Source organism: Solea solea, chromosome 20 (genome assembly GCF_958295425.1).
Source record: "Solea solea chromosome 20, fSolSol10.1, whole genome shotgun sequence".
NCBI classification, from domain to species: Eukaryota; Metazoa; Chordata; class Actinopteri; order Pleuronectiformes; family Soleidae; genus Solea; species Solea solea.
In genome coordinates, this window is record NC_081153.1 from 13,393,950 (window position 1) to 13,602,278 (window position 208,329).

General features: G+C 40.9%; 12 protein-coding genes and 4 long non-coding RNA genes across 23 annotated transcripts; 11 read left to right on the plus strand and 5 right to left on the minus strand.

The window, feature by feature from the left end:
* Nucleotides 1-1,252: 1,252 nt before the first annotated feature.
* mrpl3 (mitochondrial ribosomal protein L3) lies at nt 1,253-9,473 on the minus strand. The gene is made up of 10 exons (XM_058619108.1): nt 9,262-9,473; nt 7,596-7,777; nt 7,399-7,490; nt 6,397-6,495; nt 4,074-4,173; nt 3,905-3,965; nt 3,642-3,753; nt 2,829-2,906; nt 2,657-2,734; nt 1,253-1,481 (listed from the first exon to the last, which is right to left on the minus strand). The coding sequence occupies exons 1-10, from the start codon at nt 9,336-9,338 to the stop codon at nt 1,332-1,334; spliced, it is 1,029 nt and encodes a 342-aa protein (XP_058475091.1). The 5' UTR covers nt 9,339-9,473; the 3' UTR covers nt 1,253-1,331.
* On the plus strand, nt 3,646-24,710 carry LOC131447368 (uncharacterized). The gene is made up of 5 exons (XR_009234030.1): nt 3,646-3,770; nt 19,927-20,026; nt 21,770-21,807; nt 23,942-24,034; nt 24,211-24,710. It is a non-coding gene; the product is annotated as an uncharacterized LOC131447368 (long non-coding RNA).
* On the minus strand, nt 11,082-31,648 carry cpne4b (copine IVb). Its single transcript, XM_058619106.1, has 16 exons — nt 31,542-31,648; nt 27,779-27,969; nt 24,669-24,848; nt 21,555-21,626; nt 21,281-21,355; nt 19,922-20,005; nt 19,739-19,828; nt 18,000-18,098; nt 17,431-17,517; nt 16,870-16,929; nt 16,598-16,731; nt 16,344-16,398; nt 16,104-16,155; nt 15,441-15,574; nt 14,795-15,031; nt 11,082-11,596 (listed from the first exon to the last, which is right to left on the minus strand). The coding sequence occupies exons 2-16, from the start codon at nt 27,947-27,949 to the stop codon at nt 11,465-11,467; spliced, it is 1,662 nt and encodes a 553-aa protein (XP_058475089.1). The 5' UTR covers nt 27,950-27,969; nt 31,542-31,648; the 3' UTR covers nt 11,082-11,464.
* Nucleotides 31,649-32,663: 1,015 nt separating this feature from the next.
* dync1li1 (dynein, cytoplasmic 1, light intermediate chain 1) lies at nt 32,664-42,473 on the plus strand. The gene is made up of 13 exons (XM_058619933.1): nt 32,664-32,831; nt 33,143-33,216; nt 35,837-35,953; nt 36,065-36,295; nt 36,517-36,671; nt 36,791-36,884; nt 37,482-37,617; nt 37,692-37,803; nt 37,922-37,981; nt 38,114-38,158; nt 38,247-38,334; nt 38,409-38,531; nt 41,028-42,473. Exons 1-13 carry the CDS (start codon nt 32,728-32,730, stop codon nt 41,144-41,146), a joined length of 1,458 nt encoding a protein of 485 aa, XP_058475916.1. The 5' UTR covers nt 32,664-32,727; the 3' UTR covers nt 41,147-42,473.
* Nucleotides 42,474-44,536: 2,063 nt separating this feature from the next.
* On the plus strand, nt 44,537-52,432 carry LOC131447264 (catenin beta-1-like). Of its 4 annotated transcripts, none has more exons than XM_058618914.1 (17): nt 44,571-44,711; nt 45,685-45,734; nt 46,295-46,504; nt 46,606-46,856; nt 47,006-47,244; nt 48,308-48,509; nt 48,620-48,764; nt 48,900-49,003; nt 49,145-49,279; nt 49,392-49,595; nt 49,736-49,894; nt 49,983-50,102; nt 50,208-50,358; nt 50,452-50,573; nt 50,903-50,963; nt 51,174-51,369; nt 51,474-52,432. In XM_058618914.1, exons 2-16 carry the CDS (start codon nt 45,722-45,724, stop codon nt 51,362-51,364), a joined length of 2,307 nt encoding a protein of 768 aa, XP_058474897.1. In that variant the 5' UTR covers nt 44,571-44,711; nt 45,685-45,721; the 3' UTR covers nt 51,365-51,369; nt 51,474-52,432. The 4 variants fall into 4 exon arrangements, with proteins under 4 accessions (XP_058474896.1, XP_058474897.1, XP_058474899.1 ...); XM_058618916.1 differs by lacking the exon at nt 44,571-44,711 and adding an exon at nt 44,878-45,032; XM_058618915.1 differs by lacking the exon at nt 44,571-44,711 and adding an exon at nt 45,395-45,546.
* Nucleotides 52,433-52,550: 118 nt separating this feature from the next.
* On the minus strand, nt 52,551-62,680 carry LOC131447267 (uncharacterized). 3 transcript variants are annotated; one of them, XM_058618918.1, is made up of 4 exons: nt 62,625-62,673; nt 54,511-54,741; nt 54,319-54,414; nt 52,551-54,229 (listed from the first exon to the last, which is right to left on the minus strand). In XM_058618918.1, exons 2-4 carry the CDS (start codon nt 54,634-54,636, stop codon nt 53,666-53,668), a joined length of 786 nt encoding a protein of 261 aa, XP_058474901.1. In that variant the 5' UTR covers nt 54,637-54,741; nt 62,625-62,673; the 3' UTR covers nt 52,551-53,665. The 3 variants fall into 3 exon arrangements, 2 of the variants coding, with proteins under 2 accessions (XP_058474901.1, XP_058474902.1); XR_009234013.1 differs by lacking the exon at nt 54,511-54,741 and having other exon boundaries at nt 62,625-62,680; XM_058618919.1 differs by lacking the exon at nt 62,625-62,673 and having other exon boundaries at nt 54,511-54,746.
* On the plus strand, nt 57,965-60,201 carry si:rp71-45k5.2 (uncharacterized protein LOC560783 homolog). The gene is made up of 4 exons (XM_058618917.1): nt 57,965-58,065; nt 58,717-58,964; nt 59,046-59,141; nt 59,235-60,201. Exons 2-4 carry the CDS (start codon nt 58,839-58,841, stop codon nt 59,835-59,837), a joined length of 825 nt encoding a protein of 274 aa, XP_058474900.1. The 5' UTR covers nt 57,965-58,065; nt 58,717-58,838; the 3' UTR covers nt 59,838-60,201.
* A 7,771-nt stretch (nt 62,681-70,451) lies between the features above and the next one.
* ndrg1a (N-myc downstream regulated 1a) lies at nt 70,452-83,470 on the plus strand. Of its 2 annotated transcripts, XM_058618515.1 has the most exons (16): nt 70,452-70,628; nt 74,653-74,711; nt 75,068-75,103; nt 77,367-77,472; nt 78,252-78,372; nt 78,718-78,780; nt 78,882-78,942; nt 79,412-79,498; nt 79,599-79,655; nt 79,807-79,910; nt 80,054-80,110; nt 80,197-80,248; nt 80,640-80,687; nt 81,135-81,170; nt 81,481-81,532; nt 82,110-83,470. In XM_058618515.1, exons 2-16 carry the CDS (start codon nt 74,670-74,672, stop codon nt 82,352-82,354), a joined length of 1,167 nt encoding a protein of 388 aa, XP_058474498.1. In that variant the 5' UTR covers nt 70,452-70,628; nt 74,653-74,669; the 3' UTR covers nt 82,355-83,470. The 2 variants fall into 2 exon arrangements, with proteins under 2 accessions (XP_058474498.1, XP_058474499.1); XM_058618516.1 differs by lacking the exons at nt 70,452-70,628; nt 74,653-74,711; nt 75,068-75,103 and adding an exon at nt 76,909-77,059.
* On the minus strand, nt 82,995-98,984 carry ccn4a (cellular communication network factor 4a). The gene is made up of 5 exons (XM_058618517.1): nt 98,752-98,984; nt 94,638-94,926; nt 93,564-93,818; nt 84,285-84,478; nt 82,995-84,197 (listed from the first exon to the last, which is right to left on the minus strand). Exons 1-5 carry the CDS (start codon nt 98,797-98,799, stop codon nt 83,898-83,900), a joined length of 1,086 nt encoding a protein of 361 aa, XP_058474500.1. The 5' UTR covers nt 98,800-98,984; the 3' UTR covers nt 82,995-83,897.
* Nucleotides 84,949-90,385, plus strand: LOC131447052 (uncharacterized). The gene is made up of 3 exons (XR_009233988.1): nt 84,949-86,077; nt 86,499-86,572; nt 87,024-90,385. It is a non-coding gene; the product is annotated as an uncharacterized LOC131447052 (long non-coding RNA).
* Nucleotides 90,442-93,182, plus strand: LOC131447051 (uncharacterized). The gene is made up of 3 exons (XR_009233987.1): nt 90,442-90,739; nt 90,822-91,067; nt 91,163-93,182. It is a non-coding gene; the product is annotated as an uncharacterized LOC131447051 (long non-coding RNA).
* A 14,257-nt stretch (nt 98,985-113,241) lies between the features above and the next one.
* sla1a (Src like adaptor 1a) lies at nt 113,242-117,716 on the plus strand. The gene is made up of 8 exons (XM_058619364.1): nt 113,242-113,406; nt 113,806-113,897; nt 114,279-114,378; nt 114,521-114,607; nt 114,776-114,879; nt 115,519-115,650; nt 116,032-116,152; nt 117,150-117,716. The coding sequence occupies exons 1-8, from the start codon at nt 113,372-113,374 to the stop codon at nt 117,349-117,351; spliced, it is 873 nt and encodes a 290-aa protein (XP_058475347.1). The 5' UTR covers nt 113,242-113,371; the 3' UTR covers nt 117,352-117,716.
* An 8,701-nt stretch (nt 117,717-126,417) lies between these two features.
* abitram (actin binding transcription modulator) lies at nt 126,418-128,882 on the plus strand. The gene is made up of 6 exons (XM_058619331.1): nt 126,418-126,592; nt 126,739-126,790; nt 127,720-127,849; nt 127,942-128,018; nt 128,098-128,167; nt 128,308-128,882. The coding sequence occupies exons 1-6, from the start codon at nt 126,511-126,513 to the stop codon at nt 128,443-128,445; spliced, it is 549 nt and encodes a 182-aa protein (XP_058475314.1). The 5' UTR covers nt 126,418-126,510; the 3' UTR covers nt 128,446-128,882.
* A 23-nt stretch (nt 128,883-128,905) lies between these two features.
* On the minus strand, nt 128,906-177,132 carry ctnnal1 (catenin (cadherin-associated protein), alpha-like 1). Its single transcript, XM_058619330.1, has 19 exons — nt 176,731-177,132; nt 148,911-149,100; nt 144,007-144,194; nt 143,111-143,230; nt 141,993-142,082; nt 141,575-141,745; nt 140,617-140,817; nt 139,286-139,372; nt 138,809-138,967; nt 138,072-138,164; nt 136,624-136,774; nt 135,261-135,298; nt 135,118-135,168; nt 134,636-134,790; nt 134,247-134,295; nt 133,650-133,706; nt 132,147-132,266; nt 130,659-130,742; nt 128,906-130,575 (listed from the first exon to the last, which is right to left on the minus strand). The coding sequence occupies exons 1-19, from the start codon at nt 176,824-176,826 to the stop codon at nt 130,405-130,407; spliced, it is 2,271 nt and encodes a 756-aa protein (XP_058475313.1). The 5' UTR covers nt 176,827-177,132; the 3' UTR covers nt 128,906-130,404.
* A 1,531-nt stretch (nt 177,133-178,663) lies between these two features.
* LOC131447689 (uncharacterized) lies at nt 178,664-182,430 on the plus strand. Its single transcript, XR_009234070.1, has 5 exons — nt 178,664-178,725; nt 178,800-178,891; nt 179,689-179,772; nt 179,855-180,080; nt 181,879-182,430. It is a non-coding gene; the product is annotated as an uncharacterized LOC131447689 (long non-coding RNA).
* A 1,574-nt stretch (nt 182,431-184,004) lies between these two features.
* Nucleotides 184,005-207,244, plus strand: elp2 (elongator acetyltransferase complex subunit 2). 2 transcript variants are annotated; one of them, XR_009234090.1, is made up of 22 exons: nt 184,005-184,143; nt 184,263-184,341; nt 185,414-185,484; nt 185,572-185,716; nt 186,364-186,441; nt 186,761-186,825; nt 186,939-187,005; nt 188,833-188,979; nt 189,106-189,201; nt 190,179-190,279; nt 195,004-195,135; nt 195,682-195,831; nt 196,475-196,666; nt 196,894-196,963; nt 197,107-197,202; nt 198,420-198,477; nt 199,414-199,486; nt 200,754-200,946; nt 202,273-202,355; nt 202,434-202,553; nt 203,019-204,069; nt 204,167-204,288. XR_009234090.1 is itself a non-coding variant. In XM_058619902.1 (22 exons), exons 1-22 carry the CDS (start codon nt 184,012-184,014, stop codon nt 206,861-206,863), a joined length of 2,505 nt encoding a protein of 834 aa, XP_058475885.1. In that variant the 5' UTR covers nt 184,005-184,011; the 3' UTR covers nt 206,864-207,244. The 2 variants fall into 2 exon arrangements, 1 of the variants encoding a protein (XP_058475885.1); XM_058619902.1 differs by lacking the exons at nt 202,273-202,355; nt 202,434-202,553; nt 203,019-204,069 and adding exons at nt 204,371-204,513; nt 205,009-205,122; nt 206,683-207,244.
* Nucleotides 207,245-208,329: the final 1,085 nt, after the last annotated feature.

Below are 208,329 nucleotides of genomic sequence, written 5' to 3' on the forward strand. Positions count from 1 at the left end.
TTCCTCACACAGGGATTCACACCCTGTCCTCAGCTGGAGTGCGAGTGTGATAAAAGTCAGAGGAAACAGCCACGGCTACAAAAACAAAGCCGAGCTTCATCATCTTTTCTTTCTGCTCTGCTGCTTCCACAAAGACAAAGGCGCCCTCCTCATCCTGCATCTTCTCCCCGCTCTCCTCTTGTCCACCCCCACAGGAGCATGATGATGTGCAGGCTCCACGGAGCAGGACTTTGAAATGATATCATTACCATTTCAAAGAAACCTGCTGTTGCCTCGTGGACCTACAGTACAAGCTGTGGCATGTAATATAGAGCGGGACATAGTTTGGCACAAACTGCACCATCACCTTGCATCGTTTTATCAAGCATGTGCTACACTTCCCCCCCCCCCCGAGTTAAGTAGCTGTTGTTGCCGTTTCAATTAGGGAGAATGCATCACTGCTTTTGTGTGTGTGTGTGCCGCTGTAGCCGGCAGGGTTCCCTGTGAGGCATCACTGCCTTCGTGTCAATATCTCAAAACAAGAGCCTTGTTCTTCCTTGTCAATTACGCAGCAGATACAGAGCAGACACCAGCAGAGGCAAGAAGTAAAAATCACACAGGATGTTTTTACACTAAATAAGAGTGGAACACTTTGGAAGACTTCCTTTTCATTTATTTATGGCCCCCTAAAAACGAGGAGTGGTCCATTCGATGCAGAAGGGGATTTGTCAGCCCCCCAGCTGCTGGACCCAAGCACACGCTTAGTCTGTCGCAACCGGCAGTTCCTGCTGCAACATTAATATCCTCATTTATCCTCTTAGACACAAATGTCAACCTTTGTCAACCTCCATCCCTGCCTCCCCCTCTCACCGCCCTCCTCACCTTCAGCACCTCATCGCTCCCCCCTGCTTTAGACTCCTTTGTACTTCCATTTTTCGTCAATCCCATTCATTCCTACCTCCATACCCTTCCCCTTCTTGCCTGTCTTTTCCCGTCACTCTTTAACTCAGCTTTCTGCAGCTCATTGTATCCATCTCTGCTACCCCCCCCCCAGTTTCTCCACCATATCTGCCTCTCTCCCTCTCTCTTGTTCTTGTTTCATTGCCTTTTTTCTTTCTCTGCTTAGGGACCCTCAAATAACATCATCACTCCAACAGTTTCCATGGTTTCGGGGGGGGAAAGGGACCATAATAACTGCTTGGATCAAACATACTGGTTGTGTGCTGAAATCTTACACACACACACACACACTAATAAAAAGGGCTCAAGACAGTTAACAGAATTATTCTTTACTACAAGATTCAGACAGACTTAACAGATTTTGGTGTGACATTTTTCGTGTGTGTGTGTGGTCAGGTCAGTGTTAATGACGGCTCTGTGTGAGCGAACAAGTTGCCGTCGTACAGGTCTTCATCAAGGTCACCTTCCTCTTCAGTAAAGTAGGTTGGGAAAGGAGGGTTGATCAGTGTGGAGCTTCTGGTTGGCAGAATAGTGTCTCTGACCTGAAACACACACAAAGACACGCCACAATTAAGAGGATACGCTAAAACCAGGACACCACAGAAAATGTATTATCAAACAGGTTTACATTCCCTTTTGGTTTCGACAAAAGCGTCAGGAGCACAAGGGATTTAGGAGTGCCATTCAAAGCCTTACACACAACGCAATAAACACACTTCCATTTCTGATGTGGTCAAAAAAACTCCTTATGTCCAGCCCTCTGTTTTTGGGAGGTGAAAAACTACTACTGCTACAGAGCAGGATGGACCAAAAAGGATCAAAAGACTCACCATTTGCTTTCCGATTGTTATTCTACTGTTACTATAGTAAATCAATCAGGACAAAATCTAAAAGGATTGTATCTCTTACAGAATCAATATCAATACTGAACCAGTAAAACAAGTTAAATTCTGTTTAAAAAAAAAAAAAAGGGGGCTATGAGACAAATGTTTGTTTCATGTCACCACCCAAACTACATTACCCTTCTCTAATCCCTTCCCGCCCCACCCTCACTTCTACACACCCTAGGAGTCCATGAGCCTCACTAAGTAATCCAATTAGCACCGAAACAATCAATACAATTATGAGCACATGAATTAATAATGAAAACTGTTTAGTTGCAGACGCGGTCACATTTTTATTCAACAAAAAAAAAAGAAAAAGCTATCCCTCATTTGCATAAAAGATATAAGGCCTTGCGGGAATAATAAACACAAACCATTTTTTAAAAATTGTAAAAACCTGCATCTGTGCCCTTTAGGGTAATATAATGTACAGTGTCCTCATATGCATTCGTGTGTGTGTGTGTGTGTTAAACACAGCTGAGCTAGGTGAAACGCAATGCACATTTGTATTCATTAATGCTTGTCTGCAAAACAAATAAAAGGACACACACACGCACAAAGAGAGCACCGCATGCAGAGGATGGAGATGGATGCTGTGGAAATTACTAACATCATTAACACACACACACACACTCATTCCAGCACAGAAACACACACACATACTGCTGACCCAGCACCGTGTCCCTGAAGACAGATCACACTGTCTTGCAGGTGTGACTGCATTTTACAGGTACAAGGTCACCGGTTTATCTCAGAACACGGGGCTTTCTGGAGGGGTCAATCTTTGATTTCACGTTTCAGACAGTGTGCTTATATATATGAATATTTTTTACCTTCAGTAAGCAGTTCTTGTGGCCGGGGACAGATCCGTTCACATACAGCACGTTGTACTTGGTATTGACCCTCCATATCTGAGGAGATGAGACAATATTGACTTAAATTACAGTGAAGGACAAAGAAGTTGAAAACCATAACTCCTGTGCATGTATTCTCACACGTGTGTACCTTCAAACCGAAAGCTGTGACGTAGACGTTCCCCATTTTGCCTGGCATCTTCTTCCCTTTGAAAACTTTGGCTGGATCCTGGATGTGGATGAAGAACACACATCTGTCAACTGTTGGCGGAGCACTTCACAGTCACCGTCCACTTCTCAAAGATACCCCATGTTTCCCCTCTTGTTAACTCTATCTAATCAGCCAATCACGTGGCAGCAGCGAATCATTTAGAAGAATTTAGGATTGGTAATTTTTGCATGCACCTCAATTCGTGATCGTGGATTTGACCTCTTAACCCATCGTTATTACACACCAGTAGTGAACACACACACACAAGCGTGGAGAGCAATGGGGCATTGGGTGCCTTGCTTAGGGGCATCCCATCCCAGGGCTGAACCAGTGACCTTCCTGTTACAAGCCCAATACCTTTTCCTCTTGGCCATGGGCTACCAAGACATGCTACCTAGACATGGACAATGCTTGCTGAACTTTAAACCAAGCATCAGAATGGGGGAAAGAAAGGTTCAGAAAACTGCTGATCTGCTGGGATTGTTTTTTTTTTACACACAACCATCTCTAGGATTTACAGAGAATGGTGTGACGGAGAGAAAACATCCAGTTGAGCAGCGGTTGTCTGGGCAAAAATGCCTTGTTGATGCCAGAGGTCAGGCCCAAATGATAAGAAAGGCAATAGTGATTCAAATAACAACACAACATTTCAAACCCTAGAACAGATGGGCTACAGCAGCAGAAGATCTGAAGGTGCACATCATTCACAGAGAAGAAGCCATTGATCGTATGTTGTTTGTGTGTGTGTCGTACCCCTCCAGGTCCAGAAGCTCCTGGTCTACGGTGAGTTTTGGTCTGGCCGTGGGTGGCTGGCTGACCCTTGAACCCCCATCGCTTCATCACGCCTTGGAACCCTTTACCAATGCTGCACATAAACACAAGGTAAATCCACGGACATACTTTCAGGTTACTTTGCACTATGTTGATTATATGATAGAAAACTATCTTTCTTCAAAATCTGAGGCTGAAGCAGAAAAAGGACACAAAGAACAGATTAATGGCAGCACAGTACTTACGATTTGGCTGAGATATCCACGAACTGGCCTGGACGGAAATGTGCTGCATATAGAGGAGTGCCTGAACACAAAACAAACACCATTATTTTTGTAACAAGAGGAACTTCCATACTAAGAAGTTAGATTATTTTGGGTAAAACAAAAAGGATGGTAACATATAGGTGTATACCTGGTTTGATAATGGCGTTGTCTGTGACGTTAAAGATGGTGACCTTCTGCTTTGGTGGCACTCCTGCATTCCTGAACATTTCCATTTGCTCTTCAGACCTCTGCCAGTCAAAAAAAGATGGAAAGAAAAGGAGAGCGTTTCATGCTAAGAAACAAGGAAAATAAGTGGAAAAAGTAGTACAAGCATTGAGCAGGAGCTGGACTTTGGCATTTTAAGATCAACTCTTGGACAGTCATGCCTGTATAGGAGCCAACTACACTCAGAGGAATATGCACGCACACTTGGCAGTGAGTGCCTGACATTTGCTTTCACACGGCTCGCTCTCATCTCAGCCCCACCAGTCATTCTGAGTCTCTCTCTCTCTCCCCCCAACTGTTGACTCAGAATCAGCCTGACAAAGCGTCTCACTCTGACAAACTCTGACTGAGGGGTGAAATCACTGAAAGATTCAAAACAGCTTCACAGCTGAAGTGAAACCTTGACTCTGAAAGCATCTATGAAGACTCGATGAATAACTTGCCCCTTGCTTTATCCATTCTCGTTCTTTTGCTTTTAATCTTAAAGAGATGTGACATTTAAAGACTACATGTCTCCTCATACTTACCTGTAGTATTAACTTTAACTTTTTTTTCCTTCTTTTTAAAGACAGGGCTTCTTTAAAGCCATCTAAAATCCTTAAATCAACCTTTTAATGTATGCGATTTCCTGTAACCTCTGCACAAACCTTGGGAGACTATTGCAGTCAAGTCTCATGTGACAGTGACAGTCTCGTGTGACCACTTTTCAGAAGCTCTGGTGTCATTATTGTTTTGCTTGGGAGGACGGTTTAGTTTGTTTGTGTCCTCCGTTGTCACCAAAAAACAACACAACATCACTTTATGCCTTGTTCTGATGAGCAAAGAGGGCATAGAAGCAGGCCAAACTGCTCTCACAGCCCCCTCTGCTGGACAATTTCTTAATCCCGTCAAACTGTCTGTTGCACTTCTAGGTTGGATATTTTGAACTCTGTATTCATATTACATAAAAAGTGCATTAATATAACTATATTGGGGTAAATTTCTTTGTTAACATTAATATTTATAGCTATATTTTATACAAGTTGCAGCAGTAGTTCTGTGAAAATCTCTTTTATAACCAAGCAAAACTAAAACTTAAAGTAAAATAGATAATTCAACATTGCATCAAATCACGACCTTGTGAATCAGAACTGAAACGATTTAGGAAATCAATAGCGATACCCTGCCCTAGTCTACACTATTTTTGGAGGAGCCAGTACAGATTCAGAGAGATCAGAAAAAAATGGGGTGTATTCACCGTCACCTCAGCTTTCATTGTAATGGCTCTGATAAGCATCTGAATGATATTATTAAGAGCACGGCAGACAACGTTAAAATGAAGTGAGCTCTGTATTGTGGAAAAACGCAGCAATGAAATCTTTTTCATCCCATTTAGACGCCTCAGATGAAAAGTCGTCACTGGTGAGTATAATTTCCTGAATTATAGATCTGTATTAGCATATTGAGAAACCTGATATGAGCTGAGTGACAAGGAAATGACAAAATTCAAATTTTTTACAAAATGATGACAAGAAATGTGTTAAGTGTGACGAGAATAATTAAGTAGTGTTTGAATGAGATTGTTAAACAGCTATGTGTAGGACACAATAATGTGTTGTTCCCTTGTGCAAAGTAGCACAAGTGAACAAGATGTGGAAGCTCTGCTCTGAACTGATCCTGGCATGAAAAAACTTGCAACTTTTCACATATTACAATTTCTCGTCAAAAATTCAACACACATTTTTGCAATGAATATTTAGAGACAACAGTAAATTACTCTTTTCTACGTCAAACCATGTTTTCTAAACTTTAAGATTCACCTTCTGGAGGGTCAGAAGTGATTAATGTTGTATAATATACATGTATATCATACAACATTGATCATCATTGCAATGATCATCACCTTTTTTACTAATCATTTTACAATTAATCTATTAACAATTATTTTCTCCTTTTCCTGAGCGAACTATAAATCTATTTAGCTGCTAAATGCTTTTATATGTTATTCAGTTTTATGAAAATTGACTCAATGAAATGAGAGTGAACAAAGTAGTGTGAGTGAGTGATTAAAGTAAAACAGTGAAGTCAAAGCCAGGACGGTTAGCAAGGAGAATGAGGCCCTGTGAAGCCAAAGGGAACTCATGGTGACAAATAAATACCACATTTAATTTAAAGGAAATGTAACTATATCTTTGCAAGAGACAAGCTGAGATTAATAAAAGTTAACACGTTTTTTTTTTTTTATCTTATTGATAACATTTTCTTACATGGAATGGTGACACGTTTTTCCCTCCTACAACAAGAGCAGCCGTGTTTCCATCATGTTCCTCTTTCGACAAGTGCTTTATCACATGGCAGTCTTGCACCTGGAAAAAAAGTTTCAGAAAGATGGTGTGAGGACAGTACATTATTGAACCGTGTGTTTTCAGTTTTCATCTTCTGAAAAAAAAGGGATAAAAATAATATTTTTTTTGGCTGAGCAAGAGAGAGGGAGCGCCGGGGTTGTGTCAGTTAATGTAACTACATACGTTCTTGATGCTTTATAGTGTGTTTTCTGCTAACGTGGTGGAGTAAAATGCTCATTGCTGCAGTTACTACCACATTTACATCTTCAGTTAAGTCCTTAGCATGTGTGGTGCAACAGTGAAATGCCCCCCCCCCTGCCCGGTATTAAAGGGTATACAATAGCAATACAATAGCAATTTGCATCCCACAACGAATATAACAAAACAACATTTCCACCTGTAATACACAGCTGGTCTATACTTAATCACTGTATTGTGATGAGATTCTGTATCGCCCCAAAACAAATGTTAATAGCATAAAAAAGTTTGACATTTCACCGAAATTGGAATAGAAGTTTGTTGTTATTCAATATGCCATTATTAATAAAGCTAGAGAGCACGTACACCCACTGTTTGCTTCTCAATTACTTCACTGACAGACAAGTAAATGAGATGGAAACGTGACCTGAATAAACCTGTTATCAAATATGCGTTTTCACACTGTTGCAGCTTGTTGACGCATCGTTTCAAGTGTACGACCCGAGCAAAGCCAGCAGGTCAGTTAGAAAGGTGTTCAATATTTGCTGTTCTTCCTCTGCACTCCACGGCGCAATCGGATTTAATTGACTGCTTATCCTGACCTGCTGGTTATTTCATTATGGAGGACAATCAAAACACCCACCATTTACGATGACGACGCGATGTTTACACACACAAAACAAGCAAACAAAACAATTGACCGATGTGTGCAAGTGTATGCGTCACCTGCAGCATTGTTACTACGTGTCTTTCTCCTGTTTTCGTCCAGATGGGAGCCATCCCCAACTTTACAGCCACTAAGCCAACTCTTCGACTCCCTGGGAAGAAAAACAGATGAAAAGACACAAAAAGCGCAAATGAACAGCAAGTTTAATGATCTCATATTATACATACAGTATCTATCAAGGAAGAGTCATGCTTACCCTCTGCCCACTCCTGCCGTGGCCAGGGTTCATCTTTAAGAGGGTTAAGCTTTTCAGCAGTCTGTTTTCTGTATTCCTCTGCCATAGTCTTTCTCATGTACTCCTGATTGTCTTCTGTCAGGTGTTCCTCAAACCATGTTGTGGTCTTAACTGTCCGAATACAACCCACCAGCTGGAGGGGACTGTGTGAGAGACAAAGAACAAAAACAGGGAATCAGGTGGAGACACTGAAGTAGGACAATCGTTTCCATCAAAATATCATACATACCACTGAATCCAATCAATAATAGACTGCCAAATACTAGTATACATAGATATGTAGTTAGTTACTTTAAAGGATGTTAATAGGCTGGCTTTGTATTTTATAAATAGTCAGTGGAATAGGTAGGTAATAAATAATAAAATATTGCTTGATATTCAGAGAACCATCACTCAATAATAATAATATAATAAGAAATGTCATGACGAGTCAAAAACAGAGTTAACATAGGTGACCTTTAATCATGTAAAGGTCTCTTATGTTTGAAGATGGAAATATTGTTCTACTGTATATAACAGGATATGTGATTGGAGTGGAGATGAGGAATTTCGATCGGACTGTAGAAAATGAAACATATTAGTTAGCGCCACTTTATCTCTTGCTCCACCTTAATCTAATCTAACTATACCAGTGTGTGAAGTATATGTGAGGAAGAGGAGGATGATGGGCGATGATGAGCGAGCAAATTATCTTATTGGGAATAAATCTGCCTCCCGTGAAAAGTCAGTAGCTGACTTCGCTCTGCCTATTTACACCACTTTATTTTAACATTAATAACGATAATGGTGTTACTTCAAGAGCTCATTATTTTCTCAGGTGGTACTTAGTTTGAGAACCACTGCTTTACAATATTCACCAGTTAACGACACAGATCATCAATTAAGTGTGTTTATACATCCCGTCTGTTTAAGTTTAAATCTGTGCAACAATCCTCAGTCACTGCACATTTTCATGTACAATCCCCAATGCAAGGTGTACATTGTGTAGAATGTAAATATATTACTAAGGAGATCATATCTTCATCTCCATGTATTTTTTATTCTATATTGTAGTACTCATTTGTAGTAGTGGGTATATATATATATATATATATATATGTATATATGTATATATATATATATATATATATATATATATATATATATATATATATATATATATATATATATATATGTGTGTGTGTGTGTGTATATATAGATATATATATATATACGCCAGGGCAAATATCAATGGAAGAGGAAGTTTTTGTTACAGATATCGTGATGTTTCGCTATATGATTGTCTTGCAATATATTGATTATCACAGAATAGTATCGTGATATTATTGGTATCGTGGAACATGTATCGCGTATCGTGAAGTACCCTGTGATTCCCATCTCTGCTCATTTGTCTACCGCTGACCGTTTGTATCAATGCCCCCAGTGTGGGGTCAATTAAGTCTATCTCACCTAATCTAATAAAAATGGTAAACTATGTCGGTTGTCAACTCAAAGACGTGGGAACAAGTTAACTTAAGACACCATACAAACATTGGCTACAAAACTAACCACTGCTGTTCCGTTACATTGTAAAAGCTGTAACTCATTGAATTTACATTATCGTGACCAGCCAGTTAACATTAGCTACCTTTCAGCTGCTGCTCCTCGGAGAGAAACGAGACGAGTTCCCCGCTGAAGTAGACACCGAACGCTCCACGCCGCCATTTTGCCCTTCAATGTACACACTTAAACATAAATATAACGGCTCCACATGAACTAGAAGGACATTAGATCTCACAACTTCAGCACAGCCATGCCTTCGTTTACAGTAAATGTCACCCTGGCTACTTCCTGTACATGACCAAAATAGTTCCGCAGCGTAGAGGTACACGCCAAAGGTTCCGCACATCGCCAATATTTTTTTTAACTTTTGAATAAACATAACTCATCTTATTGATATTAATCATAGTGCAGACTTCACATAAATTACCCAACAAACACGCAGAGTCAAAGTTAATTTGAAACGTGAACACAATTATGAAAAAACTAATCAACTTCGGGTCCATTTATCTGTGGCTCTGATGCTTCATCACCAACAGATGTTCATATTTAAATCTTCTTTCCGGGTCTCTTCAGTTTATTTACTTGTCTGACAACACTAAATTACTTACTTACTTAAAAAAATAATATAAAGCAATACATTATATATTATTAATCGATTACTAAATAAATTGTCAACAATTTTGATAATCGATTAATCAGTTTGAGTGTTTATATATCTAAAACAAGCTTTCAGATTTTTCAGCTGAATGTTAATATTTTCTGGTTTCTTTGCTCCATTTCTTACAACGAAATCATTAAAACGGATTAATGTTGGTTAACATAACATTTAAGAACATCATTTATCATGTTGAGGTTTGGGAAACACCAATCAACTTCTTCTGACAATTTATGGACCAAACAAGTACTCGATCAATCGAGAAAGTAATCTACAACTTAATCCATTACGGACATAATGAAGTTAGTTGGAGCTCTACATTTAACCCAGTTACGGATAGATTATAGTATTTTTATTAAGCCATTACCAAGTAAAACAAATCCCATTCATGCAGGCATATGGTCTCCTTAATAATAACATTTGTATTAATATTGTAATTTTCATTATTATTAAGAACAGAAGAGAAGAAGAGAGGCATTTTTAGAGGTTTTCTCCGCCTCTCTGAAACCGATCTTCAGTCTCTTTTAGAAAAAGATTGGGAAAACTAGGAGGTTCATGTGCTGAATACTGATCTGACGGTGAGAGACAGAGGCAAGTATGGAGTGCACTCTCTGGACAGCCCAACTTTTCATGACCTAATTAAACGTACCAAGATTAATTAAATCATTTATTCTTGCATTTTAATGTTTGTTAGAGAGATGGAGGTGTCTTTAAGCAGACATTCACACATATGGGAGAGTGGGTGGAAATTTATTATTGACACACACACACACGCCTTCACACAAATTAGATCCCACCACACATGAGAAAATCAGTGTCTTTATTATAATCAACATGCAGATTACAGAAATAGTTTTTGCTCACAGATGAATGTCTACCACACATGCTTGTCTACCCTCCCCAAAACTCTATACAATGTAAGAAGGTTAATAAGAAATTATTACAATATTTTATGTCGTTTATTTCCATTTAGCAAAATGTCGAACAAACCTGTAGAAAAGACCCCAAAACACCCGAGACACCCTTGAATGTCTCTTGAATGACAGGGATACTTTATTTCATAACTAGCAAGCTGGTACCACAGACTGGATAATAGCAGATGCAGAATTATGCATGCATTTATGCAGTACACTAACAGGGGTGCCTCCATTCCATAATAAGATTTGCAATGCTAATACTAAGCATTTCACACTATGCAGTCACATATTTGGGGTTGTCTACTCACAGATCTTTGTCCTATACTTGCTAGTTATCTGAATAAGGTAAGAGTGTCATTTCTTTGGGTGGGCTATGGTTTGAGTCTGCATGCTGGCTCAGAAGACTGCTCTTATTCCTACAAATATCTTTTGAATATACAGTAGATAATAGTAATAATTTCCAAGGTGATGCCAGGATCACTCATGCAATGGAGTAGTTCAAACTGCTTCACCAGAACGAGCTATTTCTCTGAGCTAGACTACTGTATAAGACAGCTGAGGGTACATGACTATGTGTGTATGTGTACTTGTGCTTTTGCATGTGTATATGTATTATACAGTAAATAAATGTGTATATATATATATATATAAATATATATATGATATACAGTACACTGTATATATGTATTTTGTGTGTGTACGCATGTTGTCCATTGTCAGGGGCTGAACGTTCTCGTGGACTCGTAGTCTGACATGCACTTGGGTTTGATGCCTTTAGCGTTGTAATAGTCCACCACCTGGTTCGGGACTTCTGCCAAAACACTCTTAGCCAGTGCAGCTGGGGAGGCCTGGAAAAAAAAGCGATACAGACAGAAAAGATGGAGAGAGGTCACAAATACTCACACATCACTGGCCATGCGCGATTCTTGGATGTCAGAATTTACTGAGTCTGACGATGTCAAAGGTTTAGACCAGTGAAACTGATGTGATCAGACAAGCCTATCCTCAAAAACATCCCTTGTGGTATACCTTTTTTGTCTTAAACTCCCTTTGTTTCATAACTACATACTCTATCTACAAAAATGTCACAGAAAACAAAGGCATCGTCCAGCCATTTTCTTTGGAGAAAAAACTATGCACAGAGTCGGGATCGGACAATTAGGGAAAAATAACTACTTGTGATTTTCACAGTATAGATATAGATATAGATATACCACATGACATACTATCAAATATTAAAGATTTATATTGCTTCCAAAGCGTAAGAGGATTTTAGGATAATGACAGTAAAATAGAAACACTGACTCAGATGTGCTACATGGGGTTTATCCTGAATAAGAGCCTTGATAATTCGCTAATTGCATTGTTTCAAATTTCAAATTTAAATTGATTCATTGTTTGGCTGTAGCACAAAGGCACTCTTTGCAACAGCGAAGTTGTTTGTTTCTATTTGCTTTATGTTTTATAATTACGAAAAACTGACTCTAGTTTTACTGTTACAGGTTTTGTAAAGATGTCACAAGTTTTCCGAGTTACACGTTAGTAACCTTACATTTCAGCATGTTGACTGGTTTATTAACTCTCCTGTCCTGAAAGGCAATCACCTCACCAGGCTTCACCGATCTCCTCCCCACCTGCAGCTTTGTTCTCACAAATTAGACAGCTGTATATTTACTCCTGTGTTGTGCTTTTGGGTTCAAACCTCCTCTGTTAAAGTTTAAGATTAGCTTTAATTTCCCTACAGGAAATACTCCTGCCAAACGGTCGATGGTGTAAACATCCATGGTTAAGTACAAAATTATAATTAACGTCAAAAAGAATAAATGGCCGCAATGAAATTCTTCAGAAGCTATGGAATGATATCATGATTTCAGCTGAAAACGACACTTTTTTTTATAAGGAATTGAGCCCAATGTGTTTCTCCATCAAAAGACCTGAGGCATAACGAGTAAACAAAAACTAATTACTGAACTAGTCAGCTATAATGGTACAGTTAAAGATAAATTATATAGAGCAACCCCCCCCCCCCCCACCACCACCTTTAGTTACACTGAGGACTGAAAATGGAGGGGGAAAAAAACTTTTTCCAATGGCAAACATGAACACACACACACACACATCGCTGCACTTGCCTCACCACACACACCCGAATCAGAGTTTGTCATACTCTGTCTCACATAATTGCTCGAGACAATGCATCATCAAAGCGCTCCCTCCTTCCCACCCAACCCTCCTCCCCCTCCTCTCATTTCCGCCCACCCTCATGCTCCCTCTCCTCCACTCCTATCTACCTGCTACCCCCCCGCCCCACTCTGCCTGTCACACAGCAGCTCCGTCCTGTTAATCCCTTCTGAAAAGAAACGACAGAGCAGAAAATCACCTCTCCACCTCTGTCACACACTCCCTCATTCCCTTTTGTCTTTAGCTCCAGTCTCCTGCTGACCTCCCTCGAGCAACAACAGCAGCACCACCGGGGTTTTCATCCTACCTCCACTTCTTCCTCTCCCCTGTCCCCCAGAATCATTCTTCACGTCTTCTTCCTGTCTCGCTCTTTAACAGTGTACTTTTGGGAATACTGTATGTGTCCCCCTCCTCTCTCTCTCTCCATCCCTCCCTCCCTCTCTCTCTCTTTCTCTGTTCTCCATCCGTCAGAGACCAAACTCACCATAACAGACCCGGCAGAACAGACCTTGTCAAAGCCGAGCAAAATTAAAGCCATCAGAGACACACACACACACATGCGTGTGAGCGGTGCGTAGATAGCTGATGTGTTTTGACGTGAACTCCAAACACATTACACCCACTCACTCACACTTGTCACACCCTGAACACGACACTTACACTTACTCTCAACACATACATACCTTGCACCCCCCCAACCAACAAACACACACAGGGACACATTTATAGAGCCTGCAGTGCAGTAAAACCTTTAAAAAAATCAACACTTTGTAATATTAATTTGAAATCAGATGAATGGCAGCAGTTTTCTAATCACTTTGTAAAACTATCTTGAATCATTTTTGTTTAGACCGGACCAATGGAGACTGTTGCGGTCTTCTTTTATTATTTCTATAAGGCATATAACTGATTATTTCCCTTTTCTCACTTTAAAAAGCGTGCATTGATACGTTTATTAGTATTCTTATGCTTGTATGCTTATGTTTGGTTGATTTTCCATTACAATACCTCCTCAATGTGGGCCAAGCCATCCCGGCACGGCTGCACGAAACTGCCGTGACTTCATTTTACGCATAAACCAGTGACTGGTGACTTGTAAAGCAGTTGTTTTTTTTAGTGTAACTGAATCATTAGAATCAGTTAATTTTGAATTTTAAAAGATTTGTTCAGCACTTCCTGCATGACCGGAGCACAGACTCCGTCTGACGCAGTCACTGGACTGAAATACAGCGACAGGGGTCGCGATCGCAGGCTTTCGGCAGTGCTGTCGCTAAACACACCAGACTCCTCTGTTAAATGATGAGATTTTAGACTATTTCCCCGGTAATTGTTGGAGATTAACCCACAAATTTTAGGATTGTTAAGTCTTTTTAACCGATCTGCAGTTCAGCATTGTTCGGCTTGATTCTTGTGTCGGGTGTCTTGCTCATTGCTATTCCTGTGGCATAGTATCAGCTCAGCTCGCTCAGCTAGGCCTCTATTTATCCACAACCGCCCAAAAATCATTCCATAATGAATAGCAAAGGTAAAAAAGGTGAAAGAAGTGTTTTGATGTGTTGTAGACTCTCCTTACAAATCACATGCCCTTTAATATCAGCTTGAGAAAGCTGTATCATCTAAGACACATAGTCTGTAATCAGCGATTGTTATGCGGCCTGTGAAGAAGTAGCTACACAAAGCCGCGTCTAGTGTAAAAGTATGTAATATAAAACATTTTCTGCTGCATTAGTTGCCCAATTTGCATGACTTGATTTTTGCTGGCTTCCCTCTGAGAATTAGTCACATCAAAGCACTCAGATTTTTTTCTTCTTGAATTTAAAGACCCCCCGCCCCGCCCTCCACCTTTTATTCCCACTGCCACCCACGTGTTTGAAGTCCTTGAAAGGGACAAACTGGACGATGTCGCGGAGAACAGGCTCTCCCTTGGGCGAGCGCAAGATCCCGTCGTCTCCGTCCAGGATCTGCATGTCTGTGAAGTCTGCGTTGCCGACGCCGACGATGATGACGGACATGGGCAGATGAGAGGCGTGCACGATGGCCTCCCGTGTGTCAGCCATGTCGGTGATGACGCCGTCTGTCAGTATCAGCAGGATGAAATATTCCTGTGGGTGACAGGGGAGGGTGGAGACGGGGAGGGCAGACATTTGTGGGTGGATGAGGAGAGTACGTGGGGAGTGACAAGTAGATGTTCAGTGAATTTCATGTTGTGGAAGTGACTTCTTGTCAGGAACTAATTTAAATAAAACTCATTCTAATCCACCAGAGAGCCTGGAAGAAGTGGGAGGCATTAAAGCAGAGAGAAATGTGTGCTCTAAAACTTATGATGGAATTAAATTAATATCAGTTCCCCTTCATTTAAATTCATTGTTCATTGTTTTGTCTTTTTTTCCCCACTGCTACTTCACTTTTTCCTGTCTTTACATGATCCAGTGCAAACACCAACAGCCAAAACAGCAGAGGCAAAATAGTCCAGACATTCTTTTTTGTTATTTTTCTCATTCCCTCTCTCACCATGGCCTCTTTGGTGTGCATCTCCTCTGAGGCGGACGAAGCCACTTTCTGGATGATTGGGGCGATGTTGGTCGGCCCGTACAGCTGAATCTTGGGGAGGCAATTCTGGTAGGCCTCCACCACACCCTGGATCCCTGCGACACACAATAACCGGCTCACTCGCTGCTTGTTTATTCATCTTCTTGTCAATTTGTCTGCGCATTACACTGTGCTGACCTCACCGAGTCAGAGATCCTGTGCTTGCAAAAGTATCTGCTAAAGCAAATCAGAGTCTGCACATGTGAAGGTGAAAAGGCATTTCTCGAGAAGCTTTCCCTGTAATCCACACAAACATGAGAGAGCAGACACGCGGCTTCTCGGCAGGTCCACAGCAATGTCAGGACAAGAGCGTAGAAGCCCATTTCACACATACAGATTAGTGTTGTTTCTCCTCTCTATCTTAGAACCTGGAATACTTCCTGCAGCACAGTGACAAGTCTCCCTGCTGCATTTGTGTGTACAGATGTGTGCGTGTGCGCGCCTGAAATAAAGGGTGGGAGCACACACAGAGGGGGGAATATGGGACTGATTGTGAGGGGGTAATGAGAAATGTGCAGCGGTGATGCTGCAGGACTGCTTGAGTGTGCTGGTTTGTGAGTCGACAGTGTCTGTGCGGGAGCTTACCGGCACATTCGGGATTGTCCTCATCGAAGTTCACAGCAAAATCGTGCGAAACCTTCATGAAAGAACACATGGGACTTTCACTACCCCGGCAAACCAACGCGTTCAGTTGAATTTAAAGGGGTAACAGCTGCATTCCCCTGTCATGCTGATGAAAAGCAATCTCTGCCACTGAAATAAATATAAAATCTTAACTAGAAACTCCCCACACTGCTGCACCTCAGCACATCCCCAGTGTCCTACCTTGAAGTCAGGTGGAATCAGAGCTCCAAAGCCAAATGCTGGGAACATCTTATCACTGCAGGAAGACACACGATTCAACAAAGAGATGGAGAGGAGGTTGACAGGAAAGGACAGATAAAAGGGAAACGCTTTGAGTATATGAAACACTTTAACACAGACTTAAAAAAACACACCGTAAGCAAACAGAATAACAATCTATGATGAAATTCATCAAAGGACTTTGGTCCTAGAGGGATTGATGGAGCGTTGTCTACCTGTCATAGTCTTGACAGATCTCCCCGACAGCCACGAGAGCTTTAAGGTACTCATTTGGCTGGTAGGGGTGGATGTAATGGAGGGAGCAGCTGTTTCTGGGGTCCCCATTGGATGCTGTGAAGTCTATCGCCACCTGGGACAGACACACACACACACACACATTCAGATACATACAGTATATGCTCACATGCCATATAGTGAGCACAGGCTGACAATGACATGCTGCTGTGAATGTCAGATGCATATTGAGATAATGTGACACCAAACTTACTGTGAATTGAATTTGACAGCCTCCCATGATGTAATCCAGGAAGGAATACATTTTGATGATCTGTCAAAGAAACGTTCACATTTAGACCGCGTCACGGAGATTCATTAGTTATAAAGAGGCCATATAAAAGGCCATAGCCCGGTTGTTTCTGTCGTGACAAATATAACTCAGCTGAAACTAATATGTTTTAACTAACTGCTTAGTCAATACAGAAAGTGACTCATAAACAGTTCAGAAAAGTGATTAATTACCATTTATCAAGTAGAAATGCCAAGAATTTTCCTGGTTCCATTGATTCAAATGTGTTTCCCTTTGTGTGAATTTTAAAATTTGGTATTTTAGGATTTGGACAATTTATCACTATTAATCACACCAATCTTGCAAATTGAGGAGCTTATTTAGCAGTGGGACAAATCTATGTGCCCTTTCACCGACTCATAAATTATCACCTAATAGACATAGAATAATCAATCCACAAATAAATGGCAGAACAGCGTCAACACAAACAGCGGTACACTGCCGAGACATTAAAGATCTACGACTGATACTGCATCACTTCACCTTACAGTGATTGAGTATGACAACACCAGAGTTTCTGTAATTCTTCTTCTTCGTCTGGTATTTGGGGTTGATGCACTCCCACTGAATCTGGGCAAACACACACACACACACACACACACACACGCGTTAAGTCAATATTTGTGGTGTGACAGTGGGTGGGTGTGAATATAAATGAAACAAAATCACCCATTTATTTCATAAATGCACAGTGTTGAGAAAACACAGACAGTCAGTCGATGAGGTGTAGTCGATGTAGTTGATGGCTGTTCATTGCCTTGACGCTTAAATACATGCACTTTATATCTAGGATCTCAACATCTGTTGAAATCTTCAGGAGGAATAATGTTACTTAAGTCTTGTCATGCGAAGACGTCTGTATTTGTGTTGTCCGCTATTTGAACGGTTACTCATTTATGAGATCTGCATCACACCGTGTGGCGTAGATGATCAAACTACTTTAAATATCAATGCAAAGGCAAAGATCCAACCGTCCGCCTAAACAAACCTGCGGTTAGGAGTCTGGGTGCTGTGTGTTTCACAACTGTGTGGCTTTGTGTTTCTGTGCTTACCTGCTTTCCCTCCTGCTCTGCCTTCGTTTCTTTAAATGTGGTCTGAAACTCCCCGATAAAATCGTGTTTCCCATTTGAGTCCCAGTCCCAAACTGTGCACTGGAACAGACACAAAGAGACACACACACACACACACATATGAGCACACAGTGCTTTCAGTCAGAGCACAGCTGCCTCACTGACACACACACACACACACATGGACTTGTAGGGAAATGCCATGCTGAATGATTGATAAGCCAGTGTTGGTGGGGGGCAATGGAGCGGTGAAATATTAATCTGAGGATGCTGAGAGAGACGCGGCTTAAGCTTTATGTGTGTGCATGTGTGTAAACGCCTAATAGTTTGTTTCTCTCAGAGGACCAATGAGACAAGAGACAAGATAAATGGCCCCAATCACTGGTGAAAAGCGAGGGTCAGCTGGCTACGGGGAAGCACATCTTAACGGCGCGCCTGTCGTTCCGACGCGGGGGAGAAGACACCAATATCTGCGCTGTCCTTCAGAGTCAGTACGATCGATACTATTCAATAAAACTGGACACACTAACGAACAAAGAAAAAAAAACAACCTGTTTCTACCTGTAAAACAGATTTACTGAATCATTTTGCTGTGTTACGTTGTGACCCTCTCACCAGAGGTCACCTCAACAACTGGCAATCAGAACCAATCCAATAACACTTGACTAAGAACCGTGGCCGGCAGTAATCCCCTTATTTCTTCTCCCCCACTTAGGCTTCCAAGTCTCCACACCTGAAGTGCGAGTGTCAGATCCTTTGAGAATAGCGTGCATGTCTGTGTTTTTGACAGCAATCTTTCAGGTAATGAGCGAGTGAGGGAATGAGCGCTCGCTTTTACGGCCCTGCTCCCATTTTCTAGTAGCTGCGCAAGAGCGTAATGAAAAAATGAGGAGAGAGAGAGAGAGAGATAGAGAGAGAGAGACCAAAAGAGGGGCGGAAAGAAAATTAGAGAGGTGAATAAACACAAATGGGAGAGGCAGCCAGACACCACAGAGGAGGGTGTATGCATTTATGCATTGGTCATTTAAGAGCCAGGTGGAAATAAGCACTGGTCTGAATAGAAATCTCTGCCCTGCCATTTCTCACTATAGCTCTGATGCTTCAAACAGGTAGCCCTGGAAACCATAGCTGATGTGGTGTGTGTGTGTGTGTGTGTGTGTGAGCCCTTTCTCCTGCTGTCAGAAGCCATGGAGAGTTAAGACGTGGCTGAATATTTAATGAGCGAGCTCATGTTTATTCATAGTAAGAATAACTGTTCGCAGCTCGTGTGCAGCCGCCACTTTCACACATATGTGCACAAGCACACGCACGCGCATGGGCACACACACACACACACACACACATGTGTCTATTCAGGCGAGAAAAGGTGAGAGTTTAGGACGACCACTGAGCTCTTTCACACCCGTCTGACTCTTAAAATAACACAGTGACATCAGCGAAGGAAGCACATGCAGACTGAACTCAATTCTCAACCGCTTCAAAGATGAAAACACGGAAGGTTTTTGTTTGGTTATGTTTTCCTGTATGAATGTGGCACCCAGTGCTTGTGTGTTTTTCCAAATCTTTGTGATTTGTATGCGCCACAAAAAGAACTCTCCGGCCTTCTAATGATGCCTGGCCTTGGTCGGCTAAATATGCATCATGTGTCACAGGCGGGAGTTAAGCGATGATGAAGTATTATGTTAAAGGTGTAAAGTATTATGATGTTGACTCCGACTCACCTTTAGCTCCCGGTCATGGTCACCACTGCAGAGTGTGTTCAAGGAAACTTTAAAGGATTTCCAAACAGGGCTCAGATTGTTCATGACCGTCTACACACAGACACACAGATTGGAAAATGTCACAGTAATTGTTAGTCACGGATCTGAATAACCACTTTTTATGGTTGTTTTGCTTGTGATTACCTCAGTTCTGTGCACGAGTGACTCCGTACCGTCGTCATTCACTCTAAAGATCTCAAGGAAAGGGTCGGACTTGCTGAAGAAATCCTTCAGAGGGAAAACACGCAGGTAAGGCAACGCCTCGGCTGACTTTGAACATCATACATCGTTTATACACTAAAAGACTAATTATTGTATCCACTTTTTCCTCTCTTTGCTCCTTGTTGTGTCCCTGTCCTCTCCAATTTATCTGCCCCTCCACTGCTCTCCTTCATCTTTTCCCTGAGGCACAGCTTGTTTAGATTAGTCATCCATGGTCATGTGTGTGTGTGTGTGTGTGTGTGTGCACGTGGAAGCTGAAAATTAATTTAGCTTCCTGTATGTGTGTGTGTGTGTGGTGGGCAAAGGTTGTGGTGGGGTTGATGAGGGAGAGGGAGGCCACCTCGGCAGGATTTTAATTCTTTGTATTCTTGCTCTCTTTCTCTCTCTCTCTCACACACACACACACTTATTCTTGTACATCATACTTATTCAGGGCACTCATATGCCGCTTTTCCACTACATGTTCCCGGTACGACATGGCACGGCTTGGTTGGTTTTCCATTACAGTGTATTACCTCCTCATTGGGCGGGGTCATCACAGCAGGGCTGCATGAAACTGCCGTGACCATTTTATACGCGACACACACAAACTAGTGACGAGAAAGCAGTTTTTTTTTTTTTTTCGATGTACTTAGAATTTAATTAAAAAGATTAATTCAGTACTTCCTCCATGACCGGAGCACAGACGGCGTCTGACACAGTCACCGGACTGAAATATAGTGGCAGGGGTTGTGATGCGGCTCGCTGCTCACGATCGCCGGCTTTCAGCACTGCTGTCACTAAATACAACAGACCCCTCTGTTAAATATTGAGATTTAAGACATTTCCTTTGCTAAATGTTGGAAATTAAGTTTAAGTCTTTTTAACTGATCTACAGCTCGACATTGTTCAGTTTGTCTGGCGCAAGGTATTGTCTCAGCTCGCCTGGAACCTCGACAGAGCAGGTATTAAAAAAGTACCAGGTACTATTGCTAATGGAAAAGCAAAAAAAACAAAACGTGCCGTGCCATGCCGAGGTGAGTCAAGTCGGGACCATGTAGTGGAAAAGCAGCAATAGACACAATGCATTACCTAGTCGCTTACCTAATCCCCCACCCTTAACCATCACAACTAAATGTCTAACCTTAACCCTTAACCTAATTCTAACCCTAATCCCAAAACCAACCAACCTTAAAAGGTTAAAGTTGTGAAGATAGGTTTAAATGAAACCTATCTTTCAATCACACACACACACAAATCCAGTTTTGAATGTTCTGAAGGCGCCCACACGTTTGCACACACCTTGTCGTCTAGTTTACGAGCGCTGAAACAGAGTTCAACGTAATCGTCGTTACCAGACAATTCTTCAGCTGTCACCTTTACAGAGGGGTAGAAAGACGGAGAGGTTGAGGAGGCGGAGGAGGTAAGAGAAAATAAGACATGTGGAACAGCACAGATTGAACACTCAACATCATCAAATTAACTCAGAGAGGGGAAGGTCGTGCATGAGTGATTTGCATAAGTGTGCGTGTTGCTGTTGGGCTGTGCGGGGCTGACTTCAGACACACTGTCCTACCGTTATAGACGACTTTCCGGCCGTGTTTCCCTGTTTGAGAAGGGCTTTGGTCAGTTTCCTCTGCGACACGATCTGGAACAAACAAACAAACAAATGTCACACTGCTGAGTGGACACGACCCAGCGCTGTCAAATCATCATTTCTCTCTATCTAAATAAAAAAGAAAAATGTTGGTGCTGAAAATCTGTCTCTCTCTGTCTCTCTGTCTCTCTCAGCCAGGTGCTGCACAAAGACAGATGAACCCAAACAACAGGTAAAGAGCACCAGGAGGCGACAGAGCCAGTGTGTTTCACAGTGGGATCACCAGTACTACCAACACTTTCACATTACATTTGTTTTATATAATATCCCCCCCAAAAAAAAGAAAGAGTAAATGGATATACAGGTGCACTGCACTGCAGGAACACTGGAAAGACTGTGACAGAAGAATATCTGTGTCTGAGAGCCTGTGTGGAAACTGACGTTGCATCACCGTTTGAGATATGACACCTTTAGAGCCATTTACTGTACCTGGCAGATGGAAATCTGTTTTGGGGCTTCACTGTAATGAGTAAGCTACATTTTGTCTGACTGTTAAAACGATCTCATTTGGACTTAACTCTGTTGTGCTGGACTGATACTGTACACATTTCATTAAAAATGACTTCATGGTCTGATGTTAACATATTGCATTATAACTGACAGCAACAGCATCCACATTGCTGTTGCTGTTCACAGCCAGACTAAATGTTGGCAGCATTTTGTCTTATTTTGGAAAAACCTCTCTGCCTCTTAATCCCCCTCTTCCATGTCAATTATTCTCCAAACTATTATAAATCCGCCAGCTTTGTGTTGCTGATTGCGAGGATTCTCGTGGAGACTCACATTTTCATTTCCCTCCATGGCCGTGGAGACTTATTTCAGTCCAACATGTCCTTCCATTCAATATACCGCGAGGAAGTAATGCCCCTGAAATTAACGTACTCACCTTCTTAATGGGTGCAATTCGAGTTTTTCATTTGGAGGCTACAAAAGTGAAGCGTGTGGCTCAAGTAAATCTTTAAATATTGATTACAACTACATCACTACTGCATTAAGAGGGACATGAGCACCACTGTGTGAGCAACCAGGCCATATGTAGCAACATACGCACTTTGTAAACATTGTCGACGGCACCCAAGGGCTTTATGAAACAACGGCTTCAAGGACAGAGAAAATAACCAAAGGGTGATTGCAGATAACGTCATGATTTCATCCACCGTTGAAGTTGAGCTTTAAAACTTTGCAGTGTGTAACTTCTAATATCAAATGTCAAGCGATTTCGGCTCCGCACCACTCTCTGTGATTCACAGTGTAGCGGTGTTTAGATTTAGATTTGCAGCAACATTGCTCTAGTGATGTGAGAGGGCTGCCAAAAAAGTTGGAGTATGACAGATAAAAACACAAAGAAGTGCCCACAAAATGTTTTCAAAGTGACTTCTACTGCTCATAAAACCCCCTAGTTTTTTTTTGCAGCAGTTTGATGCGATAAACGCTTTTGCCAGCCAACCCCTGCACTGCTGCTGTATAATGCACCACCACTCAGGTCAGGTTGTTTGGCCTGACACAGCCCATTTTCAAAAGAAAGAAGCAGCAAACAAAAACAGTTTTACCTTTATAACGAAACAGAGGCAGAATAATAATTAATTCAACAGCAACAACAATCTAAGTTACACACTGCAGCTTTAACCCTTAGTGCTCACACGGCACAGATCCACCGCAGGTAATTTGCTGTGGGAATAATACACAACTCCTTATATGGACATCCTAGGGGGGGGGGGGGGGGGGGGTGTTTACAGGTCACATATTCAGGCTTTAAAAACTGTGTTTTTTTTGTCCTCTTCTTATGTGTTGTTGAGTCAAAGTGAACTTTGAACTGTGACATGTTTCCAAATTTCACAAATTCAATCCAATTGAACATTTTCAGTGCTTTTTGCTCAGGTGTGTTCATATAGTTGGTGAAAATTGTTTTTATTTTTGTTCATTAGATTGCCAAGTTTGTGCTGGAAAAAAAGGCTATAAGACGCTCTATGTCGCTCATTCTTTTCACCTCTCTATATACTGTACGATTAAACATAGTAATGGAAAAAAAGCAGGCAAAATGCTCTGTGTTCTAAGGCTTAAAGATGCTCCTGCGTCCGTATTCAAGTACCCATGACCTGATACATACAGTGGGTCTGTTACTGACAAGCTCAATGAACACAGAAAAAACAATATATATGCTCCAGTCTGTCAGTCAAACTGTGCAGGCTGCATTCATGCATTCATGCACAGGTCTGACATTCGATAGCATGTTGCACACTGGTGAACACAACACTTACTGCATGAGATGTACTGCAAGTAATGCATACTCATTGATTCACATACAGTAAATGCACTCCCGCCACGGATTCAGCTATAGCGGACATCAGTGAGTGAAGTGAGGAAACTATAAGTGCCAGTACTCCCCTTATCCATACGAGGTGTGTATGTCTGTATTACTGTATCATTTAACAGTAAAGGATACCATTTATTATATTTATTTCATTATATAATTTAATTATATAAATTATATTTATTTTAATATTTAGTCCATATTGAAAAATTGTCACATTGTCCATTTTAACAGACATTGTTCTCTTTCTTCTTCGTCTTTCAGTTTCTCCTTTTAGGGGTCACCACAGCGGATCATCTGCCTGATAGATAATGTTCTTGTTTAATAATAAAAATTAAAACTCCAGACACGAGAAACAAGAAGCACTCGACTCTTGTGAGAAGGGCTGCAGCCTGGGAAATGATTATTCTGGACCATGATGAATTGGACAGATAACCTAAATTTTGAATACTCAAAATTGTGAAATTAAGAAGTGCAGGTACTGTGTAACAGACCGGTACCGGTGGACATACAAGTATGCTCACATCAAATCCACCTTTGGCTCTTTGGTTAAGTCACTCACACACACCACTTAGCTTGTGCAGTGAACTACCTAACATGCTGTTTGAGGTTCAGCCACATCAATCTCACTTCTAGGAGATTAGAGTTAAAAGTAGGCAGCTTTAATCATCAGTCGATAATCACACAACGTAATGCACTGACCAGCTGGAAACAGCTCTCACCTGTCCTAAGGTGCACTCCATGGCACCCAGGAAGTCCGCATCGCGGAGGCCATTATTGCCAGAGCTGATGTCATGGAGTTCAAAGCGCAGCCTCTGGACCTCCTCAAAGTAATAATCCACCAGGAAGATCTTTGAGAAGACCGGGCCGCTGCTGCTGCGGATCACCTCTGTGCGGTCCACCTACAAACACAAAGACAGGTGTATCAGAATGAACCCCCATTGCTCCCCGACCACTGCAAGGTTCCCAGCAGAGGATGGGTTAAATGCAAAGATAGAATTAATAAAAGTATATCTAATAAAAAAAAGAAAGAAATTGATCTATAACAGCCTATAACCCAGGGCTGTTTAGATTCCAAAAACTAAAATAAAAAAATAAACCTTTAATGTGTAAACTACGTGTGCCATCATATTCGCCATCGTTAGACTCCAGACATCAGTGCCGTTTACTTCCTTTATGGTTTAATTAAAAGTAAATGAATGGTTTTATAAGCAAACCTACTGTCGACATTTTGCGTTTTATTTCTTAATTATCATATGAATTAATTACATGCTTTACAATAATTTGCAACATGACTGAGGTCTTATTCTGCCTGAAACAGCTAAATATCAAACTAAATCAAATATTACTCCTTTATTTTTATTTTTCAGACTTAAGTATAATGAGAGGCTGCACGGTTGGTGTCTTTGCAGCAAGAAGAACAAGGGCCTTTTCATGTTTGCATGTTCTCCCCGTGTGTGGGTGGGTTTTCTCCGGGTTGTCCATTTTCCGCCCACAGTCCAAAAAACATGCAGATTTGGGGATTAGACAAACTGGACCATAAGTGTGAGAGTGGATGGTTGTTTGTCTCTATGTGGCCCTGTGATGGACTGGCGACCTGTCCAGTGTGTACCCCGCCTTTCACCCTATGTCAGATGGGATTGGCACAAGCGCCCCCTGTGACCCTCATGTGGAGAATAAAATGGTAGAAGACGTATGGATGTATAAGGAGGCTTGGGCTTTATGCGTTTCATAAAACTGTGCTACTTTAATGATGGTGCTTTTCCATTTAACTGAGCTTCTAAGGTCCTCCCAAAAGTGCACTGAAGAATGTAGATTTCATTCAACATTCAGCAGACTTTTCAGAGCAGAGCAGCAGTTTACCACAAGCGCTCGTTTAATCGTTTACACTTATCAACTTGAGAACTGTGGTTATGGATTTTCTGCGACGGCAAAAATGAATGAATAAATAAATGAAGCACATAAAAATGTTTGAGCAAAACGAGAAGCGATTGTAGTTGTAACATTGATCTTGCATTTCCTTCTGTGGGCCAAACAAAAACATGCATCTCAGTGGTGCCAAACAAAATTATCTTACACCAGCAGCAATGACTGTGTTGCTTTGAATGTCGATCACACTTTGGCACACACACGCACACACGTACACATTATGCAAGCACGCAAGGGCATGTCTGCAGACCTGACATACACCCACAAGTTTGGCCTTTTTCTGACACTTACCTCAATAGGCTGGCGTCTCATTAAAGCAAAAAGAGTCATGAACACATTAACACACACATGTGTCCCACACACACACACACACACACACACACACACACACACACACACATGCTCAGTGATGTGAACACTCTCTACCCTCTCAATTATCCAATTAAGACTCACTGAATCTGATTTGTCCATTTCCACAATCCCACAAAAGACACAAAAAGTCTTGTAACACAGACACACACACACAAACACACACACGGTCTGGTTTCCATGAGTTCAGAGGACATTACATCAACTTGCATTCATTTCCTAGACTCACTCACTCTAACCTTAATGATAATTACTACTGGCCTAATCCTAACCATGACCCCTGACCTTAACCTAACCCTGACCTAAGCCTAATGTTAAAACACGTCTTCACCTTTAAATGTAGTCATTTACGCAATAGAGACTAGATTTGTGTCCCCATAAGGAAGACAAGTCCCCATAATGTGTATATAGTGTGTAAAAGATTTAGGTCCCCACAACATAAGGAATACCAGCACACACACACACACACACAAGCATGCAGCTTTTTGTGAAGTGGTCTCTTAAGACATACTTTTTAACTGTGTGTGTCGTGTAGTGTAGCCTTTGTGCGAATGATAGTGTGTATAAATAAGTGACGTAATAAAAATCCAGTTCACTGCAGCAATCAAGTGTGGGCATGCACGCGTGGGTGTCTCTCTACGTTTTTAAAAGGAAGGCAGTGCACTAAGTGTTTGTTCCCCCACAAATAAAGGGTTCGCATTAGAGGCGGATATGAAGACACATCTCTTCCTTGGATTTCCTCTTGACGTATCTCCTCCATCATGCTGTGTTTTGAGTTCATCTCAAACACGTGTCACTGCCACTGCTGAGGCTTCAGTGGGAATACGTTGTTTCATAAATAGAGGATTCTATCTGAAGCCCCTGGGTCTTAAAAGTAAAATGGAAGGAAATAGAACATTAACCGGGCGAGAGCAACATCATTTTTCAATTTATTTTCCATTTTCAAGGGCTCAATACTAAATTCTGAGAAGATATTTTCTCTAATATAAACGTCTATAAGTCCAGCGGAAAGTAGCTTGATGCTATCTTTACTTTCTATATTAAAATGATCAGTTCGGGGGAACCAGCACTTTCCACTTCACAGCGGCGCATGGTTGCTTGAATCCTTGATTAGATACAATAATGTCGTCAAAGTTGGATTCAGTCACGTGTCTGAACAAATTTCAAGTGAACATTCACGAAGAATCCTCTGCGACAGAAGGTTAAAAGCAGGCAAAGCCAATCTTTCTGGAAGATCAGGTGATGGAGCAAATGTTGTAAAAATGTGACAATAAAATCACCTTGAAGGCTTTGTCATATACAAAAGAAGACTCTTTTTTATCAGCTGAAACATTTTCTTGGACTGCAGCAGAATTCAAAATGCAAACTGTCAGTTAAAAAAAATCAATCACTGTCAATCATTCTAACAAAAGCATGAATAACTCAGCTCCTTCAGAATATCTCCCATCCATTGTCCATAACCTTTATCTTTTTATGGTGCTGGGACCAGTACCAGCCAACACAGGAGAGAAGCTAATGTCTGGGAATACTTTACCTCAAACCACTGCCCGTGCGACTGCATCTTCAGGACCACGCAAGGATCAGGTTTAGAGAGAGCGTCGCGGTCGGAGATCCCCCGGCAGGCGACTCTGAGCTCCACCTTGGCCAGGCATGGAGAGCTGATAAAACCAAGCGTGGCCTCTGCGGACTCGTAGATGTTACTCATGCTGAACACACAATCACACACTGGAAGGAGAAAGAGGGAAGACAAAAACGGGGCCTTAGCTTGTAGAGATTGACAATTTGGCTTGCACTCACACTCATAGGTGCCTTAAATTGTTGTCTATTTCCCTCTAAATGGGAACATAATTTACAAAATTGACACTATGTGCTATTAAAGAAGACCTGAGGGAAAAATATTTACTAACGTTATAAATCAAATGAGAAGTCGGCTCACTTTTCTGCAATCAGTCGCCCCTCCTAGCAATTCAACATATTCTCACTTCCTGATTAGCTTCATCAATCAAACTGGAAGACTATGTCCACTTCTTACAGAGAGTCTATAAAGATGGTGTCAGACACTGTATAGATATTTCTTTATTTTAAATCCCATTCACCGCACTGACATGAGGAGATGCAGTTGTCCTGACTAAGCAGACAGCAGTCAAACTGTTCAAGGTCAGTGCCCAAGGTCAGCTACTCAATATCGGACAGGATCCATCAAATACACACAAACACACACACGTACTGTACACATAATAACATAATAACCCCCATCATCATATACAAACTCCTCTCGATGCACAGAGATGAACAGAAACATGCACATGCACATGCATGGACACACTCAGGATGTGAGCCCTGCTGAGTAATCAACAAAGGTTTCGTCTGATTTCTCCTCAGGTTTCCACAGAGTGTAGGGTTCACATTCCGTAAATAGAAAACTGTCAAGCTGTTCTTGTACTATCAGTTAAAGGTACATCTAATGTCGGAGTGTTTCACACCATGTACATTTAAAGCACGGGAATGTCTCCCTGTTCATTGTACTTGTAATAGTCCACATCGTGCAGACATGGCAGTAATAATAGTAATAAAAACACGAGAGTGGATCTTAAAGGCCATGCACAACGGTTCTTTTTTTTTTTTTGCTTATTCCACCTCTTCCCAGAGACTGACTCAGCTTTTCCTCGCAACCCCTTTAGTTTCGTTGCATCTGTTTTAGTGGAATTATTCAAACCACCCAGGAGTACTGAACACACTTGGTGTGCAGAGCATTTAAGTTCCTATAGGTGCTTACCATTAAATATCAGACCAACAGCTCAACAACATAGACGCTAGTAATTAGGACTGAAATCAGGGAAAATGGCAAGCTAATTGTTTTTTTTGTCTTAAAAGGATAGACATATAGAGTACTAGAATGACGTCTACCATCTTATTTTTAAGTTAAAAAATGTCTTTAAATTCAAATGATTAATTTCATGTAAAAAAAAAACAACTGTTAAATTTCCAGCATGTACGTGTTAGTGACATCTAATGGTGGCACTACAGATTTATTCAATCCCAAAATGTTTACATATAAAAGGCTGAAAAATCTCAGAGAGGTTGTTTTTATTGTTAAAACAAAAAATACATAACAAAATAGTTAACAACTAATTAAACTAACCATAACCCTGCCCCAGATAGAACACCACATTTCTGCCAATAAGCTCCCATATCTTACACGCTGGACCTTTATGCTATACTACATGCGGTGTCATGCATTTCTAGTGTGTGCTCTTTAATCAAAGGCTTTATTTTCAAAGCCTGGGTCAGCTTGACACTAAACCATACATTTACGTACATACATACATACATCGTGAACATGTATAATTAATCCCAAAAATGCATGGATCAATTTTCTCAGCCTCGAATGCACATGAAGCACTATAGGGAAGCCTCGGGTCCAGTTCATCCAAACTCAGGCGGAACGTCAGGTCTCATGTGCTAGGTGGTACAAACTGAATATTAATGCAGTGGTCTAGTAGTATCATCCTTGGGGAGCAAAGCTCTTGGAACTGGGTCTGGCTCTGACCTGAATCTCTCTCTCTCTCTCTCTCTCTCCCCCTCTCTCGCTCTCCCTATCTCACACACACTCTTTCTTCTATAATTCATGTTCCATTTGTGTGCGTGTGTGTGTGTGTGATTGCTTGTGGTAATTATTTTTAGCTGTAAATGGCCTGCATACAGAAAAATGTATGCAGACAGCACCACAGGGCAGGTGTGTTTCCTAATCGTGAGTGAGTGTGTGACACAGAGTGTGTGTGTGTGTGTGTGTGTGTGTGTGTGTGTGAAGCAGCAGATGCCTGTCTGTTCTGGTTGACAGAAGATGACATTGATAGTGATGGCGGATGTGGACGACACGACCACTGTAGAAGAGGAACGGTGTGCAGAATCTGCCTTTACAAGGAAAGCCTCAGCTGTCACAGGTGCTGTGCATCGCCCGAGGTGACAGCGAATTCTCATTTCATATTTGTGCTAAACTGTGGCATTGCCAGAGCTGACAACTGGTTTATTTATTGATTGTAGTACAGAATTGTGCAAGAGTGTCATGTGGTGATTTGTTCCCCCCCATCTCCCCCTAATTTGTACAAAAAAAGTACACCTGCATATGAAATTTTAAAGAAACAAGAATTAGGGTATATGTCAATACACCTTTGTTGAGCGACAAATTGCCGGATTGATTGCTGAAAGCTTTGCAACAAAGTGGCCTGCGTGCTCTGAAATTGGTGTGTAAATCAAAATAGGGTCCAAACAAAAACCAAAATAGCAGTGATTGATTGCTGGGTGTTGTGAGAAGTCCTAAAATCATTTCAAGGCTCCTCACTGTCAACTTTTATTCTTCACACTGTGACAATCAATCACAGCTCAGAGGTTGATTGTCACGATCCTTCACTGTGTGTGTGTGTGTGTGTGTGTGTGTGTGTGTGTGTGTGCGTCCACCCTTTCACCTTCACTCGTTCACCCCTGTATACTGAAACAAATGTGACATTAATGATTCAAGCACAGGAAGGTCCACGATGACACTGTACACTGTAATTGCTCGGTCACATATTGATTACGAGACTAAGAGGAGAAATGCCGACATCCAGCCACAGTGCAGGCACCACACATACGCTGAATAACTAATGTATGCACCGTATTAATATTATTGTTAGAGTATTATTCAACATGACAAGTGACAGCAGTCAATATGCTCGGTGGAAAGAATGCACATTTAACCAAGGCAGTCTGAGAGAGAAGTATCAGAAGTGAAGCAGCCTGATGTTGTGAACTCACTGTTATTAGAGCTGCCACAGAGACAGAGACAGAGATGCAGAGACGGAGACAAGTGAGAGTGAGGAGGACAGAGGTTGTGAGATGAGGGGATTACAGAGGCAGAGTGAGAGAAATAAGTGAAGACAGGCAGGTGAGAATGGAGAGAAAGGTGCCGATTAGTCCTTCTAGGGTTTATCTTGTCTTACAGCACTCCCACATAATAAAATTAAAGCAAAGGGTTTCTACAAGAAGCTCAAGGTGTTTCTTAAATGAAGTCCCAAAGGAATGCTGTGGAATTATATTTCGCAAACCTAATAGGAACATGCATATTATTTGTTGGTTTTTCCCCCTTGGATAACAAGACAGTATAAGCATGCAACTACAAACATACTATCACATCTGATGCCATCATATATCATTTACAATATAGAAAAAGAGCAAATATGTGGAGCATCCTGCAGCCCGCAGCTCTCATGCACCACACAGGCTGCTGTAATCCCCCTGTAGTCAGGGACACAACTCACCTCAACTACCTGGAGAAAAGATCCGAGCCGAAGAACTTCACCGTCTTCCACAGAAACAATCACGGATAACTACCCGCCCTCGTACCCATCTCCCTCTCCTCACACTCTTTGTCTCTCTGTCTCTTTTCCCCCCTCTCTTTACTGCAGAGCTCGGCCGGTTTGACGCTCACAGCCAAACACAACTGATTTCTGATTCCCACAGGACGAGCGCGGTGTGGACGCGCTCCGTGTTCCTGGGTTTATTCCGGGTGAAGGATGGGGAGGAGGAGGACGGTGCGCCACTTAACTGGAGTTTGTAATCCGCTGGCTCCACCGGGGGCCGTAGAGAGCGCTCGGTACCCGGGGACCAGCGGCGGCGCGGCGCAGTGTGCCAGCGCCATCTCGTGGTCATTTCAACGAACGGGGCACTTGGAAAACTGGGTTTCCGTTGCTTTAATCCGAGAAGACCACATAATGTGAGACTCTTATAAATTCATACTGTAATGTTTCAGATTATTTAAAGATTGTTGTTAAAAACAACATAATATCACATAGGGCTTTTTTGTTAACAATATTTTTACAGTTACATTGTCCACACTGTGGTACAGTCACTGATCTATAATAACTTGGCCCATTTGAATTTCAATTCTTAATGGATTTCCCAGCTTTATGTATTTCTGAATTTAAGATCCAAAATATACCTGGATTCAAGTATTTCTCGTGGCATAATCTGACCATAATTAGTTAGATTAAAGAGTTTGTCCCTTTGTCCTTTGCCCTATGTCAGGTGGCAGGTGACCTACTGAGGGCACTAGTGATAAGAAATGCATGAGCATGTATTGTAATGTAATGATAATTTCAAAGATTGCATCTTGAAAAATGCACGGATCTTCTGGCAGTGAGCTACGGACACTAATGGGTCTCGGACCCCCTATTTGAGAACCAAACGCTTAGATAATTACTAATAAATGCATTTCAACCTACACTGTGACACTGGTTTATATTTGACTTAATGAAACAAAACTATTCAGTTTCTAGTCAAGTTTCATCATCGGTCACTTCGCAGATGAGGTCACGCGTGGAGCCGTGAGCACAAGCTTTATGCGGGACGGACCACGCCCCGGTCCCGGCGTGCGGTGCAACAGACTGGGGTTAGTGCACAGCCGCTACATCCGGGCGCTACGCTCGGTCTCCAAACCCTGCGAAGATGGCGACGTCAGGGAGGAGTACACTATTATCCTCCAATTCCTCTGGACCTAAGGGCACACTGGACAACTCCAACCAGGAGGAGGATGACGGGCAGGATTTATGGTGGGTGACGGGGTTTTTTTTTTGTTAAGCGTGTTTTTTGAGAGCGTGGACTCAGTGGGCTCTGGGCGCAGAGGCTCCATTGTGCTGGGATGAGGATGGTTTGACAGCTAGCCCGCTAACGAGGCTAACTAGCATCAGCACCAGCACTGCCCTGGCTGCCGCCACACACACACACACACACGTACTGTAGCACTAGCTCGCGTTAGCTTCTCGCTGTTATCATTTGTTTTTCTGTTTGTTTGTGTGTTAATGAATGAACAGTGTGTGTGTCTTTGTGTGTGTTTGTAACGGGGCTGCTCTGTCCTCTGCAGGTCCACCATCCTCAGTGAAGTATCAACCCACTCGAGATCAAAGCTACCGTCTGGGAAGAATGTCCTGGTCATGGGTGGGTATCTGTGTCTCTCTGCAGTCTCCTGCTTAGCACCGTCAGCTGCTCATCATGTCATAACACGGCTGAGCTGAGCCGAGCCGAGCTGACCTGAGCTGAGCTGAGCTAGCATGGTGCTTTGTGTTCAAACCTGGTAGCTGGAGCGTCGGCTAGCAGTGAGGAGAGACAGGTGTATTTGTTGTCCACATACATTTCGACACCGTCTCTTTACTCCAATATCATCCTCTAAGACAGCGTGGTCGCTTCAAAACACTGCAAGTCATTGTAGCGTCCAATCATGCTAGTAGCGGCTAAGTGGAGGTGATGCTGACCACGGGCGAAAATCCCGCATATATGGATATGAAAGTTTATTTGAACATACAATAATAATAATAAATAAATAATAAAAATACATTATAAAAAAAATAAACAGAGTGGAAAAAAAATCTATATACCCTTACATATTTCATAATGTTGTGTAGAGCTCTATGGTCATTCATTTATAATTATTCATAATATATAATACATTTTCTTTTCTTATTATTCTATTAATAACATAACCGTCTTATACATACATATACAATAAAAATGATATAAGTGCATAATCTATTATAGAGCTGAAACTCTCGATTAACTATTTTGATAATCGATTAATCGGTTTGAAGCTTTTTTCAAGATTAAAACAAGATTTCTGATTGTTTCAGCTTCTTAAATGTGAATATTTTCTGGTTTATTTGCGCCATATAACAAAGAAATCATTAAATACTGAATCATTTTGGTTTGTGGACATTTTATGGACCAAAAGATTACTCGATTAATCGTGAAAATAATCAAGAGATTCATTGATTATGAAAGTAATTGTTAGTTTCAGCTCTATTATTCTCATTATCAGACATATACACCAAAATATATAAAATCCTTATTATTTACATTGATAGAAACAAAAGGAGGCTGCATGGTTGGTGTAGTGGTTAGCGCTTGGACTGGCGAACTGTCCAGGGTGTACTCCGCCTATCGCCCTATGTCAGCTGAGATTGGTACAGCACCCCCCGCGACCCTCTGGTGGAGGATAAAGCGGTAGATGAGGGATGGATGGAAACAAAAGAAACCAGTATTAATAATTAACACAAATCTAATTGTATACCCAGATTTTAAACTGTTGAATGCTTTGTTCCACAGTCTCACCACACACATTTAAATACAGAAAACTTTCCTGGTTGTACGAGTGGTAATCCTTTTGAAGGTGAATTTTCCCGTTTTATTGTTGGGGGGGACAATAAACACTAAAATTCAAGAGAGTAATTCCTGTCTGACACTTTCTCCCTTACTCCCCTTTGAAATGTGTCTTTTAGTGTTGAGCCCTAAATATGTTCAAATGTTTTAAATAATTATATTACTTGTTCCTTATTATTAGTCCATATACTACCTGTTTTTATATGTGGCAATTATACTCAATATATGACCCAAGTGTCCTGTTTAAATACACATCAGACTTGAAAATCAGTTAAAAACTCTGGGTTAGATGTATGTTAGATGTTTTAATTAAAATTTAACAATATTTGTCTTAATTAGAAACTGAATAAATGTTGAACTGAACATCTAAATCAAATACATATATTTATACATCTGTTCAGTAATATGCCACTAGAGAAATCTAAAATGTCACTAAAATAACTCGGCGCAAAATTCTCACATTATTGATGTCAGATGAGGGACGTTTATAAAAGGATGAAGACGTCAGTATGTCACCTGTCTGTCCTCCTCCTACGCCTTTAACGTACATTACTATACTATTTTAGAATTATCATTTGTGTTCACAATGAAAGGACTTTCACCCTTGATGCTGACAGGACGAGACAAACCATTGAGCTGTTGTTAAAACAGGGGACACGCGGCCATTGAAGGAGAGACGGTGCCTCCCTGTCTCTCTGTCATCATCCACGTTTACACACACACACTCAAAAAGTCTCTACATCCGTCTGAGATAATCCACAACCTGCTACCCATTCCAGCTAATCAACGAGCTGGCAAATCTGTAATCATCTGTAAAGACAGCACATTAAAGCAAAAATAAGTTGTATGCCAGCATTAAAACAGTTTACCCTAAAAGGTTATTTAACCAAGGTCCTTAAAATGGCCTTGGATAATATAACGCACTGTATTATCATAAATAATATGTAGTTCTGTGAATGTGCTCCATTCAAATTGATAAAATAAGTAATGCACGAACGTCATTAAAATACATTTAATTTAATTATTTGTGCAATAATAAATTTGGATTAGTAATCATGTAATACCTGTGCTGAAATATTTTATTTGTATGATAGCAGTGAAGTTTGAGTTTAAAGATGCCAGCGGTTGTTGCACTTTAGTCACATCTGTTGTTACTAAGCAACCAAAACCTGGTAGCTGCAGAAACCACTGAAGTTGCTGCAGCTTCACTGAATTAATCAATGCATTATATAAAGAAAAAACATCTAAACAAAGACAGTGAAAAAATGTAAACAAAGATAATGAAAAGACAACATAGGAACCACCTATGTTGTCACCCCCGCTTTGCTATTTGTCTCGTGTGGTAAGAAAATAGAAAAACGTGTATCATGTCCTTCACCGACTGATTTTATTTGTGTGTGTCTAGGTGAGGTGGGCTCCGGGAAGACCACCTTGGTTGCAAAGCTACAGGGGGTGGAAGAGTACATGAAAGGGCGTGGCCTGGAATACCTCTACTTCAGTGTCCATGACGACGACATTGATGGTAACCAGCACCTGCTTGTAGCTGATAAAATAACCACATCCGTTTATACTTCTTTTTTTTGCCACAACAGAATAAATAGTGATACTCAAGTGGTGTGTGTTGTGTGTTTAGACCACACCAGGTGTAATGCCTGGGTGTTGGATGGAGACCTTTACCACAAAGGTCTGCAGGGAGTAGCTGTACCAGTGGATTCAGTCAGCAACACGTTGCTGCTGATAACGATTGACATGTCACGGCCTTGGAACGCCCTGGACACCCTCCAGAAGTGGGCTGCCGTCGCTAGGGAACACATCGACAAACTCCGAATCGCCCCAGAAACGCTGCGAGAGCTGGAGCACAGACGTGAGTCATACTGACGATAATCAGGCCAACTGGTGTATTGGAAAACAAAGTATGATGCTGTGGTTTTTTTTCTTCCTCTGGATGAAAATGTCCTTAGAGCTATGGATCTGGGGGTTTGGTGTTAGTAGGCCTGGTTATGAGAATAATCCTTTAAACCATGCTAGGTCTTATTGTTTCCCCCACATTGTTTGTGTTTACTCATTTTGCGTGGTTATGTGCAGTTGTCAAACAGTTCCAGGAGTACACAGAGCCAGGCAGTGGGGAGGATGGCACCCCACAGAGGAGGAGTGAAGAGGAGGAGAGCGTGCTCCTGCCATTAGGAGACAACACACTCACAAACAACCTGGGCATACCACTTGTTGTGGTCTGCACCAAGGTACACACGCTTCTTGTTGGGCTCTACACTTCTGCTCAAACATTCTTTGCCACTCAAGAGAAGTGTACTTGAACACATTTATTTCTGACACCTACTTATTTTCTGTCTTCGTTCTTTAGTGTGACGCCATCAGCACATTGGAGAAGGAGCACGACTACAGGGACGAACACCTGGACTTCATTCAGTTCCACATCAGGCGTTTCTGTCTTCAGTGTATCCCTCACAAATTCAGCATTGTCTAATAAATGTTCCCGTTGGCTGGTGTGGGCCAAACGTTGCTTAAACTAAACATTTAAAAAGTCACAGAGAACTAATTGAATCGACTATATTCATCTACAGGTTTTGGGAGCTGCTGATGAATTCTAATTAATATATAATTTGTCATGGAAAATGTGATTTGTGCTCTCTTCTCAGGCCAAAGCCACAGTTCCCAGCAATGGTATTCTTGCACTACTTTGACCACTGTCAGCTGTGTCTGATGTTATATTATTCATATTGCTTTGTTGCAAAGAGAGTTTGATAAAAGTCACACATCAGCGACTACCACTTGACAACGTTTGTTTATAGAATCATTTCATCAGTCAGGGTTGAGTGCAGACACTTATTACACCGTCAGTGGTTATTGTGTTCAAAATGAGCCAGTGCTTTATTTCTTCTGTGAAATGGTAGCAGTTAGTCTCGGCTAGAATCTGTTTTTTCCCCCGTGCTGCTGTTGCCGAAGATTTTTGTCATTATTATGGTGTTGAGTTTGTCTTTGTGCCCAAATATGATGTGTCGTGATATTGAAAATGCCCTTGACAGCTGTGTCAGACGGCGCATCTCTAGTTTACACCTCAGTGAAGGAGATGAAGAACCTGGACATCCTCTACAAATATCTGGTCCATAGACTCTACGGCTTCCCCTTCCACTGCCCTGCACAAGTAGTGGAAAGAGATGCCGTCTTCATGTAAGTGCATGTCCGAGTTCAAGGACTGTGTGTCCACCTGTGTTTGTTTTGTAACCCTCGCTCTCCTCTACCAGTCCATCAGGTTGGGACAATGAGAAAAAGATTGCCATACTTAACGAGAACTTCCAGACAGTAAAAGCAGAAGACACTTTTGAGGACGTAGTAGTCAAACCACCGGTCAGAAAGGTATGAGCTCCCACTAAAAGCTTAATCAGACATCTTTGCAGGATATTTACATGATCTGTTATAGAACTTCAAAGAAAATGCTCAAAGAGAAACCTGTTTTTCCCTCGTCTCTCACCAGATTGTTCATGAAAAAGAAATTCAAGCAGAAGATGACCAAGTGTTTCTGGTAAAACTGCAGGTGAGGAAACACATCAGTTATTTTAACTATAATTGGTTTCCTGCATGTGGGAATTGAATCTGGCTTGAGAGTCTTGATATGCTAATTAGGTACTAATTGGAGGGAGTGTGCTTATTGTGCTCTAATTTGCAGTCGCTGCTTGCCAAACAGCCAGCTGTAACAGCAGGGCGACCCGTGGTGAGTGATCCTTTTTTGTTTACTTTGGCTCATAGGTTAAATTAAAAATTACAGTGTTGGTATGTGTGAAATAATCTGCTGTTTATAGGACACCACCAGCAGAGCACCCACTGGTTCCCCCAGGACGAGTAATCGCTCTGCAGCGGCCAACGTAGCAAACACCATGCCACAGTCGGGTACGTCATCGTTGCACACATCCATTGTTCAGTCATTGTGTGTCTCTTTTAACATTGCTTCTTGTCTACTTCAGGTCAGACCAGTGAGGGTGTGTTGGCCAACTTCTTCAACAGTCTACTCACAAAGAAGTCAGGGACGGCTGGGCCTGGGACGCCTGGTGGCGGGAATAACACTCCAGGAACCGTACGCAAGTCAGGTGAGAACACACACGGGGGGGCCAAATACACGCATGTAAAGAAAAAGGCTAAGGCCACACTGGATGCAGGAGCAGCATATCTGCATCACAGAACATCTTTCTTTTCATTTAGGCACTCGTGTTCATAATAATACACTTTATTGACTGTATGTAACCCTTTACTGAACAAATGTTACACAGTCCAATCAAGCCTAATCAAATATTACAAGGCATCTTGCCTGGTGAGATAAGGAAAGAAAAAGAAGCCCAACAAATCACACAATGAGCAAACCCTAGGCGTCAGTGGAGAGAGAAAAAAACTCCCTTTTCACAGGAAGAAATCTCAAAGATGTTCAGCCCTATCTGCCTCAGTCGGCTGGGTTGAAAGGGAAATTGGGGACAGAGGAGAGGTGGGGGAGAGAGAGAGAGAAGAGAGGAGGAGTAAGTAGAGATGAGAGACGAAGACAACAAATCAACATATGAACACACAAATATATAATATATACTCTATATATATTCACACATACATACTGTATCTACTTAGCACTTACGGATGACAAATGCTGACATACCTATTTACATTGAACGCTCTAGACTCTGCAGCAGCGAACCTAAGAGTCCAGATGATTCACTACTTTTATTCCACAAATCCTGCCCCAAAAAGTGTTTACATTTATCTGATGGTACTCTGATAGAGGTCAGCTTTTCCATCACATGAATATTGTGCATTACTTCAACCCAATTGTCGACCTTAGGCATCTCTGTCTTTGTTCCTCTTTCCCAAATATAATACCTCAAAAGAAAATGGAAGTTTCACTTTCAAAATGTTGCCATTGCATTCTCTTAGTTTCTGCCAGTGTGGTGCAATCGCGGGGCATTTCCAAAGAACATGAAAGTGATTGGCTTTAACTGACTTATCACAGTCTTAATGTCTACATCTGTCAGAATAATATGTCCGGTATCTCTCAAAGTAGAAGCACAACAAGGCTTCATATTGAAGAGTCCAGGTGTTTATTTGAGTACGGAGGCATAAGTTGTATGTTTAAACTATAATATGTAATTGTTAAGTTAAACCCCATGTGAAACAAAGCAGCGGCTGCACAACACACCTGACATGCATCCAGTGTGGCTCCAGCCCTAGATGTTGATACAGTGCTGTGGTTCTGCACCACAAAAAGCAAAACCCATATTTCACTCATCGTCCTTCATCTCCTTTTTTTGTTTCCACCTTCCATCTGCTGGCCTTTTATTTTGTCACCTCTGTCCTTCATGACACATGGAAAAAAAAAGGATTTGTGATATGATCTGAGTGCATCGACCAGCAGCCACACAAACACATCAGTCATCATTTATACCTGTTTGTGACTAAATGTCATTTCTAACTTCACTCATAGTCTATGCTGTGGATTTTCACTGTTAATATCCTCCATAACGTTTGTATGTATGTGCACTAGTCAGAGGATGCTGGCCACGTTAAGGTGTGTGTGATAGAGACTCTCTTCATTTATGCCTGCTTGTGTGTTATTGTTCATTTTCAGAAGCATCCATTTGTTCCTTCCCCCATCCATCCGTCCACCACCCTCCGCCCTGAGCCTCAAACTTTCTATAAATAATGCAGGGATCAGACTCCTCCTGTATCAATAAATTCTATAGCACGTGAACTGGCCTAAGGACTATAAATGAAGTTACTTTGTTTGTGTATACTGTATCAATATGCAGGTAATTGAAAAATGGTGTGAGTGCTGCCGTATATGTCAGAACATGTCCAACCCGAGAACTGGAGTCGATCCCATGGCTGCTTGCCAGTGTGATTTACCTATATTTCGTTTGCAGCAAAGCTGTCCGTTTTTATTAACTCTACATTTTCAGTAAGATTTCTGTCTAAAAGAAAAACGGCAAGGTGAATGGATTTAGCCTATATGTATTGGAAAATGTGTATTCATCTCCCGCTAGTGGCCATGTTGACATTTATGGAAATTTAACCAAGCAAACGAGCCAGGTGCCAGCTGAAGAATAACCCCCTTTATTGAGAATCGCATCCCTGATTTTCACCCGTTGCTCCCCCTTCATGTGATTTATTCATTTATTTATTGGCATGTTCCATTGCATTTCTCACAACTAACATTTGTCACAGTCATTACACGTGGTTGAAATTAGGGCTGGGCAGTAATGGAATAAAATATATCAGTATACATACTTTGAATTTGGATATTTTATAGTTTGAACCATAGGTTAACTAATTAACTGAAGATCTAAACCCAGGTCAGAATAAAATTAGTATTGCTGCAATCCATTATGTAAACCTTAATCCAAAAGATTCTATATCATCCCAAAGTAATAAAACGGTGAAATTAGAAGTTAATATTCCCATTTCACCCAGCTCTTATTTTAACCTTGTGTATTGTACTTACTGCATCATGCCTTTATCACTTATTGAAGCATTGGATAAATGCTGGTGTGCCTCTGTGATTTGCATTATATTACATGTTTATGTGTATCTACCTCCATGAAATGCAGGTTCCAAGCTGGGCCTGAGTGATGTACAGGCAGAACTGGACCGCATATCCAGCCGGGAAACGGACTCAGACTTGTCCAATGCCAACGAGTCCCCTGCTACCGACGGTCAGGACACATGAAGACAAACACATTTCACCTTGCTCTCCTCCCATGCTCGACCTCAGTCACCTTTCACCCTCCCTTGTCCTTCCTCCCTCCCTCCAGCCTCAGCACCTTCTCCATTACAATATTGTGGGGAGAAGAAGGAAAGTAGGGGAATTCGGAGGGATGGACTCTTTTGGGACTTTTTTTTTTTTCCTCCCTGTTCTCTTTCAATTTCTCCTCGAGATGAAGATGAAGAACTCACCCGCTCTTCCACTACATCATCTCCCACACACTATTCTCCATTCCTTTTCTTTTATCTTCCTGGCTGGTTACGCTGAGGGCGAGTATCTGTCACTGTTACGGCTGTCTGTTACGTGAGAGTAAATGGTGTGGGGGACAAATGAGGGGAGTGATGGCTGGGATGAGAAGAAGGGATGGGTGGGTTGGAAAAAGACTGACTGCAAGAGTGAAAGCGTTTCATCCATCCATTTATTGTGATGGTACAGTTAGTGTTTTTACAGGAGGAACTGCTGAACAGAGCAAGTCGAGTAAACTGCACTTGGGTACTATAGGGATGATTGTGTTTGTGTGTGTGTGTGTGTGTGTGTGTGTTTAATGTATGTAGGGCAGGTATGCCTGACCAGAGGAAGGAATTATGAACAAAAAAACAGAAACAAAATTGCAAACTTTTGTTTTTATTAGATGAAGGGACAAACATACCAGTATTTGTGTGTGCGCGTGCGTGTGTCTGAGAGAGTGAATTGAGTAAAGAATATTAAGTTAAGTTACTTCATCCTGCTTAGGCCTGTATGTTGACAGATGTTGGCTGTTTGCATTTCAACCAAGAAGCGACGATTACAATACTATCTTACACTACGGCCACTTAAACAATGCATCCGGATCAGCTCTTTTTACTGGTTTACACACACCAAACCTGATTAATGAATATACTACAAAATCAAAAAAAGCTCACACTCCAGCACTAGTACTAGTACTACTGTGTAGAAGGCACCTAGGGTCTATCATGACACCCAGCTCTACAATTGGACAACATCCCCCTGTGGTAAATAATGCTCAAACCTGTAGATAACTGACAGTGCACTGAAAAGGGAGAGTGGAAGTGTTGGTGGGTAACTGAGCTTTATTTGCACAGAAAGAGGCACTAGTGATGCAGTTTAATAGTTTCTGGGCAGGGATATTGGGTGGACAAGGGTAATAACATTAATTTGGGGAAGGTGGTCACATCACAAATGTACAGTCATTGTCTCGCTGATTGGTCCTGTTATTTCAAAGCTCTGTGTTGGCGTTTGTATAATCAGATCTGAAAACCAGTCAAATAAAAGGTGTATTTATTCGGATTCATCCACCTGGCTTCTCTCGTTTTCTTTCACTGCTGACAATGACAGGTGAGATGATTTAAAGGGTCAGACTGCTGCAAATGAGGAGCCTTTAGCTATATATCTTTGGATTAAGCTGTTAGTCGTTACTCTTCCCCTGCTGAAGGGCCCTTGTGCAGAATCCTGAGTATAAGAAATAAGGAAACAATTGCATGTAATTGGCTTTTTAACAATTAAAATGTCTCTGGAGCATGTGGTGCAGAATATGGTGGACATAAAAAAAAGAAGCAGCAAATGAAAAAAAAACGCCAAAAGCAATCTGAAATATTATTTGATCTTTGAAATTAGTTCTCTCTTGTATGTCTCCTCATATTGTCTTTTTATATTTTCCATGCTGCTCCTATTATCACTCACGTCAGTGGAACACATTGCTCTTGTCACTGCAGTGGAAGACCAGCCTCGTATGTTTTAATTGTGAATTAAATGATAAAATACCATATGAGGAAATCGTTCAACCCGGTGAATGAAGAAACTCACACTTCCATTTGCTCTGGTCTCATGCAGTCTTTGCTTCTTCATCTTATCACTGTCCACGGTCTAAAATTATTTACAAACAAATGTGTCTGAATATACAGTATTTCTACTGGCTGATGAATTGAGAAGAAAATACTTCCACTGATTATTGAAATACAATAGGTCGTTGTACGCTTTCATTCTCCACAGTAAGTGTGTCCCCTATGACACTTTGGACTTTGACCTCTAGTTTATGGCACGTGTCTGGCACATGCACTTTACTATGTGCAGCACATTTCCCCCGTTTTCATTGTTTTCCTTAAAATTCTCATCAAAACCTTTTGATTCAGTTTTGTCAAATAGTGCTTTCCCATGAGTTCGCTGCAATCGTTGTCTTTGTTACCTGTGGAGTAAACACAGACTGTTTTAGGACCAGTTGTCCTTGTAAACAGCATTTTGGGAGCCCTAATGCACTGTTTTTGGAAAACAGGTTCCAGAGTGACAAAAATCTCAAAACATCACGCTCACATTTTCGTCCTTACAATTGATATGCTTCTTGGAAAAATGTAATTCGTTGTAGCATTACAGCACCATGTACAGGCCTGGCATATTTATTACAGTGCGTTCAGTCTTTCAAACAATGCTGTGTTTTGAAAGTTTCTTAAATATTGTTAATTGGAATTGCTGTTCCCTTTTATGCGCTAGTTGCATATTTTACATATAGCCTCTTTAAAGTTAAGATTAAGTTTTTAATTGTGGTTCTGTTAGGGTTATGAGTAGGCATTTAATGGTTAGGGTTAAGGTTAGGGATGAGGCTTTGTCATAGCACTATGTCCTACCAAAAATAGCTGTGAAAATTTGCTTGGGTGTGTAAGTAGAGGTGCAAGTACAGACAATTAAAATCACAGCCAGCCAATAAATCAGTTCCCACGGGGCAGATACAGTACACACATGTAATTTTATACAATTAGAAAAGAAACACAGGCTACACTGTTAAACCCTTTCACGCCTCTCATCATACATAGGAGATTATTATTGGATGGTATGATAATAGTTGATTACAACAAAAACTATAGAGACAAGCAAACCAGCAGTTTATTGTGGAATTTGATTGCAGTTACAAATCTGCTTATTTTTCTTCAACCACTGTAGCCGATCATTTGCAAACAAGTCCAGTTTAACGGTCAGCTTTTGAAAATATACAAGACAAGGGAGATTGTTGAGAAGATCATGTTTATATTTGCAAATTATGACTTAATGCTGATAAATAAATACATGATATAGTGCTGTTTGGGTCTCTGTCTTAAATGAATGTTAATTAAACCCCTCATACCCAGAGCAGCTCATGAATCACATTCCTTTCTAATGAATGCACCTCGCCCTTCCTACCACCAGAGCAGCAAGTATCACGCATCTTTCATTTATATAAGTCAAAATGTATAAAACGGACATGGTCCTCAGCTCTTAATATAAAAAAACGACAACGATTGTGAAAATTGGTAGTCTCGACGCTATAAGTTTGTTTAAAATGGCGCCCTACTTTTTCCTAGTGCGGCGGAATACTATATTTTTCCTCCTCTCGCCATCTTGATGCTCGATCGCATAGGCGGAAGCAGCATCTTCGGCGGAGCAGCCGCGGGTGTGGTTCGGACTCTCACGGGTGGTTCACCTCGCAGCGTTTTCCTATTTTCAGCCAAGAGAAAAGAGGAAATCTCCCTGACAAGAACCACGGAGGAGCCACTCGACTCTGGTAAGAAATGCTGTGCTTACTACGCCTGTTACACAAGTCATTTACACCGTATCTGTATTCGGTTTTTTTAAGAAAATCCTCTTTTCCGAGGGAGGGGGCTCCGGTGGGGTTTTCAGATTTGGCTGGCAGCACAGCAGGTTTTGTACGGTGGCGCTTGGATCTACTTTTCATACGTCCTGGCTAGCGAGGCTAATCAAACCAGAATTCAACATTTGCAGGGTTTTCACTGAAGTGTGCGACTTTGACAATGGATTAATCCACACCAGTAAATGCGTATAATAGCTGTTACGTTAAAAGGTGCGTCTTCTTTATTTGGACCCGGTGAGTGATTCGCTACACAGTGTTTGTTTATGTTAGCTAGTTTGCTAACCAGCCGAGCGGTTAGCTACGCATGTTATGTTAGCCTAGCGAGCTTTCAAGGTAAGTTATCCAACCTGTTAGCTTGTGTTGGTGGCGCTAATTGTTTGTTAACAAAATATGTTGATGGTTGAGTTAACCTTTGGTGGTAGCTGCGGGTTTTGTTTGGTTTTAACCAGCCAGCTCGCTCGTAGTCAGACCTACCATGAGAGGAGGAGTCATTGAAGTGATTGCGGGGCGGAGGGGAGAGTTTCTCTCATTGGAAACCCAAGCTGCGAGGTCGGAACTTGGCCGTGGTAGGGGGAGGGGGAGAAATATGCCTTTGATGTTCTTTGCTGCTGAATGGTGAATTGTGTTCGTGCTGGCCTGGAAATACCCACCGCTTTGCTTTCTCGGCTGGAGGTGGAGGCTCGGCATTTCCCCTCGTAGCTACGTTAGTGAGACAAACAAGCGTCTGAATCAAAAGGATCTGACACAGGTAGCGCAGAATACAGAAGCTTGATCATTGAGAACACGTAGTATAAACGCATAAACATTGCGACTTTGGCCCAGCTTTGGAAAAGTCGAGGTAGAGTGCGATTTGTCTCAGTTTCCCTGCAACTCTTCAATTTTTCAGACAAATCTGCTGTGCGGGCTCAGGGCAGGCAAGAACAATGGCTACCCAGTGTAAGTATGAAAAAAACATCATAACGCATTTTAATATTTTATGTCACTTTTAACATGGCCGTTCAGAAGTAAATTTGATTGCTATACTAAAAATGTGCAGTGTAGATGAATAAGATACGTTGAGCCTTTAGGTGCTGTGGTAATTGGAAACTTTGGGGCCAGGTGAGCACATGGCGTCCTTTTTTAAAATGCTCTCTGTTCCTTTTGAAGTTTATTCTTGGGGACGAGGACACATTTGTTAGGATTGTAATTGGAATTTCACATTCACCCACACAATGATTACCAGTGCCACACATTTGCTTAAAAGCGATGTCACTTTTCACATATCCCTGTATATTTGGACATATGGACAGCAAATAACCACCACTTAAAGTAATAAATTAATTGACCTCATTTTCAAAAACTTGAGGTTTGATTTTTTTTTTTCGTATGAGGTTTTCTGAACACTGTAAGTCCACTGGTTTTAAGAAAAGCTTTGTTTCAAGTTAGACACTAAAGTAAAGGTAAGTTGTTGTTTTTTTGCCTTTTGGTCCTTATGTTTTGTCCTTTTTCTTTTGTAGCTGATTTGATGGAGTTGGACATGGCAATGGGAGACAGTAAGACTGCTGTGAGCCAATGGCAGCAGCAGTCTTACCTTGATTCAGGCATCCAGTCTGGAGTCACCACCACTGCACCATCTCTGAGTGGTAAGGGTAATCCTGATGCCGAGGAGGATGATCCATCTCTGTACGATTGGGAGTTCAACCCGCCCTTCACTCCTGAGACCCCAGGTCTGTAATTTATAATACATGTAGTATTGTAGCTACGGAGTCATGTGTTAGTCAAATTCTCTAATAATCTCTGTGTTAATCGTCATTTTGTCATTATTCAGACATCGAGGGTTATGCCATGACTCGGGCCCAGCGCGTCCGAGCTGCCATGTTCCCTGAGACCTTGGAGGAGGGCATCCAGATCCCACCCACCCAACTGGATGCTGCTCACCCAACCGCAGTGCAGCGCCTGGCAGAACCCTCTCAGATGCTGAAGCATGCCGTCGTTAACCTAATTAACTATCAAGATGATGCCGAGCTGGCCACTCGTGCAATCCCCGAGCTAACCAAACTGCTCAATGATGAAGATCAGGTTTGTTTTCAATGAACATATGAAATAGTTCACCAACGCAAAACACTACCTGTTGGGTAACTTGTGGTATTATTCAAGCCATTGGCAATCAAGTTTGTGTACTCCCTTCTTGGATCATAGATCCCTAACAGATATTACCTCTGTCCTAGGTGGTTGTGAATAAAGCAGCTGTAATGGTTCATCAGTTGTCAAAGAAGGAGGCATCGCGACACGCCCTGATGCGTTCACCACAAATGGTTTCTGCAGTTGTTCGTGCTATGCAGAACACTGGTGATGTGGAGACGGCTCGTTGCTCTGCTGGCACCTTGCATAACCTCTCTCATCATCGTGAGGGGCTTCTTGCGATCTTTAAGTCTGGAGGCATCCCTGCCTTGGTCAAGATGCTGGGGTAAGAAACTGGAGAGACTGTGGTACTAGCTCGACAGAGCATGTTAGAGGAACTTGTAAGTGTACATTCAGTTGAATACTTTTGGAAAACCCTGAGCTAATAAGAATATTCTGAACCTTATGTTAGTTGTCTGTGTTGGAGGTTTTTTTTTTTAGCAGTTTGATAACTGTGGTTCGACGGGCTAGTTTGTTGGGGCTCCTTGTAACTTTGTGTTTAATACAACATTGTCTTGTGTCAACCAATAGTAACTTCAATGGTAGAATCTAATGCCATTATACGCATTTTGAATTAAGCTCTATCCTGCTAGTAATACATGTTTTCTAATAGCCTCTGGTATATACAGTGTTATATTAATTGCAATGACAAAGTATTACCTTTTTAATTTGTCGTGATTCCCTTATATACGGAACCCAAAATTCGTTGTCTACTCTGAAGTTGAAGACTTGTATAATACAAGAGTTGTATTCTGATGCCACTCTTGGAATCTGTCAGCATTAATTAACTAAAAACTGAGCCGCAGTGAGACAAGTGAAGAACAATGATGACATGCTCAGCTAATACATTTTCACTAAACATCATGTTTCACAAAGAATAGGATACCCATCAACTCAATTTGAACATTTCTGTATCAAGTTCTTTGTTTGTGGTTCACCTTAATAGTCAAAATAGTTATTCACTTGTTTGATGTCGCATGCATTTCCACCAAAGAATCACATTACACCCTTTGAATACACATGCCATGAGCAGCTACCTAAACACAGAATATACTTTTTAATATGTGTATATATTGGTTGCCTACCACTGAAACATTGCAATAATAGTGTACACTGTCACTAAAGGTTTAAAGGGCTGAAAAGAAATTGTAGTTTTTCTCTATTCTTGACTTCAGGTTCGGTAGTAAAGATGTGAGTTCAGGAAACTGCCATACTCGCACGTTTCTCCAAAGTACTAGCAGGTTTACTAGTGCTCAGTGTAGGAAAATCATATTCTTGGTGTGTTTTAATTCAACTGTGGTTTCAAAAGATTAGTATTGTTTTTCATGCATTCATTTTTGTGTTTCCAGCTCACCAGTGGACAGTGTGTTGTTCTATGCCATCACTACACTCCACAATTTGTTGTTGCATCAAGAAGGGGCCAAGATGGCGGTGCGTCTCGCAGGCGGACTGCAGAAGATGGTTGCCCTGCTCTCAAACACCAACGTCAAGTTCCTGGCAATCACTACCGACTGCCTGCAGATCCTTGCATATGGCAATCAGGAAAGCAAGGTATTAGAGCACCAGCTGTTTTATGCATACATTAACATTGAGTCTATTAATACACATCTAAATGTCTCTCTTTTGTTTGCTTTTAAAACTGATGTTTTTTTATGTTTTAGTTGATCATTTTGGCCAGCGGTGGCCCCCAAGCCCTGGTCAACATCATGAGGACATTCACATATGAGAAGCTGCTGTGGACCACAAGTAGAGTGCTTAAGGTGCTCTCAGTTTGCTCAAGCAATAAGCCTGCCATCGTAGAGGCTGGTATGTACATACTCGTATAGCAATAGAATGTAATTCTTAAAAAGTACTTACATATACATTTTTGTTTCTCTGTGAAGCACAACAGTGCTGTGTGTTCTGATATAAGGAATTTGTTTTACTTTGACATGTGTGCAGGTGGCATGCAGGCCCTGGGGCTTCACCTGACAGACCCCAGCCAGCGTCTGGTCCAGAACTGTCTCTGGACACTAAGGAATCTTTCAGATGCTGCCACTAAACAGGTACAACACTCTCAGTGGTCACCAAAGTATTTAGCCTCAGGTTTGAGCATTAGAATCTCAAAAAAAAAAAGAATATAAGTAGAATTACTGAGAGATTACTTCTTTTTCTATTTTTGCTGACTCATCTTCTGATCTATTCAGGAGGGAATGGAGGGTCTCTTAGGAACCCTTGTCCAGCTGCTGGGCAGTGATGACATCAACGTAGTGACCTGTGCTGCTGGCATCCTCTCCAACCTGACCTGCAACAACTATAGTAACAAACTCATGGTCTGCCAGGTACTAATGATATCTATTCGGGTGTTTATTATCTATCTTGGCTGAAGTCTTTGAATGCCTTTTTCTTTCTCACCACACAATAACATGTAGTCAACTGATCTTATCCCACCAGGTTGGAGGCATTGAGGCTCTGGTGCGAACAGTGCTCCGTGCTGGTGACAGGGAGGACATCACAGAGCCAGCGGTCTGTGCCCTGCGTCACCTGACTTCTCGCCACCAGGATGCTGAGATGGCCCAGAATGCTGTGCGTCTTCATTACGGCTTGCCTGTGGTGGTCAAACTCCTGCACCCTCCCTCCCACTGGCCACTAATCAAGGTCAGTAGCTGAATCCATACTTGCTCACTTTCCCCCAACTAGTGACACAATTTTCCACGAAACGTGCATATACCAACATCTGTGATTACAAAGATTTACCTCTAACCCACCAATATATTTATATTATTCCCTCCATCTAGGCCACAGTTGGTTTGATCAGGAACCTGGCTCTTTGCCCAGCCAACCACAGTGCTCTACGCGAGCAGGGAGCCATCCCCCGTCTGGTCCAACTGCTCGTCCGAGCTCACCAGGACACCCAGAGGCGCACCAGCATGGGAGGCAATCAGCAGCAGTTTGTGGTGTGTGACCAAATCAGCAAAACTCCAGAATTTTCTATATGTGTATATTAGTGGTTAATTTCTTTTTTCCTTACTCACACTCTAACAGGAGGGTGTGCGTATGGAAGAAATAGTGGAGGGCTGCACAGGAGCTCTGCACATCCTGGCCCGGGATGTCCACAACAGAATTGTCATCAGAGGGCTCAACACCATTCCACTCTTTGTCCAGGTAAAACAGAATCCCGATCTCAAATCCTTGGACTGCTTTTGCCTCTTCTCACTATTCTTTTAACACAATATATACATATCACTAACTATGTTTTGTCTTTGTCAGTTATTGTATTCTCCAGTGGAGAATATCCAGCGTGTGGCAGCAGGTGTGCTGTGCGAACTGGCACAGGACAAGGAAGCTGCTGAGGCAATCGAAGCCGAAGGAGCCACCGCACCTCTTACTGAGCTGCTGCACTCCCGCAATGAAGGAGTTGGTGAGTAGCCCTCTATAAATACAGACTGTGCATACATTTTGCATCGTCTGTGAGAGTGACTTGACCCGTGTTTTGGTACATTCCCTCCTGCAGCAACCTATGCTGCAGCTGTGCTGTTCCGCATGTCTGAGGACAAGCCCCAGGACTACAAGAAACGTCTGTCAGTGGAGTTGACTAGCTCTTTGTTCAGAACTGAGCCCATGGCCTGGAATGAGGTACACACAATTATATTATATCAAACGGTATCACATTGAAAAGTATGGATGAGGATAACAGTTACATTCAAGTCGTTAAAAGGAACCCTGGACTTGGATGCAGCAAGACTTGTTTTTGCCTACAGCACCCTAAAGTTGGAGGGAGATAACAAGTTGCCTTGCATCTGCAAAGATACAGTATTTTATTTATACATTAACATTAAATGTAATATCTATTGCAATGAGAACGTGTGATTAACAACATCCACTGAGGAATTAGTTTCAGCAATAGAATTGTGACACAAACCAGATATGATGCCTCTAACTTTTTTCCTTCTTTCTTTTTTTAGACTGGAGACCTGGGGCTGGATATGGGAGCTCAGGGGGACCCTTTGGCTTATAGGCCAGATGGTGAATAACATTTTAATCTCTCCGACTCTTATCTCTCACCTCTTGTTTATGTAATCTGATATTACAAATCACCTTGTTGTTAAAATAAGTTTATTGTGGCTATATCTAACTTATATGAGACAAATCATTATTGTTCATTGAATTTAGAGAGGTAATACATAATCCACATGCACTAAAGCATTTTGTTTTTGCCTTCTTTCTTTTTTTTAGATGGAGCCTACAGAACTTATCCATCAGCCTACGGCCAGGACTCACTGTTGGACCCAATGATGGAAGGTGCCGACTACCATGCCGACACTCTTCCCGACCTGGGCCACCACACCGACCCGCTGCCAGACCTCGGCCACACCCAGGACCTGATGGACAGCAACCAGCTGGCCTGGTTTGACACTGACCTGTAGGAGTGGTGAGACGGGCTTCTCCTAAACTCTCAAATCACTTTGTTTTTTTTAAGTAAAAACTGTAAATTTGTAACTCAATTCCTATTTTCTACCTGTGTTTTATCTGCAGTTGTACTCTGATAGAACCTGCATCGTGATTGGCCTGTATTGTCCGGAGCAGCATTATTATTGACCTGTAGTGTTGTTGAAGGTAAAGAGAGAAATAATGGGGTCTAGGAAAGTGCCTGACACAAGAAAACAAACAAGATGGTTGCCATAGGAATGTTGAAGCAAGTGAAAACAGGGGGTAAAGAAAGGGTTTAAGAATCAGAGGTGTGGAATCGCACAATGGAGGTCTTGGAGCAGGTTACCTATATATGGATGAATGCACATGAGGTGGATCTTAAAAGTTTGAAACACATGTTTTAGCCTTGCCTGTATTCTTATCAGTTTTGTTTCTATTTTTCCTATTCTATTTTTTTATTTCTTTTTGTATTACTCTTTCTCTGTTATGGTACTGACCCAGCTTGCCTTCACACTAGCCATCTTCATTTTCTCTTCAATGCTAATCATTTGTAATTTTAATTTTTTTTTTTTTAAACGTATATTACATGTAGTGTTAAGTTATAGTGATATTATACAATGTTCCTTTGGTTTATGGCCGAATGTGTAGAACACTAATAATCAGTTGAATTGTACTCTGACTTAAAGTGTAACATTGTGTAGTTTTTTTTATAATCTCAGAAATGGAGAAATATGCATTCTTAATATGTGCTTGTTTAAGCATAAAATGTCAGTGTCACAAATGTTCTAAGGAGGGAAATGGGTAAAATTGAGGGTGGGTCGGGGATAAATCTAGAGACAAGTGTTTTATATACAGTATCACTGGTAGGTTATCAACTATTTTGTATGCCGTCATTGGATGTCTGATAGAAAAGTCTTTAACGCCATCACTGGCGGTCTAATAAAACCCAGTTTTATTGGCTGTCAAGGGTAGCTTGGTTGACGAAAAACAGTTGTAGTCCTGCTGTTCTTATTTTGGAGACGAGGTTATGACACGGCTGAACAATAAAATGGCATTTTATTTCATTTAGTCTCGTGTCTACTGTTCTTCCGTGTGATAATGTCAATGTTGAATGCTTTAACCTGTGAGTTTGTTTTGAAACTGATCTGATTTCACAAAAACAAGCAGTTTGTAGACCAATTAAACTGGATTTATAAATTTACTCCTAAAAGTATAGTGTGTGTGGGATTTACCGACACCCACTGGTGAAGTTGTGTATTGCGGCTGAATATCTCATATTTTATCCTTTCCTTTTTGGCTTGTAGGAGAATCTATAGTAGCCTATAGTTATTAAAAACCAAAACTCAAACTGTTTTATTCTTGTGTATTGCAAAATTTTAAATTTAGTTGAAGTTGAACTGAATGATGAAGTTTTTAAATTGTTGACTTCAAGATTTTTGACTCCTGACAAAGTTGGCGGATCTGCCTAACTGTAAATACATGATTTCATTTAAAAAATATTCAAATGACTAAATATCTGTCACAGATTACACACTGATAACAAAACTTATCTAGTGTTATTGTATATAAAAGTAGATTATGACCAACTGCTTGGATATACTGCTGACAGAGAGATGCTTTAAGTATGTCATTTACACCTGAAATGAGAGGATTTTAGGCTTTGTAAGAGTCAGATGGTGTGTATTCCATGTTAATGAAGAGGATTTGTGAAATTGCACTAAATTTTTCAGACTGTGCAGTGCAGCACTGACAACCTAAGCTTTATGAGTCGAGCTGTTGAAATTTCAAAATAAACTAGAGTGATCTGAAAAATGTAACTATAGGTACATGGGTAAACAAACATCGTTATGCAGATTTGTCACAATCAGAGATCTATACAAGTTAACAGATGAATATGTATAAGCAGTAACTGTGGTGATTGAGTTCTTATGTGTGGCAGATAACAAATGCTGTGTACTTGAACAAACCTGTGTAAAGGAGTATTGTTCTGTTTAATCACCCTCATTTCAGTATTTGTTCCCTCATTCATTATAGTCACTCTAATTTTTACCCAGACCTGCAGGTTTACTGTGATCATTTGCTGAACAAATTGTTGTCATTGATAGCTTTTGTTGGGGTTGATGGTGCTTTTGTAGTTTTGTAGTTTGCTTTGTTAATGACAACACTCACAATCACTTTGTCAACATTTCATAACAATTTATTGAGAAGAGGAGACAAGTTTAACGAGAATTTAAGGAGAAAAGTGCTCCACAAAGATGCTGGGTCAGGTCTGAAGCTCAATACAGCCACAAATGACATCATGTAAATGCTGGTCCAGGGTAAACGATGTATATACCATGTGGGTAAGTAAAGTGAGGAGCGGGTTTTGTGAAGATGGGATATGAAGGTTCTGTGCACACATGCATCCTCTTCATGGTCTTAGCTGCTGAGCAGATGGGAGAACTTCCAGCTTCCTCTTTGTCCCAGCTGAGGCGCCTCTTTGTTCGGACCTGTCCGTGTGTGAGCCGAGGCTGTTGCTCCACTCTGACCGGCACACTGGAGAGCGGAGAAGGTCTGGAGGGCCGATCACAGGGACTGTCTCTCTTCAGGAGGGATTCGATGGAGAAAGGACCACTGAACTTGGCGTCACGTCTGATCTGAACGGCTTTGCAGGTTGCAGGTTCAGGATGGCGGGGAGCTGAGTCGGCCTCTGAAGATCCATTCCTTTCTTCTGTTTCCACTTTGGAGGCCAACTCAGGAAAGAGGTGCAGGATTCCTATGAAGTGACGACGCAGCACCTTCATTGTGACCTGACTGGTGTCCAGTGTCCAGACGTATTTTTTGAGTACTAGACTGCGCACTACACTTGGGTCCACTGGAATCTGAAAAACACAACTTTAGTTTAGAGATTTGATACAGATGAGAGTCATTTGTTCCATTTATATCGTCAAACTGCTTGAAGCACTCTTACCTTGACAAAACATGGGTGAATATTTAGGCAGACATTGATGTTGCCCCTAACTGTGATTCTGTTGTCACCGGTGAGAGTTGTTATTAAGTACCTCAACTGCAAAGGAAAAAAAGAGTTTAAAAACTGTACTTTTTAAAAGATAGAATTCGTGAACACAGTCACTGATCACAGTCCGATTACACAATTTCTTACCTGAGTAAAGGTGAGCATCTTGTCTGGAGCAGCTTGGAGGAGAAAAGCAATCTTGGCCACATAGGTGTTGTTCTTCCAGAAGAAAGCATCCTGATGCAGCTGAGCTTCAAACATCTTGTTCAGCATGTTGGTTGGAGAGTAGTGTCTCACACACAGAGCAGTGCTGCTACCTACAGGGTCACTGAGTGATTGTAGATGTGGACCTGAAGCAGCTTGTCCTGAATTTAAGTCCTGTTTGGACAATAGGACATTAGAGGGTGTGCACTGTGGGTTAATTAGGGGGTGGAGCCAACCATCAGAAAATCCATTTCTAATACTTCATCAGCATAATCTGAATGTGTGACCTGTATTTCCACCTCAACTTAAAATAAAGCAATTTGATTTTTACATGCCTATAAACATTTCCAATATCCATGTTTAAATGCTCTGGGAATTTCTTTCTTTGTTTACATTAGAGAAACATTTGTTTTATTTCCCCAAACAAAACAAGTATCATCTTAGACTTTACCCCAAAAATATACAGACTTTACTCTTTTCCAGAGATAAATGTGTTATTATTCGATCATCAGACAGTGGGAGTGAGATACATGTCTCATTCCCACAACAACAGAGGATGTTGGGATGGAAAAGTGTTGTATGTAAATGTATAAAATTGACAAAAAGTCGAGGTCAAAGTCACTTCCTTCAAAGAAAATAAAAGCCCTACACCTACTTACTGTGTTTCGGTCAAGTTTTTTGTAAATAATCTGAAAAAAAGAAAGTGAACTTTGACCATAGATTACTATACAAAAGTATACAGTAAAAGTACTTCATATTGCTTCTGTATGAAGTACAAAAGGTACTGAAGCCAATGAATGTGAAATGATAAACCACCAATACAAATTGTGTACTTTATATCTCTTCAAAAATGGACGATTAACCTCGTTTGTGTTACAAAAAGTGAACTATGACCCCATGATTACTCCAAAAGTATACAGTAAAAGTACTTCATACTATGTGTGTTGAAGGTGTATGAAGAACAAAAGATACTCTATGAAACTATTCCTCAAAAATGTAATTGCTTTATTTGTGTCTTTTTTTTTTTTAAAGTGATATTTTATTATAAAGCCCTATGAGAGGATTTTAGGCTTTGTAGAGGTTTTCATTTTTGAATGACTGTTTACAGGATAACAGATCCAATTAAGTGGCTCATCTGGCTGTTTGTGACGGTAATCTGTCTTTGTTTGGTTTGAAGTTATCTACAGGATTAACTGACACACTGACAACGTTTTACAAGCATACGGGTTAGCATACGATTATCACGGAGCCCCAGACATGACATGGAGAAGAAAAAACACAGAATTGTGTAACGTCCACGCGAGAGGGTCTCGCTGTGCCAATCTCTGCTGACATAGGGCGATGGGCGGGGTCACACCCTGGACCTCTCCCGGTCCATTACAGGGACACTTGGAGACAAACAACCATTCACACCCACGGTCAAGGGTCCACTTTACATGATTCCAAAATCTGCATGCTTTTGGACTGTGAGAGAAACCACTTCGATCACATCAGCCGCGCCTAAATGTTTAGTGCGCCGATGTTTACGTCCTCCTATACGCCAATTCTACTCAGACGAACCATGTCCGGTTTTCAAAATAAAGTTCTATCGAAAGCGAACACAAAGCGTACTGAAAAGAAAAAGTCAAATATGTCAAATAAAACATTAGTAAAGTGTATTGTATACTGTATATAGTGGAGCTATAGCTTGTCATCTTGTTTTTATATTGTCTCACTTTTACTATAATGATATATATATACTTTATTAAACATATTTAAAATAGCAGCAGTGATAAAACAAACAGACACACATTTAATTGTAATAACTGTATTGGAAAGAAGTTGAAATGTATAGTCCGACTCCATATTTGTATTCTTCTTAGGTTTTATACAGTATCTAAAGCTTTATTTGAAAGAAGGAAATATTTTACTTGATGACCACAATCGTTATCTGCCAGATGCAGCTACTGTACAGCCCTTTGTTGATTACTTTGTATATAATAACTCAATTAACTTTCAGATCACACTTTCAGTTTATATTGCAATTTCAGCAGCTCAACTCATAAACTCGAAGATAATAGTAGTTCCTCAGGGAATACAACATGGCGAATGAACTGAGGTGTGATAAAGTTAGTGTTTGAATGTAATGTAATGTAATGTAATGTAATGTAATGTAACGTAACTTTAAGGTCAGAGTATTATGGTTGAGCACGGTCATGTTTGTACACACGTGAAAGTAGACTCAACTGTTGAACGTGATAGTGTGATGCTGTATCGGGACAATGGAAAGTGTTTGCATGAACATCACAATGGCCCTGGTGTCTTTACAATGCTAATATGTGCTAAAGTGCTTCACATAGCTACTACATCAGCATCAGGTCTTTAACTCATTACAGCCAGAAAAGGAGGGCGTATGCTGGTTCGTGGTGTTAAGTGGGCTCTGAAGACTCTGTGCACACATGATGGTCTTTGCAGCTGTGGTGTATGCTGCCACCTGGTGAGCAAATGGAAGAACTTCCAGCTGAAGCCTGATTGAAGGAGAGTTTTCTCTAGGTAGACAGATAAGGACAAACTAGGTCAAGAATGTTTTTTTATGAACAAACTCAAGTATTTATTTGTCATCATCTTTAAGAAACGCTTCTCTTGTTTCCCTGGCTCATACAACTGTTGATACACTGTACTATTCTAATTTAATATTTCTGTACAGTGTTTAACTGAATGGGTTTTTAACGTGAAAGTACACTGAGAAATGGAAAAGAGAGTGAAATTCCTTGTATGTGCACTCATACTTGGCCAATAAAGCTGATTCTGATTCTTGAACGTTAACAGCATCAGCATTATATTATTAGTTTTAGTTTGCTGCTTTGTCCCATATAGTTTTATTGATAGATAGATAGATAGATAGATAGATAGATACTTTATTCATCTCACAGAGAAATTCTAATGTATTGTACAACTACTTAATATGTATTTTTTTTAACTCAGAAATGAAAAACTATGTTTTTAAAAGCTTCTTTTAAGACCTAGAGAGATAAAACCTTTGATAAGTATAATAACGTGCCTTTAACTGACTTTCAAACCTGTTGTACATTAAGTTCTAAGAGTGAATTAATCATAATAATTAGGTTTTGAACAGATTTGAACTTATCAAATAAGATTTTAACTATTTGTAGCCCTTTTAAACAATGAATAAACAATTCAACAAAAATTCAACAATTCAATTTTGATGGCCTCATAACCTCTTTTTTCAAATCACTCCTAAAGGTTTGGTTGTTGTATTCACTGTGGAGTGTATTCACAAGTTCAAAACACCAGGGGCCTCCCAAATCTTGTTCTGGAATATTCTGCAGGCGCTGCAAACTGAACAGACCCTAGATCAGCTGAACTGCTGACATTCAATCAAGAACAAGTGAAGACAGCTGCTGTCTTGTTTGCTCAAAATGGATTCCCTGCAGAGTCACACAGTCACTCATCTGACCTGATGCAATAATCTGAAGTTGTCCAAAGCATCCAGCACAGGTAATGTGTTAATGCATCTGAATGGAGATCACTGATGCAAATTAGCGCCCATCATTATGTGGGTCAATAGACAATAGGTTCAAATTGAAAGCGGTGATGAGCAATGCGCAAGCGGTTGGAATGTGATTAGATTGCTCACTGGAATGTCGACGTGTGAGGAGTAAAAACACATTTATCTCTCAAATTAAGAAGTAGGACTTGGTCTCACACCAAAGTAGAAGCAACATGCATCTGATTGATGAAGTTTGAAATGAATTATGTTCTCAGATTTTCTACATATCTCGTGTCTTCCCTGTTTGTGTTTGTGAGGCCTTAAAACTTATGGAACAGCCTAAATATATTTATCACATGTTGAATGTAGCCACTAAATACTGTGCACAAATCACGTGTCTGATTTAGCAAATTTAGTTTACATCACACACTGTGATCTTTGCGTGCATGTCAAAATCAAATTGCTTTATTTTAAAGTTGCGATCAAAGGTGGGGAGTACCCTGCAGGTCACACAGGCAGATAAGACTCCAGCTCATTCCATCACATATGCAGATGAAGTGTTTCTCTGATCGTTGGCTCTGCCTCCAGCTCTATCTGCTCATGAAAAGCCCCTCATTAACCCACAGTGCACACCCTCTAATGTCCTATTGTCCAAACAGGACTTAAATTCTGGACAGACTGCTTCAGATCCACATCTACAGTCACCCTGTAGGTAGCAGCACTACTGTGTGTGTGTGTGTGTGTGAGTGAGAGAGAGAGACACTGCTCTCCAACCAACAACATGCTGAACAGAACCAAGAAGTTTGGAGGTCAGGATGCTTGGCTCAGGAACAGGAACGTCACCTATTTGGCCAAGATTGCCTTTGTCCTCCAAGCTGCTCCAGACAAGATGCTCACCTTTATTCAGGTAAGAAATTGTCTCATTGAGCTGCGTTCAGTGACTGTGTTCAAGGATTCTCTCTTAAACCTTTACTCTGGTGTTTTCTAGTTGATGGACAGAATAACACCTGTCATCAGTGAAGACAAAAAATTACTTGGGAACAACATCAGAGTCTGTTTATCGACTCACTCGTGTTTTGTCAAGGTAAGAGTGCTTCAAGCAGTTTAATGATATAGAAGGAGCTAATTACTCCCCATCTGTAAAATCTCCCTAACTCCGTTGTGTTGTGTTTTTCAGATTCCAGTCAACACAAAAGCATTGCCCAGTAAGAGAAACTACTGGAAACTGGACTCCGGTCAGATCACAACAAAGATGGTGCGTCGTCACTTCAAAGGAATCCTGCAGCTCTTTCCTGAGTTGGCCTCCAAAGTGGAAACAGAAGAAAGGAACGGATCTTCAGAGGCCGCCTCAGCTCCCCGCTCTCCTGAACCTGCGGCCTGCAAAGCCGTTCAGATCAGATGTGAGGCCAAGTTCAGCAGTCCTTTCTCCATCGAATCCCTCCTGAAGAGAGACAGTCCCTGTGATCGGCCCTCCAGACCTTCTCCGCTCTCCAGTGTGCAGGTCAGAGTGGAGCAGCAGCCTCGGCTCACACACGGACAGGTCGGAACGAAGAGGCCTCAGCTGGGACAAAGCTGGGACAGAGAGGAAGCTGGAAGTTCTCCCATCTGCTCAACAGGTGGCAGCACATACACTCCTAATGGCGCAGCAAAGACCATCAAGAGAGTGCAGATGTGTGCAGAACTCTCATTCCCCAACTACACAAGAGCTGCTCCTTATTACACCAGCCCACACAGCGGTTACATCACTTATTCCCATGATCCTCTCTGTTTTCGATTGTGACAAAGTTTTTCCTTTGTCAAAATTGCACTTTTGTATGGTTCAATGTTTTTGTATATAATGTACGCTTTGTTTAGTGAGATGTTTCACTCTTCCAATGCCCTTGAATGGTCTCACTGTGCCACAAGTATCTGATTAGTTTTGGGCATTATTATCATGATTGAGAGATGCTGCCATTGCCTCAATTTATACATGCAGTATGATCGGTGAAAAGACATGACTTTATAGACATTTTTATATATATGTTTGTTTCTTTTTTTTATTGTTTCATTTGTTAGGGGTCGGCAAAATATGACCGACCACTCGGCATAATTCTTGTCCGTATTCTAAAGAAGAAGAATGGATTAAAAGTGGAGTTTTTTTACTACATCATTTTACTTTGTCACGCTGATATTTTGTTGGGAAGAAAGACGCTAAATCATTTGAAGCAAAGGCTTTGTAGTATTTAAAGGTTTTGTTCACTTCACGTGACACAACACTGGATTGAATGGTCATGGTGGCAAGGTTGAGCTGAGCAAATACATGGCAGATAAAAATCTGTTTGCATTTCTATTTCTAGCACACAGTAATAGTCTTGTCTGACCTGTAACCTCATTACATTTATTTGAAATTCCTCTGCTAGGGATTTGATCCTTGTTGAAGAATGTCTGCATAGCAAAAATGTTCCCGGATATTACAAAGAAATAATGAGTTGTACCGTTTCAAACTCTGCATGTGGACTATAACAAGGTGGAGATACAGGATTTAGAGACAATACAAAAGCCAAGAGTCAGGGGGGGAAAACATACATTTAACTTTTGCCTTCTACAATACTTTGACACAGTATAAACACAGAATGTGTGAAGGATTAACGATGACCACATCACTGCCTGCTGCATGAATAAAGGATGGAACATGCAACAATTTATGTCCGTCTTTGTCAACAAGTCAAAGACACGTGAACCTCAAACATGAAGCAGCAGAGATCGACTGCGATGTTTAGCGCAGCCAAGAACAGAACGCACCACAGACCTCTTATTATCCACCCTGACTAAAGAATTCACATATTTTCACAGTCACATAAAACACAGTTTAGAGATAATAGTGTCACTGTGCACGGACTGAAAACCCTCCACCACGTCAAATCTCTGTAACTGTGGTACAATCGGTGGTAAATATGCTTTAAATGCTACACTGTTCTGTGTGTTCAACGTGTATTTTCTGAGAAATGTGCTATTTTGTAGATGAGGCTTTATTTTATTTCTGATTGTAGAGCAGCAAATAACTACAACTCTACTTTTAATCAACCACACATTATCAAGGTCAGGGGTTCCTTTCTGATAACATCAGAGAATGTGAGCCTTGTAATCAAACTCACACTGAGGGGAGATCTGTCATGAGACAAGAACTTGGCGGGACAGAGGGAAGGAAGGGGAGATAGTGAGCTCAGCACTTGGCATTGTATGCACACGACACACTTCCACTTTTTGTGGGATTACTGGTGAACGATCTAGATTACAGCAGAATCTCCTCCTGTCTTCTATATTTTTTGTTGTTTCCTCCCTCCCTCCCTCCCTCCCTCCGCTGATTATACTCAGATTCTGGCAGTCAGACAAAAGAGCCAAGCATGTGACTGAAGGAATGACACATTCGGGGATGTGAAACAATAACAATCTTTCTTTCTTTCTTTCTTTCTTTCTTAGTTTCTTTCTTTCTTTCCCCCCACTGCTTGTTTTTCTTCTCTAATTTGCTCCTCATTGTGTCATGAATAGACTGCCCTTCCTCCCCCAGAACTGGATGCTGTCTCTACGATACTCTCAATAGGCAGAATGAGGCTTTACCTGGGAACACAGGCGACACTCCTATCACAACATTTACAAGATAATGCTTGAATGCACAGATGAGGCTCATTTCTATGGATGTCCCAGATTTCCTGACCTGTGTCCTTGTGTTGGTATGGAGCCAATCTAAGCTGCATTTGGCTCGCTACAGTATATGTCAGTCTATATCACGTGGCTTCTGCCCGTGGTGTGTATTTGCCACTGAATAACTATACATACCATTCATATAAGAATGAACCAATCAGCACTTAGTAACACAAGTCCCAGTTAAAATGCTCTGATTCTGTCCTTTTGGTGATATGTTACAGTCAAAAGAGTGGAACAGAATGTGTCTGATTGCTTTTAGCTTCTCAGCATGACCACACTTGTGTGTGTGTGTGTGTGTGTGTGTTTTTCAGGCTAATCTCGAGACAGTTGTTCTGCAGCTTGTTTACAAGTAGACTTGGAGACACCATGGGGGCCTGTTGCAATGAGGACAAAAACCTGAATTTTGCCTCTCATTTGACAGTGAGATCTTATATTATACTATAAGAGTATAATATAATGTTATAATTTCTATTTTATTTTTAATTTATACATAAAATCAAAAGGAAGAAAAGTTGGGCATAGTCTGTATTTATATAGAGCATTTCTAGTCTTGATGAGCTGCTTTAAGCTAGTTTTGCCAAAAAAGTACGGTAAATGTCATATACTTTATAAAAAATTCTACTAAAGTCAGTTTCTGGTCAGAAAGTATCCATTTTAGCTACTTTACACAAGGCTGGTTTTCGAATGTATTATTTTAAATGCAGTGTCTGGTGTGTAAATATGCTGCAGTGCCTCTGTAAGTGCAGTGTGTCCGGACGGAGCTTTATAAATACACTCGTCTCGTCTTGAACTCGTGCCCAGTAAGCAGCGGATATGTATTAAAGGTGTGGCACCGGGGACGTGAGAGTATAAACACGCATCTTTACCTCGGTTCACAACTTACCACAACAGGACGGACAGTCAGTCACGTCGCGCTCGTCTTCCACGTCCTGGCCCCGCCCCTTTCCCCGCCCCTACGGCGGCTGACGTCATCCTGAAACCTCTATCATCCGGTGTCATGATTACAGCCTGTGCTGCATTCAGGGTCCACACGTATGAAACGGCACGTCACATGATCCGCACTTTCTCTCTGTGTGACCGAATTTATTATTTTGAAAGGCGCAAAAAAAAGTAAAAAACTATCTAACACTTAACAAAGTGCAGCAACACGAACAAACAGCAGCAATAATACTGTTGATAATAATACTGATGATAATATAATGTATTTATTAAACAAGTTTAAAGCTTAAGGCCGTGGTTCTCAAACTGTGGTATGGTATACGCAAGCTTCCTCTGGTGGTACTTGGAGGAAAATCAGAAATAGACACGATTAAGTGCGTAGAACATTAAACAAATAACAAATTACAATAAATGAAGTAATACTAATTAGAGTCACTTTATCTCTCGCTCCATCTTAATTTAATTTCACGATACCAGTGTCTGGAGCTGTAGTATATGTGAGAAAGAGGAGGATGGTGAGAGAGCAAATTATCCGATTATGAATAAATCTGCCTCCTGTGAAAAGTCTATGGCTGACTTTGCTCGACCTATTTACACCACTGTATTTTAACATTGAAGATAATGGTGTTACTTTGTGAGCTCAATATTATGTCAGGTGGTACTTTTGGTTCGGTACGGTTGACACAATTCTGTGAAACATGAGTGATGTTGAGAAAAAAACCCAAAAACAAATGTTGGAACAGTTGGAATATGGGTTTTGGAAAACCTTTGCAGGCTCTGCAGTGGGGTAAACACTAGCAGTGTTTTGGCAATGGACGTTTTTTAGATTAGAATTTATATGAAAAACAACAACAAAGCATGAAAAGAAAAGTCAGAAACGTGTGCCCGAACCTTTTTTTGAAAACACAGAAAAAAACATCAGAACACATGATGACACAGCACTTTAACAGATATTTAGTCAGTGGATATAAATTCGTTTGTATTCAATTCTTAAAATAACCCTAACCCTTTGTGTCACTTTTGACAACAAATATGATGCATTTTTATAAATTAAAAAGTTTTAATTTAATGAGAAATGCATCAATAAAATAAAAGTATAATTATTATAATAATTATGACAAACACACTACTATGTGCCTTATCTGCATTAATTCCCTTTACAACACTTTACATATATCGAGTGACAAGTATGTACTATATTACTTTAGTGATGATATAAATGCTTTTTTTGCTTCAATTAACTGTAAAAACACCATCATTCCTTCATCACTGCCTTTTTAAGTCACAAAATTTTGTCTATATGGAACATTTACAACAACTGATGAAAACGGCCTTACACACAACGTTGAAGTTTTTAGTTTTAAATGTGGTTTGACCCTTAGAGCACCAACATGTGTTCATAAAAAATGAAGCTATAAAAATTGTATACATTTTATTTACTTTTTTGAAACCAACATCACTCCTTTCCATACATGGGAAATATTATTGAATTTTTTTAAATTTTTAACCCTTAAATTGCCACGGTTTTGTCATGATGCATCAAAAATAGTGATTTGAATGGGTTTCAATGAGGACATTTTTGTCCGTAGGTGTGTTAGTGAGAGTATTTTAGTTAAAGTTGTTTACAATAGACAAACGTGAGAAAAATTAAGAAAAATGCATAACCTGGTTATACATTTTTAACAATATGCATGGAAAAAGGATAAACTATTCTGGAAAATAAAAACACAAACATGTGTCTAGGTGTGTTTAGGGTTAAAAAGTGGAAGTGAATACATTTTTTAAAAAGTATATGTTTGTATAACTTTAAGTACCAGGACAAAAGAGTAGGAATGACCTTTGATTTATGACTGAGACATAGTTGGATCAGAGTGTCTGGTTTTGATTCCTTCAAGGTTAATAAAAAATCATTAACAGCTTAGTTATCTGGACAACCAACACAACAGACACCACAACCAATGTTGTGTTGATTTTTTTGTTGTTGTGTGTGACAAACTGTCAATGATTGATCTGAAAATATTGGTCCGTAGCAACATTGCACAGTAAATTTCCCATTGTCATGAATTAATATGTAACTCTTATGTCTGTTTGACCTTCTTTATTTGAAGGATCATTCCTCTGTTCATTATTCTACATTGTGGAAAATTAAACCTCATGACACAGAATGTCTGGGTCTGGTACGTGTTCACTTTCAGTGATCGCCTTTTCCACTTGCCTGCACAACACACTTGAATCCATAAACGTGCATCAAATGGAGTATAGTTTTGTCAGCACAACCTGAAAGGTCACTGTCACTTTCAGTTCGCACAGCTGCCATTCTGACAGGTCACGGCAGAGAGAATCACAGATGTGAATTGTCAAATGAGTGATGGCTGAGTTCCATTTCCCTTAGTTTCACGGTGCAGAGCCATCGCTGATGTGATCAGCAACACCTGTGATGCTTTTCCTGCTACACAAATATTAACAGGGCCAATTTTACCATGGCAAACCTTTACTGTGAGTACATTTCTGTTCGCCAGGCACCAACTCTGGAGTCATTTAAAACTGTGTTGTTCCTGCAGGTTTTTGCTAATTAGTACAAATGCTACTTTGTTGCATCTACTTTACATTGTTATTTATATTTCTAGCAACGTTTACTCCACTACATTTCCTCTAACTATCTTTGTTACTCGTTACTACCAAATAAAATCAGACGAAGAAGAGTTGATAATGGTCTGTATTTATATAGAGCTTTTCTAGTTTTCTAGTCTTTCATACCGCTTCACACGCGGTTAGGTGTCTTGCTCAAGGACACATATAGAGCACATATAGAGCAGAGCCCAGAATTGAACCCATAACCTTCCAGTAGCACTGAGCTACCTTGGCTTAATCCTTACTTTTACTTCTAAAATTAACGTACATTTTAAATCAGAAAATTACAAATATTCAATTCCAAACTTTGGAATTTGCATTGAGATTATGTAACAGATTATGGACATTTCTAAGTGTGTAAGAGGAAATTGTCAGATTTTAATGGTGATCCAGACACGGCTGCAGATTCAGCATTTTCTTAAAAAAACACTTGTTAACCTTGCTTGATAGGGGAGTGTTCTGACACTGTGGGAAATAGATTGACCTTGGTGGAGGTTTGCCATCTCTTTCTTCCTCTAGTTTAAGCCTGTGTTTGGTATTTTAATTTCACCACTAGTCTCCAATAAACCCAATAAGATTTTTAATAAAAAAAGGGTGTGGGATGAATGACCTCTCTTTTGTTCGCAGTAAAGTTTGACTCGACAGTATCAGCCATCAGCAGCTAACATTCCTGTCATCCTGACCTCATGTATTTTCCTCAGGAATCAAAACAGGAGCAGGAGTTAGGTGCAGTTTCCACTTTGATACCCGTTCCAACTCCATCTGTAGAGGCCGACCTGCTGCTGCTGCTGGAATGTGCCACTCCTGTTACGCCTAAATTTCAGGGATAAAAAGGTTTTCCGGCCATTTTCCATCCCAAACCTCACGCTGGACATCAGCGTTTCACCCACATGCCACAGGGTGAAAGGGCACAGAGGTTCTACTGTACCTCCGCTCTGCTCTGCTCTGCTGTGTCATCAGTTCTGTGCCATTACATGTAAAGTGTAGCTGGAGATGAAGATATTAGGAACTCAATGAATGGTGACTGTGGCTTTCAGAAAATCAGATGAGGTCAAGTTCACCCGCTGTTTGTTTACCTCACGTTGGGTTTTTCTTTTTAATGGGACACAGAGACACATGTTCTTTACTCCTTAATTGGTGGTTAGTTCCACTTTTTTTAAGAAGAGGTTGAATTTTAAACCGGAGGAACGATGCATGTCCAATTGTCACTTGACTGCATTGTACAGTGAACAACACTTTGTTCGAGTGTGACAGTGTGAATGCACATATGGGGACTTATGTTTGTTGCTGATCTTGTGCCTTTGCCTGAATAAGGAGACCATTGTTTGTACCTTTAAAAGATACAATCTTCACAAATTACACAGTCTTGCTTGTCTCGCGTCAGCTGACTGTCAGCGCGTCTGAGGCCGTTATTGTTTATGTGACTCCTCAAAGCAAACAACGGGGCTCATAAATAACAAGTGTTCGCTATACTTTAGGATTCAGTCGACGGTGGGAGCACGTCAGGTGCTGTGTCCCCAGTTTGTACGTGTCCTGTTAGTTTGACCTTTGTCCTCATAGAACAAATAATCAATGTAATTAAGATTTTTACTGTTTAATGAGGACTGTTGTGCATCGGTAACATTTACCCAGCCTGGTCGGACGCTCTGTAACCACCTTATCGACATCAAGAGAGTCTTATCATTGTAGTGATTGCGCCTTATTGAGATAATCAGTATTAAAAGGCAGTGGGGAACTTCACATCGCCACTTTACAACTTCATTTTCAGCCACAGGGTTGATTTATATATAGCTATAAAAAGTCTGACATTCATAAAATTCATAAAAAACTTACTCTTGCTTTAACTCGACTCTAATGCTGATATCAATGATGGGAACCACAGACATATGTACCATGCATATTTGAAAACGTTTCTTTGTTTGACATTTTGGGATATAGTGATATTTTTGAGTTTGATTGGAAGTTAAAGGGCAGTTTCACCCATTTTTCTCCCACTTGGCCACATGAAGAATAAGCTTAAAATCATTATGAAACTGCTTTCAGACCTTTTACTCATTAAACATGATAGAAAACCAGTCTTCTCACACAAAGAAATGAATTATATTCTAGAGTTTTAATGTTCCTTCTCGCTAACAAGAAACTGAATTAGGCCACAGGTTACATGCAATGATTTATCTGGACATAATAAGTCACTTTTCAACAGTTTGTAACGATTTAACACAGAGGTAATCAGAGACAACCAGTGTCAATACTTCCTTCTCAAAAACAAAAACAGACATTTGCATGACTGTACAACGCCTTCACTACGTGACCTACAAGCACATTTTCATGTCACATGTGTGTGAATCAGCCTTTCTTTGAGGAGTATTGAGTCACTGTGGCTGGTTGAATCCAGCTCAGAGGGCCACACAAAGACTCCGGGAGTGGGTGTGTGCTGTGAGTAAAACTCAAAGGCGAGGTTTTTCGGATAAGAAGGAAGTGGCCTATAATTATGTCAAATGTAATGTGACTATTTGAGGGGTGGATGGGTTCTGAATTTGCATGTTGTGTCTTCTTTTTATCTGCTCTGTTTGCCGTGTACAGCCGAGCGTGGAGGTCGTGAACTTTTAGCAAACTGGCACACACTTTCAACAGGCGTACAGCAGAAAAAGTGATATAGGAGGGAGCCGGAGACAGTTTAAGCTTGTGGTGTCACTGAGTGTGCGGCATTGTTCCAGTGGAGAGGAAGAAAGTGGAAAAAATCTGCAAAAAACGAGGCTTTCATTTGCTCTAATGTTGCTCGGGAAAATTCAACACCGTCAGCTCTGAAGTCAGAAAATTGCCTCCAAATCGAAATGAAAACGAGATTTACGTTATTCAGTGTATTGATATGCGAGATATGCATAATCAATATATAGTCTTCTCTCTAGTGAGAGAAATGGAAGGAGGGGGAGAGAGTCACATGGCCACAGGGAGGTTTAAATATAACACAGAACCATGTCAAAAGATGAATATTTCCATATCGATACAGTGTTACGCCATGAAATATTGCAGTATTTAGGGCACAGACGTTTCCTTATCCCTATCCCTATCCCTATTATGTAGTTATATTAATAAGGACATAAACTGTGGTTAATAAAGATTGCCTCGGGAGTCTTGACATGTGAGGCCCAGTACATACTGAAAGACCTCGAGCGTTGTTTTATGTGCTTTGCAGCGACTGCCAGTTTCTCTCACAAACACTAAAATATTATCAGTCAGGTGAAAGTCCACCGGTTTTTTATCAAGTATTGAGACACTCTGTGTTCCACATGTGCTGCACTAAACCTCTCACAGTTGGAAGGTTTGTAAAGAATGCTATCTTTGTTTGACAGTGATAGCGTGGACAGGGGGTTGGTGCATTGTCAGATGTGCACAATTAGACGCTGGGATGTTCATTTTGGGTACTTTTTCGTTTGTTTGTTTTTTTAAATAAACTCCTGTTGCTGAGAATTGTCACCCACAGGCCTTGTCGCCAGTTTGCAGTGCACAGCGAGCGACTTGGAATTAGCATAGCAGTTATATTTTTCTCCTCCAATGCGGCCATTGTTCGACGCGTTCCTATTGAAGGCTTCACATTACAAGCCCACAGTGCTGCCATTGTGCCTTGACAAGGACTTTTCACACACCCAATGCCCATACCCGTACATATTGGCAGATTCACGTCCGATCTCTGTTGCAGGTGTGGAAATTTCCATGAACATCCCCGTGTGCGCCGTAGCACACGCGTCGTACGTGAAAATCTGGAACCACAAACAACATGCTTATGAAATGCTGAGGCATGCGTTTTTTCAGCCTCGTCGCTCAGATTACAAGTGCTGTGTTGTTCGAAATGTGTCAGACCACAAAGAGGTCACCCAGCACAGATTGTAAACCTGTTTGCAGCCACTTGTAGAGGGCATTACAGTCCGTTAACGTGCTTTTCCCCTCAAACTATTATCTGCACAGTGGCTCAAATTAAGAGCATGCAGTCTCTCTTGTGGAATTGGTTATTGCTCCTGTAGGCCATGTTGACTTTGATGAGACAAAAGCAGACTATCAAGGAAAGAGGGTCCGTCCTCTAATCGAGGTTGCAAGCCTGGCCTCACACAGACACAGCAGACAATGGCTCAAAGACATCTTTATAAAACGTTTCCGAGTGCACAAGTGTAAATGAACCTTAATGGAATCTAGCCTTGCCTACATTCATCTCCGTTTACAATATCAGTTAACATTTTCCTGCAGCGTTAATGGTTTCATTTGCTAGCGTCAGGTCTTCCTCAATAGAACATCACGTGGATTTTGTAAATGCCGGTCAGTTTAGAGGAACATACTGGTGGACACCAGTGGGACTGACAGCCGGTGCCATCCAAAAGGCCACGTGGTTGCAGGCCGCGCTTGTGAACCTTTGTCTGCAAAAATAGGATTTCAGATTCTTTTTTGGAAGTGTGGCAACAAGTAAACCAGTTAAATGACGTTGTTTTTTTAAAACTTAGATGTGCAAATGTGCACTAAATGAGCAAATCCAAATTCCAAATCACTTACGCTAAACTATCTAATAATATTTAACGATATCTAAATTTAAAAAAAAAAATTTCTTCTCCACACAGTATTGGGGCCCCTTGGTGATTAGTGGGGCCCCGAGCAGCCGCTTAGTTTGCTTATGTCACATTGTTATATTGCCTTCTTGGCAGGTTTCTCTTGTACCAGAGAGTTGAATATCTCACTGAGACTTTACCTGATTAAATAAAGATTATATCCAACTTATAGTATTATACTGTATATATAGTGTATAGAATGTTAAAAGTGAAATACATGAGATATGTGAGAAAGAACAGCAGAACGACAAAAGAACAATAACAGGAGATTTGGGAATAAAGTTACAGTAACACCTACAAGTGTTGTTGTTTTTTTCAATGTCTGTGAGAGAAGTTGATGATTTATAAAACTGTCTGTCTGTGTGTCTGTCTGTCTGTCCCTCATGAGTCATACGTGTCTGCATCGTCCTCTTCATCGTGCAACCGCTGGAAAGAGAAGGAGCTGCAGTGTTGTCAAACCCACACACAGCTGCTGTTGCCCAATCCAGAGCGCATCGGGGAGAAAGTGGGCTGTGCTGTTCACTCCCAAGGCTTTATAAAATTCCCTCAAACATCCGCCTTGTGCTTCACGTTATAAACAAAGCGACGCCTGCGCTCACTCCGCCTCTATCTGCGCTCTTTGAAGAGAGAGAAAGAAGAAGGTTTTTGCGGACTTTTGCCCCCCCTTTCTTGTTGTTGCGGGGACTGTTTCACTCCAGGACAATCACAAGTGACATCCACAGGTGAGTGTCTGCCAAAAAACAAACAAACTGATGCAATAACTTTTTTCGTTGTTTTATTTAATAAGGAAATGGAGTCGCAGCAGCAGCAGCAGCAGCATGTCTGAGCACGTTGTTATTCCTGTTTGACGGTGAAACTTCACTCACTGCACTGACAGGATTCAGTTTCACTCAGTAAGTAAAGATAGATGTAGCTCGTGGAGAGGGACACCGTTTTATTTCCACCGCAAACAAACAAAAGTCCAAAACAACATTTTTTTTTCTTTCTTTTTTTTTTGTGGGTAAAAAAAAGGACATTTAAGTGTTTTTTTTAATTACTATGGAAGCTTTTCTTTACAGCAGAGGGGGAGGAAACGCTTATGCCAATAGTTGCATAACAAAACTTTGACTTTATCAGCCTTTTTAAAATAAATAAATAAATAAATAAAAACAGACAAATCGGTTGCTGTTTGGATTATGATTATGATTTAGATCTCGATACTTGACCAGGCGATATGGTCATACAGTATAATACGATACATACATACATACATACTACTACTAATAATAATAATAATAATAAGTTTCAAATGAGTCGATTTCTACGATTATCGCTGTAAACTTTCACTCCGGAGTGAATGCTGGGTGTGGTTTTAAACTTGTCCGTGCACAGATGCACACTCTATATACTTTATAAACACAGAAACAAGAGAGTGATCTGGTGTCCTATTATGTTATAATAGTTATAGTTTAATAATAATAATGTATGACAATAGATGATCATAGTAATAATACACTAAATCAATGGCCGCCCACCAGAGTGTCAAACATGTATGCAGTACATGTCAAAACAATGTTTTGTGTTGTTTTTTTCCTCCTGATTGTGATGCTGAAGGGAAACCCTGACTTAAACCACGTGTTAAAGATCATGACCTGATCTCAGAAGCACACAGAGGTTTAGTGAAAATGACTGTGTTCATCAGTCATGGTGTTAAAACTGTACCAGTGCCTGGTGATCTCCTTCAAATCCTTCCCTCCTACCATGTGGCAATGGAGATGGCCATGTTTTTGATATCTTTGACAATCTGAAAAAGAAAAGTAGGTCTGTGACAGCTTAAGTCCCACAGTCCTGCTGCTGCTGCTGCTGCTGCTGCTGGACCACACCAAGGATTTGACAGATTGCAAAAGTGAACAAAGATTAGAGAAGCAATCACTGTTTCGGGGCCATGGACACTGTGTGGGTTTTGTGGATTTAAAAAAACGATAAGGAAGCAATGAAGGAAAGATGGCCTGGCCAAATCTAATCAATACATGTGTCTCTCTACATGTGGTGCAGGTTCTGGTGTGTCGTATTGGTGGATTTGTTGCGGGAAAAACAAGCACCAATGCGCTTTTTATGGCCTGCATCAGTGTTGTTGTCCTCTACAGCTTAAACCACGTTATTTTACTGTTAGGTTACGTTTAGAAAAATGATATTTCTATACTAGATGCTTCATTACATTTAACAGTATCTAAATATTGCCTCAGGGATAATAAAAGCATATCCTTTGATTGATTTATTCATTGATTCATTGATTTGTACAATTTGACCCGTGCAGCTGATTTTGGACGACAGCTTCAGGGTCTTGTCGAGTCCATGTCCTCCCACTGTTTCCTGTACACGATTGCATAACACACTTTCGCTTCTGCTCAGCTAAAGCTGTTTGACTGAAGAGTTTCATTGTCTAAAACAAACAAAAAAAAACAAAAAAAACAAGACTCTCATACAGTATGCACAAGTTTCAGTGGGTGATATACATCTGGGGACTGGTTTGACTTGGTTAAGACACCCGATGACACCAAGCCAGTTTGGCGTGAAGTCGGTTTTCTGCTGCGACGGCAACATAGACGTGAGCGTGAAAAAGAGATGCAGAGCAGGGACATCACTTCTCCGCTTCATTTGGCATTTGGAGGTTGAGGTGAGAGGCGAGCTGGTCTCTCAGTCAAAACAGTAACACATGTGCTGGTTTGAAGACGCCAGGAAGAAGCATGAAACCCTGGGGACTGTTATTTGCTGTCTCGCTTTGGTTCTGCAGTGCGTTTGCCATTTACAGGGAGCGCTTCGGCGACTGGAGCAGTAAAAGGCAACGACGACCCAGTACTGACAAATACACTAGAAGTACTGAATAATATGATATTGCATTGAGGTTTGACCCATAAGTCAAAGCGTATGACCTCATTAAAAGGCGACCAAAACCAAAGGGTCTCTTATCTTGAATAGAAATATAAATGATGCTCAATGTCAGTACACTACTCAGCAAAGTAAAGAACAATGCTGTTGTGGTTTTTACCCCTTATTAAAGTAGAGCTGTTACATGTTATATCTTTAAAAGGCCTCCATCTTGGCCAGGTGAAGTGTTGTCTCAGCCAGGCAGACAGATTGCACACTGCTGGGATAAACAGCAGTTGACCTACTTGCTTCCTCATCCAGACTCCGTGCTGCCAAAGCACTAACAGGCACAGGGATGGTCAGTGAGTCTGCAGCGCACTCTCATGATTTTGCTCATGAGCTCAAATTGGTCAGGTTTTACGCATCATAGTTTAAAAATAGGCTTAGAGGACTGCACCCCCCTCCCCCCCCACATGATGACTTGTAAACATTCTTTTCTGAGACTGAAACTGCCCGACTTGTTTTATTTCCCAATATCCTGATCCTCACAAAGACACACCTCCTCTCACAGGGCAGTGGAATCTCAGTGGGGGATGATCTCTTGTCCTCTTCGCCTGCAGTGCAATGGCGGCCATGATTTTTGAACGCCTCAGCAGAAAAATGAACCTGTTGTCTGACGGCTCTGAGGTCCACTTTGCTCCCGTCTCGTCTCTGTCTCACGTGTGTGTCGCGCGTCCGTGCGCGTGTGCAGGGGCGTAGTTTGCAGGTCAAGGGTCACCGCCAACGTTAAAAATGTAACAAAACACTTTCCCCTCAAAGACCGTCCGTCCTGCTTTAACAGCCACACTGCAGCCCTGATGTCGATGCATTTGCTGCTGCTGCTGCGGCGGCGTGTGCACAAAGACGAAACAGAAAGACGGAGAGCACAAATAAGATGGAAGGAGTCAGGAAAGAGCAAACACGGTAACTGCAACCAAGCAGAGACCAACACAGGCGGTGAAAAAAAGTGACAGAATGCACCGAGGTAGAACGCCAACAGGGAGTTGAAAGGAAGTTGGATGTGTTGGTGGGAACCAGGGTGTCTGTTGCTTCCTGTATGTGCTTGGGGTCAGTGAACGGCAAGAGCACAGATCAGGCCCCTCTCTCAGGAGCCACCAGGACCAGTGGACAAAGAGCTCTCTTAACAGTCTAATTTGATTTGCATGCAGAGCTATGGCCTGACCGCTCTCATCCAAAACAGCTTCATGATCCACACAAGCTGCCCTCTCTTTACACGTCTCCCCTGTTCCTTTCTCTCTCTTTTCCCTCTCTGCCTATCTCGGTCTCCTTCTCACCATCTGTTTTTGCTCTTTCTTCAGAATCGTTTCCACCAGGACCTTTTTTAATGTTCTTTTAAGAAATGTGCACTTTTGAAACAATTGCCCAACATTGCGAAGTGAAACCTCCCTTCAGAAAATGGTGTTTTTGATGTGTGAGACTTTTTTTTTGTCTGTTTGTCTGTCTCTGCTGTGGGCGGTAAACGGGTGTGGTCTGCTATGTGGTCCAGTCTCTGCATGCAGAGTCTGTTCACTTGTTTGTAGAGCACATGCGTGTATTCAAGTCTCTTCTAGTCTCTTGGAAAAGCTTTGTGTGGAGGAACACAAAGCTAAGAAAACACACCCACTCTGCCAAGTGCAAGCAATTTTATTATTTTATTGTCTGGAGCCACTTCTTACTAAATTACCTGTCTTTTTTAAAAAAAAAATCAAAAATATTTCGGTCCCAGTTTGAAAATGACATGTCGACATCTTCATTGTCTCATGATATGTAACTTTTCTGTCAGATGACCTGAATTCTCGTCCTCTTGCATCAGAAATGCAGATTGAACAAGTTGCTCATTATTCTTCTCTCTTCCCTCAGGATCAACAGCTTTTGAAATGGCTGACACCATTGAGTCCAAACCTCTGCTGGAACTGCCGGTATGTATCCGAAACGGAGCCAAATCGAAATTTATCCGAGCAGCGCTAGTTCTCGTGCTGTTGGATGCTGAACAAGAAATAAAGCACATTATAAATTGATCACTTTGTGTCTCTCCGCAGTCAGAAATGAAATCTAAAAAAAACCGTGTGTAAATCTGATGATACATATTACACTGTCATTCCGCTTTTTGTTATTCAGTTAAGCATAGATGGTGTTAAAAATGACGGAGAAGTACACCACGGGCCCCACGTGGCGTGACTGTTCTCGATGACATCCTCACGATATTAGATTTTAGCATGTAACGCTGTAATTGCATTAGTTTTTATGTTTTCTTTGCTCTGTCGTGTCGTTGCAGGGCCTGATTGAGGCTGTACAGCAGCTTGTTATCAAGGTATGTTTGCTCACGCACACACACACACACACACACACAGCGAAACCAGCTCCTGCATTTATGATTCCCCGCAGCTGAAGCTTGCGTCGTCGAGCTGTCTTGCATTTGTGTGTGTGATTGTCTTTGTTTTTTTTTACATTTGAACTTGTCTAGTACCATCTAGTGGCTGATGAAAGGAGACAGAGTATCAGTGCAGTGTGTGTGTGTGTGTGTGTGTGTGTGTGTGTTGGGAGAAGCTCGTCTGTCTTGGTGATGACCGCTCATCCGCTTGTGATTTTATTAGGACTGAAATCCAATTCTGGCTCAGTTAATTCAGTCTTGTGCTGAAAGTGATGAAACGGTCTGAGGAGTGGGCTTGAAAGACAGAGCTGCGGTGCGCCAACCCTTTAAGTTTCCCTCTGAAGCACGTTCACAAACACTCTCGCGCACACTTTTTGGTACGCATGAAGGTTCCTGATGGGTCTGGGGGGGGGGGAGGCCTCTCAGCACCTTGGACAGCGCTCCGGTGTCAGTGTCAGACCCCGTCAGTCTGAAAACTATTTGTTTGCAGAAGGAAAGAAAGCAGTTTAAGTCAAGCTTATTCTGAAACGCGTCAAAAAAAAGGAACGCTTCTGTGGGGAAAACTGGTTCTTGTGGTCACACAGTCAGTGGGCTAAGATGACTTACTTTGTTGTCACACTGTTGACCTGAAGTGTTCAGCGTTTTCGGTGTGACAGCTGAACTTCCAACAGTGAAATAGGATTAGTTGAGATTGCTGACACGCCTGACACTGATTATAAATGCATGTACACAAACACGGATGACGTCTTTTCCCAGTTCGCAAACACAGGTTTGCACACGCATTGACTACATTGACTTCCATTCATTTGAACAGCCAAATCGTAGCACTCAACGTTCCTCTTTGAGTTCCTCAGAAATTAGGTCCGGCCTGACGTTACAAAGAGGTGACAAATACAAGTACACACACACATGCACTGACTTGCAGGATTATGTCATCCTAGTAGCCTTCGTGCTTACATGTCCTGTGCAGTTGCAGGGCGGGGCGAGGTGTGACGAATCCTTTAATGGTTACGTGTACGTTACATCCGGTAAAGAGGTTAGAGAGCCTCCCTGGAGCAGATCCCATGCAGTCAAAACTGGTTTGAAAACTACCCTACAGGTCGTTCTGTACCATCTAGAAAACCATGTCACTGCGGGACAACTTAAGATTCAATTCCTTAGAGAAACAATTTGATTTTAAAGTTACTTTATTAATATGATTAAATACATTTAATTTAAAAAATAAATACATTTCTATATTGTATTCTGTAAAGTCTCTCCCATATGTATAATATATAATTATTCACATTCAGACATTTATTTAAATTATGAACAGTTTTAAACAACTAAATTGAAAAAAAAATTAAGTTGAAAAAAAACAACAACTTTTACTTATTTAAAAAGTATTTTATTCTGAAACACATTCAATTACACCAGCCCATTGATCAACAATATAATGTCAGTCATTGAAGGTTTATTGACTTCTTTTGGGAAAGGTTTTAAAAGTTGCTGAATAATAGCTGCTGACGTATCTTCGCTCATTCTCGGAGCTTGTTTCCCCACTTGACGCTCATCACGTTAACGCAGTAGCTGATGGCCCTCTGTCTGACATTGGTTGATCCAATTTAGGGATCACTTCGAATTAGCTTGTTTTGACCAGCCTGCAAGGCACCATGGGAGGCCGGGAGCTTAGGCCGACGGGTAAGCGGGCTGGTATAAAAGCGAGCTCTCGGTTCAGGCTTAAATCCTTAAATCCAGAGTTCCACCAGCTCTCGCTCGGCTCTGTAGCTCAGAGATCCACTGCAATTCCACACCTTTTTTCCCCCCCATTATTGCGCAGTGTTGGAGTCTTCCGCAGCAAACATGGTTTTGGAGGATTCCGATGTGGAAATGATTGTGGATGAGATTGAAATCAGTGTGAGTAAACTGAAGGATGCATTGAGCTGAGTAGTTTGCAGTTAGTTTGCAGCGGTAGATAACGCAGCTCCTGCCGTTGGAGTCACTGCATTCTGTTGATGTCACGTTGCCGTCATAGCACATGTTGCTTTATGTTTGGGTTGAAGTTATTTTTTTTCTTGCAGCTAATGGAATCAGAGAACTAGAAGAAGCGTTTATAAATTCCGTTTTGACCTTACACTGTTGCTGGGTTAAGTGTTTCTTTTCTTTAAAAGCTGCAGTAGAATACTTACATATATTTACACAGCGTTGTTTTGTCTGTGTGCAGGAACACGATGTGGAGACTCCTTATGGAAGAGTCCACTGTACAATGAAGGGGGTTCCCAAGGGGGACAGACCAGTCCTCCTCACCTATCATGACATTGGACTGAACCGTAAGCACTGTTCCTTATGCAGTCTCTGTCTCAGTGAAACATTTGTTGTGTTGACAGCCTTTGAGCACGAGTGTCCAAAGTGAGACCCTCGGGCCAAAGTTGGCCCGCAAGAGGGTTTCTTTTGGCCCTTTTAAGATTTATGTTATAAAAGGTAATAATAATAATAATATACCAAAAACATCAATATATAATGTTTCTGTTTATGCTGTTTTGTGCTTTAAAATTAGGATTCAAATGGGATTCATTCTCTTAAACTGGGTGTAAAGGCAGAGCAGTGCTGTGCAGGAAGTCAGCTAAATATATCACACTAATGGACACTAATTGGTCATATAGTTGAGGCCAGAGGATAATCAGTCAACCCTCTTGTGTGCTTCAGGTTGTGATTGTTTTAAAACTCAGTTACCTGCTCTATAAAAGTTATAGAATGTAATAAAAATGGAGGCACTTTACAACATTTAAAGTTCTGTGACAGAAACCTACAATGCAGAGTTGTCATTTAAGTGTGTAAGGAACACGGGATCTCAGCACTCACTTGTACCATGTTTTGGCCGTCCAAGGGATACTTTGGGCACCCCTGCTTTTGAGGTAATGTTTCAGATTTGGCCAATGACCTTATTGTATATTGTTAAGGCTGAGGCATGACATAATTCAAATTCCATCAAAGTTACTGATGAATCTTTGTGATTTCAAAGAAACTTTTGTCAAATGATCAACAACAACATTCATTCTCAGCCAAGTATCACTTATCCACCTCTTTTCTTTTTGGACGACATTTCCAGACAAAACTTGCTGGGACACGCTCTTCAACCATGAAGACATGTCCGAGATCATGCAGCACTTTGCCGTGTGTCACGTTGATGCCCCCGGGCAACAAGAGGGAGCCAACACTTTTTCCACTGGGTGAGCCAGACAACACACACACACACTCTTGCAGACACTGTTCATCTTTGACAAACAGTCTGTGACCTTTGACTGGACAGGTAAATCATTGCGGATGTACTTACGACAGCCTAATTTTGCAAGGGGCAGTTGTAGGGACAGGTGTCTATCTTGTGCAGCCTAATCTCAGCTTTGAAGCGGGGACTTTGCCTCATGTTGACACGACCTGAGCATGATTTTAAAGCAGATACTGAAACACAGAAGGCTGATATCACGGCTATAAGGATGAATTTAGTGCGGTGATAAGATAATGATTATTATTCAGTTGTTAACTAAAGGTTTGTTTATGTTTTGTTTGTTTTCCAGATATGAATACCCTTCTATGGACCAACTCGCTGAGACACTCCCAGTTGTGCTGAAGCACTTTGGGTAAGTTGAGCCATAGCTTACTCACTATCTGCACTCAATCATATTTAAGATATTTTCTAATGTGTTTTCTAACAGTATCCATACATCTTTGTGCACATCAGGCTGAAGAGTGTTATTGCGATGGGCGTTGGTGCCGGGGCCTACATTCTGACCAGATTCGCTGTAAGTCATTTCCAGGAGCCTCTCAAGCGAGCTTAACAATAATAATAACAAGTTTTAATCAATCTATTATTACCTAGTTAATGTGTTTCTACCTTTTGCTGATGTTGGCAACACAACATAGCGTATTGCTTGGGAGCCTGCTGAGCCATAAAAGTCTCAGGAATGTCCCAGATCAGCTCAAAACTAACACTAACACTGTGCACTGTGTGATGTCTTGCTCTGTTGACAGAAGGCTCACAAAGATACAAAATTAAACTCCTCTCCGGAGCCTTAACCCCTTTTTACCAAAATATGTGTGAGTTATTGCAGTGTTTATTTTTATTTGAGCACTGACAAAAAAAATGCACTAAGATCCTAAATTACCTGGGGAATTTGCAGGCACGTAGTTTTCTGCACGTGCATTTTTACTGAATGCGACCTTGTGTGTCGCGGTAATGGATCGCTAACTCCACTGTTACGTGCGTTTTAGCTGGACTACTCCAACTTGGTAGAGGGTCTGATGCTCATCAACATCAACCCGTGTGCTGAAGGCTGGATGGACTGGGCTGCACACAAGGTGACACACAAATGCCCAGACACACACGCTGAAACATTATGGAGTGGAAACTGAATATTGTGCATTAAAACGAAATGTAATTTGACATGTCTCGTTTCAGATCAGCGGCTGGACCCACGCTGAGCCTGACACCATCATCTCCCACCTCTTTGGAAAGGTACAGATTCAAAGTCTCTTTGTGTTTGTTTGGATTTTACTCCCAACAACAAACACTGGAGCAGGACAGGATGTTGTTAAGCTTAAGCTTTTCCAGGTCTTTAGGTCTAAGCGAGTTAAACCAATTGTCCTTCATCCTTAAATGACCACAGGAGGAGATCCACAACAACCCGGACCTGATTGCAACATACCGCCACCACATCATAAATGACATGAACCCATTCAACCTGCATCTCTTTGTCAAGTCCTATGAAAGGTAAACACATCAGCGTTAGTCCACCTTACATGTAAGTAGGTTAGCAGATAAGGTACAGCCTATGATTGTGGAATATTAACTTTTAATCCACAAAAACTGCAATAATAACTTTTGTAATAAAATATTTATGACTGTCTCTGCAGCCGAAGGGATCTGGAAATTGAGAGGCCGATTCCTGGAAGCCATGTCAGAACCCTCAAGTAAGTGATTGTCAAGCAACAACATTCTCTTTTTATAAATTACAATCATTTTTAAATGTTTTTTTTTTGCATGTTCCTTTCTGCAGGTGCCCTTCTCTGCTGGTGGTTGGTGACAGCTCTCCTGCTGTGGAGGCTGTGGTGAGTTGAGGCACATACATCCATTAATGATTAGACAGCTCACACCTTTAACCCAGCTAACTTGTGCTGGATGTGTTTTCCATTCACTTCTCACTAAACTCAAGGAAACACACGATCCAACAAAGTTGGAAAACAGTATCATGTGAATAAATTGAAGGAGTTTTTTTAAATTTTATTTTCAAAAGTTAAGAAACTTGTTATGTTGCTTTTTAACTCTTAGAGATTTACCAAACCCCCAAAATATTACTACTTTATTACCTTTTTTAAGCGCTATCATTCATAATGCTTTTTTTTTACAATTGCATTTAATGTCTACTGTCTAGCAAATATGCTCTTTATTTTAACTTTGCACATCAGTTTTACTTAACATATATGCATGTTTTGTCTACAGGTTGAGTGCAACACCAAGCTGGACCCAACAAAGGCTACCCTGCTTAAGGTAAAGAAGTCCATTTCTTTGCTCACCTCCAACCATGTGCCCCACTTCTTCGCTCAGATTATAATAGCCTTGACGGAAAAGCGTTGGCTGATAAGATTCCAGTGGCTCAGCATTTACCTGGTGACATATTAACCAGAGTGAGGACAGCTGAGTGTGTGCGCATGTCACCCCAGCGAACTCATTCTGTTGCAACTGACCTACTTATGTTGGCCTGCAGCAACTTTTTATGGTCCGTAACCAAAACCTAATGGCTGTTCTGACTCAAACGGGTGCCATTTATTGGGGTTAATTGTTCGCTGTATAGAGGAGCACTGGTTGCACGTTGCAGGGAGCAAAGTGTTCACTGTTCACGTGGTACAGTGCATGCAAGGGTAATAGTGTGTGTCCACTCATGTGCGAATGTTTTGCGGAAACGGCATGCTAAAATATTTTGTGTTCTCTCTCCAGATGTCTGACTGCGGTGGAATGCCCCAGGTTGACCAGGTGTGTATGTCGGCTTTGCAAAAACAACATTGATGCTGTAGGGTTGATGCAGGGTTGAATGGAGCAGGTCAGGTGCGGGGGGGGATGGATGGATGGATTAAGAAGGTTGCATCTAAGAGCATTAGCAAGTAGCAGACGTGCACCACAGTTGTCAGGTTGTAATCCTCCACCCTGCACAGCACCTGCTCCTCGCAGCTGTCACGTCTCAGTCCCTGCAGTAAGCTTCTGGATGAGAGACTGTTTCTCTTAGTAGTTTGATAAGTTGACAAGTGTGATAAACAATGACAAAATGTGTTCTCCTGCTTTGCAGCCAGCAAAACTGACAGAAGCTTTCAAGTACTTCATTCAGGGCATGGGATACAGTAAGTATTTAAGACATGCAGTATGTATGTTAATGCTAAAAACATGCTACTACTACTACTACTTCTACTTCCTCCTAGCTTGCTGACTTTGCTCCGCAAAAGAGAAGAGTTTTCTGCCACCTTGTGGCAAGAGGAAGTTTGCGTTTTCCTCTTCACCCCTTGGTGTTGACAAATAAATGACTGCTCACTGGGGTCTTACATGAACTCACAATGTAGTTTTTTTTTACGAGTAAGATTATATTAGTCACATTTGACTTAAACAGTAGTGTCTAACTGTGAAATATAAACAGTTCTCCAACCACGATTAAATGAGTTTGCACAATGCTGATTAAGTTGATCGGCTGCACGCGACTCTCTGTGTTTCTCGGTGTTTAGAGCTTGAGTTGCTGCACACAGGAAGTGATTTCTTTAATGTTAAGACAGATGACAGCAACAAAGAGAGAGACGGTTGCAAAAAGGTTGGAGTAAGACTCAAAACGTGAAGAAGTGTCTATGAAAGGATTCAGTGTTTTCAGCTAACTGTAGACAGACAGTCAATGTACTAAATAAAATATTGGGTAAATCCTCTTCTCCTCAGTACCATCTGCCAGCATGACCCGCCTGGCCCGCTCCCGCACCGCGTCCGGCTCCAGTGTCACGTCCTTCGAAGGCAGCCGCTCCCGCTCCCACACTCACGAGGGGAATCGCTCCCGCTCCCACACCAACGAGGGCCGCAACCGCAGCCACACGGCCGGCCAGCCCCACACGGACAGCCCCATGGACGGTGCGGCCAACAGCAACGTGGATCAGGGGGTCCCCAAGTCCACCGAAGTGTCCTGCTAAACGAAACCTCCACTCTCTGGACAAACAAACGTCTTAAGGTCCTTTTTCGGTTTGTGCTGCGCTGCCTCTAACTGACACACACACACTACTACGCACATACACACGTACGAATGTACGTGGAGGACACTAAGATTTGTGCAAACGCACAATGAACACTCTCCTGCAGATAATTTGGTGCAGTGGAGAGGCCTGAGTTAAAAAATATAATATCTTGAAGTAGGAGATTAAAGGGTATGCCTGTTTTATTGTCCTGAGAGAATCAGACGATCCAAACTGGAAAAAGGCTCCTGAGTTCCTTGGTCACATTAGTGTAACGTTAGGGGCAACGCAGCATCTGGGAACACCGAAGCAGAGAATGTTGAAGAAAGCTGTCGCCGCAGTGTACATGTATCGCTCATTATCTCTTATAAAACGAATTGTTTCAATTTCTGCGTTTTTTTTTTTTTTGTTCAATCATTTATTCTGTTATTTTTTCATGTCTGAAGTGTTGTTATTGGTGTGTAAGAGCAGATGTTTAGATGGAGGGTGGGAGGCACTCGGATAAACTGAACGCAAATCACAAATGAAAAAAAGAAAAAAATCGTGTTTCATGTTAATGACCATTGTCTGTCATTTCTTTCAAACACCCTCTGTTTTTCTCTCTCTCTCTCTCTCTCTCTCTCTGCTTTTACAGAAGTTACATATCTACGCTTTGTTTTTAATCAAAAAAAAACTACACACATTTTAAAACTTTTACATCTCATGCTTTATTAAAGAATAATGGCAGAATACAAACGAAAAAAAAGATTTCCCTTTTTTTTTTAATGATGATTTCTATGCAGTCAATCACAATGGAACAAAGATGTGCCATGAAATTGTTCTCTCTGTAGATGAGATGCTCCTATGTCGTGGATTTCTCGGGTGAGTGGCGTGATCGGTCCACATGTCACCGCGAGGACGACACCCTCTACTCCTGCATTATACTTGCACTACAGAAACGTTTTTGCTTCGTAGAACATACACATACACAGCTTTGTAAAGATGCAATGTACAACCATCTAATGCTGTAGAAAAGCATAAAAATGACATAACAGTTTGTATTTATTAAAAAATTACAATTAAAAACCTTGTAACAGATTTCAGCTGATGTCTTTATTTGTGGTCGTTTGTAAGAGGACACACATTTGTACTGCTCGTCTGCCTCTCATTAATTGTAGAGAACTTACTCGTGAAATTATATACAGAAAAGCCTCAATATCTAAGTGGGCGTCTGAGTTTAAAGACGATGCTCTTGAAAGCAGGTTCAGAGCATCACACATGTTATGACATACGCTGAAAGCTGCTTTAATAAGTTAGGCCTTCCATATTGCACAAACACTCAGCGGCTGAATATGTCCAGTTGCAAAGCACGTCATGCTTTATGAGTTGTTCTGTTTCATATTTACAGATTTTTCCAATAGGAAAAAGACCATATGAAAATCCCTTATACATAGTCTTACACATTACAACTACAAAAACACTGCAGGAATAAGTCGAGGTGCTCCTCCAGACGGAGAGCGTGTCTTCAGTTCATGACTTCGGGGTAACCATAGTAACTCTCCAGCTCAGTGAAGATGTCGTTGGGGTTCTTGCAGCTGAGGTTGCAGAAACAGGCCTGAACCCACAGCATCTTCCAGGTGAATCCTGTCCCATTCGGACACTCAAACTCCACATCGATGGTTTTGGACTTGTAGGGGATGCAGCAGCGCTCGTCGGTGCAGACGCCGCAGTATTTGGGCCTGAAATTCTTCTTGCTGGTGCAGCCAGAGATGGTGAGGTTGTATGGCTGATCTTCCCTGTAGATGTTGAGACATTTCTTTCCTGGCTGAAGGGGGAAAGAGAGGGGGAGACGTTAGTCTTCCCTTGTACAGCCTTTCTCTGACTGTGCACAGTGTCCTGTGTACAGTGTTACCTTGATGTGTTTGGTGATGTCGACCTCGCAGGGTCGAAGGTTGCAGAGACGAGACTCCTTGACCATCTCACATTGGTCGTTGGCGTTTGAGATCCTCAGGGAAAGGCCGCGACCACAGGTCTTGGAGCAGGGGCTCCATGAGGTAGTCTGGGTAATGCAGTTCTTGTGCCAGCTCCCCATCTCAGCTGTATACGCTGCATTAATGTAGAAACAAATCTTTTAATTCATTAAGAGATGTGACTTTAAGGTTTTTAGAAACTTTGCGGTCCAGTTGCTTATTTCCATCATTTGCATTATTTGTATTTAACCTAAATACTTAAATTGTTTCCCATTCATCTGGATATGATTCTTTTTCCCTTATGTAACCCAAAGGCATGTCCACTCACATTCCTCCCTCCATGGCTCAGGGTACCGTTTCACTAAACGAGCGGAAACTGGAAGAAGCCCAGAAACAGTGTGAGGGCTTCCACCGCACACAGTACACACAGTACACACAGTACACACAGATACACACACACCCTAAACTCAGGATCCTTCTGGACTATAAACTGTACTCAATAGACTTTTAACTGCCAACTTTAAACACAGCTGCTGCTGTTCTTTTCCTCGTGTCCCATCACAAACACAGTCGGATTTTCTTTCTGTGAAATATGTATTTTCTATTTCTATCTCTCTATCTTTTATTGTTCTCTATGAGAAAATAGGGAAGAGTGGAATTAAATATATACATAAAGCAAGGACAAGAAAAACAGCTGTACATAGGAGGAATCCATTCATCATGTTATAACACAATGTCAGAAATACCAAAGGGAGAGAGAAGTAATGATTAAAAAGTTGAGAGACATTGATGAGGAATTGGAGTTGGTAGATGTATTGTGGAAGAACCGGAGTGAGTGTTACAAGATATTACTTCAGTTTCTTAAAACCACAAAGTTGATTGGAATGATATTATTACATGTCATTTAGCAGACGCTTTTATCCAAAGCGACTTACTGGCTGATGTATATACATACATAGGATGTGTGTGTGTGTGTGTGTATGAATATAGGTGTATGTATATGTATGCATATATAGTTTTTTTTGTGTGTGTTTTGTAGTATGCAGAAAAATTATTGTCAGCTTGATTTAATTTTTTTTATGTTTTTAAAGTTTTAAACTGTTTTTATTTCTATAGGCTACTTGATTTTTTTTAATTGATTTAGTTTTAATTTCCAATGTATTTACTTGCTTCTGTAAAGCACTATGAATTGCCTTGTGTAAGAATGGAACTATACAAATAAACCTTCCTTGCCTATGTATATCTGTATATATTAAATTATTATTTATTTTATTATTTTTACTTTTAAGTAATAGTTCAGTTAGATCAACATTTCGATTCCCACTCCATACCAGATGGTGGCGGTAATGCACCAACCACACCTGCACAGGTGTTCTTCGATCAGCTGATGACCGCTGATTGCTTCCTCCTCCTCTTCTTATTTAATCTTCCTACAGCCAATAGTTCCGCGATGGTACTTTGAAGAGGAGCTGCACGAGCCGTGACACGAAAGAAAAGACGCGAAGAAAGTGTCGCTGCTTAACTACTGAAACTGTTCCGGGAGGAGGGAACTTGTCGCGGTAATGCACCAACCGCCCTAAAACCTCAAATGAGAACCAGGGAACTTTTTAAAAAGAAGAGAAAAGAAGAAAAGAAAACTACCGCGGCGTGACGTCAGACGCCGAGATGTGGCCGCGTGCATCAGCTCCAGGATGGCGTGTTCGACCTGGTCCAGATTGGTGGCCTGTCCAGAATGGTGAGTAACTTTTGTCAAGTTAAGTTATCTTAACTTTAATTTAGCCCTGCGCATTGTCTGCTCAATTCTGCCTTAATTTTTAATTCTGCTTTAGTTATTTGCTCAATTTCAGCATTTGCTTGAGCTGTGCTAAATTTTAAGCTTAATTTATATAATATAACATAATAAGAATATTAATAAAAATGATAATAATTATATAGCTAAATTTTAGCTTAATCTTAGCCTTACTAAAAACAAGTTAAAATGGCTGCTGTGCTATGTTAACTCACTGTTCCACTCATGGTCATTACTATTGAGTTTTTCACTGGAAAAACTTATTTGTTTATGTTAAAGTTTAAAAACAGATTTAGGGTTATACATGTCGTTTATAATTCTAAACTTTTACTGTAGTCATTAAAATACAGCCTTTTTATTTTTAAAGGAACAACCTGCTTCCTGCTCACGGAGACCTGGTCGGACCCGCCATATACAAAAGCCTGAGGCTGTCAAAAAATGGTGAGTGACCCCTTTAGAGATAATTTACTACATCATTGAAAATGTTATGGCTAATTCTCATAATGTATTTAACTGATGGCAATATATCATATTAATTTAATCACATATGTATAATATATGTTTTTGTTGTGTTTTTAAAGAGGTAATGATGTACTGACATTTCTATACTTAACTTAAAAGGCATTCCTTCAATCTTAATCAACTTTATTATACATCACTTGTGATTATGTTAATGTCTTTGTTTCACTGTTGGAATAGAATTTGTGCTGGCAGCAATATTTTCACTGAATTTGAGTCTTTATTTCTCAGGCTGGGTGAACCATGTCTGTACCTCATACCTACACATTCTAGAACACCTTACCTAGTTATTTTACATCTGTAACGGTATGAACTTGAACATTGTCAAGGCTGGACTCAAACATTTTTTTGTTTGTTTATTTTTTCCCCCCAGGTTGATCTTCATGAAGATCGTCAAATAGTAAGGTGTCATGATTTAATTCTGGGTGGCCGCCGTGTCCCCACTCTTTCTTGGCCGCTGTGCCTCCACTCTTTCTTGGCCACTGTGCCTAAATCTATCTGCATTTTCCAACATGGCCACGTTCTTTCTGTTCTCCTGCTTTCCTTCTGTCAAATAGCTGAGGGTTGTACACGGAGCATTTGCCACAGGCTGGTTTTGTATGTTCCTGTCCACCTTACTGGGTGGTCTGAAATTTGGTCCTTTAATCTCCATTAGCCTTAGCACGTTAAAATAGATCCTGGTGATCTACAGTACCTGGCTTTAGATGGCAGCCCTGCCATTGCCTTTGTATGGCCATACGTCCCTTAATGCAAGTAGGCCATGATCGCTAACTGTGCCCGCGCCTTCGTGGTCTATTTGTGTTATTGTACGTGTGGCCTTGCGCGTATAGTAATTTTACATAGGCAAACATGGGTGCCTTCCGCGTCCATGCACAGTAAGTGAACTAACCTGTACTTTCCTTCTAGCATCAGTCAAGAGGAGCACCGACATCCCTGCATGTCCATCCTAATTAGATTGCGTTTTAGTTTAGTTCAAATTTCAAATGGTTAGTGCAGTTTTTCTTTCTTGCTTGGCCGCCGTGCCATTACTATACCTGCTCTGACCTGAATCTTGATTCTTCATGGCCACTGTGTCGTGACTGTACTTAGTCTTGGTGTTTATGCCAGTCTATAATTTCTGATCTGTTTTTCCTACTACGTTTTCGTGTGTGTGTGTGTGTGAGATGACTGACTCGAACTGACGTTAATCTGACCTTTGGACCCAGACTAACACTCCAATTGATTTTACTGCACCAGAAAGGTGAACAAAATTTATGCTGCAAGACTGGCAAGATGCACACCAATTAGACAACAAGCTAATTCTTTCAAAAACAGGTAAAAAAGCTTGCCTTTCAGGTAGGTATTAAAGGCCTTTGCCACATGATCTTTGTGGGTAAATCGTGTCCACTCAATTTATTAAGTTAATTTGCACCTAAACATTTACAATGCCTGACACAATGGCATTACAATAATCTATTTTTTTTGTTTTGCGTTACTGAGTGCAAAGGCCTTTATTTACACAGTAACGCATGCCAAGACTGCCGTCATGGCATGTGTCACTGTCTCTCCGTCTGTCTGTCCTGTGTGTCGGATTTAGTCCCTTTTATTAATCTCAACTTAAATCGATGATTTTAAAGTTGATTAGTCTTGAGGCATCTGATTTCTGCAGGAAATTCTGGTACCTTATTTTGAAATGGCTTTAATTTAAAAATAAAATTTTGATCTTGAATCTCAGTTATCATAGTTGCAGCTTGGGCTGTTGACAAACGTGGAAGCTGATGAATCATGTAGTAAATGCATCAGTTTACTGTAGCTTGTCTAAAATTCTTTGTGCTGTAAGATGTAGTATTTGATTTTGAAGAGCTATACCAGGTCTTCCTTTATTCTCAACTGGTAATTGCTTTGATAAGATAACTGGTTCCTGATTTGATTATGAAGCTAAACTTTTGATTTCTATGCAAGTGTAGTCACATTAGATTGTAGGTGTTATTCAGCCCATGGATAATGTTATGATATACTTTAAATCTGGCATTTGTTGGCACACTTTTGATATCCATTTAAGTCTTAAACTTTACACACTGCCATCAGCCTTTGTAGTCGCTAACTGAAATCGAATTCAATATTAATGCTGACTTGTCTCACTCTGCCAAGTTTATTTCCCTCTAAAGGAGTTGAACCTTTTTGTGTTCATAGTCTTTTTGCGCGTCATGTTGGGAGGCCTCCCAGCAGGGGATTTTATCTTCCCCTGCAAAACTATGCGTTACCCGCATTAGGGATGCAGGGCTATCCTGCATAGTTTCTTTCATAAATTAGATTGTAGGTTGCTGGATTAGAGCGCGTTTCTTTTCTTTAGGAGGACACAAATCTGGCAGAGAGACAACTCGGATTATTTAAGTGAAAGTTAGGCCAAATGTTTAAACTTTTTATTTTTCGATACGATGACTTGAAATAAAACTTTTATTCTGTGGGCTGAATTCAGACAGAAATCAGACAGTTGTGCAAGTACCCTCAGGAGTATCAGGAGTGAGCAGCTGCAGCTTTTTAATTTATTTTTCGTTATTTGGTTTGTTTCTTGGATTGACTTGGTGTCTGGAGCTTTGTGGTTAACAGTGATCATGTAAACGTGTAAACACAAGTGGTCTTTTGCCTCTTATTTGCGAAGCTGGCAGCTGGTTGAAATGATAGGACTTTATGGCTTGCCCAAAGTGGGATTTTTGATAGATCATTGGGTTAACACCTCACCATACACTAGCTATTTCAGTGATCAAGTGTCTGTTGTCCGTGGTAGCGAACAAGTGTCTGTCGTCCGTTATTAACCATGACTTTCTTTCAAATTTCACAATTTAGGCAGCTTGTAGAGTCATTAGCTAGATGCTTAATCCCAATGTCTTGGTTGGTTGCATGAGAAACTGCTATCTCTTCGATGTGTTGGCGAAGTTCCTCCTCTGATTTTTGTAGACTTGCCCTAAAGTTTCTTTCCGCTTTAACTCTTGCTGAGCTATGCATTAAATGATTCCTCCACCTTGTCTCCATATCAAATTTTCTCTCCCTGCAGCCTTCCACCACCCACTGCTGCTGTTGCATATGCTAAAGGTAGCCGTATCCTGATTCACTGCGTCTTCATGTGTTGGGTAAGAAGTGTCATTAGACTACTAACAATGTAAACACCTTTTAAATGCTTGATCTAATTTACCCAAATGGTTCATCAGTTTAGGACAGAAAATAATTGAATTTGACATTGTTGGGGTCAGTAACCTGACCTCTAAATGTTTGGGAAACCATGCAAAAGATCGCAAGCTTTCTGCATGACCCAACAGCATCTATGTTTGAGTTATTTAATTGCTCAATTTTTAAATCAGTCAAGATTTTATGAGCTGGGTCTTCTTCACACAACAGAGAACAAGGTTAATTGAGTCGACTCGTAACATGGTAAGGCATTTCGTCTTTCCCCTTCTTCTCTGTGTGTGTGAGGAAATCTGGCCACGGATCCTGATTGAGTGGCATACCATGGCTGTGCAGTTTCCAAAATCAGACAAGGATCCATCTGATTTTGTGACTCGGCTTGTCATGATATGCATGTATCTTCCTCCGAAACAAAGGATTGGAATGGTCAGGTTTGTAGTGTAAATCACATCACATCACTTGTAGATGGTGAAGCATTTGTTTAAATTGGGATCAAGCATTTTCAGGTGTCTGCTTTGTCAATACTCTGGTGCCACGTCTTGCTAGACACATAAGAAGCTCTGAATTGTGAAACTGCTGCCTCTTGCAGAAGTTACAACAGCAATGGCTGTTGAAAGGCAACAGGGAGAGAAAATGAGATCTGAGGACAGGAAAGTGGAATTGATTTCATGCTTAGCAAAATGAGGGTTTCAGCAGAGGACGTTTTTGTGGCGAGGCTACGGAATCAGAAGGAAAGTTTGTCTGGGCAACTGGGAGATTTACAGTTTTTCATGCAGCAAACCAAGACATTGGGGTTAGCATCATCCCAAATGGCTGGCAAAGATTGCTTGTAACTGTCAGTGTAGGACAGGAAAGGCAGGTATAGGTTAGGGAGGGCATCCATCGGTGAGCTCTGACTGGATCTGAGGACCTGTCACACTTGACCAGGTGAGCTACCTGAAGATTTGTCATTTGTTTACTTCTTTTTTTTTCTTTCTTGTGACTTATCAAATTCTTCCTTGTTTTGAAGAGATGAAGGCTGCAGCACATTCCTGGATCAGAGGACTCCATGTTGGACACCACGAAATGGAGAAGTCCCGTCCTGGATGGCTGCGGTGATGACCTAGCCCAAGATGAACTGACCCTTCTACGACGAGGACTTTGCCCAAGATGAACCGACCCTTCTACGACGAGGACTTCGCCCAAGATGAACCGACCCTTCTACGACGAGGACTTCGCCCAAGATGAACCGACCTTTTCCAGGGGATGTCTTCAGGTACGTTCTTTCAGATGGTACTCTCAGATGTTTAATCCATATTTACTTAATACTAAAGTGTGCTAACGCTTGTTTTTTTATATTTTTTTTGTCAGATGTTGGACCTTGCCAAACTGTACACATGCCTCAATGGCTGCTACGTCACTCTGCCCAACAGGACATGGTCACCGAGATTTAAATTTTTTTTTTTTTAAATGGACTTGAACCCCCGTTGTCCACACTGACCCACCACCACACATGACAAAACACTGTACATGTGATGCACCACACTAAAATACAGACACTGCTACTTTCAGCCTGTTTCAGTCTGTAAAAAATCGCTAGCCCTCTGCATGACCCAACAGCATGGATGTTTGAGTTCTTTAATTGCTCAATTTTTAAATCAGTCAAGATTTTATGAGCTGGGTCTTCTTCACACAACAGAGAACAAGGTAAATTGAGTCGACTCGTAACATGGTAAGGCATTTCGTCCTTCCCCTTCTTCTATGTGTGTGTGAGGAAATCTGGCCACAGATCCTGACTGAGTAGCATACCATGGCTGTGCAGTTTCCAAAATCAGACAAGGATCCATCTGATTTTGTGACTCGGCTTGTCATGATATGCATGTATCTTCCTCTGAAACAAAGGATTGAAATGGACAGGTTTGTAGTGTAAATCACATCACTTGTAGATGGTGATGATGTACAGACACTGCTACTTTCAGCCTGTAATGTTAGACATTGAAAACTTGTATTTATTGCCTTCTTTATATCAAGTAAAACTTTTGTTCTTAACTTTATGGTTGACTTGTATTTTTTTATATTTCTGTGATGAGTGTTATTTTGACAAGTTAGTACTTTGAACTTTAAACTCAAACCCTATATAGATTTGTACAAGGTTTTAAAGGGAATATAATAAATTGGACTCTAAAGCAGGGAATGCTACAGTGGATGGTGATGCTGCTACTTGCCCTCATCTCACAACTTCCTTACTTCTAGCCACTGACACTAAATATGGCTAATGCATAAAAATATGCCACTGAACATTAGACTACTTTTCTTTAACATGCCTTTTTTTTACCTACAGATGTTTACTATTTTATTTCATCTGCTTTTAATTCTGTCTTTACCATTTTACGCTTAAAGGTTTTATTTTTCTACTATGGAAAGCACTTTGTAGAGTTGTTTTGAAAAGTGCTATTCAAATAGTTTTTTGAACAGTGTTGCAGTACCATTAACACCAGCAGCAATATGAGCAGCCACACATGCAATGCTAATATGTCTGACTGTCTCAGCCTCAGGTAGGTGATGTGATGAATCACAGCCAGATAACGCTCCACACATTAGTGCAGGAAAATATTCAGCAGTTAAATAAAACACCAAAGTGTGAGGCACAGATGTACAAGATGTTTCCCAAAGTAAAGATCAGACTTGGGACAACCGAGCGGTAGACAAAGAAGTAAGAAGAAGCAAGCTGCAAACACTGGTGACCTAAGATGGAGAGAGGCGTGAGGAGACGATTCTTCCAGTCTCAGCATCCAGTGCATCATGAATTCGACAGGAAGACCGACATTTTGGTTGTGTGATGATGCTTTTGTGGAGAAGGGGGCTAATTTTTTTGATTTTTTTCCTTGGACCAGAAAATGATGAAAAATGTTGATCATTGTTTCTCAAACCTGGAAGTGATGTTCTCAAATGTCTTGTTTTGTCCACAAAATGAATTGGTTTTAATGATTTGTGTTATATGGAACAAAGAAATTTAAAGCAGTTTTTGAAATTGAATATTTTCATACAGACTTCTTCAGGGCCGAAGTATCATCAATCCTAGCAAGTTTGGTTCAGATAGGACCTTGATTCGCGAAGTTGTAGCAGTTTGTTTTTTTGTCGCAAAAATCCAACTTTGCTCCATTGCCATGGCAACGCTGTTATACGATTTGCCATCAAATTCAGCATGCATCATCTACCATGTTATGAGTGTTTTCACCAACTTTGAGTTGTATACGATAATCTCTAAAAGTTATTTCCGAAATCGTAAAGTAACTTTTTTGGTTTATTTTCTGCCACCACCAGGAGGCGATGTTTTCAAACTTGACAGTTTTTACATAGATGTCTTCAGCACTGGCCCATCATCTATCATCACAAGTTTGGTTGAGATCGGGCCATCCATCACAAAGTTATAAGAGTTTCGTTGTGTTGCGAGAAATTCGAAATTTTCACCAACTTTGCTGCCCCCGTTCTCGTACGCCATGTGACATTTTAACTAACCATAAGCATCGTAAGCTTCTCAACTTGTCCACAGTGACTGCACCAAGTTTGAAGGTGATCACACCAAAGCTCTAGGACAAGTTCGTTCAAACACCATTGGTGAGAAATGGCCAAATCTGGCCAAAATGTTTTTAATTATTTACTTGATTTTGTGTTCTTATACAATGCTGGAAGGAGAACCAGGGGATATGTTACTACATGTTGGAGCTGTATAAATAAACTTTGAACACACAAAGCAGAATTAGCGTCCTACCCTCCACAGCGTGTCTCGGTGCTGTCTTGCGCCCCCTCTTGGGCTCATCACAGATCCACTGCTCACAGCATTGTCCACGAATTTTGACCCGACGTGGGGTTTGGCACCAGACCCGGGGAGGCTTGGACTCTGTGCACAGTCCCACACATCCGATGGCACCGTTCACACAGACACACTGGTATTTACAGCTGGGCTTGAAGCTCTGCCCGTTGCGGTAGATCACACCATCGTGCTCACAGCCTGTACCCACCATATCTGATAATACACAGAGGGGAGACATCCACACTCAGACTGTAGGAAGAGTTATATACAGCGCAAAGGGCAAACTACTAGACACTGTATTACAGTGACGTCTTTGCATTTGTTTTCAATGCAAATATTCTTAGAAACAAAATCTGTGATGTCTTGGATATCAACAGAACTGTGACAAATCAAAAACGATCACATAAAATGACCACATTGTTTTATCTTTGAACCATATTTGTCTTTCATTTTTGCAAAACACACACCAAAATATCCACGTGTGGCTTTTAACCCTTAGCGCTCACGCAGCATGGACCTGTGCCGCAGGTGCACCCATGGTAAATTGCTAATAATACACAACTCCTTATATGAACATCCTGTTGTTTTTAGGTCACATTTACAGGCTTTAATTTTTTTTGCAGTCAGTTATGATTAATTTTATATCACATTTTTAGTCATGATATAAAGTAGCAATAGTTTTGCAGAAGTCACAAAATAGACTAAAATGAGCCATATTCAATCTGTTTTTTAAACTCAGGTGTGTTTTATATAGTTTGTGAAAATTAAATTTTTCTTTCATCAGATTATCTAGGTTATGCTGAAAGAAGGATATAAGACACTATATTGCACATCTTCTGTATATAATGTATGTTTTAATATAGTAATGTTCTAATGGTTAATATGATTTACATTACATTTGTGAAGATGCAGATACAGCTGCCTTTATAGATGCTGTCAATGTCTTTTAATGCAGCTACAAACTATAAAATGATCAATAATCACAGAAGCAAACACTTTTTTGTTTCGTTGGTTCTGGTGAGTGACACTTACATGCACACAATCCTTTTTCGTACCTAGGCTTGTCCGAGCTGTAGTCACAGTACAGTCCCTTGTGGTAGTCGCACGTGTCCGCCTCGTTGCACACCTCGCCCACCTGCCGGGCGCAGGTTTTGCAGCAGTCACATCCGTCCATGATGAGGCTCACACCGGGCGGACAGGATGTGGTGGCAACGGGACACTCACAGGGCCACTTGCAGTACTGTGTCCGGTTGTATAGATCTGTGGGTGTGGATGTGACGGCTGTGGCAGGCGGCATGGCAGTGGAATTCTGGGAGAAGGCCTGAGAGAGGAGAGTGTACAAATTAGACCTTGAAAAAGTGTTTATCAAAACATAATTAATACCATAATAAGTAACTTTCATTACACGGAATATACAGTGGCTTTGGTCACACATTCATTTGAAGCCTCATATTTGTGCTCAGCTCATCTTCTCTTTTCTTTTAGCATCACTTTGGCCTGATTGTATTTATTTTAGCAGCCAAATGTAGCCATTAACTTAAAAAAAACTGTTGTACCACTGTTCCATTCAATTTAGATAAATGTGACGTGCATTGATTTTTGGAAATATGAATTATTGTCCCAAAAAATACATCACTCAACTTTAGTTTAACGAGGAAAAGGAGATCACAATTATCCAAACAAAACATAACAAAACAAAAGCAGACTGGCCCAGTCCTAATATTTTAATCTTCTTAATCCTGAATTATTCCATGTCAATCCTGTCTCAATATAACTTCCACTGTTCCACAGGATTCAAATGAAGCTTATTTGCACGCATCTGCTTTACTACTACACGCGTGACAAACGCGGCATGTGTCGCCATGTTGTGAAATAATTTTAAAGTATTGTATACTACTGTAGTAGTAAGTACTGTTAAAAAAAAACACACATAAAAACAAATGAATCCCTGAGTGAAGATAATCCTGCATGTACTCAACACTTCAGAGGTGTTTCATCATCACATATTAAGTCCACAACTGTGTTATCTGTGTGTTGTGAGTCTTCCGCCTGCCAGACTCACACACACTAACGAGCTTTGCGGTTTTTGTAAAAGCAGATGTTCTCAGTGAAACGGGCCACGTGGGACATGTGAACAGCCCAGGCCTGGTTTTGGGCAGTGACTGCTTGTGTCTCTGCAGAGAAAAAAGTGATGTTTTTGTTTTACAAACAACGAAATAGGGCATTTTAGAGTTTGGAGAACATGCTGTGTATGAGAAAATGCCAGATAAATGTGTTGTGCTATCACGTTAACTTACATTTACTTAAGAAAAGAGAAGTTACATTTACTGCGAATGTTCTGATGAGGCTGTTGCAGCTACTGTTTCCCTCATAATGACTTCAATATGACGGGGTCTAGACAGGGCCAGGGAGTAAGGCCAGATATTAGTATACTATACTCATAAATCATAGCATGATCCATAAGAACACTCTCTAATTTGTCTAAGACACACATAATAATATACACATGTGCATACAATCACGTTTAACAGTGATTCTTCATCATCTCATGCATTTGTCATTTCCAAGAGCTTGTTCTTCGCACTTCAATGAAATTATACTTGTATTAATAGTACAGATTTGAAAGCTAATGCAGAAAAATGATTTCTAATTAGAGCAGTGCCACTAGACCATTCCTCAGAGTTATTTAATGTACCCTGCAGCTATCAGACTAAATTACAGGGAAAAACAATCATGCAAAAATGCCAATTATACAAACAAAGCAATGTAAATACTGAGAGTGACTGAAGCACTTATCATCTTGAAATTGTTCATCTTTCCCTGAGTAAACTTAATTAAATAAACATTTAATCACTATGTAGATTAATCAGATAAACGTCATGGGTGTTTTAGAAAGAACCTAAGCAAGACTGCAGGCAGAGGAAGATGCAGAAATCATTTTACATCCACAAAATGTTGACTTTTAATGCATTTTGGATAAGATACATGTCACAGTAGCCTCAAAAATCAACCTCTTATTTGACCTTTTTCTCTCAAATACACACAGCTGTTTTCTCTGTTGAGTGACGTGACAAGGACTGATGAGCCTTCTTCCCCTGCTGGCTCCGTCGTTTGTCGCTCTGAACACATGACCTCTGAGTGCATGAGTACAAGAATAACAAAACACATCCTCAGGGGAAGAGGAGAGCATTTTTAAAAAATGATGCTTTGGGGCCCGTTGAGAAACTGTCACTTATGCACTGCATAGTTTCAAATTCTTTCCAAATATTTGCTACACTGACATGATGCAACATGAAGTTAGACTGTTTAACATATACTGTATATGAGCTATTGATGGTTCATCATTTTCAAAAGCAGAACAGCTGCACTGATTAAGATAAAGGACTGAGGGTGATAGAGAAGAGCTGAATGGTTTGGATAAAATATCTAATTGCAATTTTTCTGAAATACAGTATATTGCAACATGACTTAAAGTCAGACTTCAAAACTGACTGTGTTAAAGATTTAACCCTCAGGCATCACTTTAATTTACTACCCTCTGAAGTCATTAGAGAACAAAAATGTCAACTTGCAATCTGGGTTTTTTTTCCTGCATAAATCTCTTAAACAACTTCAGCCCTACCAAAGATTCAATCATTTTAGAGGATTTTAACCCATATAACTAATTTTTTGTGTGCTTTTTCATGTAATCAAACTGGCATTTAAGGCATTAAAATCCTGATAATTATTAAATATTTGGTAGTTTTGATCAGGACTGAAGTTGATCAAAAGATTTAACCCCCCAAAAAAGCAGAATAAATATTAATCTGTACTATTCTCAAAGCAGTTTTTGGAAGTGGACGTTTTTGTCCTAAATGACTTAAGAGTTTGGTAAAAAAAAAATTCACTGCGTTCTATTGATCTATTCGAAAAATTGAATTCCAAAATTTGTCAAAAGAGAGATATTCTTACAAATAAATTGTGCCATATGCACTAACACAGTCACAGTGATGACCAGATCAAGAGGGAAAATTTGCCCAAATGTACAAAAAATTTCCATAAATAAGTGTGAGTGTTAAAACAAGCTGGAGTATCGCCATAAAATAATATAACAGCTATGCTCTAATTCAAGGATGAGAACAATAAAAGATATATATACATAAAGACAGATTGAGGTTTTGATTTTGTAAACAACTTCTTCAGCTCTACAATGCAGATAAAGAAAGGTGGATAAAAAAGGCTTTAAAACGCTGTTCCTCGTATAACCACGAGGGGTCACTAAAACATAAACCAGGAAATGAAGCTGCGCGAGTACTGAATTCTGAAATCTCACACGTGTAGCGTCCATCCTACGATATTAATAATCCGTAATGAATAATAACTTCTCCTCACAGGTGTCAGGGAAGTTCAGAGGGATTCATGAGTCACTCAGTCCATTTAACTACATTCACTTCATGTTAAAACTGACATGACTTCCTACACTATATGTGGAAAGGTGAGCTGTCAGTGAGATGCAAACAGAGGACAGTCAGACACACTAATTGATCAATTGGATTATCTAATTAAACTTAAGGAACATGATTTAAAAAATCAAAAGCCCTTAGACTGTGAAACTCCCTGTCAGAGGAAATACATCAGGTCATATCATGGTCATTGTATGCCTTCATGTAATCGATGTAGCACTTTTAAATCAAAACAAAACACCTTCTTTTATTACTCTGCATTTCCACATTTGAACTAATTCAATGTTTTTGTTACTTATTTGTTATGGTTTGTCTTCTTCATGTTTTAGTGTTTTCATTTGTGAAGTGCTTTGTATATTTCTTTTGTAAATAGATACATCAATATCAATAATAATTATGATTAATATTTGACGAAGAACAAACCATAAATCCACCACTGGGCACAACAAATGACATGTGAATACAGTCATCCTTGCAGGGGATAGAGAATATGATAACAAAGCACAGTAAGAGTATGGTCATAGTGTGGAAATAACTTTGAAATAGCAATATGATAATACCACTTAATCACTAAGTAATAACTTGGAAATAATAATTGAAAATGTGTGTGTGTCATCCCCACAAAAACAGAGCGTTTATGTCATTTCCATGGTGACACAAAAAGAAGAAGAAAAACAGTGATTTAAATCGCTCCTTCATCCCACCTGTTGAATTCCGCCTGCTGTTAGAATCCACAACAGGAGCCAACTCATCACTGGTCGTGAACCGCAAATGCATCGAGTCCAGAATGAATTAAGTCCCGTTTCAAACGCACGACTCTTCGCGCTCCACAGGTGTGCAAATGCAACATCCTCCTCGCTCCGTCGCTGTCATCTCCGCGCACCACAGCGCGCGTCCTGCGCTGACAGCCTGTTAAAGAGTGAGGGCTGACGTAAGGTCCTGCATACTTCTGACAGTGGGACGGTTTCTCCTCCTCCTCCTCTTCCTTCTCCTCCTCCTCCTCCTCAGATCACTGGCAGCTCCTGAGGTCAGGGCGTGTCCCGGGACACCATGCTCTCCAATCAGGCCCCCAAAATCTGATGTTTCACTCTCATCTTTATTGCCTCACTAAATCTCCACCTTATGACTGACATGGCTGTAACTGCACCAAGAAACGAAAGCTGCATTAAATGATAATTGTGTAAATAAATAAATAAATAAATATACAGTGGAGGTTGTCTACCTCCTGCAGAGAGGATCCATTTAAAAATCAGGGTCAGTGGCTGGTCCACAGATGTTTACTTTATTTCAATGATGTCATCCTTCTTTCCCAAACTCTGCCACTTTGCTTTATATTCCATTTTCCTGGAAATCTCAGACTGTTCCTGTGTGAGAGATGACGCAGGCGAGGGAGCCGACGAGAAGAATTCCACTTTGCTCTGCTCTATGGCCAAACGGAAAATGACTGTTATTTCAGTTATGCTCCACCACTAATCCCAGCACATGCCACTGCTCTGCTGACTGTCGTACAGTAACTCGATGCAGCGCCGGAGGGAACACAAGGAGAGAGAGAGTGAGTGATAGGTGAGAAATGAGCACTTTGTCAAGAAAGTGGCCCATGTGCCCCAGGTCTGAACCCAGATTATTTACAGATGATCCTCTAAGTCCTGTCAGAGGGCTGTCGGCCTTTGAGCTGATCTGAGCTGCAAAAAAGCCTCTGCTGCTTCCTTTCTCTCATGTTTCCCTTCATCTTGACTTTTCCATATGTGTCACTCTCTTTCTCAGATTTCATGTCCATCCCCACTTCTGCTTAGTGGTTGACTTCAGATTAGATTCTAGTTTTCAGATGGTATAGTATAGTATACTATAGAATGGTTTAGTGTAGTATAGTGTAGTGTAGTATAGTGTAGTGTAGTGAGTATAGTATAGTATAGCATAGCAAAGCATAGTATAGAACGGTGTAGTGTAGTATAGTATAGTATAGCATAGCATAGTATAGTATAGTATAGAATGGTGTAGTGTAGTATAGTATAGTATAGCATAGTATAAAATGGTGTAGTGTATTATAGTATAGTATAGTATAGCATAGCATAGCATAGTATAGAATGGTGTAGTATAGTAAAGTATAGCATAGCACAGTATAGAATGGTGTAGTGTAGTATTGTATAGTATAGTATAGCATAGCATAGTATAAAATGGTGTAGTGTATTATAGTATAGTATAGCATAGCATAGTATAGAATGGTGTAGTATAGCAAAGCATAGCATAGAATAGAATGGTGTAGTATAGTATAGTATAGTATGGTGTAGTGTAGTATAGTATAGTATAGCATAGTATAAAATGGTGTAGTGTATTATAGTATAGTATAGTATAGCATAGCATAGCATAGTATAGAATGGTGTAGTATAGTAAAGTATAGCATAGCACAGTATAGAATGGTGTAGTGTAGTATAGTATAGTATAGCATAGCATAGCATAGTATAGAATAGAATGGTGTAGTGTAGTGTAGTATTGTATAGTATAGTATAGCATAGCATAGTATAAAATGGTGTAGTGTATTATAGTATAGTATAGCATAGCATAGTATAGAATGGTGTAGTATAGCATAGCATAGAATAGAATGGTGTAGTATAGTATAGTATAGTATAGTATAGTATAGTATAGTATAGTATAGTATAGTATAGTATAGTATAAGGGGTGGAGTGGCTCAGTGGTTAAGACCCTACCTTGTGTACCAAAGACATCATGGTCGCAAGTTCGATTCCACCCCTGGCTAATTGTACTTGATTCCATTGTAAGTCGCTTTGGATAAAAGCGTCTGCTAAATGACATGTAATGTAATGTAATGTAATGTAATATAGCATGGTGTAGTGTAGTGTAGTGTAGTATAGCATAGCATAGAGTGGATATAGTACAGTGCGGTGTGGTATAGTGTAGTATAGTATGGTATTTAATGTGTGCCAGGGCAGATTAGATGCAGATACCTGATTGAAAAGTAGAGAATAGAAAATCAGATTATAAAATTGTGATTATAAAAACACAAAATATGTGTAGATTGATATGCACAGGACCTGAAAATGAGGGGAAAAAAAAGAAAAAAAAAGACATTAATTCATGTTGTGTGAAAAAAGGCCGTCTTAACATTTCCTATACTAAAAAACACTCAATACTCAAACTGTGTTCTGCACATTTCCCTTTCTTGACCTACACACGTTTCAAACCACAGATGGTAACGTTCATGCTCGTGTCTGCATCTGTCCTCCATTTTCGTCGTTGCATCGTTAGGTGACGTCAGTGAAAGCAGCGCTGCACGGCAACTCCTCTGTGCTGTTAATGCTTCTGTTGTGGTGGTGGTGGTGGTGCCTTTGACAAAAATATCTCCTAATGAAAGCCATGTCTGACATGTCGGCTGCTGAGCTCTCACATGAAGTCGACGTGGAGCTCCGTTTGACAGCTGACTTGAATTTGTGGTGTTCAGTGGTTCAGATGAAGTTTTAAGCTGAAGGTTGTTGAAGTTTGGAGAAAATATGAACTATATTAACTTCCTTCTCATGAGCTGTTACGCTGAGCATCAGAAGATACTATATGGATGGAATTTGTAACATGAGTAGAGCTTTACTAGCTGGTCCCCTATTTCCAGACTAAATGCTTAGTACTCATTTTATCCACATTAAGGCTCAGTGAGGAAGAATTAGTGACATCCAATGGTGAAACTGAGTGTAACAAACAGAGGACTCCTCCACTTATGGAACTTTTCCACTATACAGTTTTAGCATGACTGGGCTCAGCTTGGTTCTTCTTGGTTTGGCGACAGACAGGTCGTTTTCCATTATTAGTACCTCCTCCGCCTCATAGCACTTTGTTTTATATGCGACACAAACTAGTGACAAGCAAAGCGGTTATTTTCAGTGTACTGAATCATTAGAATCTGTTAATTAAAAACATTAGTTCAGTACTTCCTTCATGACCGGAGCACAGACTCTGTCTGACATAGACACTGTGTCAGACTCACAGTGTTAAATATTGAGATTTTTTTAAATTTCCTAATTGCTAATTATTGCAGATTAACGCATGTTTTCAGGATTTTTAAAGTCTTTTTTAACTGATCTACAGCTTGGCATTGTTCGGTTTGATTCCTGTGTCAGGACGGGATAGGGTCTGTCAATGTCACATTTTAGTATTGGCTCAGCTTGCTTGAAACCTCGCAGGAAAAAAACCAGAGTAGAGTGGTAAAAATGCCCTATGTACCATGTATGTCTTGAGTCTTGCATAGAGGTAGTCAAATTGAAAACCTCCTCAGACTCACAGAGAAGCCCCGAAGCCAAAGCATGTTTTGGAAATCCTCAAGCTTCAAAGTCAAGTGTCGTCGCTAATCCTTCTCACAATGGGAGACTGCATTTATTGCACCCCGAGGCAACCAGAAACGGCTGAGGGGATAGATGAAAAAAGAAAGTTCCTCCACAGCACAGCACTGGTGTGGGAACACTTTCAGATGAGTTTGCTCCTGTCGTCTGCAGCTCACAGCCTGTAAACTGCCTCCAACAGCAGGGTGTTTTCTCTGCAGCTTGAAATAACTCAAGATCAAAAAAAAAAAGACATATAGACTCTAATTACAGTCACGTTATTGTAAATGCAGTGATTAATGCATGCTGAAATTATTAGACTTGAGAATGATGCTTATTTAAAAAAGCTCCTGCCAGCAGAGCATCAACAAAGCTAAGCACTAATTACGAAAACCAAACATAAACAGACTTGCTGTGTGTCAGGCTCACCTGTCGAGTCTGGAACTCAATAATAAACATGTTCTTCTTTGTTTAGCACTAAAACCAAACTCACTGTGGGTTTGTGTGTGGTGAGGTCAGGAGTGAGTGAGTGAGGCAGTCATACAGGAAGTCACCCAACTCTCACGCTGCCATTAATAGGCCCAGAAAAAGACACGATGGTAACTTTGAAAGATAAACGGAAATATCTGGTACATTTAAACCATCGTGAAATGAGTTCACACGGTGATATTTAAGCCTGTCAGCTCCACACAACGCTCTCTGTGTAACTCAGTGAAGCTGGGTTTTTGATCTGGAATCTCCCTTTCAGAACCTCAGCAGGTTAAACTGAGGAGCCGGCGTGAAGTCTGAAGCCTGGAGGTGCACATGGGGCTCGCATCCTGGGCTCTGAGAGTAAATTTAGTTCAGTCAGACAGTTAATAGTGAGGTCGTTTACCTTGACATGGTTCATCTATCAAGTGTAGCCTTCGTCCGAAGAGTCACATGATGTTACTGTGACGTGCCGACGACAGCATCCCAGGTGTGAGATAGGACGTCTGGCAAACCTGTATGAGGAAGACATGTCACAGTAACAGTAATCCTGTGACAAATAGCTGAAACATGTCAAGGTAAACAACCTTACTTTTACCTGTCTGACTAAACGAAATTTAAGCTCAAATATATCACTAAGAAGACAGTATGAACCTATTTGAACTATCCTAGGTTCTGACCAAAACAGGGACAGAGAGTATGTTACTCATGGGACAAGATGCACACTGATGAGGTCACTAAAGCAGCAGTGTAGTTTCCGAGCATTGGGTGCTTTCCCAGGCTGCGTCTGATAAAACTTGCTGTTGCGGTGTTTCTGTTGGGTCAGGAAAATCGAACCCGATTCCAGTTACTGATAGACTAAGTCAGTCTATCAGTAAGTATATGTGGTCGAGAATTTAATTTTTAAGAATTTTCTTAATTTCATCCGGCAAAAGTGCCTTAAAACGTCTTCTGTCAGAAACAAAAACCCACGTTTGCTGCCTTAAGCTAACAATGATGTGGACGTTGTCTTTAATCAGCAGCTTGTTATGAAGACAAACGTGTGTGAGATACTGTACATACTTGTACTGTTATAATATTTATTGTGCATCATTTCAATTTTAAGAATTACTGCTTCTTCTTTGAGCCTAACATACAGTATAATAATAATAATAATAATAATAATAATAGCTATTTTATGGACATTTGCTCCTCAATCCTGGCTGTCTCCATGACAGCAGCATTGTTTTTATTTTTTTATTTTTCAAACCAAACATTTAGTTTAACCTAACTCTCAATTATAGCAACAAAATCAATTTGAATAAGTTCATATTTTTTCACAATAAAAGCTCTGAACTCGATATGAAATCATTTTTTTGTGACGACCGGGCCAGATACTGAGGCTGGCGGGCCAGTTTTGGCCCATGGGCCACCAATTGCTGACCACTGGTTTACAGGAAGGTTGCAAAAGGTGTCATTTTTCTTAAAAAAAAAATCATGTATATCTGTTCATTTATTGGCATTAAAACAAGTAGTAATATATGGATAATCTTACATATAGCCCCTTTAATAATGGGTGGGTTCCATTCTATGCTGTCTCACTGTCCTGAACAAAGACATCACACTAGCACCTGTGCTCTTCCTGCTTAAACATGTCAAAATGTCTGCTGTGAAAAAAAATAAAATAAAAACCTCTCAGCAAGAACGAGAGCGAGCGAGTGAGTGAGTGAGTGAGCGAGTGAGTGAGCTGTGCTGAGACCAGTCCAGTAATTAGACTGTCTTTATATAGCTGTGGTCTGAGACTCATGGACCGAGGATCACATCTGCACAGCTCCACTCGTACAAACCCACATGAACTCTGAGCCGTTTTACAGCGTAGCTTGTTGCGTTGTAAACATTTATGTGTTTTGCCACTTACTGTAATATGATGTAACAGGTTCACAGCAAATACTGTAGGTACAATAATGGAAATATGTTATTTGTCTGTTATTGTGCAACTCTGTCAATGATCATCTACCTTTGTACAAATGTTGAGATGTTTGTTTCAAAATCGTTTCCTTTCATTGCTGTGTTGTTTTTGTTGTTAAGTGGAAAATCCCGACAGGCTTTGCAAACATTTAGTTGGCAACTGCGCCGCCAAAAACAACTTTTATTTTGGTCTTTGGTGCAGCAGTGTCTGCTCCCAGCTGCACACTGCCTTTTTTTCGTATGTGTGTGTGTGTGTGTGTTGAATGTGTGCTTGCATTTGTGTACACACACACACATACAAAAACACACACAATGATTTACCTCAGGAGTCATTTGCTTGTAATTGAATCTATTTACGCCACATTTATTTCCCGAAAACATATTTAAAATCATATTTGCTTTAGGATTTCCCCTTGTGACGGTCTGCAGCTACACACAGTCAAACTAAAACTAAAACACTACATTTATATTTTTTTCGTTTTGTTTCAGTTTCATGTTTATATCACATCTCTTGTCCCGTTTGGTACACTGAAAATTCCAATTACCACCTTATTATTTTTCTTCTTACAACACCAGCTGACAGCTGACACTTGACTTGATAAATAGTTGACCAACAGGGTGGAGGTTAGAGAAAATATTGAAGCACGGTGCAAGGTTACGTGTTATCAAACATTAACCATCTGTGTGCGCGGGTAGATTTACTGTCTGGGTAACGTAAACTGAAATTCCTCATCTCGTGTCGGCCTCATCCTGTAATTTAAGTCCAAGCTTAGACATGTCTCCTTTAATGTATTCCACATGCTGATATCACACCAGTATTGTATTCATGTGTGCGAGTGTGTGTGTGTGTACGTGACAATGACAGAAGCGGTGTTTGTGCGTATTGTGAGTATTAACGCGTACAAAAACACACTTCTCGACAGGTTGCTGTTGGCTGCGTCAGGCCTCTTAGCCTCTTAGTTTGGCTCTTAGCAGGCAAGAGTTGACATGTAGAGACAGAGCAAGGGATTAAGGATACCTCAGAATCCCTTCTCTTTTCGAGAATCTGTGTGTGGGTCAACAATACGCAGCCCAGGAAGGCGTATATGTTTCAGCTCAGCTTGTCCTTGGCTGAGATTCAAACCAAACACTGGCTGAAGTTCTTTTTTGTCCTGCGCGTTTCCAAAGCACAAACAAGCGACTGTTTTTGGTGATAAATGGCAGATTTCATTTCTTGATTGCAGAGTCCTGCCCAGTGTTGGAATGTTTTGTCCTAAGAGTGTTGATCCTGGCTGACCTGCTGTCTCTAACCTCGGCATAGAAGAGTTTTGAAGCGCTTGCATTTGCATAAACGTCTAGGACTTACAGTATATCCTGTGAGCGTGACGCTAGATATTTCTAGTCCAGGCTTTGAAACAGCTGTTAGTCACAGTCTCTCTCGATCCTGAGAGTATTCAAATGACTTACAGGGTCCAATGACTTTGAACACGTCTCCTCAGCATTTGTGGAATCTGACATTTTTGCCCTGATTCTCATACTATCAGGCCAATGTTTGGAAAAAAAACAAATTCCCATATAAAAGTTCCTCTGGTTTTGCTGGATTCAAATGTGAAGCCATTTATATTATTGTCAAAATGCAATGGTCGATTACAGATGTGAATACCTAAATGTTTATAATGCTCAGCTGCACAAGTGAAAGTGGAGGTGAGGACACAAGATTATGATCAGGCTGCCAGAATGCGTGAAGGATTTTCTCAAGGAGAGGTGAAGTCATTGAATAACTTTTCCACATCGGAATCTACACTTTAAATATCTGTATGTAGCTGACGGCTATATGGAACGACAGGGTTTTTCTTTTTTGGGTCCATTTTCATACACTGACGTAAGCAGACTGGAAATCTGAGGAAAAAAAATAGCTCCCGACTTTTTCCTTTGACCTTTTCTCCTGCGTAGAGTTGGACACTGTGGACGTCGCTTCAGTAGACTCCACACACGGCCATGAAGTAATAATGAGACATTAAGTCAGTGAATTGCTGCAATCTGGGGTCTGTTTCTCCTTGGCTGCTGACAGGTGGAGCACAGTTATCTGTTGCAGATTGAGTGCAAATTCTTCCAGTCTTCTGCAAACAAAAAAACAATCCTCCATAGTTACTTTAAGTTTGACCTTTAGTTCCCTCACATAAAAACTGTGGCTCTGTAACATTTCCTGCAGTCTGATGAGGGAAAGTGAGCTGTGGCCAGTGTGTGACAGGGTGAGTTCCAAAGTTAAAAACATCAGTCAGGAATGCCAGGAACGAAAGGAAATGACAGGAATCGCATTACAGTGATGGTCAAGTTAGTGGAACGAACACCAGGCGGTCTATTTGCCTGCCTGTTAGGTCGGTTGTTAGTTTTTGAAAAGTTCATCCAAAGAGAAACATGCGTGCAACTCCAGAGGAAGGCTATTGCTCAACTGTTTATTCTGGAACATCATTGTTGCAGCAAAGGCCTCCAGACAATTTTACCATATGCTGCTAATACCAGACCATGTCAAATACCTGAATGCACTGGATTGCACGTGCGTTCCATTTTGAATTTAAGGATGACAGTTGGACCTATTGCTTTATTTGACAGACGTAAAAACAGTGCTTTGACTTGTAAGTTATTCATATAATCAGTATCTGAATACTTTATTCATACCAGGGAGGAAAGTTGCTCCATACCAGATAAAGAGATATGCAGTTATGCAAGAAAATAAATGACAACTAAGTGAAATGAAGTAAAATACACATTATGAAGCTTTTAGGTCGTGTGCCTTGACCCTTTCAACCTTCAGCGCTCCCTCTTCAGTGTTGACAGAGTGATTTTCCCGTCCGTTGCTACTGTGCACAGTGCACAGCATTCAATTGTGAGCTGAAAAGCTTGACAGCAGTGGTTTAAAACTAAATGGACCGTACCTTTCCAAACTGTTGCCAACAATTTTTTTTTTTATATATATAGTTCCACTGTGGATTGTTTCTCAAGAAAGTAATAAACCAAATGATCTGGCCGGAGTGTCCACAGAAACTGAACAATTTTGAAATCCGGCCAGAGGGAAAGAATGTTTAGTGTCATTTCTTATGTAACCGATTTCTCGAACATAAAACACGCACGGGTTTGTTTGTGTGAGTTATTACACGCAACCAAACTCCTATCCAGCCGGTCAACACGCACTTACATGTCACTATTTACACGGGACTTTGACTGATTACATTCCTCTTATTGCTCGTAAGTCGTTACACGTTTGCCGTGTGAGAACACATACTTACGCCAAAGCCGACTGCAGCGTTAAAGCCTTTATCAGATTTGGCTCTGGGGCTTTTTACATGTCTTAAAAAACACGCCCTGCGCCCTGCACATTTGTGTGTGCGTGTACATTTACAGGTGCACAGTGCAAACATACATGGTGAAAATAGCTGTAATGACCGGGTAATAGATGATGATGCAGCAACGAGCAGTGAACTCCCATCTGGAACGGCTGAAGGGAGTGACTGGGTGCACCGATGCAGACTCTTATTATGGGCTTGGCTGGCGAGGTAACCAATAGTTACCGTGCCCTGGATGGTGAAGGCTGGCATTATCCCTGATGTATGCATGTGTGCGCGTGTGTGTGTGTGTGCGTGTGAGAGCGTGTGGTAGGCGGGGCAGCCACGATGCACAGGTGGCCCTCATGACTTCACTGATGACAGAGTGAAGCCCTGACACGAGAAAACACTTTCTCTCGTCTCACACTGCAGTGAAGCGACACTCAGTGTAATGGCACAATTAGCACACGATGGGACCTGATCCACTAATGGGCGCATGATGTCAAATCTGCCCCGGAGTAACCTTCGCGGAACATTTCTGACTCTGGAGACGCCACAGGTTCCACACATCAAAGTTTGACGGCTCAGCGTGTGGAAGCAGTTCTCTGGAGCGAGTCCTGTGAAGTGTTAAGAAAGGAAAAACCAAACAACTGTTGACTTCTCGGCTGAACCCTTGGAAGTGGGAAGTCGTTATTCATTCAGAGGTTACTGCGTTGCACTGCGGTGTTTTTGAGCTGGTAAAAGTCAGAATGCGTCAGTTACCGCTGGGACGTTTAGTTTCCTTATTCTGTTTGCTGTTCATGCAAATTCCCCCCCCAATTCCCCAGCTGACGTTAGGTGAGGGACAGGCTATATCTGGACAGGTCGTCAGCCAACTGAGGAGCCTTCATACAAAAATAAACAACCATTCATATTACACTTACAGACAACACAGAGTCTCAAATTAACCTAACCCCAATCTGCAGTTCTTTGGACTGTGGGAGGAAGCTGGAGTACCCAGAGAAAACCCACACAATTACAAGGAGCACATACAAACACACAGAAAAGCCTCCTGTCGGAACAGGGATTTGAACCGAATGAAAAACCATCTTGCCGGCGACAGTGCTAATCACTGCACCACCTCTTCTCTTGTAGGAAATGACCCTAGAGAAAACAGGTTTTTCTGTCTGTCTGGTGTTTAAATGGTGACAGCGGAGGACGAGGAGGGAACAGAGCAAAGACATTATTTTAAATAGATGACAACGTTGTGAAGGTTGATCGTTTGACAAATATAGTGCATTTGCATTAGCCGCAAACAGTTGTGATACAGCTGTGTGGAAAGTGAGCAGAATACAGTGTGTTAGGTCTCCCCTCAGCCTCAGTCTAACACAAATATCAGTAAGAAACCAAATTTAAAAAAAAACAACAACCCAGACATGTTGGATGACAGTCTGTATTGTTTCCCTTGGTCCACTACAGCATGGAAAGCACAGCCACAAACAATTCCAACTATCATATAGTGACTTAATTACAGGCTGAACATGCATAAAATGACTATTCCTGTCCAGCCAAAAACAGGGGATAGATTTAAAGGTCACTGCGTACATGAACGAGACAGGAGAGTCACTTCAGTGTCAGTCACACCGCAGCTATTCTTGTGGTCAGCTGGAGGGTCCCAGCCTCCTATCTCCTCAGACATGGCCCAGTGCTGGCGTTTGTTTTAATGGTGGTTCACAGTAATGTCAGTGATGTCATTCCTATGAGAAATACTTTCCTACACTATTAAGTGGACTGAATGTCTGAGCTCTGGGAAGGTTTTCAGGTCCGCGAGTTGTTGTTGTTGTTGTTGATTCACTGAGACACTGCGGTGTCTGTGCTTATGTTTATGCTGCCAGAGAAAAACTGAAACACAGGACAACACGTCTGTGTTCTCTCTCTCTCTCCTTCCTCTCCAACTCCGTGATAATGATGGAGAGGTTTTAAAATATGCACTCCGATTTCTTAATGCAGTTTAATCCAATTTGTGTGACCAGGGATGTTACCACAGTTATTCTGCTGAGGTGTGCTCGGGGGACACACGGCTATGTGATTATGTCTATTTGAAATCGCAAAATAAGCCAAGAGAAACGACAGTGCTGAAACGACAGGCTTTATTCCGAGGAACGATTTTTGAAAAGCTCTCTGCAGGAATGCATTGACGGACGTGAGGAGCAGGGAGGACTGATTACTTGTGCAGATGGTTTGGTGGATAAGACGCTCCAGATGCCTGCGCGACCCACATGCAGTAACCACGTTACATTAATGATTACAGGCTCACTGGCAGAGCGTTTGGGTTTCTTTATAGAAGTGCTTTTTGGCTCTAAGAGTTTCAAACCTATAAAGTCTGTGGATAAAACTGTGGCTGAAAAGGCAGCAGATACACTCAACACACGCCCCGTTACTGTCACTGCTGTGGTTTGGGGTCCAGCGGGGTCAGATTTGCCGCTGGATTTAGATACTGCTCATTATATAGTGAGAGAGAGAGAAAACATCACAACCACACGAGGGTTAACTACCGTTGTCCGAGCATGTGGAATGTGTATTGTTTTTAGGGACAGGCCGAACTGTGGAGAGGTTCGTTATAGCAACGCTCACCTCTCGCCCAGCGTGTGTTGGTTCAGAAAAAATAAATGATGATGGAAATTCCTTGCAGACAGTCATTTTGTGAATTTAGACGGAGGGTGTGGTAATCACGACTCCTTGAATTGTTCAAACACATGCAGACTGTGGACAAAGCCAGCATCTGTCTCTGCGTGCTGCCCAGAGAGAGAAAAAACGCTAACAAATCACTGGCCGTCTTCAAAGTTAGAGTTTACAACTTCCCCAAAATGTGTGATAAACAAGCGTTGGGACATCAATCATGCAGAGCTGTTTAATAAAACCACATGAAGAGAGTCTCTGACAGCCAAAAAAAATAACCCATAATACCAGTGTAACACCTGCAACATTGCCACGGTGAGGAGTTTTTAAAAGGAAGGTATTATTTTCACTATTTAGAAGAAAGGATCATATTTGACTTCTTTTTGAATTTTTTTTCCACATGTAGATCGAATTATCTCAACTCAGGGAGGAATTACTCTCTCATCTTGATCCAACAGAGAGTCCTTTGAGCAGGAGGTTAATGTGGACTGCTCCACTGGCTGACTTTCACCTGTGTTATTCAAAAACGCTCACATGGACCTGGTACGTTCAGTGACAAGAACCAGAGCCTGGATTAAAAAAAAACACACACACACAGTAAAAACCAAAGTCTCGTTGTTTGAGCCGTAATTGACCTTTTATTCTGTTTGTGGTTTCATTTTTCTACCACTTTATCCGGGGTCACGGGGTCGCTGGAGCCGATCCCATCAATTAATCTCTGCATGTATTTTGACTGTGGGACGTACCTGGAGAAAACCCACATACACACACACAGGGGAAACATGCCAACTCCACACAGACTTTACAAAATACTTTTGTAAAAATATGACATTTTTAGGTCATTTATTTTGGTATTGGCTAGTGCAGCACAGATGTTACATAACTAACACGATAGTTGGTATAGGGAAGTGTTTCTGCTGAAACAACCCTTTTAAGAAACAATTGTGCACATGAGGACAAGTTAAAATGTTGTCTGAAATTGTGTAAAACTGGCCATATAGGAAATGCTGCAAATTCTACTCTAGATATAGTTGTAAGGCATAATCTGCATGGTGACCTTGTATGTATTTTCATCCAAAGCTGATGAAGACTTCCTTCCTTCCTTCTTTTGCAGCCACATCAGTTCACGTCCTAGCCTCTGACAGCAGTTGCCAACAAGCCACAGAAGCTTTTCCTACCTTTAGCAGAAATAACTCTTCTCATAAGCCAAACACACACACACACACACACACACACAGGTTTGCACAGCTATTCTTTTTTAGGACACTGCATTGATTTAAACAAGGCCTTCTATTTGACCTTAACCATAACCAGTTAATGCTGAACCATAACCTTTCAATATTACCTTGTCTCATAACCAGAGCCTCAGAAATGAGGTTCTGCCTCATTAGGACCAGAGTATGGTCCTCATGAAGACAAATGGTCCTGACAAGGACAGTGTTTATACCAGAAATAGTCTTTGAAAGGTAGCGCGCACACACACACACACACACACACACACACACACACACTGAGAGCAGGAAGCCCAGAAAAAGCACAGCCAGCTCAGTGTTTTCTCACAGTTGTAAATGAAAGCAGTATTTTTATGATTTATGGAAGATAAGTTTCTTTAAACGTTCTCATGTTGCTGTTTTTAAGTTTGTTTTTCATCACAGTTTGGCGTTCACAGATGGAAAGGTGGCAGGAGAATCGTGGTCTGGAGTGAACTGATCTTGATTTTAATATGGACGGAAAATGTACTTTTGTTTGAGCTTTGACTCCAAAGCCGTTGGACGATATGAGATGGATGGGTTCCTCAGTGCACTTGACTCTTATTTTTCTGCTTTCCCTTGTTTCTGTGTCTAGACACATGTTTTTATGCAGATAATCACATGTGGCAGCTTGTCACGCCAGACTTCTGGCTGTCCCACCAAAACATAAAACCTGTGAAATGTTGCTTCCACTGGGCGAAACTGGTTAGCTGTCTCAAAATAACATCAGAGTACATGTAAATCATGTCATGACAGCTCCAATTTGTAGAACTCAATCTGCTTTTTTAAAATCATGATGAGAATATTTAAGAAGGAAGAGGCTCGTTCAATATCAGCCCATCTGTGAGTGGAAAATGTCAGGACAGTAACTATGAAATGACTTCTTTCAGAGACCTGTAACTTCTTGGAGTTCTTGTTTGCTGCCAAACTATTTGTCCCTGACGAAGCACAGAGAAAAAAATGTCTTTTAAAAGCCCAGCGGGACACTAGAAGTCAAATATGGAGAAATATTCAAGAAGAGAATTCTATATCTTCCATAACAACAACGACCCGGCACAAATAACAAATTGTCGTAGATCTGAACTGAAGATATAAAACGATATCTGACATGAAACATTTTCCATGACTCTAAATATAGTCAGCTGTTGTGTTCGCACTTGTTTCATAATCTGCTGTGTGTGCGTGTGTGTCTCAGTTGTGTCGGCCCTCTTCCTCATTTCAGCACAGGAAGTTGAGTGTTCCGTCAGATGCAGAGCTGCAGCTACCCTCTGTGACGGGTCATTCCTGTAAACATTTTGTGAACATGGTACTTCTCTAGTGCCTGACACACGGCGCGACCATGTCCTGTCTGGGCCAGCGTCTGTCGTTCCACACCTGATGCCAACACAGCAGTCAAACTACAACTCCTACAGGTCGGTGTCCTCATTTCCTCGCATCTACTTTGACCCTGATTAAAGCTTCTGTACAGGTGGAATGTTTCTATTCCCACATATATGATGAATCAAATAGTCAACATTTATTTTGCAATTTGGGAAGCGGATTGTGCAACATACACATTTCTACAATGTCATCATGACACTGTTGGGTGTCAGAACATGGAGTGAGAGATGTTTCACTGGAAACTCGCGTCTGATCACATCGAGGCCTCAGCTTTTCCCATTTTGCAATGTCTCTGTAAGTCGAGTGTTGGTTTAAGTTGTGATCTTGCAGGAAGTTGCAAAGTTTGCGGTGGAGAAGAAGAGAGAAGTTTCGTGGTTTTTCTTTTAAAATTTGTTAAATAAGTTGTTACATGACAATTCTTCTCACTTCAGGCTGGAGTGTATGTGGAGGATGGGGAACATGATGAGAGGACTCACAGCCACGGACAAGATCAACACTCAAAACCTCGACGGCTCTCAAAAGAGTAAGATCTACCCTTTACTTCAACTGTTTTTCATTCGTATACATATTTCCATACACGTTTTTATTTTAAATACTTGAAATAAGGAATTTATGTATTCAAGTAACATCAAAAAGCGGATGTGAATTGCTGGCTTCAATTTGCATGACAATATTGAAGCATTATCAACTTTCGTATGTGTACTGTTTGCATGTAAAAAAAAACCAAACTGGATTTCTAACAAGAAATAGTAATACGCTCTGCTTTTATGAAACATTTTTATTGGTGACAGCTTAAAGAGTAAAGTCTCTAAATGAAGTAGCTGAATTTCAGCGTGGTGGTTTTGATGGAAGATAACGTTTGTATTTGTCTATTTGTAATTGCTGTAAATATTGTTCTCGGCAGGCTTAGAGGACGACACGGTGGTGGTGGTTCAAGACTACCCGTCTCCTGACATCAGTGCGCCCATTTACAGAATGGGGGAGAAACTCAGAGTCCTCGCACAGTAAGAACATGTTTGAATAGTCGACACGGGTGCATTTGAGGAAATAAAATAAGAAAGAAAACATCGTTTAGACCCACAGATCAGAGAAGTGCTCGAAAGGTCAGCTGTCAATGATTCCTCTTTGTGTTTCTATGGTGAACAGGGAGGCTTATTGGTTGAGAGTTTGCTCCGTCCAAACAGGGAAGGAAAACTACATACCCAATAGTCATGTGGCAAAAGTCTACCATGGGTAAGTTCAAGTACAGAAACTATCTTTGTCAAGTTTTCTGAACCTAAATGTCAGAATGTCCAATGAGACTTCAAGAGAAGATATGATCAAACAACGATATTCATTGTCCTGGATTTCAGTGGTAGAATTTGTGTATGAACGTTCAGAGAATGGCTTTGTTTTTGTCAGTTGGCTGTTTGAAAGGGTGGAGAGGCAAAAAGCCGAGGAGCTGCTGCTTCTCCCCGTGAACAGAGTGGGATCCTTTCTAGTGCGGGAGAGCACCAGTGAGAGAGGTAAGAGTCTTTATAATGTCTCTGAAATAAAGAGTGACTGCAGAGAAAACATGGCAAGTCTGATCCAAGTCATGAAAAAGACAAGAAAAACAAGAGTTTAAAAGTTTGTGGACTTTTAAACAGGAAAAAAAAAAAGTGATTTGCTGATGTTTCAGAAAAATATGAATTCTCAAGGAAAGAAAAAAAGAATGTTTTTTTTTTTTTTTTTACCTTTTTTTTGTGTAATTTGGTGTAAAAAGCTTTCATTTGTCGGAATTTCACCCACATGGTTTGAGGTTCTTGTGATGTCATTTCTTTGTCAATAACAATGAAATTAGATATCACTTCTCCACCACAGAGTACGTGCAGTGCAGTTAAAGTACAAACGTCAGAATACGAAACTGTGGGTAAATGGAGACAAATAGAATCAGAGCACAAACAAGACCGAGTGTTTTCTGTCTGTGAATACATCAACATAAAACATTGACAAGTGAGATAGTTTTGTAAGAATGTGAAGCTGCAGGTCACATCCAGTTAGCTTAGCTCAAAAACTAGACACAAACAGGTAACAAACAGTGTGTATGATGTAAAATAAAGGACTGAATAAAAACACACACAGGCAGTGCAGGACCGGCGTTCACGTGACTTGTTCTTTTGCAGGCACGTATTCACTCTCGGTGAAGCACAGGAGCATAAAGCACTATCGTATCTCCAGACTGGACAACAGCTGGTACTACATCTCGCCCCGTCTCACTTTCCAGTGCCTTGAGGATATGATCAACCACTACTCTGGTGAGTGGATGCATAAACACAAACACAAACACAAACACAAACGTCGTGGCAATAAACAAATTGAAATGAATTGTACGTGTAAAACAAACAGACTTCTATACTCGTAAACTGAGAATAGCACGTTCTTTAAATGGAACTGTTTCTTATCAGTTCTCAGCTTTATATTTAGACTACTTCCTGCTATGACCGATCATTTTTGGTAGAAAACAGGAAATGAGATAAATATGTGTGCCTGATAACGACCGCCGGTGCGTACAACCCTTCACAGGGTGCGTTCGAATGTACACTTGAGCAATAACTTGTGAGAATGCAAATATCAAAATATGCCATTTGCCTGATTGGGAGCAGTATAATAGTTGTAATCTATGTTTACCTTTGCAGACACAGCAGACGGCCTGTGTTGTGTCTTAACCACTCCTTGTCTGTCGGGCACAACCCCACAGTCGGACGTAGCTCCGCCTGTCGTCATGCGCCACAACTTTGACTGGAGGAAAGTCGACAGGTACCAAGTGATGACTTTGGTCACATTTCACACAGAAAAGATTCAAAACAGTAGAGTAGAGTTGAAATGAACTACAGGTCTAGTGTAGATATTTAAACACGTTTATTTGCCTGGTTGTTTTAGTTCATTTTGGATTTAATAACACAAAAATTGACACCAATGACATCAGGTGGAGGACTTAAGTCCCAAATTTGAGGATTTGAGACTTATGTCGGTAACAGACTTGACTAAAATTACTCGAAATGACTTTGACTCATGGAATATTTACCCTTTCTCAATGGGTTAATGTTACAATTTTTAACGATAAACATTGGGTGTCTGCTTTTGCGGCCTTGTGTACAAACCTGGCAACCGAGCGACACTTAAAATCCCACAAATGAAGGTAAGACAGGAAGTCAGTTGGTTGCTATTTTAATCTAACACTAGTTCATGTCTTGGTGAGTCAAAAACTGGTTTTGATAAGTGTGAAAAACGTGACCTCTCTTTAGCCTGAAATGAATTTCCATGCTTTAACATCAGTATTCTTTACATTTTAGGCTCTGTAGTTTTATTTATTTTCATTTTATTGATGTTAATTATCTTTTTTATATAAACTTCAGTTGTATGGGACCATGACGCAGTCCTTACATTGTATGAGTAATGCAGTGTTTCTGTTACTGATAAAACTCATTTGTATCATATTTAAATGTGGAACATCAGCAAAATCATCTTCTATGTTCATACGACTTGACTTCAGACTTGAGACTTGCATATGTGTGACTTGCTCCCATCTCTGCTGTCTAATAAATTAAGATTATAACAAATAATCTGCAGATATAAAAAAGTGAATATCCAAATCATTCTAGAACGGTTGGGATATTTCACATTGAAAAAACAGAAGGGTGATAGTTCCAAACATTTTTTTTATATATAACAGCTATAGGAAACATCAATATCAGTAGACTTAGTCATAAAATGTCTGTTCTTATTGTTTGTTATTGTCATCTGATAATTACAGGCGGCAGCTGGTCAGCACGGACAGCTGCGGTGACAACATGGTGAGCTACGGAGTCAGAAACAGCATCGCCGCCTACCTGTCCTTCTCTGAGAGTCAGGACTCCGCACAGAAACGGGCAAAGAGCAGGAAGGCCAAGAGTAAATCTGTGTACACTGTCCCTGAAAACGGCCTGGGAGTTATGCACTATGAAGACGACATGTAGAGGGACTTCCTTCTTTGAAACCTACACTTCCTTTCCAACATCAACAGAGGGGCTGTGCTGATATCTGAACTGCTACATATGCTAAACCAACCCACACACCAAAATGAAAATGACATAATCATTTACACTTTGACTCAGGTGACAATTAAGACTGTGACGTTGAACTGGACAATGGTGCGTTTGAAATGTTGCGAGGGTGTTCCAGATGTGAACTGGAAGTGGAAGAATGTTGTGAATGTAAAAAGAGGACTTTATTATTTGCTAATAATAATTATGTGTATATAAACTGATGTGAATATTAGTCACTTTCAAACTATCAACCTTTTTTCAATCAGTGTTGTTAATAAACACCAGCGTAAACTTGGGCCGTGGTGAATGCTTGGAAACAACATGAGGAGTAATCAATCATCCACCTGATCTGTTTTATCTAATTATAGTCTCCACTACATTTCGAGGAAAATAACTGGCTCTTTTGCAGTTAGTGGGTTTATCTGAGGTTTTTCATCGAAATGCAGCCATCGACCATTAAAGTGGAAGTCAGGATACACAGAGATTTGTGCTGAGAATCACGGAAACTACAGAGGTTGATATTCCTCTGACATCAGTGTGGGTCACACGGTGCGGCGCGTGGCTAGCACTATTGCCTCGCAGCAAGAGGGTTGCTGGTTCGCGTCCCGACCGAGTTTGCATGTTCCCCTTATGTGTGTGTGTGTGCGTGCGTGCGTCCCACAGTCCAAAAGCATGAAGATTTGGGGATTAGATAAATTGGACACGCTAAAGTAAATGTAGGTGTGAGTGTGAGAGTGGATGGTTGTTTGTCTCTGTGTCTCTGTGTCCTTGTGATGGACTGTCCAGGGTGTGACCCTCACGTGGAGGATAAAGCAGTAAACAATGGATGGATGGATGGATGGATATCATCAGTATGAGCCACCCCATTATCACACATAGTCAAGTGATCCATGAGTTGTATAAAAACATGGATTAGAGCAGCTGTCATTATATGCATTATAAGATATTTGGGGTTGAGCAGGTCGGAGACATGGCAATGGTAAATTTGATGTAAATTCACAAATGGGAAAATAGGCTGCTGTCATTACACTGAGTCATTTCTACAGCCTTTGGAGCTTGGTGTACATAATGTAAACCACTTCACTGAGAAGAAAAGAGGAACTGAAGATGAAGTTGTGTCTAAATGAGGACAGGCGTCTTTTTACATTTAGCAAGTGTGAGAAAACGCTTGCTAAATGTAAATGAGATACTTTAAAGTTAAACTTTGTGATCTTACACATGAGGCTGCAAAATACCTCATCATTGTTACTTTGTCACCTACCACAGAGTGGGAGTGAAGCATTGTTTTATGTGGATCTGTGTGTGTGTGTGTGTGTGTGTGTCTGTTTGTTTGTGTTTCCGCACTTGCCAGTATGACCAACAGAGGGCGACAGGCTTGTTGAGGTGAAGTCTGCCATCTCTGATTGCCTTGTTTTCTTTTGTTTTGTTTTTGTGTGTGTGAGTGAATCAAGTAGTTTTGCTTCAATAAGTGACTGGAAGATGAAAATATGTATTCTGTGGGTAATGGGGGCGGGACTAGATAAGCTTTTGCTTCTCCTGCTTTCCCTTTCGGTTATGTGTATTGGGTGAATTACACTAAGATGATGTGTGATGATGAGTGATCTTACCGAAATAAACATATAAATAAATAAATAAATAAATAAATAGATAATATACATTCTAAGGGTTCCCAAGCGAACAAAGGTCCATTTTCATCATCGTCCTCATCAACAAAATAAGAGGATGTGCAATCTCACCGCCGCTGTGTTAATGTCCTCAGGGAACACTTTCGAGAAGTTAGAGAATGTATCTCACAAGCTGGCAACCTGGCCAAACATTATTCATTAGTTTTAATTAAATTTACGAGGCTACCCGTGTGTGTGTGACAGTCAAGCCACGCTCAGCGTTCTCTGTTCAGTTACAGTCAACGATCAAACAGTTGGGCTGCTGTGTTTTAAAGACTTATAAAATCTGTCTGCAAGTAACCTTTCGGGAAGTCAAGCTGGTGTGCGTGTGTGAACTTGTATTTGTTGCTTCTTTAGGACCTTTTCTGGCATAAACACTAGTAGTCCTCGTGGAAACTGAAACCTGGTCCTAATGAGGCAGAATCTCATTTCTGAGGAACTGGTTGAGTTTCAAGTTAAGATTTGAATTGTGGTTAGGTTAAGGTTAGGGTTAAACATTAACTGGTTACGGGAGGCCACTTTGATTAGGCTGTCCAAGTGAATAAAGGTTAATGCAAGTCCTTAAAAGTGTAGCTGCACAAAAGTGTGTGTGTGTGTGTGTGTGTGTGTGTGTGTTGGGTGGAACAATGACTGCTGCTGCACCATGCAGAGGCTGCTGTCCAGTCAGCATTACTCACTCCTAACACCGAGCTGCGTCTCCACAACATGTGTAACCAGTCTGGGAAAAAAAACAAGAAAAGATAAAGAGATTATTTTCCATCTGACCATCTGTGAACTTTCACCAAAAAAAAGAGGAGGGAAAAAAAAAAAGCAAAACAATACTCCATCATCCATATCATCGCTGTGTGTGTGTGTGTGTGTGTGTGTGTGTGTGTGCATAGTGAAAACAAAGGCCGTCAGCAGGCGAAGAGAGGATGAGTTACAGCTCAAATCCAGGAAAACCGGACACCCACGTCGTTGCATGTTCTTAGCCAAAAGCCCCTGCTTCAAAAATGACTTTATGGAGAGACAATGGGGAATTCAAAGTTGAGTTCTTGTTCTCCTTGTTCTCTGTCTCTGAGTGTTGTTTGATGTTCCCATAAGCACTGAGGAAAACATTGGCCACCCCCCACCCCGAAAAAAAAAACAAGGAGGTGAAACCCGTCCACGTCTCTGTCTGTAGGAATTGAAGAAAGGAAAGGTGAGGGGGGATACATGATGGAAATTAGTAGATGGAGGGGATTCTTCTTCCTACAGCCTGTTGTTAATTAAGCTTCTAATCTCACCACGTCCTTCTCTCTGTCCTGAGGCCAGCTGTCCAAACCTCTGACTTCATCACTTCTGCGCTGGTTGCCTGATGTAGAGCCACAAAACATCCTGGTAGTTTGCTTTTGCGCCGTCACAAACACACTTTCCTTTAATTGAAACGGACCGTTGATTTCATTGCCTCAAAGAGTGGTTAAGTCCAGATGCTTTGGAGATAATCTTTAACAGCGCTTTATTTTTACAGACCAGCGCCTATGACTGCGTATTCGTTTTTCTCTCTTACTCTGTACACATATAGCACACATAAATATAGTTCATTTCCTGCCAAAGAAACCCGCGCATTGATGCTTTAATTTTAATTTGGTGCAAAAAAACTCTAACCCTGACCTTTTTCTGTAGCTGTATAATAGAAACAGGTCTAGATATACTGAGCACTGTATGTCGGTGCAGTTTTAAAGATAGTGACAGAAAGTGAAAACTAATCAGGGGAACAAGGAACTTACATTCACCAAGTGCGACTGCTTATGACCACTTGGAAATGGTGAAATAAGTTCTTCCAAAGAAAACTGTCAGCAACACTATGTGTTCACTTCAGGAACATTGCAGGAGAACATGACCTTTAATGTTGGAGCAAAGGCTTCAGCCAATACACACAACCATATTCAAGGCTGTCTCGACCAGCTGAGGAAGGCAAGCGAAAACATAAAATAAATGAATAAATAAATCAGTAATGTTTGCAAATGGCATTCAATAAAGTTTGGATCTAATGTTTTTCGAAAGGAATTACAAGATTCAAATTCCTGGACTTCCTGCTGGATTGATATTTTGGACTTTTGGACTCCAATCGCATCAGAAGACAGGTTTTTCCCTCTTTCCCTGGTGTCCCTGTTTTATTTTGTTGTTCTTCTTCGTGTTGGTGACTTCCTGTGTGTCCTGTCCTGTTCTTCCTGCACTATGAGTGTCTGTCTGTCCCTGATGTTCAATTTGTCCTGTCTCCCTACTGTATTTAGTCTCTGTGCTCCCTACTGCCTTTGTCACTTTTAATGTTCTGTATTTGTCTAGTTTTACTCCTTCTGTTTGTGTTTTACTTCATGCAATCTCGTCCTGCTTTAGATTTTTTTTTTTTAAAGAAGAGAGACGTCAAGGTCTGGACATCCCAGGTCAGGCAGCGACTTAAATGACTTTTTCTGGGAAGCAGTTAAGGGAAAGACATTTGGATGCAAGGGAACAACATGGCTGAGCTGTCATTCGTCTTCCAGCTGCGTTGGAGCCCAGAGCATCCTGACTGCTGCTGCTGCACTGCGAGCAAACACACGGGGTGGAGAGAGTTCCTCTTGGACAAAAGTCAATTTTCCATGAGGATAATGTTAAGCAGCTGTTTGCCACGTGGCTCCCTACAAATGATTAGCACAAGAATCGTGGCATTGTGGAAGAAATTAATTTCTTGGTAAAACATAAATGAGCCCAGCTGGTGTCTTCTTATATAAGCCACATTATCCATAGACTGTAATAAAAGAGATGTGTTAAATGTTTTACTACTTAAACAAAATGTAAACTGCTAAGTACCTTTAAATTATTCCTGATATTTTCTTAGAGGGGTAATTATAGGATTATATGTATTTAAAAAAAAATAAAAAATAAAAAAAGCAATTACTGTGAACAGAATAAACAGAAGTCTGATACATAGACCATGACAGAGAGTAGAATACACTGGAAGTGGTCCAATGCATGAAGTACTTACAATATCATATAAAGGCAGCAGGTGTTGGTGATGAAGAGTGCAGCACGAAGTTTGGACGCCTCATGAAGGTCTTCCGGTTGGACAGTTGAAGAAGATGAGCTGGCATCATGAGTTGAGAAGAATCTAGTGATAGGCTCAATGTGAACATGTCAGGTTGTGATAGAATGAAAACTAGTACGAGCTGGTGGAGCAGATAGAAGAGATAGAATATATAATTATCCTTGTTTAGCAGGAGGCAGAAATGCAGTCTTTCTGTCTGAACTATAACTTAAGCTACACAAGACCAAAACCATTCACAAACTACACTGAAACCAGTGTTTGTAGGTTGTTTTACTGCCAAAAACAAATCCACAGAGTTGTCTTCAGTGTGTGTGTGTGTGTGTGTAGTTTGTAATTCATTGTGTGTTTGGAGAATGGCCAGCAGGGTGACAGCCATGAAAAAGAATTAGCTTCAGGAAGGAGTCGGAAAGGTAATCAAGACTCTGTGAAACTGAGGAGAAAACGAGATGGATGGGTTTCAGGCCGATGAGCTGGCATGAGACAGATGACTGATTGAGACTGATTTGTGAGTGAGACTGAAACTAATACGTGATAGATGACACCCATGTTTATTTCCTGGGACGCTTGTGCGTTGTGATCTCTCTGACTGCACATGCAAGCTCCTCATAATGTGAGTGAGAAAGATGAAAGTTGAGTGTCAAACACTGACAGTCAGCTGTTAAAATAAACCAGTTTTTACCACTTCCTGTTGTTCGCACACTTCCGTGGCCAAATGATGTCACCGTCACTATTGTCTCTTTCGAAAGCCAACGTTTGAGGGGACCAAGAGAAACTTGTCTGTTCATTTTTGTGCAATAACATTTGCACACACAGCGGTGCTGCAGTGTATGAGTGTATGAGTGTTTTGACTCTGGGAAGAGAGACATCCTACAACAGTGACTGCTGCCAGGGACATTTAATTCCTCTCCCTCACAAAGGCACTTTAGACACACACACTCTCATCGTAACACCAATAGTTTTTTTCAGTTATTTTTTTTTATCCTTTATCTGAAGCAGATGTGAAGTAACTGACTCTGCTCATAATCTTTGCGATGCTCTTGTATCTTTAAGGGAGTCGTTTGGAATTTTAGGGAATACGTGTTTCTGGTGGAGAGATAGAGGAAAAGATTCATGGCACACTTGTGTTTGTCTGTTAATAATAAAGCCATCATGCACTTTTCCAGTTGGCTTAGCTGTCGCACAAAAACCACAATCAATTCCTTACCTTTCCGTGAGGAAGAAAAACAATGTAAAACGATTGGTTCCCTCATCAGTTGCACTCATCAGCAGCAGCAAAACCTTTAAGGTAAATTAACAAGAGGTACTTGCAGTCGTTTGTTTCCATGGTAACAAAATAATTCCAGGTGGAACTAAATTAGAAGCATCCTACGTACTGTTATGGCAAAAGGGACTGATCATAAAGTTGAATTACACACACACAGACATTTCTTTAGCCCCTGAGGGCCTCACTACCTGAAGGAAGAGGCCACAAATAACAGAAAAGCTCTGATGTGATTGACTGCTCTTTTGGCAGCTGATTACCGCAGAGGAAAAACCAATAATATCTTGACGCAGGACCAGCTTATCAGAGCGGCAAACGGCGTTTGTGAAGCTCATTGAAGAGCTCTTGGGGGGGTTTCTGTGCTGGTACATGTAGGCACATTCACTGAGTGATAGCGTCATGCTTTTTCCACTGAAAGTTGTAGTAAAAGGGAGAACTGATAAATAATGTAAAATAAAGTGTCCTTATGTGGCTTTACGGCGCTTTCCCTAATATAGTCTCACACAAAAGCACAATCAAAGTTCTCAGTATGGACTTTGGCAGCATATAAATCAAAAAATTTCATAATATCTGCAGGGGTGTGTGTGTGTGCGCGCGTGTGTTTTGTGCTTTCCAGGAAAAGCACTGGCAATAATTCTTACTACTGCATATATGTCTCTATTTAAAAAAAAAAAAAAAAGATTATGAAGGGAAGCCTGTGTTGCATGCAATATCTAAACACTGAGTTGCTGAAAGTGTTATTGATAGCCTGTTTGCAAGAACCACAGGTCCAGTCCATGCAGTCATTTCTCTCAATTTACAATATCTCATCCGTCTCTTTCGCAACCACAAACCATGAAATCCTCAATAATGTTTTGGCCTGCACTTTCATTTAGGTGTGTCCAATCTAAATAGGAATGACAATATTACACCACATCATTTTTTGTGAGTCACACGGACATCCACCTCCTTCTCTCCTGTCATACCGCGCTCTCCTTTGACACAGAAGACCTCCAACAGGAGAAAATCTATCTGGATGTCTTCCATGTGGAAAGAGATACTGCTGCTGTCAAACCGCCCAAACAAGAGAAGAAGAGCTGCTCGCTGTAGCAGGAGCTGACGTGGAACTGTAGTGCGCGCACGCACGCACACACAGACGCCTGTGCAGCTGGAGACACTCAAGATGCCTGTCTGACAGTCAGCTAGTGAACCTCTAAGTCAAGTATTGGAGAGGAGGAGGAGACGGGGTTTCATTCCAGTAGTTAAAAAAACTGGGAATGTACACAGACTGACAGGCTCATAAATGCAATGAACTTACTGATGAACTCATATGCAACAGTACCAGACTCCTGTGAGGTCATCTGGTAGTTAACGAGAGGAGACCTTTTGCCTCCGGCATTTGACATGAGGAACTGTCAAACATTCTCGTGAGTTTTCACAGCATGTCATCGTCTCTGACTGCGGATGTACTGCATGAAACAAGTGGCAGACCAAACATTTCCAGTCTGAGACGAACCCTGCCGCGGAGATTCAGGTGACTCGAAGAGCTATTAAATCTTGTAGCAGCTGTCACCGATTTAGTTTGCAGTTAGTTTCTGGATAATCATCACAGGTAAAGCTGTTGAATCAAGGCCCTGTTTATTTTAAATACACTACATTTCAAGCCTGGTGCAAGACGACCGCATATCTCTGGGATACTCCCTCTCTGTTCTCTGTCTCCACAGTGGTGTTTTAATTTCATCTCTGAATTAATTGCACGCTCGCGCTACCACAGACTGTGGAGTAATGGAAAAAGTCATTACTATGGAACTTGACAGCAGAACTTTCCAAGTCTCGGTAGCTGTGATTAGATACATGGAAAAGTCATTGTGAGACCCTCTTGCTCATGTGATCTTTTCCACCCAGTTGTGTGAATAAGGTGAAGCCATCCAAACTTAATCTGCCGCGTGCCAAAACCATTACGTGTCCACACTTTCTCAGCAGCAAGTAGCACATAGACCTAGGTATGTTTGGTATGTGATTTGTCTGGGTCACAGGGGGTTAATTTGACACATTCAGGGAGGGAACATTCCTTAATCCCTGAATCCGTTCTCTCACAGACATCTTCACTGCATAGTCCACAGTGATGCAGACTAAATACACTTTTGAAAGACTCAAGACCAAACCAGGAGGGAAAAAAAATCACGGTGAAGACAAATTATAACAGACACGGTGAGGTGAAATATCACTACAAACATTGCCCATTGTTTAAGTGTTTTCATCAGAAATAAATGCAGTTAAAGTGAGATTTTTTTTATTATTTATTTATTTAGTAAAGGTTATAGGCTAATGCACTGTTAGCAGTAGGCTGACATCTAGTGGGCAATGTTAAAATAAGTTGACACAGTGGAATCTGACTACAGTTTACAACAGTGTGTTTAACCTGCCAAAAAAATGTAAACATGTAAATTAAATAGCTGATAATTATCACTGTAATTTTCATTTTGGGATGTTTTATTTAAATAAAACATAACTGCTTTTCACAGGGATCTTCAACAAGGTTGATCACATACATTTTCTGTTACAACAAACACATTGATAGTTAATAAACATTGGGGTCTTTCAGATTTGTGTAGGGGCTGTTACTCCTTGGTAATGCAGGATAAAGACTTTATTGACTTTAGGTTCCAGGTAGGTTTTGCATCCAAACTGCAAACAAAGGTCCAATTGCAAGGTGATAGGGCCGAGCAGTTGATCAATTTCAAACCGAAATCGTAGCTGGAAACAACGCAAATTGCAAATTATACAATTTAATTGATTTATTGTGATTGTTTTGATGTTCATTGTCATTAATACATGTTGGAAACATGTCATATCTTGACGTTCTCGTGCTTACATTAGAGTCAAAACACACTGAATATTCAACTGAAGTGTGGCTAAAATATATATTTCAAAGCTCAATGACAATATTTAGAAAATCGCAAATACTTCAATATTTCCCCCAAAGAAACACCCGGAACGATTGGCTTTTCCCGAAGACTATCGGGTACATTCAAATGACGGACCTCGCCGTGTCACACCATTTGCTGTCCGTCAAACAAAGTCGTGTGGAGTAGCAGCTACATGATAATTATTTTTAAAAAGTGTTTTAAAAACCTTTGATGGACGAAACTGAGCAGAAAGACACAGAAGACAATGCGCCTTCCGTTATCGATCGGTATTACACGCGGTGGTACAGAGCCGGTAAGTAAAAGCTGATTAATATCCGTAGATGTTAGCTGTGACTAGGGAGCTAGCGTTAGACGAACTTAGTGCCAGAGAGAAAGAGATGTTTATTTCATGTGATTTAATTCAAAATGTCACGAAATACTTGTTTCTATTTTATTTAGATATGAAGGGGAAGCCGTGTGAGGACCACTGCATCCTGCAGCATTCAAACAGGTACCAGTATATTGTTAAACACCAGGTGGTGATAACATTCTGATTACTAGTTTAATAGAAGTTTACTGTGATTGACCTGTAATAATAATAATGGTAACCATCTCTGTTGGGTCTACTGTGCCTGCCTCAGTCAATAATGAATAGAGTTTATTTTGGTTATGGATTTATTTATAATGGGACACTACATGTAAACATGCAGGATTGTAGCCAAAGCTAATTTCCATCTTCAGTCACGTGGCAGGCCAATGCCAGCCACAAAACACAACACAAACAATGACAGTAAGTTTTAAGTGCAGAATGAAAAGAGACAATGTTATATATATTGTTGATAACAGGCCAGGAAAAAAAAAGTTACCACAACAACCAAGTTAAAGTGCATGAGTGATAATTTGTGCAAGTTGTCTTGTATATACAGTATATGTGTCTATATATACATACGGCACATATTAATCATATTTTATATGTGTATATATATATATATATATATATATATATATATATATATATATATATATATAATAAATACTATATAATAAATAGCCTCTGCAGTAGGGCGCAGGGAACAGGGTATATATCTGTATCAGATATATCACTCCTGATATCTCGGCATATCAAATATCGGCAAAAGTCCAATGTCATGCATCCCTACTCTAATGCATCTGAAATTTGACTGATGCATGTTGTGAAACATTTCTAATACATTGAACTGAAAACAAAATGCAGCTTTAAAAAGGTGCAGAATTCACAGCACTATGGGTTTCATTACTAGGCAACTGACTACCTGTTACAGTGCACAATTCCTATAATCATGCTCTGTATTTATTTGGGTTTGGTTTTTTTTTTTTAATGGATTTAATTTACATTCAGTAGAAATATTTTACATATTGAAGGGATATAAAAAGGACTCACTTTTGAATTTATAATTGCAGATTATGTGTTGTCACATTAGCAGAGACTCACCCGATCCTTCACAATGGACGGACAATCAAGAGCATCAACTACCAGATCAGTGATGGCTGCAGTCGTCTGAAAAATAAAGTATCTGGGAAGTCCAAGCGGGTATGTCTTTGCTATTGATGATTTTATTCCATTTGCAAACATTTGCTGTTACGTATCGTGATTACACTCTCAGTTCTTACCCCATGTTGTAGGGCGGTCAGTTTCTTACTGATTTTGCACCATTGTGCAGAATATCATGCACAGATGAAACTGAATACACAATCTACAGGTGAGCCATCTGTGTTTTCTAGACACACATTCTGCTTATTTGTTTGTCACCGTGACCCACAAGTTTATCATCTTTTTAGCTGCATTCGTGGCCGTCTTCTTGAGGTCAATGAACAAATTTTAGAGACACCTTCACTCTTGCTGGAAAAGGTAAATCATTATTGTTTATGTAATTATTCAATCATTATGATGTTCACATTTAGGTACCATCAACAGTATGTTCCTCTAACCCACATTTGTGCATCTATGAATGTAAATGAACAGAAATGAACTTGTTTCAATCCACACAGCCATCCACTGAAGGCTACATCGCCGTCATCCTGCCAAAGTTTGAAGAGAGCAAGAGCATAACGGAGAATCTCCTGAACAGAGAGGACTTTGAAAGCGTCGTCTCCAAACGTAGTGTTGCCGAATCACAGCCCTCTTGACAGGACTCGGTGTTCATGTCAGAACTGTTTTAGAATAACTCATCTTTCTTTCAAATCTCACCACCAGTCCTTTTACCTAACTATTATTTACACTCAATGCCCACTTAATTAGGTACACAGTGGCAGGAGTGGCACCTGCTGTGGTCTCCTGATGCTCAGTTTGACCTGCAGCAGGTTGTCTTTACCATGTCTACATTGCCTAAATGAATTGAGCTGACATGTGATTGGCTCATTCGATAGTTGCATTGTGTTAAAAGGTGTACCTAATATAGAGGCAGGCGAGTGTATAATGTAAGAGTTGCACTATGCCTTTATTTTACAGTGTTTTTGAATGTTTAGGAAGCTTTTCTGGTAGTGAATTTTCATTTTCAAAAACATTCATTTGAATGCTGTGATTAAGTACTTGCACAAAGTAAGTTTAAGTATTTTTGTAAAATATTAAAAACAACCAACACAGGTCTAAGAAAAATATTGTTTAATTTCCATGTCTCATTTTTTTTAGCCTTTCACTTGTCAAAAGAATAGATGATCCAAAACTAGATCTGATTTCTTCACTTCTGTTGAGCCACTATAATACCCAGCATCCTTAGCTGCTCTCACACTATACAAAGCATCTCTAAATCTTAATATCTGCTGTTTATTTTTCATCCTCGCCCCGTACCAACGCCATTACCTTAGGATAAACACTATATATATACTGTCTATTTGTGATTCAAGTACCAGATTATACCATATACCACTAAATATAACACATTGGCCTATTCAGCAACTTCACAATGACAGTCTTCATTACAAGTACACTTCAAGGCTCTATGTGGCAAGGGTGCCAAATCAGAATTAGCTCTCAATTTCTTTGTGAAAAATAAGTCAGAATATAATAGCTTACACAGAAGTATGGTATGACAGTATTGGAGATATTGTAAAGTAGCATCTCTGTGATGTGGATGACATTAAGGAGCTGCTTTATATGGAAAATCTAAATATCTCACCAGTCCTTCACACTGGAGAACTAAGCTTTATATTTCATAGTAGCAAGCTGAAGATTACAGCGTCTTCATGAAGACAATATTTGGCATTAAATTATGATTTTTCTCTTTTTGTATTTTGCTTCTAAAATGGCACATGGGGAATGTAACATATACTATAATCCTTTGGAAGTTATACATTGATCACATAGTATGAGCCATTTCAAATACTTAATCTTGCATTAACACATGAGTTATGCAGGTGTGATGCTGACAGTAGTGCTGTGATCATGTACAGAGTAGTACCACAATGCCTAACGTTACATTACAAATATTAACATTACAAACCAGTGGCATATTAATCATAGGAGACATGAACACAAGGGTTTTGATAGCGTCATGCAAAATGTGATTTCATGTCACACTTTTAGTTTTTTTTTTTTTTTACTCGCTTGACTAATGTGTGCAACATATTTATAGTACGCCACAACGCTTGTGTTGCAGAGGCACATTGTGAAGACAGGTGTATGGCCGAGCTGAGCATTAAATGGAGTCCCTTAATGATCTACCTTCAGTTTATCAACTTAATGATGAGAGAAGTGACTGCAATATTAGCTGTGTGCCAGGCCTTTCCTTGGAAGGGGCTTACTGCTAATGACAAAGTCTCAGGTGTTGACTGATTGTCTCCATCTTGTGGACTGTGGCTGAACTGGTGCTTAAAAACTACCCAGGTTTTAAACCGCCTATGGCCACACAAGGCTTGGATCTGCTTTGTCTGTAAACCTTCTAACTCATCCACCAGACGACAAATACAAACTCAGGCTGGCCCTAAGCCACCATCTTCACCCCACAGCTCTGGCCCACTATGGTGGGAGAATGAGGTGGAGAAGAGTAAGGTATTTCCTGGATTTCATGTTTTCCAGAAAAGTAGGGTGGTCTATGTGCTGCTCCGAGGGAGAATAGTGAACAAATGAGGAGGTGACCATTTCCTGGATTATTTGCCCTCCAGCAGGTTGAGACCGGCCATGTGCTGCTCCAGTGATTTGACACCAAATCCGTTGCTGTTCTTGCCGTTGAGAGCTCCGTCCTCTTTGACAGGTGTGGATGCATCCTGCCTCTCCCTCCAGTCATGCGAGGAACCCAAGCTACTCTTCTCGGACTTGTACTGTAAGGAAAATGACCGTTGAGCTTCGTGAGAAACTAAAGCTCCTCTCTTAAATGTACGTGAAGTCATTTTTGCATTCTCACCTTCTTGTTGAGTTTGTTACAGAAAGGGAGAAGGGAGAGAACCACAGCCAAGACGCCTCTTGCTGTCTGAATAGATGAGTCCACCTAGAGATAAAGAAAAAGAGACTAAATCACGACCTTAAAAGTCCACAGTGTAACATTTAGTGTTATTGGGCTGTCGCTTTTCATCTGTTTGAATTTTCGGTGGAAAGTTCATACTCGAACCGTAAAAACCCATTCAAGCTCAAAATCTAGAAGCGTAACAGACTGTCTTTACTAACCACGTACAAACAAAGACAGCGATATAATGTTTTTAAATGTCCTCCCGAGCAAAATCGCAACACCAAAGTGTCTGAAGATGGACGCCAAGTTGTACACTCTGGATGGCAAAATGACAAACAAATCTGCAGGATCAACTATAAGCTTCGCAGTTAGCAGCAGCTTCACTCTGTAGTGGAGATCTGCAGGCATTACAAACAGGCAGAGCAAAGAGTGTGTGTGTGTGGGGGGGGGGGAGTTGTGAAAGTGCATTTACATCCTTTCTGATATGCAAAGGCAACTATAGTTCCCCGACATATATGAAAAAGTAATGCAGGAGTCTTGCATATATTGCACTCTGCAGTCTCACATTAGATGCCACGGATAAATAAGCACTAGACCTTTAAGAGGAGATAAACAGTTTGACATATAAGTAAACATTTCATCATCAATGCTCTGCCAACCCTGAATGAATGATAACGTAAACATCAGGATGGAGGGAGAAAAATGGCAGTCATATCAAAGAGATGCTCATTAATCAGCAGAGAAAGCACTATTCTTCATCTCTTCCTTTTTGAACCTTCACTACAAGGTGACCTAAGGCAGCTCACCCCCTGTCCGTGACGCTCATTAAATTCTCAGACGTTCATTAATCTGACACCTTGTGTTTCGATAATGATGTCGCGCGCAGATCACTCAAAGATTACGCCATCGCCAGGAATGAAGTAACGGTGAGAGTCGTGCTCCGTTGTGTGTTTCACAGATGCCCGTCTGTTGTTGATGATGTCAGAAAGCTGCCGTGAGTGTGATCTGTACGCTCTGTGCGAAATTACTCGGTTGACGTGTATCAAAAAAATAGCAGCTTCAAGGCAAAACAACCCCCTGATTAATTCTTAGAAAATTGGACACACAAACCAAAGCAAATAACAGACAGACAAATAGAGACACACACACACACTTGTACAGCTATCTTAGCAAGGACACTCATAGACATAATGCAGTCCCTAGCTCCTTACCCTAACCTTAACCATCACAACTAAGTGCCTAACCCTAACTTAACTCTAACCTAAACCTAATTGTAACCCTAAAACCAGGTCTTAATCCTCGAAAGGCCTGTTAAAGTTGTGTGGACCAGCCAAAATGTCCTCACAAAGATAGGTTTGCTTGACAATTGGTCCACACAGCCTACTAAAGATGTGTTCACACACACACACACACACACACACACACACAGAGGTCTTTAATGTGTACCTTCTGGAAGGTGGCAGTCTTGCCCTGTACGGGAGTCTTGGCTCCCATCTGCAGCTGTTGGCACAATGCCACCAGTTTCTCCGTCTCTGTCATCACCGCAGACTTTTCCTCATCAACCAGCTGGAACGGAGAGCAAGACAGACGTCTTTCAGGGACAGTGGAGACGGTTTATGAAGGGACATGCGTTTATGTGCACACGCAGACATTGACGCCGCGACTGGACTGGATTTACGGTGTTCTCGTCAAAAACAAATCGCGCATCGTAAAACGAAGGATGAAATAAATTAGAAGTTTAGTGTTGCTTGATGTGATCAATCAGCAACAGCCAGGACGTGATCTACTGCTTAAGTCTGTTATCCTGCTGAGTTCATCCCCACATCAATCTTCTTCAGTTACATGAAAGCGAGAGGCCACGAGTGACCCCCAAAACACGCTGCTATTCAGGGTGGTCAAAAGTACACAAAACCTCTTCAATCTCATTAAGATGCTCCAGTATATTTGCATAAATGGGTACATATTTTTAATACGGGCACAGCAGTTATGCTATGGGAGCGGACAGTGAGACAGAGGGACTTCATTAGCACCAGTTTGCTTGATGTAATTAATCAGAGAGCACATGACAAGTTAAAGAGCCGGGCCTCCTGATTATGAATTAGTCCTGGGCGGTTGCCGTTGACTCCTACACCCTCTTCCCCTCGGCACGTGTACACAAACACACACACACACACACACACTCACAGATGCAGCAGTGACAAATAGCGGTCATTAATGGCTGTCAAAATCAGGCCATTTAATTAAAACTGGGGAACCTGGGGAAGAAGTTACTGAAGCTACGTTTGTTTGCTGCAAAGAGGACGGTGAAAGTGCGTGACGGCCTTAATTTCCTGCTCTCACTTTGTGATTTATAAAGTGGACCTGGCACCGTGGCATGGCAGAGTGGCTGACATGGGTGTTGCAGTGTTGCAATGATAGCTGCGTGAACATAAGGGTAAGCAGTTGAACTGTTCAAAAGGAAAAAGAAACTGTTTCTTCACTCTAGCTTTCGCTTCTGTTTACTTTTATGCTGAATTCTACATCTTCCACTAAATATTCTTTTTATTTATTTATTCCCTCTTGGTCTTCTCTAGTTTAATCAGATCCCAGCCGAGAAGCAAGGGCATGGTATATTAAAATATAATATCAATAAAGTATCTATTTACTATTACACTGCACTCACTCCATTGCTGCTAATATAAAAGTATCACGTCTTCCTGGTTATGTAATACACACAAGAATATTGTTTCTTTTTTTCCAAAGTTAGTAATGTGCAAGAACATTTGAATTATGAACATCACTTTGCAACACATGGAGTGTTCAGAACACACGCGGCAAATACAAATACACACAAAACAAACAGTGTGTACAAAAACTGTAAATCTGTTGTTTTCAGCCTGATCTGACGGAAGCATTTTATGTGTGCGTGTTCCAGAGCAAGTGAGGCTGATTTGTTGTCTTAGCACATACCTGAATGGAGAAAGTGCGGAGAGATGAGCACAGCTGGAGCCCTTCTTCAGAAAGAACCTTCAGAGTTCACAAACAAACACACACAGAACCAAAGAAAATAAAAACACTTGCACAAATATGGGCAAAATGATGATTCTTTTCAACTGCTACCAGGAAGTCGCTCAAAAGCAAAAAGCACACTCTGTAAATGTCTTGAGATTTTTTCATTTTCTCTGCTTCTTATCAGCGTGCCTCCCCGTCTCTTTCCCCTCTCATTCCTCTTCCTCTCTTATCTTTCTTGCTCCCTTGCAAGTCGAGTAAATCCTTGCTGACATTTTCGACACAGGTTCGACACTGGCAATAATCCCAATCCGACAGGATGTGTCCCTCTGAGCAGCTGTTTGCCCGAGCGGGGCCACCAAAATAAAACACCCCGCGACATTTACGTCCCTGTCGTGCCCTGTCGGTCGTAAATAATGGTAAACTAGTCCTGACTAACCTGATGATTTACCAGTCACAGGATATTTTTGCTTTACTGAAACTACTTGAATAAAACAGGAGGTAAAACAGTGCAGACGGTGAAGAGAAAGGGAGATTAGCACATGTGGATGCACATACCTCGGCTTGATGAAAAAGATCTAGTGTTGTTTTCAGCAGCCCCTCCCCTCTGGGGGATCGATATGCAACACAGAAAATGAGACGGAAAAATGGGTGAGGGAAGATGGATGGTGTCAAAATACATGCAGAACAATCAGCGGAACATATAATTTTGCAGTCATTGTATTGTCAGAATGAGTCATAGTCATGTCAACTGTGGCAAGGCCTGCTGTGTATTGATTGCTGCTAGCTGGGGACTCGAGTGAACGCTGAGCCTCTAAAGAGATTCACGGAAGGTTAAGAGGCTTTAAAGTGGTCAGATCTGAAATGTAACAGGTCCAGCACGCTGCAAATGAGATATCTGAGCATGTGTGTGTGTGTGTGTGTGTGGGATGGGACCAGAAGGCTACCTGGTGAACAGGTACATGTTGTAGGCCATGCTGGCCAGGCTCTGGCTCTGTCGAACGATATCATGTTCTTGTTCCTCCCATTTTTCCACCTCCGTGTCCACGTCGGATGACAGCAGACGCAGCTCAAGCCCCAACTTGGCCATGCTTGTCTGTTCCTGCACACGCACGCACACACACACACACACAGAGCAACACACACAAACACAAGTCATTCTATATGGGGAAGACTGAGGTGTAATGAATGTCATTATAGGAATGCACATTCGCAAATGTATGGGACGTTTTCATTTGTTAACAACGCTCAGAACTTCTCCGATCAGCATAATCCAGCTTCCTCTGGTACAGCATGTGAAAACTGCTGCCAGGCAAAATCGCAGCCGCTTATAAAAACAAATCAATTCATGACGCGAATATACTGCTGTCAGAACAGGGTGCGAGACGTGTCGTAGCTGAAAGCCAGACGAGTTTATGGCGCACGCTACCTCCGCATCCAACTTGACAGCCTTGGCAGTCTTCAGGTTCGCTGAGTGTTTCTGTGGGAAAAAGAGAAAGGCATTAATCAAAGGATTAGAAGCCATTGTTTGGTGTCTGTGATATTCATGAGGGTGGGTGGTGTGAAACTCACCCCGGGTCTGGGCAGGGACAAATAAGATCTTTTATCTCCTAGAAATAGAGAATTAAAAAAATAAATAATCATAATAAATCAACATAAATTGTCTACAGCACATCCTATCCTTAACCCTTTAACACCTTTTTTTTTTTCCTATTTTAACAATAAAAGGATTAGAGAATTTCCTGCAACAGTGCTTTGGGCCATTTTTCCAGTATAACTTCTTCCAATATCTGGCAGTTGTTTACAATGTACTGCATGTTATAATGCTGTTTTAACAATTTAAACTGAAGAAAAAAACAAAAAAAGGTTATTTAGAGAAACCCTGCAGTTGTACACCAACGACATATATAAACATATTTACAATAACAATTGTTTGAGTCTTTGTCTCTCAATGGGCAACAAAGACGCTGATTCTCTGACCTCCTGAAACAGCGCGCGTGAAATTACCGTAATAACCACACGTTGGCTTTGACGTGCAACTTCTCAGCTTTCAGAAACCGTTGGGAGTTTTTCCCGATAGCACAAAACGTCGCTTAACCATGGTAACGCAAAGTGCGCTTGTGCAAACTTATCACCAGCGATACACTCGCCGTTAAAGGGTAAAAATGAAACAGCGCTTTTATAATTTGTCTTTGTATACTGTGTGTACATATTCAGACTTTTGCAGCCCATTAGGGTTGGCGAATATGATTCATTCCCTAATTACGGTAATTAAATGGTTTTTAAATGTACCCATAAACACAAAAAGCATGGCTCCTTTCAACCATGGGGGCGTCAAACCTGCCATCGTTCATGTGATATTTTAGCAGAGCGCGATGGACGCCGATCCTTTTACGCGCTGAGCCGCACCTCGTAATATTTATCCCACTTTACGAGAGAGGTACTCAATAACACGCCAACAAGAGCTTCCCACTGTCTTTGACACTTTCTTACAGCGCGTGATTCAAACATTGGCTCAAAGACGAGCGAATGAACCGCAGATGCAAACCTACACGAGTAACTGCATGTACCTGGAGTCTGATTCTCTGTCAGTGTGGATACAAAGAGCTGCGTTGTTAAGAGGCACTGTCCATGACTTAAACATCTCGGGTCAATGGCTCGATAGTGAATAGGGTGAAGGAAGAGAGGAGGAATGAATGCACCTGTGTATAACGGCATTGACATGGATTCTTTCAGAAAATACCTCCCACAGTCCTTGATGATTCATTTTTGATAAAAAAAAAAAAGAAAGGAAAATCAAGTCCATGCTGCCTGTTTTTGCTTCAGCTTGAACTTTCATGAAGGAAACTCGAGCATTCGACTGCGTAAGTTCCTGTACGCTCTTCTGCTTACCACCGAGCCAAACACCAACATCGTTAACTGGACAAAAACGCACCTCGTTTGCCTTCGAAGACGTCGTTGATCTCTCTCAGTAACAGCGCCATGTCACAGAGCTGCGACTCCCAGGCCTCACAGAAGACTTCCAGGTTCTCCTTCGCGATCTTACTGGAGGGGTGCAGGGCCAGCGTCTGCGCCGCCGACATAATCTACACCACGGTGGAGAAGAGTGACACGAGAAGAGGAATAATTGAGTTATGCTGGTCCGTTAAGACATTATTCAAAGCAAAGTCAGTAAGTAAAGAAAGTAAGGCACAGACCATGTTTGTTGTCAATCCAATTATATGCAACTAGTGATGTAAATGTAAACAAAACAAACACAAAATAAACACGTTACATGACAATAAAAAAAAGAAAAGCGTGGCAGCTGCTATTTCTTTCTAAAACTGGATAATGACTAAACCTAAGGCATTCATATGTTTGAAATAAACACAGTTAAAAGATGTTTTTGGTAAATAGTTTTACAGTTATATAACCCTCTTCCGCGTCTCTCTGCTCTGTGGGTAATAAGTGAGCAACAGTGCTCTCAGAATAATCCTCTTTAATCAACACCAGCTTATCATGACATTAAAACACCCAACTTTAATCTCTCGGGGCTCGAATCAGAGCTCCATAATAACTGCCATTTAACAGCGTGGAACTAAAATGACCCAGATGTAACAGACATGAAAAGGGAATCTTGAAGACGTTAGTTTCTACAACACAGCACCATGGAAATATTCCCACTATTATAGCAGAATTGAATTTCCCGTTGAACTCCCTTTAAAGCATGGGCACATCAGATCAGTATGTGTGTAACAGCTGCATGAAATCTAAAGAAATTACACAAAACATGAACAAACAAATGTGCAAATACACACACAACCTGTACTCATCCCCTACAGTGTACCATTTAATAGCCAATTACCCTCTGGGCCACCTCCTATTACTTTGAGCAGACAGAGAGATATCACCACCATCACCCGCTACACCACGGCATTATTGATTGATCGACCTTTGAACTTAGGAGCGGAGTCATTACTGCAGAGTCATGCGGGGCCTGACATTAGCACCGCAGGACAGGAACATTCTACACTGCTGGATAATTACTGCCATGGATGCTTTCCAAGTGCAAACATAATTAGATCTGGGACAGTGGGACTAGGTGGACAGCATGTTCTTAGCTATGTTGAATAGATGGCAGGTGTGGGAGGTAAACATAGGGGACATTAAGCCATTTTTCCCCTTTGTTCACCACACTGCATTTAAGTAGAATATTTATTTTAGACCCAAATCGGTGTGTGTGCGAACAGATTGACGTCAGTGAAAGGTAATCAGTGTTTTTTGAAATTAAATGTCTGTTTTGTGTCGTCCTGCTGCCATTTCCATGTAAAGTCAATGGGGCATCATAATGAGACACGCAAAAACAACAACAATCAATAAAGAAAACATTGGGATTAATATTACCTGTGGACCAATGACATGGAAGGTCTCCTCGGCGTGTATACAGGTAATCTCCAAAGGCTCAGTCCCCGACACATGGCACAACAACCGACACGTCTGGAGGGAAAATGGTTTGAATGGAAGTGCTAACACAAGTTTGAGTGTTAAATGCCTTTTTGGGTCAAATCTCATTCCGAGTGGACGCTGGTTCAAGGGTCTGAGCGAACGACAACGCTCATGGAAGAAAGAAGAAAACGTAACGTGTCTCTCCAAACATGGACCGAATGAGTGAATATTTATTCCAAATGTTCAATAGAGAGTTTAATGCCAGAGCTTCTTCTTTTTTTTGGATAAATGCATCTTAACAAAACATACTGTACACGTTGCTTGTTAGGGCCACGAGCAAAGGCATGACAAAACCTGCTGTGCGTGGTGTTTTTCCTGCTCAGTATTTGTATAATCAAACCACATGTTGGCATTCATTTGGTGGAGGTTTAGGAGTGTACTCATACATTCTGATTCATCTCCAGCACCATGTTTTTGCTTGCATCAAGTGCTTGTGGCGTGATGCTGGCATCAAAGGAATTTGTTTTCATCAACTTTGCAGCTAATGATATCCCCCCCCACACTTTGTCCAAGAAGTATGGAGGATGCTTTTAAACTTTCACTACTGATATCCATTGCTGTATTTTATAACTAAAATCCACAACCTTCAGTGCTCTCCAACCCTCCTTGCTTCCTTGACCCCCGTTGTCACCTACCTCCACCAGCTGCTCCTTCTGCTCAGTGAGTGTGCGCGAGTACTCCGCCACTGCTTCCAGGTTTCCCTCGGCGCCCGCGGCTTTGAGAGACCGCAGAGGCAACTGCTCTCCGTGAACTTTCAGCAAGTCAGAGGCACGGATGACTGCCACTTTATGGAGCTGGAGGAGGAGGAGAGGAATCAGAGATGAAGGTGTAGAATGAGGACAGGAGGGAGTTAAGGCCGGGTGGAGAAAGTGCAAGTGTACAAAAGGTGAGAGAGAGAGTTGAAGTTGTTATATGATGAGCTGACAGACAGACAGACAGAGACAGACAGACAGCTGCAGTAGAGCTGAAAAATGATGTAGAAAGGAAAAGAGGGAAACCAGCAACATAAGCAGAACAGCATGTGACAAACATTCAAGTCAGGCCTGTCCGTCCCCATAACGGAGGACATTTATTCAGACTCGGAGCAGAGCAGAGGAAAGGCCGCTCCTCACCTCACGTCTGAGGTCACTGACGCTCTGGCATGTCTTCAGGATGGCCACCTCCATGTCCTCTGTGGCCTCTTTGGCTTTGGCAGACTGCTGCTCAAGAGGGACAGAGAGAAAGAAAGAAAGAAGAGACTAGAGCATGAGACACAGCGTGATTTTACAGTCTCTCTGTCTCATACACATCTGTACACTACTACTCTTCGACTAGTTGGAATACAAACACAGTCAACAAAAATTATAATAATAATATTTTTCTTAAGTAGCCACAATGAAACTCAAGACTGCAAAGTGAAAATAGCAGAATGCTAATGGTTTTTAGCGCAGGCAGAAAATCCGCCCACTCTATCAAAACACTTCAGAATCCCTTGTCTTTTCAGTTTTACCAAATGACCTTCATCTGCAAAGGCTAAATTAGAAACTACTATACAATGATGTAGCAGCAGCAGCAGCAGCAGCAGCATCTGCCGTGTAACTGCACACACACAGAGAAAGTTTGCATTATAATCACCTGTGTTTCATTTAGTACTGAAGGCCAAAGACATTCCGCTGAATGGCAACAACAACACAGGTAACACCACTGAAATCCAATGGTGAGTGAACAATTTTAAAAGTGCTGATCAAATAGAGTGAGATGAGATAAGAAACATTGAGCGCTGTCGTCCCAAGTTGAAAACAGTAACAGCCATTACTTTTGTCACTTTTTATTCGAAATTCAATATTATTTGAGTCAGTTTTTTATTTTAGTATATTATTTCCTAATTCCATTTATTCCATCATTTTTCCGAGTTCTTTTATCTATTTATATTTTACACTTATTTCACCCACATATTCACAATCGATCACAAAATGGATGCAGTCGTCCGGGTTATTCCTGAAGCCAAATAGGAAGTGAAAATATATTGAATCGCCAGTAGGGGGAAACCCTGCAAAAATGAACCCACTTCCCACTTGAGTTACAGTTAATGTTTAATTTCAAGTCTTCTACAATGGCAAATAATATCAATTTTGTAAATTATGCTCCCATTTATAAATAAATCATGGCACACATGAGTGGACACAAGGTGATTAACAGCTGCTATCGTCCAAGAGGAGCCCTCAGAACTTCTGGTTGCCGGAGTTGACATTCCTGTGGGTGATGTCATGACTGGTTCACCCAGGTCTTACATCACTGAGTCATTTGACCCAGGAGTGAATTACCACAGGTCAAAGACCAGTTCAAACCCAGGATTAGATGGGTTTTACACATGAGGTGTTCTTCCTATGGTGGCATACATCTTTTTGAATGTTCCCGTCAGTGTGTGAGCATCACTGCGAGTGCACTGCGTGTGGTAACATACCGCCTCGATCCAGTGGTGCAACAGCTGCTGAGTGTCTTGGCGCACCAGCTGGCACAAAGTTAGGATGGCCTGCCGCTGCTCATGGCTGGTGTAGGCCGAGTCAGTGAAGTCCTCCAAGCGCTCAACCAGCGCCTCCAGCTGGCTGCCCATGCCCTGGGGTGATAAGGAGTACAGGTTCTCGCGCAGGCACTCCACACTAGACTGCACGAGTGGTGAGACGGGGAGAGAAGACGGAGGACAGGGGTTAGGAATAAGGGATTGGACAGAGGAGAAAGGGACGGAGGCAGCAACAAACACAAGGGCTTTACTTAATGTGCTGTGAGGGAAATGAAATTATGATCTTATTATCATTAAGCACTTGACCTCATTATTAAATAACAGCCTTAGCCTCACCTTGAGCCATTAAAGGGACATCATTAATTCTACAAACAGCAGCTCAAGTACACAGCCATAAAAGCTGATGCATTTTTGCCTGTTCCATCCTTTATGTGAACTGGCACATTTTGGTTTTTAATAGGAGAAATGATCTCTGCTTAATGTGTCTTAAGATAAGATGTTTTTTGTTTTTTGCTGCAAGTGCAACAAAGCCATTCATTTAAAAACAATAAGCATCTCCTGTTCCTCTCATTAAAAATACTTTCTTCACTTTCCTCTCAATGGAAAATGCTTCTTTTTATTCCTCCTTTGTTTTTTTTAATCAATGTTCACTTCTTTCATTTGCCAGTGCACAATAACGACAGAAAAAAAATGTGACGTAGGTTTATTGGTGATTCATTCAACCTTATGACAGAACAGGTCCGCTGCTTCCTGCTGATGTGTTTTTGCTGCAACCAAAAAACTCAACCCTCACACAGAGCTAATCTTTCTAGCATAGCCGATCGTTGCTGAACTTCACAAGTCGACACGTGTCAGATGAGCGGCGTGCACGTTCACCACTATGTCTATTTTCTGATCCCACCTTGAAGTCCTTGATGCCGTTGTAGATGCTGGCAGGAAGCATCTTGTTCTCCCCGCAGCTCCGTGCCTCAGTGACTATCTCGATGACCTGCTCCAGGGCACAGCGCATCCGGTGGAACACAGCGTCTTTGTTGATTCGCGCTGACTCGCAATCTGGGTGCCTCAGGCAAGTCTTTGGAAGGAATTCAGGGGGAAATGTCAAAACTTGTGGTCTCTGCTTACTCTAGTCAACTTCTGTTAAATTCAACCACATTTATTCACTCCTTTTGTTTCTTTTTTTTGCATGATTGTTTGACTGAGCCTGCATTGACTGCGACATGTATGAAATGAACTCCAGCAGACCTTTAATATTCGAGCTGCAGATAAATCATCCATAACCCTTGCCCTGAGGCCCATTGTTGGCGGGCCGGCAGGTTTACCTTGGAGGCAGTAAGAAGCATCATGGTGCATTTCTCCAGCACTGCTCTGGCTGCTGCCATCCTCGCTTTTTTCTTCTCATCCTTCAAGTCCTACAGCACAGAAATTGAGAAATTGAGAAGTGTCTTTCATGTTGGTATGAAGGGACACGGATTACTCTCCAAGTCAAGACAGTAAATTGTGATCTGCCAGTATTCCAAAGAGAAATAAACAGCTCAAATTAGATAGATACAGGATTTGGAAAAGGCGGCTTAATCAACTCCTTTCCTGGCACTTTGCCATAGATTACAAAGACGATGTGATTACCTGTCATTATTTTTTGCCTCTGTGCTTGCACGGCTTGAATAGACGAAATAGTAGATTTTGTAAAGGGGATGTTTGAGTGGGAGTGAACACAACAGAACAAGATAAAGAAAACCAGGGTGGCAAATTAGGAGGGTGAGCATTAGCTGTGGCGCGTTGGGAAAAGACATGACGCGTGTGTCAAAACACAAGCCCTGCTGAAATTCAGAACGAGGGGCGGCGGACCCTCCCTCTCTCTCTAAATATCACAGCCATTGCACTTCACGCCACATTCTGCAGGCGAAGCGTTTTAACTACAGATGCTGAATGTGTGCGTCAGGGTAAGATTAGCAGCTTATAACAGTATGAAGTTACAACCACAAAGTTGAACTGTTTTTATTTTTTTTTTTCCCCTAAAGACTGGGACGAAAGTTTTTAGGTTGCAAATTTGCTAAAAGTGCACTGCATAAGGAATCTGCCCCTGAAAGGTCAGCTCATATTAATGCTGAATCGTGACGAGAAATATGAATCATAACTGACTGTGTGGTAATTTTTTCACAGGTTTAGACAAAGATTAAAACATTAATAGACATAGAGGAATAAGGACAATTTGCAGAAACAATAAGCGCTTGATTTTAAGCACATCGACATGAATAAACAAGGTGTGTTTAGTGTTGCAGAAAACAATGAACAATGACCATATGTCCATGAACTACACCATATCAATATGCAGCTATAGCCCACGTTAAACCTCATGCACGTCCCACTTACTTGGAGATTCTGACACACTTCAAACGAACACAAAAAAAGCAGGGGAGTCTGTTGAGATGCTACTCACATTCTGTCTGTCTCCTGTGAGGTGGGCAAACTCCACCATCTCATTGCCAAACTGGCTGAATATCTGTACAAATTCCTGAAAGGTGCTGACTCTTTCCAGATGGTCAAGGGTTACCAGGACCTGAGAGGAATGAGAAGATCAGAGTCGTACGGCGAACAGCAACATATGGCTTGTGTTGTGCTGGAAGGTGCAGAAATCCATGTTCATGTTCAGAAAGACGAAGAGGGAGAGTCTTTACCGTACAAGAGAACCAAGCAAAACAATTATTTACCCCGTATATGAATATTCTAGTGTTTTCGTATTAGTTCCATACTTTCTTTGGGGTATTTAAGGCTCAATTTTATCAGTAATATCCTACAACAGCGATAGCAGATTAAGCCGTTCCTAACCTGCATTTTAGTTAATGGCAGTCCACATAGGAGCTAATTTAGCTGCTGGGGGTACACTAGTTGCCAGGGCTAAAGCAGCAGCTTTTATCCAGGCCAAACAAAGAGGAGGAAGAGATGTAATTGTGTTTGCCAGTAATGGAGAACAGGGGGGCTGTTGACTGCCTGTCCAAATGAGGCTAACCACTCATGATTAGGCCCCCTGTTTCCATTCTTGGCTCAGTCTATAGTGACATCCATATCACACAGACGGACTAAGAGAATAGCCAGGTGCGGGGCAGGGAGACAATCTCTGGCTCTGTGTTTTTTTATGCGGCCGCTAAATGTGCTGCTTTCCTTCAATTACCTGCAGAGTGCTCTTTCAAAGAGCCAGCGCTTATAGGGAGTAAAGGGAAGAGAATAGAGTCTACGAAGGTGAGTGTGTGTATATGCATGTGGACCGTCGGGTGAGTAAATAAGAGGGTTCGTGAACTTCTAGAAAGGGCTGCGTCATCTTACTGCTTGTCTCACCTTGTTCCGTGACGTGATTATCTGTTTGATAACGATGCGGTCAGCCAACACCAGGACTTTAGTGACCGAGGACAGGAGCAGGCGTGCGGCTTTCACCATCCCTGTCCTATCGCTGAACACTGTGGAGCGTCCGTCAGACTGGGACGGCAAAGCCGAGCCTACGTCTGTGAGCTGGGCTATGGCATCTCCTGAAAAAAAAGGAGGGGGAAAAGACGGGGAGCCGTTCAGCTGCGGTGTTGTGGTGTCATTGTCTAGAGACAAGAATTGTTTGAAGCAACCAGATGAAATCAGGCTGTAGAGGAGGTTTGTTTTTCTGCTTGCTGAATCAACAAATCGGCAGGTGGGAAAAGACTGCGGAAGCAGGAGTTTGAAGAGGGGAAATGTCTGTTGGTTGAGGAGCTGGATATTGACTGGGTATCAAACTTCCTCTGTATCACTTAATATTGGATATGTGCTGTCATTCAGCCAAACCAGGTCAGAACAAGGGCCTTCCTGTTTTGAGTCTACATGTTCTCTCCGTGTGTGCGTGGGTTTTCTGAGGGTTCTCCAGTTTCCTCCCACAGCCCAAAAACATGCAGATTTGGCAATTAGGCAAATTGGACACTCTAAATAGACATAGGTGTAAGTGAGAGAGAGTGGATGTTGTTTATCTCTGTGTGGCCCTGTGACGGACTAGCGACCTGTCCAGGGTGTACCCGCCTTTCGTCCTATGTCAGCTGGGATTGGCACCAGCGACCCTCGTGTGGAGGATGAAGCGGTAGAAGATGGATAGATGGATTTGACAGTGCTCAGATAGAGCTCATTCGCCAAAAGAGAAGAGGAAGGCGGGGCTTAACATGTGTGGGTGTGTGTTGGTGTGAAGGTATGTCAAAAAGAAAATATGACAGCTTTGTGTTCAACTGTAAGAAGATGATCAGGCCACCTAAAAGTTGTACTGTAATGTGCAACGTAATTTAAGTTTAAAAGGATTTAATAAAATTGGTATGGAACAAAAAGGTATCATTCAGGAATCAGTATCAAAGATATCTATATCAGTGTTGTATCGAACATTTTTTTAATCAATACCCAGCCCTAGTTGGTTGTGCTTGATGTTGATTTAGAAAGAAGTCCTCTCCCCACTGGTATGCAGACCCAGAATATGCTGGAGGGTTTACATATTCCACCTGGTCTGGAAGTGCTTCAGGATGCCCCAGGAGGAGCTGCAGGATGCGGCGGGGCAGAAACCCCCCTAGGCTGCTTCACTTTGCTCTGCTAGCTGCTGCCACTGAGATGTGGACTCACATAAGAGACAGGAAATGGAAAGTCATCTGAATTTTCTAAATACTTTAGAATAAACTATGGTATACTGCTCTTCCAATTCTAACCCTCAAACCGAGTTTGCATACATGAGCAATGTCATTCATGTAAGGAACTTTTTCTTTCCTTTCTAAGCTGCATCTATTAGCTCCAAAATGCGGCTCATTTTAGGCTTAAAGTCCATCAATATGAGGAAATGGTCAGATTCATGAGCAAAAGCCAGAAGGAGGAGAAATCTCAGAAGAGCTCAGGAAGGAGGGGGGAAGATGAGATCGGTCTCTCTCAGGTCGTGTAGCCTAGCTGCCAGTTTGGATTGGCTGGTCCTTTAAATAAGGCAGCTCGGACCAGCTGATTACATCCGACAGGCTGGTTTTCAGTGCCAGCTCTGCTAAATATTCCAAAAATACAGGCTTGGCACACGAAAAGGCTGCACAACCCCCATGTGACACTGGCAGGGTGGAAAGCACAGGCCTGACCCAGCTCGACCCTCTTCACTACATGCCTTTCTCAAAATATAAATGGATTTTTACATGACCTTAAATGTAAAATGGTCCCTTGGTGATTGTCTACATGCACTCATCTATGGATAATTATATCCATATGTCAAAACCAAAATTCCTAATGCACTTGCAGGAAGTCTATTTTCACGACAATGTAAACAGTATCTAAACACTAATTCACACTGTATCCACTTTAAGTTTGCCTTGTTCCTAATCAAATCTATGCCAGTGTGAAGGGGCAATGAGGGGATCGGGGTGAAAAAAGCAGCTGTGAGAATGACACCGAGACACTGAGTGAAAGAGACAGAGACAGAGATCTGACACAGACTGCCTTCACTGACCTGTCTCATCGGATCGCTCCACCTCTCTGATGATGGGTAGCATCTAATTAAACTAGTGCTTTCAGCCTCCCTTTATTTCATTCATTACCGCACACAAGGCTGAGGCCTGCCTGATTAAACTCTCCCTGTAGCTAGGTATTTGAGAAAATGTCAATCCTCCACTAACTAGCCCTGCACAACCACACGTTGTTTCTATCCCCCAATGGTCTCCAATCATTTTAAAATATAGACAGGTTTGAGACAAAATCTTCATTTTTTTAAAACAGCAGACAGTTGCACTGGGTCTGTCAAGAGAGGCGTGAAGTAAAACTGTGAAAACACTTCCCAAAGAAGAAAGTGAGAAGTGGAATAAATTAGTCGCAGAGGGAAACACACATACAGGCATTTAAACATACAGGCCAACACACAATCATATAGTGATTTACTTCCTTTGGCCGGACATGTTTATACACATTTTCTCATCGGTCTTCTCTCCTCCTCCCACCAGCACCCTCTTTGTCCGAGTTTAAGCCGCCTTTGCAACTTAGCACTGTGTGAGGATTAAACGCTTTGCTACACAAACTGGTTCTCCTAACATAAATTATCACGGTGTTGTGTCCAAATTCTTATCCATAGTGATGCTGTTTCTGTTCTGCTCTGAAGAAGGCTAAATAAGGCCCTTGTTTTGCCTGATAAGAACCAATTTGCCTGGATGAAAAGACGCGTTACTCCGAGCAAGTGGATGCAACTACAGAGAGCTTTAAGACTGACACTGTTGACTGACCTGTGCTGTGTAATCTTAGACAGCGTCTTAAGAGAAAAGGTGTGGACACCCCTTTGACTAAGCCGTCTCCTCCTCCGTCTCAGTTTCAATAACAGCTGACAGTGATCCACACTTCCTTGTTCCTTCACACCTGGTTACACTGTCCTAAAACTCTCCGTACCTCTTTGCTTCTCTCAATTTTGACACATGATCTTTCCTTGCCTGCATCACACAGAAGCAATCTATACGAATCATGAAAAAATAATGAAAATGAATCTGTATGAATAATGGAAAACATTGAATTCTTTGAATTCTTCATTTGCTGCAGTAAGTCTCCGAAAACCTCTCGGATTCTATTATACAGGGCTTTCCAACTCACAGACACATCAGTCCCCTCAATCTTCACAGTACCCTTGGGTGAAGAAGCTGTTTTTCCAGCCTTCAAGTCCAAACTAATAACAATAATGTCTTTAGAGAACTCTTGAGCTCCCGTGGTGTAATACTGTTTGACAGCCAGGCTGTCCCCACTAATCGAAGTTTGCTCAAATTTGATAACACTGTGAAGCCTGAAGGTGAAGCCCGATGCTTTATGAAACTGTCACACTTTGTCTAAACAAATAAGCACTGATGAGGAGACAAAAAACTTAATCCTAGTGGCTGGCCAGCTATAACTCCTATTAAGGCTCTACTCTATTATGAAAATCATAAAACTAACTAAGTGCTAATGACAGAAGGATACAGTGTCCAGTGCAAAGATGTCACACTGTCACTGCCCGCAGTGTCGCCTTTCAGACGCACAGGTCTAGAAGAGACTCACTGGGAAGTAGAGCTAAACAATTAATCGAAATATAGCCTTCAAATCGCAGGAGGCGCAATATTTCTTAAAGCCAAAATGTGGGTCAAATGACCGTTTTAGATTAAATATTGTCCTGACCTCTACACATTATATTGTACAGACTGAAAGAAGCATCTTTGATTCTCACAGATCTGCACAAATACTATAGAGTAATCCTTTAACCCTTAGTGCTTAGGTGCACCCATGGTAAATTGCGGTGTGAATAAAACACAACTGCTTATATAGACATTCTGGGAGTGTGTGTTTATAGGTCACATATTCAGGCTTTAAAAATTTTGTTTTTTTCCATCTTCTTATGTGTTGTTGAGTCAAAGTTGTTTGTGCAGAAGTCACAAAATTAGACCGTTCTTATTTTCTTTTTGTTCATAAAAACGAGCATACGAGTGACATATTTCCGGATTTCACAAATTCAATCCGATGTTAAGCCTTTTGAGTTCTTTTTACTCAGGTGGGTTCATATACTGTAGTTGATGAAAATGAATTTTTCAAAAATTCATCAGATTGCCTAGGTTGTGCTGAAAAAAGGGATACAAGAAACTCTATATTGGACATTCTTATAGCCTCTGCAGATAGTGTATGTTTGAACATAGTATTGGGGGAGGGGGAAAGCAGCCATAATGCTGTGTGTTCTAAAGGTTAAATATCTTATTCAAATAAAAAACTGAAAACTGAAATCACAATCACAATTTCAGTCAGCCCTGCTGGGTTCAGAGCAGCTGGCGTGAGTGTCCATCCACCTTAAATGTCACTGAGAGCATCAAGCCGCTAGGAAGCAGTCACTGACAAGTTATTTATAAATATTTGTGATCTATTATGGGTCATGGAAATGCTGGTGATATTAATAAAATAAAAGTCTGTGTGAGTGTGAGCCAACAGTGAATATCCACTAAGCCTAACCTGGATATAATACAGTATCCTAACCCCAACTTTAGTCCTTTTCTTGGCCCTAAACTTAACCTCAGTCCTATCCTGCTCCCTAACCCTAACCAGTGGAGTCAGTTGAAAGCCCTGAGCGTCTCATTCAGACACAGAAGGGTACCTTGTGCGTCTGTAAGGTGACACCGAGGGACGTGACAGAGCGGCGGTATGTCTTTATGTACCGAGAGACAGTGTGTGAAAGTTCAGGAATACAGTGATACACAAAATGAGATGCGGCCAAAATAGCCTACCTGCTCTGCGTGCCTCGAAGCAGGCTTGACCCATCTCATCCTTCAGTTCTTGGTTTTCCGCCGCGATGGCTTCCCCGACGGCAACAAATCTTCCCACTGCCACACTCACTGCCTGGCCCACCCTGTGTATGGCTGCCAGGGTGCGCTCAGATTTCTTTGGTTTGTCTTTATGGTTGATCAGGGTGGTGATCTGCGGGATTGGGCAGAGGAAAGACAGGCTGTTATTTTTTTTTCTGAGAGAAGGCAAAATAACTTACTCCTGGCACTAAAAAACTAGCAGGAAAAAAACAGCAGCACTGACCTTTTTTTAAACTCAAAATTCAAACCTTATTTTTACTAATGAGGCCCACACTTTGAATCTGCTGGTGGGGTCCCAAACAAACAAACTACTAACAATGCCACAGACCATATAATGATGCAATGCAGAGCTGCAAACAGCAATTATTTTCGTGCAGGTTTCTTGATTACATTTTATTGGTTTAAATAAGAAATGCCAGAAGACTACAACAAAACATTTCCCTGAGCCCAGACTCTTTAATTAGCATGTTTTCTCAGTCCAACACAACAAATCACAAAAGGTAAAACAGAGAAAAGCAGGAGATTTTAGAGGTTTTTTTTTTTACATTAGAGTTTGTGATTTTCATTGATAAATAATGAAAAAAAAAAAATTGATTATTACAAATAACTGATCACTTTGACACCACTGCTCATTTTTGAGCAGTGGTGTCAAAATGAGCATCAGACATCTCTGGCATTCTCCGGTGCACCTGGCACTAACTCCTAAATGAGCTGCATAGTTGCAGGATGCCAAACTGGAATCATTGCTCCTTGTTCAACATGGAAAATATGCTGCTATTCATCTAGACAACATCTCTGATAACGATCTGGGAAGCATACGGAGTCTGGAGCATGCACTAAACTCGCTTATCTGAAGACCAGAGTTTCCTGCCAGTGGAGATAACATTTTGACATGCAGTATATGATTAACCTATGCAGAGAGAAGTCACCATGTCACAAGACAAACGCCCATCCAACATCACTAACAAAACAACATTGCATTAAATATGAAAGGATAGCAACAGTCACAGCATACGGTAAAGACATTCATGTCATTGTGACATATAGGGAGGACACTGCTGGGTACACACAGAACCAACAACCCACCAAACTCAGGTGGGGCTTCTTATTGATAATTGAGGGTATTAATTATGGATGGATCAGCCATTTATTATCAATTATGTATCATGCTTGTGTGTGTGTGTGTGTGTATGTGTGTACTTCTCATGGAGACCAAAAACTAAATCTAATTTCAGAGGAGCTGGTTAAGTTCAAGACGTAAGATTTGAATTGTGGTTAGATTAAAGTTAGGGTTATAGGCATTAACTGGTTATGCTGAAGGTATTGGGATAATGCTTTGTTTAAATGAATGGACGTCAATGCAGTGTCCGAAGAAGAAAAGCTGCAACAATCTGTGCGTGTGTGTATGTGAGTGGGAAGGATCCAGGCAGCAACATAGGCAACAAAAAAGAAGGAGGACAAAAAAGTCAGAGGGAGCAGCTTTTTCCAAATGGCAAGAATTTGAAAAACACAGAAGAATGCAAAACGTACGCCGACCAGCATGGACATGATTCCATGGCTTGTGTTCACCGGCTCCATTGAAAACAAATGCACATGGCCAGGAGAGAGGGAATGTTAATGGTGGTGTCATAAAAATATAAACTGTAGGGGGAGCTCTGCAGAGAAAAAGCTCTGCTTTAATGCATTAATATTGTTTTTACAAAAGCTATTATAACAATGAGTCTATCACAGCCCTTTTTCCTGCTCTGTCTTCTCTCTACTTGAGGTTTAATCCTGGTGAAAGGAGGAGTCTTTCCTCTCCACTGTTGCTGCCAGGTGCTTGCTGACTGTGGACACTGCTGAGTTTCCCTCTGTACGATGTCTTGAAAATGATACGTGATAATATATGTTGGATTTATTGGCTCTGTACAAAGAAAGAAAAATGTAATTGGACTGAGCATCTTGGCACAGAAATGTAACATGCTGGGCCATCACAATAAAGGTCAAATGTTTATTTGAAAGCGCAGTAAACAAGTTGCTTCCTTGGTACAAAACACATGGTTGAAATTCATTTACCACAACCCTGGCGCTCTGCCTTCTTTTCAACAATGTCCCCTCAGTCACTGTCAGCATCCATCTCACTGTGTCAGTTTTGTTTTTTTTCTCTGAAAAGAGTAATAGGGTTTTTTTTTCCGTCCTCCTCATTCTGACAGACTATTGTTCTGCAGCGAGACCATGATGACCCGAAAGTGCACATGAAGCAGTTAGTTTGCTCTGTCCCTCGTCATTGTCTTTCTTATCTGCGCGTTAGAGCCTTCCCTTCCTGCGAGCACCGTCCTCTTCAGTGACTCATCCAAACTGAGCTCGATCCCTCTTAGAAAACACCAGCGTCGGGCCGGCTGACTGGACATTATGTGGTCTAATTCACACCTGTGTGATAAATGGACCACTAATTGTCAGAGGTGAGGATGAGACAAGAGTCCCAAAAGTTAGTTTACCACTAATACTACCCAGCAACAACCAAAGTTATCAGTGAGAACATGGTGAAAGCACTCGTGAGAGGACTCAGTTTAAGGAGGGACATATTTAAATCTGGAGCTTGATCATTTTAAATCATTTGTATTTATTAGAAGTAATAAATGGGAAATGAATAACACACATATAACGCAACAGACATCACTGCTGGTGCCTGTGCCTGTTAAGTATGTGTATGAGTGTAGGTGTAAACACAAGCAGCACAAGAAGAAGCCTGACAAAGAGAGAAGAGGAAGAGAAAGTGACAAGCAGACAGAGGGAAACAGGAGAGGCTCCAAAGTAACACCAACACAAAACCCCGAATACAGATCTTCCTGTGTGAAAAGAATGCTACAGCTGAGGAAAGTAAGGTTAGTTTTGACAGAGAAGAAAATGTGGATGTGAACATCGCAGAGAGTAACCAGTGCCTGGGATTTCCTCCATGAAGGGTTTAATAGGTGGGTGCATTTACTGGGCTGTGCAAACAGGAACAGAGCAGGGTGGAGGGAACATAATATTGATACAGTGCCATCACATGAGACCGGACTCTGTGTTAGTGTGTGTCAAAGGAACTTGTGTGAGTCCCATTGTGCAAACACGGAGACGACTGCAAGCACATTCCACATTTGTCAGCGCAGAAGTTCATAAAAGTGGCTGTATATTGTTTTCGATATTTTCAATAAACTCCAAAATATACCGCTTGATATTATTCACTGAAATAAGGCACGGAAATGTTTTATTTAAAGGTGCCCTGCGGAGTTTTGAGTCTCCGTTTCGTTAAAAGGACCAACTTTTGCTGTGGCATCACACGTGTGTCACACGATGGCGTCCGCAAGAATAAGAAAACAACTCTGCAGACATGATCAGATATGGAGGTTTAAACCCCCGCTCTACTGTATATTTAGTGTTACTGAACAATTCACTGCAGTTTAATCATTCAAAATGTCCTTCCTCTGTTCATTCATCATCTCTGTTTCACAAACCCCCCCCCACCCCACCCCCCTTAGAACAGGCGGCTGTGCTCTGCTGCACTCCAGCAGTGGTTGAATGCCAATGAGCATTACCAACTAAGCAGCATCGAGCCCAAAGCTTCCAAGAGCCCACAAAGGATTTATTTATGACATAAAATCCGTGAAATAGGCACAAATGTTGCTTCAAATGCAACGTTGGGCCTCCGACAGGTTTGTTTATTCAGATTATTCAGTTTTAATCTACTGTATATTGTACCTTATAGTGTGATTATACACTATATTAAAGTTTATTACTGTATGTGTCCAGATTTACCTTCTCCATACTCTTTTGTCCAAAATGAGTAGGACAATAACAATATCATAAATAAAAAAAACACACATGCGACAACTAACTCTGAACAACACAATACAACAGAGCCCACCCACTGGTAAGCAGGAAGTCCAGACTCACACACCTCAAGGACACAGTGACCCACTGTAACTCTGAGTCGAACAAAAGCTGGAAACATTTGTGGCTGCCTCCCAGGCTACTGATTCACTTTCACTGCATGGAAATGCTGGGAGAACGTTTGACGCTCTCTGTCTACTTGTTTCTCTGATCTGATTCTTGGACTGTACACTTATCCCGTATGAAAGTGGATGTTTTTGGCACATGTGTGTCATTCCAACGTTTCAGGTCTTCGGGAAGACTGAACGACAGCGGCCTCGTTTAGATTCAGGAAGGTAAAAGTAAGTGTCAACATGCTCATCCCAGAGGCCCGAGGCCCGTTTTTATTAAACACTCAGTGTAACCATTCGTCACTATAATTGCTTGCTTGGCAAGTTATGTTGGCATGTTGCTTTAAAATGATCATTTATATTCCGTATGGGTTTTGCTTGCCCTGACAATGAAAGAAGCTGAAATATAACTTGTTTTTCGCCAGAGCAAAAACACTGAGTTTAGATTAGAAAAAAGAATCCAAACAAAGGGACTTGCATCGCAGTCATCCACTCGTGGTCAAGCTCAAGCATTTCCATGTGTGAATTTGATGGTGTAAATCAAAGCTGAAGCACTATCCATCCATTCATGGTGACAGCACTGTTTATTGGTTTGTTGGCTTGTGCGTGTGTGTGTTTACGTGTGTGTGTGTGTGTGTGTGCACAAAAACAAGGATTCACTTATCTGCAGTGCTGCTATGTGTTTGAATAGCTGCTTTGGGTATGGTCAGGAAAGAGAAGGATATGAGTAGGAGAAAAACAATCTTTGTTGTTTTTAGCTGCTGATAAGATAAAAACTGAAATATGAAAATAACAAGTTTCCAGTAACTTTGTTTTGTTTTTTTCGATGCACCTAAGATAGTCATTCCCACAAATTTTGCAGCTTATGGATCACTTTCTGACAACAAACGGGGGGGGGAAAGGAAAATGTCCACATCTCATTCCAGCCTATTAAACCACAAAGGGATCATTGATGCAGGGTGAGCGGCACCAAAAAGTAAAAGTCTGGATGTTTATCTTATCCATGTCCATGTGGGTTTCCTCCGGTAGGGTTTCCAGACACAGAATCTGAACCTGTTGTGTTTCTGTTTTGCCATTTTGGCTGTTTAGTTTTCATTTGGCCGTTACTGATGAGAGGCGAGATGTGACTGGGCATTTGTTGGGGGACCATAAAAAAGGAAGAGGAAAAGGATGAAAGCAATACTGAACTTTAATAGTTGAGCAAATACCTTCCAAATTGGCCCGAGCAGACAGAAGTTCTATGCTGTGCTGGCCAAGAGCCAGACCAGAGAAGTGGAGTTAGACAGAGAGTGGGTACAGCAGGTAGATAAGGGAAAATAAGAGGAGGAAAGGAATAAAGAATAGGAATAAATCATCGACTACAGCATACTTGACCCTGTCTTGTTTCTTCTTCTTTTTTTTTACTGTACACTATATCTGACTTTTGTTTCAGTTTCCTTCCCCTTGTGACTCCAGCAGTCACAGTCTCCCTCTGCCCTCTGCTCCATCCACCGCACTTCCCCTCATCTTCTCCGCACAGTTAGAGATTAAGCTGCATCATTTAGATTATACTGTAGAGGCGTGTGCAAAGAAAAGCAGGCGATAAAGCCGCTCATTAATCACACAGCATTTCCTTTCTCTCTACAGTGAAACAAAGTTACAGGATCGTAAATTCCGAGTGTACAATGCCCATACTGTAACGACCTGAAAATCTGGCCCAAATAGAAAGTCGACTCATACCATCATCAACTAAATGTAAGATCATTTGAAGCGCTTTTAGCAGACACAATGAGAACATGTAGCGTATGTTTACAGGTCTACCTTGTTAAATTAGAACCACAACACTGCCACTCAGTTTAATGGAAAACCAAAGCGATGCAGTCTTGAATGGTCATGCATTCTTTAGGAATTACCTAGAGTCCTGTTTATTTGGTACTATACAAACTCAACTATAAAAACCCAAGACAAATGAGCTCTGACTTTCTTCTACATTGGAAAGATGCAGTAAAGCACTGTGGATACACACTCGTTGTGGTAAATGATGTATATGGTGGTGTAAGTAATGTATGACAGACGACTGCTTGTTGTTACGACGCGGTGAAAGTCACACAAAAGTCGCACTTTTTGTTTACTTTTCCCAGAGACAAACTGACCTCAGATCGATCGGATTCGAAGAACCCATGCAGTCCTACTGACATTTGAAGGCTAGAGCTGACTTGTGAAACACTCTCTCTTTCACTTTAGGTGTGAAAGAAGCGCACACGCACACGCACAATACTCATAGGCACAGTACACATTTATCTAGCTGAAACACCACGTTTCCAAGAAATAAAGGACGAGTGCAGCGATTTGGCAGTAGTGGCCACTGTGGATGATTGAGTGCAGATGGTTTCACACAGTAAGGGAGATAATTCCAAAGAAAAGTCGAATCCGAGCGTGCCTATACGGCGGCAAAATGACAGGGATAATAGCAGCTGATTTCCTAAGAAAGACGCTCAGGGAGGAGAGGGCGCAGCGCACAGAGGAGGTGATGGATGTGGGAACACAGCAGAGGGCAACAGACAGGCATGCTGACAGCCATGTGCTGCAGCCAGTAAACTGATTTGCATTCCCGTGGATTTATTCCCAAAAGACAACTACTTCCAACTCCATGTACTTTTCCCGGAGTCCTTTTATTCAGCTTTGACTGCTATTGCATTAGAACATTCCTTTCTTATTTATTTTATCCAAATAGTATGCCAGGCAGCATATGAACAGACTCCTATTCTCATTATTGCTATTCCCATATGATTTTACTGCTAGCCTTAATATTTTAATTTATGCATTTAATTAGAATTAACTCCAACATTCATTGTATTGCCCGTTATTCACATTTTGAATTGCTGGAGGAGGCATTCGCTAGTTGCTCACAATGTGTTTCTTGAACCCTCGGGTTATCTCCTCATCGAGCACTGAACAAAAAAAGAAAATAATTGTAATTTTCTTTATTGCTGGTTGCTCGGTGCTTTTATTCTGTTTGAACAGCGTCTGAACTGAGTACAGACACAGTCAACATGGTGTGTGAATATGAAATCAGACAAAGGTTACAGACCAGAGGACAAGCCCGTGTCATTAACTTGAGCCCACTCATGTATGCCGACGCACACATGCAGCCAATAAAGGCGGACAAGCAGGCGGACAGGCAGGCGGATACTGGTGTGGACATGTGAGGCAGACACTTGGGCAGAAGACGACCTGAGCTGCATGTGTGCTAGCGGCTGAACGAATTTGGATTTTAATCAGATTGTATTTCATCGGAGTTGTATGGGGGGAAAAAAGGGCAGTGTTTGGCCTTCAAGCTGACATTTGAATACGTGGGCAGGCAGATTGAATTCACAGCAAACATCAGTGAAAAAAAGGTTATCAATGAGGAATAATAACTAATGCACATAAACAACTCGAGGGGAACAAGGACCAGTGAGTAACTTGTCTCTTCAATGACACTTTTACACATGTTGAGGCCTTTTACAAAGAGAAATAAAGAAAGAACAATGAAAACGCAGCATCATTATTGCCAGTATGTATTGGTTTAAACACAAGCAGCCACATCTGATCAGTTACTTGAATCTTATTTTATTCATTAGCTGGGAAATTAGTTTAGAGTACCAACCCAGTGCATGTTTGTTCTGTGCACCTTACACTTTTACAGGCACTTATACGTCTCAAAATACTGTATGTCTTGACTCTCACCATAAAAAAAAATCACTAGTGCTTCCATTCCCATGCTGCACAAAAACACAACACATAGGCACTGATATCCATAGCATGTTTTGTGCTACTGGACGTTGTTAGGCTGTTGTTAGGATGTTCATTGATGATTCAGATAATACACAGATAAAGTTGGCATGGAACTTGTGTAAAACTTCTTTACTGTAACTGATGTTTAAGAAATGTGTGTGTGCGTGTGTGTGTGTGTATGTGAGATTAAAGGCTGACATGTTCAAAAATAAAAGGTAAATATGATGCTGGTTTAAAATTTGCTCCTCTGACCGCTGTGGCATGTAAAGGCTGCAATGTCTACGTTGTTGCATGGTGCTAGAGTAGGGAAAGGATAGCACACACACATACACACACAACTTGCATTCAACGGAGGACAATACCTCTTTTCATTCCTTCTTGCTCACGTAATTCTCTGAATAGTAGGTGGGAGGGAAATAGAGAGAGCGAGAGAGAGAGAGACAAAGAGAAAGTCAGAGAGTCCACCAAGGAGAAGCGAGAGAGACAGCCAGAGAGAGAGAGAGGGAGACAAAGTCAGAAAGGGTCAGCAAAAGGGAAAAGAGTGAGAGGAGAGAGAGCTATTTAGCAAAGGCAACTATTTAGCAAACTGCTTAGTGAAGGCAACGAGTCAATGCCTTAAACCAAATATTGAGTCACAGTGTAAAATTAGCAACGGCTCTTATTTTCTGGACTAAGTAGACAAAACTGAAATAAAATATGATCAGACTTTTGATACAAGTTCTCATTAGGTTACCGGACACATTTCAGCAGCTCCTCAAAACAATCACAAAGTTTCTTAACACTATTCGGGTGCACTACTGAGATTTATTTGTCAACTGGACGATTGACAAATGTGCGCTCTCTTCGCAGTAAAGTCTGCACAGGTGACTTTCATGTTGAAGCTGAAGTGGCATCTGACCCTGCACAACTCGAACGAGTGCGCCAGTATGGCGACATGTCAAACATTGCAGACTTTCTCTCTGGTTTCAGCTCTTGTTGCACCACAGCAAATGCTGCTGCAATGTAAATCATAATTGGACTGTTAGAGGAAATGAAATCAAGCTTGGCCAGATTAGTTGACTCATCATCAAGGGAGCTGTTGCATTTGGAAATGCAGATATGTTTTACTGGACAAAGCACTTAAACCAGGCATTTTGGACGGCCCGCAGCTTCGGTTTTATATGTATTATTAAGGCCATTAGCTCAGCTGGTAAGGAGTTGCACTTTGAAACCTGGGAGTACTGGGTTTGCAACCCAACAGTGACAGACATGCATTCAACTCCCATTATATTATCTGACTCCAGATGTGAAAGAAAGGCAGAATTTTGCCATTTGTTCACTCCTGCATGGCTTAGATTTGGTTGCAGTGCCATTTAAAAAATAACGGACCATTGACCCCAGGTAGAGTGACCCGCGGGTTTGGTCCGAAAAATTCTGCAAATAAGGCGGGTCAGGTCGGGCCTCTGGCTTCCTTTTTTCCCCTCATAAAACACATTTCTTGCAGTTGTTTGATGTGAGTCATTGCTGTTCACGTGGGGTGAAGAGTAAATCTGGCTGCCTGCTTGATGGACAGACAGGCATGCCATGATGGCGCACCACTCCACAAAGCCGCAACATTCCTGTGGCCAAAATTCAACCAGTTGCGGATGCGGCCCAAATGACAAATGTACAACAGTATGTGAAGTCCTGCCTGTTAGCTGTGCAGCAGCCAGTACAGGAGGACCCAGATGACGCAAGCCAGGAGACGGGTGCTGCGTCAACAGCAGCAGCAGCAGCAGCAGCAGCAGCACCCGCTCCCACTGCAAATAAAACACCGCGCTTCGATCAATGGGAAAATGTATTTCGGGCTGTAATTTTCAGGCCCGTTGAGAACTCTAACCCCCGGAAATCTTCACATTATCAAATCTGCCCCTTTAAAAAAGTTCAACATCAACATATTTTATGCTGACAGTGGAGTTTTACAATAACTCTTTTGGCTAAGATTTAAAATGAAGTCCAAAGTAGATTTCTATGATGGGTACATAAATCAAAAATTTAAGGATAATCACATTTTAATCTGAGGCTTCTGTCACTGGCAGTTGGCTCTAGAAGCAAAATAACTATCAGCCTGCTTCCTCTTTGCCAACATGTTTGCAGAAAAATCAAGACGACGCGCCAGTGTGTATTGTAAGGTTGGCACACAGTAGACAAACCAATAAACTAAGCTCATATTTTACAAGGGACCATTCCTTGTCAAATAAACGACAAATATAATCTCACTTATTGCCTGGTATTACGGCTTGGCATCGATTCTTGGTCCTCTGCCACTGTTCAAGTGTTCATGGCCTATGTGAACTCTCCACGAGATGGAGCTTTCCAAAATCGAGGGGATGGAAACATGGCTCAGGTTTTTTTTCCAGATTACATTTTTGTGATTGTTTCACATGAAGAGACGTATTTATCTCCAGAGCTTCATGACTGAATAGCTTCCCCATTCGTGTGCCATAACAGGGTACAGTTTCCACTCAGGAGACAGAAGCTAAAGGGGAAGGAGAATGGGCTGTGTGCTACCTGGTACTCCATCTTGGCTGTCGAAAAATAATGGGAAATCTATCAAGTCTTAAGTGGGCCCAATGAGCGTGCTGAGCAGAAAGCTCTCCAGAGTCGCTCTGACCTGAGCCAGCTGTAGTTTACCCTATGACAAACTCCGACAAGCCAAGTCAAATCAATTTTGATTAAAACATCAATCATGTATTTCTGATGCCCTTACAGCACTTTCATTTAAATGTTTGGTTCCCCAAACCATAATTCACGTTCAAGTCGGAAAAATGTTATTTATGTAAATAAATAAATAAAAAACAGTATAGGACGGACCTGGGTTTGTTATATAGTGCATGAACGGCAAACACATAATCTCTCTTGAAAGCGGAGCATTACTACAGTGTGTAATCAGTCAGGCTGATATGAGGTGCAGGAAGCCTAGAGGAACCAGCGGCAGCAGCAGATAAGAGGGAATGATAAACCTGGGAGAGAAACAGACAGACAGCTGTGATGGGAGAGATAGACGGGAGAATGGCAGAGGGCATACAGTAAATGAGGAAAAGGGGGAGGACAGCTGAGATGGACAAAACCACAAGCCATATCTAAGCTGAGCTGAGAGGAGCTACATGGGGAAATAAACTGACAAGACGTCTTTACCAGCTCACTGTATTGTATCCAAAGAGGGACATTGGAATAAGAGATGAGACAGATTGAGTTGTTTGAACCCTGATTTAGTGCTGGGGGGAGGGTTATGAATCCATTTATGCTCCTTACCGCAATCTAATATTAACTTAGATGGGAAGGTTAGGGGGGAAATAATCGATCGCTGTTTGGAGATCACCGGACCATGGCACAAACTTCTGCTGTAGCTCACCAACATCTATGAAACTCCCGAACAGCCAGAAATGTAATGAACTAAAACAAAAAAACAATCATGTTTGACACAATTTATGTGCATAACAGAAAAGCCTAATATTTTCGGGTGTGCACATCCAGCTATGAAAAATTGTTTTTGTTTTTTTTAAAAAAAACCATCTCATCCATCTCTGATGAGCTGTTAGATACGGGTTAGTTAAGCTGAAAAATGCACTTTCTTGCTGCGAGACAGATGAGGACACGCCAGCTGCAGCTATGTAGCTGAAATTGGAAAATACAGTGATACAGTCAGTCTATGTCAAAGATTAGGGATGCATGATATCTGACGTTCTGTGTCTTCTGTCGTGAAATTAACGTACATACTCACGTTGAAGCAGATGTAGATATACATTTTCGTCATTGTGCAACATAAATGAGCATCAGACAATAATAGTTGCAGAGGGGTGCCAACATAGAGGTCAAGGAGGTAGCAGCCGATTTGAACCTCCTGTTTTAGTCCATAGTCATATATTTGATAATACAATTTAAAGGTACTATCGGCTGATACCGATGCCGTGCCAATAATATGTATCCCTACATCTACTCAACATCTCTAATGGTTGCAAATGGATTAATCTGGTGATTAAATCTATTAGTTGCCAATTTGTTTTGGTTTGTCCACAAATTGGAGCAAAGAAACTAGAAAAGAACAAATTTAGGAGCCTGAAATCAGAACACTTGCTTTTATTCTCCTTTTTTTTCTTCCTGTAGCTACACAGATTATCATTTATGAAAAAAGTTGGCAATTAATTTAGAGTTTAATGTTCTGTTAATGATCGATTAATAAATCAAATCTGAGAAATGCATTCATTTATCTCAGTAGCAAAGCCTTTAAACAATATTATAAAAGTAATGCTGTAAATAATCATACCATATGAGTCTCCATTTTAAAGCTATTTAGAGCATTTGTTCTCAGGTGAACACAAAACGATGGAGGTTCTGTGGTCAAATAAATCACATCTGTTTCCCTGGGTGTTTCATTAGTGAAGCTCCAGCCTATACGCTTCCTTCCAGTGAGTGGGTGATGATAATAACGCTGCATGTAGAACGGCGGGCATCTGTCAGCAACTGAAAACCCACCAACAACATCTGACTTTGCAACAAATATTTTGGAGGCTGCGACAAACCGAAAACACATGTCTTCTTGTTTATTTCAGGCGCATGCAAAATTCCATATAACACTGTATAAAACTATTTAAAATGGGCAGCAGACAAATCACACTCCACCCGAGATTTGCACGGTAACTAGGCAACCGACTGTACTGTATGTAGCCACCCTGACAGCACTGATATCTTCTATCAAAGCAAGTTTTCACAAAACATCCAGGGTTTTATATCAAACCATATCCGGCCTGGCAAAAGAGCAATTCAGATGAAATTCCACCCATTTGGAATTGTACACCATGTGTATGCACATATTTCTTCAGGCTACACTGAGCTCTTTGTTCCATAGTGGAGCTAGTTCTTTTAGGGATGTTTGCTTCATAATTTCCCCCCGCATAAATCTTTTGAGAGGATGCAGCAGTTGCATCACAAATGACATACATGTGAGGTCTCCAATCCCTCCATCAGATATGACTGCTGGCAACATTCATTCAGAGAAAAGTTGCGAACCTCTGAACTGCACAGAAAGGCGTGTGTTTCATTTCACTAATTAAATAAGACCTGCAGCTCTGTAATAGCTTATTTAAATAAAATTGCATGAAACAATTGGTTCCCTTTCAGCAAGAGAAGAGGCAAAGAAAACAAAACAATACAATTAGGTGGAGGGTTTCATTTGCTGTTATTGAAAATAAATAGGTCAAAATTTGCAAATTAATGAGTGGCTTACTAAATCCATTCACAGGGCACATGGCACGCTGCGCTGCATAGAAGAATGGGAGTGCTCCACAAAGTCAACCATGAAAATATATTTCTCCTATTAGTTTAATAACTCGGAAAAGACGGCGACAAATCGCCTTCAAAAGAAACACATTTACGTAGGTTATGACTAACATTCCTCTTTGAAATCTCTAGACCCAAGTACCAAAAAGTTAAAAAAAAGGAAACACTATGGCCCTGAGCACAGTTCATACTTTGTTCTTTCAAACTCGCTGACTCCAAACTTTGATTGTCCCCCTCCACGATTCCTCTGTGTTGTTGAAATTTGATATGCGACTACTTGAAAAGGGCAAACTCCAGCTCCTAATGAGGCCCTATTGTATTCTCCATTCTGTTTCTCAATTATCTCTCAGTGAGGATGTCCCGGGTCACCGGTTAAGATTGATGAGAACCCAAAAAAGGTGGTGCTGTAAATCGATCATGCAACCTTTCAGGGGGCTTTTCCTCCAGATGAATCATCCCCCAGCTCCTTTCAAATAAAATCACAAGTCCAATCTATGAAACAATTGATATGTGACAGTGAGGCAGTCAGGCTTCGTGAAACGTGATCATGAGGGCAGCAAGATTTCTAACCTCCACAGATTAGCGTTTCGGGAGTTAGTACGCGTTTACCCTTAATGACTTTAAGGGTAAACGTGTGGTCAATGGAGCAGCCGTTGCTCAAACACCTGTCTTCTATAGCCACCATTGGAAAGTCATCCACTCCCTCTGGTTTACTTCACACTGAGCCACGTTTAATGACTGGCTAATTATAGTAAGTCCTCAACAGGATAATCCTAACTGCTTGCCAACTCAGGCTCGAGAAACAGTCCATCAGTCAACGTGATAGGTAATTACAAGAAATGGACAAATAAAAGTGTGTGCTGAACAGTGTGTGAAAGTGCCTTAACTGGACTGTGTGACAGCATGATCTGCATGAAAAACAAAATAAAAGAAGAAAAAAAAAACATGAATGACTGCAGTGGCTGCTGGAAAGACCTTTTACGATCTGACTCTGACACCCCATTCCCTTTGGTTGAAAAAAAAGCCCCATTTAATCCCATTTAATGGCCAATGTGAATGTATTTAATAGGCATTCACTTCCAGGTCAAATGACTTAAATGCACACAGGTTGTTCACATGTCAGACCACAGTGAACACACTCATTTATTCTTCCTCTGTTTTTGCCAGCGATGTGCCATTGGAAATCATTTCTTCTGTCATCATCATCGTCTTAATGACTGACAAAGAGAGACCAACCAAAAAGGTGCAAAATAGTAGCCACTGTAACATTATCACTAAGGGCTATGGTGTTGTTGTTTTTCCTTCATTCATTCGTGATGCAGGGTTTTGAAGGAAAAAAACCTCACTTCCCAGATATACCCACAACATGATGATTGATCCAGGGATTGTAGCTTTTAAAGAATACATTTAAAAAAAACATACATACAGTATACACATGCAAAGTGCATGTGTATACTGCGTGTTAGGGTGAGGTAATAGTTAAGTAATATTAGACTGCATATTGTGATATCCTTTTCTTCAATATCATGTATAACAAAGATCCATGGTTGTGCACCGTGCAAACACAATGTGAGCCACATAATTGCTATTGCATGTTGTGCCTCAGACAAATTAAATGTTGTGTTTGTTGTTTTGTGTCCATCAAGAATTTCTTAAACTTTCACTTTGGGGCAAAACCTTATCTTAAATGATCTGGACTTTTACTGTGATGATTATCAATGCCTCCTCCCCAACTCATCCATATCAAACAAGATAACACAGATTGCTCACTAATGTCTTGCACTCCAGTCTCTACACTGGAGTGACTGCTGTCATCAGTCAGTCATCATCTACCGCTTTATCCTCCACCAGAGGGTTGCGGGGGGTCCTGTGCCAATCTCAGCTACATCGGGCGATAGGCGGGGTACACCCTGGACAGTTCGCCAGTCCACACACAGATAGAGAAAAACAACCATTCACTCTCACAGTCCAATTTACTAATCCCCACATTGCATGTTTTTGGACTGTGGGAGGAAGCCGGAGAACCCGGAGAGAACCCACGCACACACGGGGAGAACATGCAGAAAGGCCCTTGTTCCAACCGGGTCTTCTAGCTGCAAGGCAAGAGTGTTAACCACTACACCACCGTGTGACCCCAAATGTGTCATGTTTTATTGAATTGTGGATTTCCACTCTCCCCCCTCGTGTGCTAGGTTTCCCATTGTGCCTTACAAGCAAAAGGTTATACTATCTTTAAATGATAATCCTATTGACACCACATACGACAGGATTCACATTGTTTAAGCAGAGGTAAAATAAATCAAATTAAAATTAAAAAAAAGGAGGAGCAGGAGCTGCTGTGTCTGGCTTTTACGCCCTGCAGCACTGGAAGTAAAGCCTTCTGAGTTGCCTATTGAAGTTCAAATCAAACACAAGTGTCTGACAAAAGAGTGGAAATAATTCCACCTCCAGAATTTTTGGCCTCCCCATTTCCAAGCCTTTCAAAAAAAAAATGCTTCACAGATGAAAGGAGGGAGATGGGAAGATAAGAAGTCAGGTATGGAAGAACTTCAACATGAATGCAAACTACTACCCCCACAGTGAGAGAAATCCTCACCCGGAGGCAGAAAAACTGTGTTTCTGTATGTGGTTTGGTTTTACATTTAAGAAGAAAGGGATTTTAAAAAATAAGTGAATGACTGCATTAATAAATCAACCAAGTGTGTGTCACACCAACGATCAAAACCCTCAGTAAACACAGACACTGACTGAAATGGATGATTCATTGATGAATTTGGGTGAAGGAAGCAAGGTGAAGTTCAAACCCCGGGGGGGGAAATGCACCAACTCATGCATACCAGCCAGAGTAGAGTGCATAAAGGTCTCACCCACTGAGAGCTTTGACTTTTGACCCCAGCTGCAATGTCGCCATAAAGAATACATAGACACAATGTCAGATAGCACTTGCACTGATGCACACAGGAGCTTGAAACATGAACCCTTGAAGGAATGCACTCCCCCCCCCCCCACCTCCACTAAGACTTCAGTCTGCATAATGGCCTGTGTTGTGACACACTGGCTCTCTTACGAAGGCCTTAGAAAAAAATGCTTTACTACATTCACGACATGACACGTACTTACACGTGTTTGGAGTTCTATAAGCACTTAATGAAAAGCCTCAAAAGCCATTTGCTTGAACCGGTAACTTGAGCCTCCACATTAGACGCAGAATGGAAAAACTTATCAGTCAGCCGATATTAATTAATCCCTTCGTCTTCTACCGCCTTATCCTCCACATGAGGGTCGCGGGGGAGCACTGGTGCCAATCCCAGCTGACATAAGGAGAAAGACAGGGTCACACCCTGGTCAGGTCGCAGTCTATCACAGACCCAATCAGCCGATAAATATCTTAAACATAGTGCAGAACTGTAGAGGCAGACCATACGTGTTATATTTATTTAGGTAAGTAATTTCTGTATCATTTGATAATGGAAACAAATGAGCCAATTATATTATTGGCTATGGGCTGCCCTGATTTCCTAAGATAAACATTGGCATTTGCCACAAAAACATTGGTAACTCAACATACGTGCAAGAATCAAATCTAAACACAGGAATAAATCCCTATGATGTCCCTAATTCTTTTAAACACAGGTTTCCACACTCACCACAATAATCACATTAAAAAACAACAAAAAAAACGCTCCTTTCAGTCCCTCTGATAAGATGTTGAGCATCCACAACAACCAGAACTTTATTTATAGAGTGTGAGGGAGTTTAACTTATTTATAGGGGTTGGCACTGTGTGTTAAAGTTGACACACACACACTGGGCTGTGTTTCCCGGCTGGCTGGCCCCCAGCTGCCACCCGCTGGCTCAAGTCACTGTGAGGCAGTGATCAGAAGAGAACACCCAGCTAATACTGATGGGGCTGGCTGTTGGGGAGTTTCAAGTTATACTTTTTCTTTTTACTTAATCACGGTTAGCTGCAGAAGTTCAATACTGTAATTGTGATTCACCGCATTTCACAACAGATTTTAAGTCCATATTAATGCTGTGATGCAAATCTTACTGTATCTTGATTGGGATTCAAATAGATCCAAAGAAAGTTACTTCATGAGCGTGGGATTTATTGGATCATTTTAAATAAAATGGAGTGTTGAGGAAACATAATGTCTACTTGAGAAATGTTAATGCAACATCATTTGCACTTTGCAGGAGTTCCAATTTAGTTGCCTTCTCTGTCTCTTACAAGCTATTTGATTATGTGAACCAGCAGAATTATCTCTCACCACCTCTCAGGCGAGCTGCAGCTTCATTGATTAATTTTTTTTCATTTCCTGACTAAGCAGGTGATCTCAGTGATCTGCACACAGCTCGCCCTTCCTCTCCCTTTCAAAAAAAAATGACCATTTGAAATGTCAACTTTAAAAAAAGAACTTCTCTTACCATCTTTGTATTTCTACCAGTACAAACAGTAGGTCTTTTAAGGTCTTTCAAGTCTTTTAAGATCCTATCTGCTTGTGGTTTCAACACTCCGATGGCTTCCAAAAACATTTCCCCTGAAGATATATGATGGTCAGACAAAAGGGAGCATGAATACCGTAATCTTGATCGCCCTCGGGCGTTCTTTGTCAGAGAAAGATACGTCACAATCTGGCTCAGCTGGTTACACGCTGTTCCTGTTACTGGTCTTCAGAGTAGGTGTGGGTCTAAGGATTATGTCTCAGTTTACAAAACAGAAGAAGAGGGGGAGAGATGTTATTGGAAGCAGTCAGGCTGAGATTTTCCAACTCTGAGTGCTACCTGTGGCCCCTGGCTAGGTTTTCAGTGGGCTGCATAATTAATGAGGTGATATGGGGACACTGGACTCTCAGGAGAGGCGAAGATTAAAAGTGAAAAATCAGGAGCTTAAGTGGAGAAACTAAGCTCAAGGCTGAAGTCAGAGAATGAAAGAGCAGGAGAGGAAGATGTGTGACGGGAAAACACAATGTGTAGAGCAGCAGAGAATAAATGGAGAGGACACGAACTAGGGGTGGGAGTCACAGGGTATCTCACGATATGGTCCACAATATTGCGATTGCAATACATTGCATGACAATCATGCATCACGATATCTGTCTAACTCTAACTAAAAGTGCAGGAATTCTCTATTTAACAAAGTGCATAAAGTCTATGTATTGAACGTGGGTGAGGCATCTCTTAACGTAGCTTTCACCGCCATTATCCCACTGTAAACTCCCTCTTCTTTAGCCAGGTAACTTCTGCCCAATTTCCCTCATTCATTTGAGCAGCACCGCTGCCTGCTACAAGACATCAAGCACCACGGTGAGTGGCGAGTGAAACTGGCATTGTTATGGCTTGAATTCCAGAAAATGTCTAAAGAATTAGGTCCAGACATAATCGGGGACGAGTGAGAGCTGGGTCAGACGCTTTCACAGCAGCGGGACAGCTGGTCTCCCTCTGACATTATCCAGAGATTTGGCTAGGTAGCTGGCAGGAGACATTCAGGACCAAAAAGACTTTTCCAGGCGTTTGTCGTCAAGCATCGAACCCCTTTGGACAATTTCAGGAACGTGTTTCGGACTTCAGCGCATGTCTGAAAGCGGCTTGAATGAAGAACTTCTAGAGTTTCCTGACCTGATACTGCCAGTTCTGAAATCAAAGTGATGTTCAGTGAAATTTATCAGATAAATTATGAAATAAATTCGGTCAACTTTGTAGTAGCATGTACAAAAATGAGAAGAGGCAGTGACATAGCAAAATGAAATGTTTTTAATTTCTGACTGCCTTGAATAAGAAAAGATAAGAAAATGTTTGGCATTCTCAGCGTTCTATGTCCTTCACTGTTCTCTCTTTGTTTCCCTGTCATGTCAAGCGTCATCTCTGTGAAAGAACTCATTATCTTGAGGAGAGAAGTTCAAAGACACTTCAAGAAAGCAATTAATACACACAGGACAGACCAACGTTTTCCTCAGTGGTACAGTCAGCAATGTCACAGCTGGAGACTGAGGAAAAAGAACAAACAAGAGCCCAACTAACACTGGATTTATGGGGGCCTGCGTCAAATTTAGTGAATCCACGTTAATTATTATTCAATTTTTTAATTAAAAAAACTTAATGAACACACTTTCTTTCCAAAGGAAAAGTGCCACTGCCTACAGTTTAACGCAAACAAAATACTTGAAGCAATTCTGCATTATTCACAATGTAAAGTGCAAAGTGAGTTCACGGTCTATAGTGTGTTTATTTTCTGTCCAGTCATCTATTTTAAGGCTGTTCTGTAAAAACATAAATTTGTCAACACTCTGCACCAAAGGAGATCTTCTTGCAGCTGAGAAAATTGTTTCCCTGACTGTATGAAATGTCTAATGCTTCCTTCACTGTCAAGTCCAACTTATTTCAAAGTGCCGTACTGGTACAAGTGCAGCAGCTCGAGGTTTAACTTTTGTGAACGTGCACTTTCTTCGCCGTTTACAGGGGAGCAGGGCTGGAGACGTACATTGAACAATTCATCTTTTTTTTCTCCATTCCGGTTGTAGCTAATAAAACGACTCTATGGCACCATTACTCGTATTAACATCAGCCAAAGTTCATTGCCGTCAATCAAAGTAAGACAAAGAATAATCTTTGAATAATAACCTTTGTCATACTGCAGTGTCAATATATGCTTTAAGAGAGGAGATGGAGGTGTTGAGTATCAGATTTATATGAGGCCCACACTCTCAGACTTTGAAAACTCCTGGTATGAAGAGAATAAGTTAAAGTTGCATAACATTTGATATAGAGTAAATTATATAAAGCATATTTTGAAAGCTTTTTCATTATTTTTTCATAGACCTGAATTTTCCTTGATATGCAAAGCCTCAGACCCCACACTGCCAACAACTGTCCTCGCCTATGTCGTGTGCACATGACTGGAATTATCACATGATGTGACCCGGGAAACCGCCAACAAAAAGCAATGAGAGAGTGACAAACCTTTGCCTGCCAAAAACTGCTCTGTTTACCTGCAATTGTCCAGGCAGCAGACACCAAAGATAAATCGAGTGATATCTAGTGTTCGATACAGTGATATATTGCGATATTTTGCGTGGTGAAAAAGTATCACTATTTTTAGCACATCTTTTTTTTTTATTTGACATTTCAGTCCTTTGATGGAGCTGTTATGTGAAATTTTGAAATATCATGATAATATCATACTGTGACTTAAATATACTAGGGGTTAGCTCTCTTGCCTTTGCAGCAAGATCGGTCGGACCTTCATGTGGAGGATAAAGCGGTAGAAGTTGGATGGACTGAAATATACTGTACGTGACAAGGCGAGAGGGAGAGCACATGCCGGCAGTATTACAGTCACAATCTTGCACGTCTTCAAATCTCTATCGGTTTTCTATGCTGTGTAGAACGAGTAGGGAGCCAAATGTAGAATGTTAATGCTCACCACATTTCATAAAACCCATCTAATACACATCCATTATTGATACCTTGACTGAAATGTTGCAAATATATATATATATATATATATATATATACAGTATATATATATATATATATATATATATATATATATATATATATATATATATATATATGTGTACATATGCATTCACAGATATTTTCTAAAGCCACAGAGTAATTCATGTCAGTCAGAACGTTCTGCTCTGTGAGTGTCTGTGCATCTGTTTTATCACACAGGGTGCTTCTACTGAGACTGGCCAACACAAAACAACATGCTACATTAGGCACCATATTCCCGCTGATAGAGATCTCTTCCTGGTGCCAACACTTATGAGATTTCTCATTACTATCTAATCATCGTAAACTAAGAATGTGCTGTAAATACAGGCTGTTGACGACAATGCTAATCCTCGAATAGCCACGAGCAGCGTTTTGGAGGAACATTTGCACGAGGCATGTAATTGATAATAGGTTGAACACAAAAGGAGAGAACGTGGAGCTGGAGTAAAATCAACATTGTAGTGGTCACAGTGGGGCAAAAACAAGTGAAAGTTAAAGAATCTTGTTAAATGATCATTTCTTCATGAGCAGAATACAACAAGCACTCATTAACCACAAATCTGTGAATGTGTTATACTGAATGTCACGGTGCACAAACACATTATATCGATATATACTGCTCAGCCAGAATTAACCGAAATAAGCTCTGTAGGAACAGGCCATTCCAACTTAATATTCTCTCATAATGAGAGGGAGGTTCAATCAATACTTTATCAACCTCTCAGCTATAGTAATGCATCACATTGGGGGGGGGGGGGGCAGAAAGAAACTTTCCCTGAGACAATTAAAAGCACTTAACGCTATAACACACAGCTGTCAGATAACGTAAATTGCAAGAGGGTGAGATAGCTTTTTTCACCATTAAGGTTACTGTGCTGCACTGATCCCCTGAGGCTGGTTATTTGGATTGGGTCTAAGGCATTTTTGCACACACACACACACACACACACACACACACACACCTTCCTCATCGGTAAGTATATCAGCCAGGGAAGAGTCAATGGATCAACATGTCAGGCAGACCCTTTTATCGGCACTTACAGAGAACAGCAATCTGTAATGACTCCCTTGATAGCAACAGTGAGAAGAGCGAGAGAAGGCGGGGGGGACCCAGCAGTCATGCACCCTCACAGGCATGGGGGGAAAGTAGCCTTCAGGATAGAATGAGCGAGGGCGGGAGCTTCAGTGGTGAAGTGTAATCATCGAAAGATGAGAATGTGATTTTCCAAACTGACAAAGTTAATGACTAAGCAACTACTTAAACAGAAAACAACAGGCGTGGAGTGGAATTACATCTCATTTCAGCTTGATGACACAACACTGCTGACTGCCCGTGTGTACTACTGTACCACTGAGGGAGGACTTGACTCAGGCGCCTATTTTCTCAACAATTAAGTGAGTCAGCCTCACTGTGATTCATATACAGCGTTGGATTTCTGAATCAGGGGCTAGCTGCTGAAATAAATAAAATACTTTATTAGGGATAAGCTGATATAATATAAATAAGAAAAATGTCATATCTGATATGATCCAAAAACACAAAATCTCACATTAATGCTTACCTAAGAACAGATAAATGTGGGCTGTTTATTTCTTCTTAATAGAAGGAGAACATTTGTTACACAATTTGAACATGGTGCTTTTCAAATAGCTGGTTAATGCATTAGGCCAAATGTGTTGTTAACAGCTTGGTGGATTAAAACGTGTAAAAACACATGTACCAGACTTCCTCTGTATCCCTAGATAATCAAAGCGGTGTCATATTACGATACGTGGTATTGAGCCATTCCCATTCAAAAGTGGGCAATCAGCCTGTCGCAAACCGGAAGAGACGAAAGATAAGTGCACTATTGGTAAATGAAGGTCCGTGTGTACGGCTGTGTACGGCTGTGTACGCATTAGCCGTTCCTCAATAACAACCCAGAGACAATGACACAACAGAAAATAAATGGTGGCTCTCGTGGTGCCAGGCTGACCTGAGCTGAAACAGTGTTATCACACCCAGTCCTGTGTTATTAACTCCCACAAAGGCTTGAAGGCTGATAAGGTTACAAGTCATGGCAGCAACAAAAAAAACTGCAGGTGAATGCATATTTAACACCGTTTTCTTTTTCTTTTTTTTGTCATCCACAAGCAAACATTTACACAAAACAAAAAAACTGAGTATGAGCACACAGGAATCCTCCATTCCTCTCCCACACACACACACACACACACACTCTAATACACACATTAAAGGCTTATTTTTTCTCATTCTTTGGAGGTGAATATATTTTAGTCCGTGGGTGTGCATATGCATGCTTGTGGCACACTGTAATCCTCATGCGGCTTCACCTCCATGCCAAGGACCGATTTGTCTTCATTATCATCGCACAGCTGGAGGAAGCAGATCTGTTCAGGCTCGTGGCAACACAAATGCCTCTCTGTCTGAACATAAAAAACAACTTCACTACCTGGACATTTGTCATGTCACACCACGACAGTGCCAAGAACATTAAGAGGGAAATAGTGTCTTGTACCTCAATAAAAGTCAATTTCCAATATTTCGGAGGAGGATAAAAATGTGACTGATGGCCATGCTTACAGAGCTGTTAAATAATGAGTAAGTTTATGTTGTAGTTGTCAGCATTTTATTTAATGTGGAATTTATCTGACAGTACTTTTCCCGTCTGCTTTTGAAAAATATATTTTTCAGGTCCAATTATTGCAGAAACACTTTTAAGAAACGCCTGGCTTGGCCTTTGCAAAAGAAAAGAGAGAAATAATTAAGCAGGGATAGCTATGTAATCACAAGACCAGCGTGTCACAAGCTTTTAAATGTTCACCGATGTGATCAAAGTCTTGGATTTGCCTCCCTTGGCCTCGTTCGCTCCCGTACAGTTTTACCTCGAAAAAACACCTCCTCCGTCTGCGGACCACCATGTCTGCACAGCCCACAAACAGGGCCGCTGTGTTTTTACTAGGAACAGACCACGGTTATGAAAAACCCGAGCACCGAACTGTTATTTCACTAATCACCCCTTCACAACTGGAATTGCCTTTCAAAGTAAAAGCAGCCAGATTACTGCTAATTGCCTTCCAGCTGGCAGTGGACCACATCACAGGTAAGACGCGCACAAGAGCAGACACGTTTCCCTTCTCTCTATGTGATGCCCATTCCATTTTTGACCACCACCGGTGCAATTCATTACCCTCACCATGGCCCTCACAATGCACATCCATTGGTATGGAGATGGCAGTCGGTGAAAGGGTGAAGTAAAGCACATTCCTAGCTGAAGAAAATCACGTCTGCTAAATAAAGAAAAGGCCCTTTCTGTCTTATTAAGGATAAAGTGAATGGTCTAGAAAACACCCAGGTGATGAAAACACTTTGTTTAAACACAGTTCAATCTCAGCGCAGCCATAGATATTTAGACTAAGTGTCAATAAAAATGCAAACGCAAGAGATCTGTATAACAGGTGAAGATAGAGACATGAAAAGAGAAGTGAGTGGGAGTGTTTGGATGTGTCTCTTGTGTCTTGTGTGTGTATGTGTGTGTAGTGTGCAAGGATGGGAGTCTCCCAGGCCTATAATTACACCCCGGTGGGAGTGCAGCAGATAACACAGGCCTGAGGATATCAACGTCACAACAAAACAAGGGGAGGAGAGAGGTATTATAAAATGGGGGATCGTGCACATGACACCTTATCAAACACAGACTTTCTACAGTGACACCTGTTTTCATTTCCTCCTTGATAGTTATCTAAAGACTCAAAAAACAAGTATGCAAACAGACACAAAGAAAGAGAAAAACATACAAATAAACATAAAAGTTAGTGGGTTTTACACTGAAATAATTCCATTAAAACCCATATAAGGAAATAATGACTCTCAGAATCGCCATGTAAACCTCTTAACGGGATTATCTTACACTGTGGCTGTAAACAGAGCTCCACAGCTGCGTTTAACATCAGTCCTTCTAATGACTATTGACAGATTTCAACATTTAATTTTCATTTCATTGGCAATTTTACTGACAACACAGACCCAAATAAAGCAAGTGATGGAGGTTAAATTGTCCTGGAGATGCTATTTCCCATTAGCAAGTATAATAAAAAAAACAATACTTTATTAAACATGCACTATAAACAACTCATATTCAATATTTGCAACTAAAATCACCCTAAATTCAAATTAAATCACGTTGAATGTAATTTTCTACAATTTAATTGAAAAAAAAGTCTCACTTTTTGCAGATAACAGTCTTAAATGTGTGTGACTAATACAAACCAATAGAATCTTCATTTACTGCTTTAAAAAAATACTTTACGAATGTGAATCAGTTATAATACTGCACGTCAGTCAAGGTACAAATCTACACAGCTAGTCATATTTATAGCATATCTACTGTAGTGTTGTAATCTGCGTGAATATAACTGAAAGCTGACCGTCGCTTTGATGACATCACAACAACAACAACAAAATGTCAAGGAGGTAACAGTCCTTGGAAATGTTGTTTCTTTCAACACTGCAGAGCTCCGTTGCTATGGGGACCCGTTTCACACTTTTTCTTTCTTTCATTCAAAAAAAAAAAAGGTTGGGAAACATTGTCCTTGAGGCCCACTATTCAACATTGGACTGGACTGTAATATATACTGAATCTGGTTACAGTATAGTTGCTACTGTGGCATAGACTGAATCAGAGCCCCTCTCTCTCTCAGCATGCAGGAAGGTGCCTGGAGTTAGTGAATAACTTTTGTCAGTGTTACAGTAATGCATGGATGTGTACAACCAAACTACAAAATGTTCTTTTCAGTGCATCTATACGTATCATAGAGATCAAATGATCAATTACTTTTTCATCATTTAAAAAAAATTTAAAAAATGTTGCATTAGAGTATAGTAGTTAACCCTTTAACACCTAAGCCTCAAAATTTCTTTTTAACGATTTAACAATTTTAACGATAAAGGGGCCAGAACATGTCCTGTGAGTAAGTACCTATTTTTCCAGGATAACTTTCAATATCTGGCAGTAACTTACAATCTACTGCATGTTAAAATAGTGTATTAACAGTTTAAAATGAAGAAAAACTAAAAGTTGTATTGAGAAAAAATACACTGTAGATTGATTCACCAGCTTCCTGCAACAGCATGAGTGAAATTACCGTAATAAACACATGTTGGCTTTGACTTTGCAACTTCTCAGCTTTCAGAAACCGTTGCATAATAACGGTAATGCGTAATAAAGTGCGCTTGCGCAAACGGGCCATCTGCGATATGCTCAGCGTTAAAGGGTTACCAGTATCTCATGTGGTAATCTAGTTTCCAATCTATAAAACAGCAAATATCAAACTGAATCTTGACTTCAAAAAGTTATTTCACATTTCAGATCACAATATATGACACAATTAAATATTACACCCAAATCATTCCGCTGTAAACGACTATATCTATTTAGTACAGTGTGACCTTAAATATTTGTGCAGTCAGAGGGAGGAAACAGGCTTTCAGCGTCAACAGCGGAGGGGGGTTTGACAGTGTCAGGGGTCGTCCATCATGGTATTGTCCAGACTCTTTTAAACCACCAGGCTCTGTCTGAACCAGTGTCATCCACTGGAAACAACAGAACATTTACAGGTCTTTGCCACTTTGGCCTTTTGCACTCCAATAGGATATTAGCATTTATAAGACTGGCGGTCTTTCCACTCTTCAGGAGGCACAACTCACATCCCATCATTATGTGACCATGCAGTGCAAAAGCTAATGTTAAAGGCAGGACAACTGCAGTTGTTTCTAAACTGCCTACACTTGTGTTAATGTATTTTTTTTTTTTATAGATTAAACCATGTAGAAATAGTCAAGGCAAGCCAAAGTTCTCTTGTAAAGCACATTAAAAAAAAACACGTTGTACCTTTCTATTTTGCACATTACAGAAACCTACAAATGCATGTCGTTCGCTGACCTTAACTCCACGCTTTTAAAGCTGGGGCTGCTGTTCAGAGTGTGTGTGGCAGAGTAGTTGCTGAAAGAGTGCAGTGGCTCTAAGTGGGTCTTTAATCTTCTTCTGTTTATTGAAAAACAAATCACGTGCCCCAAAGTGGCCCAATTAGAGAAGTGGGAGTCACGATGGCACAGTTCAGGAGCGGCAAAGGGGAACAAGAGCACACAAATAGAAACTTCTTGGAAACTTTTGTCTTGTCTTGAACAGTGTCCTCCATACCTCCTGTCTTTGCTGCTGTGACAATGTAAATTTCCCCACTGCAGGACCAACTCTTATCTTATCTTATCTTAAAATAACAGATTAGTAATAGCGTTAAGTGTTTAAGAACAGAAATGTAACAATAGGCATGGGATGATGCTATAATTTCCTATAATTTCCCTTTATTGGGTTCATTTATTTGTTTTACTTGTTTCATATTTGTAAGATTAGCATGAAAAAAGATGATGTCAAACAATAAACTGATTTGTATCACCACAAATGCTACAAAATGTCATAATGTTATAATGAATATGTTACGAAGGATGCATACAGTGAACATTTTTCAGTAAAAACATAAAATTGATCTGAGAGCTTATAAATCTTGAGGTACTGAAGTGGGTGGAAAGATGCAAGTTTCCCTTCTTGCGATTGTAACTTTTGTCCATTGATTATCCTGATAATGGAGAATCAACACTATCAGCTTACTGTGCAAGCCTTTAACCGTGATACACGCTAATATTGTTCATTGTCACAGCCCTGTGGACAAATGATTTCCTTGTTTTTAATACCTCTTCATCAGTTGAATTGTTCCTGTTTTAACTTCCCGATTCACAGTACAGTGTAGCCTCTTATGTAACACTGTAGCCCACAAACTTCTGCCTAACAACAACAAAAATCAGTGTCTCTCCCTCCAGCTGCATCACATGCTCAAAGTTTTCATTACACAGGTTCCTTATTAGGTGCTTCAGCAGCTTGTTACAAGTCCACTTGGAGGTTTTGCTGTAGTCAATCACCTTTATTGGTAATAACTATGTTCTACTATTGTGTTATGATTTAGCAACGCACACACACACGCACACACACACACGTGGAGCAGCGGTCTCTGAACACAGAAGGAGACACAGGTAAACAGGACAATCAAAGTTGTCCCCACATACAAGCACACAGCCTGGCTGCTGCTGTGACGCCGACGAGCGGCTTTTAAAAGTACAATAGGTCCAGAAAATGCAAGAAAAACGCCATGTTTTGTGTGAACCTCACACTCACCTGCGATACCAAAGGAATTAGCGTCTGCTCCACCGAGCGAGTTTTGATTTCCAGACCGGAATCAAAGTTCATGTTGCCGCACGGAGATGAAGCCATTCCCGCCGAGCTCTCGCTCCCTCCCTCACTCTCTCTCTCTCTGCCTGGCGTTCACGGCACAAAACACGGCACCAGCCGAGTTCACGGAGCCCTTTCTTCACTGTTCTGCAGCTGCGAACTGGTGTGAATGAGTCGCTTTTACACGCCGGGGTTTCTGTTCTGGTCTCGCAGCCGTTTAACGAGAGTTTCCACGCTCGCGCACGCACTCTGCTGCCGCTGCTGCTGCTGCTGCTCGTGGGTCGCTGGTTGTGCCGCTGCGCTCGCTAGTGTCCATGTAGTTTACTCAACTATAGCAGGGAGCAGACTGCAGCACACCACTGTGGGCAACCACACACACCACCAGCAAACACACGCGCGCGCGCGCACACACACACACACAGGTTTGCACATCTATTCTTCATTGTTCTCTAGATTTAACTAATGTGCACAGTCCAACCACAGACTTAACACTTTAACTATAACCAGTTACTATTTAACTTCAACATTAACAAAACTACAATTCACATCTCAGCAATGAGGTTCTGCCTTGACCAGGCTTTGGTCCCCACAAGGACTACTGATCCTAAAAAAGTAGCTGTTTATAAAAGAAAGGGTCCTAAAATGACACAAAACAAGTAAACACACACAAACGCACACACACACACACACAGGTTTGCACATATTTTCTTCACAGTGCTTTATACAGTGCTTTTAACTTCCATTCATTTGGACAGTCTATCCACAGCCTTAACACATAACCAGAACCAGTTACTATTTAACCCCAACATTCACACCTCAATAATGAAGTTCTGCATTGACCAGGCTTTGGTCCCCACAAGGACTACTGATCCTAAAAAAGTAGCTGTTTATAAAAGAAAGGGTCCTAAAATTACACAGAACGAGTGAACACACACACACACACACACACACGCACACACACACACACACATTAAGATTTCACTGCAAGCTGTTGCTTAGCTGTTGCTTCTTTCAGTGCTCTTCATGTGTTTTCAATATTTATCTGTTGGGTATGTTGTTTCTGTCTGTTCTGCTCTTTTATTTGTTTATTTTTCCGTGCGTTTCATCCCTCATTGTTGTCATTGCGTAATAACTTTAAGAGTTGTACTGTATATGGCATCACTTTCTCTGGGAAATAATATAGAAAAGAGTATAGATTGGGACGAGATACATCAACAACATCAGTGATGCGGTGCATCAGTGAGTTTTAAAAATGCAACATCCATACCATTCATGTAAATTTCAAGGGATTTTCATGTATGTGAGTTTCTTAGATTTAAAAATTCATCATCCACCCTTCCATGCAGATTTCAGAGGACTGAGCATCTGGTTCCCCCGAGAGAAAGGAGCGATGCTTTCCTCACAGCTCAAAGACAAAGAATCCCCACATCATACAGTAAAGCCCATGAGTATGAGAATGTCCTATCATCCTCGCCAAATACAGCAAATGCCACATGGGAAACTGCACTGACAGGGATACTGTGCTTATTCTTAAAAAAAAGTTGCTCATTTGACCTTTTCTTTATCTGAGGAAAGCATTGACTCTCATGCTATTACCATCTGAAACGCTTCAGTTTCCCCGAGATCCAAAACCTGAGCTTGACACACACCCATAAATCAATGCATTACTATGAGTGTATAAAAGTCTCAGCCTTGTGATGATTAAGATTTTTCACACTGGTTTATTTCTGTTTTAGATGATGATATTCCTCAGAGGAATGCCTGGATGACATTTCATTTTGAGCCAACTGGTGTGGAGGACAAGATGATTCACATGGCTGTTATTTCTAGCGTGGATGAGAAGATCCAGCATCCACTGCTTAGCATTCTCCCTTTGTGTCTTTAGTAAGCAGAGACAGTAGTTCAAGCTCAGCTGTCACGCTCAGAAGTGAGGAACTAAAGGTTTGCATTGCGCCCATTTCTTATTTTGTGACCCAGTGACGTTAATCCCTAATGTGAGTCCATCTACTTTATAGTTGTTTGACCAAACTACTGCCAGTGTCTTTGTATCCTCGAGTGGCTGCGGTAGCTATTTCCAACTTTACAAGTGCAGCCACTGGATGAAGTGGTGAGTAACACTTCATATTACAAACACAGCAGATGGCTGAGGGCAGATATGGCGTATAAGCACTGTGTTACTGAGGGCTGCCAGCTTTATCGTCAACTATGTGACTGTTTAGGTCTCTCCCTCTGTGTCAGCACTCCAGACAATGGTAATGTGTGAATGTGTGTGTGTTCAGAGTGCCTGTCGCTCTCAGGCGCGGTCAGTATTTATTCAAAATCACAAAGCTATGCTTTAATTTAACCCTCCCTGTTTATATAGGATTTTCTCTGTCTCTCTCTCACACACACACACACACACACACACACACACTGGATCATTATGAAGGCATGCAAGCAGGTTGGCTGCTGTGTGAGCGGACAGGGTTGTGTTCCACTTTGATGAATGGCTGTACTAGAAAGAAGATAACATTTGTGTGTGTGTGCGTGTGTTATTTTTTAGTTTTTTTTTGTTAATCGGTTCTGAGGCTCTTTTCCAACTTATAAGATGATAACAAACTCCACTTGGGACACTCACACTGTGCTGCATCCACTGTTGTCAGCTCAGATGGTTCTGATCACAGTAGATAATGGAAGTGGCACAGTTAGATTAGGAATATGATCTATTCTCTAAATTTTTCCAGGGGAAATAGTTTGGTTATCATTCAGACAAATAGCTTCCGATCCACAGGACAGTTGCCATTTTCTCACCGACCTTGTCCACACCTCACTCCTAGCTGTAAAACATGCTTGTTTTTGCGAAATAGTGCCTCATTTGTTGCGGGATATTCAATATTTGTTTTCTCTGCCTCTAATCTCTTTCAGGCACGTTACATTTTGTCGATCCGCCTGAGAAACTCTTAAAAGCAGGAAGTCCTTTTTGTGAATACTCATCCGCACAGTCCAAGGGTATTACTCATTAAATAAAAGATGCTTATGCACGGTGTGATTGTGTCGCTAACAGCTGCTACTGTCTCTCCCCATGCTTTAGAAGTGCTGACTTGTCCTCTCTTTCTGGATCTCTCCCTCTGGTGCTGCCTCTCCTGGGACAGGAACTGCTGAGGCTAAAGAGATAGTGATTTTGCACACTGTAAGATGTAAAATGAGTGCACTCAGTTATATTCCCCCGTCGGATAAGCAGATACAAAATTTGGGATTCAAAGGAGAGATCGTGGTGGATTTTTTGAAGGATCTGTCACGCCTTGCATTTTAAAAAGGTAGAGGATTGAGAAGTGATTTTATGCCTATATGATTATGGCCCTGCTCATGCACATTTAACATAATGCTGTGTTTTATATTCTTGTATTTTAATGTTTTGTCTGCGTTTCCACACTCTCACATTAGCCTCCAGGGAAACCTTAATCGTACGTGTGCTGTTCAGACTAACTTATTTACAAGAAATATCACTCTGAATACGTAAATGTACAGTTCCTGTGGCCTTGACAGAGACCTGCAGCTGAACTCACCCTCTTAGTGTGATGCAGTGACCGGAGAGGCCTCTGTGAAGGAGACGAGGTCAAACTGAGTTGAAATGCCCCAGCTGAATGTTTTTACTCACTGAGCCCGAGTAGCTCAACACTTAAAACCTTTGAGAAATGTTTCGTTTATATTGTCAGATTAATTTAATCCTGACTGGTTTACAGTGCAAATAATACCCACAACAAACATAGAAATGGAATAGAATTAAACAGTTTAATATAATGGAATTAAAAAATAAAGTAGCTGTGCTCATAAGGAGAGCAGGTCATCTGCCTGTATTTCTGCTAAATAGGCACCCTCAGGGATAATGCTAATTTAATTCCACATAAACACAATTAGGCAGCAGCGAGGCACCCAGGCCAGCCATGTGTTATTACATAATCACAGACACCTCGCATTGACTCATTATCATTCATTTTCCAACTTGCACAAATTGTCTGAAGGACACTGTCTTTGAGGAGGAGGCTCTCTGCAGTTTGATGAAACAGCACAGCACTGTGCACAGATGTAATACATAAACTGACAATTAATATGGACTGTATGTTTCTGTACAGGTTTGCAAACCTGATAAGTGGCCACTTCCAGATAATGTATTAATGTCATGTACACCATAGAACGAAAGGCATATTTAAACAACATGTGCATTTGTTGACAGGGGATAATATTGAGTAATGTAATATAAATATGCGGTAAAGATAGATATAGCTATAGATATGGCGTTCTCACTTTAGAACTTGTGTGAACTCATCTCAAGCTCAAGATTTAATGTGTCAGAGTGTATCAGAAAATGTAATCTGCAAAGGTTTTGACTGTCCTTATTTAATTGTGTTGTTTTAATTATTTTTTTACTTATTTGAACTTCAGTCCATGTTTTAACACAGCTTACTTAAAAATGTGTTGTTTTTTTTACCTGAGAACTCAAAAAAGTTCTCTCAGTGATCACAGTGTTAAAGCATGAGGCACAGTAAACTCTGGAAGAATTATTAATTTCTTCAGTATGTAAATAAATATAATCGTCCTTATAGTGCACTTACTATTATCCTCTCTCAAAGTGTCAGAGCTTCTAAGACACAATTCACATATTCAGCATTATGTTAAATAAAGACATACAAAGAATGTATATTGAATTATGTCTTTTATGACAGAAATGGGTTGTATAAATTATAAAAAAAAAAAATCCTCTTACACTTCTTATATCAACAAACATGCTGTGGTCCAAAATTACATAAATCACTTGGCTGAATTTGAGAAAAAGGTTTACTTAATGCTGTTAAAGAATGTGGAAAGCGATGGCATTCATCATCCTGGTGCAAAGACCTGTTCACAAAACATCTCACACAAAGGCGCAGCTGTATTCGCTTTTGTCCAGAGAAAATGACAGGATCCTTCCTGAATAAACTCCCCATATACTGCAATGACCTATTACATTAGATGAAACTAATTCTGCATTATATAAGCAGGAGCAGTCATTTCAACATGATGAATGCATCGTCAAAGACGTACAAAGATAATTGTGATTTTTTCCCCCCCCCACAGACTCAGCTGTTTGGCTGCATCCCAGCGATTGCCGAGCTGCCTCTAGTGAGATGAAAGCCATAGATGCATGTGTACATGCCACAGAGAGGTCGATTCGTCCTGCCAAGTCTGCCTAAATTCTGTCCCACTGACAGTCTGAGTGAACAGGGGCAACAACAGCAAGATGAACACTGACTATTTTTGTTCTGGTGACAGTGCAACTGTTAACTCTTTGCCATGCACATATACCACAAGCCAGCATTAATCAAAAGAAAAATACCCTTCCTTACCTACCACCTCATGACCACTTTGACACTGTCCCTATTTACATTGTCATTTTATATCAAGGGCTCACAGATGCCCCTGCATCCCCTCCCGATCATGTCAAGTAGGTGCTTGGAAACTCCTTGTGACAAACTGTTGCCTCAACCTTTGAAATCCAAAAAGGCCCGGAGGCTTTTTTTTAAACAAGCAAGGCTGTTTTGTCTGGATGGCAGCGAGCTCAGCTGCGACCAGTCACCACCAGTCAACATTTGGAAAGGTGATAACACCATAATACATAACTGTGAGTGTGTGTATTTGTGTATATATACTGTGGCTTCTTGATTGCTGTTGCAGCAATTTAATATATTTGGTTTATATTTTCTGCAGTATATTTAATCTAGGTTTGAACTTTGAAATTTTCCCACCAAGCTTGACTAATATTGATACACAATTTGTATCAATAATAGTGAAGCACCATAATACAGCTGTTACAGTTAATGTCAGTCAGTCAGTCATCATCTACCGCTTTATCCTCAACCAGAGGGTCGCGGGGGGTGCTGTGCCAATCTCAGCTACATCGGGCGATAGGCGGGGTACACCCTGGACAGTTCGCCAGTCCATCGCAGGGCCACACACAGATAGAGACAAACAACCATTCACTCTCACACTCACTCCTATGGTCAATTTGGAGTGTCCAATTTACCTATCCCCACATTGCATGTTTTTGGACTGTGGGAGGAAGCCGGAGTACCCGGAGAGAACCCATGCACACACGGGGAGAACATGCAAACTCCATGCAGAAAGGCGAGAGTGCTAACCACCACACCACCGTGTGGCCCTACAGTTAATGTAACACATGTTTTATTTATGTAAATGTAACACTTTGTGAAAATGTGCACTAAATTATCAACTCTTCAACTACAAAATGAAACCAAATAACTTAAGCTCAACACTATTTAGAGATCTAAATTTCTTTAATATATTAAAACGTTTTTGTTTTTTTCCCTCCACTTAATATTGGGCCTCTGGGGGGCCTCTGGGGGCCCAGAGCAGCCGCTTAGTTCACTTATGCCTTGGGCCGGCTCTGGACTGGGGTAAAGCAGATTGTAAATGACCATTATAAAGCATTTCACTGTGCACATGAACCACAGTATTTTGCCAGCATATTCAAAGAAGCATGAGCGCTTATTCACAGCTAGAGGAAATCATCTACAGGTCAGTAAATGCATTGGTTAGAATCAGTTCTATTTACATAATATGCCAGACTGATTCATCAGGGTGGCTTAACAATTAATGTTGGAAACAATATTTCAGGATGTATCCGGCCTGCTGAAATGTCTTACAACATAGCCATGTCCTGGGTTGACCTTTGACTACCTATTATTTTATTTATTTTTTACTTTACTTCACAAGGTGTGTTCAAAAACATCAAATCACAATGTTTGTGTGATACTACAGTCTTGTTTAATTGCATTTTAGTTTGATTATTTCTGCTGCGCAATCATGTCCTTAGTAAAAATTAATAAGCATGAAATGGATCATCAATAAAACCCCTGTGATGACAACACAGGGAAGGATTGGATAGCAGTGCTTTTAGGATTTTGTGATCGTTTTTTGCCACCTAGTGGACAATACACAGCAGTACCCGCAGATGGAAAAACATGCCAAGGGTGTCGTGTATGTTTTAAAACATTATTTAAAAATAACCTAATTTAACATGTTTTGTGGGTAAGTTGTGTAAAAAATTAGTTTTTTGAAAATGTGAATTTAATATACAAGAATCAAACAATCAGTTTATGAAGTAGATGGCTGGATCCGGAACTAATGCAGCATGTGGTGGTTTAACTACAGCGATTTTCACTGTAACACACCACAGCCTTGGCTTCAAAGATGGAGGCACCGGTGATAGAAACATGTCATGTTGCTTGTTGTGCTAACAGGACACCTAACGTGGTTTCATGGAGCCGTGGTGGAATTATTGCGTATGGGACGTGTAACTCAGTGGCTCTGTACGACCCTCAGGTACTAACGCCCAAATTATTCAGGCTTTCACGACATTCATCCCGTAATTATGAACAAACACGTAGTTTTTTTTTTGTTAATTTAATAAACACATGTTGTTTTTTTGCTTTATTTTTAAGGAGAGAAGTGTCATTGCTGTGCTGAATGGACACACGGGCAGAGTGAATGCAGTTCAGTGGGTTCACAGCGAAGACTGTGGTGAGTCAGTGTGAAGAGAAGACAAACTGATCTGTGTCTGGACCTGTCAAACTACTGGACATGTCATGACCACACACAGTATCATCTGTCACCACAACCAGTGCATTTGTGGGATCACATGCGAGATACACAAAGAAAATATTCCACAGGGACCAGTGTGTACAAAGAAATATGTAGCTGTCCCTCTAGTGCATTCAGATAAAATCAAGATAATAGGGCTGCAACAAGCGCTTATTTTCATCATCGAATGAATCTGTCGATTAATCGAGTATCATTTGGTCTGTAAAATGCCAGAAAATGTTGATCATTGTTTCCCAAACCTGAAATGATGATGTTCTGAAATGTTTTGTTATGTCCACAAACCTAAATGACTCAGTTTGAATGATTTCTTTGTTGGAGCAAAGAATCCAGAAAATATTCACATTTAAGAAGCTGAAAAATCAGAAAACATGGTCTAATTCTTTCAAAACACTTAAACCGATGAATCGATTATCAAAATAGTTAATCGATGAATCGTTGCAGCCCTATTAGTTTAGCAATGAACAAGAAAACCCTAAATTAATAATAAGAAATACTAAATTATAAAAAATAGGACTACACATGGCGATCTTATATTAAAAACATGAGGAAAATGGTAAACATTTGATTTGTGGATCTAAAACTAAGTTACTAGTTTTATATATGAAAAAAAGTTGCTGACTAGCCTTCATTATGGAAGAATCAAACTGCAGGATCAAGTTGCTCACATCAGATGGGGTTTTTTAGGCTTGCACTTTATGTAATATGTTGTTGTTATAAGTATAGCAAAGAATCACTTTAATGAAGAATATTTACTTTTGAGTAGCTGAAACAATAGGGAACCATTCTAAAAGATGAATCAACTATGAAATAAGTTTGATGATTAATTTAGTAATCAAATAATAATCATTTAATTGATAAATCATTGGAGGCCTAGAGTACAATTTGCATTAAAGAGTGTGTTGGATGGTAACAACATTATAGCCATCAGACATATGACTCAAGCACACAAAAGTACATTATTTAACAAATTTTGTCGTTTTCGTTGTCACAGCTCTTGAAAGTCATCTTGTCTCCGGAGGCTCAGACAATCAGCTCATCCTTTGGGAGGTTCAGAATGAGAAGGTTAGCCGCCAGCTGCTGCGTTTCTGACCCCAGTTTCCTGCTATTTCTTACTGAAACATGCTCTAAAACGTTTTCTTCCATTTGCAGTTCAGTCAGTCAGTGGTGTGTAAAGGCCACACCGGTCCAATTAATGCTGTGGATGCCATCTATATGGAGGGCTCAGAAATCCTGGTGGCCTCTTCAGCATCTGACTCCACAGTCAGACTGTGGCTCTGCAGTGGAAACAAAAAAGGTATGAGACATGTGTTTGCTATTTTAGGATGTTAGACACCTCATGCACAGTTAATAAGTTTAGAAAATTCATTCTTCACTCACAGTGTGACTATCTGCCTCCCAGTGGCTGCTAGTAGTAATAGCAATGTCAATGTCTAGTTACAACATGATTACTTGCCCCATCTCTGCAATGCACATCTAAAACATTTTGTTAATATTTTTACACTGTATATACACCCACAGTAGACTGTTGTAATTTAATAATGGCTCAACATCTTTCATGCATAGAAGTCAAAATAATATGATGCACATGCTGTTTTGCTGTATAATTTCTCCTGGCAGTTGTGTTAAACTTGATTGCAATGCTGCATGGATTTATTATGTCGTAATGGAGTTCAATATTAGAGCTGTACCAGATTGTTTTCCAATTCTATTTTATTGAATTTATTTTTTCAAGCTGTTAACTGTAACAGCTTCCCTTTGTGTGATGTTTCTGTCTACCGTATTCACCCAAAGCCACTTAGTTGAGCTTGCATATATCTATATTTTAGTTTTAATTGATTCATTATTAATCAACCAATCAATCAATTATTATTATTAATTATTGTGTAATCAGACTCACAGTGAATGAGAAACTTCAACAGTATGTTCGTTTGTGTTCCTCAGCTGAGTGCCTCCATATCACATCATTTGACAGTGGTTTCATGATGGATGTCTCTCTGTCACTGTTGCCAGGCAGCAGAGGTAAGCCTAAGCTGTTCCTACATAGACAGCCTTTACGTTGTGTGCCACACACAGTCAAACATACACACTTTTTGTCTCATGGCTTCCATTTCAGTTCTCCCCACTGCTTCTGTGGCTGTAACTGAATGTCATACTGTCTCATGTCATTTTGCATCATGTCTGTTTATGTGTTTGATTCATCTTTCCTTTCCGTATATACAGTAGCTCCTGTTTATATTACAAACAGAGTCAGTAAATACAAGTGTTTTCCATCTGCTGTATGTGCTTGTAATTGTACTTGCTGTACATGAATGTGAAACATTAACTCTGTTGCTTATAGTTCCCATACTGGCCTGTGGGGGTGATGACTCTCGGGTGCATTTGTATATCCAGTCCAATGGACAGGTAAACTCAGACTCATGCAACAGAGACATATTCATGTTTTTGGTGGCAACCCCCTTATTCAAATTTTAATGTTTAAATGCAACACTTGACCTATTTAAATTGCTCCACAACAGCTCCAGAAAGCTTTGTCACTACAAGGGCATGAGGACTGGATTCGTGGAGTGGCATGGGCATCTATAGGTGAGCCCTGCAGTTATAACATTGAATCTATGATTTAATGATATGACATGATAATGTTATTGTTTCAGGAGCAGAGCCTTGTTTGAATTAGCTCTTAATATCATTCCCGTTATTTTCTCAAGCACAAATTCTACTAGGGTTGATATTATAGCCCAGAATCCTTGTAAAAGTTGGTGGAGACAGTAAAGAATAACTAAGTCAACACAGTTACATTTGAACAGGAACTCCAGATGTTTCCATAAATAAGTAAAAACATTTTTGCTTGGAATGCTTTCTAGTTTTAATCTCTGCACAGTAGCGTCATATTTTAATTTGTTTTAAGCTCTGTATGTGAGAAGATTAATTATGGTTAGCTGCATGTTTCTTATCTGGTGAGCTAAAGCACTAAAGCAGAATAAGGCAGTTATTGATTGCTGCATGAGACACGTAATACATGATTGGCTGTGAACACTGTGATAGGAAGAATTACAGTCTTAAACCACTTTGAAGAGAAGCTGGAAAGCAACCTTTTGTTTACAATAAGTGAAACATACGCAAGCAAAAATACACTTCTTTTTTAGAGCAGTATAACATCAAAAGGAATCCAAGACAAGTCTTTGTGCTCAGTTTCATTGCTTTTTGCTGTATTGTGATGGTGCAGCAATGCACAGATTCCAGTCTCACCTAATTGTGTATTCCCCCCCTTCAAGGGCACATCATTACTGCACTGTTCTGCCTCTCTAAAAGCTATGCCATCTCCTTAAGCAACCCTCTCCACCAGTGTCACCTTCCCACTCATAGTCTATGACCTGCTCCGCTCCTGCTAAGCTTCCAGCCGGCAAAGTGACAGAGACGTCTATTTGACACCTCATCATAGGAATGACAATACACACCTGCTTCTCTGATATTGGCTAAATAAATCTTTTTGTTCTTTTATAACACGGCAGATGACAAATTGCAGGAGTGGAGGTACAATTTATCACAGCTGTGAAATGTTGGGATTCACAGCGTTGATGTATCTTTAATTTCTTTTTCTTTTGGATTCTGTTTTTCAAAATCATGTTTTTATTTGAATTAGTGCCCTCTAAAAATCACCCGGTCATCTTAGGGTGATATGAGATAACTAGTAACTTACCATATTACAATGAAAAAGACTTTGGAGAAGCACCAAAATCCTGACATTGAAATTTTAACCCTACTTTTAACCCTACTTTAACAAAATAGGGTTGTGTTACAAAATACAGAATCACTAGTGCAGTGGTTCCCATTTATTTTCTGTCGTGCCCCCCCTAGAGGACAGAAATGTTTTCATGCCCACCCCAAATTGAAATACTATTGAGAACCTGATGGTATTTATTTATTTATTTATTTATTTATCTGTATAAACCACTGCAAGAGGGAACATCAATCAACACGTAACGTCAGTTACGCTGTGACTTCTCACCCCCTCCTGGCGTTCAGGCAGCTGTAGGTGGAAACAACGACTAAGATAACATATGTTTAAATTTTTATATAATCGTGTTTAAGAATGAATTCATATATTATTTATATGTGTTGGTTGTGTGGCTCTAAGTGGCCAAATATATTAATGCAGTTTTAATGTTGTACCACTTTTAAATGAATGGAACATTAAACCTCATGTGCATTCTGTGGGGGACATCATCATTTCTATTTATGCCATGAAAAATAAAAGCATGTTGCATAATGACAAACATTTACCTCAGTAGAGGAAACAATGTCAATGGATTAATTCAGTATTGATCTATTTTGAGAGTTGAAAGAAATGTCTTCTACTCAGTATGTTTTTCAGACAGTCTCTCTCTCTCTCTCTCACTGTGACTCATTCAGGTGGGGAGCTGTTATTAGCCAGCTGTTCACAGGATTGTCTCATCAGAGTGTGGAGGCTGTGTGCCAAGTCTGGGACAGACACCCACGCAGAGGACGATCACACCATCATCAAAATGAAAGAGGACGTTTTTGAAGTGAAGGAGAGAGGTGAGCGAGCCACACTATTGAAAAGTTGTTAATTAACCACATAAAGAGACCGGTTTTAATGACACGGTAGAAAAAGACCTGAATAAAGAATCAATTATTTTGTCGTTGTGTGTCCTCCTGCTGCAGACATTTCCTCAGTGTTTGCGGTGTCTCTTGAGACAGTCCTGGCTGGTCATGAGAACTGGGTCTATGGAGTCCACTGGCAGCCTCCTTTCTACAAAGGTACCTTGATTAAAAGTGCATGGAAGGGACCATAAAATGAAGTGCATTTCTAAAACAATCTACAATTTCACAGCTCAGTTAGAAACAGCTTGGCTACACTTCGTTAATGGAGTGTTTGTCAAAAACAATCAATTATTTTCAAATCACAGACTATTCCCATTAAACATTCCAATCACTGAGTTGTTTCTGCAGCCTGTGGAAGGATAACACATTGAAAAACATTGTTTTTCTGCTTTTGTTTTATAATGGTATTAGGAAAATACAGCATGTGAAGGGGACAATTTCTTAAAGAGAAAGGAAAAATAAATGGTGTGAAAAGTTAGCGGCTTAATGAGTTCCTAAGGGAAGGACTGCTAGATGTGCTAAATTTTCTCCTTAAACTGTTGTCACTTTAAAAGCTTATTACATCAAGGTCACTTCACACCCACCCCAGCTTAATGTGTACATCACACATCATTATGTTAAGATCCCTCTGTTAGAGTATGGATGGTGAATGCAGTTTTTCTGCTTGAAATTGTGGTTACAAACTATAAACATTCTTAGAAGAAGAAGGAAAAATAAGAAGAACACAGCAATGCAACATTACATATGCAGTATGTAAATATAAGGTAATTAATATCTATTGAACACTGAATATGAGAGGTCCAGGAGCAACTCATGGAACTCATATCCCTGCATATTTCTACTGCTGAAACGACAGTCAATCTAACTAACTCGTCTTATTTGAATGAAATATTGTTTAGTTTGACCTATTTAGTCCTGAGACAATGTGATTAATGAATATCACAGTAGCGTATAACCCAGACTTACTTTATGAAGCATTTTACAGGAAATGTGAGTCGACTTTGCTTCAGATTACAGTTTAGAAATGTTAATGTTAGTATTGGAACAATACTTAAATGTTGCTGTTGATCTGTATAATGAATGAAAATGTAGTTCCTGTATACAGTAGATTGTCTCGTTGTCTCCCCCTGAAGGTGACAAGTTGCAGCAGCCTCTCAGTCTGCTCTCTGCTTCCATGGATAAGACAATGATCCTCTGGGCTCCCGAAGAGGGATCTGGAGTCTGGGTGGAGCAGGTCAGTGTTGAATGGCATACAAAGGGGCTTTATGTAGATATTCATGTCATGGCATCAGTCACTTTCTGAAGGGAACGCACAATATCCCAGTACAGCACACATCATTTTCCCACTCTGTTTCTGCTAGCTTCCATTTCACTAGCTCTTGACATGATCCAGGGCTTGAGCCCTCCTCCAGTATCCTCCCTGCTGTCAGTACCACTGTGTCGGTTTCTTCTCTCCCTGACATTGAGGTGTCAGGAATAGAAGTGATGGACAGTGATGAAGAGGTGCTGAGCCTGGTGCACCACCATAACTTTAGGCAAACCGCGGTTGTCCTCCCCCATCTTCCCTTCTATCATTTACTCACACTGAACCTCCTCTTTTACAGCCCATTTCCCAACACATCTGACAGAGGGGCGAGAGGCTGGAGGAATACATGCCTTTGCCTTTCTCCTTATTATTTTTCCTTCTACATCTGTTTTGTTCTGCTCCCCCCCCTTTTTTTATCTTCTTTTGTCACATCTCGCTCTTACACTCTGCCCTTCACTCCTTTCTCATCTCTCAGCTCCCAACAGCTGCTATTGTGCCAGAATAGGGCTAAATTTAACATAAGTGTGGATGGAAAAGAAAAAAAAATCATTCTCTACCCATCTGCATTGCACTTTTTTGTCATATTCTCAGGTGTTTCAGGAGTACTTGTCATTTCCATGTACCTGACAGCTTATTTATAATATCAGACACAAACTGCTGACGAAGGCACACTCATTCACGCAGACATCCTAAAATACTGTATTTCTCAAAGATGCTCACTCTCCACACATCCTGGTGAACAGAAATGGTTCTCGCCAGAGCAGGCACCTTGCCTGTGATCACACTCTGAGGTGATGAAAAAGATTTCACACTTGATCAGATATATTTTTGTACCTTTTGATCTCATCACTATATCCACAGTGACGAGCAAGAAAGCCCACAGAAGGGACCAGGCGTGAAAGTCTCAGCTCTCCTCTCTGACAAAAGGACAATGATTAGGACCTGAAGCTAATGCTAATGTCACATATTCTTGGTGTTGTTAAACAAGGCAGAGAGTTAGAGTTGAGTTAGTCCAGTATGGCCAGTCTTTCTTCACAGCTTTGTCCCCGCTCAGAAAACCTGGAATAACCTTTTTGTTGAATGTGAAAGTGCATATTATATGAGTCTCCTCCTCATTTCTTCCCCCCCCCCATTCCTGTTCCTTTTGACCAGTTTTTTTCTTCTCATTTTCAAGTGAGAGCCAAACCCTTTGAACTGTCAGGTTCTCTGTCTACAAAGGAAGCTTAACCTGTGAAGCTCTGTCTTGCACACAACACACAAACACGCGCATACATACGTGCAACAAAGTAATGTCAGTGAACAAACTCTATTTGCATTTTGTCCATATCCTTAGACTGAATCAAAGCCCTTTGGTTCCTTTTTGAGTGTTTTCTGAAAACACAAACAGACTTCACGAAGGCTTCTCTCTGGAACGTTGGACGTTTTTGGCAGAGCAAATTGCGCGGCATTAAATGACCAGCCGTGTGTGTCTTAATTAGCTGATTTTTACAAAGAAGTGCTCCACTTCTTCACACTGATTAGAGTAATTGGTGAGATTTAATAGAGAGTGGGGTTAGCAATGGGGTGGCCAGGGCCCACCGCTGCGTAAAGTACGTCTTACTAACGAGACACACTGGTAATTAACATCTAGACTGACCACAGCAAGCCACCACAATGCCTGGAGGGACTGTCAGTTCATGTGTGTGTTTGTGTTTGAGAGATAACCTATTTCCAGACCTCGGCTTGTGTACTCTTGTCAAGTCAGAAGGAGAAAATGCTTGAGTATGTAGATGACAGTCTATAAATATGTAATGCTATGGGTGTGTTGAATATTTGTTTTCCTGTTGGGCTGAAGTATTAACTAAGTCAAGTTATGAAGAGCAGTTCAGATTGAATATTGTCTGCACAGTGTTCTGCTTTAAACTAGTTTAGAAAGTATCTAAACAAGTTTAACGTGTACCTGGTTTTTTATTGTTTTTACCGATATCTTGTATTTCCTAATAGAATTAAAATGTGTTATTTTTGCACACACACCAATTAGTGATAGTGATTTTGAGGTTGTTACCCTGATTGAAAAAATGGCTCAAAGTAAAGTTTGATTCTGCTACTACCAATCTTTGACCTGTCTCAGTCGTGCAGAAATGTTGTCACATTTAGATGCACACAGCGTTTAAGCCAGAACATTTTCATTTGACAACTGTCATTTGCAGGTTCTCCTGCTCTGTCTAAGCTTCTCTAGCGCTACTCGCCCATTTTGTCTCCCTCAAAGAATGATATATGCCTTTTCTACCTCACTGTCCTTGTTCTATTCCTCCCTCATACCCCCACTGGCCAGCGATAAGGCATGCTTTGCATCCATATTGTTCCTCCTGTCGTAAACAAGACAAATGACAGCTCTGTGCCTCTGTGAGTTATTGCATGATTTACGGCCGCTCCCGTATGCAGAATTTTAAAATCAATCCGCTTAATGTTGCATCTCGTTTTCTCTCAATCTCTCCATTAATGCTTGTACCTGACTGGCTTTTCTCTCCGTCTCTCCCTCTGTGTGCTTGGCTGGCTGATGGTGCCATTCAAAGTGAAGGCATGCCTTTATCACTGTCATTAGTTCCACAGTGTTCCAGCCTGCAGACGGGCATTATTTTGAAGGTCATTGATGACCTCTGCAAGACAGCTGTATGATTATGGACACCCCTTTACAGTAGATAGACAAAGCAAATGTATGTGTGTGTCTCCCCTGGGTTATTTATGTGTAGCCTTTCAAACTTGTTTGTTTAACATGTAATGGACGCCCACGTGTTCGTGTCATGCGTGATTGTCTTGCAGCCTGACTCATGCCTCTGCTGCGGCTAAACGTGCTCTCGCTTCCTGCTTAAAGAAAAGATAAGAGCGTAAGCTCCACATCTTTTAAGATGTAATCGCTCAAGTAGGAATTTAGCACTTCTCATATTTCCTCGATATCATTTAAGAAACAAGCTAATTAAAGATGGAGGAGATATAATGTAGCCATATCTGGATAAAGACCACAGTGGTGCTGTAGGAGCCGTGTAGCACTCTCTGGGGCTAATCTGCTGCAATCGATTTGAAGAGATCTCCCCTCTTGGCCCTGTTTACCTGCAGGGCCTCGAGGCCTGAACATTTTAATTGTTTGATTTCCTCATGGTGGTGGGAGGTCGAACAGGGTCACAGAATGTTCTAGAAGTTCTCTCGAGTAAATAGTCCTCCTTTATTTGTTATAAACTCACAGAAGCAATTAGGTGAAGGTAGGAATTTCTGACACGACTCAAGCTGAAATGTGTGACTATAAATGTCTCTAAACGTGGGGGTGGAGAATTACTCTCGTGCTCTCTCCATTATATTTTGAGTATGAAGTAGATTTTTTCTTTCTTTCTTGTATAAACAAGGCACAGCTCGAGCTGTTGACAGCTCATTCATCATGAGGCTCTCTGTGGCTTAAACAACAATTCCTGTTTATTAATATTTTTTTCTATACTTTTGCTGAGTTTACATATCGTTTCGATTTACTTTCTGTCATCATCCTGCGTGTTATGTTACCTATAGAATATGATATTAAGAGTATTTAATGTCCTGCATCCATCTAAATATAATAATTTTTGTTCTGTTAATATTCATTTCAGTGAAAGGGTGAATTCATTCAGTGTTTGTATTTTGACATTTTTAGATGAAAGCGTTTGTCTCATTATAGTTGGTTCTAATTCTACTTTATTAACATTGTGTGGATTTAGAAGGACCCTGTGGCTTGAATAGAGTGTAAATCTGTGTAAATGGTAAATGAAATGGACTTTCTGCCCTTTCAAAAATGCCAAGTTCAATACGGCACAAATGCAAGTTGACCAAGAGTGGACAGAATGTGAGTTTATGTCTTGTTGAAGAAAACACACTGTGACTGTGAGTTTGGCTTTTGTGTTTTGTTTTGTTTTTAATTGACTTTGTCAGACGGCATGGAGCCGTTTTTGCTGTCTGTACAACGTGATGTAGTGGTCACAGGCTCTCACCCAAATCCAATTTATATAAGTCCTGTGTTCTTAAGCTTTGCAATTTTTCATTATCATTTGTTTCATGCGATATGCTTAGCTGCTAATGTTTTCATTTTGTATTAGACAAATGCATTTTGTTAGAAAAAAACCACAATTTATTCATCTCTAATAAGTCTCATTTTGCATAATTTCTCATCTGACTTGTCAGCTTAATTTGTGCTTCTTCTTTTTTTTTCTTCATCTGCTTCTGTCCAACCATTGCGGAGGCTGTTGATTAGTTAGTAAAGGGCTTAAAACAGATTTGACACACACAATTTTCCCCATCTTGCTTCTTTTCTATAAGACTGTAGCCTTTATATAAAACCCAGGAGACAGAGCAGATGGGTTATATACCGTGTGTTACATAGCAGGATGACAGGTGCTACTTTCATCTCTCAGAAATAGTTGCATTTAAAAAAACAAACAAAAAACCCTCTTTTACTCTGTTGCCTTTTCTTTACGTGTGGCAGTCGATGCACATTTATGTGATTTCGGGTTGCTTTCATCTTTCTCTGCAAAAAGCCAGTAACTGCCTCACAAAGAAAACAGTACTCACCTCCCTGTCAGATAGTCTGTGTTGAAAAAGCACATGAGTTAAACATTTTGACCTCACAACCTTTTTTCTTTCATTCACACCAGGTGCGTGTAGGGGAGGTTGGTGGCAACACTCTGGGTTTCTACGGCTGCCAGATGAGTCCAGATGGTTCCATGATTCTGGCTCATGCTTTTCATGGTGCTCTACATCTCTGGTCAAAGGACCAAGAGAAAGAGGTGAGAATAGTGGCCTAAGATGTGCTAATGTCTGAGTTTACCCAAAAAGCTATAGATTGACAAGAGTGCTTGAACTTTGATTGCTTAGTTAGACTGATTCTGACTATGAATCGCAATAGCCAGGTATGTTAGTCTGACTAAGACTAGCTCGATTTTAGCTGGACTAACGTGTTTACGTGACAAGAAAACCAAATTATTGTCTTAGTCTGACTAAAATTGGACTTTTAACATTCATGTGAACATGCTGAGTGTTAGTGGATGGCTAGTGTTAGTAAGTAGTCACACTGAGTCTCCTGTCCACCATGTCACTCAATTTGAATAGTAACCACATGTCTTCGTTGGTTGTTCCTGAGAGAGTTGAGGTTTGAAGTTACGTGCAATTCAGATTTAACAGTGACAGTAAAAACCTGAACGTGTTGATAACTAATTGAGTTTGACTTTGCAACCGTGCTCCAAATGAAATTTGTTGTGGCCATGGAGGGAGGTCTATATGCTAATCCTGTGGTTGAATGTTGTAAACTGACCATTACAATGCTCTGTGTCCAGGGAGATTGGAGGCCTGGGGTTGTTATATCAGGTCATTTCAGTGCAGTGCAAGACCTCAGCTGGGACCCTGAGGGTGAATTCATCATCAGTGTGGGCTCAGACCAGACAACCAGACTCTTCACTCCATGGAGGAAACAAGACGTCAAATTGGTAAAGCATTTGAATCTTACCTATGACATGTGGACGTTGAAGAGAGCCTGCAAACGCAAAAATAAAGCATTGTTGAAATTTTTTGTGAACATAGATCAAAATATCCAGATCTTTTGAAAAACAAATATATTTTGGAAGGCCTGTCCATTATCTCATTATTTGACCTTCAAGCAGTGGTTACTTTGTACGCTCCTGTCTTTGAGAATTGGCCAGACCACCCTCAGCACCACTACAGGATATTGCTGGGATTATTGGTAACATCAAATTTAAGTGCTCTGTAACTTCACATTTATCCAGGTGAGATTGTTCGGGGCAGAGAAAAATATTCAGTTTGTATAAAACATAATTAAGTTTCCAGTCTTAGTTGTGTTATTTAAGAGGTTACTTTGGATTACTGCCACCTCATGGCAGTGCCAAAATACCTCCAGTCTCTGGAGTGGAACCCTTCATCTTCCCTTGTGAGCACACTTGGCATCTTAATCTTAAAATCTTTTATTTATTTCATATTTGGCTTGTTTTCAAGTGCCTGGATTTAAGGCCACAACATTAGAAGATCTATTGAAATGCTGGCACTTCCTCTAGTAAGTAAGCACAGCTGCTTAGGATCTTCATAAAATCTTTCTGTGTCTTTATAACCATACAGGCAACCTGGCACGAAATCTCACGGCCTCAGATCCATGGATTTGACATGCAGTGTCTTGCCATGGTTGGAAGGTTTCAATATGTCTCTGGAGCAGATGAGAAGGTCCTCAGAGTGTTTCAAGCGCCTCGTAATTTTGTGGAGAACTTTGCTAATATCTCCGGGATGTCGAGAGAGAAGTTGCTGACCTCCAGTGTGAGTGCCACTAAAAATGCAACTACAATACAGCAATTTTTTTCCATGACCTTTACTGCAACAACTTTGTCTCTGTTCCATGATCAAATTTGACAGAAGGTCCTTAGTCGCGTTTCTTTTTTACTTCTTGTTGTTCAACTGTAAAATGTGCTGAGTGGACTGCATGCTGTTTGCTTTAACCCTGCTTGATTATTGTGTGTGTTGTGTTACCTTTTTCTTCATGCCAGGACTCTGCCAACCTTCCAGAAGGAGCCAGCACACCTGCTTTAGGTCTGTCCAACAAGGCTGTATTTCAAGGTAAAATGATTTTGTCCGGAGCCGTCTTTTGTTCAATAATCAATTTTTGGCAACTGTTTCAGTATTTTCACTCTTTCTATGTAATGCATCAATAGAATATACTGATTTTTTTTTTTATTTATTTTTATTTTTTTAATTTATAGGTGACCTTGTTCCAAAAACCAATAAAAAGGAGGAGCAGTTCAGCAGTGTATCTGATCAATACCAGGAGTCTTACTTCCACCCACTTAACATGACTGGTACTGTAAACTTGCATTAAATACACTCTAATTATTTCTCTAAAGTAACAGGTTCTCAGAGCCATCCAAGTAAACTCATATTCAATCGAAACCCCTACAGGAAAATAAATTTGGATACAAAATAAGAGATTCATATTCCTTTTGCTCTGCTGCCGCAGCACACATGTAAGAGTTGTTGTGGGTGATGCAAATGAAGAGGAGTTGATGGAAGCAGTGATGTGAGAAAAGGCAATAAAAAGTAGCAAAAAAGTGCATGTTCTTATTTCAAAGTGACTCCCAACATAACAAAATATTTGACATAAAGTGTCTGTAATAAGATGTTTGGAAAAGGATTGTGCACTGAATCAGAGAAGAATACAAGAAACATAGGAAAACTTAATCAGAGTAAATGGGCAGATGGGAAATGGATGGGAGTCAGATGAGGACAACATAACAGTGCGCTTTAAAAACCCCTGGTTGAGAGGCTGTGAAGGGCTGTCATCAGCAAGATTGAAGCCACTCCTTAATCTGCATTGCTAATTAGAAAACAGGCTTTTGTGATTGCAAAGTTTAAGTGTCGATGACCCCGGGCTCTGTCGAGAGAAATCGAGTGTGGAGACTGTTGTTAACAATGCATTTTTACTCAGGCACTGACACAAATGAGTAATTATGAAAACTGGGAAGCCGATGACCAATAAGCCAACAAACATGAGAGTAGTTTTCAATTACATGCAAAGCAAAGGTAGTGCAGGCCCGCGCAGTAATTGTGTTGTGTGGGAAACATTGGTACTCGGATAAATTTGATCCCTCTTAAAGCCAGGGGCTGTGAAGAAAAAGAGATAAAGCAGCAGTTGTTTCAGAATAGCCAGGTTTTTTTTGGAGAAAGCAGCAGAGCTGAGAATTCATGAAGGCCAAATGCTAAATGAAGCTGCACGTGAATGTGAGAGAACATTGTCCTCAGGCGAATAATCTTGTTTTCAGTCTACCATGTAGCTTTTATCTCATTCAGTCCCCATTTATGGAACAAATCCCCTTTTTCCTTTAACTTGCAAACATTATGTCACCAAAAATGCTGGGGAATAAAGCGGGACATTATAATATCCACTTAGGTACAATCTTCATTAAGTAAATTGGAAATAGGTTGTATTTTAAATTTGAAATATCTCTGTGTTCTTTGAAAGTGACAGTTATGTAAGGATTTTGAAGTTTGTGGTTAACGTGTATGTGTGTGCGTGCAGAGCCCCCACCAGAGGATCATCTTCTCCAGAACACCCTCTGGCCTGAGGTTCAGAAACTGTGAGCACTTTATTATTTCTCTCCTAACAACACATCAAAGCTTCTTGTGAAAACAATATTCAGTGTCCTGTGAAAATTGAAAATCATACTCACTCCAACAACCTGCTCCTTTTCATAAACTTCCTTCCGTACAGACACCAGAATTTCTCTGTTGCTGTTATTGAAGAAAGATTTCACATTATTAATTGTGTTTATTTAGTTTATTTTGCCAAAGGGTTTATTGGTCCTAAAAATGATTAACGGAACTCAGCTTCCTGTCATCCCATGAGGCTTTTTCCTCGGCTGAATATATAGCCTCCATTTGTGGCCAATGTTGAATCCATTTACCAGTCTGCGCAACATAAACATGACGTATGACGTTGTTGTTTGTTTGAGGTGTGAGCATTGTGTGTAGAAAAGCCCTTTTCTATCTCGGTTTGGCTTCAACCCCCCCGATTCATTTAGTGCATAATAGAAACATTAAAATGAGTAATTGCCTGAATTATTTTAAGGGCATAAATAATATTCTCCCAGTTGTGGCGAAATTGATGCAGTGTTTGAAAGCTTCCTGGTTGGGATACTTTTCTGTCTCCGGAGTTGCAACGAGAACTTTCTCTTTGTTGACATCTTAAAGTAGTCAGGTAACAGAAACACTAAAAAGCATACAGTTATTGCGCTGTGAGTGATTAGTCGTGGCACCAATATTGTTAATCTCTGACAACAGGAGAAGCACCAGCAGATCAACATTTTCATTTCACACAGTGCTTATTTAACTGTCAGCACACACTGAGGAAGCTGGCTGTGGTGACACTTTGGAATAAGAGGACACTTAATTTACTGTCGGATGTTGTCGTCCACTTTTCACCTGCACATAACATCATGTATGTCCTGCCTCATGTGTAGTGCACAGGTTTATGATTCATCCCCGTACGATTTGCATCCCCTTGTCTCCTCCAGGTACGGCCACGGCTTTGAGATGTTCTCTCTCGCGTCTGACAGCGCCAGGACTGTGGTGGCGTCCGCGTGCAAGGTCAGTGTGATAAGACTGAGGCCAGAGACCACGTCGTAGTTCAGGCTACATGACACCATAGAGCAAAGGTGTTAGATCAGAGAAGATAAAGCATCGTGACATACACGCACACTGTAACACACTGTGACACCTACTGCTCGTTCTGGAGAATGATCCCTCCCCTGTGGCTCTTCCTGAGGCCTCTCCCATTCTTTCCCCTTGTACAAGACTTTTTCCTCACTCGATGTCTGGGTCTATCCTTAGACCTTATCCTTAGGGTGTTACAGACTGTAAAGCCCTTCGAGGCAAATTGTGTTTGTAATGTTGCGCTCTATAAATAAAATTGACTTGACGTGTCACTCAGATATTGATAGGACCTGCGTCGTCCTTACTTATTTCATTGTACAGGGAAACGTGTTTCTTTACTGTGCATATGACAATAAACACTTTGAATCTTGAATCTTGAATCTTAAGTTGTGCAGTTGTGCATCTAATTATTCTGTTAGTTTGACAAAAAAAATTGACTTTTAAAATACATATAATTACGTTAGTCATACTGAAAGGAGAAAAGTTAGTCCTACACATCCAGATAATGCAATCAGAAGTTTAATTATTACTATTGCATGTTCACATTTAATTGGACCCAATCTGGCCTTGGCGCTCCACAGTTCCTGCCCCCAGGCATTGACTTCCTCTCAGCTCAAATACTTGAATATTTAAAGTTCATGGATGCTTACTAGCAGCCAGCTAGCGTTGTTTTGATCTGTTACATAATAGGTAAACCAGAAACCGCATAATACTAATGAGCTGAAACCAGGGCATATCACCACCTAACATAGCAGAGGCGGATGCACTTCATTTAATAAATCAATTCTCGGCTAGTGTTTGTATTCTGGGACTTTTAACATTGCAGTTGCTTGTCTTGATGTGCATGGAATGAAACAAACATTCACACTGTCTCGCCTACTTTCTACTTCACCCACCGTCTCATGCTACATTTCTTTCCTTTTCTTCTCTTCTTGTTCTTCTTCCCTTTCACTGGTTTTGCTTTATTCTTGTCTTATCTCACAGTCGTGTTCGCTTTCATTCCCTAACAGCTGTGCTCATCCCTCAACCGACCTCGATGTCTGGGGTTTGTTTTTTTTTCCCCAACACCCTGCTAGCAAGCAAACCTGATATAGAAAATTTCACAGAAGTTAAAAGAAATCACTTTGCAGGCAGAGATGGAGAAGACAGAGGCTGTATGTAAAACAAAATATTTAAATAAGCTGTGTCATGGTCTTTCCAGGCATCTAAAGCAGAGCATGCGGCAGTGTTGCTGTGGAGTACGACTACGTGGCGCCAGCTACAGACGCTGCCCTGTCACACCCTCACCATCACCCAGATGGCCTTCTCACCCGACGCACAACTCTTGTTAGCCGTTTCCCGTGATCGCACCTGGTCCTTGTGGAGAAGGAATGTGCCCACACCTGAAAGTCCAGGTGAGACAAAAAGGGGAAAGGACCAGATCCTGATCTAATATAGTATAATGAAATATATGAGTTGACTGGTCAGGATTTTCTTTTTTAAGGCACTCTGGCTCTGGATGAGAAAATAGCCTTTCATGGTGCTTTGTAAATAAATTATTTTTAATTAAAAACACGTGTGAGAGATTATAATTAAACCTTATTGGCAGATAGTAACAGCTATCCTAATTCAAATTAATTAAAATAAGGTTAACGCGCTGAAGCAGATTTGTTCCAAATGAAATCAAGCTGGACTGATTGGGAGGATTCCCCTAATTAATACGGTGAAGAGCCAAACAAGTGATGCAGTGACTGAAACTAGTCCAAACAGGAGCTAATAAGAAAGAGTTTATTATTTTTATTTCATCATTCCCTGCACGTTTATGTAAACTGAACATAATGGGAATTTTAAGGTATTAAACGTAACTGCTTTGAAATGAGGACAGGAGTTTGCCGATGGCTGATGATAATAATGCAGAATACAACACATGCCTACCTGTATATTTCATCTAAGGTAATTTATTGCCAGAGAGTTTCAGTGTTGCTTTGGATTGTAATAACTCATCCATTCTGTGCTTGTTTGTATATCATGTCAGGATGAAGAAAAAAACCAGAACTATATTTCTAGAGTTGTGCAACCTTGTTTGAAGAAATACAAGCACAATCTCCTGTGTATTGGCTTGTTGTGGCCGTTGGTTTGATTTGAGGCTCATAAGTATTGATCTTCAGGCCTTCCTTGGAGCTATCAGTATCATTAATTTAGTGTGTTTGCTTGGTCTTTGCTCCCTCTCAGACTTAACTCAGTGTTGGTGACATAAATGGTTAGAGATTTGTTTCTGGAAGGTCACCACTGTCAGCATCCACATGGTCTGACAAATTAGGGGAGTGAGTATTAAATCTGTAGACCCGGACCCTAATTACTCTTGTGGAACTAACATCAGCGTGCACAGGGCAGCTCCTTGTACTTCAGTGTACTCTTTGCATTTGATATGAGCTGGTGTTATACTCTTTTTTCTTTTTTCTTTTTTAACATGCATCTTTGTCGTCCCTTCCTATTTCAGTCAGTTTCTTTATTATTAAGTACCAACTGTCATTTCTGACCCCTGTCATATATTATAAATGTATCAGGTTGTCTTGTCAGAATTGGACTTGTGTCAGCTCTTAGGTCGGCTGCAATTTACGAGCGCGTGTCTTGTTTCTTAGTCATCACATAAAAACACATCAGCTCTTCTTCAAGTCAATGTGCTGAGACAAAGAAGTCGAATCAGTGTTTTTTTTTTTCTCTCCATTCACCTCCTTCAGGGCCTCGTGTGCCTGAAGAGAATGTTTATATGAGAGACTCTCTGCACCTTGACTCAGACAAATAACCTGATCCTGAATCCAAGGTGAGCAGAACATGATGTCTAAGCTCAGAGGATTACATCCCACCTGCTCCTGGTAACACATCTCTTGGCTCTACTCAGGTCAGTCTTAATCGGCACTGACAGAGGCCAAGCAGTGCTGCTCTCTGCTGTTTGCCTGCATGGTGAGCTTCACAGACGTAGGCTGCCGAATCTCCTCTGGTGGCTGCTGAGTCATTCAAGGTGATGGTGAAGAACACCTTTTTTCTGGTGATTTGTTAAAGCTCTAGAATGCAAAATTGAATATACTAGTATATTTGTATTAGTGTGTCATTGATTTTAAAAGAAAACTTGTGTGTGGTTTTTAGTCCTACAATAAGCCTTTTGTATGTACTTTAGGCAAGGGCCTTGTTTTATGGCGGCCACAGTCATTTTACAAAGACGTGGTTTTTTTTGCTTTTCTTCTTCTTTTACCTTCAAATAAGTCCACATAGCTCGCATGAACACTGCATCCCTCACAATCTGGTCACATGACATTGGTGGCATATTTCTCAAAAGTGTTAAACTTTTTAATATGTACTACACAAAGACAAACGGCGTCCTATGTGGTACATGAAGGCCAACTAGTTCCCCTGACACACAATCCTCCGATTGTTACAATTTACCATCTCACCACTAGTTCACGCTTTTTTCATATCTGGATTCCAGATGTACTGTGGTCCAGTGGAACACAGCCCTCATCCCTAACTGGACAATCTGGTCCTGAAGCTGGCTTGACAGAAAAGGACAAGCATGGTCTCAGAATCCAGACTGAGGGAGGTTAAATGAAGTCAGATCCGATCAAGCAAAGTGATCCCGTGTATCCTCAACTCTTCTCTGTCTCCTCCCTGTGTTGTCTCCATCCATCCTCCTCCATCCATCTTTCTCTTGCGGGTCGAGCCCCCCAGACATCTCCATTAAGGAGACACTGTTACCTCTCACCTCTCCCCATTTTCTTTCTTCTTCTCTCTCATGTGCTGCTCTTATATCTTCTTTGTGTATTTTTGCAGAGGCAGAATGACATGGCACTGTGAATTTTGTCGTGACACTGTGGTTTTATGTGGACACGTGTGTCTGTCTACTGTGGGTATTACTCATTGTCATCAGTTTACACAGTCGCAGTACATACAGCTATAAATGAATTCATTCATTCATCTTCTACTGCTTTATCGTCCACTTGAGGGCAGCTGGAGTTAATCCCAGCTGACATTAGTGAAAGGCGGGGTCACACTCTGGACAGGACACCAGGCCATCACAGGGCCAACACACAGACGTACAATTATTCACCCTCACATTCACACCTACAACCTGCATGTTTTTGGACTGTGGGAGGAAACCGGAGAACTCTGGGTAATTAGTGAAAGTGAAAATAGATCCCTCTGAAGACATGGAGTGATGTCTATGTGTGCCAGTGTAGAGCAGCGCTGCTGTGGGGACATGTAGACAGACGGCTGCCAGCAGCATACGAACAACCTCTCTAGGGAAAAACTATCTGGGGTCTGAAATGACTTAGGTTGGGGAAATAAACAGCAGCAGGTCATAAACCAAAACTGACTGAAATGGAGGTCTGGGATGAGGTTCTCTGTCTTGTTGGGTTTGTTTATTTGTTGCTTGGTAGGGAGCGCCTTTGTCGCCTCAGAGCACTGAGGCAGCGCTGCAGAGCTGCTGACGTCGCGCTGCAATCATCATGGCAGTGTTTTGACTGTCGGCTCATCTCATGGTGAATTTGAAGCGTGAATACATGATGTGAAATATGAGCTTGTGTAAGACTTTTGTGTGATCCGTGGTTTTGTTTGTGTGTGTCGTTTTCTATGCAGAGCCGCAGTTCTCGCTGCACACACACACGGGGAAGGACTCAGCCGTACACGGCCGAATCATCTGGTCATGTGACTGGAGCCCTGACAGCAAGTACTTTGTGACATCCAGTCGAGACAAGAAGGTCAGTTTCAGAAGTTTGAATGTTGGGCTTTGAAGGTGAAACTGATAGTAAACTGATCATTGTTTTTTACTTGTGTGTACAGGTAATTGTGTGGGGCCCGTGTAAATTAGAAAACACTGGGGAACCTGTGCTTCCTCCTGAGATTAAACCATGTTCCTCCATCTTGGATGTCGGTGATTCTGCTACAGCTGTAGCTGTCTGTCCTGTACTCTGCTCTGATAACAGGTAAACACACACACACACACATTCACTCATTGAAGCCCGATTTTTATGTATTTTTTCCAAATTACGTATAAGGATAGTACTTGTCATGTTGAAGATTTGGATTTAAACATTTTGTTTAGGCCATTGAAAGCCTCAAATAAACAATAACCTGGGTGTTTATTTTTAACTTTTCATTTAAAAGTAACAAGGACAGAGACATATCTAAGCTTTGAGACAAAATTAATAATATTATTGTATGAGGAAATTAAATAATGAATGACTAAAAGGGAATACACAGAACATGCTACTTTAAAAAAAAGAAAAAAATTCTCTATGTTGCGCCACCCATCAGTCAGTTTACTAAAATGTCATTTAATTAGGGTTAAATCAAAAGTCTCAGTTTTTAGGTTACTGCTACATGGTTTGTGCAGTAAGAAGACAAGCTGTGGTTTGATATTTAGGCCTACTTTAGGTAATATATGAGTAAGCATGTGTGCATGTGTGTTGTATTCACAGCTACCTGCTCGCTGTTGGCCTGGAGTGTGGAAGAATCCTGCTGTACAGGTGGAGCCCAAGCCAGGAGACTCTTGGAGGACACGACTGGAGCAGCTGTGCACAGACAGACATCTTGTATCCTTCCAACATGTGGACACACAAACTTAATTTTAGTGAGGACATGTCATTGATTATGTCATTTACCCCCACCTTAATCATCACAACTAAGTGCCTAAACTTAACCCTTACCTTAACCCTAACCTTAAAACCAGGTCTTAACCCTAAAAATACACTTTAAAGATGTGGAGCCCAGGCACTCACAAAGATATAAATACACACACAAACACACACAAAGTTCATCTGAAGTTCCTCTGCTGCAACACTGAAAAGCCTCCAATGGCGGCACATATAAATGACAGCATTTTGGCTTTAGTGAGTGCTGGATCTGAAAAGTCTGTGAGGCTTTTCTTTCACACTGGGCAGCAGTTGAATGGAAGGTATTTGTGCTTTGTTGTGTTTTCTGTCCAGCATGAGTGTGTTAGAGCTCAGCAACTAAAGACAAGTTTCTTGCCATCATTTTTTTTTTGCCTCCATGCTGCTCAGAATCGTGTTTGTCCATTAAAGTTGGATCGAGTCGGTCTGTTGCTATTTTATTCCAATATGTAATAATTGTATTGACAAAATCTTGTGATATAATATGGATAGTGCCAGGCTGCATATAGTTTTTAAATTATCTGATGTATACTCTTTATACCATTGCCATACAGCTGTACTCGCATTTGCCCACAAAAGAGGATTTTTAAATCTGACTTGATTTAAAAAAATAAATAAAACAGAAAAAAAACTTTTGAGACCACAGACACAACCAACTTTTTAACTGATTTTCATTGTTCATTTCATTGGAGATTCCAGGGATTTGGAATCTGACAGAAACTCACATGATTTAACGCAACTTCAGAATATAAACAGAGATGGCGGCAGACCTTTAGCATTGTCAGTTAATAGCTGTTGTGTGCGCAAAGTTTTGTGCTGAGAAACACAAAATGGCATAGAAGACGGAAATAACTTGAATTGTACACGTTTCTAAACAAAAGTTTGCAACATCTGTTTCCCAATCAACCCGCTCTCATTATTTATTGCGGAGTTCTGCTCACTCCCCCCTAAACACTGTTCAATCACCATTTAAAATCAGGAAGACTCTGATGCGTCCAATGACATTAAAATCACATCTGTTAATCCCTCACACTACAGGAGAATTTGGCAAGATAATCAGCCTAAAATCAGAAGACACCTGCGGTTGTTTGGAAGGGCCAGACCAGGACCAAAATCTGGCCAATTATCCTCTAGTGTGGGACAGACTTTAGAGGAGAGCAGAGTCTCCTCTGTCAGGGCGAGTGAAGCACAGCAGAAGCAAGTGCTAAAGAATTATGACCGGTAATGAATCTCTTGAACCGTCTCGCTCCAGTGTTGCTCAGAAGAATGTACTCGTACCTGCACTCACACAAACCCACCGAGTGGAAATAACGTCTGTAGGACTTTTTACACTAAACAGAGCCCAGTCTTTAATTTAATAATATAAATAAACACTGGTGTATACTGTATATAAGGTATATAGCTTTTCAGCCAAACTATATTGAGATATGATTGTTTTTTTTTGTTTGTCCGGCTGTTTTCCTTCATCACATCCTTTCATAGACAAAGCCACACTTTGACAGTCAAGAGGCTCTGCTGGAGGCCCAGGCCCGGCCGAGCAGGTCGAGACGGACAAACTGATGAGGAGAGTGATTTCAAGGAAGAGAGCTCCTGGGTCCAACTTGCCAGTGCCAGCGCTGACCACTCTGTCAAAATCTTCAGCATCAACACTCGAGCTCTTTAGCACCAACAACAGTGACACTATTATGTCACTCACATGCATGAGAGTCACTTCAATTGAGGGCCACAGGCCTGACTGGGCCACCGTGGCTACAGCTGCTCACTGGCAAACTGTTCACTTCCTGTGACAGGCAGTTAAGTCATCATGGGTTAGTCTCAGGACAAAGCCATGGCAACCATGCCCCAGTCTGTCTGCACACAGCTGAATACATATGATGATAGCAAGAAAACCTATTATGATTGGACATTCTACAGACCGCATATTTAAACCCAGGTAAAATCAAGCAAATCAAGCTCATCTTAATAATAATAATGATGTTTTCTTTCCAATCTCTTGTACAGCTTTTGTATTGTTACCAGTTATTAAAATGTTTTCTATACCGTCTTTTGTCTCTGAATTACTTTCTAGGGAAACCTTTGAAATCGAGTAAGATGATGGTGTAACAACACAATACAGTACATGGAAAGTGGGGAGCCTTCCATGTATTGGCTTACTATACTATGACTTTTTGACCGATTTTGGACGACATACTATACTATGACGTTTTTGACCAATTTTGGACGACAAACTATACTATGAAGTTTTTGACCAATTTTGGACGACATACTATACTATGAAGTTTCTGACCAATTTTGGACGGCATACTATACTATGACGTTTTTGACTGATTTTGGACGACATACTATACTATGACGTTTTTGACCGATTTTGGACGACATACAATACTATGACGCTTTTGACCGATTTTGGGACGACATACTATACTATGACTTTTTTGACTGATTTTGGACGACACACTATACTATGACTTTTTTGACTGATTTTGGACGGCATACTATACTATGACATTTTTGACTGATTTTGGACGACATACTATACTATGACTTTTTTGACTGATTTTGGACGACATACTATACTATGACATTTTTGACTGATTTTGGACGACATACTATACTATGAAGTTTTTGACCAATTTTGGACGACATACTGTACTATGACTTTTTTGACCGATTTTGGACGACATACTATACTATGACTTTTTTGACTGATTTTGGACGACATACTATACTATGACGTTTTTGACCGATTTTGGACGACATACTATACTATGACGTTTTTGACCGATTTTGGACGACATACTATACTATGACTTTTTTGACTGATTTAGGACGACATACTATACTATGACATTTTTGACCGATTTTTGACGGCATACTATACTATGACTTTTTTGACTGATTTTGGACGACATACTATACTATGAAGTTTTTGACCAATTTTGGACGGCATACTATACTATGACGTTTTTGACTGATTTTGGACGACATACTATACTATGACGTTTTTGACCGATTTTGGACGACATACAATACTATGACGCTTTTGACCGATTTTGGGACGACATACTATACTATGACTTTTTTGACAGATTTTGGACGACATACTATACTATGACTTTTTTGACTGAT

What these genes read in the sequence shown, in the direction of transcription:
- mrpl3 (XM_058619108.1), bottom strand. Translation starts at nt 9,338, where the DNA reads ATGGCGGCGTGGAGCGTTCGGTGTCTACTTCAGCGGGGAACTCGTCTC. An exon ending in ACGGCAGGAGTGGGCAGAGG is followed by an intron (nt 7,491 to 7,595) that starts GTAAGCATGACT and finishes TTTTCTTCCCAG; the next exon opens with GGAGTCGAAGAGTTGGCTTA. An exon ending in CAACGCCATTATCAAACCAG is followed by an intron (nt 3,966 to 4,073) that starts GTATACACCTAT and finishes TTTTGTGTTCAG; the next exon opens with GCACTCCTCTATATGCAGCA.
- cpne4b (XM_058619106.1), bottom strand. Translation starts at nt 27,949, where the DNA reads ATGAGTAACATCTACGAGTCCGCAGAGGCCACGCTTGGTTTTATCAGC. An exon ending in CACTCGTGCACAGAACTGAG is followed by an intron (nt 19,829 to 19,921) that starts GTAATCACAAGC and finishes GTCTGTGTGTAG; the next exon opens with ACGGTCATGAACAATCTGAG. An exon ending in CTTTCAAGGACTTCAAACAC is followed by an intron (nt 11,597 to 14,794) that starts GTGGGTGGCAGT and finishes TTTTTTTTCCAG; the next exon opens with GCCTCCCCAGCTGCACTGGC.
- dync1li1 (XM_058619933.1), top strand. Translation starts at nt 32,728, where the DNA reads ATGGCGACGTCAGGGAGGAGTACACTATTATCCTCCAATTCCTCTGGA. An exon ending in GATGACGGGCAGGATTTATG is followed by an intron (nt 32,832 to 33,142) that starts GTGGGTGACGGG and finishes TGTCCTCTGCAG; the next exon opens with GTCCACCATCCTCAGTGAAG. An exon ending in AAACACCATGCCACAGTCGG is followed by an intron (nt 38,335 to 38,408) that starts GTACGTCATCGT and finishes TGTCTACTTCAG; the next exon opens with GTCAGACCAGTGAGGGTGTG.
- LOC131447264 (XM_058618913.1), top strand. Translation starts at nt 44,552, where the DNA reads ATGCTCGATCGCATAGGCGGAAGCAGCATCTTCGGCGGAGCAGCCGCG. An exon ending in GGAGGAGCCACTCGACTCTG is followed by an intron (nt 44,712 to 46,294) that starts GTAAGAAATGCT and finishes TTTCTTTTGTAG; the next exon opens with CTGATTTGATGGAGTTGGAC. An exon ending in ATGGCAATCAGGAAAGCAAG is followed by an intron (nt 48,510 to 48,619) that starts GTATTAGAGCAC and finishes TTTATGTTTTAG; the next exon opens with TTGATCATTTTGGCCAGCGG.
- LOC131447267 (XM_058618918.1), bottom strand. Translation starts at nt 54,636, where the DNA reads ATGCTGAACAAGATGTTTGAAGCTCAGCTGCATCAGGATGCTTTCTTC. An exon ending in AGATGCTCACCTTTACTCAG is followed by an intron (nt 54,415 to 54,510) that starts GTAAGAAATTGT and finishes TTTCCTTTGCAG; the next exon opens with TTGAGGTACTTAATAACAAC. An exon ending in TTCACCCATGTTTTGTCAAG is followed by an intron (nt 54,230 to 54,318) that starts GTAAGAGTGCTT and finishes TGTGTTTTTCAG; the next exon opens with ATTCCAGTGGACCCAAGTGT.
- si:rp71-45k5.2 (XM_058618917.1), top strand. Translation starts at nt 58,839, where the DNA reads ATGCTGAACAGAACCAAGAAGTTTGGAGGTCAGGATGCTTGGCTCAGG. An exon ending in AGATGCTCACCTTTATTCAG is followed by an intron (nt 58,965 to 59,045) that starts GTAAGAAATTGT and finishes GGTGTTTTCTAG; the next exon opens with TTGATGGACAGAATAACACC. An exon ending in CTCACTCGTGTTTTGTCAAG is followed by an intron (nt 59,142 to 59,234) that starts GTAAGAGTGCTT and finishes TGTGTTTTTCAG; the next exon opens with ATTCCAGTCAACACAAAAGC.
- ndrg1a (XM_058618515.1), top strand. Translation starts at nt 74,670, where the DNA reads ATGGCTGACACCATTGAGTCCAAACCTCTGCTGGAACTGCCG. An exon ending in TTTGTCAAGTCCTATGAAAG is followed by an intron (nt 79,911 to 80,053) that starts GTAAACACATCA and finishes CTGTCTCTGCAG; the next exon opens with CCGAAGGGATCTGGAAATTG. An exon ending in CATTCAGGGCATGGGATACA is followed by an intron (nt 81,533 to 82,109) that starts GTAAGTATTTAA and finishes TCTTCTCCTCAG; the next exon opens with TACCATCTGCCAGCATGACC.
- ccn4a (XM_058618517.1), bottom strand. Translation starts at nt 98,799, where the DNA reads ATGAGTTGGCTCCTGTTGTGGATTCTAACAGCAGGCGGAATTCAACAG. An exon ending in CGAAAAAGGATTGTGTGCAT is followed by an intron (nt 93,819 to 94,637) that starts GTAAGTGTCACT and finishes GTGTATTATCAG; the next exon opens with ATATGGTGGGTACAGGCTGT. An exon ending in ACATCACCAAACACATCAAG is followed by an intron (nt 84,198 to 84,284) that starts GTAACACTGTAC and finishes TTCCCCCTTCAG; the next exon opens with CCAGGAAAGAAATGTCTCAA.
- sla1a (XM_058619364.1), top strand. Translation starts at nt 113,372, where the DNA reads ATGCCAACACAGCAGTCAAACTACAACTCCTACAG. An exon ending in AAACTCAGAGTCCTCGCACA is followed by an intron (nt 114,379 to 114,520) that starts GTAAGAACATGT and finishes TATGGTGAACAG; the next exon opens with GGAGGCTTATTGGTTGAGAG. An exon ending in TATGATCAACCACTACTCTG is followed by an intron (nt 115,651 to 116,031) that starts GTGAGTGGATGC and finishes TTACCTTTGCAG; the next exon opens with ACACAGCAGACGGCCTGTGT.
- abitram (XM_058619331.1), top strand. Translation starts at nt 126,511, where the DNA reads ATGGACGAAACTGAGCAGAAAGACACAGAAGACAATGCGCCTTCCGTT. An exon ending in ATCCTGCAGCATTCAAACAG is followed by an intron (nt 126,791 to 127,719) that starts GTACCAGTATAT and finishes TTATAATTGCAG; the next exon opens with ATTATGTGTTGTCACATTAG. An exon ending in ACTGAATACACAATCTACAG is followed by an intron (nt 128,019 to 128,097) that starts GTGAGCCATCTG and finishes TCATCTTTTTAG; the next exon opens with CTGCATTCGTGGCCGTCTTC.
- ctnnal1 (XM_058619330.1), bottom strand. Translation starts at nt 176,826, where the DNA reads ATGGCTTCATCTCCGTGCGGCAACATGAACTTTGATTCCGGTCTGGAA. An exon ending in TAATTCCTTTGGTATCGCAG is followed by an intron (nt 149,101 to 176,730) that starts GTGAGTGTGAGG and finishes CCAATCCCGCAG; the next exon opens with ATCACCACCCTGATCAACCA. An exon ending in CTTCGAGGCACGCAGAGCAG is followed by an intron (nt 144,195 to 148,910) that starts GTAGGCTATTTT and finishes CTTTTTTTTCAG; the next exon opens with GAGATGCCATAGCCCAGCTC.
- elp2 (XM_058619902.1), top strand. Translation starts at nt 184,012, where the DNA reads ATGGAGGCACCGGTGATAGAAACATGTCATGTTGCTTGTTGTGCTAAC. An exon ending in GGTTCACAGCGAAGACTGTG is followed by an intron (nt 184,342 to 185,413) that starts GTGAGTCAGTGT and finishes TCGTTGTCACAG; the next exon opens with CTCTTGAAAGTCATCTTGTC. An exon ending in TGGCCTGAGGTTCAGAAACT is followed by an intron (nt 198,478 to 199,413) that starts GTGAGCACTTTA and finishes TGTCTCCTCCAG; the next exon opens with GTACGGCCACGGCTTTGAGA.